The following is a 241,710-nucleotide window of genomic DNA, read 5'->3' as shown; positions in this document are numbered from 1 at the left end:
TACCTTTGGCTGGACCTGAAGGAAAACAAGCAGACTGTGGTAGAACTAGAAAAGCTTAATTCTGGAATCCCAGCATGAGGAAGTGCCGTACCGAATGACGGGATAGGAAGGGTGGTGATGGCAAAGCCGACATTCGATACGCTTACAGGTTCATGTGAGAAACAGGCATTTCGAAGAACCATCTGAAATGCAGAGTGACAGGGGTGGACGTGAAGGTTTTCCTGAACAAGAAGGGAGAGCCTGAGGGGCAGCAAGGAGCTTGAGGGAGAACACAGAGCAAGCGAATAACAAGGATGTTCTAGGTTTTTGAGGGGCGCCTGGGTGGCTCAGTGGGTTAAAGCCTCTGCCTTCGGCTCCGGTCATGATCCAGGGTCCTGGGATCGAGCCCCATGTCAGGCTCTCTGCTCAGCAGGGAGCCTGCTTCCTCCTCTCTCTCTTCCTGTCTCTCTGCCTCCTTGTGATCTCTGTCTGTCAATTAAATAAATAAAATCTTAAAAAAAAAAAAAAAAGTCTGTTCTAGGTTTTTGAGACAACAGGAGCAGAGCAGAAATCACAAGGCTTTGTCATGTCCGGTGAGAAACAGATGAGACACAGACTCAGAGTAGGCTCCCAGAGGCTGTGTTGGGACATATTTTGTTCTTCCAGGTCCCAGAAACGTGGGTTTTGAAAGTGGAATTAGACGTCACATTGAAGTTTCTGGTTTTAAATTAATAATTAAAAAATGGGAAAATAAGCTTGAAACACCTTCTGGAACTGATATTTTGCCAATTATTTGTGTCCAGAAAACACAAATCATGGAAGTCACCTGTAATATGATAAGAGGGGTTTTGGAAAACAATTTTCCCCACTGTCTGACACCTCGCTTGAGGTTCTCATAATGAGGCCGAAAGCATTAGACCGCATTGACCGTCTTCCCGTGAGGGGCTCTCACAGACCCCCACACTGGGTTTGCTAAGGCCTGTAGGGCTGGGTGTATGTCAGGAAGTGTGTGACATGGTCCCAGGATGGATGGGAGGGAAACGAAAGTGGGGCACTTGCATCAGGATTAGGGACGTCCCCGGGGGTGGGCACAGATGTCTCTTCACCACGTCCTCCCTTCACCACACGTGTTCAAGCACAGCCTTCAGGAGAACCCAGATTCTTTCTCATTTCTTTCTACCCAGATTTCCCAGACTGAATCTTCATTCAAGTATTCCAAATTTTTCTCTCAATGTACCGCAAGCACAATGCCTTTTTCTTTGACCCAGAATCCAAGATGTGCTGCATTTTGGGTTGTTCTATAATGCATTTTTAACTTTTTCTTCTGAAATAACTTCCAATTGCCCAAAGAAATACAAATGTAGTAAAGGGGATTCTTGTCTCCTTTTTACCTGGTACCCCCCAAAGTTAACATCCTACATCATCATGGGGCTTTTATCAGGATGAAGGTATTTACACGGGTACAGTATTAATGCAATGACAAACGGTATTTGGATTCCCCAGTGTCCCCACTGACCCCATTCCTCTGCACCACGAGGCTGTTTACACATCGAGTCTCCTCTGTGTCCTCAGCCCATACCAGTTCTGCCACCTTCCCTTGCCTCTCGTGACAAGATTGGTTCTGCTGCTTTGTCCAAGGGCCCCTCTCGCAGCTGATGACTGAAAGTCCTTCTGTATTCTAGCTGAGAGCCACTCACAGTCCCAGGGACATTTCCTGGCAGCCAGGCATGATTTTTATAATTGTCACAAAAATAACCTTAAAAATTAGGTGTTTTGTAGCAACATGGACAGGACTGGAAGAGATTATGCTGAGTGAAATCAGTCAAGCAGAGAGAGTCAATTATCATATGGTTTCACTTCTTTGTGGAGCATAACAAACAGCATGGAGGACAAGGGGCGTTAGAGAGGAGTAGGGAATTTGGGTAAATTGGAAGGGGAGGTGAACCATGAGAGACTATGGACTCTGAAAAACAATCTGAGGGGTTTGAAGTGGCGAGGGGGTGGGAGGTTGGTGTACCAGGTGGTGGGTATTATAGAGGGCACAGCTTGCATGGAGCACTGGGTGTGGTGAAAAAATAATGAATAATGTTTTTCTGAAAATAAATAAATTGAAAAAAAAAGAAAAAAAAATTAGGTGTTGGCATTCAGCAGATCGTTTTAACATGGAGGTTTCACATTCGAAATTTCCTGCAGATCACATTAGATCTCTGAGGGACTACTGATGTTCTGTATCTGGGTTCATCCTAGTTCATAGCAGAGTTCCGTAGAAGGTACTGATGATACCCTTGCTGGTATTTGCCATCTTTCCCCATGAATTTTAACCTCTCTTGAGGCCAGGAAGTATTACCAGCATGGCGTCACCCATGCGGGGAAGCAAATCAGTAAACAGATCATGATGCCACCAGCATGTTGCCCTGGGACCAGCCTCTCCCACAGGTGCAGCTGCCTGCGCCCAACCAAAGGCAGAGGCCCAGCCAACTGAACCACCTAGATGCCTCTGGGATGCCGGCTTTCAACAGAAAATATGCATAGATAATCCTTCAGAAGGAACATTGACAAGCCATGCTGTCTGAATCCTGCCTTAGGAATGGGTATGAAATCAGATAGTAAAATGAAGTAATATTTAATGAATGATGTATTGTATACAATCAGAGTAGCAACAGCCACAAGGAAGAACCTCATCAGTTGATTGCCATGCTCTTAAAATTTTAAGTTAAATCTGCAAAGAGTGATCTGACTATAGTAAATACATTTGAAATTTATAATTTTACAATGGTTGCTTATGATAGTCTAAGTTATTAATTTTTTAATTAAGTATAAGGGAAATAAATTCATCTTAAACACTGGGATTTTCCCTTCTGATGCTTATAAACTTCCCAGTGCCACCACACTGACAGGACCAGAGGCCTGAATCATAAAGATATTCTGTATATGCAAATCAGAAACACAATACAAAGGCCCCTTGGGATCCTTTAAACTAATTAAGGATGGTGCTTATTTGGTTTTTACAGTCTTTGGGCAACCATTGGAAAGTTCAGATGTTAAGCTGATATTAGAGGAACCACCAGACCAAAAATAGTAAATTTGATCATTTAATTATTCATTGAAAACTGGCTTCAGTGAGAGGCTACTTTCACCAGAGGACTGAAAGTCATCATGACTGATGCTTCATAACTATCTAGAGGAGGAAATATCTGGCCAGAAATGGTTCTTCATAGTAAAAGGTCATGAAGGTGGTCCTCAGCGGTGTGATCTCTCCACCCCCCAAACTCACCAAAATCCTCCACCGTCTCCTTAAGGGGCCCTATCAGTCTATTTGACTCTTGTGGGGTTCCTGCACATGACTTTTGAGGACACAATAAAATTCAAGCTATACTTAAACTGTGATCTTAGAAATACTGAATAAAGGGAGGCAAATGCTCCATTCCATCATAATAATCTTCAGAATTTACATTTACATGGGACACAGTCAATTTTGGGGGGGGAGGGGCACAGTCAATTTAAAATTTTACTTTCTGGATGGATCATTCACCAAAAAAGTTAATCTATCCCTTTCCAAGGTAGTAAAACATTGGCATTTTCAGTGCTTATATTACTCAGTCTGCTGAACTATTATTTGTGCAAAAGTGAAAGCAACTTCATCCATGATAGTCAAGGAGCAAGAATGAATGAACGAACACCCCTCCCACTCAAGAAAGGAGGCCTTCAGCTTCCTTCCCACAGGTATGATCGGAATCTATTTTCTTTTTTTTTTTTTTTTTTTTTTTCGGAATCTATTTTCAACAGAAGGCTTTGCCCCGGCTCCTTCCAGGCCAGGTCCTGGGGTGGGGCTGTTTCCCCATCACTACCCCATGGCAGTTTCCCATCTCACTGGTGCCAGCCAGTGGCTTGCTGGGTGTTCCCAGTGCCCGTGACATTGGCTCTTTCATTTGTTTTTTTGTTTTTGTTTTTGTTTTTTAAGACTGATTATTTATTTGAGAGAAAGAGTAAGAGAGATAGAAGAAAGAGCAGGAGCTGGGAGGAGAGGGAGAAGCAGGCTCCCCACTGAGCAGGGAGCCAGATATGGGGCTTGATTCCAGGACCCTGAGATCACTGAGCCACCCAGGAGCCCCGTGTTTGTTGTTTTAGTTACCCACAATAAGCACATTTGCTAGTCATCCATCCGTGGGGTGCTCTGAAACTAAAAAGGGATGACAATAATCCGGAGCCTCCAGTAATTCCCTTCTGATTCGGATCTCATTTATGACCACTTGCCAACCATCAGCAGGGAAGGGAAACGTCAGAACCAACAGAAAAGAAGAACACTACAGACACAGGAAGCTAGAAATGATACAATGCTGAACCTGCTTCTTCATTTCCATCCAACTGCGATATAATTACTCTTCGAGCCACAAGAATGAACATTAAGTAAGAATGGTCATTTCTCTCTCTGAGAAAGACTCATCATGGGCTAACAGCAAGACAGCACCAGACTCACCATCTCTGCGATTAAGACTTGCGAACCCCAGGCCGTGGCTCCTGGACAGCTGTGACGAGCAGCTGAAGGACTCTCGTGGCAATGTGGACGCCAGCGAGGCATCACAGCAATCTGTGTGGAAAATCCCAGATTCAGATTAACCCCCTGTTCCAGGCATTACTGACTTCTTCCCTCCCTCCCTTCCTGCTTCCTTCTTCCTCTCCCTCCTCTCTTCCCTCCTTTCCTTGCTTTTAGTTAAGAGGCCAAGAAAATGCTAAAACCTATGGCAAACATCAGTCTTGATCAGAGGTGTGTTAGGAGGTGGTAAAGAAAATAAAACCCCTGATTGGTAGCATTCACCATCTTCTGGGGTGTACATACTCCCATCGCGGGCAATTCCCAGCTGTCAGTGTGATATCACCAACCATCGCAAGGGTAAGAGGGTCACACATGTCACTTCATTATACTGTGTTTCCACCGTGCAGATTAAGAGATTAAAATAACCTCAAGAGCATAGACAAGAGTGAGATGCCATGAAAGAGAGTAGTACGTGGGGAGTTTGGAGAATTTACCTTGGTTTTTAACATGATTTACTTAACTATAACTTTATACAACTTAATCTTTAATAATGACTGTGTTTTAACAACTGGCTTACAAAATTCATGAAAAGTGAATGAATGGCTCTTGCTGGCTGCTAAAAGTTGGTTCCAGCCCACTGCCCCTCAGTGGAGAACTGTTAGAAGAATTTCCTTTAAAATCAGGAAGAATACTTTCATAGGCATCACAGCTTCTGCTGAAAGCCACTCTCAAAGTCCTATCAGTACATAAGAGAACATTTAAGAATTAAAAGCAGAGAATTGGGAAAGAAAAAGAAAAACAAACAACTGCCATCACTTCCAGATGATACGACTGCAGAGGCAGAAAGTCCAAAAGTCAGTAAGTGACCGGTTTAATAGCTCAACACCCCAAAACCGACTTCATCTTAAACTCTAGCTGGGGTCCGATGATAACGAGAATAGCAAATAATAACAAAATACACAAAGTATCTAAGAATGAATCCTACAAAGCTGTGCAGAACATTTATGGGGATTATTATAAAAAATGTACTGAATTACATTAAAGAAAAACTGAGTAAAATACAGACTCCCGTGATCACAGACAGGAAGACGGCATTTTTAAATGCTCAGTCCTCCCCAGTTTGAGCTAAAGACTCATTAGAAGTCCAATCAAAGGCCCAAGAGGGTTTTTCATAGAAACTGAATTGGGGAACCATGACTCAGCAGTTCATAACATGGGGTACAGATATGATTTAAGGAGCCTGCGAAGACAGAGAAAAACTACATCTTTATTTTCATTAAACCTCCAGCTAAAATTCAGCATTTTCTTTAATCATGAGCATAGATAAACCACAGCATCCTCAGTAGTGCCCATGCTTTTTTGTTTATTACCATCATAAGTTATAGACAGTCTTATAGCAATCATTGTCACAATATCTAGAAGAATCATTTATGTTCCTCCTTACTTCCAAATAATCGTTTTTGACTCAGCACTAGATTTTGTTATTTAATGAGCTAACAACAAAGGAGACATTACATTACAATTCCTGATTTATTGATATCAGCCCTTCACTGTAACTGGCATATATATAAAAATATAATGCATTTATAACCATTGCTATGAGAAGGGGACACAGACTTCAGCAAAGCCCCAAAGTGGTCTGTGGCACAGGTAGGCCTAGGAAGCCCCCATGATGGGTGTGTGCACAGGCAGCATGAAGTGGTGGCCTATGACTGGGGTATGGTTAGTACTTCAGAAAATTCCAGAAGAGGGGTGTTATCTACAGGTCATAGTCAATGGAGCTAACTCTAGTATTAGCCTAGAAGTCTCTCAGAGTCTAGCACGCTGAGCAGAACAGACCTGCATTAGTCTCCCTGTACGCAGGGGGTCCCAGGGACCTCACCGCCATCTTGAAATCACACAGCAGATTCATGCTAAGAGAGGGCTATTCCCATTAATTGTGTTTCTAGGGAAACCTGCTCTCTTCCCAGCCCTGGCCCCACACAGTCTCCTTTAGGGTTCTGTCTTGATGCTAGTCCCCTCTGCTCACACTGTTGTCATCTCACCACTGAAGCTAGCATAGATTTTGCAACTGGACTTGGGTGGGACTGGCATTCACCAGCCTTGCCGACTCTTGGGTGTCACTCACTCTTCTCTAAGCCTTGGTTCTCTCCTCAGTTCAATGGGGAATCACACGACTGGACAGTGATGATATCACACAATTATGCAATGGGGAGTCAACCCCCACAACTGTACAGTGGGCCATTACACAATAATACAATGGAATTCACACAGCAACATGGCAGGGAGTACAATGGGGATTCACACACTGAGAGGACTGCTGAGGGTTGAAAGTATTTGTTTTTATTATTCTCACTCTGCTAAGACAAGTCAACACTTATTAAGTTCCTTCAAAAGATGATATAAGGACAAGTTCCCCATAGAGAGATGTAAAAGGCAGTGTTCCACGTTCCAAACCATATTGTCATTTTTTTATTCTTTCTTCAAAGAAGGCATATGAAGCTTAGTCTTTTAAAATTAAAAAAAAAAGAAGAAGAAGTAATAGCATTTTTGCTATAATCTTTCTTTGGAAGAACAATTTATAAAATTTATTTTTAAATGACAATTTTTTTTTATAACCCTAACTTAGAGGCTTCAAAACCAGTGTTCCAATTTACTCCAACATAGTAGAAGTCAAGGACTTGTGTGGTCAAAAACAAGGTGGTCACATCCTTATAAGGTACCTGGAGAGGAGAGGTTCAGGATTTGGATAGTGTTTCTCAGGCATTCAGCATGTTTCTAACTGAATTTAATCCATGTAAGGTGAAGCCTCCAGAACCATCCCAAACCTCCATTAACTACTGTTTTCAACCTGAAATGTTTAGGTTTCCTACCACGATTCCTGAAGCAAAAATTGTCAAGACCCAATTTAATTTTCTTTTTTCTTCACATCATTACAAAACATGTGAATCCTACTAAATGAGTATCATTCTCATGAATAATCTGATAAATACTATTTCTACGAAAAAAAAAAAGATGATTCCTGAAATCTTTCAAAGGTACAAGAATTATGGGGCACGTGGGTGGCTCGGTGGGTGAAAGCCTCTGCCTTTGGCTCAGGTCATGATCCCAGGGTCCTGGGATTGAACCCCACATCAGGCTCCCTGCTCAGTGGTGAGCCTGCTTCCCCCCCACCCCCCGCCTGCCTCTCTGCCTGATTATGATCTCTGTTTGTCAAACAGATAAATAAAATCTTAAAAAAAAAAAAGGTACAAGAATTATTCACAAAGTGTGGATTTTGACAAGTGAGATGGCAAAACAATTTTAAACAACTGCTATTTATCACTTAGAGGGGAAAGCAAGTTCAGTACAAATAATAAGCTTATGAGGGCGCCTGCGTGGCTCAGTGGGTTAAGCCACTGTCTTCGGCTCAGGTCATAATCTCAGGGTCCTGGGATCGAGGCCCGCATCGGGATCTCTGCTCAGCAGGGAGCCTGCTTCCTCCTCTCTCTCTCTCTGCCTGCCTCTCTGCCTGCTTGTGATCTCTCTCTGTCAAATAAATAAATAAATAAAAATCTTTTAAAAAAATAATAAGCTTATGAGAATTAACATATGAAAATAGAGAGTATTGCAGTTAAGTAAGATAAAGCAATTTTATTTCCCTTCATAATAACTACCCGTATTAATGAGAGTGAGTCCATGGAATAATCTTAATTTTGAAATGCACTCATCCGTCAGTGGCTCAAATGCCCCAAGTGAGGGTCTCAGAGAGGCTTAAGAATGCTAAAGGAAAAGTGTTGGTCCATTGTCATGGGTTTTAGAGAAAAAACAAAGACACCACAATTGTTCATGATTTATGTATGACTCAGATCAGAGTGCCAGAGACGCCCTTATGTGCATTCTGATATAATAAATCCATATTTATGAAATACTCAAACCTTGTCTCACTGGTGCACCTATTACAATGCCTTTTTTTTTTAAAAGATTTTATTTATTTATTTGACAGAGAGAAATCATAAGTAGACTGAGAGGCAGGCAGAGAGAGAGAGGGAAACAGGCTCCCTGCTGAGCAGAGAGCCTGATACACTTGATCCCAGGACCCTGAGATCATGACCTGAGCCAAAGGCAGTGGCTTAACCCACTGAGCCACCCAGGCGCCCCTACAATGCCTTTTTAATCAAAATCCTATTGTATGCCTTACCAGCATAACAGCCTTAGACTGAGATTATAAAACAATATTCCAGCTTCTGTTTTTTAAAATTAGATATATTTTTTCCAGGTAAAATCTTAGAAATTTGGAACCTCCCACAACTGGAGAAAATAGAGCTAACTTAGTCCTCCCACTCTAGCTGAGCTCTTGATCTCCTTCTAAAACTACTTAAATCTACCCTTCCCCACAGACAGAAAAGAAGCCCAGACAGACTCGGTTAGCTACAGCCTGTCTGTAATACATTTGTTCTGGTTTCTTCGACACTTCAAATTCAGTTTGTACTCAATTATGTGTAAGTGGTATCTTTTCAAGATGCCTTATCTTCTGGATGAGATTAAAAATTCCTCAACACAGAAAATTCATGTTTGTTTGTTTGTTGCTTGTTTTTCATCCTTTAGCATATCACAATGGACTCCAGTCCCTGGAGTGGAACAGAAAGTATGACCTAAATTCCCCTCCACCTCTGGCCCTACTTGCTCCTCCCAGGTGGGCAGCTGGAATCAAGGCCCAGGCCCACACAGGGGTGCCCCTTGGCCACTGGACCAGCAAGGACATCTGGACTCAGAAAAGCCTGAAGATATCTGGGAATCTCTCTCCATCAGGAGGAATGAGGTCCAGATCTAGGCTGCTGCTCCAATATTCCCCGATCCCTGGTGGCCCATCAAGGCCACTGAGAACTTTGTGAATGTCTGGGGCACCCATGCCTCCCCTCCTAAGGTGTGTGCTTAGAGTTCCACTCCGTACAGGCTCCAATCCATGCTTTCAGCACTTTGGACGGTGGTACTGACCTTGGCCAGGATTCAGGGGCACTGGCCAGTCTCCAACCCTCAGGTACACACACCCGTGCATGTGTGTGTGATGGTAATGTCCCCCTAGAAGCGACGGGACATTCTGTAAGCATCGCATACAAGATGCTCTAGGGACCCATTCCTAATTCTCCAAGCCCATCTCAGCCACCCCCACCCTCACTTACCCTGAAAATGTGTGCTGCTGTGTCCTCAGACAGGCCATTACCCATTGTAGCAATACACTTGGCACCAACTGGGCATCCCATGAGTTTGAACAACTGCAAGTTTGAGCTGCTTAGTTTCATGATCCTCAAAGCCCAACCTGTTAGGAGCCCAGCTAAAGTAAAGCAGAGGTGATTTCAGATTTCTTGTCTGTTCCAATAAGTTGTGCATCCTAGTAATAGAATACACTCACATCTCTGTGAGAACCAAGTCAGAAAGGGCAAATTACACCAAGTTCCTGGCTAATTTATTTATCTCACTCATGCAGAGAGTGCTTGCCTACCCATTAGCATAGTCCAAAGTTAAGCACTCTTGTTTTTACTTCTAGGCTGGCTTTCCTATCGTAACCTATGTTGTGAATTATTTCAAGGGTTGGGTTTATGTTCACTGCATTAAATGAGAGCTATTTAATGATTATCTCTAGATCCAGATTCTGTCTATAAAATTATTCCTCAGCATAGAAGGATTTACTTTTTTTGGTAAGTCAAACAGTAACACTACAAAAACAATTTACCATTAATTTTAGTGGGATGATACAGCAAATTAATACTCATTAATTGCAACTATTATTAAGTATGAATTTGAAATAATTATTGTTCTTATAATTAAATAATACCTCATGTTCCCTCCAGCTGAGTGAACTCATACTGGTAGTGTTTCCTTTTTTAGATCAAAGCATTTGTAAAATGTCTTACATATTTTTTAGAAAATTCTAAACTACAAAATAATATATTCCAAATGCTGAATCCAAATGGTAGAGAAGATGTAACTGGGCAAATATTTGTTAATAAAAAGAACTTCCTGACTAATGGTCTGGCTTTGATCTTCCAGAAAATCTGCAACTCAAAAGCACAAAATCACTTTTGAAAAAGTCTTCTTGTTAGAGTACCAATCAATAAAATTGAAAACAGGACATCAATGGACAAAATCAATCAAATCAAAATCATTTACTGACCTTTAAAAAGGTCAGTAAAAGATTCTTGCCAGGCTAGCTTAAAGAGAGAGAGTTCACAAATTACTAATAATAGAAATCAAAGAAAGAACATCACTACAGATCCTGCAGACATTAAATGGGTAATAAAGAAATAATATGGACAATCCTACACCTACAAACTTGATAATCTAATTATCATATATGGACTAATCCTTAAAAGACACAATCTGCCAAATTCACACAAGAAGGAAGACAATCTGTATAGGCCTATCTCTATTAAAGAATCTGAATCTATAATTAATAACTTTCCAAAACAAAAAGTGCCATGTCCAGATGGCTTCAGTGACAAATTCTACCAAATATTTAAGGAACAAATATTACCAATTCCCTACAAATATTTTCAGAAGCCAGAAGCAGAGGGAGTAATTTTCAATTTGTTTTATGACAACAGAATTACTCTAATACTAAAAGCAGTCATAGATATTACAAGAAACCCATAGACCAACATCTCTTATACACATAGAAGCAAAGTCCTCAACAAAGTATTAGCAAATTGAATCCAACAATGTACAAAGAGAGCAGGTGTAATTCATCCCAGGTATGCAAGGCCGCTTCAACATTCAAAAAGCAATTAATATAATCACCCACATCAACAAGCTAAAGAAGAAAACCACACAATCATAAAAAGGGATGCAGAAGAAAGTATTTGACAAAATGCAATACCTGTTTGTCGTAAACACTCTTAAACAAGGAACAGAGGGGAACTTTCTCATCTTGAAAAAGAGTATCTTCCAAAAACCTAAAGTTTAATCACACCTAAAGGTAAGAAACTTGAAGCTTTCCGACTGAGATCGGGAGCAAGAAAAGGTTGTTCCCTCTCCCCCTTCCTTTTCAATATCCGACTAGATGTCTTAATTAATGCAGTTAGGCAGGAAGAAGAAATAAAAGGGATACAGATTGGGAAGGAAGAAATCTTTGTTCACAAATGACCTGATCATCTATGTAGAAAATCCAAAAGAACTGACCAAAAACCTGGAACTAGCAAGCGATTATAGCAGCACATGAGATATAAGATTAATATACAAAAGTCGACCCTTTCTTACATACCAGCAATGAACAGGTTGAATTTGAAATTAAAAACACAACACCATGGGGTGCCTGGATGGCTCAGTAAGTTAAAGCCTCTGCCTTCAGCTCAGGTCATGATCTCAGGGTCCTGGGATCGAGCCCCGAATCAGGCTCTCCTCTGTTCAGCAAGGAGCCTGCTTCCTTCTTTCTCTCTGCCTACTGCTCTGCCTAGTTGTGATCTCTCTCTGCATCAAATATATAAATAAAATCTTTTTAAAAACCCAACACAACACTATTTACATGAGCATCCAAAAGTATGAAATACTTGGGCATATATCTAATAAAACATGGACACAATCTGTGTGAGGAGAGCTACAAAACACTGATGCATAAAATCAAAGAACTGCATAAATGGAGAGATAGTCTACGTTTAAGGACAGGAACATTCAATACTGTCAAGAGGTCACCTCTTCCTATTTTGTCTATAATTCAAGGAAAATCCATAAAAATCCCAGCAAGTTATTTTGTAGATATCAACAAACCATTCTAAAGTTTAAATGGAGAGAAAAACTACCCAGAACAGCCAACAGAATATTAAATCGGAGGACTGGGACGCCTGGGTGGCGCAGTTGGTTAAATGACTGCCTCCGGCTCAGGGCGTGATCCTGGAGTCCCGGGATCGAGTCCCACATCAGGCTCCCAGCTCCATGGGGAGTCTGCTTCTCCCTCTGACCTTCTCCTCGCTCATGCTCTCTCTCACTGTCTCTCTCTCTCAAATAAATAAAATAAAATCTTAAAAAAAAAATTTATTAAAAAAAAAAATCGGAGGACTGACACCAGCTAGCTCAAGACCTACTACAGAGCTGTGGCAGTGAAGACAATGCGGTATTGGCAAAAGAAATGACAAATGGGTCACTGGAACAGAATAAAGCCCAGAAGTGGGCCGACACAATAGAGCCGACCGATCTTGACAAAGGAGCAAAGTCATCCAATAGAGTAAAGACGGGCTGTTCGGCAAATGGCATGGGGACAACTGGGCATCTACGTGCGACATCAAGTGTCTAGACACAGACTCTCACCTTTCACAAAAACTGACTCAGATAGATCACAGTTCTAACTGTAAAGTACAAAACAATTAAATTCCCAAAAGATGGCGCAGGAGAAAGTCCAGATGACCTGTGTTTGCAAATGACTTTCTAGATGCAACACCGAAGGCATGATCTATGATAGAAAGGATTGACATGCTGGTGTTGATGGAAGAATTTTCTGCTCTGCAAAAGGCACTGTCAAGAAAATGAAAAGACAAGTCACATACTGGGAGAAAATATCTGCAAAACATACATCTGCAAAGAACCACTCTCCAAAATATAAAAAGAATTCTTAAACTCAATAATTAAAAAGAAAAAAAAACTCCATTTAAACATCAATTCAAAGACTTCCTGGCACCTCAACAGAGAAGACGTGTAGATGGCAAATAAGCAGATGACAAGAGACCCGACATCACCTGTCTTCTGGGAAATGGAAATTAAAACAATGGGATACCACCATAAGCCCATCAGCATGGCCGACACCTGGAACTGGACCAACATAAAATGCCCGCATGGACAGAGGGCAGCAGGAACCCTCTTCCATTGCTGGTGGGAGTGCAAAATGGTACAGTCTTCTTGGAAAACAATTTGGCAGGTTCTCAGAAAACTAAGTATACTCCCTCCATGCATTCCAACCACTGCACTCCTTGGTATTTACCCAAAGGAATTGAAAGTTTATGTCCACACAGTAACACACACATGCCATTTCTAGCAGCTTTACTCACTGATGGCCAAAGCCTGAAGTCAAAGAAAGTGTCCTTTAGTCAGCAAATAGCTAAAAAAAACAGTGGCACAACCAGACAAGGGGATCTTTTCAGCACTAAAGAGAAGTGAGCTATCAGGCCATGAAAAAACATGAAGGAACCTTAAGTGCATATTAGTAAGTGAAAGAAGCCAATTTGAAGAGGCTACACACTTGGAAAAACCGAGATTATAGAGACAGTAAAAAGATCAGTAGCTGTCAGAGTTTAAGAGGTAGACAGGAATGAATGGGAGGGTGGAGCGCCGGGACTCTTAGGGTAGTGAAGCTACTCTGTAGGGCACTGTCATAATGGACATAGGTCTTTATACATTTGGCAAGTCCCATAGAGTGTACAACATTCAGAGTGACCCCTCACATAAATCATGAGCTCTGAATGATAACAGCTTCATCAGTTTGAAGGAAGGAAGCACTGTGGGGTGACTGCTGGTAATAGGGGAGGTCATGCATGTGTGGGGAGAGAGGGAATATGGGAAATCCCTTTACATTGCATAATTTCACTGAGAACCTAAAATTGCTCCAAAAATAATGCTTCCTAAAAAGCAAAGGCTTTCTTTTTATCAACAACTGAGAATTTACTTGAGAATAAAGGCTGTCACCTTATACCAGTTAGAATGGCCAAAATTAGCAAGACAGCAAACAACATGTGTTGGAGGGGATGTGGAGAAAGGGGAACCCTCTTACACTGTTGGTGGGAATGCAAGTTGGTGAAGCCTCTTTGGAGAACAGTGTGGAGATTCCTCAAGAAATTAAAAATAGAGCTTCCCTATGACCCTGCAATTGCACTACTGGGTATTTACCCCAAAGATACAGATGGAGTGAAAAGAAGGGCCATCTGTACCCCAATGTTTATAGCAGCAATGGCCACAGTCGCCAAACTGTGAAAAGAACCAAAATGCCCTTCAACGGACGAATGGGTAAGGAAGATGTGGTCCATATACACTATGGAGTATCATCAGAAAGGATGAATACCCAACTTTTGTAGCAACATGGACAGGACTGGAAGAGATTATGCTGAGTGAAATAAGTCAAGCAGAGAGAGTCAAAGATCTTATGGTTTCACTTATTTGTGGAGCATAACAAGTAGCATGGAGGACAAGGGGCGTTAGAGAGGAGAAGGGAGTTTGGGGAAATTGGAAGGGGAGGTGAACCATGAGAGACTATGGACTCTGAAAAACAATCTGAAAGGTTTGAATTGGCGGGGGGCTGGGAGGTTGGGGGAACCAGGTGGTGGGTCTTAGAGAGGGCACAGAATGCATGGAGCACTGGGTGTGGTGCAAAAATAAAGAATACTGTTATGCTGAAAATAAATTTAAAAAAAAAAGAATATATTTATCGTGATGAGCACTGAGTAATACATGGAAGGGCTGAATAATTATATTGTACCCCTAAAGTTAGCTTATTTATTATACTTGAATACAGTATATTAATTATACTTGAGTAAAAATTGAATAAAAATTAATTTAATTTTTAAAAACTCAAAGAAAAAAAAGAATAAAGGCTGTGATCCAAATAACTTCCCTGCAACAAGACACGAACAGTTCATCTTTACACTGATTTTATTCCAGCTCTATGTCAAGAAGACTGAAATTCTGCTCTAGTGCTTTGCTGAAAAATTCAAATCTGTTCCTTCCTGGTTTTAAAATCATGCAAAACTGTGTGACTTCCCAACCTCAGAGGAACCACAGCCCTGGGGGAGAACTGTTCTAGGTTTCCCTCGGATTGCCCTCCTTCCACGCACTAAAGAGCCAACAATTTGCACCACTTGAAAGGCAGAATTTTAATGATCTCAATCATTATCCACTAAGGTCTCCAAAGAACTTATATTCAGCAAAAGGCATGGACACCCAGTGGTGACTGTGGTTCAGCATTACCACTGGCACCATTTTTAATGACTCATCCTGCTTCTCATGGAGGATCCGCAGGTCTTGTAAAGAACCAATATTTATCTTTATTTCCTCAGCTTCTAGCACACTGCCCAGCACGGGGCAGGCATCTGATAAACGTGCTGAATTCAGCGGGGCCACAAGGTGGAGAGCGACTTTCTGAAGTCCATATCTAAGTTATATCTCATCTTGACAGGTGTTGAGCTCATGCCTCCCAAGCAACCAAGTTCGTCCTCATAGGAAAAGCCTGCAGGCTTCACTTCGGGACACAGCAGCTCCATGGGCCACCTGCTGTCACCGGAGCAGCGGGGCACCCGTGCTGTGTTCTCTGGGTAGCATTTAAACCAGGGCTGGTGAATCAGCAGGTAAGTAACATGACTACAAGAATCCGAAACCCTCTCCTGCTCCTACTCAGAGGGCCGCACTTGAGAAAGTCACCTGTCGACTCATGTTGGCATTGATATGACCCTAAACCTTGAGCTTAAAAAGAATTTAACTAGTTGTAGCTCACCAGCTGGAGAACTGCTTTGCTGACCTGTAAATCTGAACTATCCATTTCGAGGGACAGAGTCTAATATCCCACGGACTCTACTCATGTTGTTAAAATGTCCACAGAACAATGGAGTGTGCCTATTTTTAATTGTTTTGTTCAGACACTGTTCACACGCATTACCAAAATACTGTGATTCTCATTAAATCATGTAGCTTCATTCTATAGATGGTACTTCCGTAAGCTGCTTCATGGAGCAACAGCTAATAAATATTTCTTGGGGGAATACATAATTTATTTTGAAACTTTTAGACAAATTTTTTAAGTTTCTCAATTTGCGCCACCAAAAATTTGGGAAAAAAAAGTTATTTCATTCCCTCTCTACTATCTGATGGTAAGACCATCGAAAATGACAGGACAAAGTTTTTAAAAATTTACGAGGACACATGAAAGAATTTTGATGTTCATTTATGTTTTAAGGAATGTTTCTCCTGCAAGTCCACATGACTTTAAGGACTGACAAATTTTAACTAAAAACAGCCAACACCACCCTATCCTATTTGCCATAAATATTATCACCAGTAGTTGAATTTTTAGGACAAGGCTTAGGTGACTCAAACTGATTATCTTGGAAAGAATATTTAGTATTTGGGCATTTTCACTGGAAAGTATTTAAAACAATAAATACAAAATAACTAGCATATTCCCAAGCTAAAGACTCACCGCTTCATGAGAATGAGAAACAGAATACATGCCACTGCAAAGAAATATGTATTTTGTGCTTTAAATAATCATCTGGGAGGTTCAAAATCTGGTGTGACCACTGATGAACATCTAGTCACAAGCTTTGTCATTTAGATCCACCTGCATTTTGCTCTCTCTCCTGCCTCCCTCCCATCTTCCCCTTCTTCCTTGTCTCCCTCCCTTCCTCCCTCCCTCCCTTCTTCTTTCCTCTGACAGAGTCAACAAGGACAGTTATTCAAAAGAGTCTGCAGTTGGTGACAGCAGGTACAATCAATGCAGCCCAAGCATGAATATTTGTACATGACCCTTCCACAAAATACTGGTTTTCCCCATTTTGTTGGAGGGAGGAAAACACAAGGCAGTAATTTCTTTGTAGAGCTCCAAGAATGTATACAAGATACATAGAGGGGAGGAAAGTTCTTATATTATGGAATTTGATATATTATGGAATTAGATGATTCTGAAAGTTTAAGTACAATCCACTTACAGCTAAGTATTTTCTGGAATAGCCCACTGAGGTCCTGGTACACGACAGCATTGCTGTTTAATGTAACGTTTAACTAAAAATTATTTGAATTTAAATAGTAACAGTTCACTGAAAACTTGGGTCTCTGCCCAAAAAATTTCCATAAAACAATCATTTTGTTTAATGGTTCATGTTTATTCAAAACTAGAGACCACTGCTGTTACACAAGTGGAAAATCCAATCATTTTTAGGAAGTGTGTGTGTGTGTGTGTGTGTGTGTGCATCAAGCAAATACAAACTAGATCACCATTGAATAAAATGGTACTTTTTCCAGTATCTCACTAGACACATTTACAAAGGTAATATATCTATTTGGTGTTATTTCCAAGGGTGCAACCAAACATTTCTTTTCAAAATTCACCAGAAGAGGGTGGGTTTTTTTTCACTCTTCTACTAATCTTTCGAGCCATGCTGAGATACAGCACTCATGTCAAAGACAAGGGGAAATGCTGAAATGTTCGGCAGCTAGTAGAGATTTAAAATTGACAGTATGTGTCAAAACACACCATGTATATATACTGCCTTTTCTTCTATAATCCTCTCTATCTGCATCATCTAGGCATTATATAAGATCACAGAGCTTAAAATTAGTTTATAAAAGATACAAATCTGCTAATCTCAGAAAACTCCAGATTCTAACAGAAAAATGCATGATAAAATCCAATGTTTTTTCTGTTTTAAAATATAAGAAATAGCTCAAGATTTCAGACACCTGTAGAAAAATGCCTCTGTAATTTATCAGCAGCAATTGTTGAAACTTAATAACATTGCAAGTATACGAGTAAAGTGCTACAAGCACGAATTAAATTCTGCCACCCAAATCCACCCACGGTGCCAACAGCCACACTTAGGATTACCACTGTAACCCTAACAGCAGTTCATAAGTGAAGGAGATCAGATGAAAGCCCACACATTTAAATGATCCCATTCTCCTGCTTTCAAGCAAAAACACATTTTCTTTGTTTAATCAAGAATATTCTCAATATCAGATAAGAGAAAAATGAATGAATAGACATACAACCAAATTAAAATATGAAACAGAAAACATTTTTTCCTAAAGAGGAAAAAATTTCACGATGTTGCACAGCATGCAAAATATCTCATTTAATTCGTTTTTTGCTGATTATCTTTCTATTTTTAACACAATGCTTACTCTCAATTTTTGAACAATGCCTCGAGCAAAATTTTACTTATTTCCCAAAGACCATTAGCAAAAGTTTACTCTCCCTTGTCATTCTCCCTACTCATGACTAAATTTCCAATGAAAAAGTTATTTTCCCTCATAACTTGTATTTATTTCTGCTTTTCCTTTTGCTTCTGATCTTACTGTTCCAATGAAGTCAAACCAGCTCTCATTTCATTATAGCAAATCAGCTTACACCATTATCTTTGGTGACCAAAACTGGGACCATGTGTCCCTGTTTTTCCCGCTTCCACTATCTTCATTCAACAATTCCCATTATTGTTTTCCATTTATTTAACTCAGTACAACAAGAGCTTCTGTAATCAAATATTATTCCTTTTCAGTTTTAGGAAAATTTCTTCTACTTTTAAGCTGATAATTCTTTCAAATTTATTAAAACTGGGTTTGATTTTTGGTTTTTTTTTTGTCAAGTAAAAATGTAATAGTCTTTATTTTTTAAAGATTTTATTTATTTATTTGACAAACAGATCACAAGTAGGCAGAGAGGCAGGCAGAGAGAGGTGGGGAAGCAGGCTCTCTGCTGAGCAGAGAGAGCCCGATGCAGGGCTCAATCCCAGGACCCTGAGAACATGACCCAAGCCAAAGACAGAGGCTTTAACCCACTGAGACACCCAGGTGCCCCAAAATGTAAATATTCTATATATAGTTGAAAGCCTGAATAATATTGTCCAATATATTCTATATCCAAAATATAAAAGCTGGAAATAATTTCTTCAAATCTCTATATCCTTATCACTTCATTACAGTTTATTTTATGTACTTGTTTGCCTATTTTATCCAAAACTTTATTTTTCTTTCCCTCTCTTCTTGCTTTCTTTTGAATAGTCTGAAATCTGTCCCCCACCTAGCCCATTTTTTAAATTCTATTGGCTTGAAAGGTATACTTCCTATTACTATTCTTCTTGTGGGCCTCCTTAAAATATTATACTACACTCTGGTTTACAATTTAACAAAGCCTACAATCAAACTGATTTTAATTCCCTCCACAAAATAATGCAAGGATCATAAAAATGCCTTATGTCTGATCACTCCTTTCCATGTTGGCTTTCCATTGCTCACGTAGACCTGTCTTCTTTCTTTTAATTGCACAAACTGCACATTGATGTTGTACATACAGCTTTATTGTTACTCAAATGTGTGATCGGATTTGCACACTAGTTGCTAGATTTTTACATCTTGTACTGCCCTCTGTAATCATGTCCTTTCTTGCTAAACTTACCCATCAACATTTCTTTAGTGAAGCTTTGTTGGTCTTTCATACTTTTGGATTTTATTTTTTTCTATGCATGTCTTTTTTTTTAATTAATTTATTTATTTTCAGAAAAACAGTATTCATTATTTTTTCACCACACCCAGTGCTCCATGCAATCTGTGCCCTCTATAATACCCACCACCTGATGCATGTCTTTATCTCACCTTTATTCTTGAACTGTAAAGCAATAAGTCTACAATTCCTGGCTGGCAATTATTCCCTCTCACAAACTTAAGAGTTCATGTTCCTGCTTTTATTGTCTGTCATTCATCTCTCAGACCACTTTTACCAGCTTCTCTCTATTCTGGGGTTCAACAGTTCCAACATAAAGTATAGCTGTGGGTGGTAATATTTTTGTATTACTAGGGATTTGAAGGTCTTCCTAAATCGAAAGATTGGTGACTCTTCAATTCTGGGCAATTTCTATAGATGGCCTCTGTAGATCACCTTTCCATAGAAACACATCTTAAGTGTTTCTTCTTTCCACATCTCCTCCTTCCAGAACTCCCATCTGACACAGAGATCTTTTGTTCTCCCTGCCCTTTGGCCTGGTTTTCATATTTCTTGCCTTCTTGTCTCCCTATGGAATATGCTGGTTCTTTATTCCACGACTATCTTCTAATTTGCTAAGTCTCTCTCCATTTGTGTCTAATTTGCCATGTTAGCAGCCACTGAATTCTCTGCACCAACGATAAAGAATTTCATTTCAACACTGTTCTTTTTCAATTCTGCTCAATCATTTTGATCATCCTTATTCTCGCCATTCTCTCCATCTTTTATTTCCTTACACCTATACAACAAATTGTACATTCTAAATTGATCTCAGTATCTACATTTATTTTTATCTGTGCAGTTTCTCATTTCTTCTGATTCTCCCTCGTGATGCTTTGTTTCTTCTAGCTGTTTTGTTCTTATTTTTATTGTAGGTATGTGTTTCCTGGACATGGATCCATGAGCCTAGATGATTGCAGGAGCAAAACACATTCACTAGGAAGACAAGACATCAGGATACAGAAATGGAAACTGGTGTGTGTGTGTGTGTGTGTGTTTGTGTGTGTGTGTGTGTGTGTGTGTGTTTGAGAGAGAGAGAGAGAGAGCGAGCGTGCCCTGGTGAGAATGTCAGTGCAGTGAGGTATCTGTAGTTCAAGGTCAGTTAAAGGAGGAGATGAAAGCAGTGAGTGAAGAGAAGGGACCTTCCAAGGATTGTGTGTGTGTGATATAAGAAAATACTGGAAGTTCTACCAGGGAAAGTAAGATCATCTTTAGAAAGATTACTCTGGCTAAAATAAACCAGATTAGGAGGAGGTAAATTGACAACAGGGAAACCATGGAGACAACTATCGCACATCAGTTCTAGAGACATGGAGGGTTTGAACAAGTGAGTGGTGGAATAATTAAAGAAAAGGGAACAGGAACAAATTGAAGAGAGAGCATTAACCCTAATATTTCAGAATCAAGCCAGAATGCTCCCTCTCTAGGGGTCCACATCGGTGTCTTCATACCATCTTTAACTGAGACTGCATCCTAAAGTACATATAGATATGTCTGGCTTGGAGACTAACACTCATTTAACAATCACAAAGGTCAAACCATCTGTATTGATGGCCAGATACTATGTATCCTAGAAGACTTCTGAAAAAAATAGCCAGATAAAAAGTAGCATCTGTTGGATTATACAATCCAACACCAAATAAATAGATAAATAATGTGATTAAAAATGGGCAGAAGATTTAAATAAACATTTTTCCAAAGAAGACATCCAGATGGCCAACAGACACATGAAAAGATGCTCAAGGTCACTCAGCATCAGGGACACACAAATCAAAACCACAGTGAAATATCACCTCGCACCTGTCAGAATGGTTAAACTCAAAAAGACAAGAAATAGCAAGTGTTCATGAGGATGTAGACAAAAAGGAACCCTCATGCCTTGTTGGTGGGAATGTAAATTCATGCATCCACTATGGAAACAGTTCTAAGTTCCTCCACAAAAAAAAAAAAAATTTAAAAATAGAGGTGTCTGGGTGGCTCAGTTGGTTAAACATCTGACTCATGGTTTTTAGGTCAGGTTTTGATCTCCTGGGTTATGAAATGGAGCCCCACCTCAGGCTCCATGCTCACCAGGGAATCTGCTTGTAGATCCTCTCCCTCTGCCTTTCCCCCTATTTGGGTTCTCTTTCTTTCTCTCTCTAAAATAAATAAATAGGTCTTTTTAAAAAAATAAAAATAGAAATGCCATATGATCCAGTAATCCTATTACTAGATATTTACTTAAAGAAAATCAGAACACTAAAAGAAAAGACACACGTACCCTGCAAGTATATTCCAGCATTATTTACAAAAGCCAAAACATGGAAACAACCTTCCTGTCCATCAATAGATGAATGGATAAAGAAGAGGTGATACGCCTATATATCGTATCCCTTCTCCTTTATCCATTATGGTTATAAAAACCTTAAAAACGAATGAGATCATGCCATTTGCAACAGCATGGATGGACCTAGGAGATATTATGCTAAGTGAAATAAGCCAGACAGAAAAGACAAATGCCATATTATTTCATTTTCTAGGTGGAATCTAAAAAAAAACAAAATGAACAAAGGCAGAAAGAAACCCAGGAATACAAAGAACAAATTGGTGGTGGCAAGAGGGGATGGGCAAAAACGGGAGCAGGGCAGGGGAAGATAGAGGCTTCCAGTTCCAAAATGAGTAAGTCATGGCATGAAGGGTACAGCCTGGGAGTAGTGAGTGGCATGGAAGTTGGGTTGTCTGGTGACAGATGGTCGTCCCCCTCCCTGTAAGCACAGCATGAAGGAGACAGCTAGCCAGTCACTATCCAGTCACTATGCTGTGCATGGGTACCGACCACACTTCAATTAACCCCCCCACACACACCTCTCTGAAAGTATGGTCAGTGCCTTGAGGATGCTTGCTGAGTTTTAGTTCTGTGCTACTTGAAAGGATGCTTCCGGAGCCAGCTCCACGGAAACAGTGCCCCCACTACGTCATTCTGAAAACAGGGTCAAAAGCAATCTTCATTTGAAAGTAGAGATATTCTCTAGGCACCATCAAGCCCTCAAGTCCCTGAGTCATAAACATTTTCTATAATAGTAGCAGGTTTTTTTGGCTGGGAAGATCCCCCAGCCCAGACCAGGGGGAGTCAAGCCTGAGACCCCACAGGAGCTTGCTCTGGGTGTGCCGGGTTCCTAGCCACAAGTCCACGGCTGCCAAGCCAGAGACAGCTGTGCCTCAAATGAACACAGCCTCCTGGCTGCCCAGATGGCAGTGGACAGCCACACTAAGGTGCAGGGGCCATCTGTCGGCCTCCCTGTCTTCTGCCGTGTTGTATAGTCAGCCTTTCCCACTGGGCTGACATATGGCTTCAAGCATCTAGTGCGTGAACCAGGCTTCTGGGGCCCTCCAGTGACACACTGCTCCCAAGCACCTCTATTTCACACCCCGAATATGGAGCCCAGCTCGGGCTTGATATAGGATCTCCCTAGAAACAGAAATCTCATCCAAGGGTCCCTGCCCAGAGGCCTCCTCGTTCCTGCACATTGGTCTTGGGTAGTGTCCCTGACACCTTTTCAGTGTCTCCTTAGGGTACCAGCAGCTTTTAGAACATGCACCATATACCTGGCCTCAGGCCAGAAATTATGTCATGCATTTTTCAACCAAAAGAAAAGGAAGCATTCGAAATCAGTGAGTTGGGATCTTTCCATGGACAAATGATGAGCTCAGAGATGCTCGTGTAAAAATTAACTTTTTACTAGGCTACCTGAAGAATGATTATAAAACACCCATGAGGATGGTGCAGGGCTTCTGTATACTTTCAAAATAGAATATTTTCAATGTATTAATTTCTTCTTTTCTTGGTAAATACTTAGCACCATCAGCCAAGCTGTAGGGACAAATAAATGTGATTCTGTTTTCAGGAATTTCAAAATCTAATGAAGGAGGCATACATGTAAGCGACCATCTGCTATATGAAGCAGATAAGAGCCTGAAAGCCAATGCTTTCATCATAGATGTTAAACAAATTTCCTAAATGGATGGTGCATTTCGCTTCCTTGTCAGGATGATACAGGCAAAGCACCGGGTCAGGGACTGAATCCCAATCCCTTCCTGGTTCCGCCCTGGGTGGGTCAGAAGGCCACCCTCTCCCTGTCACAGTCCCCTGATAGGAACGGCTGCACAGCCCAGCAGAGACAATACAGAGAGTCAGATCTGGGGATTTGGCTAGAAGTTTTGGGAAAGTGAATCATTGGCCTGTTTACATACTCAACAGCCCGCTGTCTCTCAGAACTACCCCCTGTCCCCTCAAGAAGTCCCTGCTTTCCTGGAGCTTGGAACAAGGGACAAGTAAGTAAGCACACACTGCTCTGAAGTAATGAGGGCCAGAGTCCAGCCAGGGGGGAGCGTTGTTGTCCCTAGCGGTGTGGCTGGGCAGCCCGACCTTGGCGGTGGGTCTGCCAGAAAGAGCACCGCCAGAGCATCGGGCCCCCACGGGATGAGAAGCAGAGACCAAGCCTCCAGGCACAGCCTCATCCGCTGGCCCCAGCCCTGCCCGAAATGAAGCGATGGGTGTCCACAGTTCCCCTCCTGGGGTAAGTCCATGTGATGGGGTTTTCTGCCACTTGAAACTGAAAGATGCTTGCCAGGGCCCTGGTCCTGACAGTTGCGTTTCTCACTGGTCTACACAGGAAGTCCAGGGCCAGCGCAAGCCCACACGTCAGCCCAGGCGGTCACTTGGCCTCACTGTCCGGGCAGACACGGGGAGAGGATGAGGCTCACAGAGGCTCTGTGCATGACAGCTGTGAAGTGCTCCGTGCCCACCCACACCCTCGGGTTGGCTGCGCCCGTACTGACACGCATATGCGTGGACACGCACACGCACGGATGCGCACATGTGCAGACCCACACACATACTGACATGCACACAAGCACGCACCGACACACACACATGCACCGACACACACAAACGCGCTGACATGCACACGTACAGACATGCACACAAGCACTGACACATGCAAACATGCCAACACACACATGCACTGACACGCACACACGTGGACACACACAGACATGCACACGTGTGGACACGCACATGCACCGACACATGCACACATGTGGAGACACACACCGACGTGCACACGTGCCGACACACACATGGGTGGTCACACACACACCAACACAGGCACACGCTCGGACGTGCACACCCTCAGACACGCACACACATGGACATGCACACACGCTGATGGGCACACCCGCGGGCATGCACACACGCCGACACCCACACGCAGGACACGCTGCCCCTGCTGGGCCGGGCAGTACTCCCACGCCAGGCGCTTAGCTTCCGGGGTCGAGCTCTCTGGTTGTCCTGGGGACTTGCAGACCTTAAAATAAGAACTAACTGGAGCCATCAGTCCTGCAGGCAAGGCCTGATTTAATGTCCTCAGGGAGCAGGTCACGCCCACGGTCATCTGAGCTGGCAACTTAATTGCGGGCTCACAAGCCCCAGAGAAAACGCCCACGGCATCTGAGCAGACCGAGCCAGGGTACAAGGGGAGGACAGTGACCGAGCAGAGGAGTGCTGGGTCTCAGCCCTTTGGGAGGTCACCAACCCCCAGCCCCACATGAGGGCCACCAGCCCCGGCCCCAGTGGCCCTGTAAACGCATGGCCTGGAAATTCCTTCTCCCTGGCAACAACCACTAAATCGGGGACAGAACCCCAAACCATAGATTCTGCGAAAGGCACATCTCAGCCCTACTCGGGAAGCCAAAAACTTACACCTTGTCATAGTCCCTGAAAATAACAAGTGCCAAATTTATTCTCCAGTTCAGGAAGCAGACTTCTCCACGTTTCTCTGCATGAGTAACCCAGCACCTATACCAAACATCCCCCACAACTGTCTAACCCACAGTACTCAACAGTAGTAAAAGACCCCACCCAGATGAGATACATGACACCATTTCTTGTCCTACAGCAGTGCGACAGGGCAATAAACCTTCATAGTTACCACTTGTATCTGAAAATAAATCAGTGTAACATGTACGGTCTTCGTGTCTAAGCTCTGATCAAACAGGAAATGACCAAGTTAGCCATGCTGCCTTATCTGGAAGAATTAGACAATCGTGTGGGCCTATGGAACAATGCTCGGAGGGACGGTACAAAGGCCATGCTGTCATCCTCTCTTTCCACAGTATTTACAAGTTGTGTATAATTTTTCTCAACACGTGATAAAAGACATCTTTAAAGCATGTCATCCTATGCCATAGAATTCAAACGAGGAATAACAAGTATGTCTGTTTGGATGGTCTAATGCCTCTCAGAAAGAGGCTAACATAAATAATTCAGTCTTTAAAAGTTACTCAACACAAACCAGCCTGTGCCGAAAGCAGCAGCACGACAGTGGCCACGGGTGGCCGGGGGAGTGGGATCCTGCAGAAGTCACTCTGAAGCATTTCGAATGTTGAAGCCAAGCCTTCAAGGCTCTAGAAAGTTAGTGGGGAAAGGCCCTTGGCTCTGCTACTTTCAAATTGTTGGAACTATTGTATACTTTTTTAGTCAAAGACTAATTTTGATTTAAGGGGGAAAATTCAACTTGAAATTTGCTCAGTTCATGGAAAGGTTTCAGTTAGTGAATAGGTCCTTTATGAAGTATTTTTGAATGATTCTGGTTTTTTTCCCCCCAAATCAACTTGAAAAAGCAGATTTTCATGACCTCCAGTCCTCTGCCCAAAACCTCCTTCCAGGGCTCAGAGGATCCCTGATGACGTATCTTCAGGCCGTTCTGTCTGTTCTGCATAGGGGGTCTCCCAGAATTGGAAGAGCTGGCTCTGCTCTTGCCCACCACTCTGTGTTGAGGATCACCACGGACTGTGTGAGTTTTTGCTTTGTTTTCTCCGTGTTCCCAAAAGCATCCTCACCACCTCAGTATTTCTGGGAAGTGCATTCAAACGCTATAAATACGGGTCTGTTTACTGGTTTGTCACGGGCTCTTTCCAGACTGAACTCCGCTGCGCTACAGCACGCACCCATATATTCCCTGCTCATTTTGCCCAACACGCTTCACTGCTGCAGGAGTGGAACCCCATTCACCGTGCCAGGGGCACCCCTCTGACAGGCTCCCTTCCTGCCCCAGCTGATGAATGCAGAAGACTGGGCTCCCTCCAGACAAACACAGAGCAGGCTACTGAGGCAAAGAGAAGCCAGAACCAGTGAAAACCCTGGAAGGAGTTTAGCCCACACTGGTCAAGATGAAATGCCTTGACAGACCATATGGAGCCTCTTACCCTCACGGCCTGCCCAGAGATCATGTATGCTCAGACAGTAACAAAGAATGTCAACGACACTTAGCAAATAATTACAAGAATCTATGTCGGCTAAAAGAACAAGGCTCCTGAAAAACAAAACCCTCAAGAAGAGATACATGACAAATATGTTTACTTAAATGAAAGCTCATGGGGCGCCCACATGGTGCAGTCAGTCGAGCGACCAGCTCTTGATTTTGGCTCAGGTCATGATCTCAGGGCTGGGGGATTGAGCCTCACGTGGGGCTCTGTGTTGAGTGGGGGGTCTGCATGGGATTCTTTGCTTCTCCCTCTGCCCCTCCCACATGTGTGCCTGCTCACTCTCTCTAAAAAATAAATACATGATTGTGATTTTATACCTCTTAGTAATTATAGAATTATGTCCAGTTACCAGGTTCCGCAGCCATATGGTTTATTCCAGATTACAAAGGCTCATCGTGTCACCAGGTTAGGGTGATTTGAAGACTACAAGAGCCTCAATATCATACCAAACCAGACACATTATTTATATTTTAAAGGGATAATACTGTGTGATCATTTCTATTACAGGATTATATTCACACACCTGCGTCAGGGAAGACACAGTATGGCTTCCGCACATAAAGAAGCCAAGGCTTTGACGAAGGAAGGGTTCGATTCTGGTACAAATCTTCCAGCTGAGGTGGCAACACTATGAGGCCCATGGAGACCATGGTTTGGTTTCCCATGGCTGCCATTAAAATGGGCTTGGTCCACACCCCCAGTCATGGTCAGACATCTCTCCTATGTATGTAGGAATTTACTGTGGAAGAGGACAGGTATCAGTATATGAAAACAAATTCAGAACGATCACTGCTAGAACAGAAGTGTGGACCCCACCTGTGGTGGACCAGAAATATATCCTTCTTTCTTGCAACAAGAAGGGCACTTTGGAAAGGAAGGATTCAGAGGAAGCTTCTGGAGAAAATTACAAGCACTGAGCTTTAACAAAGTGAAAACAAGCCAGTCATAGTCACTAAACAGAATCCTGGATCTGTAAAAATATCATCACATGTGTCAAATAATCCCATCAACGACTGAAGTTTCTCACATATGCTTGGGTCCTTTTCTGGTGGAGATGGAAAGGGGACAACAGCTGTCAACCCTACCTTATACTTTACTTACATGGGGAAAATAATTCAGCTGTGAATTACCTTCCAATTGTGTTGTTCCCAAGTGGGGAGGGCGTACACATGACCCTTCAGAGCGAAGCACAATCTGAGAAACTGGTTAAAAACAACCCAGATGTTGATGTTTTCATACTCAGATTATATCTCTTCTCCCTCCCAAAGGGTCTTGGAATTCATAAAGGAATCGTGGGCTCACCAGCATAATTCTAAAGCAAAGAGCTATCACCTTCTTCCATTTGTGGCTCTTGGTAGGAAGTAAAGGAGCCAATAACAGCCTACATAGCAACTTCCAGAAAGCAGGTCTCTAACTTGGAATCTATATCCTAACTTCCTTCTTGAGTTATTTAAGAGGACGGATCTGTATTAGAACACTCATCTCAGGACAGAGAGTTCTAGAAGGCAGACCATGGAGATGTTCACATTTTTAAAAACTCAGGTCCTAAGCCCTGTTTTGCAGAATGCAGCTTGTTTTATCTTCAAAAAGACAGAGAATACAGAGCAACAAAACAAGCCCACGTCATGGATATTAGAAATATTTTCCCTCCCATCTATCACCTTCCTGATATAAAATTTCTCACTGATTAGAAATGTTTGTACCGCACATGTGTAATCTCTGAGATGTCAAATCTTTTAAACAAGTCCTGTTCCTTGAGAGGATCTGTTTGGCTGGAACCTTGCCAAGGCTGACCCCTGGCTGGCTGCTTTACTACTGACAACTTGCTCTAAAGAGAGTAACTCTGTCTTTGGGTCTACATGGGCAAAGACCTTTGTCTTTTTCTACTCATATACAACTCTCATTAATTTCTAGCTAGTGCTCAAGAATATTTCATGTTTGTTCATTTTAAAGTTCTATCTGAAAGGATTATTTGAGTTTTGAAAACACTAAAACGGGGCAGGGAGGGAGACAAGGAGGATAGCCAACAAAAGATTTCAGCAATATTCATTTCAAGATTTCTGGTTTGTACCTTAAACCCCACACTGCTGGCAAACTCCTTGAGAATTTCTCAAATGTTGGGGCAGAACAAAAAAGACCCCTCTACCTTGACTTCGTAATAATGGATTGCAAATACGTGCTGACGTATTTTGCTTGTACACACATTACAACACACGTGCCCCAAATATGCAGGAGTTAAAGAAACACTGATTTGGTCAAACTAGCGAATCTAGACATGAGATTCATTGACCATTTATTTCTACTTTTACAGATGATGTGGCCAGATGAAATTACTGAGAAATTATCAAAGGCCATCTGCATGGCCTCTATGAATCTTTAAATCTGCAAAGTCATTGAAACATATACTCGATGCGTGAAGGTGTCATCTCTGTGGTGATCTGATCAAGGACTTTAACCTGAGTGTCTAAGACATCCTTCCATTGCAAATGTACATGCGCTCTTGAATTTACTGAACTTTTCATAAGAGTACTAAATATACCTAAACACACAGGCTGAAAAGCACAGACTAGCATCAGCACCTGGACAGTCAGCCCAAGACCCAGGGGGCTAAGCCTGGACACCCAGCTCATCTCTGACCCAAGTGTCTGCATGGATATTCAGACACAGAACACCCCAGAGCACAAGATTCTGAAGAAGGATGTTCAGTGTGATAGAGCCTGATACCTCCGTGAGTTTCAGGGAGTAAAACACTAAGTGAAAATAAATACCACAACAACCGATCTTGCCAATACGCTGTAATCAGCACCACGGAGATGAGAAAGTCAACACGGCACTCTGCTCTCCCTCACAGGAAGGATTTTTGAAGCATCTTTTCCTTTAAGTAGGAGTAACCTCCAGTGACTTTTTAATGGTACCTCAGAGTAGGACGTGAATCATCCTACAATTTACTAATATCAATGGATCATTAGTAGTGGTCGTTTTTAATTTCTTAGCAAAATGACAAGAGCTCTATTGCAGGATCTGAGGATCTGATTTTACCTAAATTCCCCCATTTTAATTAATTCAGAGCAGTTGTCATACCAAGCTAAATTAAAATTGTGACTGAAACACAGGGCAGTATTTACTGAAAAGAGATTAAGGCTCATTTTGAGGAGTGACTCATACCCAATATGACATTAAATGAGCTAATACTAGCTGATGATACCACAAAAACATCACGGCCCTCCAGCATCCACGGATGAAGGAGTGGGACAGTAACTTCAGGTGCAAAACTTTTTCACTTTAGCCAACTTCCCGGTGAGGGCAGAGTCGGGCCGCCTTGCAAGGGCTGAATCCGGACACCCCCAGCAAGGTCAGTTTCTGAACGAGCCTGCTAGCGCTTTCTTGAAACGCACACCAGCTTGACCTACACCTGATCTGTTTGTTTTTGTTTTGTTTTGTTTTGTTTTGTTTTTGTTTTTTTCTTTTCTTTTCTTTTTCTTGAAAGGAATAGGGGCCAGGAGAGAAGACAAGAGGGACTTTCTTAAAACCCCTTAAGGGAAGAAAAGCCTCGGATGGCGATTTCAGTCTGAGCAACAGTCTTCCAACTTTTCCTGACGTTCAGAGTGAAATCCCCGGAGGACCAAGCCTCTGGACGTGCAGCGGCGTCTTTGGACGGGATCAGCCCGAGCTCTCCCGGGGCCACAGGCTCTGGCCTCGACGAGCTCTGCACCCATCACCGAGCGGAGCCGGACCTGACGCGAGCGCGGAAGGCAGGCTGCACTCCCCGGGGGCGCGAGGGGTCTGGTCTCCCCGAGCTGCGGGGCCGGTCCGGGGCGGGATGCGGGCTCCAGGGCGCGGACTCAGCAGGGCGCGCCCTGCAGACGCGCTAATGCAGGATCCGCAGCGCGCGGACCTGGCTCCCGCAGCCCGCACCTCCAGCGCCCGAGAGACACGGCCCCGCCGGCCTGCCCCGCCTCGGGCGCCAGCCCCCTGCCTGTTCTCGAGCGGGCCTGGGCTCCGCCAGAACTTGGGCTGTCCCCAAAAGACTCCGCTCCCGGCAGGAACACCGCAAATACCCAGTTAGCTGTGCTTGAGACTTGGCGGGAGGGAAAAGCCCGGCAAGCCCCGCTGCGGGCGCTGGGACGCGGCGCGCTGCCTCGGGACGCCCCTTCCCCGCACCCCGCAGCGGTGCCTCTGCAAACCCGCGCGCTCAGGAGAGCACGAATCCCAAGAGCCGGGCAAGTTCCCGGAGGACAGGCGTACTCACGAGCTTCCCCCGCCGCCGCCGGGCTCCAGGGCCGCGCCGCCCAGACCAAGAGCATCCCGAGGAAGGCCGCCGTGCCCGGCCCCATGGCCCCTCGCCCTGCTCCCGAGGCGTCCGGCGGCTCCGCGCAGGCCAGCCCACAAGCTCCTGGCCGGGGTGGCACCGCCTGCTTGGAGCGCTCTGCCGGCCGGCGCGCTCTGCCGGCCCGCAGCCCCATCTGCGGCCACACCCACCCCGGCGCGACTCGCGCCCACGCTGCGGCCCGGCACGGCCCCGGGCGCCCCTGGCGGCGGCGGGCGGAAGTGCGCGCGGACCCAGGCCTGCCTGACGCCCCCGCGGCGCTAGGGACCCTGGGGCACCCTCCGCCAGCCGGGCTTGCTCATGTGCCACCGCGCGGCCCGGCCTGGCCCGCCGCAGTCCAAGGAGCGTCCACCCCGTCGCCAGGGAAGGGTCTCCTGCGGCTTGGGGGTGGGTGCGCGGGTGTGCCTGTGCGCGCGTGTGGGTGTCCCTAGTGGGTAAGGTGAAGCTGGGAGAGAAACAGCTAATCATGTTGGAAGAGGACGTTTACGTGTATGGAAAACTGTTGGAAAGAAGACTTCTTGTCTTCTGAACTCATTTAATGATTCAAGCAAAAACACCTCGCCATCTCCATAGACAGGCCAGACCGTGATGGGCATTGTAAGCTTTGGCGGGGATCTGTGGCCACTTCTAGCTCAATAAGGTCGGGGCGGGGGGGATATATATATATATATATTTTTTTTTTTTTTTTAACCCTTCCCCACTTGAGCTATGGGTCAGCATTTTACTATGGACAGCCTGCTTGGAGATTTGAGGGCTAAGACCGACAGACAGATAAAACCACAAACTCCACCTTAGCAGAGGAAATGTTGTTCCAAATGCCATGCCGAGCTGAATTTATACCGAGTAGGTGCACTGAATAGATTTAATTGAAGAATGAAAACTTTTGAAACAACTCCTGTCTACTGTATGTGCGTTGCTTTCCACTCAGATTCTCTCATAACAGTTCCCCAAAGAGCATATTTTTTTAATGATGGCGTATTAAAGGAAAAGCATATCAAAGGGGGCGGGCGCTTCACAGCATAAAGATAAAAAAACAGAAGCCCATGGAGGGAGAAGCGTTTCAAGACCTGTGACCTGGAACTCAGTTGGCAACTGAGTTGCCTCCCTGTCTCCTCCCTGAAAGGACCCCTAGCAGGTGTAAATCCCGGAGTTACGAGCCTGACATCACAAATCAATACGGTCCTAAAACATCCGACTTGTGACAAATGTGCTGAGATGGGGAAACAGGCTCCAGGCATCCTTGTGCCGCCCAAGGTGGCTGGAATACAAAAGGAACTTTAACCTTTAGCAGACCCCCACTTGCCTGAGAGCACAGCAAGCAGAAAAGGTGTTTTTTATGGTTATTTTGCCTGGGAGGTGGGAAGGACAAAACCAGAAATGGAAAATTTAAATAGCCTTGCCAATAGTATTAACAGCTGGAAGGACTGAGAATTAGACCAAATACAGAGATTCTGATCTCGACTTTATGGCTTCCTCCACCCTCACTTGGACCCTGGGAATCAGGAACACTCTCCCCTCTCCCGACCCCAGCAAAAGGCGGTGACAACAAAACCTGTTCAGAAGGTGTGTTTAGAACCTTGCAAAAAAGCCACAGGCATTGCAATGACCTTCATTCGTTCATCAGACACTTACCCCGGGGCCTGCCAGGAGTCCTGGGACTGGGACTTTTTATTTCTAACTTTGTAAAGCAAATACAAATTAATGATTTACATAGGGAATTTGGGTAAATTGGAAGGGGAGGTGAACCATGAGAGACTATGGACTCTGAAAAACAGTCTGAGGGGTCTGAAGTGGCGGGGGGGGGGTGGGAGGTTGGGGTACCAGGTGGTGGGTATTATAGAGGGCACAGCTTGCATGGAGCACTGGGTGTGGTGAAAAAATAATGAATACTGTTTTTCTGAAAATAAATAAATTGGGAAAAAAAAAAAAAAAAAGAATACTCAAAGAATAAAACTTACAAACACCAAAAAAAAAAAAAAAAAAAAAAAAAAAGAGTCTAATACATTTTTTAAACGACCCATAAACCAAGCATGGTAACTGTGTGTATTCTTAGCCTAAATAAATGGTCACAACGTTCCTCTGAAGTAAATACTAAGCCCTGTTGACAGATAGACTGGACCTCAGAGAGGGTTAGGGGTGTGTTCAGAGTCACACAGCAAGCCAGGATTGGAGCCAGGTTCACAACTCTGAGAACACCTTCTCACAGAGACAATGTCTCCGCAATGGAGAAGTTGTCACCCTATGAAAACTATACTCATTTGGAACACTGAAAAAATTAAATTAAATTAAAAAACCAAACAAACCTGTACTCAGTGGTTCACAGGAAACCCATTTAAAATGCCTTGGTAAGCACCTCAGTAATTGATACCAATAAATCCAGAAAGGAGAGTGGTGGTAAATCACTTGAGCAGGGATTAGGATGGGTTTTTACAAGTCAGATGAGACCCAGCAACAGGAGGGAGTGAGACCCCTGGGTGGCCTTCCCCCTGCAGAGCACAGCATTGAGCTGTTAAGAAAAATTCAACTGAGTAAATTTTAAAGTCTATTTGACTTTATTAATTGATTCAGGAATCCAGCAACATCCCATCTAGCAAACCAGAGGGGAATTCCAAAGGGCTCTAGAATGGGAAAGGTTTTTTAAGGATGAGGGAGTCATAAACAGAAAAAGAAAAAAAAAAGAAGGATTATTTGGGGTAGGATCACCTTCCTTAAGGGAAAAGGGGTCTTATTAGGTGGGTTACTTCATCTTGCTTTGGGGGTTGAAGAGAACTCATGTAACAGATTACCTTTATACATTTTTGATGTTGACTAGAGAAGCCCGATTGATCAGTTAAGACTATATTTCTGGGGGAGGTTGAAACTTTGATTAGGTTAGGTATTAAGCCCTGGTTTGGTGGCTTGGTCTAGCATAAATCACTCCATTTGGGGCTTGTGGTTTTCTTTTTAAAAGGATGCTGGACCAGGGCACCTGGGTAGCTCAGTTGGTTAAGTGTCTGCATTGGTCTCAGGTCATGATCCCAGAATCCTAGGATCGGGTCCCAAGTGGGGATCCCTGCTCAGCAGAGAGTCTGGTTCTCCCTCTCCCTCTGCCACTCCCTCTGCTTGTGCTCTCTCTCTAGCTCTCTCTGTCAAATAAATAAATAAAATCTTAAAAAAAAAATAAAAGAATGCCAGACTGGACATCAGCATTGGGGTCACGGCATGACCTCCCAGAACAAGGGCAGCCAGGGTGTGCACTGCCCAGAGCAGAGCTCTGCGAGCATTTGACCCGTGCGGTGTGTCCATTCCTCCCTCTCCGGCTGTGTCCTCCAGGAGGAGACTGAGTGGCTTGTTTTTCAGTTGTTTGGTTTGTGTCATGGGAACCACAGCCTGACCTAGAACCATGAGGGAATCTCGGGTTTAAAGCCCCCACAGAAGTCTGGAGACAACAGTGCAGACCAGCTGCAGAGACACCTTGGGAGCCGGCAACAGCCTTGGGCCCTTGCCAGCGGCTCAACACCTGGGAGCCTCAGCCTCCTGGTCTGTTCCATAAGGTCCTCTCCACGGAGGGCACTGGATCAGGCGGGCATGTCGCTGGAAGCTCTGGGCTGGGAGAAGAGGGCATGCCAGCCCGGGGACCACCAACAACTGGGAGCTAACGCATTCCATTCCCTGACCCCTCTCCATAGCTCTTTGCTATTTTAAGTAGGAAAGATGAAAAAAAAATGTGGAGATGGAATCTGGCACATTGCTAGAGCTGATGATTCAGACCCCCAGCCTATGCGTGCACACGGCCATCAGAGTTTGTAAGAGATTAAGAGAACTTAATCTCAGCATGAGTCACAACAGAAGATAAGAAATGACTGCTCACGTTTGGAGTGGTGTAGACGCTCGTGTATGTCACTGCACACAGGCTGTCTATGGAAATACTCCAAGGGAAACCGAGCCCCTAGCATTTCCTGCCAATGTCCTCTGTCCTCCCTGCACACCTGGATCCCCTCTGTCCTTGAGCGGAGGAATGACCAATTTGCCCACCACAGTGAAGATTCTTCTGAAGGCTGTCCACAGACTGAAACATGATGCCATTAATTCCTCTCTCCATTCAGCAATTTCTTCCCTATACTTATTTCTGCATGTTTTATTTAAGTCTAGAAATACATTTAACTTTACCCTCATAGTGAGAACAGATTTGTCATTAAATCCTCTGAAAGTTAGAATACTGTGAATAAAATATAATAGTATTTCTATTAGAAGTGATTTTTCCCATAAGCCCCTGAGCAACAAATCCTGAAGAACAATTATCAAGAAACAGATTCCAGCGAGAATAAATGTCCCACATGTGATATAGGGCACACTGCACAGTATCTTTCCAGTTTCTCTCTGATGAGCTGTGTTCCATGTAATTAGTCCTTGGAAAGCCGGGGTTTTAACAGCCAAAGTGTTGTGCATCTGATTACATAAACCTCAGCTACACGAGTAATCAACCTCATACTTCTTACAAATTCAGTCTGCTTCAACCCAGTAGGACCTTTTGTGACGACCACTGGTGTCTATGACAACCTAAAATAAGCCCCCACCAAGAACTTGGAGTATAAAAACAATACTGTGTGGTATTCCCCAGAGTGTGTGAGGAAACATTCTACATGATTACTCCCAGATCATCACACACAATTTCCCTGATGTTCTGGCTTGGATGGAATCAGAGAAGCTTAAAATTAAGATGGCCCCCAGAGTCAGGCAGCGAGCACTCCCCCAGTTCAGGCACTACCTTCCCCAACACCAATCCTTCACGTGCCAATGGATGGCAAAGGCCAAAGCACATCCTTGGGGAAAGAAGGCAGATGCTAGGATTTCCTCCAATCACAACCCACCGGCAGATACATTCACGGAGTCAATGACACGAGTTTCCACAAACAGCTCTCTTCTTATTTTTTAAAAAAAATTACAGAGATCTATTTGTACATTTGCAACCAAATTTCTAATTTTATAGAAGGCATGAAAGCTACCTCTGAATTTTTTTCCTTACTTCTCTGGGGCCAGGAGGAAGGAAGCAGCTTGGAATATATCTAAAAAGGTTTTTTTTTTCCACTTAAGATTAAAATCAACATCTGAGCTTGGCATAAAAATTTTTAGAGTCCTCCTACTGGAGGGGGCACGATTTTGAAATATAATTTTATATATTCAAACTCTAAATTATATATCTTTCAATATGGAAAGTGAAAATAAATAAATGAATGAATGAATGAATGAATCCATTTGGGTTGAGAGAGTCATTGCTAAATGAGCTTTTAGGGCAAAAACAGATGCCAGTTAATATACTGCAGTTTGAGGAGAGTTTGGATAGAACCCAAAAGGGAGTTTAACATTTTTATGAGTTTAGCTATTGAAATTGTTAGGCTTAATGGTGAAAAGTTAAGAAATTCTTTTTTTCAGAAGCACATACTTAATCTCTAAATCATGGTCACCACAAACAAGTTAAGAAAATGTTAAAAAAAAAAAAAAAGTGCCTGGGTGGCTCAGTCCATTGAGTGACTGCTTTCAGCTCAGGTCAGGATTGAGTCCCACATGGGGCTTCCTGCTCAGCAGGATGTCTGCTTCTCCCTCTGACATTCCCCCTCTCGTGGTCCCTCATTGTCTCTCTCTCCCTTCCAAATAAACAAATTAAATATTTTTTAATGTAAAAAAATTTGAAGAAAGAAGAGAAAAGAAAATGTGGGCAGTGTGAAGTCTTGGTTTTATTACAGGGTAAGACGAGTAATAATGACATCTTGAGCATCCAATTCCAGGTATAAAACACACTTTCTAAATTTAGTTGAGAATAAAATTGGCTCTGGTCTCAGTGGGGCGTCTACCAGAAGGCCCTGATAGTGCCTCTATACCATGTTTTGTATCCTGCCATCAAGAATCATAAAGTTTGCTCTTCAGAAAGTCAGGAAGCATGAAAATTGCTGCATTTTTTTCTCTTTTAGGTTGATACTTGGACAAGAAATTGTATTGGTTCTATCCTTTTTTGTTGTTGTTGTTAAAAGTTTTAATGTGCTTTAAGGAAATGATGCTCATAAATGCAATTTATATTGCTGTAATCACTGGTGATGAAATGTTACCATTTTTGATAAATTTGTATTTGAAACTTATTTTGACAATAAAGCATGCTCCAAACTGTGTCAAATTTAAGAATTCTGAGACTCACCATAATAATAATAATAATAATAGTAGAAGGACAGGGAATAATAAACATTGGTGAAGAAGTAAACTAGGAGTCCTTGCCCACCCCTGGTGGGAATGTAACCTGGCACAGCTGCTTTGGGACACAGTATGGGGGTTCTTCCAGTGATTAAATATGGAGTGACTATAACAGTGTGACTACCAGCTACACATGTGAGAGATAAGAAAACGTGCCCCCACACGAACTTGAACACAAATGTTTGTAGTAGCATTACTCACAAGAGCCAAAAGGTGAAGACAGCCCAGACGCCCATCAACACATGAGTGGATAAACAAAATGTGGTCTATGCAGACAATTAAATACTATCTCACCTTTAATGGGAAGGAACTTCTGATGTATGCTCCAACATGTGAAAACTCTGAAGGCATCATGCTGAGTTAAACAAGCCGGTCCCAAGAAACCAAACAGGATATGATCCCACTTCTCTAAGAGGCAAGTGAAGAGAGAGAAAGTAGATTAGTGATCACCAGAGGCTGTGGGGAGGGAACATAGAGATATAGTGGTTCATGCATACAGAGTGTCAGCTGGGGAAGATGAGAAAGTTCTGGAAGGTATGGTGGTGAGGGTTGCACAACATCGTGAATGAAATGCCCCTGAATTACATGCCTAAAAATGATTACAATGGTGAACTTCATGTTATGCATACTGTATCCCAGAAAAAAAATAAGAAAGAAAATATAGCTTCATCGATACGAAAGTTGTAACTTTAGTAGACTTACAGAACTTGATTTGGATGAATTTCAGTCATTAAAATATTGAGTGGGGAAGAAATACTACTGAAGTGTTTGGAGGAAACCTGAAAACATGCTAAGTGAAGGTCGGCCCCAAGGACCACGTGTAATATAAGCCCATTGATAAGAGTTTCTCAGAAAATACAAGTCTATAGAGACAGAAACTAGACTATCTCTTGCTTAGGGCTGGGTGGGGGGAGAGGGAGTAGAAGAACAAGAGGATAACAGTTAAGGGGATGGCAGACAGAAATGTGACTGACAAAACATCCATAAGATGCCCATCAGTTCGTTACTCCTAGTAATGCTGTTGAACAGCCTCAGACCTCAGCAGGAGACACTGCCAGATTGAGCTCCCCAAGCTCAAGGCCACGGTGGGCTCAAGCAGGTGCTCCTGTCTCACCTCGCAGGTGTTGGGGATGCCAGATGTAGGCCGATCTAGAATGGCCCCAACTGGGATGCTTCAACAAGCCCAGCCAACAAGCCCAGCACCTCTTACAATGGGATATGGAAGCAAGAGGAGATGCAGGAGAAGATGCAAGTCTGCTCCAAGCCCTTCCTCCAGCACCTTGGCAAGCACTCCATTGACCAAAGCAAATCTCACAGCCAAAGGCAGATTCAAGAGCCAGGATGGCAGATCCAGGTTCACCTTCATGTTCTCCCCATTTCTACATACAATTGTATCCGGAACTTTGAGACGTCTTGCTTTCTTTCCATCTCATTTAATTTAAATATTAGTCGCTTTAACATTTTTATAATTCAGCTTGAACAATAGCCGCATAATTCAGGTAGATGGAAAAGCAAATCAAATCTATTTGCAACAGCGAGCTCTGAAATGCCCCTGGACAATGCTGTACATGCCGTGAGCCTCGACTGTGTCTGGTACCTTCTCCTTAAGTCATCCATGCAGCAGATGTCCTGGCTGCAAGTGTGTTCACAGCAAGCATTTTTTTTTTTAAAGATTTTATTTATTTATTTGACAGAGAGAGATCACAAGTAGGCAGAGAGGCAGGCAGAGAGAGAGAGGAGGAAGCAGGCTCCCTGCCGAGCAGAGAGCCCGATGCGGGACTCGATCCCAGGACCCTGAGATCATGACCTGAGCCGAAGGCAGTGGCCTAACCCACTGAGCTACCCAGGCGCCCCACAGCAAGCATTTTTGCTGCACAACCAGCAGGGAAGCAATTTTGCCATAAAAAATTTAAAGGACTTAAAAAAAAGGTCGGATAACAGTTTGGTTTGACAGTTTGGTTTCATGTCTCCGTTGACATGCTGCTCTCATCGTCACAGCATGTAAATCTTAACCCCCACAATGGTCCATGCATGGAGTGGCGCGAATCCGAACCGACATTGCCCGTAGAGCTTTGGAACGTCTGTCGATGGACACGTTGGCAATAAGCCAAGAGCAAACAACAGTGTGGAAGGCTTTTACACATGCCACAGAACTCAGTTACAAATATGTGTCCTGGTCTTTGGAACCTGATACTCCTCTTAATGAAGGACAGAATTTTAGTGGGAAAAAAAATGTGATGCCCAATGAGGAGACAACTTGACAGGCAAAAAAAAGAAAAAAAAAGTATGAACAAAGACGTTAAAGACAAGTATTTAGGTACAATCCAGAAAATCAAGTAAGTTATATGCAGTGTTGCCATGAATCTACACACATTTTAAGTGTATTCAAATATTTTGCACTTCACATCAAAGTGTTTTGAATTTTGCTATGGATTTTTCATGTTTCGTGTTGTCCTTTTCAATGAATGTGTCTCTTTCATTTTTTGTGATTTTATCTTTTATGGCAAAATTGCCTTATGGCTAATTAGGAACATGGCAGAAGTGTTTGCTGCAAAAAGGCTCATGGCCAAGATGTTTCCGGCGAAACTATGGAGAGCAGAGCTTGATGACTTGCCTTTTAATTATAGGAAGTTTTAGCTTTTGCAAAGATAACTACTTTTGCTAAAGTGCTTTTCTAAATATTCTTCTTATCACTGAAATGCATGCCTGTATGCACAAAGAATAATTGGAATAGGAAAATGTTAATAATGACCCATAGCCCGCACACACACACACACACACACACACACACCCTGCTCTTGCCTGTGGATGAAAAGTACCAGGTCACTGATGAAACAGATGGTAACTCTTTCTTTGTGCGCACTTATAAGACTGGGTTCATTTTATTTGTGTTGTAATTATCCTGTGACATTACTCTGCATCTCGTTCTGGGTTTGCACATCTTATTTCCAGAGAGGGGCTTCATATTTGGAGAATGAAATCCTTTTCTGGCCTGTCAGTTTAAAAAGACTTTGAATCGTAAATGGATCTCACATGGTCTGTCTTTAATACACTCCTTTTTGTTGTTACATCATGATGGACTGTTACAGCATGATGGACTATATCAGTCACATGAATTATGTAACAAATGGCCACCTGTATAGCACTGGCCACACTTTCTACCACAGGCAATATCAGAAGAAAGAAATGATTATATCATTAGAGTCTTTTTTTTTCTTTAAAGTGGTGGCTGTGGCTGATTTAGAAAGGTGTGATTTAAAAGTGGTGCCTCGAAGTAGGGCTTAAGAAGTTGTTCCTGCCAGAAAATACACCAGGCTCTGATTCTTACTTCCCTCCCCCTTCCACGTGTTTCAATTACCAGGAAGGTTAATGGTGCCGAACAACAGAGGTATGAAGGTTCCTTTCATTACCTTCAGCGTCAGAAGCCCCCCGAGCCTCTTTGCCTTCCCTCAGTGTTTATGGGGAAAGACAAGAGTGTTCTCTCACACGCCAGAGAACATGAGAACTAACTTCTCACAGCCAAGCAGAACTTTGCCAACATTTTCTGGAAAACAATTCTATCCCTTTCAGAGCCAGCCTGGAATGTAATTTGAACTCAAGTACAAAGCAGAACGTCCTTTAAGATGAGCTATGAAATCCCTTAATCTTGTGAAATCAGCAAACTGCCTTCTACATTCTCCCACACATGGTCTCCAACAATGCCTTAGTTACTAATCAACCAGAGTAGGCAAGTAGGGTGTCTCTGAAATTTTTATACTGAATTAACAAAAATAATTGGGATGTTAAAGACGAGAGGGCCGTGATGGGCAGAATCTGCCAAGGCGTCTGCAGCATACCGGGATGCTGTCACCGCTGATGTGTAAAGCATCTTATTGCTGTCCTTTGTGACCTCTCCTCCTGAAATACTGCCCTCCATGCAGCCTCCACTGCATGGATTATTAAGGGATTAACCTTACGTAGAAATAATCGGTACCTGTGAGCAGGGCAGGTTTTCAGGGAATGGAAATGAACTTCTGAACCCTGGAATCTCTCTTGTTTCAGCACAGACTTGCTAATACTACATAAGATAAAAATCTTGTTTCCTTTTCCTCGTTATCGTTTTGAACACGTAACAAAGGCAACTCACGTAACAAAGGCAACTCACTGAAAGGTAGGCAGTGTTGCCTTAAAATCTCCCTCCTCGGATCCTTAGCTTTGGTCTGGGGAAGGGCATCAAGCCCCAAGGAAGGGTGATGCATGCAAAGGAAAGATCACTGGAGTAGGGCTGCCAGGGAAAATGCAGCACACCTACGTAAATTTGAATTGCAGAGAATCACATAGTTTGGGGGACATATGTATGCTAGACATAAATCTGGCAACTCTACATCAGGTGTACTGAGGAGATGATCTTTAAAAAAGAGGTCATGGAGAGCATCAGAGATTAACATGATACTTCACAGTTCTGTCTAGGGCCAAGGTCAGTGAACTCTGGCCCGAGGGCCAAATCTTGTTTGCTTCTGTCTTAATAATGTTTTTCTGAGGAGCTCCTGAGTGGTTCAGATGGTTGAGCACCTGCCTTTGGCTCAGGTCATGACCCCAGGGTCCTAAGATTGAGCCCCACATTGGGTTCTCTGCTCATTGAGGGGGCTGCTTGAGATGCTCTCCCTCTCCTTCTTCTGCTCCTCCCCCCTGCTTGCACGCACACTCTCTCTAAATAAATAAGTAATAAAATCTTTTAAAAAATGATGTTTGGGGGCACCTGGGTGGCTCAGTTGTTAAGCATCTGCCTTCAGCTCAGGTCATGATCCTGGGGTCCTGGGATCCATATGCACACTGGGCTCCCTGTTTGTTGGGAAGCCTGCTTCTCCCTCTCCTGATACCCCTGCTTTTATTCCCTTTCTCATTGTCTCTCTCTGTCTGTCAAATAAATAAATAAAATCTTTTAAAAAATAAAAAAAATTAAAAGTAAAATTAAAAATTAAAAAATGATGTTTTACTGGAGATGCACTCACACGCAGTCATTGGGTATAGTCTAGGGCTGTTCTCGTCCCACAATGCCAGAATTCAGTAGTTACAACAGATACAATATGTCCTCCAGGGCCTAAAATATCTACCATCTGACCCTTTACAGAAAAGGTTAACCAAACTTTTTTCTCAGAAAAAATTCCCTAAATGACAACTGCCATCCTAAATACTTACCGTTCTCATCTCTGATGAAATGTTCCTTTCCATAGGCATACTCATGACTTCGAAGCTGAAAATCTGTTAGGTTATTAAATACATAATACTGTTTTACTCATTGTATTAATCATAAGAAAATCAGGTTACTTCAAGAAAAACAGCTTTGAGAAATTTTTATACATGTCAACAATTGTGTTTCAGAACTCCAGATGGCCTCATCACAAACTTATTTCTCAGCACAGTAAAGCAGAGAATATTATGGAAGATTCAGGGAAATCCAATCCACCCACCAACTAGGTCTTCCGATCTTCAGAAGAATATTTCCTACCCAGTGTGGTTCAAAGTGGCTTAAAGAAGAGATTGTTGAATTCCCACATGGATAACTATGGTTCTGAAGAATAAAGGAATTACAGAATTAATCTCCAAACAGTGAGAAGAAAAGCTGGGCTCACAAAGTCTATAACGTGCCAGTGAGTAGCTGAAAGGAAGCTACTCCTTCCTTGGGATTTTTGGAAAGGTGAATTTTTTTTTTAATTTAATTTTTTTTCAGTGTTCCAGAATTCACTGTTTATGCACCACACCTAGTGCTCCATGCAATAGGTTCCCTCCTTAGTACCCACCACCAGGGAAGTCAGATTTTATTCCTCAGAACCAACACATCTTTGAAGACACTTGGTGGGTGGATAATGTGAGAAGGGTCTGGGAATCAAAGTCACCCCCTAGCGTGGGTACAGATGGCAGACAGAAACAAGACAAAGGGCTCACAGCAGCCCAGGTTTGAGAACCTAGATTGCAGATAAAGAGTGTAGAGAAGAATATTCCATTTCTATTCGACTTGTAAGAAGTGTGCATTTAATTTTCAGATTGTGATGTGTCCAGAGCAAAAACAAGTCTAGACTGCCCTGCCTGACTGTGCAGCAGCTGCCAGGGCTCCCCAACACAGCAGCTACAAGGTGACAGTGAAGGAGAGAGCCCAGACCACTGCCAGTGCCATGGCCACAGACTGAAGAACACACATGAGGGGTTTCCTGAGGTGTATGGTAAATAACCCCTCGGGCAACTCCTCCAGACCATGACCTAGATTGTATACAAGAAGCAAGAAGAAATAAAGAAAGCTGCCGGTCAGCACTGGGCAGAGAGCGCCAGATCAGTTCCAGCAGACGTGAGGTTCCTGAGGGGGGCTCTGTGGACAAAGATGGTACGGAGTCCAACAAGCCTTGACATGGTGCCTTGGGCCATGCTCTGGGCCTCACTGGAGTGCTGCAAACCTCAGTCAGCACACTCCCAATGTGAAAATAAAACCACCTGTCTTTTATAAAAATTCTTCATGGAAAATGGCCAGGGCCAGTAAGATAATGATAATTCCATAAATGCATGTTATTAGTAATAGAAATAACCATAAGAGTCTCCTAAGAACATATTTAATAACCTAATACATTTTGGGTCACCTACTTCTACCCCAAGTATTTAATCTATCCTACCATAGCTTCTAATCTGTAGTGTCCCTTGCCTAGGGATGGCAGGATAAAATGTTAGGGGTTTGGGTCCTACAGTCCTATAGTTTCTGGTTGTTACAGATGGATGTTCCTCAAGGGTATTTTTGTATGAATAAACAATTAAAAGTGAGAAACATTCCTATGAAATGCAGATTAACTACTAAAGTGTGAGGAATTCTAATTTAAAAATGAAAGAGAAGTGAGACTTTGACCAAGGTACTTTTCAGAAGCCACTATAAGACCTTTTCACAATGGGAAATTCTAAGCTGTGATACAAACATTCCCTATGGAAATAACACCTGACAAAAAGAACTGCAACTAAACATGACATCTCCCAACCAAACACATTCCTTAATAATTACATCAGCATGGAATAGGGAAATTATCAGATGGGACTGGAATTTGTCAGTTGGTAATTTCTCAGTGAAGCACACCTGAGTTAATCAAACCTCCAGCATCAAGCAAGAAGACCATCTTGACAGACTCTTAGCCATAGTCAGATGCAGGGATGTGGGAGTATATTTGTAGGGTTTGGAGTGTGAACTCAAATGGTTTAAGGTGGATTTTTCAAGATGGGAATCTGGCTGGGTTTGGGAAAATCTTATGACATAAGAGTAATGATTTGGAGGCTCATTATGAGGCATAAAGACAATTTAGTAGAAAAGGGATGGAATTTTCAAGAACTAGTACTGGAGCAATTTGATCCTTATGTCAACTTTTTAAAAATAAACTTCCATTTATATTTCATACTTTATACAAAAACTAGCTCAAAATGGATCATAGACCTAAATTTAAAAGTTAAACAATACAACTCCTGGAAGAAAATATAGGAGAAAAATTTTATGACCTTGAATTAAGAAAATATATATATATATATATATATATTTAATATTGTGTTATGTTAGTCACCGTACAGTGTGCCATTAGTTTTTGATGTCGTGTTCCATGATTCCTTGTTTGCATAGAACACCCAGTGCTCCACACAATCTGTGCCCTCCTTAATACCCACCGCCGGGCCAACCCATCCCCTACCCCTGCCCCTCCAAAACACTCATTTTGTTTCCCGGAGTCTATAGTCTCTCATGGTTCATTTCCCCCTTCAACCTCTCCCCCTTTATTTTCCCCTTCCTTCTCCTAATGCCTTCCATGCTATTCCTTATGCTCCACAAATAAGTGAAACCCTGTGATAATTGACTCTCTCTGCTTGACTTACTTCACTCAACATAATCTCCTCCAGTCCCATCATGTACTTGATTAATTTGTTTTTTCATCCTTTCTGATGGCTGAGTAATATTCCATTGTGTATATGGATCACATCTTCTTTATCCATTCATCTGCTGAAGGTCATCTTGGCTCTTTCCACATTTTAGCTATTGTAGACATTTCTGCTATGAACATTGGGGTGCATATGGCTCTGCCTTTCACCACATCTCTATCTTTGGGGTAAATATCCAATAGTGCAATTGCTGGGTCATAAGGCAGCTCTATTTTAATTTTTTAAGGAACCTCCTTTAAAAAGCCACTGATTTCCAAAGTTGTACCAACTTGCATTTCCACCAACACTGTAAGAGGGTTCCCCTTTCTCCACAACTTGTCTGACATTTGTTGTTCCTTGGTATTAGGCAAATATTTTTTATTTGACACCAAAATCACTATATATAAGAAAAGTCAATAAATTAGATTTTACCAAGATGAAAAAGTCTGTTCTTTGAAAAAAGTGGTTAGTTAAGAAAATGGGAACAGAAATCATGATCCAGTCAAAGATACTCGCAAGTAACAGATTTGATTTTTTAAAACTTGATACATAAATAACTGTTCAAACTCAATAATAAAATCTGAACAGACCAATTTCTGGTAAGGAGACTACAATAGTATACAAAAGCCTCCCAACAACAACAACAACAAAGTCCAGAACCAGACAGTTTCATTGGTGAATTATACTGAACATTCAAAGAATAATACCAATCCTCAATATCTTCAAAAAACAGAAATGAAGGGAACACTTCTCAATTCATTTTACAAAAAAATAAAGTCCCCTGATACTAAAACCAGACAAGGAGGTTAAAAAAAAAAATAGAAGTCAATATCCCTGATGAATATGGACAGAAAAATTCTCAAAAAAAAAAAAACTAACGAAGCAAATGGAACAACATATGAAAGGGATCATACATCATGACAAGCGGATCTTATTCAAGGTGCAAGACAGCACAGTACCTGCAAACCAATCCATGCGCTTCGTCACATTATCAAAGTGATGGGCAGACAATCACACGGCCTCCCAGTAGATGTAGCGGAAACATGTGACAGTGCAACATCCATTCGTGATCAGCGTCTCAGCAAAATGGGCCTGGAAGGAACGTAGCTTGACAAAGACAGGATGAACCTTGAGGACACCATGCCGTCACAGTAAATGCGACAGAGAGACGCAAAAAAATGAATGATCTCATTTACATGGAGTCTGAAAGCAACAGACACCAAAACAGGAGCTCGTGCATGCGGAGAACAGATTGGGGCTGCCAGAGTGAGGGACTGTGGGGGAGGAGCGAGCAAAGAGGGGTCAAGACCCACAAATTTCCAGGTGCAAAATAACTAAGTCCCGGGCACGTGATGTACAGCACGTAGATTTTGCTCGATAATGCTGTCATAGATTTGGAAGTTGCTGAGAAAGCAACTCATGAGGGGCGCCTGGGTGGCTCAGTCAGCCGGGCGCCTGACTCGGGACCGCGGCTCAGGTCCTGATCTCACGGGCTGCGGCATCCAGCCCCGGTGGAGCGGCTGTGTGGGCTCCTCACTCAGCAGGGAGTCTGCTTGAGATTCTCTCTTTCCCTTCCCCTCTGCCCCTCTGCCCACTGGAAAGTAAATAAGTAACTCTCAAAAAAAAAAAAAAAAAGTAAATAAATTTTTAAAGTTCTCCTCCCAGGAAAAAGAAAACTGTGTGCACTCTGTGTGGTGTGGGTTTAAACTAGACTTAGCGTGATGACCACTCTACAATAAGTACAAATATTGAATCATTCTTGTATACATCTGAAGCTAATATAAGGTCAAAGTGTATCAATTATGCCTCAATAAAAAAGCATAATCGGGGTGCCTGGGTGGCTCAGTGGATTAAGCCACTGCCTTTGGCTCAGTTCATGATCTCAGGGTCCTGGGATCGAGCCCCAGATCTGCCTCAGCATCCCTGCTGAGCAAAGAGCCTGCTTCCCTCTCTCTCTCTGCCTGACTCTCTGCCTACTTGTGATCTCTCTCTCTGTCAAATAAATAAATAAAAATCTTTTTAAAAAAAGTCATAATTGAGCAGCCGAACTTTTCAAAAAAGGGGACAACTTTGAAGAGAACCTTCCCCAAAGATGGATAGAGTGCTGACTAGCGCAGGAAAAGATGCTCAGAGTCACAGATGTTGGAGAGATGTAAAGAACATTCACAATGGAATTACTTTAGAGACACGCGTACCAGCTACAACTAAACAGGCAGATGACGGGGTGCCCAGGGCTCAATTGCTGAAGGGTCTGCCTTCTGCTCAGGTCATGATAGGATCAGCCAACCCTGGGTTCCTGTTCAGTGGGGACCCTGCTCCTCCCTCCGTCACTCCCCCTGCTCATGCTCTTGCTTTCTCTCTCTCAGACGATAGCAAATGTTTGTGTTTTTTTATAATTAGCCCAACCTGGGAACAACACAAACATCTGTCAATAGACGAAGTATTCCTCAGTACATAAATTGGGGTGTATGTACAGTGGAACGCACAACAGTAAAAATACATGTGTAGACAAGCACAAGGAGAGGAGGAGTCACAACATCCTCACCCACGGTAGAAGAAACGAGGTGAAACATAACAAGTATTTGTGACTCCGTGTCAAATTCTCCATGCAACACAAACCAAACTACAGCGCAGAAAGTAGATCAGTCCTGGTCCACTGATGAGCATGGCAAGGACAGGGAGCAGAAATGTTTATAAAGGAGCAAGAAATATCTTTGGGGAGATAGTTATATATTCATTTTCTAGATTGTGAAAATGATGCTTATACATATACACATATATATCAAAAATTGTCAAATCACACACTTCAAAACATGTGGCTTAGTTCATTTCAATTATACCTTATTGAAGTTGCTTAGAAAGAAATACTTTCTTAACAAAAAAAAAGAGAGAGAGAATGTAAAATTTTAGCCAATGAGCATTATGATTTTTACTGTTAGAATTCCCAAAGGCACATGGTCAGATGGTACTTCTTCAGTGAGGTGTTCCAAGGTGTCCTCTGTGTTGCAGGAAAACAAAACAGAACAAAACAACTTCCTAAGAAACATTTCAAGGCACCAGGTTACACACCCCACTTATTCTTTCTGCGGTATGCTGTTCTACCACCACACACACACACACCGATAGCATAAAAGGAGAGAGAGAAGACCTGGCGTCCAACAGTGGCATAGAGAAGGAGCAGCCTGTCCCATGGCTCCTGAGCAACCCAGCCCAGGGTGCTAATGGAAAAGCGGCTGTGGAGTCTGTCTTACACTTAGAAAAACAAACCACCACACTAAGCACAAAGTTTGTAGAATTCTAGCACTAAAATGAAAACAAGAAGCTCATTGGAATTATATCTTGAGAATGACAGCATCTGGGAACCTATTCTCTTTGCAGACACATGGTGGAATTAAAGAACATAATGTGACTTCACTAATAAGCACTCAGAAAGGACTCCTGACAATGGGAGCAAAACTGATCCTTCCTGTCATAGGACAGAAAACAGATCCTTCCCTCCCCACGTAATGGAAGGAGATGAAATATTAGGGAAGGGGATCAGGATTTGCCACCCCCCAAAATATACCTCGTTAACATCAAGACTGTTCTGAGCTAAAAGCAGTTGAAAATCAACAGAGGCAGCAAGAAACTTCCTTCCCCTTTTCTGCCTAAAATCAGAGCTTTACCTTCCATTTAGAAAGTATATCTGCTTCCGCACCAGGCAGAAGAGAGGGTCTGCACTGAGATACATCCATAAACAGACCTTACCAAGACAACTCTTACCCGCCATATATTTCTCTCATCCATTTCCTAGGCACTTTCCTACCACGTGTCATCCCTCAAAGCCCAAACCCCTTTCCTTTGTTAAAAATGGATATAAGCCCCCATGTCTAACTGGTTCTTTGAGTTTCACTCCTTTTTTGTGAACTCTCATAATAATAAAAGATTAATAAAAATTGTACATCTTATCTCCCATTAAACTGTATCTTGTTAGTTTAATTTGCAACCCTTGGGACAGAGTCTAAGAGGGTGGAGAAAAAGGTTTTCTTATGTAACATTGGCAATAAAGGAGAAAACGTGTTTTAGTGGTGAGATAAGAATAACTTTGGAGTTGGTCAAATCATCACACTGGTCACAGGGGTATTCTCTCCTGAGCACGGTCCCTTGGTATCTTTGTCTTGCCTCTGCCTTTTATGGTACCTTGGAGAGCTGCAGTGTCCAGGAACATCATCTGCTTTGTGCAACCTGAGTCCTATATACAGATATTATTTAATAAACTATTTCCATACTTCCCTTTAAACATGTTCAAAGTAAAGCCATTAAATTCATGTTTTAAGCATGATGGTTGCTCAGCACACATGGCAGACCCTTGAGAAAGCACATCGTGTCTATGGATTTTGGGTATGGTGTTAACATGGGCCTCAGGATTATCAGAAGACAGAAAGTGCTGCACTGCCTTGTATCAGCAAATGTTTCACTCTCTCCAATGATGCAGCTCCCTGGGGCCTGTGACATTTCATCAATACCATGCTTTCTGAGAGCAGTTTCTGCCCTCACTCAGAGTCACACCCTACTTAGTCTGGCTTTTTTTTTTTTTTTAATCATGTGAACAGTTTCAAGATTCACTGTTACTGTGGGGCAGCTGGAGAATACATCTGGGAATCCCCTCCCCAGGAACACTTAGTCTCCAGACACTTGTGGGTCAGATGAGCAAGAGAAAACCCCTTGTAAATTGGCATTAAGAAAAACTATCCAGGGGCGCCTGGGTGGCTCAGTGGGTTAAGCCGCTGCCTTTGGCTCAGGTCATGATCTCAGGGTCCTGGGATCGAGGCCCACATTGGGCTCTCTGCTTAGCAGGGAGCCTGCTTCCTCCTCTCTCTCTCTGCCTGCCTCTCTGCCTACTTGTGATCTCTCTCTGTCAAATAAATAAATAAAATCTTAAAAAAAAGAAAAGAAAAGAAAAGAAAAACTATCCAAACACCTGGGGAGAAGCTAAAAGATTTCAGTTTGCTGTTTCTCGGGGCCAAGCTAAAACTTGATCACCAGGTCTGCTTGAGGGTTATCTGACTCTGCAGGCATGCACTTTTGCTTCTTTGTCTTGCTGTTTAATATTGCCAGTGCTGTGATCTTAGAACTCTGGAAGCCTCGGTCTTCACTTGCAGAGAAATGGTTCTTGTCTGGCTGCAATCCAAAGGAACTTTGTCCAGTAGGTACAAATTCCTTTCTGAGAGAAAAAAAAATAACCCCCGAAGTTCAGGATTTTAGCTAGTTTTAACTACAGAAAATTAGGTGTTTTTTTTTAACCTAAAATTAATGATCTTACAGAAGAATTCTTTCTTCCAGTTCCTGTAAAGGCTCCCAGTCCAACCTGCTCTCTCCAGCCAGCATTACCATCATGCCAGTTCTTATTAATGAGCTAATTAAATCTATGACATATACTCATTTTATATTTGCATGAGAGTCATGGGTTTAATTTTTGAAAATTGTACTTTAACAAAGAGCCAGTGTAAATCATACTGCATGGGCCAGTCAATAAACTATGGTGCATGAAGGGAGGGTCACCTGCACGGATGCACAAACAGGATCACTGGTCACTTTCAAGCAGGAGCTCTGCAACCTCTTCCCTGCTTTTATCTGTGTTCCTAAGAGACAGGATTTTACAATACCTAGCATATTTGTTATGCTTCTCTGTTAAAAACTCTTAGACCCATATTTGTTGTATGCCATTGTAATTTCGAACTCCTGTTTCTCCTAGGGTAGTTAAGGCCCAGCACTCTGTGTGCAGGTCTGATAATGGGCTCTTGTGTGAAGCTGAGATGTGAGCTAGAAAGTTAGAGCATAGATCTCCATCTTTCCTGAATGTTGGGACACCATCCCTCAGCACCACCTCCCCGCCCTGGCTCTTCCCACTGTTTTCCTGGAAGAGAACCATCCTTTCTTCCCTCTGGTCCTGGGGAGGTTGCTTGGACACCTCTGCTTCTTCTCTCCCCTCCCCATAGCTGTCCTCCTCCAAGTCTCAGCATCTTCTTTAAAGGGGTTCTTTCCCTTGCAAGCAAGTTCATTGAAACTGCACTGACTGGTGGATACCGTCAAAAACCATGAGAGACTATGGACTCTGAAAAACAATCTGAATGGTTTGAAGTGGCAGGGGGGTGGTGGTGGGAGGTTGGGGTACAAGGTGGTGGGTATTATAGAGGGCACGGAGTGCATGGAGCTCTAGGTGCGGTGAAAAAAATAATGAATACTGTTATGCTGAAAATAAATAAAATTATATATATATTATATATAAATATATATTATTTATATATTTATATATATATATGTATAAAGAATGAGCCAAATGCCTGAAATGGAGATATTTGCAACTCTGAGTGAGGGAAAGCTGGGAGGAGACTGATTTCATAAGCATATTCACCAATTTTTTACTTCTAAACAATATTGTGTCCCTCCAGCACCTAGTACCTGTAGACCTGGAAAAATGAATTTTTTTTTTTCAGATGAGGGAAAAATGAATTTTAAACGAACAAAGATTCAGTGTTATTCAAGTCAAAGGATGTATTCTACTTAGTATTTTGAACCAGAACAAGTGTTGTACTTGGGCCAAAGATGACTAAGGCATCACACCAGTCCTCAAGAAGGCCACAGAGCAACGGAGTTGACAGCTGTCTACCAGAACATAGAAGATAGTGTTCATTAACATTGTAGAGGTACAAAACAGCTGAAATTAGGGCATAACTAGGGAGAAACACATGATTTAAAGGATCTAGAAAGGTTTTCAAGGCGTGTGAAATTTTAACTGGGCTCTCACCTTTCAATTAAAATTAGGGAAGTCAAAATCGAAGTGGGGAGAAAGGGTAGCCAAATGGGGAAGCAGCATGTCAAAGAACAAAGAGCCTGATTCTTTTCCATGCCCCCAAAAGCATAAGCTCCAGTGACAGTCATTACTTAGGTATGATGACTCAAAAGACTTATTTTTACTAAAGAAAAAATATACGGGGAGTCTGAAGCTCTATTTAAATGAGATTCCCTCAAAATAGGTATGACTTTGTGATTTTAATTCAAAGGAATATTTCCAAAGGTGCATCAGTTTAAAGATACACAGGAAAAAAAAAAAAAGTGATTTCCCTGATTTCAAGGAAACCTTGGATCCCCTCCTAGCCCCTTCCCAGGCCATGCCTGCTGTCATCTGGGCAAGCATCACCCTGGAACACCCAGGAGCCACCAGGACCTGAGGCAGGAGGCACAGCTGTGTGTCCCTGAGGAGGCACCGAGGGAAGCGGGGAGGAGCGCCTGTCCTTCTCAGACACACTGGGATGATTTGGCATTGTCTTTCATCTGCTCATATTGCTTCCAAAATCACTCATTGTTCATAAATAATGAAAATCCCAAAGGTCATGGAGAACCTAGAGGACTAAGAACCAAAAGAAGCAGCTCGAGGTCCGAGTTTGACAAGTGACTCAGTAACCTGGGGTGTTTCCCAGGTGAAATGAGGCCATCCAGGCAGGTGATACAGGCAGGGGCACATCTGAGTCTGGAGCTCTGGGGAGACGCTGCAGGAATAAACCCTGGCACCTCAGAGAACACAGTCTTAAAGGACACCAACCTCTCAAACTCAGGTGAAAGGTTATGGGATTGTTGAGGGCCCCCAAGAAAGGGGTATCAATGGAGGACAAAAGCTTCCTCCACATGAGATCTCACTATTTACAGAAGGGCAGGGAAGACCACAGAGAAGGGCAGATGGGGAAGGCAGTTGGAAGCACACAAGTCTCTTGAAGACACTGAGACCAAATATTCAAATGGCCCATGGCCAGACCGTAGACAAAAAGCACTGACTCCAAACCTCCATGACCTGCCAAGGAAGCCAGCCCCTTCTCTCTACCTGGCCCAGTAAGGCCGCCCACTGTAAGGCATACTCGTAACTCTATGAATAATGCAGGAAGCCCAACAATTACTTCTGTAATGGTGAAGCCAAAACAGCCAAGAGTTGACTGGTAACTGGCAGCTTTCCTGACTTTTGGTCCCATGTACACTTTAGGACCAACCAGAGAAAGCCAGCCATGCTCCCCAACCTACATCCCCTGATGTGCACCTGCTTGTTAGCCGCCCCCAGCGGCTGCTGCTCGGGGCTACCCTGAACCTTCCTTTTGCTCCACCAGAAAGTTCCCCCATATGCCCATCTGCCTTTTAGTCTCTGCTAGACCCAAGCGATGGGGGCTGACTCCCTCACTGGCACGAGCTCTGGATAATGAGCTTGTCCTCATTTGGCTGGTGTTCATTTGCTTCCATGCACGATAGCTGAACATTTTCAGAAGGCCGGAGTGTTTAGCTGGGTGCGTCCCCGTGCACTGGCTGAGTGAAATGAGGCGGGAATGTGTCCCTTGTGCCTGGCAATATAGAGGCCATGGGCAGCCATGACTTTGCAGGAGCATCAGGACACCAGCCAGATCTGAGTAAAGTGAAGAACTAGGAAGGGCTGGAGAGAGTGGACAAAGCAAACATGGATGATGATTTTGTAAACACTCTCCCGAGGAAAAGAAAGGGAATTCAGAAAGTAGAGGCTTAAAAATGGGTGGTTTTACAACGGGCATTTTAGAAGATTCCAGAACATGACTATATTGTGTGGGGTATAAGCTGGTTTAGAGAGGACTTCCGGTGATGCCAGACAGAGCAAAAGTGATTGAAGACAGGAGGTCATGATGCGGTGAGGGGTTAAGTGACCCAGAGCAGGAGCGGGAAGGTGGAGGGGAACTTTATCCTTCAAAGTGTTGGCAGATGATGTGGGCAGTTGCCAGTAAGAGGAGGACCTGTTGAGAGAGAATCTGCCAAGTGCATCTATTTTCTAAATGAATTAGGAGGTAAAGCCACCAGTGGAGGGGAGCAGGAGCCTTGTTGGCAGGGAGCTGTCACAGACACGGAGCAAGGAGCCTGCTGGAAAGTGTGCTGGGATCCCAGCATGATGGAATATGGCGGGTGAGGGACAAAACACTTTGGGAGAGTCTGGTGAGCTCAGTGCCTAGATTCGCTCCTCCTGTTTTGTTCACAGGAAGGTCTTCATTGGTGCTAGGTGGGGCTCAGTCCAGCGGGGAGGCAAATATGGGGAGGCAGAAAGGATCTAAACTGTGGGGGGCACATGCCAGAAAAGGATCCTAGTGTCTGTCGATGGTGGAGACTCACCTGAACAAGGAGGAAAGAACTACTGGAAACTAGTCCCAAAATGCAGGGTCTGGCTTCCCAGTGACACAGACGACATTGAGGCAGGGGCACTGGAGCAGCTGAGCTGGAAGGGTAGAAAATGTAGCTGACATTTGGAATATTGAGTGAGGGGATGTTGGAAATGGTGCCCCATGCGCTGGAGATCCCAACTCTGAGGTGGTGACATGCAGGAAGCTGGCAGAGGTGAGCAAAGCCAAGGACAAGTAAGAGGGACAGCTATGCACGGGAGTAGTCAGAGTATCACAGGCTGGGGCACAGGTGTTGGCTTCAACTTCCAAAGCTCAGGGTATAGGAAATGTTATAGCATTTTATGGGGTTTTTTCCCCCTATAAACGCACTTGGGTGAGATTCCAGGCTCCAGTGCGGGAGGGTGAAACCCCCATCCTTCTTGTCTAATCCATTCCTTCCAGCTCCAGAGCCACACCAGGGTTCCCTCCAACCCCCGTGCTGAGTTCCGGGGAGCCTCATCCCTGTGCCTGTCTGCAGGTGCACACACCACATTCCTTCTGAGACCTTGTTACCTCCTTGGCCACCACTGTCCCCTGCCCCGATGGCTCCCCTCTCCCCTCACCCTCAGACACACTGGAGTTGCTCCTGAAGACAGTGGGTCTGAGGCTTCTCCTGTGGAGGCCAGCGCGGGGCCCCAGGCTACGTCTGACGGAGCTGGGTTACCAGAATAAAACAAGAGAGGAGGGGAAATGTGGGCAGCAGAAGCACGACTTAATGTTTCCATAAATTATTCTGGGAAAATTCCAAAATTATTCTTCGTGTTTGTGATTATATCTGCCATACTCTGAGTATAGTTAAGTGTATTCCAAAATGTAAATTGACATCTGTTGAAATAAGCGAATAAAGGCATTTTAAGTCTCATTATGACTTTTCAGATGCCTGTACAAAAAGTCTGAGCACACAATGGCTCCATAATCAAATACTATTATTTATTTTGTTTATTCATTACTTTCAGTTCAAAAGTCATTAGAGAGTAATTTTCTTTCCTACTAACATATTAACTGAAGTAAACAAAAAGGAAACGTGATTTACTTGAAGCCTGTGTTCACTTTAGAATGCGGAGGTAATTACAATACATGCATTCAATCACTGATGTCCCCCACCGAGGGGGACCAGGCAGCAACAGTGTAATTACAAGAACAAAAGCTATTCTCGGGGTGCCTGGGTGGCTCAGTGGGTTAAAGCCTCTGCCTTCAGCTCGGGTCATGATCCCAGGGTCGTGCCCCGAGCCCCGCATCGGGCTCTCTGCTCGGCAGGGGGCCTGCTTCCTCCTCTCTCTCTGCCTGCCTCTCTGCCTACTTGTGATCTCTGTCAAACAAAATCTTTTTTAAAAACAAAAAAAGCTATTCTCATGGTGGTGTTTATATTGGACCAAATAACAATCTACCAAATCTAGAATCTGAAAGGCAATTTACTTCTCAGGAGGCATCTGCCTTCCCCGTCCCCATCTTTGTGGACTCCTGGGGTTAATTCTTTCTTTTCTGTCCTTTAGAAGGAATTGGACAAGAGTTGTAAATAAAAAGCATGCCCTCAGTACTCCGCTGTGGCTTGGCCTTCTGTAAGGCTGTCCAGTTGTTGTTCAATCTGCACAGTGCCCCTGTCCTCTAGGGGGAGTTTGGGGGATCCTGACAGCCGCCAGGGCTCCCAGAGAACCTGCTGGGTGTCACAGTACCAGGATCATGACAGGTAAATGGATTGTAACCAGGAGGTGTTAAGCTGTGCCCAATATTCTCTAAAATAAAAGTAGTCATTGGAAAATGCATACATACAGTGCAACACTGGGAAGGGCTTTGCGGGGGAAAGGACGGGCACCTGCGGGGCCCTGGGGACAGTCCTGCAGAGACTGCCTGAGCCCTCCCGACTCAGGTCCAGTTCTGGGGTGCTGCTCACAATCGCGGAGGGCCCCTCAGACACTGAGCTTCCTTTTTATTAAAAGAATCTTAAGCACTGAATTCTGGAACACTGAAAAGAAATTTAAAAAATAATAATAAAAATTAAAAAAAAAAAAGAATCTTAAGCACCAAGAACAATTTAGATTTTCCCTGGTTAAATTAGATACTTGGTGTCCTCCTCAAATCCCAGGGATCATTGGTTCATGCATTGGCCTGACTTTAATTTAGTTCTATTTATGTGGATGGATTTGTTAACAAAGGGTATTTTAGTGAGTATTAAAATAGTCATACAAAAATGATATAAATAACACACTTCTGAAGCTAACCAGAACCCAAAAAGTAAAATCATTGCCAATGTACTTTTCCCTCATAATGTCCCCGTTTTACCAACATGAGCACCAGCTTGGGAAGCCTTCCTTGCTTTCCCCGGAAAGTCTCATATGTGAGTATGAACCTTTTCCCATTCTCTCAGGGTGTGTGTGTGTGTGTGTCTGTGTGTGTGTGTGTCTGTGTGTCTATGTAGTGTCATCATTTTTGACAACCAAACCAAACTGCAGGTAGAACTGCGTCCCGTCTCTGCAGATTGTTGGAAACAGCTACCGCTGGGGGTTGTGCTGGGCAGTTCCGCCAGTGAAACATCCATGTCTTGATTCGGGCTCAGGTCATGACCTCAGGGTCCTGAGATCGAGCCCTGCAACAGGCTCCAGGCTCAATGGGGAGTCTGCTTGAGATGTCCTCTCCCTCTTCTTCCCCCTCCACCCCTCCCCCCAGTCACGCAAATGCACCCCCACTCACTCTCTCAAATAAATAAGTAAAGGAAACGTTTTAAAAACATGCCTATTTTACATGGTTCTTATGAAGTTAAAGTCAAAATGTAAATTCTTCATCTTCGTAGGTGTACGGTGTTAAACCTTATTTTGCACAGCCTCTCCTTTACTCAGAGACATGCACCTCGGTTGAGGCTGAGAGGATTTAGGAATCCAGAACTCTGGAAGGATTCTCTGTTAAGTATGCTTTCTTCCAAGACAAGGGAAAGTTAGCAGCAAGTGTGTGCCCTTGTGCTTGGGGGCCTCGTAGCCTGTAAGGCTAGGTGAACTGCAAAAGTATTTTTTTTTTTGATTGACGTGCTTTGGATGGTTCCAGATAAGATAATCCCAGGACAGTGGCCACTGTCAAGCCCACAGCAGCGTCCCAGGACACCTTCCTCCCTCCCGACGTCCCCAGCAACACTGCTTCCTGCTTCTTCCCACCCACACTTGGGGGTGATGAAGGTGACATCCACCATTTCTGAAGTTTGTAGCCTGTCCCTGTTCCATTATTTCATACTCCTAACACACAAAAAGCAACACAAAACTCAAGAGCTTACATGAATGAAAAAGCTGTCCCTGTGTCAAAGCAGACTTTTCCAAAACCAAAGAAGGATAATGGTAAAAAAGAACCGTTTTAATTCAGGTTCCTCATGAGGAAATCCTGCATTCCTGGGCTTGAGGCTGAGCCCCACCAATGGAGCTGTCTGTCAGCGTGAGTGAGACATTAGAGGAGACGCCCTCAAGCTTGTCTAATGCATCATGTGAGTATCGACGACCATAATATGGATTTTTTTCATTATTTTCAAACTATTCTTCCTTCTGAAGCCAAACTCGTGGATCACACTTTCAGTATCTATGGTATTATAGTAAGTTAATTAAAGATTTATTAATACATGTAAGTTACTTTATTGGTTAATACCCAGGGAGGAGTCTGTGGTCACCAAAGATTCATCCCAAGGGAAGTCCTTGCTCATATTTGAAAATACAAATGGGCCAGGCCCCAGGGCTCTGTCAGTTCAGCATTGGACTCTTGGTGTCAGCTCGGGTTCATGATCTCAGGGTTGTGGGATGGAGCCTGATGCCCGGCTCCCTGCTCAGTGCGAGTCTGCTTCTCTCTCTGCCTCTGCCTCTCCCCCAGCCCCTCTATCAAATAATAAAATCTTTTTGAAAAATATGAATGGGTCATGCCTCTGTAAGTGCTACATTGGGAATCATTATTATTGAAATTAATAAAAGTTAACATGGGATCAGTAGACCGCCAATGAGACTAAAAAATATTATCAAACTACATAGTTTTAATGAAACAAGCAAAACGCTGCATCTGCCTTATGTGAAAACAAATCAAAGAACAGCTTTTTATATCACATTCAAAAATTAATTCTAAATACCAGTTTGTTATTTATTTCTATAATTATTATATATTTGTGTTTTTTTAAATATTTTATTTATTTTTTTGACAGACAGAGATCACAGGTAGGCAGAGGCAGGCAGAGAGAGAGGAAGGGACGTAGGCTCCCCGCTGAGCAGAGAGCCTGATGCAGGGCTTGATCCCAGGACCCCGGGATAATGACCTGAGCAGAAGGCAGAGGCTTTAACCCACTGAGCCACGCAGGTGCCCCTAATTATTATATGTTTGTAATTTTTTTTTATTTTTCAAAAATATGGTGGTGCTCCAGAGTTCCAAGAATCAAATGATATTTGTATATTTTGGGTACTAGCCCTTTATCAGATACATGTCTTTGCAAATATTTTTTTCCCAGACCATGGTTTGACTTGCCATTCTGTCAACAGTATCTTTCTTCATTTTGATAAAGTTCCACTGATTATATTTATTTCCATAATGCATTTTAAGTTAATATATGTGAAAGGTATGGTCTTTATATAGATTTTTTTTTGCATACATATGCATCTGTTCCAGCACCAAAACTCACATGAAGAGAAAGAGACAATCTGAAAAGGCCTAGGTCTACTGAAGAACTTGAATCAGTCATTAATAATCTGCCAAACAGAAAACACTAGGGCCAGATGGGTTCATTGGTGAATTCTACCAAACATTTTAGGGGATAAAAGTATGCTTATTCAGTAAATTCTCTTCCAAAAAAAAAAATAGAACCAAAATGAATACCTATAAATGTATTCTACGAGGTTGACATTATCCTAAAATCAAAAATGTATAAAATATTATTTAAAATTATTTAAATATTATTATTAAAATTATTAAAATATTGTTAAAATTATATGTTATAATTATATAATTATCATTGTAATTATATAATTATAATGATAGTTATATAATTATAAAATATTATTTAAATTATTTAAAATTAATGATTTAAAAAGGAAACATTCAGACAAATATCTTTTATGGGTATAGAAACCAACATCTTCAAAAAAATATTAGCAAATCAAATCCAATAACATATGAAAAGAACCAAGACCAAGAGGAATTTATTCCAGGTATGCAAGACTGGTTCGATGTTAGCAATTTGATTAGTGAAATTTGCCAATTCAACAGGCTAAAGAAGAAAAACTGACTGATCATATCAGTAGACGTGGAAAGAACATTTGACAAAGACATAAAGAATATGTAGACTGGAAAAGAAGAAATAAACTATCTTTTTTCCTGGATGACGTGATCATCTATGCAGAGCATCTGAGACAATCAACAAAAAATTCTGGTAACAAAAAACAATTATGGCAAGATTGCAGGGTATATTTTCATATATAAAAGTTGATTGCTTTCTAATATACCAGCAATATACACTTGGGTTTTAAATTAAAAAACACATCATTTACAATAGCACCAAAGAATGAAATACTTGGGTATAAACCTAACAAAATAGACATAAAATTGACACAATCAAAAGGACATTTTAATAAATGGAGAGATTTCATCTCCCTTTTATAGAAAGATCAAGAAGTGTTAGGATGTCACTTCTCCCTAACTTGGTCTATTGATCCAATGAATCTAGATCAAAACCCCAACAAGTTATTTTCTGGATATTGACAAACGTATTCCAAAGTTCATAAAAAACAGGAAGAGCCAGAACAATATTGAAGGAGAAGAGCAAAGTTGGAGGACTGCCACCACCTAACATCCACATGCACTCTAAAATTACAGTAATCAAGACTGTGTGGTATTGGCAAAAGAATGGATGACAAGATCAATGGAGCTGAACAGAGAGCCCAGAAACAGGCCCACACATATATAGTCAACTGATCTTTGCTAGAGGAGCAGAGGCAAGGCTGCCTCTCACAAAAATTCACTTGAAAAGGACCACAGACCTAAATGTAAAACACAAAGGTATTTAACAGAGAAGAAAAATCTAGGTCATCCAGGGCTGAGCAATGATTTTTAGACACAACACAAAAACCACACTTCTTGAAGGGAAAAATTGATAATTTGGATTTCACTAAATTAAACACTGCTAGAAAACCACAGACCAGTGAATCTGCAAAATGATATGGCTGCTTTGGAAGACAGGCTGCCAAACTCTTATAAGATTAAACTTACTCTAGTCATATGATCAGCAATCATACTCCTTCGCATCTACCCTCAACAGATGAATGGGTAAGCCAAGGCAATATACAGACAACAGGACAGTGTTCCTCAATTAAAAAAAAAAAAAAAAAAAAGATCTACCAAGCAAAATAGAACATAGAGCATAGAGGAGCCCTAGAAGTATATTGGTAAGTGTAAGAAGCCTGTCTGAAAAGGCTACATGCTATATTTTCCCAACCATATGGCATCGTGGAAAAAGCAAAACTATAAAGATGGTAAAAAGATCAGTGGCTTCCAGGAGCTGAGGACAAGGGAAGGAATGATGAATAGAAGGATTGGAGGAAATTTTAGGGCAGCGACACTCTGTAGGAGACTATGATGGTGGATACATGACATCATGCATTTGTCAAGGCCCCTAGAATGTACAACACAAAGAGTGAGCCCTAATGTAAATTTTAATTAACAACAATGTTTCAGAATTGGCCCATCAACTGTAACAAATGTACCACTCATACAACATGTTAAAAATAGGAAAAAGGGGATGGAGGTGTTGTGAGGGTGAGGGGAGTGTATGGGAACTCTGTACATTCTGCTCAGTGTTTCTAGAAACCCCAAAATGCTCAAAAATAAAGTTCTTAAATTGAAATAGTACTGGCAGAGACAGTTGGAGATTTATATGGAAGTGTTGACTCATGAACATTTCTGAGATTTGAACAAAGTTAATTAGTAGTGACTTAGTCTCAGGGGCTTGAGGAGATGTGGGGTCATCTCCCAAGGGTACGGGATTCCTTTTTGAGGTGATGAAAAAGTCCTGAAATTAACTGTGGGGATGATTGCCTTCTCTGTGAATATACTAGAAACTACTGAATTGAGCACTTCAAGCAGGTGCACATGTGAATCATATATCAATAAAGCTGGTAAAATAAAAATTTGTATTATAAAGTTAAACCAGTAGCATCTAATAGTTTGTCTCTCACCAGAGTCCATGCTCCAAGGTCTTAACATCTGACTTCTTATCAGAAAGTCAATACTGTTTAAAAGTATAAAACTCCGGAGTGAACATCCATGTTTTACTGATTTCAGTGAAGGTTAGGAGAATCACAGGGGCAAGAGACCCTTAAAACCTTTTCCTTCTAGACCATGGATGGTTTCAGTATGATTTTTAAGTGTCATTGTTAATGCCAAGGAAACTGTATACAATTTGGGCTGAAGTTTTGAGCATTTATTTTAGAATAAAAACAATTATAGTAATCCCCCTTTCTCCCCAACACACACAGGCAGAAGGACACATCCTCCTTATGGAGATACCAGCTCACTCCAAAGAAGGGAATACAAAAGAGCATGGTACAAACAGCCAGCGCTGCCATCGGCAGTGACTCTGTCCTCAGAAGTACTGGGAAGGATGAAAGAAGAGATGGACGTCCCGATTACAGGGATTCACAAAATAAACTTTGTGTTATGTAGAGGGCTTGCCAAGAAAAGAAATGAGACATCAGAAAGAAGAAACGTAAGAGCCACAGAGAGAGGAAGAATGTTTGGAAAGTGAATTCTTCCAATTATTGTATCTGGCAGTTTAATTCTGTGGCATGATTCTGGCAATTTGCACTGTACTGGGGACAATGCATTCTGACATGAGTGAAATTGAATTAGTGCGATTCTTTTATATGGAAGTTATCTTATAAAAGAGTTTAAGATCTAAAGCTGATAATATGATTACTCGCTGATGATTTTTAAATATCACATGGGAACCCAGCTTCTAATAAGGATGTTTAGACAGCAGGTGTTTCGAGGTGATCTCGACCCTTTTATAGTCTCCTGTTCATCCCCATATCAAGTGAAAACCACATTTCCGTGTACTCTTCAGCTGTATAGGATGCGCACACACACACACACACACACACACACACGTTGGGATTAAACCTTGGGTCCTGGGGGACTTGGTGTAAAGTTAAAGAGCCACACATAGATGGTTTGGGAGCATCAATCAATTACCTGTTTGAATTTCAGAGACTAAGATAACCACTGGCAGTGATGTCATCAGAGAGGACATCCCTGCTGGACATGTCTCCCACGTAAGTTTCACAGGTGTGACTTCACCCAAACGTTTTGAGGAAGACATTCAACCACCTGACCACAAAGCCTCTGGTACCATAAACTAGTCATATTCGTCAAATGTATTACCCTATGAACATTTGTACAGACCACTAAATTTCAAAGGCACATTTTAAAAAGCTTTCTTATTACATATGCATATTGATCAATATTTACTTTCTGGAAGGGATGGAGGAATTTCTGCATGTAAGTGCAGACTATATTTTTTTTTAAGATTTTTTATTTATTTGACAGAGAGATCACAAGTATACAGAGAGGCAGGCAGAGAGAGAGAGAGAGAGAGGGAAGCAGGCTCCCTACCCAGCAGAGAGCCCAATGTAGTACTCGATCCCAGGACCCTGAGATCATGACCTGAGCTGAAGGCAGAGGCTTAAACCACTGAGCCACCCAGGCGCCCCAGACTTTATTTTTTTCTTGGACACATTGGGACAGGCACTGTAGGCTAAAATTGGTAGTGTTCATGCATGGACAGCCCATACCAGGCAAAATGCAGAGTTTCATGTGTTTTTATATCTTATAATCTATCAAAATTAAAATGAGGTAACTGGAATATAAACTCAAAAAATATTAACCAAATTAGGTTTGTAACACACTGAACATTATCTATTAGCATATATGTGAAGAAGCCTGACTCGCATAAGAAGTATTTCCAGGGAAAAGACTCATACATAATGTTTTAGAGAATAGAATAAAATCATTTCTATAATACATGTGTGTATTAGCCAAAATCCATTTCTAAACCTTTATTCTATTCATCAGACTCACTACTCCTCTTCCAAAAAGATATGCCTGTGTACAGTCAATAAGGCTCAACTCTTGAAACGTGTATGTTATCTCTATAGAAGAAATGAAGGCACATTATAAGCCACAGTCACTGATTTAAATAAATGCTTCATCCCATAAAGCAGACTGCATCATATTACATAATATTCTGTAAGTATGAAATATGAAAACTTGGAAACTTGTTTCTCTAGATGATACAACTGGCTATGAGGAATTATTTGAATTATTACAAATATTTCAAAAAGAAAGGTTATTTATAAAGCCTTTTTCATCCAAATTCCAGATCTTATAATATGGATAATTTTCATTTAACATGTTTCCTGCTTTCCTTTGAGAAAAAAATAGATAAGAAATTCCTCAAAGGAAAAACAGGCAAACGAAACAAAACCAAAACAACATACAAGTTAACCCAGTGTATGTTAGTCCTTGTTTTACTAGATCTTACTTAATTGAAAATCAACTTGATATCTGCTGTAATATGTACTGCTTAACTAAGTAGAAGAAATTAGACAAGTCATGTTTCAAGTAGGGTTGTGCCCAACCATTCTGGTAATTCTATTTAAAGATGCATTAAGGCAATAGCTGAGATTCCTGAATAGAATTAAATTCAAGGAGTTCTGGCTAACAAGAAGGTCACTTCTAATAGCTTGTGCCCAGTCCTATAACGCCAATCAAAATACTGCATGATAGAGATCTTTGGATCGAATTTTACATCAACTTTTGCAAGCATAATACTGCAACTTTTAGGCCCCGCAAAATATAAAGGAAGCAAATAAACCTCTATTCAACTGGGATTTTTAAAAAAATTTTAGTCACAACACTGAAAAGAAATTAAAAAAAAATAAACTAAAATTTCTAAAAATGTCAAAATCTTGAATTTTAGGAAGATTTTGAAATCATTTGATGCTTTGATAAATAAATACACTGATAGAAAATCTGAAAAAAATTTTCATCACAAAAATAATATAGGCACATAGTTTAAAAAGTCAAATTAACACTGAAATGGCTACTCTGACCATCAACTCTTTATAGCAGGTGTGCAACCTTGGACAAGTCATTTAACCACTCCATTGGCTCCCCATCTGTAAAATGGGGTAATAATGCATCGAACTCAAAGGGAGGCTGAGAGGATTCACACAGTGAAGGACTCAGGATATCTGGCCACAGCAAGTGCCTCCTGCGACCCGCCATTGTTGTCAACGTTCCCGTCCTCAGCAGTGACCCTGTCAGCTCCTCTAATTGGCCCCCATCTCGCTCAGAACAAGCTTTGAGTTTCTTCTCTCGCTGCCAGAAAGAGTGTAAAGACTCATCTTTGCCGCAAATCCTCACCTGACTCAAGTCATGGGCATTCCAGTGTCAGCGAAGTTTTGTGCCAGAGCCTCCTCCAGCGATGAAGGACAGACAGCAAAAATCAGATCCCACAGAGGCACCTGCGAGAGCAGGATCCCAGGACCCCACCCACACAGCCTTTGATGGGAAGGATTTTTGTTCCAGGGAGAGGCTGGCGTTCCCTGGAGATAGAGTTTCAGGCTCAGAAAGTTCCTGAAAATAAATAATTTAATGGCATTACAGATTTCCCAACTGAGGATGGGGAAGGCATGTATGAAAATGCCCTTGGGACATGACTGAAATTCTCCGAAGCCCTTTGATGTCCTTCAGGTTCTTGAGGTGTTTATCAAAACCCCAGAGCCACAGAACTCCTCTTCGTTCCATGATTGTGTGACTCAACTTCTGTTTTAACTTACAGATCTTGAGGGACATACGCCGTGATTTCCTCAGTCATGAAACTGTGAGACCAGTCCAAATCGCAACCCCGGTAAACCCCAGACTATAGATGCTGCACTTCCTTGTGGCAGGAAGCGTTCTTAGCTGTGAACAACATAATCTGACAATTTTTTTTCATAAAAGGAGGGTTTAGTAAAGGATACAGTGAGCTCACAGAACCAGCAGGGAGCTGAAGGGCTTTGCTTGGGAGATGAGTAGAGACTAAACACCCTGATTCAGGGTTGGTGGGGTACAGGGGCATAGGGCCATAGTAGCCTCTTGGAGAGAGCCTGCCACCCCCCCCTTATCTCTGCCCAGTTAGTGTCAACCCAGAGCTATTTTTAACTTTTTGAGGAGTTTCCCCCACCACGGAGTGCACAGTCAAAGGAATTGGCCTCAGGGTCTCATAAAGATGTCTGCAATCCCACACTATTCACCACTGGGAGGACATGGAAACAGCACAAAGGACCCCCAGTGGAAGAGATGGATGGAGATGTGGGGTGTGTATATCACCGGATGCCATTCCGCCTTCACAAGAAGGAAGTTCTGCCATTTGCGACAACCTAGGGGAGCGTGAGGGACAGCCTGCTACGTGAACTAAGCCACACCCAGGGGGGATAAAATGGCACAATCTCGCATGTGTGAGGAATCTCGAACAGCTGGACTGAGAGAAGCAGAGGGTGAGATGGTGGAGGCCGGAGGCTGGGGGAGGGAAGACGAAGAGGATTTAGTCAAAGGCACAAGGTTCAGGGCTGCTGGTTGACTTAAGTCTAGAGATCTGCTGTACCGCGTCTTGCCTATGATTAAATACGGTGCATTCAAAAATTTGCTAAGGGCTCGATCTTATGTCAAATGTTCTCTTTATCCTAATTCTATTTTTTATTTTTTAATTATGTTCAGTTAGCCAACATAGAGTACATCATTACTTTATGATGCAGTGTTCAATGATTCATTAGTCATGTGTAACACCCAGTGCTCTCATCACAAAATGAGAATAAGAAGTAAAGATGGTGAGAGGGAAAAAAAAATTTAAAAAGTCCCCCCAGGACAGAGCGTGAGCCACCCCCCCCACATAGACCTGGAAGGGGACTGAAGCGAAGTTCATAGTGGCACGTTGATTCTCAATAGGAGATTACATCTGGGGAATTTCCTCCAAGCCAGGAGGCAGGTATGGGCTGCACAGCCAAAAAAATAACAAGCATGCCTTTCCCCAAATTCACACACATTCTTATACACACTTAGAATTCCAGAAATTATAAGTGTTCGTGATTAACACAGTACAGTTATCTTTCAAACAGTAAAGACTGCAACACCTCTGTGTCCTGTCCCAGTCCTGGCATCACTGGGCACCATCCAGTTCTCTCCTCCAAGATGGTTGCAGGCACATCTCCGTCCTCTGAAACCCGCAGAGTAATGGTGAGTTTAACCATCCCCAAGGAAGTGCTTACATAAGTGGTTTCACAAAGCAAGGGGAGGGCCAGGGAAGTTAGTTCTGGAGCAAGAAAGTAAATATGAGTCAGCATGTTCTTCTGCAACAGTCCTGGCATTATTTCTCCATTTCTGAGGACATTGAGACCTTCATGGTCCAGCCAGTGCGGTATTACTGCTGCCTCATTAATTTTGATAAGGAGACCAAGACCTAGGAACCACTGATAGCTGGAATGGGTGCCTTCTGCCCATCCCATTACTCAACTTGCCCAGGGATTTGCAGAGACTGGGATACCAAAAAGCAGTCTCAGCCTCCATACAGTGGGGCCACTGTTGTGCCTGCTGATGGAAGCAGACCTCCCATGGGTCTGACAATGTCCAAATCCAGGGTCCTCAACTCAGTTGAAGAAAGTATTCATGAAGCAGGAGATCACATGGTTCATAAGTGAAAGCAACGGCAGTTGCTAGTTCAAGTTGCAACCAGGTCCTATAAAATAGTATGCCAAGGGATCAGCCACAACACAGCCCAGGACACTGACAATCCAGTTTAGCTGCCCCAGACATGCACCCTCCCCCATACAGCCAGGAAGGCCACTGTCCCCACACTCTCCAGTAACCACTGGAGAAGTCTACTGTCACCACGACAAAATGCCACTGCTCCTTTACCTTTGCCCCGCATGTTCATGATTGCGTCTTGGGTTGGGGTATTGCATCTGCTGAGTCCAAGGCTTGTGCCTCCTTAGCTGACCATCAGAAGCGCCAGCAAGGTAGGATCTGTCCCCTCATCCATTACCAGCATGGAGTCATGACTCCAGAATGTAACAGTCGGTCATGCAGTTGGCAAGTTCATTCCTGATTCCCAAACAGTTCACAGAAGCAAGCAGGGAACTCTCAGTGCTTCCAGCCATGTGCTCTCAATTTTCTTCTTAGTACTGATGAGACAGACTCCAAGGGGCTCATGTGGTTCGTTCCCCACAGAACTGGAGTTAAGATCACAACCTGAGAACACGTGAACACCACACAAGCTGGTTATTCAGGTCATGTTGCAAAAGCAGAATCATTACAGGGTTTTCTTCTATGACAGTTGGCAGAGAAAAAGCACATGGAAACAGCCGCCTGCATTTCCCCCTGAACTCGTGAAAAATGCTTGGACAACCAGACAACTGCACGTAGGTATTTTAGGGAAAGTACTCAAAATAGGGAAGAGTAATCCTCTCCCATATTAGGTCAAGCAGAGTTTTCTTCCTAAGCTACTTTTTAAGTCATTTTGATCCCCCTAAGCAGTAGTGGGACAGAATCATAGCGTATGTGAGCCGAATGGGCTCTGGGCTCAGCCGGTCATGGTACAGATGGAGGGCCCAGACTTGGAGGCCGGCTGCCCAGTGGGCTCATCCCAGACCTGGTTTCCAGGCACTGTCTCAGGCTCACACTGATCCAATGCCCTCAATTTGCCCAGCCCTAATCACATTAGAGATTAGAGAGAAATAACAGTCCCCTATCCTGCCTTGTTACAGAAGGTATTATCATGACTTTATTAGTGGGAATGCATTAAAACAGCATTTAAAAAAAACGATTTGATTTTTTTTATTTGAGAGAGAAAGGGAGCACGAGTGGGGAGAGGGAGAAGTAGGCTTCCCCCCAAGCAGGGAGCCCAATGTGGAACTCGATCCCAGGACCCCAAGATCATGACTGGAGCCAAAGTCAGGTGTTTTAACTGACTGAGCCCCCAGGTGTCCCTAAAAGGGTACTCTTAAAGTAAATATTCCCAAATGTAAATATGAGCACGTGAATGTTTTTGGTCTTGAGCACTCAGTAATAACAACTCTGAGAACCGAAGGGGTACAATTAAAGTAGGGAAAAAAACGACCCTCTCCTTTCTCTGTAAAAATGTGTCTCAGAATAACTGGGCTTACAAAAGCTTGGAATACAAAGGCTGGTGATGAAAAATATGTGATTGAGATTGCTCCAATTAGAGACTTCTAAAATATATTTCTTTCTTCTGACTAAAGTATTTTAAGCTGCAGAGAATCTTGTTAGCTGTAATGGGACTCATTGAGGGCTGATTCTTGGGAGAGAGACAGACTCAGCCTACCATCAGGCATGTGTGGGGGACACACTGTCCACAGCCCCAAATCTGGCAGAGAGCACACAGGCATGAAGCCAATGTGTGAGGACACAGGGGGATGTAGGGGGAGGAACAGAGAGTGGCTCTCAGGGAAGATCATGGATCAGGGACTGAGTAGTCTTGAACTTGACGCAGTCCCTGGCCCTGGGCAAATTTGGAAATGTCACCAAATCTCTTCAGAATCTCTCAGAAAATATCTCACCATGCAGGCTCAATTCTCCACCAGGTCTGCAACTCTGAGTCCAGCACTGCATCCATTTACCTCAATTTACTCTGTAAACGTTTTATATTCTTCATTAAATCTCAGGAGCATTGGACTTGTCAGTTATCTTGACATCAGAGCTCTGCAAAGTTGCCTAAATTAATGAAAAATTCCCTATAGCATGATATCGTGTATCTTTAGAGACTGTTTTTCTGTCCTAACATTACTCTTCAATTACTAGATTTATGTGCACATGTTTAACCTGTCTCAAAAGTGAGCTAATATTATTCAGCAGAGTAATATTTCTAATGCAGTGTGTCAAGTTACATTAAATCCTTCCTGAAATATAATCTCCTTACAAAAATCATGCTTATTATGTTACCAATGATAAAATGACTTCCTTAAAGTTGAAATGTCTTGAACAAGTGAGCATTCTCAAAACAAAACAGCACTTCTATACAGACTTTTTTCCTATTTTAGCACATTACTTTTTACAATGTTTTGTTTTGAAATAATTAGAGATCACCAGAAAGTTGCAAAAGTAGAGCAAAGAGGCTCAATGTAATCTTCATTCAGTTTTCCCAACTGGTTACATCTTACTAACAACAGAACCAGGAGACTGACATTGGTACAACACATGGATGACGCGTGTAGCCTTCACCGAAATCTGGATACACACTTGATCCATCACCACAAAGATCTTCCCCCTGCCTCCCTTTCCCAGTCACACACACCTCCTTCCTCAGCCCGCCCCATCCACCAGCCCTACAAACTGGCAATCACTTACCCATCTCCTTTTTTTTCCCATTTTTTTTCATTTCAAGAATGCTATATAAACAAACTCATACACTACGTGCCCTTCAAAAGCCTACTCTAAGATGAGCTTTTTTCATTCAGCATCATGTCTTTGAGATCTGTCAGAGAACCTGCACACAGCAACTGTCTATGCATTTGACTGTGGAATAGTGGTCCACAGTATTGACACGCTATGCTTTGCTTAACCATTTTCTTATTCTAAAAAGTTTCTAAAAAATTTAGTTGATTCCAGGGCGCCTGGGTGGCTCAGTGGGTTAAATCTTCTGCCTTTGGCTCAGGTCATGATCCCAAGTTCCTGGGACCGAGCCTCACATCAGGCTCTCTGCTCAGCCGGGAGCCTGCTTCCTCCTCTCTCTCTCTCTCTCTCTCTCTCTCTCGCTCTCTCTCTCTCTGCCTGCCTCTCTGCCTACTTGTGATCTCTATCTGTCAAATAAATAAATAAAATCTTTTAAAAAAATTTGGTTGATTCGTTTACAGCGATTACAAATGAAGCTGCCATAAACCATGATGTGCCAATGGTGTTGGATTGTTATATCATGTTAGAGTCAGGTAGAAATATGACCTTATTATTGTTCTTATTGGAGGTTAAGTATGGTTTAAGGAGATTCATGTGTCATGTTGACCCGGGGTTTGTTATTTGTGATGGCTAATTTTATGTGCCCATCTGATTGGCCAAACAGTGCCCAGATCAAACATTATTTCTGGATGTATCTGTGAGTGTGTTCCAGATGAAATTAGTATTAAAATTGATGGACTCAGGGAAACAGATTGCTCTCTCCACTGTGGGTGGGCCTCACCTAATCTGTTGAGGGCATGAGTAGAATAAGAGGCAGAGGAAGGAAGAATTTGCCCTGGCTTTTCACCATTGAGCCAGGACACCTCATATCATCTCCTGATCCTTGGACTAGATTCTACATAACTGGTTTCCTGGTCCCCAAGTCCTGGGTGTGGGGCTGAGTTACCCCAGCTTTCTTGGGTTGCTAGTTTGTAGGCAGAAGATTGTGGGACTCCTCAGCCTCCACTGTGGTGTGAGTCAATTCCCCGTTACATGCATGAACGTGCACACACACACAGACAAACACACCATGCAAGTTCTTCTTCTTTGGAGAACCCTAATATGACATGTAACCACCAAGATAATCATACAAAATAGTTTCTGCTCCAAAATCCCCTGTGTTCTACCCGCTCATCCCCCTCTCCTCCCAAATCTCAGACAGCCACTGATCTTTTTACTGTATCTCTAGTGTTGTCCTCCAAAGTGTCACAGAGTTGGAATCACACAGCATGTAGCCCTTTTATATTGTCTTCTTTCACTTGGGAATATGCGTTTAAGGTTCTTGCATGTTTTTTCATGGCTGGACAGGTCATCGCTTTTTACCACTAAATAATATTCCACTATAGGAGTATTAGCATGGTTCCTTTGCCCACCCACTTAGGAAGGACATGTTGGTTGTTTCCAATTTGTGGGAAATTATGAATAAAAGTTCTACACGCATGCATGTGTAGGCATTTGTGTCTATATAGGTTTTGGATCACTAGAGTATATACCATGACATTTGATCAACAGACTCCATGTTAAGTGTCTATTTAATTTTTTTTTTTTTTTGAGAAACTACCGAACTGTTTTCTGAAGTGGCTATACCATTTTGTGTTCCCTCCAGCTGTAACTAGAATTCCTAGGGTTCCCTATCCTCACCAACATTTGATGTCATCACCGTTCTGCATTTGGGGCATCTTAACAGGTGCATTTTGGTATTTTATTGTTGTTTGAAGTTATAATTCCCTAACCAAGTATGACATTGAGCATCTTTGCATATTCTTACCTGACATACTTGTATCTTCATTATTGGTGTGTCTACTAAGCTTTTTTCCCCATTTCCCCATTGAACAACCAATCAGGTTGTTCAATTTTTTTTTTTAATGTTGATCCTTAAGAGTTCCTTGTATATTTTTATAGGAGTCTTTTATAAGACATGTGATTTACAAATATCTTCTCCTTCTTTTTGGTCTGTCTTCTCGTTCTCTTGGTAATCATTTCTTTCCTAAGTCTCTAAAATTTTTATTTGTGAGTTTCTTTGGGATAATATCCCTTGCTTTTTTTTTAAATTTAATTTAATTTTATTATTTTTAAAATTTATTTTTTATTTTCAGCATAACAGTATTCATTATTTTTGCACCACACTCAGTGCTCCATGCAATCCATGCCCTCTATAATACCCACCACCTGGTACCCCCGACCTCCCACCCCCTGCCCCTTCAAAACCCTCAGATTGTTTTTCAGAGTCCATAGTCTCTCATGGTTCACCTCCCGTTCCAATTTCCCCCAACTCCCTTCTCCTCTCTAACTCCCCATGTCCTCCATGCTACTTGTTATGCTCCACAAATAAGTGAAACCATATGATAATTGACTCTCTCTGCTTGACTTAATTCACTCAGCATAATCTCTTCCAGTCCCGTCCATGTTGCTACAAAAGTTGGGTATTCGTCCTTTCTGATGGAGGCATAATACTCCATAGTGTATATGGACCACATTTTCCTTATCCATTCTTCCATTGAAGGGCATCTTGGTTCTTTCCACAGTTTGGCGACCGTGGCCATTGGTGCTATAAACATTGGGGTACAGATGGCCCTTCTTTTCACGACATCTGTATCTTTGGGGAAAACACCCAGGAGTGCAATTGCAGGGTCATAGGGAAGCTCTATTTTTAATTTCTTGAGGAATCTCCACACTGTTCTCCAAAGAGGCTGCACCAACTTGCATTCACACCAACAGTATAAGAGGGTTCCCCTTTCTCCACATCCTCTTCAACACATGTTGTTTCCTGTCTTGCTAATTTTGGCCATTCTAGCTGGTGTAAGGTGATATCTCAATGTAGTTTTATTTTGAATCACCCTGATGGGCAGTGATGATGAACATTTTTTCATGTGTCTGATAGCCATTTGTAGGTCTTCATTGGAGAAGTATCTGTCCATATCTTCTGCCCATTTTTTGATGATTGTCTGTTTTGTGTGTGTTGAGTTTGAGGAATTCATTATAGATCCTGGATATCAACCTTTTGTCTGTACTGTCATTTGCAAATATCTTCTCCAATTCCGTGGGTTGCCTTTTTGTTTTCTTGACCATTTCCTTTGCTGTGCAGAAGCTTTTGATCTTGATGAAATCCCAAAAGTTCATCTTCGCTTTTGTTTCCTTTGCCTATAGAGACATATCTTGAAAGAAGTTGCTGTGGCTGATATAGAAGAGATTACTGCCTATGTTCTCCTCTAGGATTCTGATGGATTCCTGTCTCACGTTGAGGTCTTTTATCCATTTTGAGTTTATCTTTGTGTACGGTGTAAGAGAATGTTCCAGTTTCATTCTTCTACATATAGCTGCCCAGTTTTCCCAGCACCATTTATTGAAGAGACTGTGTTTTTTCCACTGTATAGTTTTTCCTGTTTTGTCGAAGATTATTTGCCCATAGAGTTGAGGGTCCATATCTGGGCTCTCTACTCTGTTCCACTGGTCTATGTGTCTGTTTTTGTGCTAGTACCATGCTGTCTTGGTGATCACAGCTTTGTAGTAAAGCTTAAAATCAGGTAACATGATGCCCCCCGTTTTATTTTTGTTTTTCAACATTTCCTTAGTGATTCGGGGTCTCTTCTGATTCCATACAAATTTTAGGATTATTTGCTCCAGCCCTTTGAAGAATACTGGTGGAATTTTGATCAGAATGGCATTAAAAGTGTAGATTGCTCTAGGCAGTATAGACATTTTAACAATGTTTATTCTTCCGATCCAAGAGCATGGAATGGTCTTCCATCTTTTTGTGTCTTCTTCAATTTCTTTCATGAGTGTTCTGTAGTTCCTCAAGTACAGATCCTTTACCTCTTTGGTTAGTTTTATTCCCAGGTATCTTATGGTTCTTGGTGCTATAGTAAATGGAATCGACTCTCTAATTTCCCTTTCAGTATTTCCATTGTTAGTGTATAAGAAAGCCACTGATTTCTGCACATTGACTTTGTATCCTGCCATGTTGCTGAATTGCTGTATGAGTTCTAGTAGTTTGGAGGTGGAGTCTTTTGGATTTTCCATATAAAGAATCATGTCATCTGTGAAGAGAGAGAGTTTGACTTCTTCATTGCCAATTTGGATACCTTTTATTTCTCTTTGTTGTCTGATTGCTGTTGCTAGGACTTCTAATACTATGTGACTTTCTGTTTTGTTTCACTTTCTTGACCTCTGATATTTTTTCTCAAATGACGGAATCTCTGTCCCAGGCACGGAGACATCATTTAACCAGTCTGCCCGCATTGGCTTCCTCTTAGATTTTTAGTCCGAGATGTTCCTGGTCACAAGTTATTCAGTTATTAGTATCTTCTGATGAGGTGTGAAGAAAGCAAAATTGCTTTTTAAAAAAATCTTATTTATTTGTTTATTTATTTATTTGAGATAGAGGGAGAGAGAGCAAGTGGGGGAGGGACAGAGGGAGGGAGAGAGGCAGAATCTCAAGCAGACACCACACTGAGCACAGAACCCAACTTGGGGCTCAATCTCACCACCCTGAAATCATGACCTGAGCTGAAACCAGAGTCGGACACTTAATCCACTGAGCCTCCCAGGCCCCAAAGCAGGATTGCTTTCTTTTGTAGCAAAAGAAACAAATGATTTTATGTGAGTGATGACTCCTTAATTTATCTGGCTTGTTACATTTGTATTCTAAATTTACAGGGAATGCATATTCAGTGCATGGCATATAACAGCTTAGAAAGTTTAATATTTGATTAATGAGTTAGAATCATATGGATGGATTAAATGAAAAACAGATCACAAGTCACACACACACACACACACACACACAAACTGAAAAAGAAAACAATACATGGCACATAAGTCAGAAGTCAATTTTGCGTGAACCTGTCCCCTTTTGAATTCATTTATTGATTTGTCCACAGATATGTCAATATTGATCACTCTTAGAGTAAGCACTCCAAGGACCACTGACCAGGGGCTGTTCAGAAGGCTATTTGGTGGAGAAAGTGATTAGTAGACACTTGTAGATGGATTTGAAAGATGACAGACATTCTCTTTATAAAGTGCTGGACAACTAAAAATCATATTATTTGAGGGGGAGATAGCAGGTTGTTAACAGCAAAATATGAGATGCTCACCTCTCTGACCATCTCTATTAGAATGAGAGCAAGAATGGTATGGCCAAAAATAGTTCATGTGCTTCACATATCAGAGACATCAGTTGGTAAACCACTGATCAACTGAACAGCAAGCATGATAAATAACAGAAATTGGGATCGATAATACCAATATCTTGCTGTCTATTGGAATAAGCATATTATTATTTCTTATGCTTTGAGGTATAAAAAAATTAGGAGTCTTTGTATTTACTGCAAGAAAGATCATAAAACCTTGAGCATAGGGGTACATGACATCTTTCGTGTTCATCACTTGAACTGGCAGCAGGTGCGAGGCCACCTGCGCAACGAGGAATGGTCCCTGCTGGAACCAGGGAGCCAGCCTCAGGGCGTGAGGGAACCGAATCCAGTCTCCACCGCAGCACGCGCACAGAAGACGGGCTGTGTCCCCACAGGCTGTGCTTCCTTACCCTCTGTGCTCTCGTGTGACACCAGCATCCCCACCGTCCACTGTTTTTGGACCAGAACCGCCTGCAGGCCTGGCCCCTGTGAGGGGTGGCTGATGTGTCTGTCCCCACCAACAAGTAAGACGTATTCAGGTCAGGACACGAATACGGACTCGGGAAAACCTACCAGGTGGGATCTGGAGTCTGAGGATGGGGTCCAAGTTTGAGTACTGCAGTGGCCGGTGCTGGTACCTTGACCACGGTGAAGTCCACTGAATGGGACTGGGAGCTAGAAGACCTGGGGTTCCTCTCTCAGGCCCACCCCACATCACTGGGTATCAGCCGGCTTACACTTGGTCATGGTGGGCTGAGCCCAGGCAGCCTCGCTCCTTCCCTCCTGCCTTCTTTGCAGCACAGACGCTCACAGACACCCACCCAGCCAACGGTGGTGGTGGGGTTAACCCTCTCTGGCCAACAGAAAGGGAAAGAACCACTACATGGTTCTTGGAGCATGGGAGACCCAGAGACCAGCAGAGGGGGCTTCTCCAGGCTTTCAGTGCTGGGAGCAGAGGAGAGACAGGCAATGGGTAGCAAGGGGACTCAGAGTGTCAGAAATGGTGAGCAGCAGGGAGAAACATAGAGGAGAGGGGAGAGAGTGCCCAGGAGAAGACTGCTGTCTCCATCCAAGGAAGCCCCCTCAAGAAGAGGATGCTCAAGCTGAGGTCCTGGGTGGTGAGGGAGGCAGCCGCTCACACATCTGGGAAGCCTACTTCTGGCAAAGGGAGAGCAGGTGCAAAGGCCCAAAGGCAGGGCATGTCAGCTATGTGTGAGGGGCAGCAGCTGGCAGTGGCTGAAGAGTGAGACTGGGGAAGATGGTGGGAGATGAGATCTGAGTGGAGCTAGGTCATGCTGCACCTTGCAGGCCACTGGGCAACACTTGCCTTAACTCTGAGTGGATGGGGCACCATGGGAGGGTTTGAGCCAAGGAACCATGAGAACATGGGGAACATGTATTAGGCCTTTGTCCCTGTGTCGTGGCACAGAGCTCAGAAGACCCTTGGAATTGTCAGAGTAATAAGAGTAGCTTCTGCTTTCCAGTGACATGGCTGGTGGCCCCAGGAAGGGGGCTGACAGCCAGGAGACCACCCATGTGGCTAGAGGGCTGGAATTTTCTGTCCCCCTTCCTGACTTCCTGGGAGAGGAGAGGGGCTAGAGGTTGAGTGAACCACCCATGACCAGAGAATTAATCAACTGTGCCGATGTAATAAAACCTCCCTGAAAATTTCAAAAAGACCTTTTGGGTTGGTAAAGGCATAGAGGTGATAGAGGTTGGTGCCCCCCAGGAGAGTTTGGCAGTGCCCTGTCCCTCTCCACATGGCTCGCTCTGTGCCCCTAATCCACCTGGCTGTCCTGGAGTTGGAGCCTTTACAATAAACCTACAGTAGTGAGTAGAGCCCTTTCCTGAGTTCTGCGAGCCATTCTAGTAAATTCTCAAACCTGAGGAGCATGTCCTAGAATGCCCAGGCTAAAGCTGGTCCAGCAGAAGTGCGAGTGGCCCAGGACTTGCAACTGGTTTCTGAAGTGGGGGGTAGTCTTGTGGGACCGGGAGGTCTGCCCCAGCTCTGGGTTAGCTCACATCAGAATGGATCTGAATTGTTCCACACCCAGCTGGTGTCAGAGCCTGGGCCCCTGGTGTACAAAACACCCATGACCTTTGGTGTCCAAGGCGTTGTTAGTGAAAACAGCTTGGGGAAGATGTTCTAACAGGTAGGAAAGGATTGCCTGGGGGTTGTAGCATTCCAGATGGAGCATTGCAGCCTGCAGCCTGTCCCAGTGGCCTGGTCATCTGACTGAAATGGGGGAGGGGAGAACGGCAGTCCGCCATCTGCTGGGACACCTGGTCTCCAAACACCACTCAGTCCATGCTTTATTTCAGACTATGTTGATCGTCTTGTGCTCCTCCAGGTCTTACGAGCCCTCCCGTCCAGGCGGCGATGAGGCATACATGCTGAGAGTGCTAAGGGGTCCTCGTGGAGAATGAAGACAGGCAGGGAGAGGAGATCCAGCCACCAGGGGGACAGGCCAGGACAAGGCAGCTGATCCTGGAACACAGAAAGTGCTCTTGCTTGAGATTATCAGGAAGAAATTCGGTATTACAGAACAATTTCAGTGAGCCTGTCGCTGTGCTGTCTGTATGGCCAAGGGCCAAGAGACATTTGGCTTCATTGTTTAGGTAATAGGGAGCCAGGGGAGGCTTTCAGGTTGAAAGGAGACATAGCAGAATCATGGCTCACACATCTCCTGGCGCAGTGTGGTAAGTACCAAGGTGCCATGGGATGTGGGTAAGAGACAAAAGGCAGGACCACCAGAGGATAGAGGGCAAAAGCAGCCTGAGGATTAAACCCAGGGAACCGGGAGGCTGGGCCAGCAGCCTCAGCCAGGAGTGCTAGAGGAGGAAGAGATGTCATTTGGGTCACAGATACCAGGGAGTGGATGCCACACCCAGGACATGGAACCAGAATGAGTGTCTAGTTTAGGCAGGAAATAGTCTTTTTTAATTTTCAAAATAAACATCCAGTCTCCTGTGGAGAAATGTGCTAGCATTTCCACTTTATATTTAATCTGCAGTATCTCGGCTCACTAGAACTTTCCAAAGACTTCTCATGCTTTCATTAAATTACACCAGAATAAATGAGTTGAAAACTTGGATCATTTTCCTAGTTCAAGGTCCTATATGCAAGCATCCTCTGTTGTCTTACATTATTGCTTTTTTACCTATGTCACTTCTTCAACATTGCATATCATCTCATTACCCTGCATCTATGCTTGCCTCAAGAAAACCTACCCAGAGATAACTTGTGGGACAGCTTGTGACAACCTGAGGAGTCGAGGAACTTTATTATTATTATTTTTTTTAATGGCAGGTGTTCCAGAATGGAGAAGCACGGCAGAGTCCAACTGATTCGATGACCTCGAGGTCTGAATTTTCTGTGTCTCTACACTCTGAGCACTTTTCTTCCCTTCACAAAAGAGAATTCAACCTTCACATTTTGCTATGGCTCCCACTGCATTGAACAGGGAGTGGTTTTGCCACCTCTCCCCTCTCTGTCCTCTTTCTCTCTCTCTCTCTCTCCCCCTTTCTCTCTTTCCCTCAGGCTTTCCAGGACTATTTGGTCTTACCCTCAGGGGTCAGAAAGCAAGTAGGGTCAAATCACATTTCCCTATATCTTCCTTCCATCAAAGACCACTGGTGACCAGGAAGTCCAGTTGGGAAAGTGGGGTGCATGGGGATATATAAACTCCTTTACTGGCTTCATTTTGTGAGTTAATAAAGGTTACCAATGTCCAGGGTTGTAAATTCAGCTTCTGTCCTAGTCCTGAAACAGTGAATGCCGTCCAGAAGTCCTTCAGCAGGGGAGTGAGTTCACAAACTGTGCTACATCCATACAATGGAACATGACCCATTAACAGAAGGAACACCTGCCCCAGGCAAAAATGTGGACGACTCAGCAATGCATTTCACTGTGAAGAAGCCCAGCCTGGAACGCTCTCCAGTCTCTGAGTTCATCTGAAACATCCTGGAAAGGGGAAGCAGAAGGGATGGAGCACAGAATCCATTACCGTCAGGGGTTGCCGGCACCTGGAGGGTTCCATGACAGAAGCAAAGCACGATGGGAGTTTTGTAACAAAGGAAATGGCTTTGCTGGTGGGTCTGTGGCTGTGCACCTTGGTCAAAACCCATGGAGCACACACCACAATGGGTGCCATTAACTAAAGCTCACTCTTCACGGATACCTGTTAATGGGGGAATCAGCCAGGAGGTGTGTTAAACCACCAGCTTTAGCCAAGGACCTTAGCTCTGTCCTAAATAAATACATAATCGCTCCAGCTCCTTGGGAGAATGAGGTCCCTAGCCTCCATTCTGGAGAATTCCATCCCTCTACAAATTCCACTTGTGCAGGAAGGAAAGCACCTCAGCACGAAGCCAACACTAAGCTGCCCACTCATAAAATTGGGGAAGACCCCCTAGAATCATTCCGTTCACCTCATGCTTCCAGGTTTGCACCTTTGTCTCGTCCCTAAGTGAAGTCTCTTCCAGAGAAGAATCAGGAAATTTCTCTACAGCGGGATATGTAGTTTTCAGCCTTGGAATCAGCACATGTCTGTGTAATGAGAGAACAGAAATGGGGCCAGCCTGGGCAGGAGATTCTGCTTTTGGGAAGCAACCCTTCCTAAAGCTCAGGACAGCAAGAGATGAATGAGGTGTTTCTCTGACGGAATCACTCGTGAAATGTCGGGGTTCTGCTCGAGCCTTCATCTATCACCTCCATGCCAGCCCACCCCCGAGGAAAACCACAGGGACCCCCAGTGTCTGTGGGAGTCAATCTGAAAATCACTGACTGAGGCAAGAGGGAATGGATGAAGGAGGAGGGATACCCCGTTCTGTGCATGGTCACGGTGGTGGCCATGGATATGCATAAGCAGTTGTATCGCTCCCTACTTAAAGGGGGGGTCACATGATTCCCTGCATTTCACTGCACTTTTTGCCCTGCCCCTATTTTGGTGACTCTCCTTGTCTAACACTCACAGTGCACTGGGAATGTCTATGATATTGGGCATCATGGAGAAGAACTTTCATGTTCCAGGTCTTTGCTAGCTGTTCTGACTTTATGCATCCGCTGACACCAGGTTCCTAGGACGCCCTCATGTGCTTATCTGTTTCTCAAGTTCAAGTTCATGCTGCAACTCAAGGGTTTCTGCTGGGCCCCTCGCTTGCCCTCAGGCACCCACACTTGTAACTGTCCGAAGTCCTACTTAACAGACCAGGTTTTTTTTTTTTTTTTTTTGGCCATACACACTTGCCTTTTAATTTATATTCTTTTTTATATAAATTTTTAAAATTTATTTATTTTCAGCATAACAGTATCATTATTTTTTCACCGCACCCAGTGCTGCATGCAATCCGTGCCCTCTATAATACCCACCACCTGGTACCCCGACCTCCCACCCCCCCCCGCCTCTTTCAGAAATAGATCATCAAAGCAGAAAATCAATAAACAAGAGCATTGAATGACACATTGGACCAGATGGACCTCATAGATATATATACAGAACATTCCACCCTAAAACAACAGAATACTCATTCTTCTCAAGTGCACATGGAACTTTCTCCAAAATAGACCACATACTGGGTCACAAATCAGGACTCAACCGATACCAAAAGACTGAGATTATTCCCTGCACATTCTCAGATCACAATGATTTGAAACTGGAGCTCAATCACAAGAAAAAGTTCTGAAGGAACTCAAACACCTGGAAGCTAAAGACCACCTTGCTTAAGAATGCTTGGATCAACTAGGAGATCAAGGAAGAACTGAAACAATTCATGGAAACCAATGACAATGAAGACACTTTGATCCAAAACCTATGGGATACAGCAAAGGCAGTCCTAAGGGGAAAATACATAGCCATCCAAGCCTCCCTCAAAAAAATTGAAAAATCCAGAACACAGCAGCTGTCTCTACACCTTAAAGAACTGGAGAATCAACAACAAATCAAACCAACTCCACACATAAGAAGGGAAATAATCAAGATTAGAGCTGAGATCAAGGAGATAGAAACCAGAGATACAGTAGAACATATCAATGAAACTAGAAGCTGGTTTGTTGAAAGAATCAATAAGATCGATAAACCATTGGTGACACTAATCCAAAAGAAAAGAGAGAAAGCCCAAATTCATAAAATTATGAATGAAAAGGGAGAGATCACAACTGACACCAAGGAAGTAGAAAAAATCATCAGAAGTTATTATGAACAGTTATATACCAATAAGCTTAGCAACCTAGATGAAATGGATGCATTCCTGGAAAAATATAAACTACCAAAATTGAACCAGGAAGAAATCGACAACCTGAATAGACCGATATCTAATAACGAGATTGAAGCAGTGATCAAAAACCTCCCAAAAAACAAGAGCCCAGGACCTGACGGATTCCCTGGGGAATTCTACCAAACCTTCAAAGAAGAAATAACACCTATTCTCCTGAAGCTGTTTCAAAAAATTGAAGCAGAAGGAAAACTTCCAGACTCTTTCTATGAAGCCAGCATTACCCTGATCCCCAAACCAGGCAAGGACCCTACCAAAAAGGAGAATTTCAGACCAATATCACTGATGAATATGGATGCTAAGATTCTCAACAAGATCCTAGTCAACAGGATCCAACAGCACATTAAAAAGATTATCCACCATGAACAGGTGGGATTCATCCCTGGGCTACAAGGATGGTTCAACATTCGCAAATCAATCAATGTGATACAACAAATTAATATGAGAAGAGAGAAGAACCACATGGTCCTCTCAATTGATGCAGAAAAAGCATTTGACAAAATCCAGCATCCGTTCCTGATTAAAACGCTTCAAAGTATAGGGATAGAGGAAACATTCCTGAACCTCATCCAATCTATCTATGAAAGACCCACAGCAAATATCATCCTCAATGGGAAAAAGCTTGCAGCCTTCCCATTGAGATCAGGAACAAGACAAGGATGCCCACTTTCACCACTCTTGTTCAACATAGTATTAGAAGTCCTAGCAACAGCAATCAGACAACAGAGAGAAATAAAAGGTATCCAAATTGGTAATGAAGAAGTCAAACTCTCTCTCTTCGCAGATGGCATGATTCTTTATATGAAAAACCCAAAAGACTCCACCCCCAAACTACTAGAACTCATACAGCAATTCAGCAACGTGGCAGGATACAAAGTCAATGTGCAGAAATCAGACACTGCTATTCTTTATGCTCAGGCTCAGGCTGAGTGTGTGACAGATGGTCTGTCAGCAATTCTCTGAAGGAAAGAAAACCACGCCTAGTTCTTCAGTGGGTAGCTCTCTGCCAGAGGATCAAACCCAGACTGGCCTGCTCAGAGATTGGAGAAACCCAGCATCCTGGCTCCACTGCCTCCAGGAGAAGCAAATCCTATGCTCATGTTTTGTTGATGTCTGGCTATATGTCCCTTCTTAGTTGCAATTGTGTATGTTTCTTCTTTGATTAATTTTATTCTTACGATCACTTTGCCTACTACTTCATGCAGTTACTGGATTTTCATTTTGGTTTTTGTTTTTTTTTCTGGGTTTTGGTAGATAGCCTAGTCCTTTTCTATACTTTCTTTGAAGGTGCTTGTTGAGAATTTACTAGAGACTTCTGGTAGAATTTTTATAATTAATAGCCAAGGCACATGCCAGTAATTTCTGAGTAAATATGATGCCCATCTTCCATTCCTTATTCATCATTTTCTTAATTACAAATGTGAAGTACTTTCTGTAGTAGAGTTGTAGAATGTATGTGTGTTTACTGAGAGACAAAAAGAGAAAGAGACAGAGAAAGAGAGAGATTTATTTTAAAGAATTTGCTGATGTGAAAGCTGGCATGTTTGAACTCTGCATATTGGGCAGATTGGTGGCAGACCAAGCTGATGTGACAGTTTGAGTCTGATCCCTGCCTGGAGGCAGAACTCCTTCACACCTGGGGACCTCAATCTTTTCTTTTAAGACCTTCAACTGATTAGATGAGGCCCACACACATTATAGAGCATAATCTGCTTTTCTCAAAATTTAAGTGAAAATCACATATAAAATAATACCTCTGCAGTTACATCCAGACATGGATTTGATCAACTATCTGGATCCTCTGACCTACATAAGTTGTCACATAGAATTAACCATCACAAATGTGCATCGTATGTTCTCTGATAAGGGACCAAGAGAAGGAAGAAAACAGATGGGTCGGGCGCCTGGGTGGCTCAGTGGGTTAAGCTGCTGCCTTCGGCTCAGGTCATGATCTCAGGGTCCTGGGATCAAGTCCCGCATCGGGCTCTCTGCTCAGCGGGGAGCCTGCTTCCTCCTCTCTCTCTCTGTCTGCCTCTCTGCCTACTTGTGATCTCTCTCTGTCAAATAAACAAATAAAATCTTAAAAAAAAGAAAGAAAACAGATGGGTCAACACAAAAATACTCATAACAAAATAAGGAAGAAATACTCATAAGAATTAGAGTACTGGAATGCCCGGGTGGCTGAGTTGGTTAAGCTTCCGACTCTTGGTTTTGGCCCAGGTCATGATGTCAGTGTCGTGAGATTGAGCACCACATGGGGCTGTGTGCTCAGCATGGAATCGCTGGAGATTCTCTCTCCCTCTGCCTCTGTCCCACCCCCCACTTGCACTCTGAACAAAGGAACAAATGAACAAAATCTTACGAAAAAAAGAATCAGAGTCTTATTTCTGTAACTGGTCACATGGTCATAGCTGGTCTTCTACCTGCTACTTTGGCTGCCCGTTCTACATTACATTCACTGTGAACAAGCACCTCAGCTGGTCATGATTCTTTATCTGGTCGAGTGACCCAACCCTTCATTCCTGAGTTTTGTGGACTACCAGTAGTTCTGCCTCGATTGGGCAGCTGTCGTTTTTCACTGACTTTCATACCAGGGCTTGCTGGTTCAGAGGAATCTCTTATACTACAGACATGCCTTCCATTTCCTCCACGGTGGATTAGCAGTCTCATTTTTCTGTGTAGTCAGGATCATTAAACACCTTACCTCTCATCATGTCATCTGTGAAGAGATAAGGATTTGGGCAGAAAGCTCCTGTGAATTGGCCGGAAAACATCCAGCAAACATGCTTCATGTGCTAAAGTCTGCAGTGCCGCCCCCCTGGGCCTGGCCTGGGATCCCGAGTTCCAGCAGCTTGAACCCTGTGAGAAAGCCCTCAGTGAGTCAGAAGCTGGTGAGGCCACCACCTCCTGCTACTCAGCCTCCTGGGGTACCCTCCCTGGCTCAGGCAGATGGGACCTGGGCCCTCACCCTCACTTAGATTTTCAGCCTTCCTTTTCCAGCGTCCTGTCCATCAAGCCCTCCGGTTGAGGAACCCTGAGTCACACCCCATGTCCACATGTCAACCAGGAGTAAAATCGTTCCTTTCAGAGCTGCGGAATACCCCCAGAAACTTTCATGTCCCCACTGAAGCCATCCCCAACCATTGGTGCCACACTGGGCTGAAGAGTCAGAGGCTGACACCTGGCCACACTCCGTCCCTCAACTGTGCTCCCGGAAAGCTCTCCTGCGCAGGGGCCCTCGGGTGGGCAGCGTGTTCTCGGCGATGGCCACAACATGCACTGAGCGAGAAAGCACTCTAGGCCACGAGAGACAGTGCAGTTTGAATAGTTTGAATAGTCACCCAATGCCGACCAATTCTCATGAGCTCTCTGCCTAAATCGATATCGATATTGATTTGGGCAGAAAGCTCGTGAGAATTGGCTGAAAAGGCTGTGCAAATTCACTTCATGCACCACATGTTTGCAGGGCCACTCCCTGGGCCTTGCACAGGATCCTGAGTTGTCCCGGCTCGAACCCTGCCAGTAAGCCCACAGTGTGTCAGGCACAGGCGAGGCCACCACCTCCTGCTACTCAGCCTCCTGAGGTACCCTTGGTGGCGTTGGTAGATGGGGTCTGCCATGCCCCTAGGCCAGGGCCCTGACCCTCACCCGGTTTATCAGTCTTCCTTCTCCAGGGTCCTATTCCTCGAGACCTCCAATTGGGTGTGACTCAGGAAACCCTGAGTCACACCCAATGAATCCACCTGCCACCAAGAGGAAACGCTGCCTTTCAGAGCTGCACAAAAACCCTCAGAGCAAGAGAAAACTTCATGCCCCCACTGAGGCCATCCCCAACAGTCAACACCAAACCGGGAGGAAAAGTTGGAGGCTGATGCCTGGCCCCAAACCCTCCCTTAACTCTGCTCTTAGAAAGCTCCCCTGGGCAGGGGCCCTTGGGTGGGCAGGGTCATCTCGGCGTGTTTTCTGGATGGCTGCAACATGCGCCGAGCAAGAAATTGCTCTAGGCCTCAGGGGACAGTGCAGTCCCAATTGCTGCCCAACACCAGCCAATTCTCATGAGCTTTCTACCCAAATCAATGGGGGGCAGGGCGGTCCAGAGGGCCACCCAACGCCGCCCAATCCTCACGAGCTTTCCGCCCAATTGATTTGGGTGGCCCTCTGGACCGCCCTGTCCCCCATGGCCTAGAGTGCTTTCTCGCTCGGTGCATGTCTCAGCCATTGGGAAAATGCACTGAGACAATGCAGCCCATCTGGGATCCAGGCACAGTGGAGCTTTCCCAGAGCAGGGTTGTTGGAGGGGTTTTGGCCAGGTGTCAGCTTTCAACTTTTCAGCCTGCTGTGGCACCGTCCTTTGGGGATAACCTCAGTGGGGGCATGAAGGTTTTTCTCACTCTGGGGGTTTTCCGCAGCTCTGAAAGGCACCATTTCTAGCTTGGTGGCAGGTGGACTCATGGCATGGGACTCAGGGTTCCCCAGTTGGAGGGCTCGAGGGACAGGACCCTGGAAAAGGAAGACTGAAAAACCAGGTGAGGGTTCAGGCCCCGGCCTAGGGGCATGGCAGGTCCCATCTGCCAGTGCCAGGGAGGGGACCCCTGGAGGCTGAGGAGCAGGAGGCATTGGCCTCACCTGCACCTGACTCACAGAGGGCTTTCTGGCAGGGTTTGAGCCAGGACAACTCAGGATCCCGGGCCAGGCAGACATGCGTCACATGAAGTGCGTTTTCTGGGGGTTTTCTGGCCAATTCTCACGAGCTTTCTGCCCAAATTGATAAAGATTTAGGCAGAAAACTCGTGAGAATTGGTCGGTGTTGGGCAACCCTTCGGACTGCCCTGTCCTCTGTGGCCTACAGCACTTTCTTGCCTAGGGCATGTCTCGGCCATCTGGAAAAAGTGTGGAGACGACGGGGCCCACCTGGGGGCCGCAGCGCAGGGGAGCTTTCCTGGCGCAGAGTTGAGGGAGGGGTTGTGGCCAGGCGTCAGCGTCTGACTTTTGACCCTCTGTGGCGCCAGAGTTTGGATATGGCCCTGTTGGGTCACAAAGGTTTCTCTCACTCTGAGGCTGTTCCACAGCTCTGAAAGGCACCGTTTCTGCCTGGGTGGCAGGTGGACTTGTGGGGTGTGACTCAGGGTTCCCCAACTGGAGAGCTCGAGGGACAGGACCCTGGAAAATGATTCCCCTTTCTCCATATCTTCTCCAACACTTGTTTCCTGTGCTGTTCATTTTGGCCATTTTAACTGGTGTAAGGTGGTATCTCAAAGTGGTTTTGATTTGAATCTCCCTGATGATAATGATGATGAACATTTTTTCATGTTCATATCTGTTAGCCATTTGTATATCTTCTTTGGAGAAGTGTCTGTTCTACTCATTTTTTGACAAGATTATCTGCTTTTTTTTTTTTTGGTGGGAATGCAAATTTTTTAAATATATTTTTTTAATTTATTTGTTTTCAGAAAAACAGTATTTGTTATTTTTCACCACACCTAGTGCTCCATGCAATCCGTGCATTACCCACCACCTGGTACCCCAACCTCCCACAAACCCCTCAGATTGTTTTTCAGAGTCCATAGTCTCTCATGATTCACCTCCCCTTCCAATTTACCCCAACTCCCTTCTCCTCTCTAACACCCCTTCTCCTCCATGCTATTTGTTATGCTCCACAAATAAGTGAAATCATATGATAATTGACTCTCTCTGCTTGACTTATTTCACTCAGCATAATCTCTCCCAGTCCCATCCATGTTGCTACAAAAGTTGGGTATTCATCCTTTCTAGTGGAGGCATAATACTCCATAGTGTATATGGACCACATTTTCCTTATCCATTCGTCCGTTGAAGAAATGTTCATCATCATTAGCCCTCAGGGAGATTCAAATTAAAACCACATTGAGATATCACCTTACACCAGTTAGAATGGCCAAAATTAACAAAACAGGGAACAACATGTGTTGGAGAGGATGTGGAGAAAGGGGAACCCTCTTCCACTGTTGGTGGGAATGCAAGTTGGTGCAACCACTTTGGAAAATGATGTGGAGATTCCTTAAGAAATTAAAAATAGAACTACCCTATATGACCCTGCAATTGCACAACTGGGTATTTACCACAAAGATACAGATGTAGTGAAAAGATGGACCATCTGTACCCCAATGTTTATAGCAGCAATGGCCACAATCGTCAAACTGCAGAAAGAGCCAAGACACTCTTCAACAAACAAATGGATAAAGAAGATGTGGTTCATATACACTATGGAGTGTTACGCCTCCATCAGAAAGGATGAATACCCAACTTCTCTATCAACATGGATGGGACTGGAAGAGATTATGCTGAGTGAAGTAAGTCCAGGCAGAGAGAGTCAATTATCATATGGTTTCACTTACTTGTGGAACATAAGGAATAACAGGGAGGACACTGGGAGAAGGAGAGAAGTGAGTTGGGGGGAAATCAGACGGGGAGATGAAGCCTGAGAGACTGTGGACTCTGAGAAACAAACTGAGGGTTTGGAGGGGAGGGGGATGGGGAGTTGGGTGAGCCTGGTGGTGGGTATTAAGGAGGGCACATATTGCATGCAGCACTGGGTGTGGTGCATGAACAAAATCTTGGAACACTGAAAAGAAATAAAAATTTAAAAATAAAAATTAAAAATCACATGTGTGTATGCCTGTGTATATGTATGTATTTGGGTGTATGTATGTGGGGAGGTAGTGAACGCAGACATGTATGTAAATACACACTAGTAGATACAAACATAAAGCATGGCTCCAAAACCACCCTTCCTTGGAGTCTCTGCAACATTCACCCATGACCGCTCACCAACATTAAGCACCTGCACAAAGATATCTGGACACACATGCATATGTTCTGTTCTACCAACTGGAAATGCTCAGTTTAAAACATTAGTTTAGGGACTCCTGGGTGGCTCAGTTGGTTAAGCAGCTGCCTTCGGCTCGGATCATGATCCCAGCGTCCTGGGATCGAGTCCCACATCGGGCTCCTTGCTCCGCGGAGAGCCTGCTTCTCCCTCTGACTCTGCCTGCCATTCTGTCTGCCTGTGCTCGCTCTCGCTCGCTCTCTTTCTGACAAATAAATAAATAAAACCTTTAAAAAAAAAAGTTAAAAAAAAAAAAAACCATTAGTTTATATAAAATCCTCTCTGTCCAAAACTAGGGACTTCTATCATCCAGAAACTGTAGGAATCTCAAAAATAAGCCTGGGGTTTCTGAGGAAAAATCTGTTATTGGTGCTCAAGTGAGAGGCAGATACCAGATGCTAAGCCACTGAGAAGCCTGTCAAGACTGGTTTTTCTAAATAACTCAGGACCATACATTCAAGAGTGAAATACAAGAGCCAGTGTCGGGGCGCCTGGGTGGCTCAGTCAGTTGAGTGTCCAACTCTTGTCTTTGGCGCAGGTCATGGTCTCAGTGTTATGGGACTGAGCCCTGTGTCCGGCTCCGTGTGCAACAAGAAGTCTGCTTTCAATTCTCTTTCTCTCTCTGCCATACCCCTGCTCCTCCTCTCTCTCAAAAAAGAAAAAGAAAAAAAAAAGTTAAGTTAAATCTTAAAAAAAAAAAAGGGACCACTATCATACTCAAAATTGTTTTTATAGAAAGTCAAGCAACTGTAGAGGCAAACAAAAAACAAGCCAGTGAGCACATACCATGTTCACATTGTTCCAAATTCTGAGTTCATAAAGACGCAGCCTGACAGCCCCAGGGCCCAGGTTTGAAAACGGTCAGGAACCCCCACAGTCCTCCCGGGTGCTGGTTGCGGGGAAGTCAGAAGGAGACCCTGGAGAGCCTGTACCTGAAGGGATGGAGTAAGGCGCTTGTGCAGCACCTTGGACTGCCTTGGGCCGCAGGCGAATATCACTATGTGCGCATCTGGGGTGCGGCCCTTCTCCCCTGCACCTCCTCTCTCTGCAGGGTACCACGAGGCAGCGGGAGGACACGAATCACGCACCACTCCTCAGCCAGGCCTACGGGTCACAGGACTATCCATCCACTTTCACAGTCTCGGAAAGGGAGAAACACTTGGGGCAAAGCAGATTTTACCTCTTCTGTTTGTTCTGAGGGAGAAGAGATTTCTTCAGGATACAGTCCTAAAACTGACCAGCCAGGGGTAAGGGAAGCTATGAATAATTTTATAGCTTTGCTTACACTCAGCTAGTTTGCTTTCTGAAAAGATTAAATCGATTTAGCGCAACAACAAAATATCTGTGTACCAATTATGCCAGAGACCTGAAAACTGTGACTTTTGTTTTTGTTTAATCTTCACATGTACTTTTAAGAACACGAAAGAAAAGGTAATTTCATTCAACCAAAGTGGTCAATTCATTTAACGGAAATACTGAACGGAGGCAATTTCATTTAACCAAAATACTGATCCAAGAAAAAGCTAATAAAAGTGGCTTTTGCCTTATTATGAATTATTTACTTAATAAATATTTCTGGTGGCCTTAGCTTTTTTTTTTTAAAGTATCAGACACATGGACCAGCTTCTGAGCTGGCCTGTCTAGGACAACAGGTATCAAAAGTCATGGGAAAGAACTGGGCAGCATCCGCCAGAAGTCTGTCAGCAGAACTAGGGCCCTTCCTCGCAAACCCACTGGTTCTGGGAGGCCAGGAAAGCACGTGGTGGGAAAAGCGGCCACCGCCAAGCCCACAACTGCTCAACCATCTGAAGTTAGGAACTAAAAGTGAAGGGCTCCAATTAGACCTCTCCGTGTGCTTATTCCAAGCCTAAAGTTTCAGATCCCCTTAGCAGTCTGGTGGCATGTGGACCTCGTGTCCCCAGGGATGAAGGCACAGGCTGGTAGCCAGGGTGAGCTGTCTAGACGGCCTGCCGCGCCCTGCAGCCCAGCCCTTCTCCTCTTGGGCGTGCTCTGGGCAGGAGCGGTGCCCACCCAAATGCCAGAGATTCCTACCCCAGGGTCCAGCAGACCAGGGCTGAGGCTCCGCCCGGATGTCCTAACTGGCCTCCCTGGGGCTCACCCACGTGAGCACCTGATCATAGAGCACCAGACGGCACCGATGCTATCTTGCAGGCTACGAGAACTATCCCAGGACTGAAACAGCATCTGCTGGCTGACAGTCAGCCCTGCGCATGGAGAACCCACTACCCCTTGTGATCCCAGCACCTTGGGACCAGCCTGGACATCTGAGCTTGTGGGTCTCTGTGACAGACCTACGGCTTGCTCTGGCCCCCGGGGGGCTTTGTGGCAAACTGCTAATGTGAGGCTCCTCCTAAGGTTCTCCTACCCATCACCTTGCTCACCTTCTCGAGAGAGATAAATACATCTGTCCCTATCCGCACCCCCTAGCCGCCCGGGACACACACGCTTTACTAACAATGTTGCTTTGAGTCCTAATAACTCCATCCCGCAGCTATCTGCCTGGTTTACAGAGGAGGAGCACAGCGGATTCAGACAAAGTCACTGAGCCCCCAAGTGAGAGCTCAGAGTCAAAGCCAAGATCACCTGATGCCAGAGCTCCCTTCCATCCCCACGTGCGATACCACCTGCACATTGTCAGGCCGAGCAAGGAAAGAAAGGGAAGGAAAGGATCCAAGATGCTAAAAGAAAGAAATGAAGGAATTCATTACAGGACAGGAAGTCCTGTAAGGACTTTTCTCTCCAATGAGAAGCAGGAGCACTTCAGTTTCTAGGGGCTATGGAGGCAGAGCCACAAACACCCTCATCTGTTTCTGGAGGAACCACATTACTTTTAATTTCTCAAAAAGGATGACATAGTTGGGGTAGCAGAACAATTCACGTCATCGATAGTAGGCAGATGTGACGTCCCCCAACCCAACCCCGCCACAGGAGCAGGCCTCCCTCCTTCACACACAGCGAGACGGGACCAGGCACCCCCAGAGGTACTCACTCCTGCCACTTCCTTATCGGCAAACGGTGTTAACAGTAGCTGCGCTTATAGTAATTCCTCTTACTGAGTAAAAATCTCACTCAGTATTTAAACTTTTTTTTTTTCTTGAAGGTTTTTTTATTTATTTGACGGAGATCACAAGTAGGCAGAGAGGCAGGCAGAGAGAGAGAGAGAAGCAGGCTCCCCGCCGAGTGGACAGCCTGATGTGGGGCTCAATCCTAGAACCTTGAGATCATGACCCGAGCCAAAGGCAGAGACTTTATCCCACTGAGCCACTCAGGCACCCCTAAACTTTTCATTCAAGTTATTTTTAAGGTCTGATACCCTTTTGTTACATACTGCTCAGAAGAGAGAAGGTTGAATGTTTTAGCTACAGGAAAACACTGATGACTTCTTGTCTAACTAAAAAGGAGGCTGGAGAGAAATACACAGGCACAGCTCTGATGAGGAAAAATCAACCATTACGGCTCTTGTGGTTCGCCTTTCCGATGCACAGCAATCCTACTCTTAGCTACCACTCACCCTGTTACAGGAAGTATTCCAAAAGACAGTAGTTAAACTGGCTTTCCAGATAAAGCCTCCATGAAAAGTATTATTTTCAGATAATCTAAGAAAGCTAAAAAAGAAGGAGAACCAGGAGAATTTTCATGACAAGGATGTCCATGGCCTTAAAGTGTCTCCCCACTCATTGCTTATGAATTTCAAAGGAAAGAAGAGTAAATGCACAGGGGGGACACGACAATTCTTCACTCAGGTAATCCAAACAAACATCAGCAAACAGAGTGCCTCTGGATGAGACGCCCATGAAACGTGCGTCACGGCTTACGAAGCATTCTGACTGAAATTACCGCAAACAAGCAGAAAAACTCTCAAAAGGAAAGTCCCATTAGAGTAGAACTGTATTCCTCAAAGATGTCAAGGTCACAAAGGACAAAGGATGACTAAGGAAATGTTCCAGATTGAAGGAGGCTGTGGAGATATGGCAGTTACACCCAACACTTGACCCTGAACCTTCTACAAGGGACATCGTCCAGTCAACTGACAAAACAGGCCTGGGAATGGAAGATTATTAGTATTTCTTTTTTTTTTTTTAAGATTGTATTTATTTATTTGAGAGAGAGAGCAGCATCAGAGGGAGAAGCAGACTCCCCACTGAGCAGGGACCCAGCCATGGGACTCAAGCCCAGGACCTTGGGATCATGACCTGAGCCGAAGGCAGACGCTTAACTTACTAAGCCACCCAGGTGCCCCCATTAGTATTTTCTTGGTGTAAAAATGTACTGAGGTTGAGAACTGTACCAATTACATAAGAGCATATGCTTATTCTTTGGAAAAATATACTGAACTTTATATATAAATATACTGAATATATTTTACTTACAATATATTTATATTTTATATAAATATGTTTAATAATATACACTTATGTTTATAAATAACTGAATATAAACATTCAGTATATATATAAATATACTGAAAAATATACTGAATAAAACCCCAGTGACTGCAATATACTCAAATGGTTCCCTCTTTAAACTGGTATGTTGTTACGAACAGACACACACGTGCATGCGCGGAGAGAGAGGATGGACAAACAACAGGGCAAACAGTAAAAACAGGTGATTCTGGGTAACACGTACATGGGTGGTCTGGCATTATTCTTATTCCTGTTTTCTCTAAGAGTCAAAGTGTATCCAAATAAAGTTCAAAAAATTAGAATCAATACAAAAAAAGAACAACCCATACACATTTTCTTGGTGTAAGGTTTGAGAAAACCACCAGCTCATCATGCACGTGTAAGTTTGCTTCCGAAGGAGCAGGGCCTGGACTGCCATGTCCGGGGAGAGGCAGCCAGTGGCACGTGCTGGAAATGGGACAGAGCAGAGGCGTAACGGGGAGGAAGGAGCAGTTGACACAGATTCTACCCCAGTCCCACTCCGCATGGCCTCAGAGCACATGCCTCCGCGAGGCCTCCGGGGAGTGAGCTGTGAGAACGGCAGGAAGGTAAAGAACCCAAGGCAGAGGCTGGCTCAGCCTCTAAATCACAGAACCACAGGCCAGCAGGGAGAAGTAACAGAGCATCAGACCTGCCCAGGGCAATGAGGGGGACTCCTGGGGAAGGTCACCGAAAAGACGGACCACCAGCTGCTCCATGAGCTGGACCCTGGCAATCAGAGGCTTCTCACTGCCCCCCGCCCCCAACCCCTTGGCGTGTGGGTTCCACTTGCCTTTCTCATCCCCAGAGACTGCTCCCAGGACACAGCCTCAAGATAATGACGTGGTGCTGAGAACAATGACATGGCCTACGTGACTAAAACCAGTTAAGGCAGAAAAAAAAAAAAAAAAAACCAGTTAAGGCAGGGTGCCTGGGTGGCTCAGTGAGTTAAAGCCTCTGCCTTCAGCTCAGGTCGAGACCCCAGGGTCCTGGGATCAAGCCCCGCATCAGGCTCTCTGCTTGGCAGGGAGACTGCTTCCTCCTCTCTCTCTGCCTGCTTCTCTGCCTACTTGTGATCTCTGTCTGTCAAATAAATAAAAAATCTTAAAAAAAAAACAAAACAGTTAAGGCCTCTCTCCATACAGACTTAAGATAAACACCCACCACTGAGTCAGAGCGTAAAACCCATGCCAGGGAACACTGTGCAATCACTACATTATCACAGTTGTGATGATCATCCCCTTGTAGGCCATTCCCAGTCACTGGATCGTATTAACAGGAAAAGCCAAACCTATAAAACCAGACGCAGTATTTGTCCCCATTTTGGAATGAGGGAATCAAAGCAGAAAGAGGGAACAAACACACTAACAGTGGTTAACCCAGTGATAAAATTATGAGTTTTTCCTATTTTCTTCTTTGTTTTTATTCATATTTTTTTGAGTTTTTCTTTTAATTTTTTATTTTTTTTAGCATAAGAGTATTCATTATTTTTGCACCACACCCAGTGCTCCATGCAATACGTGCCCTCTCCAGTACCCACCACCTGGATCCCCCAACCTCCCATCCCCCCGCCCCTTCAAAACTCTCAGATTGTTTTTCAGAGTCCATAGTCTCTCATGGTTCACCTCCCCTTCCAATTTCCCTCAACTCCCTTCTCCTCTCCATCTCCCCTTGTTCTCCATTTTTATTCATATTTTTTACAAATTCGCTACCTTGAGTAGAGAGTGTCGATACTCAGAAAAACAATAAAAACGTTGTCAAATAAGGAAAGTCGTCACCAGTAGAATGAAAAAAGTCCACTGCAGTCAACCCTACGAAAGGACTTTCTAAGAACCTTACTGCAACTCCTCCTCTAGCCCTGCTTTGGCCTCCAGCCCCTTCTGGGCTCCAGCCCCTCGGGCTCTGACCTAGCTCACCGCAGGCCCACACCCCTGCTGGCCCTGTTGGACCCAAGGATTAGCTCCCTTCCCTCTTACGGCTCAAAATATTTTTCATCCACGGTGAAATACCTTACACATAGGAGGCACTTAATATATATTACTGAACTTAAAGTTAGAGAGCGTTTTCAGACATCCCGGGCACGAGACCCTAACATGCTACCTGCACCAAGGCTCTCCCCTGCCTAGATGTGGTTGCTGGAGCTTTCTGTTTACTTGTCAGTAATAACAACTGTCTCTTCATATTCCTCTGTTTTCGTTGTGTAGCTACTTCACCATTTTTTCTTTCTAAAGGCAAAACACTAGTTCCTTTACTTCTCTTCATTCCAGTAAGAGATGGGAGAAAGATTTGTTCTTCAGGGAAGAAAAAAAAAAAGTCTGTGACCTGGACTAGGTAAGAACCTGCAGCCTGGGAACTCTTCCTAAAATATGGGTGTGTCTGGGTTTGGTATCCAAAGTATAAGAAATTGGGAGAAGTTCTGCTTTCCTCTATCTTTTAATTAAAAAAGAGAGTCAAGCTCTATTCTAGTCAATGTACGATTTCTCACATAATTTCGCAGACAGACAGCACGCATGTATGTGCGCACTGCTCCCCCAGGATTCCGTCTGTTCTGAGCCAAGTGAGTAAAAATCAATTCTTTGTATTGATCCAGGGTCCAAAGCCAGAGTCTTCACCTGGAGTTTCATTTAAAGTATTTCACTTGCCCTTTAAACAGTTAAGTAGAAAGGTAAGCATTTGATGGGAAAAAACCAGAGAGAAAAACATCATGTGCTCTGACTGCTCACACCAAAACAATGGCCACAACAGATCCAGCACGGATGGAGGGAACATTCCAAGAGGCAAGAGGTGGGAATAGCAGGTAACCGGGAGGAAGCAAAGGAAGAGGTGGGCTCTGGCGAGCAGCAGCTGGCAAAGAACAGAGTGCAGGACCCTGCCGGCCCTCTGAAGTCAGCAACCGCCCTCCCCGGGCTGTGATTAAATTTCTGGCAGCCCCGGGCAACTACCAGCCCTCAACAACACCATTCTGCTCAACCCCAAATGTCAAAGAACAGAGAGGCAAAGATAACAGTGCACTGACCAAAGAAAACGGCCAGGGCCTCGAGCCAACGGCTGGTGCGGCACCAGCTCTGCAATGTTGTGGGGAATGCATCTGAGCTAGCAAGACTGGGGAATGGTGACAGGCGGCCAGAGGTTAGCGGGCCAGACCCCACCGGGCCCACCAGGCCATGAGAAAAACCCTGGACCTTCCTACTGGTGGAACAGATTCTCTGGAAGGTTTAGACCTGCCTTGTGAGATAGGTTGTCACCAATGGATTTCTACAAAAATTAATCCAAGTAGTACATCTGTCACAGATTAAAGGCACTCAGAGTACTTAATACAGTCCAGGAGACCTCGACCACGTGCCCCACCCACCCTACCAGCCACACCTTCTTCCTCACCTTCTGCCCCAGAACCCTGGGGCCACAGTTTATTTGTTCCCCTCATCTAGAATGTTGTCCACAGAATCCACCCCCACCCCCCAAACACACACACACCCAGTACTGACTCTCTGAAGCGATGGTGCCCTCTCATCCTCCCATTTCAGCTACACACCACCTCCCCAGAGCTCCTTCCCAGCCACCTGATCTAAAGTCAGCTTTCCACACCTCTCACAGCACCCCAGTGCTCTCCTTCCCAGCTCTTATGACATACACTTACTTGCTTAATATCTACATCTCCCCCTCGACCGAGGGTCTCGAGAGAGGAGAAAACATGTCTGTTTTGTTTATAACTACATATCTAGGATTTGATAAATATTTGATGAATGAACATAAAAATTATATATTTATAATCTAAGTGCAAAAGTTGGTTTTTTGAAAAGATTGACTAAATTGACAAACTTTTTCCTATTTTCCTCTCCCTTCTTCTGGCTTAAAAAAAGGCAGGGGGGAGAACTTAAATGACTAAGATAAGACACAAAAGAAGGGAAAACACCACTGACCTCCACAATAAGAAGGATTATAGGGGAATATATGAAGAACTGTATGCCAACAGATGAGGTAAATAAAACAGACATAAATTGCTAAAAGAGAGGTTACCAGGGCACCTGGGTGGCTCAGTGGGTTAAGCCGCTGCCTTCGACTCAAGTCATGATCTCAGGGTCCTGAAATTGAGTCCCGCATTGGGCTCTCTATTCAGCAGGAAGCCTGCTTCCTCCTCTCTCTCTCTGCCTGCCTCTCTGCCTACTTGGGATCTCTCTTTGTCAAATAAATAAATAAAATCTTAAAAAAAAAAAGAGAGAGAGGTTACCACAAGTGTCACAACCAAAAATAAAAAATTAGCAGACCTATACAAAGAGATTAAATTCATAACTAAAAAGCTTCTTGCAAAGAAAAGCCCAGGCCACAGGGCTTCACTGGTAAATCAAACAAAGAAAAACAAAGACAAAGACAAAATAAATGCCAATATGTCACAAACTTCCAAAAATCAAAAGAGGATGGGGGCACTTCCCAACTTATTCTGAGACCAATATTACCCTGCTACCAAAATCAGACAAAGATAGCAAAAGCAAGCTACAGACTATGTCCCTTAGGAATACAGACATGAAATCTTCAACAAAATACTTGCAAACAATTTTTTATTTATTTTTACAAAATCCAGCAATACATACATAAAAGGATCTGCATATGATCTTTTTGAATCCATCAACATATAAAAATAATCACACACCGTGACCAAGAGGGATTTAGTCCAAGAACCAAGGTTGGTTTAAATATCCAAAAATCAATTAACATAATATACTACATTAATATGATGAAAGATAACAATCACATAATCACCGCTATAGATGCAGGAAAAGGATTTCACGAAATCCAACAACTCCTCATGGTAAAACACTCAACAAACCAGGAACAAAAGGAACTTCCTCAACCTGGTAATGGTTATCGTAAACTCACAGTCAATGTCATACTTTATGGTAGAAGACTGAATGCTTTCTCCCTACAATAAGGAACAAGATGAGGATGTCCACTCTTACCATTCCTATTCAACACTGAACTAAAAGTTCTAACCGAGGCAATTAGGCAAGAAAATGAAATAAAAGGGACCCAAAGTCTAAAGGAAGAAAGTAAAACTATATCTATTTGTAGACGATACAATTTTGTACACAGAAAACCCTAAAGAATTCACTGAAAAACTCTTAGAACAAATAAACAAATTTAGCAAGGTTACAGGATACAAGATCATCATATAAAAACCACTGGTGCTTCCATACGTTCATAATGATAAATTCCAAAGTGAAATAAAGGAAACAATTCCATTTACAATAGTGTCAAAAAGTATAAAATGCTAAGGTATAAATTTTTTTTAAAAAGTGTAAAACTTAGAGACTAGAAACTACAAAATAATATTGTTGAAAAAAATTTGAAGAAGGGGTACCTGGGTGGTGCAGTGGGTTAAGTCTCCAACTCTCAGTTTCTCTTCCTCTCCCTTTGCCCCTTCCACTTGTGCACGCTCTCTCTCTAAAATAAATAAATCTTAAAAAGAAAAAAAAAGAATTAAAGAAGATCTAGGTAGGAGCGCCTTGGTGGCTTAGCCACTTAAGTGTCCAACTCTTGATTTCCACTCAGGGCATGATCTCAGGGTCCTGAGACTGAGCCCACATCTTACTCTGCACTCAGCAGGGAGTCCGCTTAGATTCTCTCCCTCTTCCTCTGCACTCACACGTGGACATTCTCTTTCTTAAGTAAGTAAATCTTAAAAAAAAATATGATGACGACCTAGGTACATGGAGAGACATCTCGTATTCATGGATCAAAAGACTTCATACTGCAATATTCTGCAAAAAACTTAATACTGGCAATATTCCCCAATATAGTCCTTATCAAAATCCTAATTTTGGTAATAAAGACAGTGAGGTATTGACCTAAGAACAGATGGAACTGACATAAGGATAAATGGAACAGAATTCAGAATCCAAATTATCCTTGTATTTTATGGTCAAATGACTTCAAGAGCAGTCCCAAGGAAATTATATGGAAAGAGAAGAGTCTTCAACAAATGGTGTTGAAAGAACTGGATATTTATCTGCGAAAGAAAGAATTTGGATTCATATCTAACAGCACACACAAAAATTATTTTAGGCTACAGACCTATATGTAACAGTGAAACCGTAAAACTCCTAGAAGAACACACAAGAGTTGATCTTTATAAAATTAGGTCAGCAGAGTCTTCTTTGATACAATACCAAAAAGCACAAACAACAAAAGAAAAACAGATAAGCTGGATTTCTCAAAAATGTTCGAACTTCAAGGACACCATGAAGAAAGTGACTGCGTCTACAGAACAGAAGAATATACTGGCAAGTCATGTATCTAATTACAGACTGGTATCCAGATCTTATGAAGACATCTCATAACCCAGTAATAAAAACACAACTAAACCAATTTAAAAATGGGCAAAGCAAATGAATAAACATTTCTCCAGAGAAGATATACAGACGCCCAATAAAGACATGAAGAGACACTCAACATCACTAGTCATCAGGGAAATCAAAATCAAAATCATATAATGCTTCACACCTCCTAGAATGGATGAAAATAGAAAGACCGTAACTGGTGCTGGCAAAGATGTGAAGAAACTGGAATCCTCATCCACTGCTGGAGGAAATATGCAGCTGGTCTAGAAAACAGTTTGGTGATTCCTCAAAAAGATTTATGCAGAACTCCCATTATGACCTAGCATCTCTACTCCTAGATGTAACCCAAGAGAAATGAAAACAGACATCTACCCAAAAACTTGCACAGAAACTTTCAGAGCAGTATTACTTACAATAACCAAAAAGTAGAAACAATACAAATGTCCATCAGCTGATCAGCAGATCAACAAAATGTGTTATATCCAGTCAAGGGAATATTATTCAACCATGAAAAAGAATGATACGCACTGAAGTGTGGATAAACCTTGAAAACATTGCGCCAAGTGAAATAAGCTAGTTACAAAAGACCCCACTTTATATGATTCCCTTTTCCGGAAATGCTCAGAATGGGCAAACTGACAGGCCAAGAAGGTAGAGTAGTGGTTGCCAAGTGCGGGAGGGACAGAAGAATGAAGTATGACTACTCAGTGCGTATGGGGCTTCCTTCTGAAAGGACGGAGATGTTCTAAAATTAGCTTGTGACAAATGGTTGCACATTCCTGTGAATATACTAGAAAAAGTTGAACTGTGTATTTCAAATGGGTGAGGTGTACGGTATGTGAATTATACCTCAATAAGCTGTTAAAAAACAACAACATGTAACACAGTGATATACGATATATCACAGATGGTCCGTGACTTACAATGGTTCAACTGATGATTTTTCAATTTTACGATGGTGCGAAAGCAATACAGATTCTATAGAAATCATAGGTCAGATTTTTAATTTTGCCCTTTTCCTGGACTAGGGGCAGCAGGCAGGATGAGCTCTCACAACGCTGGGCAGGAGCTGGAGTCCCAGGTCTGAGGCAGCCACGAGATCATGGAAGTAAACAACCAATACATTAATAACCATTCTGCACCCACACAGCCATTAGGTGTTTCCCTTTCAGTACAGCGTTCAGTACACTGCATAAGATCCTCAACACTTTATTATCAAATACACTTTGTGTGAGATGATCTTGCCCAACCGTACAGTGTTCTGAGCACGCTGAAGGTCAGCTGGGCTGAGGGGTAATTGTTTGTAGGTTAGGTGTATTACACGTGTTTTCCACTTGCCAGACTTTCAACTTACGATGGCTTTATCAGGAGGTAAACACACAGTCAGTTGAGGAATATCTGTAATATGTGAGGTGCTTACCATTATATTTATATAATGACATTTCCCTTCCTAAATGTTTATTTGTTGTGCTGTGAAAACAGGGTTAAGATATAAAAGAGAGGAAGGCAGAGGAAAGATTTAACTTTTGGAGTCTTGGTAGCTGAGCATCAGAGCCCTCCCAGAATAAAATATTTCCATGCGCTGAATACATGTAACAAGGAATTTCTGTGTAGTTCAGAGTGACATCAAATTATGGTGCATACATCCTTTATAAGGCCCAATCACTTGAAAACCTTCCAACTGTCAAATGCAAAACTGGCCACTCCTTTGGAGCAAAACCACTCTGTTCCCAGGGCGAGCAATTCCCCCAATGCACTAAAAAGAGATGGGCTCAAGAGGCAGAAATCACATACTTACATTCCTCAAGACCGGAGTGCCAAGTGCTCGAAGGAAGTCAGATCCACCACATACAGTCCAACCCGGCATTCACATTTTCGAGGTGGAGGCTCTGACCTGAATGAAAAGAGAGGGCATTCTCTGCTGAAAGACCCCTATACTGATTTCTGGTTTGTAGCTACTCCAGTGGGCCTCTGGCCCTCCACATAGGCTAAATCACCTTTAAAAATCACCCAGGTATGCTAAGCTAACCTGATGCCGTGTAACCTGATGCCTGACATCAGGGCTACCAACTGGAGTGCATACCACCACCGCCACCACCAGGCCTGGCAGGGACCTTGGAGGCCAATCCTGAAGCTGCAGGGGGCTGCACCACAGAAAAGCAGCACACAGGAAACATGACTACGAATTACAAAATGCTAAACACTTATTACTTGGCAGAATGACTTTTAAGTGACATATGCTATTTTTATACTTTGTTTTTCATGTGATGGTTTCAATCTCTGTTTTCTTTCTCTGAGAAATCTGTAAAGGCCCCAGATTCTTCAAGATAGAAGGGATCATTTGGCTTACTCTTGTAACCAGGGGGAATAAAACACCACAGAACGGAAATATCAGTACCTGATTCTGGACAAAACTCCCTGCAGACCAGATAACGTGACAACATCGAATCCTATTCTTCTCCCTCCCTGACTGACTTCTGTGTACAATCCATCGACAGGCACACCGGAGGATTTTAACACCTCACTGGCTTTCTGGATCAGCGTTGTTTTTCCAACTTTAAAAAAAAAAAAAAGAAAAGAAAAAAAAAAAGCCCATTAGGAACCACTCCTTTGCCAGAGGACACACAGCACTCACCGATTCCGAGAGCCTTCCTGGGGGGGAGTGAAATGGGCTGCACCTGAGTTTTAGGAGTATTAACTGCACTTCAATTCTGATTGCTCCAGGGTGTTAAAACTTTTTAATTTCAAGCATAATAAAAATATGAATGGGATCTTAAAGTCTGATTTTAAAATTCCTCCGAGACACTGTTAATTTTGTCACATATACGATACCAGGACCAACTGAGTAGCTCTGTGGTGACAGGCGCAATTTGCATTCTCTGAGACAAGCTTCTAGAACTAGGTTTACTTGCCTCCGTGGGTGGCCACACTCTTTCACAAGGAGGTAAACATGGTCACACTTGGGTCAAAAGCTGGGCACCTTAAGTTGGGATTTCAACCTTTGGAACACTCTGGACCTATACTTATTTATTTTGAAAGATTTTATTTTTTTTAAAGATTTTATTTATTTATTTGACAGAGAGAGATCACAAGTAGGCAGAGAGGCAGGCAGAGAGGAAGGGAAGCAGGCTCCCCGCTGAGCAGAGAGCCAGATGCGAAGCTCAATCCCTGGACCCTGAGATCATGACCTGAGTCGAAGGCAGAGGCTTAACCCACTGAGCCACCCAGGTGCCCCTGGACCTATATTTAATTGTGGGAAGATCCCTACACTCCTTCATGGACTTAAATTACTCTGTCTCCCAAAAAAGTGTCTCTTAAATACCACAAACACCACAAGAAACAGCAGTTTTAAACTTTCTCACAAGAGCAATCCTAGAAGGTTGGCAGCCCCATCTATGACCTCCCCCAGCATCCCTAAGCATTCCCCTGGCCTGCCCCCCAACTTTCCCCAAATTACAGCTTCTGCGCCTTCACCCCCTCACCCACGTGGCCTGCTAACTACTCTGACCGGCTCTTGCTATGTGTTCACAAGCACAAACAGGTGCGAGCTGATAAAGTAACCTGGACTTGTGGAGCCGGGCACTGTTCTAGCACACTCCACAAGCATTTCCTTGGTTAAATCCTCACAACTCCCCCTCTCAGGCAGTCACCATTCTTGTTCCTGGATTACAGATGAGGCCCAGAGAGGCTAGGTAACTTATCCAGGCTTACACAACTAGTAAGGATCATGCACGTTAATAGGAGCCTTGGTGTGTCCCCATGGCTTCGTTTCCATAAGCCTTGTTCCACACACACTGAAGGCAATGGCATTATGATGACCCAACACGGAAAAAGGGGAAACCTCTGGCAAGTCTGCAAGAGACTATTTCGAGACACCACAAAGTTGTAAATCATGTTATTTCTATGGCTGCCGACACAGTCATCAGGGTTCCTCAAGGACCCTTTTAAGCTTCCTTGAGATAAACGATGATCTGTTCTTTAATAAATCTCTCTTCTCAACTTCAAACCAGCAGACAATGGCAGCTGGCCTTCTGGAACATGAACAGCAACCCAGCCACATGCTCCCTGGGGTTGGAAGAGAATGGTGTAGGTTTTTCATCCCAGCTCCGTCCCCCAGTATCTGATGCCTTCAGAAAGTCCCTGAAGAACCTGGTTAATGCTGGCCAGTGGCCCTGGTGGGTATGTAAGCTTGTACTTTTCTGAACGGCAGCTTCAATATGTCTTCCACAGCACACAGCAATTCTATCGCTGTGAATTCCCTCCACAAAAATTTGACCGCAGCACAAAGATATATAAAAGGGTATTTACGTCAGTATTCACTGTAATGGCAAGATACAGAAAGCAATCTATATGCTGATCAGTAAGGGAGTGTTAAATTATGGTACTACGTGCATAAAACATGCAGGAAAACCAAGCAGCCATTAAAGAGATACTGTTTACCTAGATGTATCAGCACAGAAAGTAGACCACAATATGTGGACAGATGGAGAAAGAGCAGGTTAAGACACAGCAGGCATATACAGTGGTATTCCACTAAGCTTAAAAAAAAGTATATGTATCTACACAAGGAAATGTCGAGAAGGAATTGGGAAGAGTCACAGCACTTATTTCTGTACATAGCAATTCCATGTGATTTTCACGTTCTTCTGTCAAACTTTTTTTTTTTTTTTTTTTGGTCTTATATTAAGTGGGTTTTACTCTAAATGTAAAAAAAAAAAGAAAGAAAGTAAGTTACTGCATTTTGAAGGTGGTAATCAGAGCAGTTGTAATAAAGAAGGCTCTGTGTGTCCTGCATATTGGCTAGGACACGGGGAAGTAAGAGGAGGCACTGACTCAAGACCCTTCCTCCTAAGCTCTGGAATCTTCTTTCAGTTAATTTTTCATCTCCATCCATTCAGCCGCTACCCTCGTGCTGTCTACACTAAGAGGTAGCCGATGCTGAAGGAAACCCCAAAATGACAGTTCCACACACCACACAGAGGCAAGATGAGCAGGTCGGACAGCTCTAGAAGCCTTTTTGTTCTAGTTCTCTCAGAAGAGTGACCGTGAGATAAAGATTCAACTGCAGGTAGTTTAATTTGGAAAGTGACCCCATGACCCTAAGGGAAGTAACTGCATTATCAAGCGAGTTGCCCGTGTGGGTAGCTAATCCCACTGGGGGATCCTAAGGGACAGTTTAAATGCAGGACTCAGTTCTCCCGAGGATGGAGGAAGTAGGGAGTTCAGCCACCAACTTCCATCTGTCATGGGTTCGAGGCTGCTCCTAGGGAACAGGAATTCCCTGGCCCTTCAGGCCTGCCCTGTGCACTGGTATAGCAGAATCTAGTGACCAGAGAAAGCCCTCCAAGATCGGTCACAAGTTGAACAGCTGGAAGTTGGGGGAAAATGCTAAGGCTAAGGCTAAACTGGTGGGACACTAACAACATAGAGAAAAGAGGCCACTTTGAGAAGATACATTACCTGATGATCTGAGTGTACAGATTCGATTTAGACAGCAGGCAGAGGCTGAGAGGGAGCCGGTGATAGAAACTATTTTAAAAAACCTGACAGTGGGGCGCCTGGGTGGCTCAGTGCATTAAAGCCTCTGCTTCAGGTCATGATCCTAGGGTCCTGGGATTGAGGCCCGCATCGGGCTCTCTGCTCAGCGGGGAGCCTGCTTCCTCTCTCTCTCTCTGCCTGCCTCTCTGCCTACTTGTGATCTGTCTGTCAAATAAATAAATAAATAAAAATCTTATAAAAAAAAAAACCTGACAGTAACTCCAAAGGGAAAAAAAAGTTGTACATAAAAGGAAAAGAAGACTACAGATTACTGACCACATGGCTTTTCTGGGATTAGCTTTTACATGTACTGGGCTAATAAAGATGATAAAATAACTGCACTAGGAAGATGGAGAGGGTGACCAGGTTTTAACACAGGCTCAGGAGAGCTATACTGTGGAATTACTTGAGTCTTTCAACTGTGTGCACATGAGACTGGAAGAGATTATGCTGAGTGAAATAAGTCAAGCAGAGAGAGTCAATTATCATATGGTTTCACTTATTTGTGGAGCATAACAAATAGCATGGAGGACAAGGGGCGTTAGAGAGGAGAAGGGAATTTGGGTAAATTGGAAGGGGAGGTGAACCATGAGAGACTATGGACTCTGAAAAACAATCTGAGGAGTTTGCAGTGGCGGGGGGGGGGGGTGGGAGGTCGGTGTACCAGGTGGTGGGTATTATAGAGGGCACGGATTGCATGGAGCACTGGGTGTGGTGAAAAAATAATGAATACTGTTTTTCTGATGCTTTATTGTCATGATCTGGAACTGAACCTACAATATCTCTGAGGTATGCGTGTGTCTGACAAAGAACTATAATCCACAATGTACAAAGGACCTCAAAACTCATCAGCAAAACCACAACCCAGTTAGAAAATGGGCAAAGTCAAGAAGAAGTATTTCAACAAAGATCAACACAAGACAGCAAATAAACAAACGAAAACATCTGAAACACCATTAGGGAATGCAAGCAGGACACCTCAGTGGCTCAGTAGGTTAAGCATCTGCCTTCGGCTCAGGTCATGATCCCAGGGTCCTGGGATGGAGTCCTGCCTTGGGCTTCCTGTTCAGCAGGGAGCCTGCCACTCCCCCTAATGTGCTCTCTGACAATAAAAATCTTAAAAAAAAAAAAAAAAGATAAAATGACAACAAACTATCACTACATACTTATCAGACTTTTTTCAAGATTTTATTTATTTGACACAGACAGGGAGGGAAAGCAAGAATAAGAGTGTGCACACACACAAGAAACAGGTAGAAAGGCAAAGGGAGAGGGAGAAGCAGGCTCCCCACTGAACAAGGAACCCGATGCAGGGGCTCGATTCCAGGACCCCAGGATCATGACCTGAGCCGAAGAGAGACCCTCAACCAGCTAAGCCACCCCTATCAGAACTGTTAAAACAAAAAAATAGTCCTAACACAAATGATGGTGAAGATGCAGAGAAACTAGATGATTTTTATTATTTATATTTATTTTGGGGAAGGAATTTATATTTATTATTGGGAAGACAAAACAGTGCATTCATAGCAGCTTATTTGCATTAGCCCTAAACTGCAAAACCCCAGATCTATCAATAAATGATTAAACAAACTGTAATAAATAAATAAATAAAATGGAACACTACTGGACAACTAAAAGGAGTGAACCACTGATACAATAACTTAGATGAATATTCAAGGTGTTATGTTGAGGAAAAGAAACTAATCCCAAAGTGACATACATACAAATCTATGTAACATTTGAACTGACAGTGGCAGAGTGCACAGGAGTGAAGAGACTGTGGTTATAAAAGAGCCAACAGTAGAGGTCCTTATGATAATGGAACTATAGAGTATTTTGACTATAGGGGCAGATACACAAAACCTACACTACTGTACTAAATGTATACAAACAAATGAAAAGAAGAAAAACTGGAGAAATCTTTCTTAGGCCCCAAAATTTTATCAATGTCAATATCCTGGATATGATATTTATACAACAGTTTTGCAAAATGTTACCATTAGTGAAAACTGGGTGAACTGTTCCCAGGACTTGCATATATCGTTTCTTAAAAGTGCACTGGAATCTATAGTCATCTCATAAAAAGAAGTATTTCAATTTAAAAAATTAGCAAGATGGTAGTTCACCTAAGAACTTGCTCCAAATAAAAGCATTAAAATAGAAGCTAGCGATGATCAGAAAGGATAAGAAAGCAAGAGTCAACTCTATCGTATAAAAAAAATTGACTTTAAATTAAAAGAGAAATATAAACTACAGAAAGATGGAATTAGATATACCATACAAACAATAATCATAAGAAGCTGAAGTAGTTATACTAATATAAAAAAAAGATTTCAGGAAAAGGAATTTCACCAGGAATAAAGAGGAAAATTTCACAATGAGAAAGAAGATACAACAATCTTAACGCAACTGTACCAAAAATGAGAGCTTCATTATGTGAGAAATGGAAAACAAAAAAACACAAAATCACAATTACACCTGGAAACTTCAACATACCTTTCCCAGGAATTGATAAAACAACTGAAAGGGAAATGAAGCATGAATATGTATAAACTGCAAAACATTATTAACCAACTGACATTTTAGAACATCTCGTGCAGTAACAGCAGAGTACAGTCTTCCCAAGTTCACATGGAACATTCACCAAGAAAGATAAACTTAAGGAAAACCATAAAGATTATATTCTCTGAACACCAAACAAGTCAGAAATGAAAAGAGTATCTGAAAAAAATTCCAAATATGTAGAAATCACACATGCTTTTCTAAGTAACTCATGGGAGGGTGGGTGGAGAGACCTTAAGGTAAATTAGAAAATATTTTTAACTAAAAGAAAATGAACACATAACTTCCCAGAATTTCTAGATCCTGGAGTGAAAATCAGAACATTAAAAAACTTATAATTAAAATGAAAACATTATTAAAGCCAATGAAAACCCAGCTTTCATTTTAAGAAGTTAAAAAAAGAACCAACCCCAGAGTGAATGAAAAGATAAAAATAGTAGAGAAGTGGACATAAGTCAATGAAATAAAAAAGCACAGAGAAAAATCAGTGAAACCAAAAGTTCATTCTTTTGAAAAACATAATCAGTAAAACTGATAAATTTCCTCCAAACCAAGGAAGGAAAAGAGAGAAAACAAATTACCAATGTAAAAACAAGAGGGGCAACCAGCACAGATCATACAGACGTCATTCTTTATGAATAATGACACAGCCGTCTTTAACACAGAATCTGCAAATCAAACTCAGCAATATATAAATGACAGATCACAACCAAGTGGATTTTTACAGAAATACAAGGTTGTTTGAACATTTAGAAATATGTAAGTGTAATTAATTACATCAGAAGAATTTCAGAAGGAATCATATGATTATTAGATTTTGTGCTTAAAAGGCCAAAAGAAAAAATATCGACATTTATTTATGATAAAACTCTGAGCAAACTCAAATTAAAAACAACATTCTGTACCTGAGAAACCCACAGTTGACATGAAACATACGGTAAACGACTCAGTGCTGTCCCTTAAGACAGAGTAAGGCAAGGATGTCTTTTGTCAACAGTTCTCTTCAGCATTGTAGTGAGAATGCAGAAAAGGAAAAAAAAAATGTGAACAGCATCAAGGTTGAAAAGAAAGAAGCAAGTACAGGTGACATGATCATATACAATCAGAAAATCTTATGGAATCAAAAAAGCTACCAAGACGATGTTTGTTGATCAAGATTACAGGAAACAAGGTCAATACACAAGGTTCAACCATATTGCTACAGATTAAGAAAAAACTGGGACGCCTGGGTGGCTCAGTTGGTTAAGCAGCTGCCTTCGGCTCAGGTCATGATCCCAGCGTCCTGGGATGGATGTGGGACTCCATCAAGCAAGGAGCCTTGCTCAGCAGGGAGCCTGCTTCTCCCTCTGCCTGCCTGTGCTCGCTTTCTCGCTTTCCCTCTCTCTGACAAATAAATAAATAAAATCTTAAAAAAAAACTACTAAAAGTGAAATTATATAAATAATACTACTTATAATAGCATTCAAAGCAAGAAAGGCTTAGCGATAAGCCTAACAAAACAGTATATGTTATATATATAATATATACTGTTATATTATATATATACTGTTATATTAAAATGATATATCATATATACTGTTAATATTAATATATTTTTATATATTATAATATTAATATAACATTATATATATTATATATATATATTACTTAGGCAATACAAAATGCTGCCGAGAGAAAGACCGGATTAAATGGTGAGACAGATCATATTCATGGGTCAGAAAAGTTAGTATTATTAAAATGTCAACTTTCCCCAGACATACAGAATCAATAAAATCCTAAAAGCAATATTAAGGCAATCTTTGTTTTGTTTTTGGAAACTGACAAGCTCATTCTGAAATATACACAGAAATGCAAAAGATTTGAAAGGGCCAAAACAATTCTGGACAAGAGAACAAAGTTGGAGAATTTATACAGTTTCATTTAAAGACTTATTAACAAAGATATGGGAATACAGACAACACAGAGAAGCTAAACAGATCAGTGGGACAGAGTAAAGGGTCATAGGTAGAAACCACCCCCAATACACACAAAGACAAATAATCAGTTGGGGGTCTTAAAAGGTGCCAAGGTAATTTGATGGAGAAAAGACAGTCTTTTCAACAAATGGTGCTGAAAAAAAATTCAATGCTCAAATGGAATTATATAAATTTCAACCCTTAAAACACTATACATAAAAATGTATTCCAAAGAGATCATATACCTAACACAGAACTAAGGCATTTAGAAAACAAGGGGGGAAATCTCTGATACTATTGTTAAGATCTCTTAGAAAAGATTAGAACTGGTTAGCTGGACTTTTATCTAAATGAAAAACTTCTAAAAAGCCACAAACTAGGGGGTGGGGAGAAAGGCACGGAATGGGGGAAAATATTAAATTAAAAAAAAAATCCTTATAACTCAAAAATAAGCAAAACAACCTATAAAGTGGGAAAATGATTTAAATAGATGCTTCACAAAATAAGATACACAAATGGCCAATAAGTAAGTGAAAGATGCATATCATTATTTATCAGGGACATGCAAATGAAAAAGCACAAGGAAATGCCACTATGCACATTAATATGGCGACATTAAAAGTAACAATACCAAGTATTGACCAAAACATAAAATAATACATCTCTTACACACTGGTGACAGAAATATAAAATGGAACAAACACTTCAGAAAAGTCTGATACCACGTATGCTAATCCTACCATCCGAGAAACTTTACTTCTAAGTATTCAGCCAAGGGAAATAACAATAGGCCTATATTAAAATGCACATGAAGTTTATTGCAGCTATGCTCGTAATAATCAAAAACTGCAAAGGGAATGGATAAACAGAACTGCAGTACTAAACATACAATAAAATATGACTTCATCAAAAAATGAAGGTGTTACTGACAGATATTAAAACACGGACGCATCTCAAAATCAGGCTGAATGAAAGACAGAAAAGGAAGAGGACATATTGTGCATCTCCATTTATGTGAATGGTATTTAAAAAAATCAGTCTAACCTAGCTACAGAAGGCAAATCACTGGTTGCCAGCGGCCAGGAGGGAGGGAGGGGGAAGTCCCAGGAATGAGAAACCTTTCTGGGTAATGGGTGTGTCCTCTTAACTGTAGGAGTCATACATATGAGTATACTCTTATTTTTAAAACTCAAGTTGGTGACTTAAATAGGGTCTATTTAGCCATACTTCAATTACTGCCCAGAGTTGGTTTTTTAAAAATTTGGAAGCACTATTATTTTAATAACAAAGATCTCAAAATTCTGAAAATCATTAACAGGAAAAGAGACCATATCATTATGGTCATATATTAAGCTTTATTAAAGTGAATCAACTAAAGCTAAATATATCAGTATGTATAAATATCAAAACCATGCATTTCAAGACAAAAATAAGTTGCAAAACATGAGTTCCCACTGATATACTAGCAAAACAATGTTACACACACACACACAGAGAGAAATATATGTGAAATATTACTGTAAAACTAGTTAAGACCTGAGATCAATACTAACCAAATTCAGAAAAGTGCGGAAGGTGGTAGGAGTTATAGGGTATGGAATGGATTTGAGGATGGTTTGCAGATACTTCAACTATTCTTGTACTACATTACTTCCAACCTGCAGCAGACACACCAATGGTAAAGATATGCCTCATAATTAGATACATATATGAAATATTTCACTAAAACACCACCAAGTTTCTCTCCCTGGAAAGGCGGGCTATCCCTGGGTCAACAGGCCTGAATTCAATAAAGCTAAGCCATGAGGAGCTTCCTGTCAATTTCAGGTGGGACACAAAAGTCCCGGCACTCTAGGCAGTCCTCTACTTTCATTAACACACTCAATGTTACTTCTGGTTCCTGAACCCAAGAAGAAGAAGCAGACACATCCTCAACTGTCCCTGGCTGATGCAGTGTACATTCCGATTTGGCTCTAGTCCATGAGGAGAACCCCCAGAGTAGATTCCAGGATGAACCAGACCATCAAGCATTATTTGCAGAAGTATCAGCATAGGTTGGGGACAGACTAATCAAAAACCCTCTGACAGGGGAATGGAGTGACATAGGTCTCTCCAAAAGTGAAATCGGGGTCTGAGAAGAATAGTCAGTTTATCTGTTCTTTTCAAAAAGCTTCACATTCTACACTTAATGTTTTATAGATGTCTATTTTCAGTTTTATTTCTATTAAAAATTTTGAGATCAGAGATAATATAGCTAAACGAAAATTTCTGTCCATATTTCCTAAAGACATACTTCCTTCAACATAATCTTCAGATATAAGAAAGTCCAAATTTTGTTTAAGCATGCACGCTCAAAACATCTTTACGATGTCTTCTGATACCAACTATCTTGCTCAACAAAATGGCATTTCTCGATAAAGGCTGAACCACATTTGTGCATTCTTTGGGTATCTTCCCTATTATTTCCCTGACATACATTGAGTACAACTTGTGTATAAGGTCTCAAAAGTATACAAGATGTTGACACTTTTCCCCCAAGTGTGCTATGATTGATATGTAAGGCCAAATTCTGGAAGAATATTTTCACACATCTGTCTGGTTGACAGGATTATCGCCTACGTAAGTTCCTTATTTAATAAATTCTACTTCATAATAATCCCCAATATTTCCTACATGCATTAATAGGTTTCTTCTATAGTCCTTTTATTTGTCTTATTTCAACAGATTTTCAGACATTCAACAAATTCAGAGTATTTTCCACTATGAGTATTCTCTAATCATTAGTGATTCTCTAATCACTAATGATTCTGAATCATTACTTTGGAAGATGACTTAGGGTAAAAATCTGCCATTCTTTACATTCATAGGGGTCACATCCTTTGTGAATTTTCTGTGGTATTTTGAGGTATGGATCACAAGAGAAAGATTTCTCTCACTGCTGTATTTATAAATTTTCTTCCCCTGTGTGTAACCTTATATGTACTGTGATAACAGATTTCTTGGAGGTTTTCTCACTCTCAATACATTCACAGGGTTTCTCTCTTATGTGTCTTCTCTGATGTACTTTGAGGCCCGAGTTGCAACTGAAGGTTTTCCCACAATGATTACATTCATAGGGTTTCTCTCTTGTATGTGTTCTCTGATGCTTAGTGAGATCTGACTTATGATAGAAGGACTTCCCACATGCACTACACTTATAAGGTTTCTCCCTTGTGTGTATTCTCTGATGTACTGTGAGAACTGATTTCTCAGAAAAGGACTTCCCACACTGATTACATCCATAGGGCTTCTCACCTGTGTGAGTTCTCTGATGTGATCTGAGGACTGAGCTGCAAGTGAAGGTTTTCCCACACTGAGTACAGTGGTATGATTTCTCCCCTCTGTGTGTTCATTTATGTACTGTAAAGTCTGACTTATGGCAAAAGGTCTTCCCACATTTTTTACACACATAGTGTTTCTCTCCTGTTTGAGTTCTCTGGTGTACTGTCAGGTATGAATTCCTAGAGAAGAACTTCCCACATTCTTTACATTCATAGGGCTTCTCCCCTGTGTGAGTTCTCAGATGTACTCTGAGGTAGGAGTTTCTAGAGAAGAATTTCCCACACTGATTACACTCATAGGGTTTCTCGCCTGTGTGTGTTTTCTGATGTACTGTGAGGACTGAGTTACTTACGAAGGTTTTTCCATATTGATTACATTCATATGGCTTCTCCCCTGTGTGAATTCTCTGGTGTACTGTGAGATATGACTTATGGTAGAAGCTTTTTCTACATTCCTTACATTCATAGGGTTTCTCTCCTGTGTGGCCTCACTGATGTAAAGTGAGGAGAGATTTGCAAGAGAAGCATTTCCCACATTCCTTACATTCATAGGGTTTCTCTCTTGTATGTGTTTTCTGATGTTTGGTGAGTTTTGACTCTTTGCAGAATGTTTTTCCACATTCATTACATTCATAGACTTTGTCTCCTATGTGTGTTCTCTGAGTTATATTAAGAACTGACTTCTCCCAAAAAGGTTCTCCCAAGTTGTTATATTCAAATATTCTCTCTCCTGTGCCAAGAAAGTCTGATCTCCCATTGAAATTATCCACTCTTTCAATATATTCATAACCTTTCACCTCTAAATGAACTCTGTGTTCCAAGAGAGATGATTTCTCAAAAGTTGTAGCATATTCTTGAAACTCATAAAGATTTTCTGTTCTTTGTGCCATCTTACTGAGCATGAGGGTTGAATTACTACAGAATGTTTTATCAGATACATTATGTTCACAAGGACTCTGTCCTATGTAAGCTTGGTTCCATGGGATGACAACTGCCATCTCATGGAAAGCTTTCCCACATTCCTTGTATTCCTTATTGCTTTGAATAAAGCATTGCTCTATATTTTTAGTTCTCTGATATGGGATTAAATCTTCATTATGACTGAGGTATTTTCCATTTTGAATGAATTTACAAGGTTTCTTTCCCATATGAGGTTGTTCATGGTTAATCTGAAGGAATAATTGTTCCTTATTGTATTGAGGCCAATAGCCTTTTTACGTAAATAGGTTTTCTTATTAATAATTAATTCTGAAATACATTTCAAATTCATACCACAGGAGTCACACCTACACGGTATTTTTTTTTTCCAAATTATTTATTTTCAGAAAAACATTATTCATTATTTTTTTCACCACACCCAGTGCTCCATGCAAGCCGTGCCCTCTATAATACCCACCACCTGGTACCCCAACCTCCCACCCCCCCCGCCACTTCAAACCCCTCAGACTGTTTTTCAGAGTCCATAGTCTCTCATGGTTCACCTCCCCTTCCAATTTACCCAAATTCCCTACTCCTCTCTAACGCCCCTTGTCCTCCATGCTGTTTGTTATGCTCCACAAATAAGTGAAACCATATGATAATTGACTCTCTCTGCTTGACTTATTTCACTCAGCATAATCTCTTCCAGTCCCGTCCATGTTGCTACAAAAACACGGTATTTTTAATGGAAGGAACTGTGTCTGTGCTGAAATTAGAAATGTTTCCTAATACGTTACCTCTGTGCACAGTCAGTGTTTTGTTGTTGATAAATGGACCTTGCCAGAAATGTCTGTCCTGGGTTTCTTGAGTCTCTTCTGCTTGGCTATCAACTTTGCAGATTTCTAAAGATGACAAAGACCAACAAACCATAAGCCATGAATCGTATCTTACTTATGATGAAATTACACTTAAAACAAATGCCCTTCTATGTCACTGACTTAGTTTTGTGAAATAAGAGTGATCCAAACAGTCATACTGCCTCATCCGTTTGGATTAGAAAAACAAAACCTGAAAGGGTAGAAAAGGGGATTAAAAACTTAGAACACACACATCTACATTTGGCAATTTACAAATACATACTTCAAGACTTACTATGTATGTTACAAATAAATATAAAGCAAGGTGAAGAAAAGACTTTGAAGGAAAAAAAAAAGGCTCATCTAGGAAGGGGAAATGCAGAGAACCAGAAAGGCCATGAAACTTAGTAGATAAGAGTGCCCTAAAGAAATAGAGGAACAATTTGGTATCATTTAGAAGGATCAGACTTTACATAATTTTCCTCTCATACTTACATTAGTGCACCTAAATTCTCTCTAAACTTTACATGTTTCCAGTTTCATTCTCCCCCCCTTTAAAACTACTTCTGTTTTGTTATATATACATTAATTTAGTATACTGTTAATACCACATTAAATTTCTGGAAGCACTGATTTCTTTGTGCCTATGAAGAGAGTCCTGTAATGTAGTTTCTAATTTTCCTTCTATTCATGTTACTTATAAAAAATACAATGTCTACCAGGAAAAGTAAAATTAAAAAGATGAGGAAAAAGACGGAAAGACAATCAAATCCTTCCGTTGTTTTTAGTTGTGGTATATTCAAGCTTATTTGGTCAGATATCCTACCACCAAATGCTAATTTCTCCCCACTATAAACTTGCTCTGACATATTATTAGTAACAATTTTTCTTTTACACCCAGATTTCTACATTTCTTGGTTTTATATGTATTTATAACCATGGAAGACCTGACCCCAAACACTCAATGATCTATCTATTCACCCTAGGAATTCTCAGCTATACTTCACATTACCTTCTTGCTTAGTACATACAATGTAACAATGATGACGCTGTTTAAAAACCTCTTCAAAGCCCACTGTCTCCAAGCACCATTAAAGGAAACGTATTGCAGTTATAATGCTTGGGTGGAGGGGGAACGTGTCCTCAACTACATACATATTGGGTATTCAAGTGATCGCTTCACTAGTCCATAATAAATGTCTTCTTTGTAGAAATGCCAGACTACTAATTTGTCAAAAATCATTCACATTCAAGCAAGACTTTTCAACTCAGCTGGCTTACATTCCCATTTTGGACTTGCTCAGAACTTCGCTCTTTAGGAAAATGACACTGTCTCATAATAAGTCTTCACAAACATCTCCACCATTTCAAGTCCTACATATACATCAATTTAAAAAATTAATTGCATTCTATACATCTCATTCTATGTTGTGTGGTGCAAAAATAATGAATACTGTTATGCTGAAAATAAAAAATAAATTAAAAAAAAACAATCTGAGGGTTTTGAAGAGGTTCGGGGTGGGAGGTTGGGGAAACTTGGTGGTGGGTATTAGAGAGGGCATGGATTGCGTGGAGCACTGGGTGCGGTGTAAAAACAATGAATACTGATACACTTAAAAGAAATAAATTAAAATAAATATATAAATAAAAATGTAAAAAGGTGATAAAAAAAAAAGGGGGCTAATACTCCCTTGAAACATAAACATACCCTATTAACTGCCAAAATTCGAAATACTGGGTACTCTTTTTTCTTTTTCCAACTACAATCTATGGTGGGTGGCAAGTATTTATGTCTGATATCCTCTGAATACACATGAGTGATTATGAAAGTAATGGTCCTTAACAAATGGTGTGCTTTTTCAAAATAAAGTTCAAGTTTTCTACAAACCTGTAATTTTGAACAAGAACCTACAGGTTTATAACACAACAGGTCTATTTAGAAATTAATTCCTTATAGTATTTTCTGAATATAAAGGCTCTCTCACTCATGGAGAGGCACAGTTAATGAATTAAGTAATGATCGAATAGCCACTATATGTTATATAACAAAGTAAGATATGCTCTCTTTGAAGAAATTATAATCCAGAGAATAGCTTCTTCATTCAACATCCATACACTACCAGGAATCAGATTCTATAGTAGATAACGTAAACTAAAGGAACGAAGGAACATTTTAAAAGCTGTGGAAAGCTGAGCTTAAATTTGAAAATGTGCTTAAAACCAATGATAATGATATTAACAACAAGAAAAGTTAACAGGAAAACCAACCATTACCATGAACCAAGCACCGTTCCAGGTACTTTTCATGTATTAACTCACAAAAATCCCCAAGAATGTTAGGAATGAAATGTAGACTTATATGGCAGGAAAGCGCATCTGTGGGTAATCCTAAAAAGAAGGATTAGCACCAGTTCTGTGCCATACAGAGGAAACGTAGCCATATTTAAGGGTAACTGGGGCACCTGGGTGGCTCGGGTGGTTACGTGTCTGACTCCTGGATTTCAGCTCAGATTGTGATCTCAGGGTTGTGAGATCGAGCCCTGTGTAGGGCTCCACGCTTAGCACAGAGGTTTGTTTGTTTGTTTGTTTGTTTTTAAAGATTTTATGTATTTATTTGACAGAGAAAGAGAGAGGGAACACAAGCAGGGGAAGAGGGAGAGGGAGAAGGAGGCTCCCTGCTGAGCAGGGAGCCCAACTCAGGGCTCAATCCCAAGACACTGGGTCATGACCTGAGCTGAAGGCAGACGCCCAATGACTGAGTCACCCAGGCAACCCTCAGCACAGTCTGCTTGAGATACTTTCTTTCCCTCTTCTGCTGGTCCTCCCCCAACTCATGTGTGCTTGCTCTAAATAAATAAATAAAATATTTTTTTTCAAAGGGTAAAAAAGATTAAGGGTCATTAAATGAGAAAAACATAAATTTGCTATATTATGTATTGGGCAAAATACAACTCAAGATATTAACATGATAAATTAGATGCTTCGGCGGGAAAAGTCTAACTGCATTTAGGAATCAGAACAAAGAGGAAAACAGTATGCCCAACTGTTCTGGGTGGTATCAGTGCAAACTGAGAATACGAAAAGAATTTTTTTTTAACGTTTACAAAAATATAACTATAGTGATCTAACATTAATAAGAAAGGAAGACAGAAAAATAAAATGACACAAGGACACAGTTACAAGAGAAGATTCACAAGAGGTAACAAATGAAGTGGGAAAATTTATGATTTGTAAATGCTGACTGTGATATTACTTCTTCCCACACTGAAGGGGTCAGGATATCCTGTATCTTCTGTATACACACAGGTATAACACTGAATGTCAAGTGGGCAAAAGATGCTAAAAATATAAATACGCAGTTAGCAGAATAAATGAAAACCTCTTATATTAGCTATAGGAAGGTATTATTTTATTTCAAAGATCCAATTTGACAATTTGTACTTTAAGAGGTAAATGTAGTCTGTTGCTATTTATGGTGATTTCCTGAAATATATCAAGTCATCTCTCACATTTTACTTGGTACTTTATATTTGTCACAATTTTACTACCAATTCTATTGTACTTTTCTTCCTCCTTTTTGAAATAATTTCTTATCTTTTCCATTTTTTCTCCCTTGCAACTTTAGAAGTTATACACATCTGTTTCTCAGCTTTAAGGGGCTATCCATCACATCATACCATGAATATTTAACTTAAAATCTAGACTAATTCAATATCTTAGATCTCCCTTTCTGAAGAACAGAAGCATCAAACTCAATTTGATCACCTTTCACCTCATTTATATACAGTTAGTGCTTTGTGTATGCTTTTTAGCCCTACATATTAGTATCATAATTGCTTTACACACCCATTTGTTCAGATTCACCTCTGTGTTTTGTCATGACTTATCACTTGCCACTCCTCTCAAGCATTCTTTTGGGTTTCATTTTCTTTTCCTGTAGTCTGTCCATTAGAATTTAAAAATGAAATTACACAATTAAAGGTATAGCTGCTATAATTTATTTCATTACCAATGCAAATTTAATGATACTCTGAGACGAATTCTCCTGTTGACTAAACCTCAGTTAGTGTCCTCTGAGACCTGTTCTCAACTAGGCCTTGACTAGGTCTTCCAGGTCCATCCGGGCTGAGCTCTGTTTCTGCAAGAACCCTTTTAAGTCAGTCTAGTGACAGTCCCTTCACCCTTGAAATCTGATCAAGTTCCTTAAACCCTGTCCCTGATGGGTTAGTGCCCGATCTGCATTCAGCAAGAATCTCCCTACTATTGGTGTTTCTCTTAGTAATCTTCTATGCAGTGATTCCCCCCACTCTGCCTGTTGGCTGTAAGTCCCTAGCTGTCTTAGCAGTATGTGGAGTTGAGCTCGGTTTTACTGAAACTTCTCACCCCCTATTCCAACAGTTACTGAATAAAATCTGTATCTATCACCGTTAACTGGTGGCTGGCTTTATTTCTCATTGAAGCAGCATGAGCCTAGCTAACTGGTGGAAGAGAAACAGGAGTAAAGAAATAAACCCTCTGTGACACAGGCTTGGATGGGCAGCCAAAAGCTGAAAACGGAGCACATACACTGAGGAAATTCTGATATGACAGATCCAAGAACTAGGGAGCAGTATTAAATACAGCCACACATAAGGAACTGGAGTCCCAGGAAAAAATTAAGAATGAAATACATCAAACCACTTATTTAGGAAACCGAGAAGACAAAAGAAAAATAACCAGAAAACCCACCCCCCCCACCCCGCACTAAAAAAAACAAAGGTAAATCTGGAAACAACAGAGTTGAACAGCTAAAAACCAAAGACGAAAAGAAAATCTTGAAGGCAACAAGAGAAAACAGAATATTAAATACGGAAAAACAGAGATTTAAAAATCAGAGAAGGTAGTATGTAACCTAGAAGACAGTGAAGTGAATCAAGTATGAGCAGAAAAGTGTTGATCCAGATTTCCGTACCGACGGAAAACATCCTGCACAAGGAAGGCCTGTAGGCAGAAAGAGCTGCTTGCTGCCTTGTGGGGTTTGAACTAAAATATCACACAGAACGGGAGGAGGGACAGAAGCATATTATTATAACACTGCAAGCCTCTTATAAAATAGCATGACGTCATTTGAAATCAGTCTGTGACAGTCTGAAGATATCGTTTTCCACAGGGCATCCACTTAAGTGGTGAAAATATTCCCATTAAAAAATGAGAGATTTTCACATTAGTTAAAAAAGACCCAAGCATGTATTATCTATAGGAAACCCACTCTAAATATAAATAGATTAAAAGTAAGAAGATGGAAAAAGATACACCACACAGACATTACAAGAAAGCTGAAGGGACTAGTTATGTTTTTTTCTTTTTTTTGCCTCCAGGGCTTCTGACTACAAACCGTGGGTTCCCATGACTAGCCATCTCACCTCAGACCAGTCATTTACTAGAACACCTCAAAAACCCCAAAAAGCTATTTACTTATATATTGCTAATTTGGTTTATTTATTTTTTTTTTAAAGATTTATTTTATTTATTTGACAGAGATCAGAAGTTGGCGAGAGGCAGGCAGAGGGAGAGGAGGAAGCAGGCCTCCCACAGAGCAGAGAGCCCGATGCGGGGCTCGATCCCAGGACCCTGGGATCATGACCCGAGCCGAAGGCAGCGGCCCAATCCACTGAGCCACCCAGGCGCCCCAAGATTTTATTTATTTATCTGAGAGCAAGACACAGTGAGAGAGGGAAACAAGCAGTGGGATTGGGAGAGAGAGAAGCAGGCTTCCCTCCCAGCAGAGAGCCCAATGCAGAGCTAGACCATGACTTGGGCCAAAGACAGACGCTTTATGACTAAGCCACCCGGGCACCCCCTATATTACCAATGTATTCTAAAGGTTTCAAATCTGGAGCAGCCAAAGAGAACAGATATATAGGGAAGGGCTGGGGATGTGTGTGGTATGTGGAACTCCCGCACCCTCACTGGCGCACACCTCTCAAAGCTTCCTGAACTGTTGTTTAGAGGCTCCTAGAGAGGTTTCATTACCTAGGCTTGAGTGATTAAGTCACTGGCCACTGGTGATGGCCACCCCCCCACACACCTGAAGTGATCTAGCGGCCCCCAGCCACCAGTTACTCCAGTATACAAAAGACACTCTTTTCATGCCAGAGATTCCAAGGGTTTTAGGAGCTATGTGCCAGGAACCATGGGCAAAGAGCCAAAAACTTTTTTTTTCCCCCTTTGGTTATATTATAGTCTCTCTCACTACTAAAAACTGCAATGGACCCCCATTTTTTTTAAGGACATTCAAATTTGCAGCATGGCCTAGAACTTCAAGATCAAGTTTATGCTGGTGTCTCCAACTTTATTTCATGCCATTGCTCACTGTGCTTGTCGTGACAGAAACACACTCGCCATCTTGCTATTGACTGAACGGTCCAGGGTCCTCCTGACCAGGACGTTCCTGTCTCTCTCAGTAACGCTCTTCTCACAGATCTTTGCTGTCAAGACTTTTCATATAATTTAGGTCCTTTCCAGATACAATCTTGAAGAGACTAGCCCTGGCCACTTGGCTGAAACAGTCTACTTATCCCCAATACCCTCTATCACTATCATCTCATCTTCTGGTCTTTAAAGCCCTTCACAGCATTTAGCATGACCTGAAATTATAGGATTAATTTATTTGCATCCTTTCTTCCTCTGTGGTCCTTATCTCTACACCTCCCTCCTGAATGTAAGCCCAGCAAAGGGAGAGTCCTTGACTTTCTTGTTCATTGATGTATATCCTGAGCTTTTAGAAGAACATTAGTTAAATGCTGGTTAAAAGTAAAAATTTCCCAGGGCTGCCGGGTGGCTCAGAGGGTTAAAGCCTCTGCTTTCAGCTCAGGTCATAATCCCAGGGTCCTGGGATCGAACCCGCATCGAGCTCTCTGCTCAGCATGGAGCCTGCTTCCTCCTCTCTCTCTGCCTGCCTCTCTGCCTACTTGTGATCTGTCAAATAAATAAAATCTAAAAAAAAAAAAAGTACAGTCTTCCCAGATGCCTATTTTAGGAAGGCCCTGTGTATTTATATCTTGCCTCATCTGATGCTCACAAATATTGTGACAAAGGTCTTATTATCCAAATTTACAGTGAGGAAACAAAGGCTCATAGAGATTAAGTGACTCGTCTAAGCCAGTAAGTGGCTTAGCTAGGATTTGTGGGATAGCAGTAGTAATATTAAAGTAAGCTTCAGAACAAAAAAGTTCTGAAATAGAGAATCATCATCAAGGGGTCAAAGGCTCAAGAGGACATAAAGATCCTAGTATTTATAAACTTACTAATTCTTAAAATTGGTAACGCAAAAACCAATAGAACTGAAAGAAGTAACCACAAATTTATAGCTAGAGTGCAACACTGCTTCTCACTGTGTAACTGACAAAGCTCTTAAGAATTTTATCCCCAGGGGTGCCTGGGTGGCTCAGTGGGTTAAAGCCTCTGCCTTCGGCTCGGGTCGTGATCCCGGGGTCCTGGGATCGAGCCTCACGTCGGGCTCTCTGCTCAGCAGGGAGCCTGCTTCCTTCTCTCTCTCTGCCTGCCTCTCTGCCTACTTGTGATCTTTGTCAAATAAATAAAATCTTAAAAAAAAAAAAAAAGAATTTTATCCCCAACCACATTTTTCCATTAGCCCTGTGATTTTCAGTACACTATTTTATATGGAACAGTGATTCTTTTTTAGGAAAACACACATCACGTTATAAAAGAAGTCACTGTATTTGTATACCTTCTCTCCTCTCCATTTGTTTTTAGCCTCCTCTTATCTATATAGATACATACCCTTTCTGTGTTGCCTAGATTTGCAACTCGTACAATCTGTCACCTAGCTCCCACATTTGTTTTAACGTCAGTTCTTTGTGTGGGGGGGTGTCAGGGTGGCATGGTTGGCTGACTGTCTGACTCTTAGATTCAGCTCTGGTCGTGATCTCGGGGTCGGGGGTAGAGTCCCTCGTTGGGATCCATGATCAACACAGAGTGCTTGTTTCTCTCTCTCTCTCTCCCTACCATGTTCACTCTCTCTTTCTAAAACAAGTAAGACTTTAAGGAAACAAAAATAAATAAATAAAATAAAATTAGTTCTTCAGTTAAAGTCAGAGTCTACTACCAGCCTTTTTACCATGCTTCTTTGTGTCACTCCCTGGTTACCTGATACTCATTCTCTAACAGAGGCATCTAGGAACAAAGATCCTAGAGTTCTTGTCCCTTCAGAAAAGACTTGCTGTCTTTGTTGAAGAGTATCTTCTTAACTGGGTTTAATACTCTCAATGTGACACCTTGAGGATTTTGTAGAAACTGCTCTTGCTGACTCTGAGCTACAGATTTGACTATGGAAAAGTCTGAAGCTATTTGGACTTTCTCTTATATTGGCCGGTTGTCAAAATAACTGTTTTTGAAATCTAGTCCCTTTATCAGAATATATCCTAATGTTGCTAAGGACTGGCTCTTTTACACAGATTCAATCACAAATCTCTCCCCCCACAAAAAGTATTATTGAAATATTTTAAACATTTGTTCTATTTTTTTTCCTTTCTATTTTGGGGAAGGGATTCTATGTGTGGTATGTATGTGAACTCTCTTTTTATTGTAATCTTCTAATTTTATTTCGTTTTCTTCTTGCTTACATCTATCGTTTCTTTCTGAACAAATTTTTTTAAAAAAGATTTTATTTATTCATTTGAGAGAGAGAGGCACAGCGAGAGAGGGAACACAAGCAGGAGGGGTGGGAGAGGGAGAAGCAGGCCTCCCGCCAAGCAGGGAGCCCAATGAGGGGCTCGATCCCAGGACCCTGGTATCACGAACTGAGCAGAAGGCAGACACTTAATGACTGAGCCACCCGGGTGGACCCTGAACAGATTTCTGCCAGTATGTATTCATCCTTAGGGTTCTTCCAATTTGCTTTCTTTACTGTAATTCTATTTTCTGTTCCCTTTTCTCAGTTTGACACCCTGCCATGTGTTTGCTATTCCCTTATTAATATCCTTCTTAAATACTTGTATCACAGAGATAATTAATTCAATTAGTTCACCTTTTGGAAACTCATGATTTAATATTTGGTCATATAATTTACCTACTGTATGACTACTGATCAGATGACAATTCTATCACCAACTAGCTTTCTTCCCAATACTTTTCACCCCTTTTTTCTTATAATCATTTTGCATGCATTTGTGCTGGTTCCTTTTCCATTACTTGGGCTAAAAAGATGTGAGCTTTTCAAGGAAGACCACACTGCAAAAGGTTTACTTGGGAGACGGAACAGAGTCATCCCTTAGGCTAGAGGGGTAATTCATTATGAACAAGTGTTCTGCTCATGTGTTGGTCTCAGTTTACAGATCAACCAGGATGTGCCTTCCTTCCTCATTGGAGTAGCCTCCACAACAGCTTGCTCTCTTGGTCATCACAGAGCCAGCTCACTGGGGCTGGCACTGCTGCAGCTCCAAATTGAGGAAAACCGAGTGTTGCACTCATTTCACAGAAACAAGCCCAGAGGCCGAACTGGGCCCAAGAATGAAAGTGCATACTAGGAGTCTACACGGGAAACAATTCTTACCCACAGAGACAAGGTGGCTATAGTTCTCCAGCATCACATCCCTGTACAGGGTCCTCTGAGCAGGGTCCAGGTGCTGCCACTCCTCCTAGGTAAAGCCCACAGTCACATCCGCAAATGATAAGGATGCCTGAAACAGCACATTTGTGTCCAAATTTAAGTAATCACAATGGGAAGACATGGAAAAGCTGTCGAAGAACGATTACGGAGTTCACTATTCACAATTAGAAAATGTGTTCTGGCGTGCCTACCTTTTACTTGGTTGGAGGAGAAAGCATGACAGACATTCCTCACCAGTGTGATAAGTTACTGGCCTCCCATCATGTGCCTACATGCCATAAAGAACTCTCCTACCTTGAGAATCTGAAAACCAATAAAACCATGACACTGTTCTAAAGGAGCATATAATCTGACAGACACAAGCATGAAGCATCTGACTACCATGTAGCATGAAATCCTACTACAGTAAAACAGGTGCAAAGTAGAGTGAGATTACAGAGGGGAGAAAAGTTCTATTCCTGCTATTAGGGTGGGTTTCACTGATAACATAGTATCATTCAAGAACCTGGGCCAAGAGCATAACCATGCACACTTCTAAAATATGGAGTTAAGGGGCACCAGTTGGTTAATTGTTTGCCTTTGGCTCCGGTCATGATTTCAGGGTCCTGGGATCAAGCCCCATGTCAGGCACCCTGCTCAGTGGGGAGTCTGCTTCTCGCTCTCTCCCTGTGTGTGTGTGTTCTCTCTCTCTGTCAAAGGAATAAAAATCTTTTTAAAAATGTAGTTAGGGGCGCCTGGGTGGCTCAGTGGATTAAGCCGCTGCCTTCGGCTCAGGTCATGATCTCAGGGTCCTGGGATCGAGTCCCACATTGGGTTCTCTGCTCGGCGGGGAGCCTGCTTCACTTCCTCTCTCTCTTCTGCCTGCCTCTCTGTCTACTTGTGATCTTTCTCTGTCAAATAAATAAATAAAAATCTTTAAAAAAAATGTAGTTAAAGAAGTCAGTGAACACAAGGAAAGGACTGCTGGGACTATGTTCACATAAAGAGCTACAGTCGTCTTCAGGGAAAATGCTATTTAATAATTCTGAACATAACTCCTGTAGGACGGGGTGTCCAAAATGTTTGGTTACTGTTCCATCTAGAAAACGTTTTTCTTTCTTTCTTTCTTTCTTTTTTTTTTTAGGAAACCCTTTTTTATAAACAGTAAACTTACAATGTCAATTTATATATTAAATTCCATTATTGTTATTTTTCCTAAGTCACTTTTATTTTTTCAAATGAATATATTTGGCATGTAACATTGTATAACTCTGATAGGCTTATATACTGTAATGATGCCAATGTAGCTGTATTTATCACATTACATAATTACATTCCATTAATGTGTATATCCATTTCACTGCATACTAGATTTCTTCATTCTTCATTTTATGGATTACAATAAATATAGGAGATACTCAAATATTTTCTTCCCATAACTGAACTGACTGTCTTATACAGTTCATAGGTTTTATACCACCCATTTATGAAATGACCACTGTGGAAAATATAGCATGAAGAAACAGAGACATGTCATTCCCAGGTTATCAAAACAAACAGTTAATCAATGTTCATGTCATACACTAAAAATTGGTTAATAGGAAAAACAAGACTATTTTCCAGAAATGTATAAGGTATTATTGAGAAAAAACAAACAAACAAAAAAACAAACAACAAAAACAACAAAAAACAAAGAATACCTAAGTAAATGAATACACTATATTCATGGCTTGGACAATTTAATATTACAAAAAGATCTTATTTCCCACAAATTGGCCTATAAATTGAGACAATCAGAATTAAAATTTTAGCAGATAATCTTTTTTTGGAACTGATTAAGTTTACTCTCAGACTGTTTGAAGTGGCGGGGGGGTGGGAAGTTGGGGTACCAGGTGGTGGGTATTATAGAGGGCACAGCTTGCATGGAGCACTGGGTGCAGTGAAAAAATAATGAATACTGTTTTTCTGAAAATAAATAAATTGGAACAACAACAAAAAAAAGTTTACTCTCAGACTTACATAGAAACTTGAATGGCCAAGAATATCCAAAGCTACCTTGGAAAACAGGATGGATAAACTCACACTAATTATGGTAGGCAGAATCTAAGATGATGACCTCCAATGGATCCAACAACGTGACATAAACTCCTCTTAAATGGAAGAGACTTAAGTCCCTGTAATTGTGATACATTCTACGGCAAAACAGATTTTGCAAGTATAAATGGATCCTTTAATCAGTAGACTTTGGCCCAAAAGGAAGATTTACATGGGTGGGCCTGACCTAATCATGTGAGTCTTTTATTTATCTTAAATATTTTATTTATTTATTTGAGAGAGAGAGAGTGAGAGAGCATGAGCACACAAGGTCATGTGAGGAGCAGAGGGAGAAGCAGGCTCCCTGCAGTGCAAGGAGCCCAACATGGGACTTGATCTCAGGACCCCGGAATTATGACCTGAGCTGAAGGCAGACACTTAACCAACTGAGCCACCCAGGCGTCCCTCATGTGAGTCTTTTAAAGAACGTAAAACACCAGAGACCCTTCTTCTGACCTCAAAGAAGAAACAAGCTACTGTGAATCCTACGGCTGTCCAGAAATAAATTCTGCCACATATGTACAGATGGGAACCCAACCAAGCCTTAGATAAAGAGTCCCAAGCAACACCTTGGTTGCAGCATTAATGCCCAAGAAACTTAGCTAACCTACTCCTAACTCATTCTCGTCTATACATCAGGACAACTGCAAATGGACTGGTCAAGCTTAAATGTAAAAAAAAAATAATAATAAAAAGTAAGAGCTGGGACGCCTGGGTGGCTCAGTTGGTTGGGCGGCTGCTTTCGGCTCGGGTCATGATCCCGGCATCCTGGGATCGAGTCCCGCATCGGGCTCCTTGCTCAGCGGGGAGCCTGCTTCTCCCTCTGTCTCTGCCTGCCATTCTGTCTGCCTGTGCTCACTCTCTCTCCCTCTCTCTCTGAGAGATGGATAGAATCTTTAAAAAAAAAAAAAAAAAAAGTAAGAGCTATGTAAGTACTAGAAGAAAACATGGGTTAGTTCCCCCATAACTTAAGAAAGAATAAAACTTTCCTAACCATGACTAAAAATTCAGATGCACAGCTCACATAGTTCAGTCACTAGAGCATCAGACTTTTAAAAATCCAGATGCAATAAAATAAAATACTGACAGACCTGACCACATAAAATTATAAACAACCAACCAATCGAGTCCTCTACAAAATAAAAGAGAAACCAAAATCAAAAGAAAAATGACAACCCAGAATTAAGTGTCTGCAACTACATGACAAAGCAAGGGTTAGGGTCCCTATATAAAGAATTTCTATAAAGGAAAAAAACAATAACCCTCTAAATATGGGCAAGAACTGTGAAGAGAGAACTCACTGGAAGAGAAATGCAAATGGTACTAAACTTAGAAGATCAAACTTACCCTTTAAAAAGAAAAATATAAATAAAAAGTATACTGAACTATCTCCCTCCTATTGGACTGGCAGAAATCCAAAAGAATAACCACACATACTTAATTTGTTATATGCATAAAAGCATCCTCATATTCTGTTCAAAATACAAAACAGATTAACCACCATTAAGTGAAATATGGCAATAGTTAGCTAAATTATACATGAATTTACCATTTAACCCAGAAATCCCACTTCTGGGGACCAACCACAAGGGCACACTGATCAAAGAAGAGGTTATATCACTATTTATATTTGCAAAAGACTAAAAAAAACCCCAATATTGATTACTAATGAACTCGTGGAATGTGTTATGTTATACTCACACCATGAAGTGCTAAGCAACTGGAAAAGGAACTGAGGAATATCTCTTTGTGGCACTACAGAGTGAATTCCATAGTACATTTTTAAGTGACAAAACAAAGTTTAAGTTAGGGGCGCCTTAGTGCCTCAAATGGTTAAGCGTCTGCCTTCAGGTCCTGGGATCCAGCCAGAGTCAGCATCTTGTTGCCGGCACACCTGCTTCTCCCTCTCCCTCTGCCTCCCCAACCGCTCAGGCTCTCTCTCTGTATTCTCTGTCTCAAATGAATAAATAAAATCTTAAAAAAACAAAAACAGCAAAAAAAAAAAAAAACCCACAAAAAACAACAAAAAAAAGAACTGGGTGCCTAGATGGCTCAGTCATTAAGTGTCTGCCTTCAGCTTGGGTTGTGGTCCTGGGATCATACCCGCATCAGCCTTCCCACTCTGCAGGAAACCTGCTTCTCCCTCCTGCACTCTCCCTACTTGTGTTCCCTCTCTCACTGTCTGTCAAATAAATAGACTCTTTAAAAAAAGAAAACCCACAAAGTTTAAGTGAAAAAATCAAGTATAATATGACAAAGATCTACATATGGGCCTTCTTATATTAAAAATCACAAAATGAGAATCACTATATTGCATATCTAAAGTTAATATGAAATTGTATGCTGATTTCACTGGAATTAAAATAAAAACTTAGGGGCGCCTGGTGGTTCAGTGGCTTGAGCCTCTGCCTTCAGCTCGGGTCATGATCTCGGGGTCATGAGATGGAGCCCCACATCAGGCTCTCTACTCAGCAGGGAGCCTGAGTCCCCCCCCCACCCCCCTCTGTCTGCCTCTCTGCCTACTTGTGATTTCTGTCAAATAAATAAATAAAAATATTTAAAAAGAATAAATAAGTAAAATAAAAAATAAAAACTTAAAAAAATGGCTACCCACATTGGGTAAGGGCAGGAGTAGGATAAGGGGACAGAGAGCAGCCAGACTGAACTCTGAATATGCTTTGCTAAATTTATATTCACAATCCATCTTTAGAAAAATTTAAATATTTTAATACTTATACAAAAACAATAATCAAAATGAAAACAAAACCCTAAAAACAAAGAGCAAATGAAAGAAATCAATCAAATTGTGTCTCAATTTGATGGTATACCTCAGAGAGGAAATACCTGCTAAGTTTAAGACACAGGAATGTGACTAGGTGCCACAATGGGAATACACTGAAGGATAAGAGAACTAAAACAAAGAAAACAAAACAAAACAAGAAAACCACCAAAAAACAAAACCAAACCGTGGAAAAAAGATTCACAAATCTGACCACATCAACATGTAAAACTTTCATATTACCAATGATACCACAAAGTGAAAAAATAAGACAAACTCTGAAGAACATATTTACAATAAATAGAACAAAGATTACTATACAACACTCATAAAGGATATTTATCAATCAGTAAGAAATACAGAACAAAATTAACAGAAAAGTATGTAAAAATATACAAAACATATAAATCAACGTTTCACAGAAGAAAAGTGAAAGGCCCAATCCTATCCAAAATCAGAGAAATACAAATCAAAACAATAAGGTTTTCATCATTCATCAGACTGGCCATAATTTTGAAATAATGGTATCAACTGTGAACAAGGAGACAAAGAAAGCTGTCCTGTCACCTAACAGCTGGTGGGAGTCGTTTGGTCACTTAGACCACTTTGGCAGCATAAAGTGACACTGGAAATGCTTAGTCTCTCTGACCCAACAATATGTATCATGTGTGTACACTACAGAATACTTTAAATGCTTGCTCTTCTACAGGGAGAGAAAATGTAAAAGATGGTCACTGCACAATGATTCATAATAATGATAAACAGAAATGACATAAGAAACAGACAACTAAAATGTATGCTGTCATAACAGAATATTAAAAGGAATGAAGTAACCAATTTGGATAGATCTTAAACACAATATTAAATTCTAAACACACAGCCACCTGTGTGGCTCAGTTGGTTAAGCATCCAGCACTCGATTTCAGCTCAGTTCGTAATTTCGGGGTCGTCAGATAGAGCCCCATGTCGGGGTCAGCAAGAGATCTGCTAGAAATTCTTTTCCCTGCCCCTCCTGCTTGTGTGTGCTCTCTCTCGCTCTCGCTCTTTCTCAAATAAATAAATAAATCTTAAAAAAAAAAAAAAAAAGGCAGCCAAAACAATCCTGACAAGTTTGTCAAGAAAATTTGTTCAGTAGAACAAACTGGAGAACTTACACTCCTGACTTCAAACTTGCTATAAAGCTACAGTATCAAACACAAGGAACCAGCATGATAATATCCACGTATGGATATTATCATATCCACAAATGAACAGAAGTGGGAGTCCAGAAACAAACCCATACACCTATGGTCAACTGACGCTCAACAAGGGTGCCGAGATCATTCAATGGGAGAAAAAATGAGTCTCTTCAACAAATGGTATTGGAACTGAATATCCACATGCAAATGAATGAAAATGGACCCCTTCCTCATATCATATACAAAAATTAACTCAAAATAGATCAAAGACCTAAATGTGAGCGCTAGAAACAATAACACTCTTAGGAAAAATACAGGAGTGAATCTTCATGATCTTAGAATGACAACAGATTCTTAGATACAACCTCAAAGGCAAGCACAACAAAGAAAAAGAGATTAAAAAGACTTTACCAAATTAAAACCTTTTGTGAATCAAAGGATATACTTTCAAGAGAATGAAGAGACAACTCACAGAACAGGAATATTTGAAAATCACATATGTGATAAAAATCTATTACCCAAAATACTCTTCAATAAATCCAATTAAAAACAGGCCAAGGATTTGAATGGACATGTTTGCGATGCAGATATACAAATATCCAACAAGCACACGAAAAGGTACTCATTAGACATTAAGGAAAAGCAAATCAAAACCACAATGACATGCTACTTCATATCCACTATGATGGCTATAATAAGACAACAAGTGCTGTCAATAAAGAGAGGAAATGAACTCTCATGCATTGCTGGTGGAAATATAAAATTGTGCACATTGTGAAAAACAGGCGGTCCTGCGGTAATTTAAAACTACAACTAATGCATGATCCAGCATTTTCACTTCTCAGTAAATACCCAGAAGAACCAAAGGCATGTATTCTACCAAAATTTGCACATGAATGTTCAGAGCTCATTATTCACAACAGCGGTAAAGCAGAAACAAGCCAGATGTCTGTTAACCAGTAAGTGGATGAACAGAACTCAGGTCCATCTACACAGTGGAATATTCTTCAATGATAAAAACAAATGAAGCCTTGGTAAAAAGGTACACTTAGCTATAAAACGAAGGTCTGAGGATCTCATGTATAACACGGTGACTACAGCTGATATCACAATTAAAATCTGTTGACTGCAGAGCTTAATTACTCTCACCAAAAAAAAGAAAACCAAACCCCAAAACAAAGAAAGAAAGAAATATGTGAGGTGATGGATGTGTTAGATTAGATGGGAGGAATCCTCTCACAATGTATACGAATATCAAAATCATCACAATGTTCACTACGTACCTTATAGTTTTGTCAAATATACCTTAATAAAGCCAGAAAAGAAAAACAATGAGGTCTGTAACATGCTCCAATATGATGAAGTTTAAAGACATTACACTAGGTGAAGGAAACACACAAATAAAATATACATTTTGTATGACTATGCTCCTACAAAAGATCCAGAAGATCCAAGTCCATACTGACAGAATGTAGATTAGTGGTTGCCAGGGTCTGACAATTTTGGAGTTATTTTAAGGACGTGCGGTCAATTTATTCTATAAAAATTCGAGGTTTTGTAAAGGGAAAACAAAAACAAACCAAGACCAGGGGAAAGCTCTCTACATGGGCTTTAGTAATACCTTCTCCTAAAAAACCTCATTAACTGGGTTCTGCCTGGTAATCTGTCTTTTGCTTCCACTGAAGAATAATTATGGGCATTTAGTTTGTGGTTTGCCACAAGAAGGTTGTTCATCATTTATATAAAGAGAAACAGAAGTTTTTTATTCAGCCTTTGATGCCAGAAAGTCTTTAGGCTCCGCAAGGAATAGGGATGCTCTATGCATGTTCTTGGGGGGTGGGGGGTGGGGAGGGAGTATGGGGGGGGAGTCATGGTTAAAAGTCTGAAATATTTGCAAGTTTGATAACTATCTAACTTGATATGATGTGTGTGTGTGCGTGCACGCCAACTTTGCCCTACTGATCTGCTGATCCGATGCTACTGGTCTACAGACCTCAACATCACCTGCAACCTTGTTCAAAACGAAAATTCTCAGGCCCCATTCTATGGTTTAAAACACTTCCCAGTTTTGATCTGATGCACACTAAAGTCTGAGAACCACTGTGTCAGGCTGGTTCCCTCAGGTTCATTTTATCTATTTCTACTTTCCTATTTTAAACACGAGTCATTATCCTCATAAGTTCCATTATAAAACAAAGCAGAAAATGACTCCAATAACTCACACAGGACTTCTTCATATTTTGCTGGTTTTCCTTGGAAAAATGCAGAAATCTCTGAAGGCAGAGCTGGGATAGAGAAAGAGGAATGAAGTCATTAAAGGTACAGACTGCCTTGCAGTTCCCAGACCTGCCTTCTTAAAAAGCTGCAAACATCACCTGGGTGAAATGCCCCTCTGTGGGAGAATATCCTTTTCACCTCGCAGAAGGGGTAGGAAAGGACATATGTAAACCACCCACACGACTACGTATGACTGTGATTTGGCCATGCAGAGCTTGAGTGTGTAATTTTTCATTGGGTGAGTGGAACTATCGTCTAGGACATTTTTAAACAATGTCTGTACCCCTCTGTTCTGTTTCAAAGAAATTGTAAAAATGAGAAAAATTGGTTAAGCAAATTATAATACGCTAAATGAAGGAACACGAAACCTTCAGCAAAGGTTGTACAACAAAAGTTGTTACATCTGTATTTCCTTGTTTACTCAAGTTAGAGAAGGCAACCAAAGCTAAGAAAAAAAGGATGGAGGCACTTTCAAGTGAGTGTACCTTTTGTTTTTCTAAAGCATTGCAGTTTCTCAAATGGCTATCTTTTTTTAAAGCAGTGGTGATATGGTCAGTACAGGACTGGGGTAGGAAAACCCAACGTTTCCTCTGGGTTCTGCCCACACAAAGACAGGGAAATTCACTTACATTCCCAGCACCAATTTCTTCTCAACCTTCAAGAAGAAAAATAGGTAACTCTCCTTGTACTGCTGTCTTGTAGAGAACTCAACAGCACGTCTTTAAATGCCAGATTCATTGTGTGAGCAGAGCTCAGAATCTGGGAAGAGGGAGCACAAAACAAAGAGTAGGGGTTGAACTGGGATTGGTGAGACAAAACTGACTCACATGTAGTTTTAAGGCCCTTTCCCGCAAATCCCTGGAATGCCTCCAGCGCAGTTCTATTTCCCAGGTCAGCTAACCATCCTTCACTCCTTCCAGCCCAGCTGCCCTGGTCCAGGCTTCTCTCCATTAGGCAGCTTGGGAGCTTCTGAATGGGGCAATATTCTCAAATCTCACTTGTTCTGAACACGCCTGTGAAAACCTAGGATCTGCTCCTCTCTGCGAACTACATTCTGCTCAGAACTCACTCAAGAGGTGCCTGGGTGGTTTGGTCGGTTAAGCAAACGACTCGATCTCAGCTCAGGACTTGATCTCAGGGTCATGAGCTCAGCCCTGCAGTGAGCCTACTTAAAAAAAAAAAAGAAGAAAGAAAGAGAAGAAAAGAGAAAGGAAAAGAAAAAGAAAAAAGAAAAAACTTCAAATAGTTGTAGGGTTCTCTCCACCTAACATACTTAGAGACTCCTCCTTCGTACTTCACAAGATGTGCTTTTCTAACGTAGATGAGAAAGACACCTGAGGGGCAAATTCATTTTAGCTGGAATTGTCACCCAGGCCCACAGTGCCAATGTATTTGTTATTCCATAGACTCTCAGGTCAGACCTTCCATAAATTCAAATCAAGGCTGCTGAGAACTGTTACAAACCTAACTTGGATACAATTATACCATCTCTATTAGAGGCTTTGAAGACATCTAGAAATCCCATACACAGAGCTACTACACGGTTAAGATTCAATCCTTCAGATCATTTCTTCACACGCCTAATTATTTCTGCTAAGTGCCCTGCAGGATGACATGCTGGCTTTTATAACCAAGAGGGAAGCTGCAAAGACCATGACATTTGGAGAAACACCTAAAATTGTCTTCTGGGGCGGCTGGGTGGCTCAGAGGGTTAAGCATCTGTGTTCTGCTCAAGTCCTAATCACAGAGGCCTGGAATCCAGCCCCTACATCTGGCTCCCCACTGGGTGCAGAGCCTCCTTCTCCTTCTGCTAGTCCCTCAGCTTGTGCTCTCTGGCTGTATCACTCTATCAAATAAAATCTTGAATGAATGCATGAATGAATTTTTTAAAAAACGTCTTCTAGTGAAGCGCATGGCTGGCTCAGTCGGCTAAGAACTGCCTTCAGCTCAGATCATGATCTTGGGGTCCTGGAATTGAGTCCTCTGGTTGGGGAGGGGGGGGGTCCCTGCTCAGCAGGGAGTCTGATTCTCCTTCTTCCTCCTCTGTCCCTCACCCTGATCATGCTCCCTTTCTCCCCCTCTCTCAAATAAAATCTTTAAAAAATAAAATAATAAAATTGCCTTCTAGTTTATCTGCTAGTGTTGTGACATAGGGTATATAACATTCCTCTCCACCTCAGTTTTATAATTTGTTACGGCAGAGAGAGCTATATCGATCTAAGTGAGAGGTTGAAAGCATAATGCAACGAGTGATAAGAATAATTGTATTAACAGCAGCAGCTAATATTTACTGCGAGGCACTGAGCCATGTTATTAAATCCTCTGAACAACCCCACGAGACAGGTGTTATTAATATCCTCAGTTTTACAGACGTGAAGTCTCACGCAGGGTTGCGGTTCTCAGATGATACTTTGATAGTTCAGCCCCGCACGAATCCAAGCCATCTATCTGCTCCAATTCCCGCCGCACTACGACCGAGCGCACCCACCGCGCATGTGCACCGGTCACTTCCCACCACCCTCCCCCCGCCTCCCTCCTCACCCCACTCCACGCCCCCCGCTGCCGCACATACCACGCGGGCAGATCCGCGCGGAGTCTGCAACTTCCCGCGGGCACCCAATCCCCACCTCCCTGCCTTCCAAACCGACCTTTCCCGTAGTAAAGAGTCTTCCGTCTCGTGATCCCTCCATCCGACCGAGGCCTCCTCGTACCCAGCTCTCCGGAAGAACAGCCAAGGGACCCGCCGGGGTCCGCGGGCCTCTTCCCTACAGCCGGGCACCGTCGCCCACAACAGATTCTTGGCGCCACGCAGAGACCCCCTCGGATCTCCCCATCCTTCTCGCCTCGCACACCCTCCCGCTCCGGCCGCACGAGCTCCGAGAACGGCATGCAGACCGCCAGAAGCCTGGAGGTTCCGGATCGTCTCCCACAGAATGCCGGAACATTTGGAAGCACCTGCGAGGTATTGTGCATGCGCAGAAGGAGCCGCAGGCTACTAACTCCCGTAACCCCGTGCAGCGGGATCACAAACTTCCGGACTTCATTCCCATAACTGTGCTTGCCCGGGACTGGAGAATTTCGGAAACGTTCTCTCTTCAGCAATTCCGAGACAGTGGCAGGGGGGTTGTTGCTTCTGTATGCAGCACCGGTTTTTTTCAGTACCTCAAAGAAATAGTCTCACAGACACTTTGCTTTCTGAACGCCAAGCGACCAAAGGAGGCAAAAATGTAAATCTAAGTAGAAAGGCTCGCTTACATACTAGAAATACAAAATACCACTGTGGATTTGAGAAACAAGAACTCTCGTTCATCGGCACACCTGGGTGGCTCAATTGGTCAAACACCTGCCTTTGGCTCAGGTAGGGATCTCAGAGTCCTGGGATCGAACCCCATGTCAGGCTCCCTGGTTAGCAGGAGTCTGCTTCTCCCTCTGCCTCCCCACTACTCGGGCTCATGTACACGCTCTCTCTCTCAAATAATCTAAACAAACAAATAAACCCCTCTTATTCATTACTGGTGTGAATGCAAAATAATACAAGCATTTTGGAAAAGAGTTTTACAATTTCTTATAAATGTAAACATGTACTTACCACGCAACCTAGTGATCCTACTCCTATGTATTTACCTAAGTAAATCGAAAACTAAGTCAACACAAAAGCCTTAACACAAATTGTTTTTTTTTTCTTTTTTTAAAGATTTATTTACTTATTTGAGAGAGAGTGAGTGAGCGAGCGCAAACAGGGCTCCAGGCAAACAGAAGTCCGGGCAAAGTTAGAGGGAGGAGCAGGCTCCACGTAGGACTCCATTCCCGGACCCTGGGATCATGACCTGAGCCGAAAGTAAACACTTAACTGAGCCACCGAGGCACCCAACACAAACATTTAGTATCTATTAATAATCACCAAAACAGGTAAAAACTCAAATATCCTTTAATAGGTGAATAAACTGTGGGACATCTGTAAGTGGAATACTATTCAGTAATTTTATTTTATTTTTCTATATTTTTAAAGATTTTATTTATTTATTTGACAGAGAGAGATCACAGTAGGCAGAGAGGCAGGCAGAGAGGAAGGGAAGCAGGCCCCCTGTTGAGCTGAAAGCCCAATGCAGGACTGGATCCCAGGACCCTGAGATCATGACCTGAGCCCAAGGCTGTGGCTTAACCCACTGAGCCACCCAGGCGCCCCACTATTCAGTAATTTTAAAAAAGGAATGAATTAATGTCTCACACTACCACAGGAAAAATGTTTTTTTTTTAATTTTTATTTATATTTACTTTTATTTTTTTATTTTTTTTTTTTTAGACTAAGATTTATTTATTTACTTAATATTAACACTTTAAAAGATTTCATTGACCTCAGCAGTATGGAAGACAACTGAGGGCACTGTTTAAAACCCAGTCCAGAGATGGTCAGGGCAGGAAATATCCCACAATCACCCCCATTCCTGATGGGGGATGGATTGGGGCCAGGCCTCCAACCTTGGCCAGGCTTTGCCATGAAGCTGAGACAACCTAGAGGTAAGACAGTTTCGGCCTCGTCCCCATCGGGGAGGTGGGGGCATAGCCTTACCTGCTCACAACAAAGAAAGAGCTAGATTGTACTGAGGATTGGCTCCTGATGAGTCATCAAGAAGGTCAGTTGGTTCTTTCTTCAGCAGGTGGCTCGGCACCTTTCTGGAGAAGACAGAGTAGTAGTCTGGGGCTAGGGGGCTGGAGAGTAAGGGCCAGCAACCAACAAAGATTTCCTCCCATGTGGTAACATGCTGTCCCCCCACCTTATTTTAAAGATTTTATTTATTTATTTGACAGAGATCACAAGTAGGCAGAGAGGGAGGCAGGCAGAGAGGGAGAGGAGCTCCCTCTCCGCAGGCTCCCCGCGGAGCAGAAAGCCCAATGTGGGGCTTGAACCCAAGATGGTGGGATCATGACTGAGCCAAATGCAGAGGCTTTAAACCACTGAGCCACCCAGGTGCCCCTACCATAGGAAAAATCTCAAGTGACTTTTGCTTATGTGAAAGAAACCAAACCTAAAAAGTGCATTTTGCATCAATCTATTTTGACATTCTTGAAAATATTAAATTATAGGACACAGACCAAATCAGTGGATGGGGCTAAGGGAGGAAGGAGGGGTTGAGTAAGAACTGGTTACCCAAGGAGAATTTTTATGGTAATAGGATTGTTGTGCATGGTACAGGGTGATGCATTCTGGAATCTCAGAGCTGTACACCACCAAGACAGAATGTAACTCAATTTAAGTAAAGAAAAAAAATCAAATAGGTTACAGACATAAAGCAGACTGTGACAAGTGACTCTGTTTTTACGAATGTATGTATCACGTAGCCTGAATTTTAAAAATGGGGGAAAAGGAGCTGACCTAAATAATTCCGTAAAACTACATTTTGACTGGATACATTAAGACTGAAAACAAAAAGAACTGTACATAAACACTCTGGCTGGTAAATTCTCACAGGGGTTAGCAATTCTGAAACTACTTTCCATGTACACAAGGTCAAAAAGAATACACATGTTGTAGATAATGATAACCAGGTATTTCAGTGTATGGATGAAGTTAAAAATAAGGAAGGGGTGGGTGGGTGGGAAAGATATCAATGTTAGCTCATTCATTTTCAAATATGTAGTCATGTGTATGTAACACATCTGTATACAGATTTATATGTATACAGATCGATATAGAAATATGGATACTGTGAGGCAGATGACTAGCATGGACTGGTACACATACATCTATTTCTTAGATATGTAGGCAGACAGCATCTAGAAACTTTCACCCAGTACCAATCAGCATACCGAGAGCTCAGATCTTGGTTTCTCCAATAGAAGGAACTAGGGCTCCTTGGAAAAATGTCTGATTCCAGGGCTTAGACACAGAAAATACAAGGAGCCTAGAGCACCTTGTGTGTCAAAAGAAAGGAAGTCCTTTAGAAACTAGGATAAGGATTTGTTAAAAGGACCTAAAAGCTAACCTATAATAGCTCTCAATGCCCAAGCTGGGACAATTTGAGCAACATAATAATAGCATGGGTGAAATGAAAAGAGTAGAGAGAAAGGAGCTGATCTGAGAAAAGAACCAAGAACATGAATGAATCTTTTTTTTTTTTCTTTAACACAAATGAGTCTTAAGTGAATTTTGCTAAGTGAAAAAAGCTAAACTCAGGAGATACATATTATAAAATGCAGTTGACATTCGGAAAAGGGTAAAATTGTAAAACATAGAACAGATCTAAGGGTTGGGTGAAAAAGGCGGGGTTGAGTAAGGACCACAGGGAATGAATTAGATTATCCATGAGCCCGTACTGACATAAACAAATGATGAAATAAATAAATGAGGAAAATGAAAATCTTTCCTTTACAGAAGAATCCCAATAAACATATAAGGAAAACAGAAAAATCTCCTTTTAGAACACCACAGTAAAAGTGGTGGCAGGCAAGACCCAACAATGAAAGTGAAAATTAGTGGCCAAAACTATAAATATAAACAGGATACTTGGGTAGCCTCAGAGAGTTTCTCCTCACATTTACTAATACACCTGGTGGTTTTAAAATACGACCATAAATTTGAAAAGGAGCGAATTTCCTCTGTCCCTGGGTGTGCACTGGACTTAGCCAATTCACTCTTAAGTGTAGACCGGATATGGAAAAATCCTAAATATATAGTGCAGAAACCCTGCTGATACCACCTTAACCAAGTACTAAAGGTTAGTATGACGAATCATGTTGATATCACGTGTCACCTGATACACAGGTAGGGCACATCCTTCCAAGGGTATTCTTCCTAAAAATATATATCTCGGTCCAATAAGGAGAAAACATTAGACAAACGTAAATTCAGAGGCACTTTTCACAATACCTGACCACTATTCTTCAATCATGTGAATGCCATGAAAGACAAGGAAAGACCAAAAAACTTAACAGGTTGGAGCAGACATAATGATTAAATGTATTGTGGTATCTGGACAGAATCCTGGATCAGTAAAAGGGCATTCGTGGAAAACCTGACGGAATCTGAACAAACTGTAATTTCGTTAATACAATTGCGCCCGAGTTGCCTTCTCAGTTTTGATAAAGGTACCATGGCTCTGTAATATGGTAACATTGGGGGAAGTTGCGTGAAGTGTATATGGGAGGTTGCAGGAGATGAGAGCGTGCTTTCTTTCTTCAAGTTTGGTATAGGGACAGTTTTTTTACAAATGAACGGTTTTTAGTATTAATACCGAATTGCTAGCTTGCTGCTTTTCTCATTCGAGAATAACCATGCTGGTCACAGAGAGCAGGTACAGAGATGAAACCCAAACACAGCCTCCCTTCTCTCGGCTTGCGTCTAAAATTTGGTCGAAGCACAAGGACAAAAGCCTGGCTCCAGGCAGCAGGAGTGGGTATCTCAGACAGTAATCTCTCAGCTCAGTCAAGTGGGCAGAAACTCTCCAGCTGGCTTCTCAAGAAAAGCGCATGGGGTACACCGGGGAAGAGAATCTTGAGAGAGGTACTGAATAATTTATGCGCCAGATATACATCGTAAACGCCTCTAATCTTCACTAAACCCCTCCTAGCTCGGTAGGATGAGTTACTTTTTAAGACTTAGGGGTGAGATAGCCCTCTTAAGAGTAGAGGCACTTTCCCAGCACTAGCTGCCGGGAGCAGAGTTCTAGCTCCTCACCGCCTTCGCTCAGCGCCGCTCCCTCCCTCTGCAGAGGTGCGTCCCCGCTTCTCCTTCAGGCCTGTCCTTCACCCGCCTCCAGCTCCTCGCCCCGGCCGCGCCGCTCCCTCCCTCTGCGCATAAGCGTTCCCGCCTTCTCCTCCCCGCTCGTCCGTTCCCGGCCTCCAGCTCCTCGCCACTGCCGCGCTGTTTCCTCCCTCTGCGCATGTGCATCCCCGCCTTCTCCTCCCCGCTCGACCGTTACCGGCCTCCAGCTCCTCGCCGCCTTCGCGCTGCTCCCTCCCTCTGCGCATGTGCATCCCCGCCTTCTCCTCCCCGCTCGACCGTTCCCGGCCTCCAGCTCCTCGCCGTGGCCGCGCCGCTCCCTCCCTCTGCGCATGTGCGTTTCCGCCTTCTCCTCCCCGCTCGATCGTTACCGGCCTCCAGCTACTCGCCGCCTTCGCGCTGCTCCCTCCCTCTGCGCATGTGCATCCCCGCCTTCTCCTCCAGGCTTGTCTTTCCCCGACCTCCAGCCCTTTGTGGGAAACCTTCTCTGGCTTCCGGGTCCACGCGGCGAGGGAGTTACGGGTGAGCCCCGGGGGATGGGGGCGAGGGCCGATGGGGCCCTGTGCGGCCCAGAGGTCCGGCGGGGGCGGGGGTACCCGGTTGAGGTTCAGAGCCTCCGCCACCGTAGGGACCCCCAGGCGTCTGATCCGCCTGCAGAGTTGAAGGGAAGCGAGCGGGGCGTCTCTGCGTGAGGGACCAGGCTCCGGAGTGCGAACGTGGGCTCTCGGGTTCCCAAGGCCCGCAGGTGTCCAGCTGCAGCGCTAAGCTGGCTGCGCGGTCCTGCGGCGGCGGGTGGGGAGTTTGCTTGCGTGACGTGTGCCCCGGACCCACGGGGAGGGGGTGGGGCTGCGGGTAGGGGTGAGTGGGCTTGTGTGACGTGCGTGCACGATTGGCGTTGTGACGAGTGTGTGTGCGTCTTAAGTGCGGCGGGTTTCCTAGGAGGGGCGCGGTTGTAGGAGAACCAGGCAGGGTGTCTGATGTGAATGAGTTGCTCTGGCCGAATAGTCGACGTGATTATTCTGAGCACTCACATTATTTTTTTTTTTTAAGATTTTATTTATTTATTTGTCAGAGAGAGTGAGAGAAAACATAAGCAGGCCGAGTGGCAGGCAGAGGCAGATAGAGAAGCAGGCGCCATACTGCGCAAGGAGCCCAATGCGGGACTCGCTCCCAGGATTCTGGGATCATGACCTGAGCTGAAGGCAGCGGCTTAAGCAACTAAGCCACTCAGGCTTCCCCAGAGCACTCACATTTTGTTAGCTGCTCTTGTATTTGTTGTGTATGTAATAACGTGCGGCTGGAGCTTTGACAGTTCTTTAGGGCCTTCATTGCTCGGTTAACTCATTTGTGCAGTGGAGGAGGGGAGAGGCTGTACTAGCTAGCCACCAAGGCCCTTTCCTGGCTGTAACATTCCCCAGGTCCCCAGTTATTATTTATTATGTGTTCATTTGTTATTTGTTATGTATAAGCATGACAGTATCCTGAAGCCATCGAAGGCTGTGTGACGGTGGAAGGTCGGGGACAAATTTAAGAAGAGCGAGGTGAGCTGGAGCTGAGAGGGGTGGGCACGCAGGCTACACAGGAAATGTCACCTCTTTGGACAGTTTGTGAGAACATGGTCGGGAATGAAAGGCTCACCAGCCATAGCGAAGGAAATTCTGTCATCACCCCTCCCTGAACACCCCCTCCTCCCCTCATTTTCCAGTCCCCATTTGCCATTGTTGATGGCATCTAGAAAGATGCAGAGGTTCCTGCTCTCCTGGCCTTATAGATGTACAGGATGGTAGTGCAGGCTCGAGGTTATCTGTTTTGGCCTTATTTGAGAAATGAAAAAAAATAATAAATTGAGTCTGAGAAGGTGACTGACCAAGATCATGCAGTTTGTTGGTGGCAGAACCATGGTTAAAAGTCAGGTCTGCAAATTCCCAGGCCACGGCTCATTTGGTCACTCTTAATTACGTCAAAGATAGTTTCTTATTAAAAGACCTTTTGAAAGTTGTAAGAAACAAACATTAAACATTTATTTTTTTTATCTTGCCTTAAACACCCCCATCTCTTTTTTCCAGAGGTTTCTTGGATTTTCTGACCTCAGGGGATTAATAGTGTTCACCGGAAAACATGAACGGTGTGGCTTGAGATTTTTAATTTTTAATTTTTCCCACATCAGTTCTGGAAAAGCCATAGTGTTTCCTCCTTTAGGTTACTGTTAAATGTGAAACTCATCTTCTCGTGTTTTTAATTTTTCTGTGTCACAGAACCTAAATTGGCAATAAATCAATAAGAAACAAATGTTTACATTCACTCAGTGAAAAGTATCATGTCTAAGCTCAACATCTATCGGAGCCACACATGGACACGTAAGTATCTTGTATGTGGAGCTGTGTAGGCAGGTAAATCCAGGAACTGCAAGACAGGCCAAGTCTCTTCTAACTTCCTTCTTCCTTCCTTCTTCCTCAGCTCTCCCTCCTTCACTAAGAGCAGAAAATGAACAGATCCCAGGTGAGCTTTTTGTTTGTTTATTTCCACTTTGTTTGAAAATGAGTTTTCTAAAATTTGGAAAGATTCATATTTTTAAAACAAAAAAATAGAGGGGCTCCTGGGTGGCTCAGTGAATTAAAGCCCCTTCCTTTGGCTCAGGTCATGATCCCAGGGCCCTGGGATCAAGCTCCACATGGGGCTCTCTGCTCAGCAGGGAGCCTGCTTCCCTCTCTCTCTGTGCCTGCCTCTCTGCACAGAGATCTACTTGTGATCTCTGACTGTCAAATGAATAAATGAAATTTTATTTTATTTTTTTTATTTTTTTTTAAAGATTTTATTTATTTATTTGACAGGGAGATATCACAAGCAGATGGAGAGGCAGGCAGAGAGAGAGAGAGAGAGAGAGAGAGAAGCAGGCTCCCTGCTGAGCAGAGAGCCCGATATGGGACTCGATCCCAGGACCCTGAGATCATGACCTGAGCCGAAGGCAGCGGCTTAACCCATTGAGCCACCCAGGCGCCCAAATAAATGAAATTTTAAACATAAAACCGAAAAGATAGAAATAGGCAAGAATTACTTGAAGGGAAGTATATCAAGTATATCAAGCAAATTCAAAGAACAGTTAGTAGAATGAGAAGCAGGACTCTTAATTTCACAGAGTTGTGCAAGTTGTAAAACTTCCTTTGATTTTTCTAATAACAACACTGAAATTGCCTATAATCATTTCTGATAGACACAGCATTGTGCTAGAAGTGTATGGGTGCTTTTCAGGGGACCGAACAATGAGGTCTGAGTAGACAGCTCTCTCATGGTCCTGCTTGATCCAGGAATAGGACTTTGAAGATCTGGTGGAATGGAGGGACCACGCGTCCTCCAGATAACTCTCCCTAAGTGTTTGTGTCAGCTTGTTCACATCTCTAGCTTGAATAGCCGGCTGTTCCGGCTTTGGTTTCTGCATTTCTTGTTCATATTTCAACTTCATGAATGCATTCTTGCTTCTTCGACATTCACCTGAGTCAGCTCAGGAAAAGGCTACCAAATTGTAGTCAAATCCAGTTTTTGGTTTTGTCTTATTTGACCATCCTGCAGCATAATCCTCAGTTGCTGTTGTCTCTGACACCTGCCTGTTAGCTTTCCTTACTTAACTCTGATATATCCCCTTACTGTTCTCACAAAGTTGTCTTTCCCTTTAGCCCCAGACATTGCCTCTCCTTGGGTTTGTTGCTCAACCATCCTTGGCTCACTGCTTTTTTTCAGTCTGTGCTTTTTTCTGACTGGTCTTCTCTCACTCTCTCTTTCTTTTTAATAAAATACTTTAGAATTAGTAATAACATAGTTAAAAGGTTAAGTGATGTTCCCTCTAGGAAGGGTGACATTTTCCATCCCAAATGAGACACTTCCACTGAGAATGAAAGAGGTTCCATAAAGTTATGATGGGACATCTGGCTATATTGGGACAGTCCCAGACAAACTGGAGTTATGGTCTTCCTGCTGTAGATATCTGTCTGTCTTGTTTGTCCTAGCAGTGCTTCTTTTTTCAGTTAAAAGATACTCTTGTATGCCCCCTACTTTTATTTAGAAGGGAATCCATCATCTTTAGGGCTTTCCAAACGTAGATGCAGCTGTACACCGCTGGCATCCTGTTAAAATGCAGATGTTCATTTAGTGGATCTATTGGTGGCCCTGGGTTTTGCATTTCTCAAAAGCTCCCAGGTAAAGCGGACTCTGCTGCTCCGGGAGCCACACTTTGAGTAAGGAGTCTCTACGGGATTTTCTGTTCTTCCTTTGCTTTTTTGTCACTTCTTAAAAGCCTGTCCCAGACATCTGTATCTAAACAGAACATGGATTGTTTCTTTGTTATAACTGCACAGTAATTCAAGCATGGATGTTCCATAGTTAGTTAACTGGTTATTGTTAGTTATGCATTATTTCAAACCTTTTGCTATTACAAACCATGTTCTAGTGAATGACCTTGTACAAAGAGGTTTTTTCTACCCGATAAATTCCTAGAATTGCACTGCCAGGTCAGCGGGTGCATATAATTGATAACTCGATCATTCGGGATTGTGGTACCATTTTGTGTCACTCCCATCGACACCGCATCCGTGCTTGTTTGTCCACAGCTTCTCCCATAAAATATGTGGTTCAACATCTGGAATTTGGGCGGTGGAAAGATACACATGGTATTTTATGAAGTTTATATCTGCAAGTTTCTTAACTATGAGTGAGGTTAAGTATTTTTTCATGTATCTGAAAGGTGTGTTTATGTTTCTGTGAACCCTCTGTTCATATCTTTTGCCCATTTTCCTCTTAGGTTTGTGGCTTTTTTTGTTTTTCTTCTTCTTCAGTATCTAGCTCTTTATATATTAGGGATACTAGTGCCTGTCCATTTTATGGGTTACAAACTCTTATTTTATGGGATGTGATTTGTCTTTTGATAGTTGACCCTGGTGTTTTCTCCCTCATGCAGGTATTCTGTTTCAGAATGCCACATTTCACTTAGTCGTTTCTTTAGGCTCCCCTTGGCTGTGACAATTTCTCAGACTTCCCTTGTTTTTGATAACCTTGGCAGTTTTGAGAAGTACAGTTAGGTGTTTTGTGAATGTCCCTCAATTGCAAATTGTCTGCTGTTGTTTTCATGATTAGACTGAGGTTCTGGGTTTCTTGGAGGAAGACCACAGAGATAAAATGTGATTTGGTCTTATCATATCAAGGGTTAGTGCTCTGGACATGACTTATTACTTTGTTTTCTCTGTCCTCATACTGTACTCCTTGGAAGGAAGTGGGCAATTACACTATACCACTTACACTATACCTCCTTCCTGTTGGAGTATCTACGTAATTATGTACATAAATTATCAGGAATTCTGCATAGGAGATTTTTCTGTTCTCTCCTATTTACTAATCCATTTATATCAGCATGAATTCATGGCTAGTTATTTTATATTTTGGTTATAGTACAATGATACCTTGTTCCTTTTGTTGCTCAAGTTGTTGCAGGTTGGTTAGTAAAAGCATCTTCTGGGGCGCCTGGGTGGCTGAGTTGGTTGAGTGTCCGACTCTTGATTTCGGCTCAGGTCATGATCTCAGGGTCCTGGGATCCAGCCCCACGTTGGGCTCTTTGCTGAGTGTGGGGCCTGCTTGAAATTTTCTCTCTCGGGGTGCCTGGGTGGCTCAGTGGGTTAAAACCTCTGCCTTCGGCTCAGGTCGTGATCCCGGGGTCCTGGGATCGAGCCCCACATCGGCCTCTCTGCTCAGCAGGGAACCTGCTTCCCCCTCTCTCTCTGCCTGCCTCTCTGCCTACTTGTGATCTCTGTCTATCAAATAAATAAGTAAGTAAGTAAATAAATAAATAAATAAATGGAAATTCTCTCTCTCTCCCTGTGCTCCTCCCTGCTGCTTATGCTTTCTCTCCTTTTCCTACTTTCTCAAAAACAAGTAAATAAATTTTTTAAATGCACCTTCTGTTGGTTCCTGTGTCTATTGACATACCTTGTTATTGTTTGACTATTTCTTCCTTACTCTGTGGCAGTAGATTTTCCATGTTCATCTTAATGTCTTTCCTGCCCTAGAATTAGCCATTTTTTCCCCTAAGTAGTTCTGGTTCTTTTCACTGGAGCATAGTATGAGAAACCAAGATTGGGGGACTAGGTGTGTCTGTTGTGACTGTGAAGTCATTGCTCAAAGACCCTCTCAGCTAACTGAACAGGGAATATGTGTATACTCAGTCATGTCTATACACGTGTCTAGAAATAGTTTAGTGTGTAACCATCTATATCTATAGTAAACTAAGTATTCACACTGTTGTCTCCTGTTGTAGTCATTACCAGATGGAACATTCTAACCTTCTCTCCTTGCTTGTCTGTAATCTCCTGCACTCACAGTGAGAATCCAGCTAACATCTGAATTTCATTTATTTGATAGTTCAATTCCAGAATACACATACATGATTTCAGAATTACATACGTGATTCAGAGTTGTTAACCCGTGGATGCTTGATTCTCCCAGTTTGGAACCATTTGAATTAAGGTGCTAGAAATATTCGCATGTAGGTTTTAAAGTTTTCAAAAACATAGGGTGTGAAATTGCTGTGTTGGTTATGTATGTATGTATGTATGTTTAGCTTCGCAAGAAATTGCCAAACTATTTTTACAGAGTTGCTGTATCAGTTTTTGTTCCTACCAACTATGAATCAGAATCTTGTTGTTCTGATTCTGGACCTGAAATTGGTACTGTCATTATTTTTGATGTATCCATTCCAATAACTGTCATGTTGTCTGCATATCCCCACTGAGGTGATCTTGAGCATCTATCTGTTCGTGTATTTATTTGCTATCCTTATATCTTTGGTGAAGTGTTTGTTCAAATCTTTTGCATATTTTTCATTTGGTCATTTGTTTTCTTACTATTGAAGCTTTAAGAGCTGTTTTGTGATGTTGGACACAAAGCCTTTATTAGATATCTGTGTTCCAAATATTTTCTCCCTGTCTGTGCCTCATCCTTTCATTTTCTTAAAAATGTCTTTCACAGAGCAGACGACTTTCTTTTTAATAATATCCAACGCATGTTTTTCCCCGTGGAATATGCTTTTTCTGTTGTATCTAAAAACTCATCATCAAATCCAGTGTCATAGAGATTTTTCTCCTGTATTCTTTATTCTTGCATTTTTACATTTAGATCTCTGATTCATTTTTAGTTAATACTTGTGTAAGGTCTGTGTCTAGTTTCATTTCTTTTGCATGAGTGTTCAGTTGTTCGAGCACCATTTGTTGAAAGACTGTCTTTTCTCCTTTTATTCCCTTTGTGCCTTTGTCAAAAAATGTTTGACTTCATTTTGGTAGATCTATTCCTGGTCCTTCTAATCTGTTCTGTTGATCTGTGTGTCTCTCTCAGCACTAACACACTACACTGTCTTGGTTACTAGTAGCTTTATAGTAAGTCTCAAGACCAGGTGATGTGAATTCTCATTTTTCTTCCACATTGTGTTGGCTGTTCTATTTTTTTTTAAACTTTTTTTAAAGATGTTATTTATTTGTCAGAGAGAGAGCACAAACAGAGCATGTCACAGGAAGAGAGGGCAGAGGGAGAAGCAGGCTCCCCTCTGAGCAAGGAGCCTGACTCGGGACTTCTTCCCAGGACTCTGGGGTTATGACCTGAGCTGAAGGCAAATGCTCAGCCACCTGAGCCACCCAGGTGTCCATGTGTGTTGGCTCTTCTAGATCTTTTGCCTTTCTGTGTTAACTTCAGAATCTTCTTGTCAATATCTGCAAAATAACTGGAAGGTTTTATTTGGATTTCATTGAATTTATAGATTAAGTTGGAAAGAATTGACGTCTTAGCCACATTGAGTCTTGCTACTGATGAATACGAACTCTCTCTCCATTTTTTTAGATCTTTGATTTCTTCCATCAGGTTTGTCTTCCTGTATATATGTATTGTGTTAGATTTTATACTTGAGTACCCCTTTCTAGGGGTATATTGGAAATGGTATTTTTTTCATTTGAAAATTTGGAATTCAATTCTTTATTCAGATATAGGAAAATAGTTGACTTTTTTATATTGACCTTGTATCCTATGATGTTTTGGTATTTCCTCATTACTTCCAATAGATTTTTTTTTTTCTTTTTATAAGTTACTTGAGATTTTCTACGTAGACAATAATAATGACTTCAGATAGAGTTTTGTTTTTCCTTTTCAGTGATACACCCTCGTCTCATGCCCTCTTTCCACCCACCTTCCCTCTTGTAATCACCAGTTTGTTCTCTATATTCGTGAGTCTCTTTTTTTGTCTCTTTTATGCTTTGTTTTGTTTCTTAAATTTCACATATGATTGAAATCATAGGATATTTGTTTTTCTTTGACTTATTTCATTTAGTTTTATACCCTCTAGATTTATCCGTGTTGTTGCAAATGTTAAGATTTCATTCTTTTCTCTGGCCAAGTACTATTAGAGATCTGTCTATCTATCTATCTATGTCTATATATACGCCACGTCTTTTTTATCCATTCATCTGTTGACGGTGTCTTCCATATCTTGCTTACTGTAAATAGTGCTGCACTGTAAACGTATCTTTTCAAATGTTTTCATTTTCTTGGAGCGAATACCCAGTAATGGAATTACTGGAACATATGACAGTTCTATTTTTAATCTTTTGAGGAACCTCCACATTGTTTTCCATAATGGCTGCACCAGTTTTCATCCCCACCATCATTACACAAGGTTCCTTTTTTTTTACATTATCACCAACTCTTGTTCTTTCTTGTTCTTTTTCTGCAGGCAGAGTCCCAGGCTGGCAGGAGAAGTGGGCGTGGTCGCTGGGACAGCCCTCCGAAATGGGTCAGGTGACCTTTCAAACTCTGGGGAGGTGAAGGGTTCCTCATCACAGCAGCATGCGGGCCTTAACGTAGGCGGGTTTTTCTGGCCCCTTCAGACAACCTGTGCCAGACATGAAGATGAGTGAAATGCGCTGCCTTGAATGGTGGTTGTGTTGGCTTCTGGGGCTTCTGTCCCGAGGGGATATTCAGGCTGGTGGGGTGGGGGCTAAGGGGCAGGTTATTTGGGGCCGATGTGCCTTGCTTCCGAGGCGAACCTGTGTTTGAGCAGGAGGGCGGGGCCTGCAGTTCGATCTGGCACCTGGGCCCATGTTGCTTACCACGGTGGTTGGGTTGAGGGGAGCACAGGGCTGGCCGGCTGGAGTCTGCGGCCCTTCAACTGCCTATTGACGGCCTGTACCCAGGGCCCGGGGCACCTGGGGCTGAGCCAGAGTACCAGGGCCCAGGCAGATGCTCATAGGAAAGGACTGGAGCCAGGGAGGGAGGGAGGGAGGCAGGCAGGCCCAGGCAGCCACGGCAGCCAGCCAGGTCGCCGGGGTGCCCAAGCCTGGCTCTGTGCTCTGTGCTTTATTGGAGGGTTGACGTTTATCAGGGCAAAATGCACACAGTGTGAAGTCTGCCTTAGCCACGACCCTATAGTGGAAGGGTGTTGGGGACGGGGAAGGTAGTTGTTGTTGGTGGGGTATTTTTGTTTGTTTGTTTGTTTGTTTGTTTTTTCCTGTGTTGAGTTCCAGGGTCCATGAGAGGCACGTCTTAGCAAGGAAAGACCAGAGGCCCATTTCAGCCTCATGGAACTCCTGGCCGCCAAATCTCTAAGCATGTATTAGGGGAAGGTCTTCCAGCAGCCATGCTAAGACTTTGACAGATGGCTGGGCCCTGTGGTTTTGGCCTCCTTGAGCCTGCACTCCCTACTGGGAGGGAGGGGCCTCCGTTCCATCATGGGTGACTCTGTGTCTCCCCACGTGTGGGTCCTGGGACCTCAACTGAATGCTGTCCTTGTTTTTACAGGTGGTGCTTCGAGGCTCAGGGGACGTGGCCTCCTGGGTAGCATCCAAAGCGTCTGGCCTCCGTCTCTTCAGTGCAGATGGAAGTGCAGCACGTCCAGGAGTGTGACCGCTGCCATCTCCCTGGTGCACGTGCATCGCAGTGGTAAGTTGTCTTGGTTCTGAATCTCCCCCCTGGGTTGAGGTTCAGGCCTTGACCTGGGTGTCTTTCTTGCCGGCTTCTGTCCCTCTTCCGGAGGAAAAGATAGCCTCTTCTTGTTGATTAACTTGGAGATGTACCCTTAACCAGAATGTCTAGAGTTGGCTGTGGGGGAAAATTACTTCTGGGCACATATGGAGAAGGTTCTGCAAGTCCCTGCCCCACACAAAACCTCTGAACTCCAGGTTGCCCCTGGTAATAAAACACACGACTTAGTAAAAAATAAATTATTTTATATAAAATAAAACTTAATAAATAAACATTCTCTCGACCATCGACGTACTGTCCACACTTGCTTTATTGGACCATTCATCTAGAGCAAAGAATCCCGGGCATCTTTACAAATGGATGTCTGAGTGGAATTCGGCACACGTTCTCTCTCTCTCTCCTGTTTCTTTTTGGTGGGGATGTGGGAGTTGCAGAGGATGAGAGAGACCCTTCAGCAGGCTCCCCATGCCTTCCATAGCCTGACTCCAATCTCAGTCCCATAACCCTGACATCATAACCTGAACCAAAGCCAAACGTTGGTCCCTTAACTGAAGGAACCTCACAGGCATTCCTGGACAGGCTTTGTCTTTATGGAAGGGAGTGTAAGAACCCCCTCCTGTTCTAAAATCTTCTGAATCGGGGAGTATTTCCATGTCTGCAGTGGTCGTACACCCTCTCAGGCCCAGAGATACGTAGCTGACTTGGTGGTGGAGAAAAGCCCTTGGCTGCCACGTTCTCATAGACGGCGAGGAAGCCCTCACTGCCTGATGCTGAACTGTCGAGGTTTTCCTGCCCTGGTCCACACAGATCTTCCAAAGAACACATTTGTATAAGATGAAATTAATTTGCCAACCTCCGGGTGGTGCAGTTGGGTAAGCATCTGCCCTTGGCTGAGGTCAGGATCCCTGGATCCTGGGGGATCAAGCCCTGTATTGGGCACCCTTCTCCGTCTTCCTCGCTGCCCGACCCCGACTGTTCGTGCTCCCTCACTAGCTCTGTCACTCTCCAATAAGTGAAGTAAATAGAGATATTTCTAAGCGTGTAATTAATTTGTAAATCTTTTGCACTTTGTGAGGACAATATTAGTAGAATGAAGGACACATGAGAGGTAGATCACAAACCATGTGTGTGTTGAATCTTGTGGCCATTCATCCTTGCGATCTACCTACATAGTTAGGTTCATGTTTTCGTGAACATCCATCGATCGCCCTGTGTTCTAAGATTCCGAGTTCACCCTCGACTTGATGTTCTCACGGATCCCGGGCAGCGTTACTTCCTGTGACCCCACTTGCTACCAAGAGACAGTACCTGTGTCAGTTGTGAGAGGTTGTAAAGGAAACGTCCCCCGTTCTTACTTGGCACAGTGTGCCACGGTTGTGAGACCCCGCCTGTTCGGTGAGACTGGCCTTTATGCAAGTACTGCTGGATCAGAGCAGATGTGCTTGATTTCTGGCTATTGATTACTGGAATAGCGCATTCTGCATCCCTCAGAACGGGGCCCTGTTGTATACGTGTTTGCAGTGTCTGAGTTTGTATCTCAGTGTCACCCCGAAGAATTCCTTGGGAGGTATTTGCCCAGTGATTCTCTGATGGGAGTTTCCGGGGAAGAACTTGCCCTCGTTGCATTGGGATCAGTGATTCCTTGGTGTGAGGGTGTCGTTGCTGGCTAGGGAAGAAGGGATAGCTGAGCCCATTCCTTTGCTCATCAGACCGGGAGGATTTTGTCATGTGCGAATCCTCCCAGGTCCTTCCTGTGTTGGCTCCGTGAGGAATGGGATTCCCATATGGGATGTCCTCGGTATTTAGCCACAGCGATGATGCAGGGTGTCCCCGAGGTGCCTGCACCTTCGCTCCCGTGTGAGGGATGAAGCACACTCTGAGGTGGTAGCGGGAGCCTCAGGCCTGAGCCCCACCTGAAGCTTCTCCCACCAGGATACCACGCTAGTGGCTCTCCCCGTGTGAATTCTCTGGTACTGGGAAAGGGCCCACTTCTGGCTGAAGGCTCTGCCTCAGTGACGGGAGACAAGGGGTTTGTACTGTGTGATTTCTGTGGCGGTGTGCAAGGTGGGCGCTCTGGGTACAGGCGGGACCCCAGTGATGACAGACACAGATTTCGCTGCTCTGAGTTGTCTGGTGTCTCCAAATGTGAGAGCTGTATCGAACGGCTCTTCCACGTTGACCGCATTTGTCGGGGTTGCCGCCGGTGTGGATCCTCGGATGCTGGCTAAGGGTGTGGCTGGCCTAAATGCTTTCCCCTGAAGATGACATTCAACCGGTTTCTGTCTGTGGGAACGTGCCCATGGCCTCGAAGGGATGCATGTTGCTGCGAGCTCTTGTGCAGCCATCCCAGCACATGGCTTCTACCCCGTGTGAGGTCCTGGACATGAAGAAGAGCAGAGCTCTCTGAAGGAAGGGTCTCCCACCTTCGTTCTATCCCTGAGGTGCGTCTCCGGTGGTCTTACTATGTACAGAGCTGAGCACTGCCCTGGGGTTGTTCCCCCCATGTGTGCTATGTCTCCGTTCCTCGGAAGGGTGAGTTCTCTCGTGTCTCCCGAGGGTAGTGCCCCGACTAAGGGCTCTCCCACACTGGGGAGATGGGTGTGCTGCGATCCAGGATGAACGAGCTCTGATGTCCCTGGCGCCAGGGACACATGGCTGAAGCCTCTTCCACTTTGTCAGCAAATACAAGGCTTGTCTTCCCATGACACAGCACACCCGGAGTGAGGTGAGGCACGTGAGACCTCTCCGTGCTGTGCTCCAGCATTGCCCGGTTTCCTGTGCAGTGTGAACCCTCTGCTAATGGCCAGAACACGAGGGGCTGTGGCGGGATCGCTCCCTCACATTCCTCCCTTCCTGACTCAATGAACGCGTTCCGGCCCCTCCCTTCAGGAATGGTCACTGCGTCTACCCCTGCAAGCCGCTTGTAGTCACGTGCCTTGTTCCTTTCTGGAATTCAGATAGATCTTTCTACATGGTAGCCTCACACCCACATCAACTGCTGATTAAATTTTTGATGTTTCCGTTTCAAAGACTATATACCCACGAGTCATGCTGAAGCCAGTGACTTTTCCACACACTCAGGCGGCGGCTTGACTCGAGGCCCATTTCAGCCGAGAAATGAAACTTTTCAGGTTTCTGGTGGGACAGCCTGTATGCTCAGGGTCTTGGATGACAGGGGATTGTGGGGAATGCTTACCGTAGCCCGTGTCGAGCTCTAGTGTGGAAGGCCAGGGTTCATGACCCTGAAGCTTCCCGTTGACTTGCAGAGAAGCAGACCATTGAGATGCCCCCGTGTGGGTCTCCCTTCATCCTTTATAATAAGGGAACGTATTGCCGTGAGCTCCTGGGTCTTGTACACACAGAATGAGTCCCGGAACACTAGGTGAAAAAGTACTGAAGTGCTGTGTGGGGACTAACAGAACAGAAGGAGAAAAGGAAAGAGAGGGAGGGAGGAAGGAATACAAAGAACAAAAAGATCATGGAGGAAAGGAAGGAAGGGAGGGAGGGAGGAAGGGAGGGCGGCTTGAAAAAGGGAGAAGAGAAACTGGTAGAGAGGCATTAGGGGAAAGAAGAATTTTGAAAGTTGTGAGACAAGCATCTGAGAGTTAAGATTTGAGCTTGATGACGAAGGAAAGAAGTGGAGTCCTGTACTCAGGAGCAGAAACCGGTTATAGGGTATTGGTGATGAGAACCTATGGACCAGATAAACCTGTGAGACAAAGAAAGTGAGGATGGGATGCTGGGGAGTTTCAGAAGGGCAACGCCAACCACGTCGAGGACTGAAAGAGGGGCCTTGTGAGGGTTTGAGTGCAAGAATCACAAAAGGGTCCAGTCCTCGGGGGACACAGAATGTGCAGTGGGTGAGGTGGATGGTGTCGGAAGAGTCGACAGAAATGGGCCCGTGTTGCAGGGTTGTTTCCACAGGAGCCCTACAGGAGATAGGACTGATGTAGGAAAGAGGTTAGCATTCAAGGCCGATGGTCAAGAAAGAAGTCTTGAGACCGCTTTGCTGGCAGGAGGTGATTTTTATTAAAGCACAGGGATACGACCCTTGGGTAGAAAGGGCTTCTTGCTGGGGTCGTGACGGGAGGCTGACTTTCTGGGATGGCATTGGAGGAGGTCAGGCAAAAGGGAGGTTTTGCAAGAACGTGGCAGGAGGACAGAGGACACCCAGGATACGGGAGGCTTTGCTCTTGTGAAGGGAAGGTGGTTTTTCCTGCTAGGAAGGCATGAATTGAAAGATGGTGGGGAGCTTCCTGGAGGAATGTTACCTTCCTCCTCTCACAGGTCCTTCTCAAGGGACTGCACGTTTGAAAAGAAACTCTGTTTTACGGACATTTCCTTCGGCCTCAGCCTCCCTCAGTGTCGTGGGGGGGAGGGAGATGTCAGGGCTTCAGGAAACGGAGATCCGGGCCTCTGTCAGGTCGCTAAGCTCTCGTTAAGCGGGCCTCTTCCTACAGAATCACGAGGACTTTTACAAACCGAGGGAGACTCTGGTCTTGCCAGGTTTTGATCTCCATCTGCGGAGAATCTGTTTTTTCCTTTCCTCAGCTTGAGGGCAGTCAGAGCGCCTGAGGGATGTCCCCCGTATCACAGGTTGGGGGGCGGTGTGGCGTGCCAGCTCCTGCTTGGTGCTCAGCTAGCCTTCTCCTCCCTCCTCGTGTGCCCCTGACCAGTGCGGAGTCTTGCGTGGTTAAGGTTGTTGAAGGAGGACGGTCTCGTCTTCTGTAGCTTCTTCCTGCTGAATAGGGGCGTAGAGCTGTCCCTCCGCGTGGGTCGTTCCTGGTCAGGTAGAGGAGGCCCAGCTGGGGGAGGCCTCTGCTGTCAGAGTTGTAAAAGGAAGAGGCCGCTGAGTGCAGGGGAGAGCCTCTCCTCCCTAAACCTCTTGCTGCTGCCAAACACACAGGTTGAGCGGGGTCCGTTTGGTGGGGCCGCTGCCAGTGTTGAGCCCAGCATTGGTCACGGTCCTGTGCGTCGAAGCGACAGGGGCGGTTCCGGTGCGGCACCCTTGGGGAATCCAGCAGGGGTAGGGCTGCTGCCCCTCGAGTCGATCCCAGGGTGGTCAAGGGGCCCTGGCAGTGCCGCTTTGTCCTGCATGTGTCATGCTGTGCAGGGTTGCCGGGGACTGCAGGGAACAGCGGGAGGAGGAGCAGCCCCTGCAGCAGACAGGGGAGACGACGGGAAGGCTGCTGTCCCGCCCAGTCCCCGGTGGGCCCAGTCCCAGGTGGGTCCAGTCTCCCCACACAACGGACTGTTGTGGGCCCAGGTCGTTGCCTCGTGCTGCAAGTGTCCGTCATCGGCAGGGCCCGGGCAGCCAACTCTGGGTGTGGCAGCCGACTCAGGGGGTCCTCTCGTCTCGTCCTCGGGGCTCCAGTGCCGTCCTCTGGTGGGCTGCCTAGAAGTCTTCTCTTTGGCCTACAGAGGTCAGGCGTAAGAGAGCCGTCCCTGCAGGCGTGATTCCCTGTGTGTTCACACCGAATCCTCCTCCGGGCCCAAATCAGAGCCGCAGGTGGGGCCCCAGGGCCGTCCTGGCTCCCTTTGTCGGAGCACCCCAGGAGCCTCTGGTGCCTCGGGGTCGTGGGCACACTGTCCTGTGGCGCAGCTGTGGAGACAACGGGTGGAGTGGTGTGAGATAGCAAGTGGCGTATGGCCTGGGCCTTACCAGAGGCCTGTGGGGTTTTGCGGGACGTGTCTTCTGAGGTGTTGAGGTAGAGGTTTCCCTGCAGGACCCATGTGTGACCTGAAGAAGGGGGAATTTCACGTGGGCCCCCTGGGGTTGAATGAAGGCTACACTGCCAGGGTCCCTCAGGCCCCTTCTCTGAGCGTCCTCCTCCATGACGACGGGGTCCTTCTCCTGCTGGGCTGTCCCTTCCCCAGCCTCTCTGAGAGCCCTGGACGTGCCCTTCTCTGTAGGGGGAGCCTTTGCCCACATGAGTGTTGCAGGTGGCGTGGCAGAGACGACGTGGTCCCGACACCCACGGGAAGTGAGTTCGCACAGTCCACGGGCTGTGGGCAGGTGTTGGGCGAGGTGGGAGCAGGCAGGGTGGCCTTTCCCTGGTGGGTCTTCCCTGCTTACTGAGGGATCGAGGACAGTCTCTAGAGTGTGAAACTCACAAAGCAAAATGGTGCCACGAGGGGACCCACTACCTCCCACCAGGCGTCTTGGAGGCTCGGGGGACTGGAGGTGTTGGTTGGAGCATACGGGAGTGGCCAGCAGACATGACTCAGCTGGAGACCGGGCCCGATGGATCAGGTGGAGGTTCCCCGTGGGATGTTCTCAGGGTTTCCTAGTGCCTGCAGGGACTGGGACTTTCCTCTCCTCTCCTCTTTGTGGTCAGAGGCTAGGGCAGCACCCCGGGTTTTGTGCGGTTTGCCGAGGTACCCACAACAAGGACTGGGCAATGAGGGAGAACATGTGTCCATGTTCACCGGCCCCTTTTCCTGCCCGACTCACCCCGTTCCCGAGTCCTCCTCTTCTGCTGCTTCCTTGGTTATTTGCGCCAAGTCCATCGAAGGGAAGCTTCTTGAGAGCTGAGAGCAAGAGCAGAAGTGGGCATGAGCACAGACTCCCCAGCATCAGAGAACCAAGTGGGGACACCCAGGCCCAGCCTCCCTTCCTGAGGCCCCTCCAGCCGGGTGAGCCGTGCCCTGCCGACTCCCAGCCCTCCTCCCTGCTCTGCTGTCCGGGGCTGCTTCCCAGAGTCAGCGGTGAGGGGTCAAGGTGATGGTAGGAAAGGGATGAGGAGGGCTGCCCAGGGATTTCATGCAGCAGTTCCTATGCAAAGCCCGAGTGCCTGCCAGAGACGAGGGCCTCCAGGGTGGGCGTCCTCACAGCAGGGAAAGAGGAAGAGCTGGGAGGTGGCGCTTATGGACAGAGGAGAGAGGAAGCCCAAGAGATGGAGGTGGAAGTGAATTACAGGCACAGGGTGGCTCCTTCCGTCGGAATGGCCGTCTTCCTTGGAATCCTTCTCCGGGTCAGAGAGCAGCGAGGATGCTGGGGTTGGCCGTGAGAGAGGACAAAGAGGAGTTAGTGCAGCTGACGACCCACGGCCTGCTACTCTGGGGATGCTGGGCTCTGCCCTCAGTGGGGTGTGTCCCTAGCTCCGAGTCCTCCCTGGCCTTGGTCGCTTGATCTCCGCAGGGTACAGGGGAATCTCTGGTTGCCCACCTGCTCTTCCCACCTCCAATTCTCTCCAAGACCCGGAAGCCTGGCTGTGTGATCCTTTCCCCCCTGGAGGCTGTTACTGTCCCTAAGACTGCCTCTGCGGGACTTTGTCTTCCTCTGTCCTTGTTCCTGTCCTTCGCTGCTCTCCTTCCTCCTCCTCCTCCTCCTCCTCCACCTCCTCCCCTAGAGATGCTCCATGTCCTTCCCCATGCCAAGCTCCACCAGTCCTATTGTTGTCCAGGAGGGGGCCACCAAGGAAAGAGAGGAGATATCCTGGGTCCCCCGGAATCAATCCCCCGATCAGTCTGTGCTGGGAGCAGCTGTCATGCGTCTGGGATTGCTGGGGAAGTGCAGGGAGAGATGGCCCATCATGTCCCCACAGCCCATGTCTGCCCAGGGACTGGGATGACCTTCCCAGGGACGTGTTTCAGGGAACGCAACGCCCTCTGTTTCCCTAAGTGTTACAGAGGTTGAATGGAGACGGGAGCGTGGGAAATTGTGCAGGCGCCCTCAGCTGTTCAGGGCAGCCCTGGAAAGCGTCCAGCGGTGTGATTACTGAAACACAGGATTCCTGCCAGTGCTCCTGCTGAGGCTCGCCAGGAATGCACGGGGTCGGGGTGTGTGTAGGGCCCTGGGCAGGCCTGAGGAACGTTTGCCGTTTGGGCATGCCTAGGGAGTGGAGAGCATGGCCAGGGTTGTGAGCCGGCGAGGTGGGTTTGTGAGAGGAACCGTGACTCCCTGGCCCTGCTCCCAAGAGGCTCTGTGCTATGCCTCGACGCCAGCTGGTGAGAGGTAGAGTGGACCCGGGAAGGCAAGTGTGTGAAGCAGGTCCAGCAGCCCCTTCACACAGGCCCAGGGGACCGTGGCCCGCGACAGGGGTTCTCCAGGGTAGCTGCATGGGGGCGTCCCGCCCTTGGGAACACGTCCACAGGTCAGACTCGGCTGGGGTGTGAAGGCTGGCAGAAGCTCCGATTTACAGGAGCCTGTGTAGTGAACCCAGGGGAAGTACGCTTTCCCTTCTGCAGCTCTGGGCGTCCCCTTGAAGGTACAGCAGCTTGGAGAGAACCAGGACGGTTTGGTAGTGGAGGTTATGAGAGAGAGAATTTAGACCTGTCTTCCACCTCCTGGCTCAGACCAGAGCGTAGTGTCGCGGTTCTTTTGCCCAGGAGAGTGCGGTTGGGGCTACCAAGTCCTGAGCATGACCAGGTCTGGGCCTGTGCCAAGAAAGATGCAGAATTTCTTGTGCACCATTCCCAAGAGGCCATGAGCAAAGAGACCAAGCTTTGACATGTGGCAGCGGCCAAGGGAGGCACAAGCAGCCTTGAGGGTAAAGATCCTTCAAGGAGCCGTGCAAGGAGTCACATGGTGATGACAAACCCAGCCTACCCTAAAGGCCCGTGGACACCTCGTCTGTTCTTTTCATCCTGAAACCGTGACATGAGCAAATCATGCCTGTGGCAGAGCATCCCTTTCCTTGGTGTTTTTTGACCCACCTTCTTCATTCTCCAGAGCGGCAGGGGCAACCCCATGTTCCCGGGAGCCATGTCCCAGTGTTCCCCTCCTCGGTGCCGTTCCCTACCTGAAGAGACTTCGTCCTCACTGGTGGAGTAGTCCTCGATGCTCTCTACTAGTAGATCTGTAAGAACTGAAAGAGGAGCAATGCCGTTAGGAGAGAAACCGCCTCACTGCTTCATCCCAAGTGCGTTGAGATGTCTCTGGGCCATGCAGCATCTGCCTGACCCTTCTGCTGTGCTCGCAGAGGTTCACGGGGCTGGTGGAGCCAGAGCCTTTGGAGGAGATGGGGATTGGAGTTTCATGCCTTCTAATGTGACCAGGATGCTTCAGCAGTCACCTCAGTGTCCGTTCTGCATGCCCATGACCGCTGTCCCCTCCCAGCGCAACCATGGGAAACTCCAGTCGTTATGGGACTCTTGACGCGTGGCTAGTGGGAGTGAGCAACTGGATGTTTTCGTTCCCTTGATTTCCGTGTACTGCGCTGAGATAATAAATGATTGTGTACAATGGATACTAGACAGACTCTTTCCTGGATCGCTCAGCGCTAGAAACCAACCAGGAGCGAGAGACAAGGCCTGCTCTCCCGCGTATTGCTCGGGCATCAGTGGCTGGCCTGACAGGGATGTTGATCAAGGGAAGACGTTCCCGGGCTCACACATACCCACCAGGCGCTGCTGGAGGTCTTTGGACCCGAAGAGATTAAGGAGAAGCCCCAGTTCCTAGAATAAATGGGGAACAGATTCCGTGCAGCACTGATCTAAAGCATACAATGTGATGTTCTCGGGACAGAGAAGCTGCTAGAATAGATAAGGGAAGCACAAAGGAACACAACGAGCCACAACATTTCTGAATATGAAGAAGTCGGTGGCGGGTCCCTAGAAGCTGACCTTCCAATACCTTGGATGACTCCCCTGAGCCAACAGGAGGGTGCTGGCATACAAATAGGCAGGGGCACCTGGGAGCGGAAGAGAAATGCCCAAGGAAATGCGCTCATGTTGGCATTGCAATGCTTCCCAAGAGGACCGCCCAGAAAAAGCATCCTCTTCTGAAACAGCGAACAGAGGGAAAAGGCAGCCCACAGATTGGAGACACCCTTGGCAATCCTTATTTCAGAAAAGGTGTGTTCACTGACAAAAAGGGAAAACAACAAAGAAAACCAACCAAACAAAAGAAGACCAGGATTTCACCAAATGAAAGAATCGAGAAAAAGACTGAAATAGTCTGTGCTGCAAAGGGAACAAATAACTCAGCCAGTCAGACACACGTCCTACGAAAAGATGCTCAACGTAAGGCATCGTGAGGGCAATGCGTATCCAAAGGACGCTGAGCTGTGGCATTGCCAGTTAGGGTAGCGAGGACCCAAACCAGGAATTCAAACCCAGGACCCATGTTGGAAGGAGGCAGAAAATTGGAGACTTTGTATGCAATTCGTGGAATGCAGACTGGTGCAACCACCCTGGAAAAGCCCGTTGAGTGTCCGCGGAGAGCAGCGAAAGGTACTCCCGTGGATCCCACGCGTGCGAGTGAGGAAAAGAGATGTTGGAAAATCAGATTCTGTTCCAATACATGTTTCTCATGAGACAAAGTCTAGTTGGCTGCCAAAGAACCCTGAAACCCTGATTTGGCTCTTTTTCCATTCCCAGGCACTGAACTCCTTTGAGTTGTCTATTGACCCAAACCTTCCGAATCTAACAAGGCCTTCTTGCATGGACAGATGGCCAGCGAAATGGGTGGTGATTGTCCTGTCACACCTGTTGAGGTTTGAGGTTCTCTTTGGCCACCTTGCCATGCACAGAGCACCCTTCGTTCCTACATGGAGGGGGCCCAGGTGCCTCCAGTGATGCTCAGTCCCTGAAGACCACCTCATTCCCCCTTGGATAGGACACCTTTTGGGCCCACCTCCAAGAGCCCCAGCAAGGACCAGTGGTGGGTGTGGGATTTCCTTGGGAGAAGGCTAGTTGCATTCCTAGACACAGTATCTTCAGGGAAATGGTAGATCTCCATGGAGTACACGGAGTGAATTGGCCCCATCTGTTCCCTGGCCACTGCCCCTTTGTGCGGGTCCTCCCCGAATGGGCTGTTGCACACGGCTGCCCCGGAAGCCGCCTGCAGAAGGGAGGAAGTGTGTCGCAGCACTCAGTGCTTCCGATGAGGTTGGGAAGACGCATCGTAGGGCCTCTGATGCAGAGACGTGTGTGTGTGTGTGTGTGTGAGTGCAGTGTCAAGAGGGAGGTGCTGTGACCATTCTTGCCTGAGACCTACCTTGGCGGGAGAGCCCCATGGACACTGACTCAGTAACAGGGACACACTTGTGTCTTTGGGGCACAGTCTAGCCCTTCCTAGTTAGCAACGGGGTTTGTTTTCTGGGGGAATTGATGTGTACTTGCAAGGAAAGAACACCTCTTTCAATTGTAGGTGTTGAAGAGTTTTCCCATGAATGGACATTCATGACGTGACAGTGATGGGAAATCTCCCGTGGACACCATTAATTGCCATTTTGAGGGGACCAGACACGTTCGAGAGCACAGCATTCACCCACCTGACACCCACACCAACCCTGCGAATCACAGCGCATGGATTCCCATGGAAACAGACCTTGTGCCCAGCACCCGATCCTACAGCACCTAAGAGCAGCACGGTAGCTTCTGGGGGCAGGGTCACGAGGCCTCGGGTCTCGGTCCGGAACATGACCCTTAGTCTTATTACAACAGGATCTGGATTCTGGGTGGCTCTCAAGATGGAGCCTACAGGGAAGCCCCACCTTGCCCATTGTCCAGGTTGCTCCAAAGCAGTGAGTGACTCTAGAGGACAGCATACTTACCACGCTTCCTATCCACCATGGCCGCCTGCGATTTCAGAAAAAAAAAAACAAAACATGGTGAGCATCAAGTCATGCCTCGTCCTGTGTGCACAGCTCTTTTGTTCTCTTGGTGATGGGCAGGGTCATGGGCAGTGATGTGGAATCCACCTAGAGGTCGCATGCCCTGGGTCCATTAGGTGGCACGGCGGTGTCAATAGCACCCGTGAAAAAGCTCACAACCCTGTGGACTGGAACCGAACCTGCTGTTTCCTGCAGGGTCTTTGGAATGGGGTCTCCCTGGCTAAGAGTCCCTCCCTCAAGAATCTCCTCACCAAGGACATTGTACGTGCTGAAGTGTCGGATCTGATTGCGAGTATCGGAGAAACAAGGGATGCTGTACCTCACCTGCAGAAAGGCTAACTTACCACCATCTTGGTGAACAATGGGACCTCTCCTTCTGTCCTGTCCACATCAAGGTCATCATACTGGCTAGCCAGGGAATCTAGGTGGATACACACAGAGAGTGTCGGGACCCCGACGGGACTCTTTGGGAATCGCTCGGGGAGCTTTGCTTGGCGTGCACGTGTGGACAAGGTGTGGAGGTGGGGAACTCAGCAGTATGGACTGAGCTGCACTGGGCCCTTCCTGGATGGAGGATGAAAGGTCCTGGAGAGGAGCAGGGATGTGAATAGAAACTCTGCCTCCTGTTGGAGCTACGGGGCCTAGGGTGGCTGTGAAATAGTCCATCTCCAAGGCACACCTACTGCCTACCCCCAAACCTGCACCACCTAAGAGCAGCGCAGTAGTTTCTGGGGACAGGGCCATGAGGCCACGGGTCTTTCCCCAGAAAATCCCTTTCTGTTACTCCGACCCTTCTTCTCAGTCCTGCCGGACCTGGAATCAGGGTGGTTCTCATCGTGGAGCCTGCGAGGAAGCCCTGACCTTTGCCCTTTTCCAGGTTGTTGCAAACAAGTGAGTGACTCTAGAGTACAGAATACTTACCGCCGTCCCCTTCCAGCAGGGACACCTGTGATTTCAGAAAAGAAAACAGTATGAACATCAAATTAGGCTTTGTCCTGTTTGCATGGCTCTTGTGTTCCCTGGGGGATGGGAGGAAGCCAGATGGGGAAGTGTGGTAGAGGCCCATGAGCCACAAAGTGTGACGAGAGCAAAATGAGTCCTGCGCAGATGTGCCCAGTCTTCCTAGAGGCCCCACGTTCCGGGTCCCACTGGACACAATAGGTGGCAAGGAGGAATAGCTGCTACCCGTACCCAAGCTCCTTGCCCTCCAGATGGTAGGTGATCCTGCTGTGGTTGTCCCTGCCCCCCTGGGGTTAGGTAGCATTTGGTAACAGATTCTCTCTCAAACTTCTCCCTACCCTGTCATTTGTGCATGCTAAGATTTTTTTAATGTGACCTTGATTTAAAAAGCCAGAAGAGTTTTGTGTCTCCCCCAAAGAAAGGCCAGCGTACCACTCTGGTGTAAAATGGGGCATCTTCCTCTGTTCTTCTTGTTGAATGTTCATCCGCCTGTCCATCCAGCCAAGCTAGGGAGAGATCCACAGAATGGTCAGTCCACTGGTGGGGCTCGGCAGGAAGAGCTCAGGGAGTTTCGCTTGGGGTGGGCGTGCCTGGGAGTGTATGGCGATGTTGGGTTGCGTGGGTATGGACTGAGCAAGCTGCTGCTGCCTCGAGAGAGGTCAGGGCAAGGAGCAGGAATGGAGGGAGAAATAGTGACACTGAAAATGAGCTACAGGGACTGGAATCAAGGTGACCTCTTCAAGCCGAAAGGGTAAACACTAAGAGACACGGTCCATACTGACAGGCAAGTTCCTCCAACCAGCGACTGTGTCGTGGTCATTGTCAAGACCGTTTCTTGGTCGCTCCCACCTATCTCTCACCTCTTCTAGGAGATTGTATTTCTGCAGAAGAACACTGTGTGGCAGGGTTGCATTCAATGCAAGCACAAGTATGCTAGAGGTTTCTATTTGTCCCTGAGGCCTGCAGGGTCAGGAAAACCAAAGACCCAGGATTTCTACGTACTGACATCTGACCATTCCAACAGAGTCCCAATCCACAAAGTGCTGATTCTTCTCAGTCTTCCTTTCCTGTGGCATGTGGGTGTGTCCTTGGAGTCCGTGGGACCCAGTTTCCCAGGACCCAGCTCCCCCAGTCAGGACCCAGCAAGTTCACGAGCGAGCCAAGGCCAGGCGAGAGAAGGGCACTCTCTAACCTGGCCGTGTAGCAGATTGTCAGGAAGTCGGATTGGGCCCCAAGCTAATGATGAAGCTTTCCTGGCCATTGCCATTTCCCAGTGAGCCTTCCCTCTGTGCATTCAAGATGGGAGCGTTTTTGTAAGGCTGGTGGTGATGTTTGGGTCGACTAAAGTAGCTTCTGATTCCTTTGTGTTTTGACCCTGTCTGAGAAACGTCCCGAGCTAGGACAGATGTGGGCCTCTTCCTTTCTCCCCATCCCTGTCTAAGGAAAGGGAATCCTGAGCAACCCTCCAGGTGAAGCTGGGGTCAGCGAGGAATGCGGTGTCCTAGCGGGGTGTGTGCAGCGGGGATGAAGGAGGTTTGGCTTTGAAACTTTGACCCGTGCCCTCAAGTCCATTCAGTGGGAGCTGTCTTCTCGTGAAACGCATGCAGTCCACACACCCACATGCCTGGTCCCGTCGCATCGACCCACGCGAAAACGAGCCCCAAACCCTCAGATGCACCAAGCACACCGCCCGAATGACCTACTGGTTTGCAGGGACTGTAGCACAGGGTCCTGGTTTTCTGCAGGACACTCCGTTTGTTCAGTCCGCCCCAGCCTCCGTTCCCGGGAGGAACTCAGAAGGGGGGAAGCTCTCCAGACCAGAGGAGGAGAGAAAGCCCTACCTTGTTCAGCTTTATCTGTCCCCCTAAAGGGAGTGATGGGGGTATAGGCGTATGGCACATATCTGGTCGCCGCCTCCTGCAGTTGGAGAAAGGGACACCCAGTGAGGATCCCAGCACCCTGTGCACACCGTGTGCACACATCTCTGTGCCCTTGGTGTGTGTCGTAAGCAAGCTAGATAGGATGCGGTCATTGCATCTATGATCCGGAGGAGGAGATGACCTCCCGGAAAGGCTCCGGCTTGTTATGTCAAAACTCCCCCGTCCATTTTCTTCAGCAACTCATTCCAAAGCCATTTCCCATAGACAGAATGAGCTGGTGGAAAATGCTCACGACCATCCATTGCCTAAGCAACGGTGGTGATGTTTTCTCAGTGCCCGTCTCCATCCGCTGTCCGTTAATGGTATAAACTCGTGGCAGGCTCTCAGCACCAAGGACAGTGTCTCTCCCCTCTGGCATGTCCATGCTCAGATGTTCTTGGAAAGAGAAATCAAACACTGGTTGTCCCTCAGAAGCACAAAATGACTTTACCGAGGTGACCGAGCGGCTCAGACATTGAAGCTTCTGCCTTCAGCTCAGGACCTGATCCTAGGGTCCTGGGATGGAGGCCCACATTGGCACCCTGCTCGAAAGGGGAGCCTGCTTCTTCCTCCCCCTCTGCTACTCCCCCTGCTTGCGCTCTCGTGTGCTGTCTGTCTGTCTCTCTCTCTCTCTCCCCTTCTCTTTCTGTCTTTCAAATAAATAAAATCTGAGTTTACCTGAGGGAGAGTCGGAGTTTCCTCCTCGGCCCTCAAAGGGGGTAGTAGCTCTTCCACCAGGTCATCGCAGGGAGCTAGGAGGATACAGAGGCACCGTGAGGACACTGGTGAGGCTGCTCAGGAAGTAGGCGGGGAGTTTGGATGGATGAGGACAGGAGGGGAGTGTGTGCATGCGGGCGTGTAGGAGGTACGGTCCGCACTGCTGCCGGGCCTTGTCCTTGGTGTAGAGAGGAAGGGACGGGAGAGGAGCAGGGAGGAAACGCAAAGAGGGTTCTTGTCTTTCTAGGAAAGCGAGCCCGATCAAAGCCAAATAGCCAGTCCAGTACATGGGAAGCCTAACCTGGCTTCTGTGTGAGGACCGTGTCCCACAACCTCAACTAACTGACATGCCACTAAGGTGTCCCACGCTGCTTCTTTGGACATCAGCTCTGGGCCCAAGATCCCCACCTGCTGCGACTATATGCATCACGTCTCTGTAAGATTTTGCACGGCATAAAAAGCAGCCTTGCTTGCCGGGCTGCATTCAACCCTCAGGAAAGGAGCCTAGTAGTTTGCTTCACTCATCCTTTCTTTGTCTTCAGAAAATCCCATGTGCAACACTGGAGAGCACGGACATCGTAGCTTCCATAAACAGCCGGCACCGTCGATGAGTGTGATAGATTCCTTCCACTATTCTTGAGCTGTCCTGTGTGTGTGTGTGTGTGTGTGTGTGTGTGCGCGCGCGCGCGCGTTTCCCCTGAAGACAAGTGGCTGTCCGACCCCTCCCAGGTGTTCTGACCAGTGGGAAGTTGCTTACACGGAGGAGTCTTGGAGTGTGTGCTGATCGGCTGTAGGCCTGCTTTGCAGGAGATTTGCTCTGGGGGTGTTGGGTCCGAAGCTTCCACCCAAGCTTGACCTTGATTTCCTATTGGCCAGTGGTGTTTGAGTGTGTGCTTAGAGAATTTGAACCTTCCTGAGGCTTAGGGAAATCTTACTAAGTACAGTCAGTTCTGTCCGTGATGCTTTTCTGCCATTGGTCGGTCGTGTGTACACACTGAGACCGGCTATGACTGATGTTTCCCTGTTCTGTCCTCCACGGGTCCACATGCTTTCCATCCATGTGGGCTTGAGCACGAGGATGTGGCTTTTCTCTGTGCACTTGACTCCAGGGACCAGGCTGTAATCTTTAACGCGGGCTTCTAAGCTTGCCCTGGCTTCTGTGTCCATGGAAGCCACTGTGTCATGTTGTGTGCTGTCGGGGACCATCATAGAATCTAGGTATTTGGCTGTGTGCACAGATGCTGGTAGCCCTTTGCTAGCTAGCACCCATGGTACCTCATGACTCCCTGGCTGAGGGACTAACACAGGTGAATAGGCCAGAGCAACTTTCAGATTGGAGCCTGAGCTCCAATCTTGGCTTTCCAAGTAGGAGGTCAAGGGTTTGGACCCTTCATCTCCGCACCATGCCCGTCTCAGGAAATCAAAGGGAAACGTCCTCCAGGTACAGCTGTGGTGAGTAGGGGAAGGAGTGTGTAAAGTGTGCCAGGGTGATGAGAGTGTTTTGGAAGGGGAACACTGTGATTGTGATTGAAGTGTGAGAAAGATCTCCTGGGAAAGGCACACGATCATGTTCATAAGCATAACGATGGGGACACACACACACACACACGCACACCCCCACATACACCCCCACGCACACAGGGCCTTCATCCCACATGCACACAGATCACCCCTTCCCTATGTACGAGTTCTTCTAGGCCCTGTTCATGGTGACCGTGCCTCACTGGACAGTCTTGGTCAGTATCCCCCAACCCCCATTCCTTGTTGGAACCCAGAATCAGGGGGCAGGCTTCTTTGTACTCTAGATTTCCTCCCAGAGCCCGATGCTCTTAAATACGTACAGCTGTCCTTGCTCCCAGCGTCTACCTGCGATTGGGGAAAAGGAAACACAGTGAGGATCCCAGCATCCTGTCCGCTGTTGGGCCAGCTCTTTGGTTTGGGGAGGACTTCAGGCAGTTAATTGGATGAGGTCCCATGATTGAGTCCATATCCCCCCACCCGAGTTCAAGAGGATCATTTGAATGATGCTGGAGCATCATTCAATCTCCGAAGTCCATTCTGATCAACAGGCAGAACGTTCTCTTTCAAAGAGAAACATTTTTTGCTGAAGAAGGTGTTTGATCCCATGGAGTTTGTAACTGAGGCTGTCCTGTGTCCTCACCCTTTTTGGGTCCACTGTGCATAAGAGGTCAGACCCAGCATTCCTCCACGAGGAGAGACTGCTGCCCCCTTCCCCTGGGAGGTAAAGTGCCAGATGTTCATCAAACTCCATTGATGGAAGAAATCAAGGAAGCACCATTTCTGTCTCTGAGAAAGAGAGGCGTGCTTACCTCAGGGAGAGTTGGGGGACCTTCCTCTGTCCAGCCCCTAGGAAGGTCCTTGGACTGGCCCTCCACAGGGTCTAGGAGAACAGAGAGGAGCTGTCAGGACATTGGCTGCGCTACTCAGGAATGACTCAGGGAGTTAAGTCTGCTAGATGTGGATGCGGGGCCGGAGGGAATGGATGTGAAGGCTGACCAAGGCCTGACTTGCCAGTGGGCCAACAGTGGTGTACACAGGGGTGGACACAGTACACAGTGGTGTACACAGAACGCAGTGGTGTACACAGAAACACAGAGGAGGGGAGCAAGATGGAAAAGGGAAATGGGGTCTTGGCTTTCTAACAGAGGGGATGTCATCAGTGGGAACTCTCAGCGTCTGTCTGGGAAACACTCGAGGCACCCTGGGTTTCAGGGCGCAGTCCCCTGAGCCCTCCTGCCCACTGTGAAGCCAAGCCAGCTTGCCACTTCTTCAGCTGGTCATGGGACCTGTTCAGCTGTCTCCCCTGCACCTCTGCTGTGTGACCCTATCGATCCTCTATTGTGCCTTGGAGTAGTGGGTTTTTCGGTGATGGAATCTAAGTACTGGGGACTGTTGTATTTGTTAGTACGTGTCCGTTCAGTGACACTGCTGACATCCGTGAGGCTTTGTAGACCGCACTGCCATCTATGGGGAAAACGTTGCCATCCTATCTCATGGCACCTCTGAACCCGTGACGACATGACCGGCCCTCCCCCTTTCCTCCCTGCACCGTCCCTTCCACTTTCTGGGTCTACGAATGTCCCTACTCGAGTGTCCTCAAAGCCTGGGATCGTGTAATGTACCTCTTTCCTTGTGTGCTTGCTTTCAAAATGCGTGTTAGGTTTCCAGGGTCTATCTGTTTCGTAAAATATTGGAAACCTTTGTTTCTTCTTACGCCTGAATTGCACTCCATGATGTGTATAGATGCCATTGAAAGTGTTCTTTTCTCCCATGATGGATTTGGGGGCAGTGCCTTCTGGGGCTATTGGGAACCCAGCTGTGTGAGACATTAGTGCACAGATTTCTGTTTCCAGAATGAGAAGACGTCACCAAATGCATTGATCGCATTTGTAGAACGGTAACCACATGGAATGTTCTGGGTACTTGAGTTCCCCAAATGTGGTGAGGTCGTTTAGTTCCTTTGAAGATACGTAGCACACCCATGTAAGATGTGGCTAATGGGCGGAAGTGGAGGGGGGACATCGTGAAACCTCCTGTCGTATTCTGTTCCATTTTTCTGTTCAGCGTTCCTGGCAGAAAACATAGTCTCTTCCTTCCTACACATCTAAGAACGATGTTTCCTGGGGAGACCTATAGGGACCTGCGTGTTCCAGAAAGACCTAAGATCTATCCCTTCAGCTAGTAGACACTTTTTTTCTGTTGCCCTTAGATCCAGTTTGAATGGGGATCTCATCGTGACTTGTGGACTTAAAAGGGGACGGACGGATGGCATAGAGGGAAATGGCTACCAGTGAAATCAGAGGACAATGTGTCTCAGCAGTTTTAAAAGCTTCGGTTACGTCTGTGCTACTGAATGAAAGAATGCGTCTCCAATCAACGTCATGAGTCAATCCCCAAGGTACCTTTCTGGGTGTCCTCGATGGTGTAGACCTCATCATGGAAAGAGAACCGGACTCTCTTCTTGGGTCGTTGTGGAGGGGTCGGCGTGGTTGGGGGCGTCTCCACATCCTCAGGGAGGCACTCCCCACAGATTTCTGGGAGACGCACAGAAACAGAGAACAGTTTCGGCACCTTGTCGTCAGAAGCCCATAGGGGGATTGGACATCCTTTCCTTCTAGTCCATCCGTCTCCTGCCCCTACTCGCCAGCTGCCCAGCAGGCATTCCTCCCTCCAGGTGGGACTTAGGAAGGGGTCACCGTGTGCTGTGCTCTGAATTCCGCCCCCTCCCACACCCACAGGTTCCGTGGGCAATGGCTTGTATGGAGCATAGACAGGACAGAAACGCAACAGAGTGCCGTGAGCATGCGTGATGGCCTGGGTCACATCCATTGAGCAGCCACACCTACCCTCTGTGCCCTGTTTCCCTGCCCTCCGGCCTAGACATTAGTGTGCCACCACGGTATTCCAAGTGATTGAGTCCAAGGAACACCTGGGGCCTAGGGGAGGACGGGATGCTTCCCACCCGCACGGCAGGTGTTGAGGAACGGACCGCCTAGGGACTCAGCTAGACGGCTGGCTGTGGGTGAAGCCACAGTGGAGGACAGTGGAGGGCCCTGAAATGTAGGGTGGTGAAGGGACCGTCCAGAGTTGCCACCCTGATGAAGGATGGATCTGGGACAGGAAAGTCATTTCCCTGTGGCCGGAGATCCCCCAGCCCCTAACACCAACCCACGGCCCCTGAGAAAACGTCCTGAAGCCCTGAACCAAGAGCTGCCCTCACAGTCTCAAATCCCTCTGTGCCACTGTTTCTGTAGGGGAGCGCGAGGGCCACGAGACCAGCCTCAGTCCTCACTCACCTCTGTGTTTGGGGCCCTGACATCAGCTATGTGGCGGTTTCTGCCCAGTGGGGCCCTAGTGAAGGACCAGGAACTGGTAGCATGGGCCACGTTCCCTAGCCTCTCTGCAAGGTCAGCACTGTCGCCCAAGGCCGTCCTGAAGGCCAGTTGCAGCCCAGGCTCCTGGGGTTCTGCTTGGCTCCCAAGCTGATTCAAACTCCCAACGGTCACATGGGACCCGGCCGAGAACTCACTTGCCTTCCGCTCCCAAAGGTCACACTTTGACCCCACCGAGAACTCGCTTGCCTTGAGCTCGCCAGTCCCGAGGAGCAGTCGATGGTACGAACGGACGTGGAGGTGGCCATGTGGGGTGGTTGGTTTCAGGAAGCAGACGGATGATGCTGAGGGGCCCGCTCTTGCCAGTTGAGGGCCTGCTCTGAGGAGCCTGGACGGACGTGAGGCTGCCCTGGCTGGCGGGAGTCCCTCCCTGCTTCTCATTCTTCGCCAGCATCCCCTGTCTACTCTCAGGTCTCTTGATCCCCTCTGGAGACTGTAGGTTTAGCCAACATTCTCCTTTCTCCCTCCCTAGGCCGGGCCTGGAGACCCCAGCCCAGCAGTACCTTTGAGAGCAGCAGACAGTCCACTGTGCAGCTGCCGTGTATTCTGTCCACCACCCCACCCCCCCCCCCGGTGGCACAGCCCATTCCCGTGCACTCCCAGGCATCAAGCAGACGGCCCGGGAAACCCTGCACATCAACCCATGGGACCACCCCGCTATCCTCCAGTGTCTCTCCTTCTAAAAACAGCTGCATTTCGACCGCTGACCCTTCCTCTCCGATTTTGCCATGTCCATCGGGAAGAGGAGACCGGCCATTCGTTCCCCTCAAATGTGGTGCCTGGGTGGCACCAAGATTCTCCTGATCCAGGGACAGCAGTGTGGCATGTGACCTGTGTGTTGTCCCTGTAGGACTGTGTCCGAAATGGGCATTCAGAAAGAGTACGGTTTTCTGAACGTCGAAGCGCTTTAAGGAAGGCAGCTTCCCCACGAAATCCCAATGAAACAACCCAGACAAACGAACAAACACAGGCATCCAACCGGGAGGGGGAATCAGAGGGTGGAGAGGAAAAGCCAAAGAGAAGAAGCCAGTCTCTGTAAAAGGGAGGCAGCCAGCTCGAGAGAAGAGAATTGAGAAAATCGATAGGCACATACCTGTACAACAGCAGTTAAGATTCCCCATCATAGGGACCTTCAGTTCTGTTCACCCAACCGCCAGGGGCTCAGCTCACAGAGTGACAGTTGAAATGGAACGTTGGATGCGTGTCATCAGGTCACCGTGGCGATGGCTCATGACAGAACTCTGAGGGTGAAGGCATCCCTGCACACTGCGGGGTCATGGAGGGAATTGGTTTGGGGAGGGGTCGATGGATGATGGGCAATTAAGGCACTTGTGGTCAGCTCTGAGTGGTGCAGAGAAGTGATGAGTCCCTGAGTTGTACTGCAGAATGCAATACTGCGCTGTATGTTAACCACCTGCATTTTTGGACATTAAAAAAAGGATACTCCTGAGGGCACCTAGGATACTGAAATGTTCATTATCCTATCTGCTACTCTGGAAAACTCCTATTTTTACGAGATTGTTTGACAAAGTCTCTCCAGGAGTTCTTGGGTGGCTCAGTGGCTTAAGTATTGGCCATCGGCTCAGGTCCTGCTCTTGGAGTCCGGGATCAATCCTAGCATCAGGCTCCTTGCTCAGGGGGAGTGCTGCTCTCTCTGGCCCTCCCCCAAGACCTGCCTGCTCTGTCGATAAAGGACCCTGCAATTACACTACTGGGTATTTACCCCACAGATACCGATGGAGTGAAAAGAAGGGCCATCTCTACCCCAATGTTTATAGCAGCAGTGGCCACGGTCGCCAAACTGTGGAAAGAACCAGGATGCCCCCCTTAAACAGATGAATGGATAAGGAAGATGTGGTCCATATACGCTATGGAGTAGGATGCCTCCATCAGAAAGGATGAATACCCAACTTCTGTAGCAACATGGACGGTACTGGAAGAGATTATGCTGAGTGAAATAAGTCAAGCAGAGAGTCAGTTACCATAGGGTTTCACTTCTTTGTGGAGCATAACAAATAACATGGAGGACATGGGGAGATGGAGAGGAGAAGGGAGTTGAGGGACATTGGAAGGGGAGGTGAACCATGAGAGACTATGGACTCTGAAAAACAACCTGAGGGTTTTGAAGGAGCTGGGGTGGGGGGGTGGGAGGTTGGGGGAGCCAGGTGGTGGGTATTAAGGAGGGCATGTGTTGCATGGAGCACCAGGTGTGGTGCAAAAACAATGAATACTGTTTCGCTGAAAAGATAGAAAACAGATAAGTAATTTAAAAAGTAGGAAAATATGTAAAGGGCTTCCTGCAGGGCTCCCCTCCCCAGGAAGGCCCTGTGTGCCTTCCAGGAGCCCCTTGGAGCCAAGGGTTCCTAGTATTGTCTGTGGGGTGGACTGCCTGAGCCACGAGCTAAGGATACAAACATACGTCTGTCATTTTTCAGTGAGCTGCATTAATGTGGATCGCAAGGTGCCCTTTCTGCAGGGGACAGAGAGATACCCTTTGAGAACCCTGAATTCTCTGTGCGCATTTGGTTTCAGAGGCCCTTAGTGCACGGACCTCCCTCTTGCCTGCCCCCCATCCTCCATTTCCGGTCTGCAGGGAGGGTCGCCCTTTGTGGACAGCGGGTCATCTCCAGCACCGGATGGCACCTCCGGGGCCTGCATACATGGCACGCACATGTGGTGTCCCTGCATGGACACAGAGGATGAGGCATCTGACAGCTGGGTAGGACCCTACTGCCGAGGTCAGTCTGTGCACTCTGGAGTGTTTGGACCCAAAACCTCTCTGCTGGTTTCACCCCTTGTGTGTGCACTCCCGGGAGCTTGGCACGCAGGGGGCCACATCCATCTTAAGTCCCTGCGGGCCTGGCCACTGCCGTGTGGTCTCTTGGAAAGTGACCGTCAAGAACTCCTTGGCAACAACCCAGGGGATGTAGGCAGTTACAGGCAGCAAATATAATGTGATTTCTTTACAACAGTTTCTACCTGGGGCACCTGGGTTTCTCAGTCGCTTAAGCAGTTGCCTTCGCCTCAGGTCCAGGCCCTGGGATCCAGCCCGAGTCAAGCTTCCTGCTCAGGGAAGGGGCACTTGGTTCTCCCTCTGCCTCGGCCTGTCGCTCGGCCTACTTGGGAGTGTTTTCTCTCTCTCTGCCAAAGAAGTGAGTAACATCGTTACAATATAAATAAACAAGTTAATGGAAATGATACGTAAATGAAGATATTTTATGAGTTCTGCAACGTCATACTGATGGGAAGGGGAACAAAACCAAACTAGTAACAGCATGTATTTACACACGACAATACAGTCGTCATGCTGCTTCAGGTAACACAATTCTACCCTTTGGCCCAATTGATATCTAAATAGATCATTTTTCTGGCACAGTTTTGGAAACCTCTCTTAATGGTGTTCTGAAAATACGTACTTTTAAGAAGTTAAGTTTTGAATAATACCCAGTCATCTCTGTCCTGGCAAATGTCAGATAACAATTAATTGGGGTTGACAACTTGGTGAGGGTTTCCTTGGTGGTGGCGGTGTGAAGACAAGCCTAGCTATTTAGAGTATATTAGAGACTACGATGGAGGAAATTGGATGGATTTCTGACGTTCTGTCAAAATAGGCTTTTTTTTTTTTTTTTTAAAGATTTTACTTATTTGACAGACAGAAATCACAAGCAGAGGCAGGCAGAGAGGAGGAAGCAGGCTCCCTGCTGAGCAGAGAGCCTAACATGGGGCTTGATCCCCAGACCCTGGGATCATGACCTGAGCCAAAGGCAGAGGCTTTAACCCCCTGAGCCACCCAGATTCCCCTTGATACTTTTTTTTTTTTTAAAGATTTTATTTATCCATTTGAGAGAGAGAAAGTACAGCAGACAGAGGGAGAAGCAGGCCTCCCGCCAAGCAGGGAGCCCAACGAGGGGCTCGATCCCAGGACCCTGGTATCATGACCTGAGCCGAAGGCAGACACTTAATGACTGAGCCACCCGGGCGGGCCCTGAACAGATTTTTGCCAGTATGTATTCATCCTTAGGGTTCTTCCAATTTGCTTTCTTTACTGTAATTATATTTTCTGTTCTCTTTTCTCAGTGTGACACCCTGCCATGTATTTGCTTTTCCCTTATTAATATCCTTCTTAAATACCTGTATCACAGAGATAATTAATTCAATTAGTTCACCCTTTGGAAACTCATGATTTAATATTTGGTCACATAATTTACCTACTTTATGACTACTTGGATCAGATGACAATTCTATCACCAACTAGCTTTCTTCCCAATACTTTTCACCCCTTTTTTCTTATAATCGTTTTGCATGCATTTGTGCTGGTTCCTTTTCCATTACTTGGGCTAAAAGGATGTGAGCTTTTCAAGGAAGACCACACTGCAAAAGGTTTACTTGGGAGACGGAACAGAGTCATCCCTTAGGCTAGAGGGGTAATTCATTATGAACAAGTGTTCTGCTCATGTGTTGGTCTCAGTTTACAGATCAACCAGGATGTGCCTTCCTTCCTCGTTGGAGTAGCCTCCACAACAGCTTGCTCTCTTGGTCATCACAGAGTCAGCTCACTGGGGCTGGCACTGCTGCAGCTCCAAATTGAGGAAAACCAAGTGTTGGGCTCATTTCACAGAAACAAGCCCAGAGGCGAACTGGGCCCATGGAGGCTCCGACTTCCCCAGCATCTGCCTAGACCAACTGTCTGATGCAATTCAGGAAAGAAAGGTAGTTAAAACTCTACAGAACAGGGGCGCCTGGGTGGCTCAGTGGGTTGGGCCGCTGCCTTCGGCTCAGGTCATGATCTCGGGGTCCTGGGATCGAGTCCCGCATCGGGCTCTCTGCTCAGCAGGGAGCCTGCTTCCTCCTCTCTCTCTCTGCCTGCCTCTCTGCCTACTTGTGATCTCTCTCTGTCAAATGAATAAATAAAATCTTTAAAAAAAAAAAAAAAAACTCTACAGAACAGTTTCATCTGAGAGAGAGGAACAAGACAAAAGATAATATCCTTTTCCCTTCCACCTTTCTGACCAGCTGCTCTGGCACACAGTGGTTCACACTGAGACTCGGAACATATCCTGCTAGTCTGAGCAATCAGATGTGCTAATTACAGAGCTACAGTCAACGAGGTAATCACCCCCCTGAGCCTTCCCCTCCTCCTAACCAGCCAACCATCCCCCATGCTTCCCTCACTTTTGTAGAAGGTATGCAAATCCCGATCAACCGTTGTCAAGTAAGTTTTTGCATCAAATTCTCTGTCAGAGGAGTACCCGCTAAGATGGCATGTAAGATTTTTTTCTGCACATTCCGTGTCTATGAGGTGGTTTTCCCTCATGCACAGTCTCTCTTGCACCATCATGGAAACAGAGGGCTACTGAAAAATGTGGTTTGTGCTTCTACACTTCAGTACGTCTCCTTTGCAGAACGAAACTGTCTCCAAGGGAGCTCAGCTGTCTAGTTCATGGCACCGTTGTTCATGGAAGTTTCAGGTGTGGATGTGCTCTGGTCATGAAAAGCTTACTGCCAGACCCCGTGCGCATCAGAAATGCTTTTGTTTTCTACCCACCTGCTAACATGCACACGTTCCTTGATCCGTCATCTGCTCTGCTGCAGGTACACTTGTACTGATTTGGGATTTCAGATATCCACTAGTGTCATAGAATGAAGCTTGTCTTGCTCACTTCCCTTAGTGCTTCTGGAGGATTTGCAGACAAAGGCAGAAAACGCTGACTTTATACATTCTTCTTCAAGAAGTTCGTTTTGTCTTCGAAAACCATCTTAACTCAGCTACAGGACACCATATTCTCTGTTTCCACCTTATCTCCAGACTGTTCCTTCTCTCTACTTCGCTGAGTCCTCTCATTTTCATGACTTCTAAACATTAGTGTCCCAGGGGACAGCTTTCAAACCTCTCAAATTTGTTCATTCTTACTTCTGAGAGGTGGTTACCTGATCCCTTAGCTTCAAATACTAATTTTAAAAACTTTAAATACTACCCTAAATTGATAATTTCCAAGTAAGTATCTCCAACCTGGGGTCTTCCCTATATCACCTCTGCTCATACAACCAAATGCTTATTCCCATGTAAACCTGTGCATTTTATAATCATTTCATTCAAGTAGATATCATCCAAATGCCTTCCTGAATGGCTTCCTTTTCTCAAGTATTACATTTCATTATTTCAATTTATAACTTCCTTGCCATTTTGTTGACATACTATGTATATAGTATGTGTATGTGTGTACATATCATGTATATTATGACATATTATGTATATGGTATGTGTATGTGTGTTTATTTCTTTTCTTTCCCTATCAGAATGTAAGCTCCATGAGGTCAGGAACAAATTCATTTTGATCACGTGTTTCAGCACCTAAAACTTGAGTGAGGCACAGCAGGTACTCAGTATTTGTTAAATGTGAAAATGAACATATAAGCAAGTACCTGAGAATAAAAACAATTCATACCATGTCACCTAGTGTCCATCTGTTTAATACATACTAACTCACCTGGGTAGCTCTGATTTGGGGACTTTTCCTCTAGCATTTATCACATTACATAATTACAGCACATTAGTGTGTATATCCATTTCACTGTATACTAGATTTCTTCATTCTTCTTTTTATGGATTACATAACTGAATTGACTGTCTTATACAGTTCGTAGGTTTTATACCACCCATTTATGAAATGACCACTATGGAAAATATAGCAAGAAGAAGCAGAGACATATCATTCCCAGGTTATCAAAATGAATAGCTAATCAATGTTCATGTCATACACTAAAAATTGGTTAATAGGAAAAACAAGACTATTTTCCAGAAATGTATAAGGTATTACTGAGGGGAAAAAAACAAAGAATACCTCAGTAAATGAATACACTATATTCATGGCTTGGACAATTGAATATTACAAAAATATCTCATTTCTCCACAAATTGGCCTATAATTTCAAGACAATCAGAATTAAAATCTTAGCAGATATTTTTGTGGAAACTGATACGTTTACTCTCAGACTTACATAGAAACTTGAATGGCCAAGAATATCCAAAGCTACCTTGGAAAACAGGATGGATAAACTCACACTAATTATGGTAGGCAGAATCCAAGATGACGACCTCCAGTGGATCCAACATCGTGACATAAACTCCTCTTAAATGGAAGAGACTTATGTCCCTGTGATTGTGATACATTCTATGGCAAAACAGATTTTGCAAGTATAAATGAGATCCTTTAATCAGTTGACTTTGGTCTAAAAGGAAGATTTACTTGGGTGGGCCTGACCTAATCATGTGAATCTTTTATTTATTTATCTTTAATATTTTATTTATTTATTTGAGAGAGAGAGAGTGAGACAGAGAGAGAGAGAGCATGAGCACACAAGCAGGGTGAGGGGCAGAGGGAGAAGCAGGCTCCCTGCCGTGCAAGGAGCCCAACATGGAACTTGATCTCAGGACCCTGGGATTATGACCTTAGCCAAAGGCAGACACTCAACCAACTGAGCCACCCAGGCATCCCTCATGTGAGTCTTTTAAGGAACGTAAAATATCAGAGACCCTTCTTCTGACCTCAAAGAAGAAACAAGCTACTGTGAATCCTATGGCTGTCCAGAAATGAATTCTGCCACATATGTACAGATGGGAACCCAACCAAGCCTTAGATAAGGATTCCCAAGCAACACCTTGATTGCAGCATTAATGCCTAAGAAACTTAGCTAACCTACTCCTAACTCATTCTCGTCTATACATCAGGATTTGATTTCATTTACACCATCTCCAAATGAGCTAACTAACCTCACTGACTACTGAAAGCTGTTTCTAGAATCTCTTCTTACACCGAAAGAATGCACATCACAGTGGAATCAGAAAGACACTTCTGTCCAGAGGAATTCTGGTCATCAAGGACACAGTAAGGTGGTTGCTTGAAAATCATATTGTCTGCCATTTGTCCTGAAGGAAGACACCAGACCAAAGTCATTCGTGTGTGTTCTCAAGGTATTAAGTGAATGTTCTCATTCAAAATTATCTCTTAGGGATGCCTGGGTGGCTCAGTTGTTGAGCCGCTGCCGTCGGCTCAGGTCATGATTCTGGAGTCCTGAGATTGAGTCCCACATCAGGCTCCTTCCTCAGTGGGGAGCCTGCTTCTCTCTCTGCCTCTGCCTAAAAATTGTCTCTTAGATGCCCCTTGCAAATGGTCCAGGATAGGGCTCTTGGATTTGAAAGCTGAACTCAATACATAGAAAAAACAACTGAGCTCTTAGTAACAGAACTTTGACCATTAAAATACTTGAAAATACTTATTGCTCTTAAAGCCATGGTTGGTTTGTTTAGAAGATATAAACACAAGCTGATGAGAATTTTTTCTCACTTGGGATGCCTGGGTGTCTCAGTCAGTTAAGCGCCTGCTTTTGGCTCAGGTCATGGTCCCTGGGTCCTGGGATCAAGTCCCTTTCTCAGCAGGGAGCCTCCTTCTCCCTCTACCTGCTCCTCCTAAGCCTCCCCCTTCTTGTGGTCTCTCTCTGTCTCTGACAAATAAATAAATAAAATCTTAAAACAAACAAAATTTTCCCCACTGTTTGTTCCTTATCATTTTTTTTTTTTTAATTATTGCAAGAAAGAATAGTAGAACACAGGCTTTAGAACCTGGACTGAATCCAGATTTCAATTCTTGATTAATGATGTCCCTTTTTTTAAAAAAAAAGATTTTATTTCTTTATTTGTCAGAGAAAGAGAGAGCCCGAGCAGGCAGAGTAGCAGGCAGAGGCTGAGAGAGAAGCAAGCTCCCCGCTGAGCAGAGATCCCGATGTGGGACTCGATCCCAGGACCCTGGGATCATGACCTGAGCCGAAGGCAGCAGGTTAACCAACTGAGCCTCCCAGGTATCCCAATGATGTCCATTTTTGATAGGCTTCCTATCATCTCAAAATTCAATTCATGATGGGTAAGACCCATCTTGTTACTCTCATTTGAATATTTTTAACAAATTAGTCTTAAATGTTCTCAAATCGTCTTATCTTTTTAGTCTTAGTAGAATTTATACTTTCAGCAAGTTTCCAAAAATTATTGCTGGGATTTTTATTAAATGTATGTTAAAACTTTTCAGTAATTCTTAGGGTGCCGGGGTGCTCAGTCGTTAAGCGTCTGCCTGGCTCAGGTCATGATCCCCAGGTCCCAAGATTGAGCCCCGCACTGGGCTCCCTGTTTGGCAGGAACCCTGCTTCTCCCTCTCTCACTCCCCCTGCTTGTGTTCTCTCTCTTACTGTGTCTCTCTCTGTCAAATAAATAAAATACTAAAAAAATTTTTTTTCAATAATTCTTTAAATATTGATAATTTTTCAAGTAGAATCTTCTTCAAAATAGCGTTTCTGGACTTCTGTTCAAGTTGTCTTCTATGTCCCTTAGTAAAAGTATGTAATTTCCTATATATAGGTCTCTCTCATTTCTTTTTTTTTTTTTTAAAGATTTTATTTATTTATTTGACAGAGAGAGATCACAAGTAGGCAGAGAGGCAGGCAGAGAGAGAGAGAGAGGAAGAAGCAGGCTCCCTGCTGAGCAGAGAGCCCGATGCGGGACTCGATCCCAGGATCCTGAGATCATGACCTGAGCCGAAGGCAGCGGCTTAACCCACTGAGCCACCCAGGTGCCCCAGGTCTCTCTCATTTCTTATCCAAAAAATGGAATTTTATGATTTTGTGGGAACATGAATTAGATTTTATTCTATTCTAGTATATATGTCATGAGTTATTACTGGTGGAGAGCTGTGATCATCAACCAAGGAGTTACAAAATAACTTGTGGGATTTTTTTTCCAAACAATATTCCCTTGACGTCCAGGGATTCTGGTGTATCTTTTAGAATACAGTCCCCCACCACCTTATTTATGAGTGTATATATTGCCTTCAGGAGCAGGAGCAGGGAGCAATATTAACTGCAGAGAAGTAAAACAAAGCTATGGGGTCTTTGTGTTTGTTGTTGCATGGAATCACTTCATTCTCCTCCTATTCTGAAAGTTTTCTTTTGCAAAAGTTGCAAAGTTTCAATTTGCTTTCTAAAATAAACCTCAAGCATTTCCTCTATTAATCAATAACCAGTGAATGTAATGTGTGATAAAGCCTGTACTGAATGCTTCAAGGATACACAAACCTGAAGATCTGAACTTGCCTTTGATCAGTCAGGTTTGGGTAGGAAGTGGTATATAACAGTTGGATTAATTGCGCTAAGCCGAAAACAGAGCAACAACAGAAAGAAGCATGTGCGTTTTCATGAACCCTACTAATAGTCTGTCCTTCTGCATACAGGCATCAGGAAAGTAAAAGTAATTGCTGAAGGAGGGTACTGAGGCAGGAAAAAACCTAAATTCTGGGGGAAAAAAAAAAGTCAAGTTTCACATTTCTGCACATCCTATAATTTCATTTATATATATATAAATCAGATGTGCATGGAAACCTTATGTTGACCAAGGATGTCAGCTAGATCACTCTCCTGAGGTTGGGAGAGGTGGAGGGGAGGCTTGACCGTCTGATCTGGCCCTTGGAGAGAGCATCCACAGCCCTCCACCTAAAGAAGGGATTAGCTCTTCTCTTCATAAAGCCAGCACTGTCTACACTAATAATGGGCCATCTCCGAATGCTGATTTCTAAATGGTTCATTTGGAATTTGCAACACATTTTCCTATGAAAATGATGCTTTATAGCAGAGCTTCTCAGACTTCAGTCTATACCACGATCTCCTGGAGAGTTTGGTAAAACACAGAGACTCAAGTCCAGGATGTTGATTGTGGACACAGAGCAGGCCCCAAAGAAATTGCATTTGTGTTGATTACCAACAAATATAAACACACTCATGCTCGTTTCCTGCCTCCTGGAGCCTCTCCTCCCGCCACCCAGCTTCAGGCAACCATGAAGGCAGGTGCAGAGCCCCTGACAGTGGTCTTGCTGCTGGTCAGAAATAAAAGGAGGTTTGGGCAATTGGAGAGGATTAAGACATGTGGGCTGAGTGGAGGAAGTGTCAGCCGTTGTTCTACTGAAGGATTAGGTGTGAGGGAGGAAGGTTGCTGGACTGGGGTCCCTTTGGTAACTACTCTCAGCAGATCCATGGGAACTGGACCATGAGGGTCTATGCCCACCAATCGCAATGACTTCTGGGTAAATGGAGTGTATCTAGTGGGAAGGAAAAATATGGGATTCCAGAATGCCCCGTCTCCCAATTCTTGTCAACTCATGATGACACCCTTCCCAAAGAGGAGAGGGGAGACTGACATTTATTTAACACCTACTAAACATCAAGCACAATCCTACACACCTGGGCTCCTCATCGCACTTAAGTTTTCATCCTCACGGCATGAACCAATGAAGAATCTGCTGGGCAGAGAGCGCAACTCCCACCCCTGCCTGGTGAGTGGCTTTTAATAAATTACTTGACCTCTTCAAGCACAGTTTGTTTTTCAGTCTGTACATGAGAGTACTCATTCAGACTTTGTAGGGATTATTGTGAGGATTAAAATATATAGGTCAAAAACAGCACAGTGCCTCACCCACAGTTGACGTTCCATAAATGGTAGCTAGAGCATCATAATGATCATAATTGTCTTCATTACCAAAAAAACAAGAACAAAAAACAAAGCAGAAAAGACATCAAGTGGATCTTGCTTAAGCAACAGAATCTAAATTTGAATCTAGGCGCTTTTTTTCCAAACCTCACTGCCTTCGCCCTAACCTTGCTACTCAAAGCCTGGGCCAAGTTCTCAGTAGCTTATTAGAAATGGAGAATCTCAGATTCCACCTGCACTACCCGAATCAGAATCTACCTTTTACACAATCAGATCTGTAACACATTAAGGTTTGAGAAGCACAGGTCTATCAAATCTGTGCTTTCATTTACGTGTCTGGCAGAGTGTTATGCTGAGTTAAGTTGATGCTGAAAATGAGCTTTGTCCTCTTGGCTATGTCTAGAATGGAAGTTCAACAAAGGTTAAGATTTTTATTTGTTAATGGCTGAATTCCACTGCCTGAAATAAAAATCTGGTATATGTCGTAGAAGCTCAGTATATGTCTAGTGAGTAAATAAATTTGAAGCAAAATTGCAGGGGAATATTTTTGGAACTGTTTTGCATATTGAAGCAGAAGGAAGCTCTGTTCCATAGGCATAATTTATTGTCAGTCAAGGTCTGGATAAATTGGTTCTCCCCATTCCATATGCCAGATACTAGAGGAAAGAAGGAAATAACTGGTTATTCTTGCTGCCCTAACCCATTACCTTTGTGCAGACTAATCGACACATCACCCCAGAAGCTTAAAGTTGTCCACATACTGCTGTGTTCAGAACATTCCTTTCAGAGCACTTGGTTTCCGTGATCAACCCCTACCTCTGTTGTGGCAAGGGACTTAAAGCTTGAACTCCACAATCACTTTTGAAATGAAAACCAGACAAATGGAAAGGATGAATACCCAACTTTTGCATCAACATGGATGGGACTGGAGGGGATTATGCTGAGTGAAATAAGTCAAGCAGAGAGAGTCAGTTACCATATGGTTTCACTTTCTTATGGAGAATAAGGAATAACATGGAGGACATTAGGAGAAGGGAGGGGAAAATGAAGGGGGTTGGAAATCGGAGTGGGAGATGAACCATGAGAGACTGTGGACTCTGGGAAACAAACCAAGGGTTTTAGAGGGGTGGGTGTGGAGGGATGGGTTAGGCCAGTCATGGGTATTAAGGAGGGCACGTATTGCACAAGCACTGGGTGTTATACGTAAATAATGAATCTCGGAACACTGCATCAAAAACTGATGATGTACTACATGGTGACTAACATAACATAATAAAAAAAATTTTTAAAAAAACCTTCATCAAGAAGATACCTAAATTTAACTAATACAATGAACACCCGATGATCACAAGATGAATTTCTGCTTTGAAGGGTGGTTGTTCACAGTCAGGTATACCCAGCGTTTTGAATGACCTCACATCCGTTGAGCAACTATAGATTGTACTTAGCAAAACCACAGCAAAGGGGCGCCTGGGTGACTCAGTGGGTTAAAGTCTCTGCCTTCAGCTCAGGTCATGAATTTAGGGTCCTGGGATCGAGCCCCGCAGTGGGCTTTCTCTGCTCAGCAGGGAGCCTGCTCCCCCCCACCTGCCTGCCTCTCTGCCTACTTGTGATCTCTCTCTGTCAAATAAAAAAATAAAATCTTAAAAAAAAAAACACAACAGTAAAAGTGACTTTGTGAGTTTTGTTATAGTTATTTGTGCACATTTCAAATTTCTACCACTAAATTTATGTCTCTAAATGAGTAAATCTCTTTCAAAAATATCCTTTAATATTTGATAAATTTGAAAGAATATGAGCCACACGTGTGAGCTACAAAACATGACAAATCTAACATTCCACATCCAGACTCAACATGGGAAGAAACAGACCAGGTCTCTTGCATCGCCTGCATGCCTGTGGTTGGCTGGGGGAAAAATTGTCCCTCAGAGACCTATTTATTTCACAGTCTCCAGAATCTGTGAATGGTCTCTGAGGATTCTGTGTGTGCGCATGTCTGTATGCAGTGATACGTACATGTAATATTCCTTGTGACTTTCAGTTATGGGAGATGTAATTGAGTAAAACTAACAACAAACCTGAAATCAGTTGTAGCCTTAACTCTGACACAAACTTTCAGTTAATTGTAACTTCTTAGAAGTTACAGTTGAAATAAGAACTATATGAATACTTAATCTCTGAGGACCCCACGAGCCCTAAATACCACTGTTCTGTGAAGAAGTTTTGTGAAGCCTCAGAATGAAGACAGAGAAGAGAAATAAGATAAAGTTTAATAGGACTGTCCATCGAATTGGGAAACAAACTTCTCCTTTGACGTAAAATGTACATGCAAGTATTTAATGAAAGAAAAGTGATCAACAATTTTTATTGGCACTTCAGAAAACTGAAATGATTGTTAATGAGTCAGATATCTATGTAACTGCTCTCTTTAATAAACTCAAAGAGGGCAAACTTTTTTTTTTAAGATTTTTTAAAAATTTATTTGACAGAGAGAGTCACAGAGAAAGAGGGAACACAAGCAGGGGGAGTGGAAGAGAGAGAAGCAGGATTCCCACTGAGCAGGGAGCCCCATGCAGGGCACATTCCCAGGACCCTGGGATCATGACCTGAGCCAAAGGCAGATGCTTAATGACTCAACCACCCAGGCACCCCAAAGAAGGCAAATTTTAACATCGTAAATATTCTTGCTTTTATACTTTACTGCACTCGAATGAAAGAATAGCCATACCCTTAAGGAGCTCACAATCTCATGGGAGAAACACACAAACATATGAATTATGTGTTAGCTTAACCCACTGCTGGATAACACAAACCTAGTGACTTCACACAGCACAAATTTACTGTCTTACGGTTCTGGAGGTCAGAACTCCCAAGATGACATTCAGTGGGCTAAAATTAACTAATAAATTCTTAGATGTGTTATAGCTATAGGGGACCTTAAAATGGAAACTTCTACTGAGACCTAATACTCCCTAGTGGAGGGCTAGAGTCCCAGGGAGGACCTGCACTAAAGGTAGGAGAAATCATTTGACTCTTGGACTGTTGTTTCATGAGCTGGCCCCTCCACAGAGGATGAGGAGAGGCTGCTGCAGATTGGCCCGCGGCGGGAGTGTTTTTTTTTACTTTTTGGATGTCATTCACTTATTATAAAAGACACATGGACCTGTACACCTGATGACAATCTCAGAATTCAGTGGAAGGGGCAAACTTCATGTGAGGCCATCTTGGCAGTGAGTTACTACTTCTCCTTGCTTGGCAAGAGGGTCACCCCTCTCAATAAGAAATGATCCTGGCCATGTAGATCTACTTTGGTGGCTCCCTTTTCTGGGACGTCGGTCCCCAACTTTGACGTGAACCTGTGGAATCCGTTCGCCTCTTTCCTTTAGAGCCCTGTCCAACGGTTTCAACTATTGCCTGCAGTGCTCTTCCCTGAGATTTTTCTGGAAGCATACGTCTCTTTGTTTATATTTCAGCTGCACCCCTTTTAGGGGACAACATTTTCTACATGCTTATCCCGCCAACAGTTTGTAGCCTGCTCTCTCAGGATGTACGCCCCTGGGGTGGTGGGTGGCAGGCTTAAAAAGCCGAGAAACTTAACTTTTTCAAGTTTGGTAGATCTCCACACATGATTTTAAAAGAATCTTAAAAGTTGCTGTAGAGGGCTTACCTGGATTCCGTGTAAGTATGCAGTCCCACGGGCTGAACGTCACTTGAACTCCGCTGGGCTCTGCTCCTGGGCTGCTTCCAGAGCAAGGAAGGAGAGTAGAGCGCACATTTCGGGGACACAGAGGAGGTGAGGAGCCTCCGGGTGCTGGGTCCATCTTGTGGGTCAACCAGGGGTCATGTCCTCTCGGTGACAGTCTCCAATACAGCCTCAAAGTTCTCAAAAGATCGGAGATTGTGAATTTCAGGGGCGGGCTTTTGGAGAAATGTATAGCCGCGCTCTGAATCCCACAGTTTCCTCTCCTTCCGGATTCACCCTCTTCCCAGGGTCACAGAGGCACATGCTTGCCCTTCAGTTCAGGCCAAAAGGACTTGGAGAGCATAATGCATATACCTTGCACTTTGGGAATCAGCAACCTGGTGTCTGACTCCTCCCGCAAAGCTAAGGATGGGGGAATGTCCTGTGTGACTGCTTTCTAGGCTAAAATGGGCAGTCCCTGTACACTTGTCTTTCACCTAGAGGACCGCCTGGAAGACCAAGAGCCATCAGCAGGAAGATGCCGGTGGTATCACCAAATAACTTGGCGCTGCCCGTAAGTGAGCGTCTGCAATAAAGATGGGAGTCCCCTGTCCCAGGAGCTATAGAGAGGCTTCTCCAAGGAATCCCACAAGAGAGTCAGTTTTCAATATAATCAAACCACGTAGTAAAATGCAATAGGACAAGTAGTAAGAGCTTGCTCCCCTTTTATCTTCTGTGTCCCAACTTAGGGGGACCAGAAACCAAAGTTCGAGAACCCAAGGAGAAAGGGTAGAAGCACCCAGAGAGAGTGTGTGAGCCAACATACTCCCTTTCCTAAACAGACTTCTGAGCTCAGGCTGGTGGAACATGGGCTCAGAAGGCACAGAAACATTAATTTTAAATCCAGATTGAATTGTGATCCTTCTTGGAGACATTGTGGGATTTTCCTGAGTTTTCAGCCAGACGGGAAAAATTAGCTCCATATGGCAGATGTATAAAAGCAGTAAGAAATAAAAAGGGGTTGTTCCACTAACACCTCGCTGGTTCAGTGTAATGGCCCTAGAATTCTGGCCTGGAAGGCCTGAGACGTCTGCTCAGGCCTTGTCCTTGACCGACACTGCACACGTAAGCCTCACCGGGCTCCCAGACCTCAACCACAGCTCTACCAAGGTCACTGATAATTGCATACTGTCTTTTATTTGCTGGTTCCGAAGTACTCCTTATATATAAAGATTACTAACTCTATTCCATAAGTTGTAAATATTTTTCTAAATTCATTGCTTTTGAAAATTCTTTATGCTGCTTTTAGAAACGTAGACCCAATTTTACATAGCTTAATTAATGATTTATTGTCATAATTCCTGCCTTTGGTCATATTTAGAAAGCCCTCCCTCACTCAAATATTATAAAAAATATTTACCTACATTTCCTTACAACTTGATATTATTATATTTTGCATCTAAATTCTTAATTTACATGGACTTTCTTTTTGGATTTGGAATGATGCAAGTGTTTACCTTTATTGTGTTCCAAGTATTTACTCACTTATTCTGATGCCATTGGGGAACAATTCTTTGTCCACACATATTTTTTTTTCTTTTTTTTTTTTAAGAGTTTATTTATTTGACAGACAGAGATCACAAGTAGGCAGAGAAGCAGGCAGAGAGAGAGGAAGGGAAGCAGGCTCCCTGCTGAGCAGAGAGCCCGATTCAGGGCTCGATCCCAGACCCTGGGATCATGACCTGAGCTGCAGGCAGAGGCTTTAATCCACTGAGCCACCCAGGTGCCCCATATCCACACATCTTAAACAAGGTTTTATTGTGTTCCGAAGTCTAGGCATTTAGATGCGTTTTCACAGTGAAAGTTTTTATGATATTACATACTTTTGCATAGCTAGAAGGAATCCATGGTGGTGTATTATATTTGCTAATTTTTTATTTAACATTGATGTATCACCATTTATACATAAGCATGGTCTGTAATTGCCTTTAACTTTTTTTGATCCTTTTGTTTTCTATGAGGGTTATTCTATTCAGATGCATTAGAAAAATCTTCTTGATGCTCTGTAATAGTTTAGATAGCCTATGAATTGTCTGTTCTTTCATGATATGATAGAATTCTAAGCTAAGATTCCTTTAAGTATAATGTCTTTTCCACGAAGGGATCTTTTACTGCCTTTTAAATTTTTTCTAAGATCTATTCAGGTTTTCTATTGCTTCTATATTTAATGTTAATCATTTATGTTTCGCAATAAAGCTTCCATTTCACCCAAAAGCATCCATAAAGCTAACATGCCTTATGAATCTCTAAGTATGACATAAAGAGTTCTTACACGTTTCTGAATCTTGTGTTGTTGTTCAATCTTTCTGTAGGACTGTTCTTCTAAATTATACAGTGTCCTAGAACATTCCCTTAAATTTGTTTTTAAATTCTCTCTGAACAAAGAATTGTATTCCCTTTTTTTTTTTTAAAGATTTTATTTATTTATTTGACAGAGCGAGATCACAAGCAGTCAGAGAGACAGGCAGAGGGAGAGGGAGAAGTGGGCTTCCCACTGAGCTGGGACCCCGATGCGGTGCTCGATCCCATGACCCTGAGATCATGACCTGAGCCGAAGGCAGCGGCTTAACCCACTGAGCCACCCAGGCGCCCCTGTATTCCCTTTCTTATTCTGAATCTTGTATATTCCTTTTCTTCTATTATATACAGTTATTTTTACTCAAAGAATTAGTTTTTGAATATGAAGAATTAGTTTTTGAATATTCTTCTGTTTTTCAAACTCTTTAAAAAAATTTTCTTTCTCCCTTATGGGAAAAGGGAAAAGAAATTGAAATCAGGAATTCACAATGAATTTGTTTCATAAAACCGAATTGGATGTACTTTTAAGTATTTAAACTAAATAAAATAAAAGGAAGCTAGAAGAATGAACTCATAAGGGTTTGAGTTACATATATTGTGAAATGATGTCATGGTAAGTTCAGGTAGTATCCATCATCTCATACAGGTATAATAAATAGAAATGGAAAAAAAAGAGGGGAAAAAAGGTCTCTCCTTATAATGAGAACTCTTGGATTCATTCTCTTAACTTTCTAATAAGTAACACAGCAGCAGTAACTACAGTCATCAGACTATACATTATATCCCTGTGTTTATTTATTTTAAGTGGAAGTTATCATTGGATCACCTTCTCTCAATTCCCTCTGCCCCACCTCCCAGTCTCTGCTAACCCCAAATCTGATCTTTTTTTCTATGAGCCTGTTTTTTTCCCCTTAGATTCCACATGTAAGTGAGATCATATAGTATTTGCTTTTTTCCATCTGACTTATTTCACTGAGCATAATGTCTTCAAGGTCCTCCCATGTAAATGGTGTGATTTATCTTTCCTTCTTAGGATTGCTTTGGCTATTTAGGATCTTTTATGGTTCCATATAAATTTTTTTTCCATATAAATTTTAAGATTGTTTTTTTCTACTTCTAAAAAAAACATGGAATCTGGATAGGGATTGCATTAAACCTATTGATAGCTTTTGCCAGTATTGACATTCTAACAATATTATTTCTTCCAATCCCTGAACATGGGATACTTTTCCATATATTTGTGTCTTTTTTTATTTATTTTATCATTGCCTTACAGTTTTCAGAATTGAGATCTTTTACTTTTTTGGTTAGATTGATACCTAAGTATTTTACTGTTTTTGATTTTATTGTAAAGGGCATTGATTTTATTTTTATTCATTTATTTTTCAGAGAATTCATTGTTAATGAACAGAAATGCTATTTATTTTTGTATGTTAATTTTGTATCCTGCAACTTCACTGAATTTGTTGATTAGATCTAACAGCCTTTTGGTTGAGTCTATGATTTTATATATTAAAAACATGTCAGCTGCGAATACAAACAACTATACTTATTCCTTTTCAATTCCAATGCCTTTTACTTCTTTTTCTTGTCTGATTCTAGTACTATGTTGAATAGAAGTGGGGAAAGTAGGCATCCTTGTCTTTTTTGTGATCTTAGAGGAAAAGCTTTCAACCTTTTTCCATTAAGTATGGTGTTTCCATGGGCCTGTCATATATCGGCTTTATTATGTTGACATATGTTCCTTCTATTCCTATTTTGCTAAGTGTTTTTATTGTGAATGGATGTTGAATTTTGTCAGATGTTTTTACTGCATATACTGATATGACCATAGGTTAATATGGTATTATCATGTTGATTAATTTGTGTATATTGAACCATCCCTGCATCTCAGGGATAAATTCCTTTTAATGTGCTGCTGCATTCAGTTTGCTGATACTTTGTTGAGAATATGTGCATCTATATCCATCTAGAATATTGGCTTATAGTTTCCTTTTCTAGTAATGTCCTTTTCTGGCTTTGGTATTAGAGTAATGCTGGCCGTCTTTAAAAATATGAATTCTCAAGTTGCTTGTAAAGATAGGCACCAGAGACAATTAGTCCGCAGATAAAATATTTTGAGTGGAAGAGGAATTCTCTTCTCTTTTTGCCTCTTCCATTTTATAAAATGGAAAGACTTGATCCTGTCTGTATATACAGCTTATTGGATAATAACACAAACGTAGTTAAACATTGACTTAGAAACCCCATTTGGGTTGAATGATACTTTTTTCTGTATTTCAAATATATGGACTGTCTACAAATGACCATTTTGACTATGAGACCTGTAACAAAATATCAAATATCTATATAAGAGGGCAATTCAGGCATTTGGTGTTAGGAATTAAACATTTTGGAGAGTCTTATTTGTCCTCCCCCGCCCCCCCCACCCAGCTAGTTCTCTAAGTATTTATAACTTCTAGGAATTGTTTTCTCACCTGTAAAATGAACATTATAATATCTACTGAACAGGGTTTAGGTGACAATTTGAGTTAAAGGGTTGGTCTCAGTATCCTATGTCCAGTAGCTATGGCCTTTTAAGGCCCCTATGAAATTTTAGAAAGCGATCTTTGGGGCTTGCAGAATCCTGGTTGATTTTACTTCATGATATATCAAAACATGCAAGTGTTTCAACCCATAGATAAAATGAATTGTGAAGCAAATTCTTACAAAGATCTTATGTTCTAAGCCTTGTGATTTAACTCAGTATCTCAGTGTGGCTGAATTATAATCTACATTTCATGAATTTCAAAACGCCTTTTTTTTTTTTTTTTTTTTTTACATTTTCGTATCTCGGTACTCAGAATGTTTCTTACAATTGATGTCTTATGAGTATGGCTAATGTTTTGTTTCTTTCCTAGGAGTACATGATATAATGAAAGTTACAACTTACGAAAGAGGACATCTTAGATTCAACAAAATACTATAAGTTCTTTAGTCTTTTCAAATTTAACACCCCCCTCCCTGGGAAAATCCACAGGCCTTAAGGAATTACTGCAGTCATCGGGAGAGGGAATGAGTTTTGATGTTTATTTTGTCCATGTGCCTTGTTTCCCTGTGACTCATAATCTCTGACACACTCCGGCCCACAAGATAGCAGGTGCCTATACACACAGGCACATACAAAAGGGCTTCAGCGCACACCTCTGGAGCATGACATCCCCTAAAATAAACACAGGTACTTTAGGTCCCTACCAACCCACAACAATACCTCCCCAGGGGAGAGTACACCAAGACAATAAACCAAAACAATACAAGGCAGTACAACATCATGCACACACCAAGGCGTAGAATCTTATTGATGAAACAATGCCGAATCCCTGGCTCCAGCTTAAAGGCACAGATCTTTATTTTATTTTGAAGACAACATTTTTAGCTCAGTTTTAGATTTACAGCAAAATGGAGAGGAAGGTACCGAGATTTCCCATTTATCACCTGTCTCCACAGGTGCGTAGGCAGCCTTCCCATCATCATGATTCCCTGACCAGAGCAGTCCATTTAGAACCAATGAACCCACTTTGACACATGGTCATCACCACAAATCCACAGTTTATTTTAGGGTTCAGTCTTGTAAACTGTTGTGAATTCTACTAGTTTCAGCAAACGTGTAATGACTTGCATCCAGGATACTACCTGGATAGTACAATACAGAGTATTTTCCTTTCGCTCAAAACCCTCTGAAGGCCCAGATTTTAAAATGAGCTCAGACTGGGGACCCAGTTCCCATCCACTGTGAATGTTGCAATCCCTTTAAGACTTCCCTCACCCCCAGCCCCTGGAGCATGGTTGCTAGATAGACTCACTCACACACACACACCCACACTACGAGGATGAGCCTATAGCAGGAGTCAGGCAGGGATTACCCTCTTCTTTCCCTTGCTCTGTCCTAATGCCCTGGAGCTTTTAGAAATCATGATGAAAGAGGAAGGAAGTGTTCCTAAAAGAGCACGTACTCCTCCAGCAGAAGGCCAGAAGAAGAAGCAGCAGAGTAAGATGGGCCCTACCCCCAAACAGAGGGAAAACATCTTTGTCCAGTGCCTTGGTGATGTAGGGGTTGGAGAATAAGCTTAAAGAAAGCACGGATATGCATGTAAAAGTAAATATGTAAACAGAGTTGTACTTCTGTTCATTGAGTCAAGTCATAGATGAAAGGAATAGAGAAATGACAGATTGACAGAGAGGTTTACATCGGCACAACAAGCAAAAGAGGTAGAGAAATACATGAGTCCTTTCAGCACTGTGAATGGGAGCCCACAGCCTATTCTAGAACAGTCTGGCAGCATAAAGGAAAATTGAGCAAACAGTATGACGAATGACCAACAGCTCTCACTTCTAGGAATAGATCTCAAAGAAATTCTTACACATTTGATAACAGGGAGTGTAAATGCTAATGTTCTTAACAGAATTTTGCAGAAATAAAATTGTATGTCTGACTCAGGGGAGACAGGATACTTAAAAATGAGATATCACAGGGGCACCTGGGTGGCTCAGTTGGTTAAGCCTCTGCCTTCGGCTCAGGTCATGATCTCAGGGGTCCTGGGATCGAGCACCGCATCGGGGTCCCAGCTCAGTGGGAAGCCCACTTCTCCCTCTCCCTCTGCCTGTCTCTCTGCCTACTTATGCTCTCTATCTTTCTGTCAAATAAATACGTAAAATCTTAAAAAAAAAAAAAAAAACCCACACAGATACTGCAGAATTCTGTGGGACGGTAATTAAAAACAAACCAAGGTACAGACAGGAACATGCTGTGTTCTCACAAGCAGGGCTGACTTGATAGTTATGTCACATATGCAAAGCGTAGGGCCCCGTGCTCTGAATGTTCTCTCACTGTTTACTCCTCGGCTGCCTACATCTTGAAATTCTTCATCGCTTTTCAGCACGGCATTCTGTGTTGTCGCTTTGCACTGGCTCTCGTCTGTTAGGCCATCAGTCCTGCTCATAAGAATAGCATAGGGAAAAGTAAGAAATGGGATGAGATTTAATACAAAATACCATATGGAAGGGTAATATACTGTATTCTTTACAATGATATGCTATAGTGACAGGTTATGGTAGAAAGGAGGTCAGACATGTGGGAGTAGGGATCAGAGACAAAGATCAAAGTTAAATAAGAACAAACAAAACCACAAAGAGCCCTTATATGAGTGAATAACTCACTCACTGTAAGTCTCCAAACAACGATTTGGATTTTCTTTGGGTAAAGGGTGCCCTGCAGAAAACTCTGGGTAAAGTAGTTTAATAATGCAGTCATTGAAAACTTCAATTCAAAATTAAAAATACTTTAATGCAGTACTTGAAAACTTCACCTTTCCATTTCTTTTTGCCTCCGAGTATTTAATTTTCTAGCATGGACTAGATTCCAGATGTTTCTATATTGCCAACACATGAACCATCTTTCCGGTGGGCTTCGTTTTTCTTCTCAAGACTCAAAACGGTGGGCTGATAAAACACATTACTTTGTAAGTGGAACTGCCTATGAAAAACATAGAGAGATAAAATTTTTCCAATAAAACAAGTCAATCTCTAAAACATTTTAATTAACTGCCAAAACTATTACAGGACAGGAGCAAAACCAATGCTGATACAATTCTTAATCAAATCGAGTCCAATCTTATTACTCACAGACACAATCCAAAGAGACTTGTTGGTGCTAAAGTCAACTTCATGCCACATAGTCCTTCCTGACTGATCCCACGAAACTGCAAGTTCTCCTTTTGTGTGTGGGTTTTGTTTTTGTTTTTTTTTTGTTTTGTTTTTCTGAATATTTATTTAATTGTTTGAAAGAGAGCACAAGAGTTGGGGAGAGAGGCAGAAGGAAAGAGAAACTCCTCATCAGATGCCCCATTGAGCACAGAGCCTGACTCGGGACTCGATCTCACGACCCTGAGATCCCAACCCGAGCTGAAATCAAGAGTGGGCTGCTTAACCAACTGAGCAACCCCTCAAGTCGTGTTGTGACTTTGCAACCATGTCCTGTGCTCTGAGTGGCCACAGAGATGCCAGAACCAATGGGGAAAACTCAGGAGCTAATTCAGGAAGACTTCATTGTTCTTCAGATGACTTTCAAGCATGTCAAATGTTAGTGTTTGCATTATTTTAGAAGCTTGCTTGGATTAGTGTCGTCAGATTGGATCTGCAGCCTTCCAGTTGTGAAAACAGAAAGCAGGACTCCACATAGGTCTAACACTCCCTGCAGATTACATCCCACACCCCTCCAGCCCCCCCACCTCTCAGTGCAGACCCAGGAGCTGCTCATCCAGTAGGAAAGACACTGGTTGGAGAGAGCAAAAGCCCCTGCTTCTGCCGTTAGCTGGCTGGAGACCTTGAATGAGACGCAGTGTTTCTAGGCTTCCGTTGAAAGACTTGGATACACTTTCTCTGTTTCCTGCCTGTTCTAATACTCAACTTACATAAGAAGGTAGAGAAAATTTGGGAAAGTCAAGGCAGGAATTGGGAATGAATAACACCACAGGTGTTGCAACTAATGGGGTGGGGCGGGTGGGTGAGGAATGAGGCATTTTATGAAGATGCTTGTATGACTGGTCATGGTATCCAACCTTGGGTGGAATTATTTTCTGGATGGAGAGTCTGTGTTCTGCTGAGAGGTTTCCAATCCATCTGACCCTTGAGGCACAGAACCTGGGGACCGGCTTGGCAGGAGCAAGGTTTTAGTCCATTCATACTTCTTTTTTCTGCCCAGCTAAGAACTCACCTGACAAGGTTGCCTGGGTGGCCTCTGTCATATTTAAAGCCATGATTAATCTGCCTCGAGTTGAGAAGTTTCTGGTTGCGACATCTCCCTGGCTGTCTGGAACAGAGCATGTTCTCCTGGCAACTGCTTCTGGAAGGAGCTGGAATCCATCTGAAGCTCCCAGGGCTTGACGACAGCAGACCCCCTTGTCCCAGAGACTTCAGAGATCAGGTAGGTAATGACTACTGATCTGTTTGCAGAGCCTGAGTCCTAGTATTTCAATGAGACTTGGGAGATATTTGGAGGCACAGAAACATCATATGTTGGTGAGGAATGTTGTATTTGTTTCTACCTTATGAAGCAAGAGATAATGCAGGTATAATGGGACCACCAAGAAGACAGGATGCAGAGTTTTCCTGAGAGAATATCATAGCAAGTTTCAGAAAGCTGTAGCATTTGGATAGGAGATGTATCTATATTTGAGTCTCCTCAAGAGGAGGTAATATAAGGCCACAGCTGGAAAAGGCAAGTGGCAGATTTCATGGATTTAAGAGACCATTCTCTTGGATTGTGCATCTAGGGATTTGGGAAAGAATGCTTGGATAATGTTCTCAAATTTTTTGGAATTTTCAAAAAGTCTTTTATTGTCTCCTTCCAATGGCCTTGAACATGAATATTCCTTCTTAAAAGCAGGGTCACCTGTGGGAAAATATGGGGCCAAGTGACTGGCTGGCGTTGCTGTACTAAGTGACATTCTTACTTATGGAAATTATGAACATTCTTCCAACAATATCTAAGGACGTGTCATTCTCCCTTTCTGTTGCTTTGTAATGAGTAGCCTCACTGGGCAAGGAGTGAAAAAGTGGTTCCTATGAATGCGGATATAAGAGTCAAGTGCTCCTCCAGCCCTGATAATTGCAGACCTGTGTGACCCCCTCCGGGAATCAGAGATGAAATGGTGGTCCTTTCAGTCCACACATCAAAGCCAAAGGTTTATTTTCTTGCTTTTACAATATCCCTATCCTTTATTCTCTGTTTTCAGAAACAAGAAAGTTGTTACCTGACTTTCATGTTTGGAAAAAGACAGTTGTTCAAATATAGAATCCCCTGAGCCCACTTAACACTTCAGACCAGAAATATGACACCCTGTGGAGCTAACTGGGGGATAGGAAAATGGCGTCAAAGGAGTCACTTTAACACAACCAGCTTTAATGTTCCTTCACTGACCTATTCTATGTCTCCTTTACTTCATAAAAGAATTATCTCTTCCACAGCTCCTCCTTTGTTATCTTACTTTTTATAAATTTTGATGCAACGGTTTTCCAGAGTTCAAGGGCTTTGTCCTCAACGTAGTAGAAGAGACGTGAAAATGCAATGCCCTCTAGTGTTTGCTCTTTTTCCTTTTCCTCGTGAGCATTTTATTCCCCATACAGCCTGAAAGTCTTTTTTTTTTAATTTAATTTTATTTTTTCAGTGTTCCAAGATTCATTGTTTATGCACCACACCCCGTGCTCCCTGTGTTCCGTGCCCTCCATAATACCCACCACCAGGCCCTTCAACAGATGAATGGATAAAAAGAGATGAAAGTCTTTTCTGTTGGAATTCCCCTGGCCTTGATGCCCAGAGCTATTAGCCTCTCAACCCCAGTTGTAGATCCTGTCAAAGCTTCGGGAGTCCTTCTTCCTTTGACACAAGTGCTAAATCCTCACATCCCAGATTTGCAGGCCTGGATGTCCTGTTGCGTAATGATTTCCTCCCATTCACTTGTTGATAATAATGTCCCCACTCTTCCCCATTCCCTCTTTCACTCTGGGTGGAGGACTTCAGGAAACAGAGAACCAGATTGGATCCAGATTCTGATTAACCCGGTTGCTAAATAGTGATTGAGCCTTGTGAGTCACACTTCTTTGGTAAGAGATAAGAATATCAGAGCTTTCTGGAGGACGCTGAGGAAAGGACGAGACAGAATTTAAGTTTTTGTAAACGCCCCACTGGTTTTGGATAGAATATGTTGGATAAAAAGGGAAAGTGTGGCAAACACCAAAACGTCTTCACTGACAGACAACAGTCTTCCGGCCAACACAGTCATTGGCATCACTGCCCCAAATCCTGTAAACAATAAAAAGTGAGGGGGGATAGGGAGGGGCTTATTACAAAACAGAAATACTAAAATGTGTAAGCTTTGCCCCCTCAGAAGACTTCCAGTGAAGCAGGAGAGTGAGGCTCTTGTCTCACTGGGTCGGAGAATGAAATCTCATGGACAAAATAGAGTTTTATTAGGCAAGGATATAGAAAAAGCTCTCAGGAGCGAGAGGGGTCCCTCACTGGGTTGCCAATGTGGGCCTCCATCCACAATCTTTTCTTTGGAACTGACCCGGGAGCTTGTGCCCTTATCATTGTTGTGATGTCTCGTTTTGAGTGAGAGCTGGTGATAGCATGTTTAAGGGCTTACTTTTTTGGGGTCTGGTCACAGTGTGACTGCCACAAAAAGACCCCACCTCTGAGGCTCAGGGCAGGGTGGTCTGGTTTTGTTACACCTCAGCATTTCTGGGATTTCTGTGAGCCTGACCCTGCAGTCCCCTTCCTACCTCTCCCTACCTAGCCCCGCCTGTCCCTTACTCCATGAGACCCTTCAGATGTATGGTGGGTCATATACTTGACAGATGATTGCCAACATGTATCCTGGGGGTAGAGATAAAGGAAGTTTCTGAAGGAATTTTCATATATTAAGGTAGACTTGCAGGATCCTGGGGGTCAAGGCTAAGATTGCCTGTTGGCCAGGCAGGTGAGTCCCTTAGAGGAATGCCTCTCTGCCTGTTTCAAGGACTTGACAAAGGGCTGTAAGTAGTAAGGAAATTTAGTCATTTTTCTTCTGCATTTGTCTCCCACATCACTAGGGCATTTCGCAGAGGTCATTGGGTTTAAATTTATACCTAATTATTTCTAAATGTCTTAAGTATATTTATATTATAAGAGTAATTCAACATAATAAAGTCATCAAGGAAAAATGTATAACCAATAAGTAGCAAAAGAGGGGAAGTGTTTATTCCTAGAATCCAAACATAATCATTATCATTTTGGAATAATCCTTCCAATCTTTTTGAAGACCATACTTTTTGGTTTACTTTTTTGAGATCTTTTGAAAGTATATATTTAAAAATATATCTGTAATTTGCTTAAAAATTGTTTTTGCCTCTATCGTCCCAAATTGTGCAAGATTCCACAAATATGTACAAACTTTTAGGTTGACATAGAATTGTTTTTATCATAATGTTAATTATTTTTTAAAGATTTTTTTTTATTTGTTTGTTTGACAGAGAGACAGAGATCACAAGTAGGCAGAGAGGCTGGCAGGGAGAGAGAGGGAAGCAGGCTCCCTGCTGAGCAGAGAACCCGATGAGGGGCTCAATCCCAGGACCTCGAGATCATGACCTGAGCCGAAAGCAGAGGCTTAACCCACTGAGCCACCCAGGTGCCCCTATCATAATTTTAAATGATTGCAAGGGATGCACCTTAAGGTATATTGTAGACAGTTTAAATTGAAATTATTACACAATTTTAAAAATATATCCAATAGAATGTATTTGCTCTACCAACTGAGCCACCCAGGTGCCCTAGAATGTGATTTGAAACCTAATATCATCCTTTGGAAAAAAAATCTCTTGTTTAATGGATTAAAAAATTATATCTTTTGTTTGTTCCTTGAATTTGTATTCCCATTCCACTTTTTTTCTTCAGGTGCTTTATATATTTCTATAAATGTATATCCAAATATATTTGTATGCTTAAAAAGTATTTTATTGATCAATCGGTGCTTCTCTTCAGCTCAAACAGTGGATATGCATTGAAATTAGAATTGTTTTTATTTTCTGATCATAAAGTTGCATTTTCTTTTAACTTTTTAATGACTTGCCATTGTAACTTTCATTAACATATAATCAAAGGATCATAAATATATTAAAGGTTTAATGAATAATTATTAAGCATTAAAACCAAATTTTATTAGGAATGCATCTCTCTCTTTTTTTTTTAAGATTTTATTTATTTATTTGACAGACAGAGATCACAAGTAGGCAGAGAGGCAGGCAAAGAGAGAGAGAGGAGGAAGCAGGCTCCCTGCTGAGCAGAGAGTCTGATGTGGGCCTTGGTCCCAGGCACCCCTAGGAATGAATCTCTTAACGACACGAATGGAATTTCACTTTTTACTCCATACACCCACTGAGGATGATTATTGATTAACAGATGAAACAAAATTCAGCATCAATTGTTTTCCATTTATTCAACAGATTAAGTGCTGAAAAACCATGTTTATATAGTGTTATTCAGTTCCTCGAATTCTTTCTGAAGCTCTCTGTCGCAAATCAGATGGTAATACATCCACAAAAATTATTTTTAATGATTGACCTCCTGACAAGTCAAGTAGATTTTTTTCCAATTTTTTGAAAGCAAAGAATTAAAAACCAACACATTTGCAGAGGTAACTTGCCCTTGGAAAAAGATTGCTACTTTTTCAGCAATGTTTTTGCCAATGCCAGTGTTGATATTGTCAAGTGTTCCTCTGTACGATTTGTGGTCCTAGGATTCAGAAGATGGGACAGGTAGACCTTCCCTTTGTGGAGTTCAAAAAGGGAAACCAGCTTGAAGTCAGAAATTCTCAGATCGTATCAGTTTTAGGAAAGAACATACAGGAGTCAAAGATCTATAATCTGATTTTTTTTTTTTAAACTATTTACATGTTGGGGCGCCTGGGTGGCTCAGTGGGTTAAAGCCTCTGCCTTTGGCTCAGTCATGATCCCAGGGTCCTGGGATCAAGCCCCGCATACAACGGGAAGCCTGATTCCTCCTCTCTCTCTGCCTGCCTCTCAGCCTGCTTGTGATCTCTGTCTGTCAAATAAATAAATAAAATCTTAAAAAAATAAAACTATTTACATGCCTACATATTTCTTGGGAAGTCATCGCATACCCTGGAGTGAAGACCACTGATATGTACAGTTCTTCCTCCCGACAATTTTTTCCTCACTTAATGTAATATCTTAAGTGTGTCTTCATGTTTTTATGTAGTTTTCATGAACATTTTCATGGTTTTTCTCTATTTAATTATTTAATATTTAATTAACCATCTAACATATTATATTTTATTTAAGCAGCCCTTTTCAATTGAACATCTGTTTTTGTTTCATTTATTTAAAATAACAAGCCTGAAAATAACTGTAAAAAAGATGCCCCCACAGCCCCACCTTCAAAGTGAAAGATATATTCTCTTAGTATCTATTTATTGAGTGGAACCTCTGGGACATAAGATATGAATAGTATGAAGAAGTCCTGGTAAATGTAGCAATATTGTTTACCAACTGACTTGCACTAATTTACTCCATAACTAGTAATCATTGAGAACACCTGCTTTGCAACATAGTTTCCAGTTTTTTTTTAATTGAGTTGTAATTATGTACAATAAAAATGCACAAATCTTAAGTGTGCAGTTTGGTGAGTCTTGACAATCATCCTGGTCAAGATATAGAGCACTGTCATCACTCAGAAGCTCTTGTACCTTTCCAGTCAATGCCACTACCAAACACTATTATTTTTTCTATTCCAACACATTTATTTTACCTGTTCTTGTTTTCCCCTTAGATTTTGTTTTTAAGTCATCTTTACACCCAACGCAGGGCTCGAACTCACAGCCCTGGCATCAATAGTCTTATGCTCCACCGACTGAACAAGCCAGGAGCCCCTCATTTTACCTGTTCTTGGTCTTCATAGAGAAAGAATTATCAAGTAAGCATTCTTTTGTGTTTGGCTTCTTTCACTCAGCAAATGTTTGTGAGATTTATCTATGCCATATGTGTCAGTGAGTTGCACTGTATAAATGTAATCTAATTGTGTGTCCCTTCTAATATTGATGGACATTTGGGCTATTTTCAGTAATTCACTATTCTGAAGAAGCTTCAAGAAACAAGTTTGTAAACAAGTTTTTATATAGACCTGTATTTTCTTTTATTTTGAGCAAATACCTGAATATGGAATTGCAGTCTTATAGGGTTTTAAGAAATTGACAGTTTTGACAGTTTTAATATTATAAACTCCCCTTAGCAATGTATGAGCGATCTGATTGCTCCTCCTTCTCTCCACTACTTACTATTATCAGTTTTGTTTGTTTGTTTGTTTTTAAAGATTTATTTATTTGAGGGCAGAAGGGGGAGGACAGAAGGAGAAGGAGAGAGAATCCCAAGCAAGCTCCATGCCCCGTGGGGAGTCCAGTGTAGGGACCGATCCCAGGACTCTGAGATCATGACCAGAGCTGAAACCAAGAGCTGGATTCTTAACCCACTGAACCCCCTAGGAGCCCCTATTGCTGGTCTTTTTAATGTTAACCAATGTAGTGCGTATGCAGTAGTAGCTCATGAGGGTTTTAACTGGCATTTTTCTGATGACTAACAATATTGAATATCTTTTTTGTGTGTTTATTGGCTCTTCATATATCCTTTCGTGAAGTGACTATCCAAGTATTTTGCTAATTTTAAATTTGTTACTTATTATTACTTAAATTTTAAAAAATCCTACACATACGTACTTTATAAACCAGGTATCAATTGAAAAGTTTTTATATTGTCTGTGATCTGCTTTTTTTATTTTCTTAATGGTGTTGTTGATGACCAGAAGTTTATTTAAAGAAAAACTTGTTTATAATATTTTAAGAAAGACTCATTTATAGTATTTTTCTTTTATAATTAGTTGTCTATCCCAAATTTGTAAAGATGTTATCTTCTGACTTCTTCTAAGAGCTTTGTAGTTTAGTTTTCACTTTTTTATTTGCAATACATCTCAAGTATATTTTATGTCTGGTTTAAGAAATGTAGCAAGTATTTTTTCAAAATTGATATCCAACTGGATATCAAAGCTCCCATGAAATAATTATTGAAAATGCTTTTCTCTTCTTATTGAACTTCACTAGAACATCTGTCAAAAGCTATTAGATTACATATAATTTGGTCTATTTCTGTGTACTCTGTTCTTTTTCTTTTTTGTACTCTATTCTTTTAATGGATCTTCCTCAATCCTTTTGCCAATACCACATTGTCTTGACTATAGTGATTCCATATTAAATCTTTAAATTGTATAATGTAAGTGCCCCAACTTTGTTATTCTTTTTTAAAATAGCTTAGGCTACTATAGGGTCTTTATATGTCTATATAAATTATAAAATCAGCTTGTCATTTTTTATTAAGTAGTCTGGCCAAATTGTCCCTGAAACTTAATTCATTTATAGTTCAACTTGGGAACTGACAGCTTAGCAATATGGAGTCTTTAATGTATAAAGTAGGTAATCTCTCTCCGCTCATTTAGGTTTCTTTAAGTTTTGCAGTTTTCAGTGTGAAGATCTTGCTGGTCTTTTGTTAAAGCTGTTACTTACAATTTTTGTTTTTTTATGCTATTTAACTCGTATTTTAAAATTTTTGTTTGATAAGCATTTTTCTGTTAGCATAAGATAAATAATTGCTTATTTTTATGTTGATCTTGTGTTCTGATACTTCTCTGCATTTACTCATGATATCTAGTAATTTTTGTGCAGATTAGGATTTTCTAAATGCACTCTCGTGTCATTTGCAAATATCTTTTCACTTCTACTTTCCCACCTTTTTCTGCTTTTTGGTTTTGTTTTTCCCTTCTTTTCACTCTATTTTATTTAATGACTCCTGCTGTACCATGCTGAATGGACATGATCAGAGCACATACCCTGTCTTTTGTCTCATTCTTAAGGTGAAAATATTCAGTATTTTACTGTTGATTATAATTGCAGTTGGAAGATTTTTCATCAGAGTCTTTCAACTAATTGAGGAATTTCTATTTCTACTTTGCTGACAAGTTTTGGTTGGGAAGAGGAGTTGAGCTTTGTCAAATCTATTTTCCAGTTTTGAAACTGATTTTATTTGCTAACTTGATTAATTTCCATATTCTTCTAATAATCTTGGCTACCAAGGATCCACTCAGAAGATTAAGAACAATTTATCAGGAAGGAAAGTACACCAACTGAGCTCTCTCGGTTAAAATTAGATTTTCTTTTCTTACTTTTTAAATAGATAAGAAATGTACATTTCAGTAATATTTTCAGCTGAAAGAGTTAAAACCAGCAATGACAACAACCACTAAAAACACGAGTAATTTACATTTACTTGCTTACCATTCTCACATTTATTCAGCAAATCCATGTTGTAGACCTGCCAAGTGTTACCTGTTCATGGCCTGAATTCTGGTAACAGTGAACAGAGAAAGTGCTTGCTATAAATATATTGCAGCATCCTCAGAATAATTCCTGATTATTTCAGATAGTGTGTTTTTATTATTCCAGACTCCACACTGTGAGTCATTTGAGCCAAAGTTTGTTTTCCTCTTCTCATTAACCACAGCACCTGTTCGGCCTAATTACAGCCTTTGTGGGTATCTAAATCTGATTTATTCATGCAGTTTCCACTTTTCAGTTCTGTTTATTGGCCTCAGAGAGAATAGTCCTATTTAAAACCCATTATTTCTTTTAAAAGTTCATTTACTTATTTATTGTAGAGAGAGGAGGGGGAGAGAGAAACCTCAAGCAGACTTATGCTGAGCCCGCCGTGGGGCTCGATCCCAGCAATCTGAGATCACGACCTGAGCCAAAATTAAGAGTCAGAGGCTTAACCAACTGAGCCACCCAGGTGCCCCTAAAAGCTTTTTAAAACCCAAATGCTGATGTGATTCTTCCTGCTACAGAGAAGGGAAGGAGGGTAGGAGGGAAAAAGAATGACGTAGAGAGAAGGAAAAAGAAGGAAAGAAAAGGAGGGAAGACGGGAAGGAAAGAGGAAGATACTGAGAGACAGGAAAAAGAAAAAAGCAAACCTTTTGAGATGGTGTGCAGAAATGATGAGTAATTTCTCCTTCTCTTGAATAAAGAGATTTTCCCTTTTTTTTTTTTTTTTTTTAAACCAGAGGGGCAGGAATGAGGAAGCAGCAAGGTGACCAACGTCTTTGGAATTAGATTGTTAGCTTGTAGACTTTTATATTAAATTACCGAAAATTCCATGAAACGTGATCTTGCTGCTAGTCACGAAGAGATGACCTGATCCAAGGTCCCAGCACACACAGGAGAGGCAGGAGGCAGTGGTGATGGGCCGCAGTGTCTTGAATCAAAGACTCTCCATCCTGCAAAGTGTCCCCCTGTGTTATTGCTGCGATCGTTTCCTTGCTTGTTGCTTTTAAACTTAAGTGGTTTCAAAGCCAAATGGGGAATATAATCAACTTTTCTCCCCCACCCTTCTGAGAATTTTCTATTTGAAAAGTAACTTCTTTTTTATGACAAAGTAATACTGGATATTTTTAAAAAATACTATAAAGTCTAGAAAAATGAGACAATAATCACCCAAATATTCACCATCCAGATATAACAGTAATTAAAATTTGGTGTTTAGGCAACGGAGTGGGCTTGCTGCTTGGTGAGTCACAGAGAGAAACTACACCAGGTGTGTTGTCGCACAAAGAAAACGTAATTTGCAGCAATGCAAATGAGTATTTAAACCCAGGAGCCTTGTCATCGGACCTACTAGAGGCAGGGACGAGGTTGAGCATGCGCCCTGAGGAACCTTGCCTGCACATACATTGCACGTTATGTAAATAAGCTTGTGCCCCCCTTAAGTGGAGATTTTAGCGTTATAAGGAGGTAGAGGCAACCGGGTCACTCCACGGTCCATCTGCACAGAGGGGAGTCCGGGTTTAAGCTCTCACCGGTCAGGGTGCTCTGGGCAACCGGAGCTCTTCCGCTGGACAATGGTTATTGCTTGAGGGGTGTACTTTGGGTTTCTATCATAGAGTGCTGTGCCCATTATGGTTTCCCACCCCACCCCCCACCCCCAGGCTTAAGAGATAGGCTGTAAAAAAAGAACTTAAGGGAAATGTCGGGCGAATGTGGATGGGTACGGGCAGCGGGCAGTCAAAGTCAGGTCTTAGGGTCAGTCATGAGGGGTTTGGCAGGGGACAGTCTTTTTTCTCTCTTTGTCATTTGCTTTTTTTCATTGGGCTCAACATATGTGCACAATTCACATTGCTTTTCCCTTAATATTATATAATAGAGATTTTGCGTAACACGTATAAATATTGAACTTAATGGCTGGATAATACCATTCTTCCTCACCCATAATTTTTATTTTATCAATCTCTTAGTTGGTAAATTTCTCTAAGATATATAATCAGGAGTGATTTTATAATATGTATTTCTTTACTATTATGTATGTTATTTTTCCTTTGGATAGACTGCTGGAAACAATCGCTGAGTGAAAATTATGAATATTTTTAAATGTATAAGTCATGGTAATAAATTTCTCTCTGTAAAGTGTGCCAGAGCTTACTCCTATGATCAGAAAAAAAGGAATTAGTTCATTTGATAACTATTGAGATATTGAATGCACTTCATGAATATATTGGCCACTATATTTCTTTCTCTGCAAATTCTACATTCCCTTCTTTTGTCCAGCTGTATAGTGGAGACTTATTTGATGTTTATGCTTTCCTTCCTTCCTTCCTTCTCTCTTTTCTTACTAAAGATTCATAATTTCAGATTTTTCTTGGAATTAGTCTTGAATATTAAGTTTATTGCTTACTAAAGCACAACCTAGAATCATGTTTCTACCCTCTCCTGCAATCGTATTACAGAAGGATTACACAAAGTTCACCTGTAGCATTCTCTCTGATGACAAATATATTAATATTTCCTTTTCTAGGCAGACCCCAAATGCGGCAGCTTTTAGCAACAGCATACTGGATGCTTCTTCTTGGACCTGTATATGGTTATCACAAGAAAGGAAGTATCACAAATCCTGAAGCTAATATGAATATTGTAAGTCCTTCATGAAGAACAAACATTAAGATAAGAAATTATTAATGCAACATCATTTTAGATCTAATTGGTGTGCTTGTCTAAAACCAGTTCTGCGTTGACTAAATCTATGTTCGTGCCCCTGTTCCCTGGCATGGGCTAACCAGGTCTGGAAGTTGCTAATCTAAACTTTTAAAGATATGAACCAAGTTGAGGCAGTGATATTCCCTTTCCTGGTGGTTTGAGCTACCATCTGATGGTGGTTTCCTGAAGAACAGTTCCATGAGGTCATACTGACGACCTCCACAGAGTATCTCTGCATTCTCTCTGCAGTTCTTTCTAAAGTCATTTCTTTAATTTGTGAGCTGTTTCAGTGTTTTTCTTAGTTTAATAAGCCAGACATGGTTTCTGTTGTTTATAACTGAAAGTATCTTAACATACAGAAATTTATACCAGAGGTGAAAAGGAATAGAGTGGAATGGAACAGTGTTAGTCAAAAAAGGAGAGGAAAGAAGGAAAGAAAGAAAGGGGGGAAGGAAGGGAGAGAAAGAAAAGAATAGAAAAGAAAGGGAGGGCACCTGGGTGGCTCAGTGGGTTAAAGCCTCTGCCTTCGGCTCAGGTTATGATCCCAAGGTCCTGGGATCGAGCCCCACGTCGGGCTCCCTGCTCGGCAGGGAGCCTGCTTCCCGCCCCCCTGCCTCTCTGCCTGCCTCTCTGCCTACTTGTGATCTCTCTCTCTCTCTCTCAATAAATAAATAAATAAATAAGAAAATAAAGGGAAGGAAAGGAAGAAAGAAAAGAAAAAGGAAGAAAGGTGGAAAGGAAAGGAAGAAAGAAAAAGAAGGAAGGAAGAAAATGAACAGTTTCCACCATAGTCTTCATTCCAGTGGGTTACTTTATACTCTTGCACACATTCTGCACCAGTGATGTCCTCACCCATGTCAAGGCTGTGTTAGGACTTTAAGAAGAATGAAATTGTCACAGTGGCTAATTAGTGTTGTTCCTCTCTCCATGGTAAGCAGCAGGCACCCCTAACCTCCTACATGGCTGACCTCACAGTCCGTGACTACATGTCATCATACGGAATTTTCCCTCTTTCTCTCATATTCACACACATTCTCTTCCTTCCTGGTCTGGGTTCTTAATTATTGGGTTCTTAATTATTTATTCTTAATAATTGGGGTTCTTAATTATTCTATAAAGATAATGAGAATGATAAACATCTCCAGGGCACTTGCAGGGTGCCAGGTACTGTTCTAGATACTTTATGTAAAGTCCTCAGAACAAGTCTGTGAAGAGATACTAGTATTGTTTTTATTTTACATTTGAGGGACAAAAGAGTTAAATAAGTTGTCCGGAGTTGCCCAGCTAAGAAGAGAAAGAGCTAGCTTTCAATGCCATGCGGATGTCTCCAGAGTCTAGGCTCATAACCACTGCTTTAAATGCATATGCACATCTTTCATGCACTTTGCATGGGCACCTGCATAATCCCGTGGTAAAGCCATGTGCTTTGGGGCTGAGCTTCCTTATGCTTTAATTTTGTCTTTCTCTCTTCCTAGTGTACAATCTCAGATAGATTGTGCAGCTTGCTGACACTCCCTTCTCTCCGTTATAAGTGGGTATGACCCCATCTCAAAGGCTCGTTGTAATGATTAATAAAGCAGAACATATACACCACACTCTTTCTGCAGAAGATGACCAGCAAACAGCATTTCCCATCCTGCCTGTGTATCTGTGCAGGAGGTTTCATTTGGGTTCACTCTCTCTTCTTTGCATTTTTCCCTCTGGTCAAGAAGCTGACCTAGGTCCACAAGCTCCTTTGACATTGACTTCAGTTCAGTTCAGCCCTTTGAAATCTTAAGCGGAGATCAGAAGGACAAGAGGGAGGTTGGATGATTCGTTGCCCTTGTTTCCTCCATGTGGTCACCATAGGTGGGCTGTCTCCTTCTCCATGTGGCCCTTTCTACCTATCTCATTCTGGGCCTGGTGACTACTTTCTCCTACCTCCATTTAAGGTTGTCTAGTCATAGCTCACTTATTACCCGCCATGGGGTCCTATACAATCCCTATGGCTTCCCTCAGTAGCTGACCATGACCATACATTTTTTTTTCCCAAACATTTTGAGAGTGAACCTGGGTGGCATTAATAATATCAGGAGGTATGGTCACCCTACCTTGTCTTCCCCTGCCTTTGCATGCAACCTTCTTCTAAAATCTTCCTCAAGTGATCCTGATTTTCCTGCTACATTCTATCCCAGTACTTAGCTGAACAGTAGGTTGTGTAATTCAAAGTACTATACTGCAGTGTAGGTATATGAACCAAGAGGTGACATCATGGTTGTGTCTGTTTTCCTCTTCTCTTTTCAGAGCCAGATTATTTCCTACTGGGGTTACCCTTGCGAAGAGTATGATGTCGTGACCAAAGATGGTTATGTCCTCGGAATTTACCGGATTCCTCATGGAAGAGGATGTCCCAGAACAAGTAGGATTTATTTTGTTATGGAAGGAAGAATGCCTACAGCAGAGATTCCTAGGGGTGCTGAGAGAAGCAGAGCAGACAGGCAGCTTTTGTTCTGAAATAAGAAACTCATCACCTCCACCGGTCTCGCTCCATTTCACTCGTAGAATCTTCTGGAGTTTTTCAAGCACTTAGATACACAGTTGGATCAAACAACACGGGAGTTAGGGACACCACTACCCCTACTCCAAGCACCTGAAAACTCACATGTAACCTTTGACTACCCCAAAACTTAGCTACTAATAGCCTACTGTTGACCACAAGCCTCAACAATAACATAAATAGTCAATTAACACATACTTTGCCTGTTATGGGCATCACATACTGTATTCTTACAGTGAAGTGGGGTAGAGTAAAGGAAATGTTTAGAAAATCATAAGGAATAAAAAATACATTTATAGGACTGTACTGGATTTATCAAAAAAAAAAAAAACCCACGTATAAGTGGAACCATGTTGTTCAAAGGTCAACTGTATACTGTTTATTTAATCTTTTTATACTCCATCACATTTTCCTTCCAAAAGAACATGAAAGAAAACTTGGTCTTGTTCTGGAGATACCCTTGTCAGGCTGAACAACCAGACCCCTAGGAGTCAACTTGACACTTTCTTCTCCATCACTTCCTATATTCAGTGAGTTGCCAAGATCTACCAATTTTGCCTCCAATCTGTCTCTTATCTGAAAATTTCTCTCTGCTTCAGTATTCCTCAAGTCTAGACTTGGACATGATCACTGTCTTTTGCTTCAGCTATCCCGACAGCTTTGCAACTTACTTCATTTGTAATTAGTTCTCTTCTTAGGTCATTGGGACTTCATGTTTTAAGTAAATCTGACCCGATTTTTTAGAAGATTATATTTTATTTATGTATTTGAAAGACAGGGAGAAAGAGAAAGAGGGAGAGAACTCATTAGCAGGAGGAAGAGTAGAGGGAGAAGCAGACTCCTCGCTTATCTGGGAGCCCAGTGGGGTGCTCGATCCCAGGACCTTGGGGTCATGCCCTGAGCTGAAGGCAGACGCTTAACTGACAGAGCCACCCAGGTGTCCTAAGTTGGGCCCAAATAGTGCTATACTTAAACTGGATTAATGAGCCAGTCCTAGCTCCCTACAACACAGACTGATCTCTGTAGAGAAAGGGGGAATTCTTCTGGCAAGAACTCTTTGCTTTCTTCTCTCAAATCTTAGCTCATTTGATCCTTTGGAGTCTTGTATAATGAATCTTACCAGTATCAGAATGGTTTATCGTGTGAAGAGAAAAATCTAGATTCTAGATAACCCCATTACCTTTGAAAATAGTCATTGAGAACTTTGTCTGCCCAAACTTTTATTTTGGTTCACCAGCGAGCTGCTGAAATGCGTGAGCTGGACGGTTGACTCTACAGTGAGACGATCCGGGGCAGGCTATGGCTTATGACTGCTCTTTAGCAATAACTGGGCAGAATTAATAACACTCCTTCTTTCCGTTTCCTCCAAAGGTAGACTGAATGAACATAGAGTTTAGTTTCTTGTGTCTGGGTGACAGAAGGCTCTCTGGGACCCCGGTGTAGCGACCCGATCCCCGGGAACTGGTCCAGCCCAGGGGAGCTGAGGGGGTCCTGGGCACCAGCACAGTTACAAACCCATTGTGAAAGACAAGAACACCATTGTCACTTTCTCTCTTGTCTGTGTCTCAACACCACTTCTCACTTTCTTCTTCATCAAGCTCTCCCAGTTCTACATTGTGAACAGGACTTTGCAATTTCACTTTGCATAACATGTTCCTGAACACCTTGCCTTTTGCTGTTTAGCTTTCTGACAATGTGAATGAGACCACGTGGCGTGTGTACAATTGAGCCTAGTGCCTGGATCTCAGTCAATATTCACAAATGGCATTTTTTAATGTCTCTGTTATTATTTCAAGAAAAATTTAGTCTGGTAGTCAGATGCTCCATGAGACAGCAAGCCTTATTGATATGAATAATCAGAGAGAAATGATTCATTATGCTGGAGAGTCTTTTATGTATTTTTTAAAGATTTGTTTGTTTATTTTAGAGAGAGAGGGGAGAGGATAATTGCAGGGGGGAGCAGAGATGAAGAGAAAGAATCCTGAAGCAGACACCCCTCCCCCCACTAAGTGCTGAGCCCAACACAGGGCTCCATCCCAGGACCTTGACATCATAACCCGAGCCAAAGGCAGACACTGACTCAGCCATCCAGGCTCCCCTAAGTATTTTAATTCTAATTTAATTCTTTCGACTACACTAGGAGATAGCATTTGTTATCACTGCCCATTATACAGATAAATTAACTGAGGCACAAAGGATTAATGTGTAGCAGAATCAACTTTGAGCAAGAACAACCTGACACCAGTGCCCACTGGTTGAACAACGTAAAACAGGATGTATAATCCAAATTTTACAAAGAGAAAAACAAGACAGAAGACAACAAATTACTTGCCCAAGTAAGTTGTTCACAGAGGATTTGAAGCCAGGTTTGCCAGGTGCCAAATGCCATCCCTTGCCCTCTGTTCTGCTAGAGGAAGTCAGGAAAGAGGATTCCCCTACAGACCCTGAGGGCATGGGGACATGAGAGTCTTGTTGCCCGTGTGTGTTTCAGCTCCGAAACCCGTCGTGTATTTGCAACATGGCTTAATCGCGTCTGCCACTAACTGGATATGCAACCTCCCGAACAACAGCCTGGCTTTCCTTCTGGCAGATCGCGGTTATGATGTGTGGATGGGGAACAGCCGGGGCAACACCTGGTCCAGGAAACACTTGAAATTCTCACCCAAATCTCAAGAATACTGGGCCTTCAGGTAAGGATCTGCATCCTAATAAATAAAGAGTATACCTTGTTCATGGACACGAACACCCTTGGGTTTTCCCCTTTCTGTGCACACGCAACCCAGTGGAATCCGTAAGAAGGAAACAAACGTTTCTTCCTCTACCCAGGCTCTGGAAAAATGCCCTTATTCACGGCATTGTTGTTTGTTTTAAAAACCCCGCTTGCTGGTGTGTGTTTGTGTGTTTGTGTGTGCAAAGTATATATGCAAAAAGAAAAATCAAAATGCAGAGATCATTTTTAGGAAGGTTAATTCCAAGACTGTCACTTGGCCACTGTGGACCCCAAATGAAGCTTACATGAGGTGCTTGCTCAAGTAGAAATTGATGGGGAAATGGGACCAGAAACAAGGTTCTGGGTGCAAATTTTGAGGCCCAGACATTTATGATAAGCCAAGAGTGAGCCCTGGGTGAGTCTGCACAAGTGGTACCTCCAGTGTTTGTTCGCTGAGGAGGAATAAACCATCAGCTGGCGGGGCTGAGACCTGGGCCTGGAGTCGGGGTCCCGGGGAAATAAAAAGAAAGCCTGAGAGCACAGAATGACAGAAGAGCAGAGTTGCCAGCAACAGCTCCTACAGCAGCTAGGGACGACCGTCCATCCTGGCCCAGGAGCTAAGAAGCATGCCTTACAGGCCACTAAAGCCATTGATGCCTTTCTCGGTATTTCCTCATTCCTCACCCCAGTGCCACCCTGTGACAGCACGGGTACAGGTACCACGACCATTCCCTAGCTGAGCGTTTTCCCAGCTACATCAGCAAAACAGCTGATGTGACTGATAAATACACAGATCGCTGCACCACTTCCCTCTGTCCGGGCTGACGCCAGCAGATCTGCTTTCTTTAGTCTGCTTTTAAAATAAGCATCCCAGGCACTGTTCTTTTCAAGGGGGTTTGGTAAATCTGCCATAGAATTTAGTGAACTATGACAAGGCTTACAGGAAAATGCTCTCTGGGCCTTTGCAAAGCAGATTTTTCCAATTTCTGGTCTCTTCACCATGTGACTCTTACAATCAAGGGGACATCCGCAAAACTTGCCGAGATGCTGAAAGTTCTAAATCGACTCTAGTATTAAACTGACAAAAGCGATGTCTCTATGCCTGCAATCAACATGTCTAAACATTGCAGACCTGACAATGGATGGTTTCTTTTTCCAGTTTTGTTGTTCTTTCTCTTTGGCAGCGTGGACGAGATGGCTGGCTATGACCTTCCAGCCACAATCGATTTTATCGTAGAGAAAACTGGACAAGAGCAACTCTATTATGTGGGCCACTCACAAGGCACCACCATCGGTATGTTCGGGGCAGGTGGGATCTGAGAGTGTCAGAGAACCTTCCAGATTCATGAAAGGATTCAGGACTTCTTCCCTCTGTGCAGTCTCGAGCTTGAGGACTTGGCCTGGGAAACCGTTTCCTCTGACTGGTTTCTGAAGAGTAAATAAAGTGAGGAGGACACCAGGAATTTCTGCTGCCCCAGGACTGAATTTGGAAATGGACAGATAAGCCTGAGGGAGAGGGACTTATTCGTGTGTGTATATACCACACACGGTTGCTGGACGCTGGTTTAGACGTGGGGAAGGCCGAGATAAAAACGATACAGTCTTTCCCTTAAAGAGCTTTCAATTGAATGAGGACACCAAAAAGAAATCAGAGAACTACAAACTGTGAAAATCATATGCTGTAATTATTGTTTCTTTTTGTTCCCAGAGGCCCTGGGATAGGCGAGAGGTAGATGGGACCATGTTGACCATGGCATGAGGCACTTCGCCCGCTGCCCTGCTCCCCATGTAGCTAGACACCTCAACAATACTAACAGCATCTCCACCAGGCTCTTTTCTGCATCTGAATCCTGACCAGGTTTCTGGTGTAAAGTAGGTCTTTGGATGCTGTGCATCTTATGTACTGTCTCTCATGGCAACCTAGAAACATTTGAGACCATTATCCTCCATGTTTTACAAATGGCCAAATTTGGAAATCCTTCCCAATGGCAAGAATGCCAAAGAATACCTTCCATTTTATATATATGGGATTCAAAAGAATCATCCTGTGAGGATTCTGTTTCCCACATTTACAGTTTGAGCAAACTAAGACTTGCCACGGCTAGTAAATGGGAAGCCAAAATTGTGGGCCAAGTATTGTCTGATACCAAAGAGTATGGTCAAGGTAGAGTGGCCCTTGGAGTCTACCTGGCCATGCCCCCCAGTGGATGTTTGAACCCTTTCTGTACCACTATGAGTAGACTTAAATTCTCCAGGGACAGGAAAGTCATTACATTTTGAATTACCCAATTTTCTTCTTGAGAAGTTTAGGAAAGTTTTCCTTAACAGTGGTAGTTATTTTGAGTCGTTTTGTAGTGGCTGTTGTTGCTTTTAACATGCCTCCTTTTGTTGTCATTTATGGTGAATGAAGAATTGTTTTAAATCTATAGACTCGTGTGTTCTTCCCCTTCAGCCTTCATAGCATTCTCTACCAATCCAGAGCTGGCTAAAAGGATTAAGATATTTTTTGCATTGGCTCCAGTCATCACAGTGAAATACACCCAAAGTCCTATGAAAAAATTCAAAACTCTTTCCAGAGAAGTAGTCAAGGTATGTGACTCCTCCAAGTTTAAATCTGTAGTTACTAAAACTAGTTCTATTTTCACTGATTTCAAGAGAAGAAAACCTTAGACAAAATGGCATTTTATAAGCTTCTGAGACTATCACAGATGTAAGATGTCTACATAGATCTGTCGATAACGTAATTTTAACGACAGGGTTCGGGGAGCTCACACCAATACCATCCTACTCTATTGTCCAAATCTACACCAGGGGCTTCTATCCCATGTCGTTTCTCACTCACAGATAAAGCCAATGTTGAAGTAATTAATTGATTTGTTTAATCTCGTGGGTTAAATTTCTCTCTAGTGGCCCCTGGTTTTTTAGGAGCAATATGGGGTAGGGATTGAGAACACAGCATGGCAGTGGGTGGAATGTGGTTGCATCCTAGATGGCTGGGTAACTTTGGTCAAGACCTTATAGGTTTTGTGAATCATGTTCTTCACCCATAAAGACGGGATCTATTTTTTAAGATTTTATTTATTTGACAGACAGAGATCACAAGTAGGCAGAGAGGCAGGCAGAGAGAGGAGGAAGCAGGATCCCTATAGGGAGCCCAAAGTGGGGCTCAATCCTAGGGCCCTGAGATCATGACCCGAGCAGAAGACAGAGGCTTTAACCCATTGAGCCACCCAGGTGCCCCAAAGAGGGAATATTAATAGTTCCTACTCCTCAGGCTGCTGTGAGGATTGAGTTCAAATCTGTGAATCCCTTAGAACCTGGTCATGCACATTATAAAATTGTAATAAATGTCAGCTACTCATTGCTATCAGGGTTTGCCTAGAACCTACTTTCTTCCCACCTGAAAAGTCCAACTTTTTAAAAAAAATTATTTATTTATTTGAGAGAGAGAGAGAGAATGAGCAGGAGGGGCAGAGAGAGAGGGAGAGAGAATCTGAAGCAGACTCCCTGCTGAACATAGAGCCTATTGTGGGGATCAATCTCCCAACCCTGAGATCACCACCTGAGCTGAAAGCAAGAGTCAGATCCTTACCCAGCTGCATCACCCAGGTGCCCCACTGAAAGCCCAACCTTACTCAACTGCCCATGCTTCATAGACTCTCAGTCTGTCAACTCCTCAAAATCTGGGCAATATCCTGAACTCCAAATTCCCTCTGTGCGCTGACAGCTAACGAATCTGATCAGTTGCTCTGTTGAAATGAATTGGTTTAGTGTGTTTTCCTCTAACAGATTAATATGGGCTTCTCCATGGCAGACTGAAAGTGATTGCTGCATTCAGTGATTTTAGTTAAAGCAGATGGAAGGGAGAGCATTTTTGTAGAAGCCAGGGATTCTGGCTTGTGAGAAATAAGTAAATTAGCCCATGGTGATTCAGTTCCATACCTATACAACTCAGAAAGGTGCAAATAAATAAAAAGATACCCTGTGTTCATGGATTGGAAGGATTAATATCACTAATGTGCCCATACAACCCAGAGCGAACTGCAGATTCAGTGCTATCCCTATCAAAATTCCAGTGGCAATTTTCACAGAACTGGAAAAAATGATCCTAAAATTTGTACGGAAATACAAAGGCCCCAAATAGCCCAACCAGTCTTGTGAAAGCAGAGCAAAAGGGGAGGCATCCCACTTCCCGATTTCAAACTCTCTTACAAAGGTACAGTCATCAAAACAGTATTGTACTAACATAAAAGCAGGTGCATAGACCAGTGGGATAGAATAGGGAACCAGAAATAAACCCATATTTCTGGTCTACTGATCTCTGACAAGGGTACTATGAACACACAATGGCAAAAAGACAATCCCTTTAACACATGGTATTGGGGTACCTGGACAGCCACATGCAAAAGAATGAGGGACGCCTGGGTGGCTCAGTCGGTTAAGCGTCTGCCTTTGGCTCAGGTCATGATCCCAGGATCCTGGGATTGAGTCTGTGTCGAGCTCCCTGCTTAGCAGGGAGCCTGCTTCCTCTGCCTGCCACCCCCCCCCCCGCTTGTGCTCTCTCTCTTTTGTCAAATAAAATCTTAAAAAAAGAATGAACGGAACCCCTATGTTACACCACTCACAAAAATTAACTCAAAGTAGATTAAAGACTTACACTGAAGATCTGAAACCATAAAACTCCTAGAAAAAAGCATAGAGAGGGGCACCTGGTGGCTCAGTGGGTTAAGCCTCTGCCTTCGGCTCAGGTTATGATCCCAGGGTCCTGGGATCGAGCCCCACATCAGGCTCTCTGCTCAGTGGGGAGCCTGCTTCCCTCTCTCTCTCTGCCTGCCTCTCTGCCTACCTATGATCTCTCTCTCTCTATCAAATAAATAAATAAAATATTTTTAAAAAAAGCATAGGGAAAAGCCTCTTTGACATTGGTCTTGACGATGATTTTTCTGGATAAAACACCAAGAGAACTGGCAATATCAGCAAATGGGACTAACTAAAAAGCTTCAACAGCAAAGGTAGTGATTAATATATTGAAAATGCAGCCTACAGAATGGGAGAAAATCTTTGCAAACCATGTATCTGATCGGGGTTGATTACCAAAATATATAAAAATGCTCATACAATTCAATAGCCAAAAAAGCAGGTAATCCTATTAAAAATGGGCAAAGGACAAGAATGCACATTTTTCCGAAGAAGATATGCAAATGACCAACAGACACATGGAAAGATGCTCAACCTCACTCATCATCAGGGAGACGGAAACCAAAACCACAATGGAGCAGTGCCTCAGACTCGTTAGATGGGTTTTACCAAAAAGACAAGAAATAAGTGTTGGCAAGGATGTTGAGAAAAGCGAACCCTTGTACGCTACTGGTGAAAATATAAATTAGTATAGCTCTTCTGGAAAATAGTAAAGACAAATTAAAATGGGAAAATTTAAAAGAACATAAAAAAGTCAAAAGAGAATAAGGAAACCAGATGAAACTCGTGGGCACAACGCTAAGTGAAATAAGCCAGACAGAGAACGACAAATACTGTACTGAATCACTTATATGTAGAATCTAATAGTAAAAGAACAATTTCATAGAAAAGGGGAATAGAATGGTGGTTAGTAGGGGCTGGAGGAGGGGGAAATGGGGAAATGTAGGTCAAAGCTTACAAACTTCCATTTATAAGACACTGTCTTACGATATCAATTATTCCTCAGTAAAGTTGAAAATGAATGAATGAGTTTAAAAAAGGGGTAAGATTTGTCAAATTTTTTTGGAGATTGGTTGAGATGATATATGTTTAAGCATCTTATCTGGCTTATAGCAGGTTCTCAGTAAAAATTGTCTAGTATTATTATTTAAGTTTATTTTAGATTCAAAACCTCAGCACTTGGTGCTTCAGATCTCCTAATTACCAACTGCTTATCCTCTCCACATCTTCCACCCCTGTTTTACCCCTGAGCATTTCTGTGTTCTTGCCCCTCTATCTTTTTTCTGACCTACAGCTTGCTTTGACCCTTTCCTCTTTGCATGTTATCTATAGTAGTAAGGATTGTTAGTATTGTCGTCCTTTCTTCCATCCTTTCTCTATTTCTTTTTTTCTTCCTCTCTTTAGAGGCAGAGGGAGAGAAAGAATCCAAAGCAGGCTCCACACTCAGCACAGAGCCCAAGGTGGGCCTTGATCTCACAACCCTGAGATCATGACCAGAGCCAAAATCAAGAGTCAGACGCTTAACTGACTGAGCCAACAAAGCGCCCATCTTCATTTCTAAAAGAAGAACCTGTGGCTCAAAAAGGCTAAGCACCCTGTCCCAAATGACCCAGCAAATGGGTGGTAGAACCAGAACCTGAACCCAGATCTGACCAGGCCATCTGTGGTTGATGTTCTTTCTTCTACATAATCATTTCCCCTCCTTTCCAATGCCAACCTGAAAAAGTTAGTTCTGGATCCTTATACAGCCATGCACATGGTGCCCAGCTCAGCAGGCCATCGAGAGCTGCATCCAGCCCATGTTCTGCTTGGTAAACCATGTGACCTGGCATGGGGCCAGGTACCTAGAAGGAACACCTTAAATTCACAGCAGCTAGAACTATATGCTGCTACATGACAAGTACGCCACCTCTAGAACCAACTTGGAATTACAGTCTACAGGTCACGTTGACTACACCATAGGAATGGGTGCTGCATGGCTGGCTGGCCTGCATTGCTATCCTTTCTCTTTCAGTCAGGGTGAAGGAGCAGTTGTCTGGCTTCAGCTCAGGTAATGATCTCAGGGTCCTAGGATCGAGCTACCAGGCTCTGCACTCAACAGGGAATCTGCTTGTTTCCCTCCCTCTTCCTCTGCCCCTCCTGCTGCTCTCTTTCTCTCTCAAATAAACACATAAAGTCTTTTTTTTTTTTTTTAGAATATTTTCATCTTTGTATCTAATTTAAGATTATAAAACAAGTTATTGTGAAACAAAGGCAAGATTCATATTCTATGCACAGGAATTAGATATGAACTTGTGTTCTAATTTGAAGGGATTCCTAAAGTTCAGAAGGTAAATTCAACTCACTGGAAACATCACCTGAAATTCCATTAGTAGAGATCGATTTGGGGGCTTGAGCTTTTGCCTCTGGAAGAGTTCGCTGAAAGATTCTGAAACAATCATTCACTAATTATAATAGCAGTTATTGTTTGAGGAGTGTTTACTAGATTCTAGAAACTGTAGAAGGCTCCTTTTTTTTTTTAAAGATTTTATTTATTTATTTGACAGATAGAGATTACAAGTAGGCAGAGAGGCAGGCAGAGAGAGAGAGAGGAGGAAGCAGGCTCCCTGCTGAGCAGAGAGCCTGATGCGGGACTCGATCCCAGGACCCTGAGATCATGACCTGAGCCAAAGGCAGCGGCTTAACCCACTGAGCCACCCAGGCGCCCCATCCTTTTTTTTTTTTAAAGATTGCATTTATTTATTTAACAGAGAGAGAGATCACAAGTAGGCAGAGAGGCAGGCAGAGAGAGAGAGAGGGGGAAGCAGACTCCCTGCTGAGCAGAGAGCCCGATGTGGGGCTCGATCCCGGGACCCTGAGATCATGACCTGAGCCAAAGGCAGATGCTTAACCTACTGAGCCACCCAGGTGCCCCCAGAAGGCTCCTTTTAAACATGACCTATTATCTTCACAACATACTGCATGCTAATTTTTCATTTCATTGTCATTCTGGATAATTGAAATTCAATACTCCCTTAAGGTATAAGAAACAGAGTCCAAAATTGAACCAAGGTATCCCCAACTCCAAAGACTTACCAGTTCCCTACAGGGACTGCTTTCACAAGGGACATTCTCAAAACACCCCAAGTAGAGGATCTTGGGAAAAGGCATCAAGAGGAAAGTTGGAAAGATCACCAGGATGGGTTGGGAGAACCAAAGACAAAATTTAACAGAGCTCTCCGTTTCACTGAGGACTAGTGTAGTGCAGATACCACCGCTGTCAGCCCTTGTCTATCCCTTTCCACTCTTGACGTTCACATCCATGAAATCTGATGGTGTCTTATACTCATCCTGCAGGCACTATTTGGTGACAAGATGTTCTACCCTCATACGTTTTTTGACCAATTCATTGCCACCAAGGTGTGCAACCGGAAGCTATTTCGTCATATTTGCAGCAACTTCCTGTTTACTTTGAGTGGATTTGACCCGAAAAATTTAAACATGGTATGTGTAAGTAGTCAGAGCCAAGAAAACAATTGTTTTGTTGCACAGAGGTGAGGAGAATTTGTACTGAATCATGTGGAGACCACATTTCAAGATCTTTCTTTCTTTCTTCTTCTTTTTTTTTGTCTTCTAAATTGAAGATGCATGGTGGTGGTTTCCAACCAAAGCTGGGGAGTCCACCTGCTTTAGTAGGAGGTTCTGAGGAGAAGGCTTGGCCACTGAACATTCTCACTAACTCTTGCTATTGGCCAACATGCTGCCCTTGAAAAGTCCTTCACTTACATGAAGGCTATGATTTTGAAATTTACCTTGCTATGCCTAAACGCTACCCCACACCTACCAAAGTAGAATCTCAGGGAGTAAGCTCAGGCATCTGTTTTTGAACCAGGCTTCCTCTTTCATAGATGACTTGGAAATAGTCATTTTATGAACCACTTACTTCTTTAATCCAAAGAGGTTAAGGGGTGGCTTTCCAATGTTAAGTATAGATTCATTGTTCAAGGGACACTGAGAGGGGTAAGCTGGGTTACTGGTGAGTTCTCTCCAGATGAAATCCTTTTCTTCCTCGGTCCCCACTAGCTGAGCCAAAGAGTCAGCTACTGTCCACTGTGTACTGTTTACTCCCAAGCCAGAGAGGAAGTATCTTTGAAACCAGAGGCAGGACAAAGCTGAAAATGGTCTTCGACTATCTCCCAGACTTCTTCCCAGAGCCTAGTCTCCCTCTGTTAGTGGAAGGCACTGATAACACCTCTCTTGCTTTTAAGCAAGACTTTAAAAAGGCGGTTTATGGAAAGCGTGCCTTAGTCACTGGCTTTCCACATTCCTCCCCTACGTTATTCTCAGTTTACTGAAGGGAACTGTGCTTGTTTATCACTTCGATGGAGGCATATCATGTAGGCAGAGCTGAGTAAGAGGACCTTTATGCACACCCAACTGAGATCATTTCAAAAATACCTTCGAGGCATGGCCCAAGAGCTTGCTAAAGAAAGACTTCACAGAATAACTCCCACGGAGGGCCTTCATTGTACAGTCAGATTGGCCCATTTTTTTTTTCACTGTTGGGGACCATCCTATGGAATATTATAGTCTCTACAAGAATGTTTTAGTGGATAAGCAGGGATGCATAAGTAAGAGTTTGTGGAACTTCGAAAAACTTCACAAGTCCAGAACTCACCCCTAGAAGTTTTGATGTTGATTCAATAGCTCATGGTATTGGTATTGGGTACCTCATGGTACCTCATGGTATTGGGTAGCTCATGAGGGGTTGTGTTTTTTTAAAAGCTCCATGATGCTTCTAGTAGGCTTACTTTGGTGGAAATATATAACTCTTTCGTATATGCAAAAAAATATACAATGGAAAATACGAACAAAAAAAATTTTTTTAATCCAGAAAAAAATCTAAATGTTAATGGAAGCTACAACACTGGTTGGGTTATGTCCCACAAACTTTCAGAGAGCCCTATAGAATATTGACCACGTTGTTAAAATCAGAAAACAAACATTCAGATCTTTTGTCAACGCCTCATGATAAACAGCTCTCTGGGAATGTCTTTTGGGACTCAACCCAGGGTGAGGAAGGTCACTGTGGCTTTTACTCCTTGACCCCCTGGACTGTCGGACCTGTCTGAGGTGAGGCTGGAGAGAACATGTGTTAGTGCCTTCAACCCTGCAGGATGGCCTCTGGACTTTCGGAAGGCTGCACAGGGCAGACTAGAGCCAAGGGAGGAGAAAGTTCTTCAAGAGGGTATGGTACATGTTTATTCCTGACAGAGAGAATATTTAGGTTTATCTGTGGTGTGGTCACATGAGTAGCCTCCGGATGAGGAAAAATTCTCTCCTTTGCAGAGTCGCTTGGATGTTTACTTGGCGCAGAGCTCCGCGGGCACGTCTGTTCAGAATATGCTGCACTGGGCCCAGGTAAGAGCTCTCTATTCCTGAGATGAGGTCCACGTAGGTCTCGGAGACCCCTGAGGAGTGGTCTCACAGAGGCCACTGTGGGGTTGTGCAGCGACTTCCTCTTCTCTCTTCTGTTCATGTCCTCAATAGTGTCTGGTGTACAGGCCTAGTTCCCACAGATTCTGACCGAACTCTGATTGTTGGATCCCTCCAAATGGCCTTTTCTGGGAAAGCTTGTATTTCCTCTTTTGGAAAATTGTCAGTTCTAACAGAACTTTATACAGCATGATACGGGTTGTTCCAGAAAGATCTGCTTAGCCTCCTATTGGCATGTGGGCCATTTCAGAGTATGGAAATCATGCTTTGTTCTGAGCAAATTAAATGTTAGAGAGGGACTAAACTAGATTAATGGTTTCTGGTTTTACCCTCAGTTTCAATTTTTTTTTAAGTGTTCTACTTATCCTATTACTCAATATTCATCAAGTGCAGAGACAAGTCAAATTCAATTGGTAGAGCTTTCTGAGCCAAGTATGTATGAATGTGTGTGTGTATGAGGGGAGAAAGGAAGGAGGAGAAAAAGGTCTTCCCAGAGTTTTAATATATCTGAGATCCCTAGGAATCTTTAACCTCCACCCAAATAAATTTGTTCCATGGTTTAAGGTTGAGAAGCACTGCTCTAGATAGCTGAAATACTAGTTGAGGATTTCTGAACTCCTCTGAAGAGTTCTATCCCCCAGAAGGTAAGCCTTCAAGTTCCTGCAGGAAAAAGGCCACAGGGCCTCCTCCCGGTGAGGAGACGGTTGGAGCCTGTGATGGGAATGGCCTTCCAGGTGACGCGACCTCAATTTCACATTTACTGAGCACTTACTATGTGTTCTTGCTACTCATATGTGTGATTTCATTCAGTCTCACTGAATTCTTTTTTTTTTCCAATTTATTTATTTTCAGAAAAACAGTATTCATTATTTTTTCACCACACCCAGTGCTCCATGCAAGCTGTGCCCTCTATAATACCCACCACCTGGTACCCCAACCTCCCACCCCCCCCGCCACTTCAAACCCCTCAGATTGTTTTTCAGAGTCCATAGTCTCTCATGGTTCATCTCCCCTTCCAATTTATCACTGAATTCTTAATAACAGTCTTTCCATGGAGGTGTTGGGACCCCCATTCTACAGATGTCCTAGCCAGTCCCTTACGCATCTCCCAGCTGACTGCTCTTCAGAAGGTCTCTTCTCCTGAGACAGAAAATCCTCTTCAGGACAGAAATAAGTCAGGACAATGTGGGGAGGGGATGAGATAAATCATGTGGCTCTAAGTTACTCAGACAGCCAAGGCAGGGGTGATGAGGCTGATGCTGATGGTGGTAATTAGGTGTCACCCACTTCATATGCATTACCCTATTTATTTTATCTTGTTGCATTACCCTATTTAATCTTCACAACCAAAAAGAAAAAAAAAAATCTCCACAGTCCGTGAGGAGGATGTTGTCATTTCCATTTCGCAGATGAGCGTTGGGGAAGATGACCTAAGTAGCCCATGATAGTGTCTCCCATTGCCAAAACCCTGCAAAATTCCAACAGCAGCAGACTACTGCGTCTGTCCTTAGACATCACGATGGGACTAATTTTAACTAAAAATCAGGATTAAATCAACGAGGGTAGAAAAAGAAAACAGAGAGTCAAGTTAAGAAAAAAAAAAAAAAACCCTAAAAGAGAAAGAAAAAAAAAAACCCTTGAATTAGCTTGAAAATCATTTCATGAAGCCCTTGAGGCAAATGTGAACGTTACCTGCTTCCTGGCAAATCACAGAAGAAGGAACCCTTAGGTGTAGAGGCTTATGAATATTTCTATTCTAATAGCCAAAGTCTAAACATTAAAATGCAAATATGGGTGCATGTGGTGTCTCAGACCTGGAGGCTGTGGCCACAGGAACAGATGACGTGGGAGACACAGGCTGCCTGGCCCTGCAGATGGGGGACAGCAACACTGTACCTCAAACAGAAAGCGCTGAGGAGACTCCAAATTAATGAACATTCCTTGCATTGGCGACAAAAATGTTTAAGAATAAGGAATATGGTCCTAATACGCTAGACCGCCTGCCTAGGATAACGTACAAAGCTGTTTGTACATGAAAACAGTCAATTTTCAATGTAGGAGATGTCCAGCTGGTGCTTTTTTTAAAAAAAAATAAAATAAAATTCCTGAAGCTAAGATATTCAACAATCATCCCACCCAGCATCCTTGTAAACATTTCATAGGCATTAGAACATTTAAGGACATTGCTGCCTGAGGATTTTCATTCGAGAAGTATGGGGGAAGGGATTGAAAAACAGTCAGTTCTCTGAATTAGTGTATCAATATTTATCACTTATATGATCGGGTTTATTCCTCTTTACTGGGTTTTAGCTCTTGTGCCAAAACAGTGGGATGTGATGTCATCCTCTTTGTATATTTTCTGTTTATTGTCTTTCAATGTGTGCTGTCTTCTTATATCACGGTAATGCATTTTTATTTTTATTTTATTATAGGCTGCTAATTCTGGTCTGTTCCAAGCTTTTGATTGGGGAAACGCTGATCAGAACATGAGGCACTTCCACCAGGTACAGGGGCACCTGCTTGCAAACTAATCAAGTACTATTCACTCGTTAACTGCCAACACTACCCCAGATGTTGTATATCAGTCAGATGCTACTTCTTGGTTTCCTGCCAGGTTCCACATCATGACTGTGATCCTCACGAGGACTGTGCAAGGCAAATATGATTGTCCTCATTATGCAGAGGCTCAGAGAGGTTACGTAAATTGCCAAAATTATTTAGCTAGTAATGGACCTGACTATGACCCAGGGTTCCTGGATTTTGTATCCATTCTTCTTCGACTGCACTTCTTCCTTCTCAAAAAATAGAAACTCTCAGCGCTTTGGGACAGTTCTTTGGGATGCCATGTATGACTCATAAAAAATAAAAAAACAACACTGGACCACTAAACAACATGGATCACTAAAGATATACCAGGCAGAACTATCACTCTAAGGAAGAAGTGCTGTTATCTGTCAGAGATACAGTGGGTCACGATACTTCCTAACACAATCTCTGAAAACTTTTGGGGCCAAAGTTCTATATTAAATGGCAATAGGTTATGTTATGTTTGTTATTATTTCTTCCAGAATTTATAAGGAAATCTGTATATGATTTTGGCCTCATGCTAATAGACTGAGCTCAAATTAAACAAGTAGTCATCAAAGACACATGAGTTCCTCAAATCAGAAATATGGAAAAAGTTGGAATTTTTTTTAAAAAGCAAATTTTCAGTGCTACCCCAACTGCAGTATTGAAATTGCATAATTTTGGCTGGTGTGAAAAATCCAATTTTCCTTCCGAACTTCTATAGTTTTCTCCTAAACTGCTGGCCACCCACAGACTCACCCACTATGTCCCAAGTGTCGTTTACTGTTGTAATTGATTGATTCCTCGTCCTCGCAGGAATACAGAGTTGCTCAAAGGAAAGTGTTTTGGTTGATGAATTTATCTGTGGCCTCAGATATCAATTTGGTTGAGAATTGAGTCACAAGGCTTAGCTTTACCAATGTGCTCACAGATCCTCAGAAGACTGGGTGGGGAGAGGGGGTAGTTCAAGTTCATTTACAATCCTTTGCTTGGGACCTTGGAGGGAATGAATAATGGAAAATCCCAGACTGAGGGTAGACGAAATCAACTGTACAAAGCAATAGCTTTTGTCACAAGTATAAGTAATAGCCCTAAATTACGCAGGCGTGATTATCAATGTAATCACCAATCCTTTATTTAAAGATTTTTTTTTTTATTTTATTTATTTGTCATAGAGAGTGAAGTGAGAGCAAGCACAGGCAGACAGAGTGGCAGGCAGAGGCAGAAGGAGAAGCAGGCTCCCTGCCAAGAAAGGAGCCCGATGTGGGACTCGATCCCAGGATGCTGGGATCATGACCTGAGCCGAAGGCAGCTGCTTAACCAACTAAGCCACCCAGGCGTCCCACCAATCCTTTATTACCACGAGAGTAAAAAAGAATTTCTTGGCCCAAAGCCAGCATGTCTTACTTGCATCCTGATTTTCACGTTCATGTTTGCTTTGCCAACTTCTGGGCCCCCTTTCGTCCTTCCTAGAGTCCTAAACCATTGCGGAGGCCCAGTCTGTTGCCATAAACTTGCTAGCACGTGCTGCTCCCTCTGGGTTGTGCTCTCGCCATCCTTGCATCCGGGTTGTTGTGCCCTGTATGATCCCACTGAGAAACCCACAGAGTCAGGGGAAGCACGTCTCTTCTTGCCTCTGCTGTTCTTTGCCTCTGGGCACTGCGCCAGTTCCCCTGAGCCCTTCTGCTCCCCTGAGCCCTTCTGCTCGCAGCCGACCTGCACTCACTTGCTTCCCGGCCTTTCTTACTTCCTGTTGCAGCTACACCTTTTCACTGACCACCTGCTTCTAAGCCCAAGGCCACAGTCTCCCAGCAGTATAGCGTAGTTGGAAACAGTAAGATATTTAGCGATGCGAAGACCCAGACACCAACACATGGACTGCCAGTGACTTCTGTAATGACTAAAGCCATGCTCTCTGCCTGAATACCGCCCTGCTCAGGGAACTCTTGGTGCACGCTCGCCGATTTAGGGATGGCCCACCCATGTGCATTTCTCATCTAGGACACCTCTCCCAGGCAAGGTTACAAGTTCCTAAGGATCTGTACCTTTGTCCCTATGACCTTTTCTTCCTAATGTTGCTGCCAAAATTAATGATGGTGCATTTTCTTTTTTAAAGATGTATTTATTTATTTTTAGAGAAAGAGAGAGAGCATGAGTGGGAGGGGCAGAGACAGAGGGAGAGAATCTCAAGCAGGCTCCGCTCCCAGCATAGAGCCTCATGCAGGGAGGCTCTTGATCTCAAGACCCCAAGTTGACCACCTGAGCCAAAACCAAGAGTTGGAGGCTTAAACAGAAGACAACTCTATTTTAAGTTTAAAAAATATAAAAGCAGTATGCTTTACTGAGCTAAGAAGTGTGGTGGGAAATTCACAATAGGTAGAAACTTAAACACTGTCCTCCGGGCTCTCCTGCTCCCTTGGTTCCTCCCTCTCTCTCTCCCACTTCTGCTTGTGTATGCCCTTTCCCTTCTTAAGCTATTTTTAAAAATAGTAGTGAAAGGGTGCCTGGTGGTACTTAGCTCATAGCATTCTTCCAAACGCAAATCCAAAGAAAAAGCCAGTATTTTTCTCAATTACTCTAGCCAGAAGTTCCAGAGAGAGCTCTGGCTTGGTTTTTAGCCATGTACCCATCTCTCATCCAGTCATGGAGACCAGAAGAATGAAGGATGGATAGGCCAGGCCTGGTCATCTTGGACCACTGATAAACTGGAGGACGGAATTTGTCGGATCCACGTGAGAAACGCTGTATGTCCAGAGAGAAGGGGCAAGAGATTAATACCACAGCCACTCTTCTCTGGAACAGGCTGTTTAACTTTGTATTTCAGATGTTTCCTTCTGTTGGTCTCAGTGCTCCCCCAAGAGCCGGCTCAAGTGTCAGTAACCCCTTGTCCAGATTTCTGTGTATGAGATGAAGTATTTACATGTATCCAATACATAAACACATCTATTTTGTTGGAAAAGGACATAGTCCCCATGTAAGTGTTACTAGAAAGATGGCCCCCATAGAAATAAGGGCCCCCTTCCCCTAGAATTCTTTCCTGTTTTCCTCCAAGTGCAAATCAGGAATAAAATGGTTGTGGATTTTTTTTTTATCATTGTTGTTCATTTGCTCACAATTGAACTATTGCACAAAAGTGTTTTTAAGTACTTTGAACATTTTAATGTTTATAGATCACTAAGTGTATTCTAACTGCACGCTTGGAGCATTTGAAGAACTTGCTTAACAATTAATAGTTAGGGCACCTGGGTGGGTTGGTGGGTTAAGTCTCTGCCTTTGGCCCAGGTCATGATCTCAGGGTCCTGGGATCAAACCCCACATTGGGCTCTCTGCTCAGCAGGGGGCCTGTTTCCCCTTCTCTCTCTGCCTGCTGCTCTGCCTACTTGTGATCTCTCTCCCTCTGTTAAATAAATATAATCTTTTAAAAAAAATAGTGAATGCTACTTCATTAGGTGGTTTTCTGTAAAAACTGTTTTTTTTTCCTCTATCTATATCTTTACTTGTAATAGCTTACACCTCCCTTATATGACGTCACGAAGATGGAGGTACCAACAGCTGTGTGGAGTGGAGGAAATGACCGTGTGGCTGATCTCAAAGACGTTGAGAATTTACTCCCTAAGATTACCAGGCTTATTTACTACAAGTTGATCCCACACTACAATCATGTGGATTTTTACCTCGGACAGGACGCGCCCAAGGAAATTTACCAAGACCTTTTTAGACTGATGGACGAATGTTTGCAAAAGTAAATATTTTCCTTTCTCTAAGTAAGTGGATTCTCAAACTAATAACGTGGCACACAAACCCCTAAGGTGACCCCTCCAGTGGTTTTCACCTTCTAGCGTCCATGTGTTGGGGTAATCCTCTCCCCCGAGTTTGGGAGTGCCCTGAGACTTGCTTCTGACCAACAGAACTGGCAAAGGTAACGGTGCCACGCCCTTGGTTAGATCATGTTTAAGGCAAAGGTGATGGGATGTCACTTCCTGATTGCGTTATATTATATGAGACTCCATCTAAGTAGACTGGAGAAGAGCTTCCTCTTGTTGGCTTGATGAAGTGAACAGATATGGAAGCTCGCATGGCAAGGAGCCACGTATGACATCTGGCATCTGCAGGTGGCCTCCAGCCCACAACCAGCAAACTGACGGATCCTTAGTCGTACAGCTGCAGGAGGAATTAGAGCCAGCTCCTGGGTGAGCGTGGAAGCCCATTATTCCCCAGTGTAGCCTCCAGTGGAGAAAGCAGGCTGGCCACACCTCGAGTGCAGCCCGGGGATTCCCTGAGCAGAGGAGGGAGCTGCACCATGTCCAGACTGTGGACCCACAGCAAGAGTGAGAAAATAAATGGATATTCTTTTAAACCTCCACATTTGTGGTTAATTTCTTTTTTTTATTTTTAAAGGTTTTTATTTATCTATTTGACAGACAGATCACAAGTAGGCAGAGAGGCAGACAGAGAGGGGGGGGGAAGCAGGCTCACTGCTGAGCAGAGAGCCGGATGTGGGACTCGATCCCAGGACCCTGAGATCATGACCTGAGTTGAAGGCAGAGGCTTAGTCTACTGAGCCACCCAGGCACCCCTTGTGTTAATTTCTTACCAGCAATAGCGAACTACTGTTGATAGTAATAACAAACCATTACTACTACTACTACTACTACTATTACTACTACTACTACTACTACTATTATTATTATTATTATTATTTTGTCTCTTTGCTTAAAAGCTTGAGAGACCCTGTTCCTTATTGCCTTTCTTTCCTTCTTTCTCTTGTTTTGATGAACTTCCGTAAACATTTCTTGTTTTGCAGATCTGCTAGCGATCAATTGACAGTGTTTGTCTGAAAAAAATCTTTGTTTTGCCATCACTTAAGGTTGGATTATATTCCCTTATATGTATGTTTAAAGTAGATCTTCTTTATTCATTCATCCATCTATAGACATTTAGGTGGTTTCCATACTTTGGCCACGGCAAATAATGTTGGGATGACCTTGGAAGTAGGTGTATCTTTTTAAGATCCTAATTTCTTTTTTTTTTTTTTAAGTTTTATTTATTTATTTGACACAGATTGAGAGAGATCACAAGTAGGCAGGCAGAGAGAGAGGAGGAAGCAGGCTCATAAATCCTGATGTGGGGCTTGATCCCATGATCCTGAGATCATGACCTGAGCAGAAGGCAGAAGTTTAACCCACTGAGCCACCCAGGCACCCCTTAAGATCCTGGCAATGCATACATCCTTAGGAAAAGTTTGAGAGGCTCCCAGAATCTCCACCTGGGCTGATCGGTGAAGGTATTTTGCCTTCATTTCTAAAAATTTTTTTTTCTGGTAAGAGAATCTTGGACAGATATGCTTCCTATTTTGTTATTCTCACAGGGTTTTTTTTTTTTAAGATTATATTCATTTATTTTAAAGAACAAGAGAGAGCGTATGCATGCATGTGCAAGTAAGGGGAGAGGCAGAGGGAGAGAGAGATCATCTTGAGCAGACTCTGTGCTGAGTGAGGAGCCCGATGCAAGGCTCAATCCCAGGACCCTGAGACCATAACTTGAGCCAAATCCAAGACTCAGATGCTTAACCAACTGAGCCACCCAGGCACCGCTCTTGCAATGTTTTTTAATGTTGTTCATTACCTCCTGGCATGTAGTTTCTGGTAAGTATGGGTTCTTCTATTCCTTCTTTGTATTTACTGCACATTTTTTTTTTCTTTACTCTAAGATTCTCTTTTCACCAAGGGATTTCCCACAATTTGATTTGATTGAGCCTTGGGGTGGTTTGGTTTTGTATTCTACTTGGAATTCAACAAACTTCTTGAATCTGTAAACTTAAAGTTTTCATCAAATTTTATAATTTAATAATTATTATTAATTTAATAATTTAACTAAAATATTTCTTCAAATATCTTTTTTTTTTCCCTCCAACCATCTTTTGTGCCTTTACATCCCCTGGATCTCTAATGCATTAGACCACTTGCTGTTGACCCCCAAGTCATTGAAGCTGGATGTTTTTCCCACTGTTTTCCTTTGGTGTGCTTCCTTTTAGATAATGTCCATTGTGTGTGTTCATACTCACAAATATTTCCTTACACAGTGTCTAGTCTGCTGGAATCCTATCTGATGCATTTTCTATTTTGGAGCCTATATTCTTCATCTCTAGAGATCCCATTTAGGTCTATTTTATATCTTTCTTTTTTTGTTTTGTTTTGTTTGGCTTAAAATCTAATTTAATTGATATAAGGATTGCCACCCCAGCTTTCTTTGGATGTCCATTAGCATGGTAAATTGTTTCCCACCCCCTCACTTTCAATCTGGAGGTGTCTTTGGGTCTAAAATGAGTTTCTTGCAGACAGCATATTGATGGGTCTTTTTTTTTTTAATCCATTCTGATACCCTATGTCTTTGGATTGGGACATTTATCCCATTTACATTCAAGGTAACTATCGGAAGATATGAATTTAGTGCCATTGTATTGCCTATAAGGTGACTGTTACTGTATATTGTCTCTGCTCCTTTCTGGTTTGTTACTTTTAGGCTCTCTCTTCGCTTAGAGGACCCCTTTCAATATTTCCTGTAGGGCTCATTTGGTGTTTGCAAATTCTTTTAGTTTTTGTTTATCCTGGAAGCTTTTTATCTCTCCTTCTATTTTCAATGAAAGCCTAGCTGGATATGGTATTCTTTGCTGCATATTTTTCTCATTTAGTGCTGTGAATAGATCATGCCAGTCCTTTCTGGCCTGCCAAGTCTCTGTGGATATGTCTGCTGCTAATCTAAGATTTCTACCATTGTATGTTACAGACTTCTTGTCCCGGGCTGCTTTCAGGATTTTCTCTTTGTCACTGAGACTTGTAAGTTTTACTATTAGATGACAGGGTGTGGACGTGTTTTTATTGATTTTGAGGGGGTTCTCTGTGCCCCCTGGATTTTGATGCTTGTTCCCTTCCCCAAAATAGGGAAATTCTCTTCTATAATTTTTTCCAATATACCTCTGCCCCTCTCTTTTCTTCTTCTGGGATCCTGATTATTCTCGTATTGTTTCATCTTATGGTATCACTTATCTCTCAAATTCCCCCTTTGTGGTCCAGTAGTTGTTTGTCTTTTTTTCAGCTTCTTTATTCCCCATCATTTGGTCTTCTATATCACTAATTCCTGCATTCTTTATTGCACGTCATTAGTAGCTTTTTAAATTTCAACTTGATTAAATTTTAGTTCTTTTATTCCTCCAGAAAGGGAATTTATTTCTCCAGAAAGGAATTCTCTAATATCTTCAATGTTTCTTCAAGCCCAGCTAGCACCTTGATAATAATCATCACGCTGAACTCTAGTTCTGACATCTTACTAATGTCCATATTAATTATGTCCCTGGACATTGGTACTGCTTCTTGTTCTTTTTTTGTGGTGAGTTTTTCCACCTTGTCATATTATCCAGATAAGAATAGATGAATGAGAGAACAGAATACTAAAAGGGTAGCAATGGCCCTAGAAAAGTATACACTAAACAAATTGGAAGAGACCTGAAACCAGGGGAGAAGAAAGGTAGGGAAAAAAAGAAATATATATATACACATTTATATATACACACACACACACACACACACACACACACATATACTATACATACATATATATGTATGTATATATATAACTACACATATATTTTATATGTGTGCATATGTATTATATTATTATATTATTATAATATATAATATATTTTTATTATATATAATATAACATAATATAATATACATAATATATATAATATAACATAATATAATATATATTATATTAATATATAATATATTATATACTATGTTATATATTTATATATACATACATATATATTTTATATATGTGTGTGTGTGTATACATACATACATACATACATACATAAAACTGGTGAATAGAACAGAGCCATACAGTTGATTTTGGGTGAATGGTGGTCTGGTAGAAGAAACTGCCTCTCAAAATTTTAAAGAAAGAAAAAAAATTATATATATATATATATATATATATATATATATATATATACACACACACACAAAAATAAGGGAAACACAATGAAGGGTTGGAATATAAATATAAAGATGAAAACTTTAAATCTTAAATTTTAGATGAAAATTTTAATTTAAAAATTTTAAAAGTTTCTAAAGAAGGAATTGATAAGAAGTTGGTTATAAAAAAAAGAGGAAAGAATGTGATAGGGCTGGAGATTAGAACAAAGTCATGTGCTAGATTTGGGGTATATTTTGATCTATTAGAAGAAGCTGTATCCCAAAATTTTAAAGAAAGAAAAACCTATATGTATACAAAAAATAAGGTTAAATACAATGAAGGGACAGAATGTGACTATAACAATGAAAATTTTAAAAGATTTTTTAAAAAGGTATTGATAAGATAAAATAGTTTAAAAAGGTTAAAATAGGAAAGAGGAAAAATTTTAAAAATAGAATAGAAAAATAAAATTTAACTTTGAAAGACTAACGGATCATGGGGAAAAAAAGCCATGAACTCTATGTGTTGCTTTCCCCTACTCTGGAGTTCCTCAGTTTTTGTTGATCTGTGAACTTGGTCTTGGCTGGATGTTCTTGCTGATCTTGGGGAGGGGTCTGTTGCAGTGATTCTCGAATGTCTTTCCCCCAGGCAGAATTGCACTGCCCTTGCCAGGGGCTGGGCTAAGTAATCTCCGCAGTTTTGCTCTTGGGAGCTTTTGTTCCCTAAATGCTTTCCGTAGAGCTCTGGAGGATGGGAATGAAAATGGCGGCCTCCCAATCTCCAGCCAAGAGAGCCTAGAGTTCGGGACCCCACTCAGTGCCCCCGCGGAGAAGGGCAGTCAATCCCTCCCCTCTCCCTGGTCTCCAGCCGCACTCCACGCTCACCCAACCTGTGATTGAGTGTTTCTGTCTCTGGAGCACAGCCCCATATGGAGTCTCCAAACCCAACAGATTCCTGCCTCCAGAGGAGGAAGGTGAGTCTCCCCAGATCTGCCACTTGTGGGGTCCCGGCTCAAAGAGCAGTGGCTTCACTGTGCTGTGGATCATGGTTTATGGTAACCCCCAGCTGAGAGCCCCCTCCTTGGCTCCGTCTCTGTAGTCAGCTTCCCCACTGCAATACCTGAGAGACCTGCCACAGTCCAACATCCCCGGTCTTTCTGTGACCCCGTAGGTCCTGAGACCACACTGTCCTCACGAGGGCTCCGCCCCCACTTAGCCTCTGGAGTGACATCGCTCAGTGGAGCAGACTTCTAAAAGTTCTGATTTTGTGCTCTGCTGCTCTGCCGCTAGCCGGGGGCCAGTCCCTCCCGCCATGGTCTATCTTCTTGTATATCCTCTTGGATTCACCTCTCCGCACATCTCACCTTCCAGAAAGTGGTCACTTTTCTGTTCCTAGAATTGCGGCTCTTCTCTTTGATCTCCTGTTGAGTTTGTAGGTGTTCAGAATGGTTTGATAACTCTCCAGCTGAACTCCTGGGACCCAACAATATTTGGGCTCCTACTCCTCTGCCATCTTGATCCTCCTCTCTATATCTCCTGTTTTTCCCCCTCCTTATTTTATGTTTTCCTTTAAATCCTTGAGCATAGTCAGCATCTTTCAGAATCTATTTAACATACATTCTGTTTATGGAATTACCTTTCTCATTTATGAGTTCGTTCTATAGATTGATTCTCTCTTGGTTATGGGTTATATTCCCTGCTTTGTTGTCTGCTTAATTTTTTTTATTGGGTACCAGACTTTGAATTTTGCATTGCTGTGGGCTAAGTTTTATTGTCTTCCTTTAAATAGGGTTGGGAATTATTTTGGCATTCAGTTTGTTTGCTTGAAGCTAAGCCTGATTGCTTTAAGACTTTTTTGTTTTGGTTTTGGTTTTTCATCTCCTCAAGGGCTGCTCTAGACTAATCTCTCCTCCCAGGAAGCTCTGCCCTTCTAGAAGGTGTGCACTTTTTGAAGTCTCTACTGAATGCTCTTGGGTGTTCGGAAACCTCTCTCCATGCCAGCTGGTGGGAATTCAAATGCATCCCTACTTATACTAGGGACACTCTAGAAATTGTTTTGCTTATACTTTCCTGGCAATTGTTCTCTCTCTGCAAGTTTTACTCTGTCCACTTTGGTGATATTTCACCCTCTGTGTGGGCACAGTGTTATTTAGCCAAAAGCTCAAGGGTATATGTCTCCATATTTCAGAAGCCCTTCCTCTGTATTGCCCTTCCTTCTCTGGTATTCTGACTCCCAGATTTCATTGTCCTCATCATCCCCGAATACCAGTCTCTGGCTTCATAAAGCATAAAAACCACTGAGCTTTTCTTTTCTTTTTTCCCTTCCTTTCCTTTCCCTTTCTTTTTCTCTTTCTCTCTCTCTCTTTTTTTCTGGAAAAAGCTTGTACTATTTCCATCTGGCCCAGGGCTTGGGAGAATGTTTCACAGTGGCTGAAGAGTTGTCTCATGGCTGCAGGGAGAGGCTCAGGCAGAACCTGGGCATCAGGGGATGCCAGAGGGACCCCTCAACATCTGCTGGGCTCCAGAGTTTCCTAGTTGTGCTTCAGGGTGAGCCTTTTTGAAGGGGTCCTCTCCCAGCCAGCCTGGGGGCCAGCCAGCCTGTGGGGGTGAGTCAGGGGCTCACCCATCTTCTTGATAAGGTTTACCTTGTCACCCAGGAAGTAGTCCTCCAGGAAGTGCCAGCGATGGTGGTCTGTGTGAGCAGAACCCAGGGCACGGAGATCCAAAGGCACCTGGTTCAGGTTCTTCTCACAACCAGGGGCTTCCCTGGCATCATAATTTGACCCAACTCCTCCTGAGTGGGTTCCCCCCCCTTTGCTGTGATCTAGAAATGATCAGTAGGCAGAACATTCAGGTTTTTCTAGAGAACACCTCATTTGTTTCCCTCCTCTCAGCAATCACAGTCCTGTGTGGCCAGATTTCCAAGGTTCGAAAACTGTTGCTTATTACTTTGGCTCCAATCTTCTAGTTTTGATGGTAGGATGGTATTTCCAGACACTGCTGTTGTCTGATGGCTAGAAGCATGTTGACCGTACCCACAATATCCTTGAAAGGAAGGGCTGAGAACTGGTCGGTCCATGTCACTAAACCGATTGTATCCCTCTGATACCATGCTGGTGGGTGGGATTCTTAAGACTGCATCATTCTTCTCAAGATTATATCACTGTGCTAATGCAGAGCTAGTGGAACTCCTGACATGAAGAAAGTAACTAAAATAAGCATAATGATGAACAATTTTAAAGTTCTGCTATGTTCTACCTAAAATGGTCTTTTTTACAAGTCGGATGTTTAAGTGGTGTGCCCAAGGGGTATGAGTTAGAGAGTAAGCTGGGACTGGAACTGATTTCCAGCATGGTGGGCCAATATAGTATTTGTACTGGGTCAGTTTTCCTTGACAAAAGCTTTATTCCTGGGGTGCCTGGGTAGTTCATTTGGTTAATCTGCCTTTGGCTCAGAGCACAGTCTCCAGGGTCCTGGGATCAGCCTTGCCTCAGGCTTTCTGCTCAGCTCAGCAGGGAGCATGCTTCTCCCTTTCCTTCTGCCCCTCCCCCTTCTCGTGCGCTCTCTCTGTCTCTCTCTCATTTAAATAAATAAAATCTTTTATTAAAAACTTTATTCCTTCCTCCTTAATATATTTATGAGTTTTTCCACTGACTCATCTTCCCTATTCCTCTTTTCAAGGGTGTTTTCACCATGAAAAGACCATTGTACCAGAACTTACCATGACTCTGCTGCTTTTCATTTTCTTCTACCAAACTCCAGCTTCCCTAGCTATATTTCACAGTTCCTCATAACCTGGCTTCACTTGCTTTTCTAGATACATCTGCCACTGCTTCTCTAACCAGATGCCAATCTTTCATTTGAACGAGGTTTATTTATTGAAGTCTTCCCACGCATCTTCCTCATTCTCCTCGACACACCATCAGCCCACGCTGTCTGCCCTAAACAGAATGGAATTCAATTAAAATTAAGTCACAATGTTGCATTTCCTGATCAGGTTGGATTTTCTTGCCTTTAGTGCTGTCTCTTAAAAATACTCTTTAAATTTATAATTTATTTTCTGTAAAAGCTTCAAGGCACATCACTATCACTCTCATCAATCATGTAAATACCGTATTTTTAGTTTGATTTTGTATTACGTGTTCAGGAATCTGAATATTGGCAGCTTCCAGAGGGGAGAAACTTTTGACATGGAATCACTTTTCAGTTTCACCCTAAGCCTACTTTGTGCAGGACGAGGGGGCTAAGGGTTCTCCTTCTAGGGGTGTCTTTGTGACCCCCAACAAAGAAATTTGCAAACAACTCCTCAGAGTTACAAGTCATTCTTTTAAATAAATGTACTCTGTGGGACACCTGGGTGGCTCAGTCAGTTAGGTGTCCAACTCTTGGCTTCAGCTCAGGTCATGATCTCAGGGTTCTGAGATGGAGCCCCCCTTTGGGCTCTACACTGAGCGTACAGTCTGGTTGAGATTCTGCCTCTCCCTTTGGCCCTCCCCACGCTCGTGCTCTCTCTAAATAAATACATACATAAATAAAATCTTAAAAAATAATTTACTCTGGGGCACCCGGGTGGCTTAGTGGGTTAAAGCCTCTGCCTTCGACTCAGGGCATGATCCCAGGGTCCTGGGATCGAGCTGCACATTGGGCTCTCTGCTCGGCAGGGAGCCTGCTTCCTCCTCACTTTCTGCCTGCCTCTCTGCCTACTTGTGATCTCTGTCAAATAAATAAATAAAATCTTTAAAAACAATAATAATAATTTACTCTGCACCTCCTATGTGTCAGAGGCTGGAGATAATAGGACACTACACAAGGAAAATGTGGTTCTCATCTTATGACTTATACTGAGTTTAAAAGATGCTAGGGAATTTCAACCCAATGAGGGAAGTAATAAAAAGAGCTAACAGTCTTTCGCACTTACTGACTTCTAGGGGATTTACCGAAGGCATGGCCTGAGCCACTTATCCCTGCCCATATCTAGGTGATAAAGGGATTAGGCTATTTCAAAGACCACAGAGGCTCTGAAGCCTTGCATACTACCTCGGGCCAATCAGAGGCAAATCTGGGTCTTAAGAGTTCTCTGAATCTAGATTCCAATTCTCATCACTTCCTTGTGTTGTCTCCATAAAGAACAGATGAGGAAGCGCAGGCGAGACCCTCTGGTCAGGGAGGCTCTTGTTTGGTATGGGGGTGCCTGGCCAGGCCAGAATTTCATACAGATTTTAAGAAACAGAGCAAGTGAAGCAAAATCTGTGTCACCAGAACTGCAGAAAGGGAGCAGCCGAGCCAGCCCCGGGGGCGGGGGTGAAGTGGGCGGGGTCAGACTGGAGCAGGCAGGTCCTCCAGTAGGTGAAACAGGACACCCCAGTTCTGAGTCAAACCCAGCCCAGCAGAGAGGAGAGCCAGGTTCAGCAGCTGGGTTGTTGTTCCTCTGATGGATCTGTTGACAGGTGTGCTAGGGTGGTTCTCTCACAGCCACAACACATCAGGGTCACAGCCAGGAGTCATCCCCTTGACCCCACGCAACCCGATTCCTGTCAGAAAAGCCTTGCCCTGCCCCACTGGAGAATTACCCAACCTTCAACAGAGCCCTGCTCCCTCTGTGGTTAGGAGAACTGGAAAATCTGAGAGGTTGCCGTCTTGCAATAACACGCCTTTCCTCCTTCTTCACCCGAGCCTTCTTATCTGAGGCTGCACGTTTTCCCATCTTTGGGTTTCCAACTTCTAGGCTCCTCTTCCGGGCCTGGTGGCCTGTGCTATCCCACCCACCAGCATGGTGTCAGAGGGATGCATTCTGTTTAGAGACATGAACACCAGTTCTCAGCCCTTCCTTCAAGGGTATCATGGGGACCCTTGAACAGTTACAAAGATCATCATCATCACACACACACACACACACAAAACAACAAACCCTTCTTTCTATGACACCTCATGCTCTTTTCAAAACAGACTGATCATGGCCATCATTGAGGAATATAAAGGATTATTGAAACAGTGTGTTGTACCCCTGAAACTAATATAACATTGCAGGGCAGTTAGACTTCAATAATAAAGAAATAATAAAAGAAAATAAATTTTTAAGTGTTTTCTCATGCATGATCACCTCTTCTCTTGACTGAGCAGGAACATGGAACTGCTATGGAAACAATCCTTATGGTCACGTTAGACACTGGAAGTGCAGAGCTAACGCCACTATTTATTAGCTGTGTGACCCTAGAAAAGTCATTTCTCATGGATTCTAGCTACTTCCCTTTTTTTTTTTTTTTTTACAAAATGGAGACCTTCATTCCTGCCTCAGCTGTATGCGGCCATCATGAAGACTAAAACTGTGAAGTGAATTTGTAGAGGACAGCACTTCATTACGGACCCTGAAGTCTTTTGGTTTGGTTCCTAGTCCACTGTTATCTTTATATCATGGACAAGTTAGTTAATCATCCTAATCCACATTTTTCCTACCTTTAAATTGGAAATATTATTAAGCGCCTCTATTATTGAGTTGTTGTGAGGTAATAAAGCAGAAGAATTTAGCACAATGCCAGTTCCATAGAAAGGGGTGGGTAGATATTATTATTTATAAAGTGCTAGGTACATTATGGCTTCATATTTCCAGTCATGATCTATATCCCATATGGAAAAATAGAATTCTTATTTCACATAGGAATTAGGTATACTAAGACATTAAATGGCACATGTGAAGTCTTTTTTTTTTTTTTAAAGATTTTATTTATTTATTTGACAGAGAGAGATCACAAGTAGGCAGAGAGGCAGCAGAGAGAGAGGAGGAAGCAGGCTCCCCGCCGAGCAGAGAGCCCGATGCGGGCCTCGATCCCAGGACCCTGAGATCATGACCCGAGCCGAAGGCAGCAGCTTAACCCACTGAGCCACCCAGGTGCCCGGCACATGTGAAGTCTTACTTAATCACAAGACCTGTTTCCTTGGACATATTTATCTGAGTAACATTAATAGAAGCCATCTCTACTTATTTCTTTGAGATACCTAACACTTGCCAAGCATGCTGCTCAGTGATTTCTAGATGGTTCTCTCATTGTGTCCTCACATTGACCCTGAAGATGGACTCCAGGTTCCTCCATTTTACAGATAAGAAGATGGAATGTTTGAAAAGCTAATAACTGGGGCGCCTGGGTGGTTCAGTGGGTTAAAGCCTCTGCCTTCGGCCCAGGTCATGATCTCAGGGTCCTGAGATAGAGCCTCGCATCAGGCTCCCTGCTCATTGGAGAGCCTGCTTCCCCCTCTCTCTCTGCCTGCCTTTCTGCCTACTTGTGATCTGTCTGTCTAATAAATAAATAAAATCTTTAAAAAAAGAAAGAAAGAAAGAAAGAAAGAAAGAAAAGCTAATAACTTCCTCAGGCGATGGAGTCATTTTTGCGGGGATAGAGAGGATAAACCCAAAGCTGTCTATCAGTTCAAGAGCCAGTACTGAATCACGGTGCCATATTGCCAGCATCATAGTATTTGTCAATCAATTATTCCCCATTTATTCACACAGTCAATTAAATCATCCCTGATATTTTGTCTGACACTCTACTCTCCGGTGCTACGAGGAGAGAAGGGGAAGAGGTACTGAGTGTGACGTGGGGATGAGAATGAATATTCTCATAGCGTCCCTGCTGTGTGACATAATGAACAAGACGCACATTATCTTCCTTAATCCTTTGGATAGTTTATGACTTAGATATTAGTATACCCACTTTACACATGAAGAAGATCAGTACCAAAACAATTAACTAAGGTACCCAAGGTCAAATAACAAATAACCAGGTGGTTACTCTCGTTCCCAAAAGCACTTCCGCATGCTTTCAAGGAGTGGATATAAAATCACATGTACGTAGAAGCTGATAGCTTGTCATAACAGACAGTAAGCCCAAAGTGTTACTGAACCTCAAAGAAAGGAAAGATCACAGAGAAGATCACAGAGAAGACAGCCCAGAGGAGAAAAGGAATGGCCTGAGTCGTAAAGGAAGTCTTGGGTGGATCTACAGAATGAGGAAGGGACAGGGAATATAGAGATTAATCTGGTCTCCAAATGAACTTGGGCGGGAGTCCAACAGCCTAATGGCTGTGGATGTGTCTCATTATGATTGTACAAAATAAGTCATCAATAAATAGTTGCTGAATGGCTAGGAGTGTCCTCTCTGTCTTCTAGCACTGGTTTAGGTCCTATGGGAATTGGGGTACTTTTAAGACATATGATTAATATATTTGGACCGAGACTCCTTTCTCAAGAATTTCTTGTCATATGTAAAGGAGCTTTAGATACGATGGGGAGGGTATTGAATGGGGAAGTTTGGCTGGCAGGGCACCAGAAGGCTTCACAGGGAAGACCCTCTTCGGTGATGACGGCATATCAGCCTGGCATAGGGTGACTCTTGTTCCTGGCAGTGTCCCAGAAGTGATGGCACTCACGGAGAACTGAGCCAGATAACTAAAATGTACCAGAAAGTGCAAAACATAAATCAAAACATGTGTTTATAATTTGCATTGGAAAGTATAGCTGTCAAAAGAACTGTATCAATTTTTTTGGCCAAATTAGTTTATTCTTTCCCTGTAATAAAACACCTAAGTCCTAGTATATGAATGTTACCTGGTGTCCAAGGGAACGAACACAAAGGAAGTATATGCTTTGGCAAAAATCACCATCTACACATCCTTCAAGAACATTGAGTGAGTCCTTCCCACATGTAAATAACAGTCTCATCACTTTATGTCTGTTATTTACATCTATTATGTTTAACCTTCATAATAATCTTATAAAATGGTAATTTCTTCATCCTTTCTTTCCAGATGAAGGAACTGAATTTTGTAAATATTGGGCAACTCTCCCCCACAATATCAGTTCTCTAAAATTCGGGATCTTGACTTTGCCAAGTTCTTCATCTTTATGTTATGAGGCTGTGAGTACCTATTATGACCTAACTGGGCATTCAGAATGCAAAGAGCAATAAGGTAGACACTGTTTCTGTCCAAGTAAAACTTATAGACTCATGAGAAAAGCAGATATCTGACAGCTGCTTACTCACATAATTAAATCTTTAATTATAATATTGATACATCTACCAGCAAGAAGGACACTCTCACCTAGGTGGACAGGGAAGGAAGTTTCTGAGCAAACAAAATTTCATCTCAGATCTGTCAAGTGTTCTAGATATTGCAGGCAGGGGATTGGCTCAGGTGGCAAAGAGCTAGGCTTGCTGGAGACAATTAAAGAGGCATGGGGAGCCAGGAGAGAGTGGGGCAAGGTGAGCTCCAGAGGGAGGCAGAGCCTGGGCTGTGGGCTTTCCTAGGCAGTCACAGAATTTTGAATGCAAAGCCATTTAAGAGTTTTAATTACAAGAGTGCTCAAAACAGACTTAGATGTGTGATTTAAAGGGATGACAGTAGCTGCAATGTGGAGAAGGCATTACTAGAAAGTTCCAGCGCTCCAGCTGAAGGTAAGGCTGCTTTGGATACCACAGGGCTACTTGGAACCACAGATCTAGGCATAGACAAATACTTTCTCAGTTCTACATTGAGGACTCCATCACCTTTTAGGGATAATCAGTGAAACTGTGCTGATATCCCTCGTCTCAAGGCAAAATCTCTGAAAAAAAGCTAGACTAATCACACACATATATAACTACTGTTTATTCAGCCAACACTCAGAAGAGGTGCATCTAGAAAGCTGTCAAGCTTGTAAATGAATTTAAATGATGGCAAAATTATTTTAGTGACATTTAAAAATTTTTATTTATTTATTTGAGAGAGAAAGCACAAGCAGGGAAAGGGGCAGAGGGAGAGGCAGACTCCCTGCTGAGCACAGAGCCCAGTGTGGGGATTTCCATCCCAGGACCCTGAGTCAATGACCTGAGTCAAAATCAAGAGTGGGGCACTTAACTGACTGAGCCACCCAGTGGAAATATGAAATCCTTAAAAAAAAAAAAAAACCCTTTTAAATAACAGTTTGGCATTTGTTATTGGCATATAGTCAATGTAAGCAGCTGTCTATCTAGATTTATTGAGCTGAAGAAGACTGGTGATCAGGGTTCATTTGATGAAGTATTATAACTAAATATTGATGAGCAAGATGTTTGGCTGGACAGGAAGACTCGAGGCTCAGCTGGGGAGAGCAGAGGCTGAGTACTTGAGAAGATATGTTCAATGAATCAGAGAGTAAACAGTGCCCTCGGCAGATCTCTAATTCAGGTCAGACATATGACACAAAGCTATGTATCTAGGTAGAGTTCCAGTGAAGAAATAAGGTATCTGGTTGGAGAAAAGAGCAAGCACAAGACTGATAGGACAGAGCTGTCCCCTCCAATACACAGTCACTAGTCCGATGTGGCTCTAAAGTTTCTACAATGTGTTGGTCCTAACGGGGATGTGCTGTGAGTGTCACATAGTTGTCAGGTTTCAAAGACTTAGTGCAAAAATCATAATAATAAAGGAAAGTCT

General features: G+C 43.3%; 2 protein-coding genes and 1 long non-coding RNA gene across 29 annotated transcripts; 2 read left to right on the top strand and 1 right to left on the bottom strand.

Moving 5' to 3' along the window:
* Positions 1-3,419: 3,419 nt before the first annotated feature.
* On the top strand, positions 3,420-4,790 carry LOC122900663. 2 transcript variants are annotated; one of them, XR_006383291.1, is made up of 2 exons: positions 3,420-3,702; positions 4,247-4,790. It is a non-coding gene; the product is annotated as an uncharacterized LOC122900663 (long non-coding RNA). The 2 variants fall into 2 exon arrangements; XR_006383292.1 differs by having other exon boundaries at positions 4,244-4,790.
* Positions 4,791-66,531: 61,741 nt separating this feature from the next.
* LOC122900658 lies at positions 66,532-137,104 on the bottom strand. Of its 17 annotated transcripts, none has more exons than XR_006383284.1 (7): positions 134,938-135,670; positions 132,235-132,297; positions 123,926-124,052; positions 114,313-114,417; positions 101,621-101,777; positions 101,021-101,116; positions 74,989-77,792 (listed from the first exon to the last, which is right to left on the bottom strand). XR_006383284.1 is itself a non-coding variant. In XM_044239482.1 (6 exons), the coding sequence occupies exons 2-5, from the start codon at positions 135,260-135,262 to the stop codon at positions 101,026-101,028; spliced, it is 678 nt and encodes a 225-aa protein (XP_044095417.1). In that variant the 5' UTR covers positions 135,263-135,484; positions 136,860-137,104; the 3' UTR covers positions 74,989-77,792; positions 101,021-101,025. The 17 variants fall into 17 exon arrangements, 10 of the variants coding, with proteins under 10 accessions (XP_044095422.1, XP_044095425.1, XP_044095417.1 ...); XR_006383288.1 differs by lacking the exon at positions 134,938-135,670 and adding an exon at positions 132,919-132,983; XR_006383287.1 differs by lacking the exon at positions 114,313-114,417.
* Positions 137,105-140,392: 3,288 nt separating this feature from the next.
* LIPK (lipase family member K) lies at positions 140,393-227,648 on the top strand. Of its 10 annotated transcripts, XM_044239469.1 has the most exons (18): positions 140,393-140,531; positions 141,479-141,550; positions 142,265-142,366; positions 142,467-142,508; positions 148,765-148,829; positions 149,829-149,969; positions 168,899-169,087; positions 194,384-194,605; positions 200,006-200,149; positions 205,120-205,235; positions 207,582-207,696; positions 210,326-210,524; positions 211,729-211,838; positions 212,997-213,133; positions 218,579-218,725; positions 220,571-220,642; positions 223,150-223,221; positions 226,792-227,648. In XM_044239469.1, exons 10-18 carry the CDS (start codon positions 205,131-205,133, stop codon positions 227,029-227,031), a joined length of 1,197 nt encoding a protein of 398 aa, XP_044095404.1. In that variant the 5' UTR covers positions 140,393-140,531; positions 141,479-141,550; positions 142,265-142,366; positions 142,467-142,508; positions 148,765-148,829; positions 149,829-149,969; positions 168,899-169,087; positions 194,384-194,605; positions 200,006-200,149; positions 205,120-205,130; the 3' UTR covers positions 227,032-227,648. The 10 variants fall into 10 exon arrangements, with proteins under 10 accessions (XP_044095404.1, XP_044095405.1, XP_044095403.1 ...); XM_044239470.1 differs by lacking the exon at positions 141,479-141,550; XM_044239468.1 differs by having other exon boundaries at positions 141,479-142,366; positions 148,765-148,824.
* The last annotated feature ends 14,062 nt before the right edge of the window (positions 227,649-241,710 follow it).

Source organism: Neovison vison, chromosome 2 (genome assembly GCF_020171115.1).
Source record: "Neovison vison isolate M4711 chromosome 2, ASM_NN_V1, whole genome shotgun sequence".
Taxonomy (NCBI): Eukaryota; Metazoa; Chordata; class Mammalia; order Carnivora; family Mustelidae; genus Neogale; species Neogale vison.
The sequence above is the reverse complement of the archived record's forward strand: the minus strand, read 5'-3'. Positions and strand labels throughout refer to the sequence as shown.

What these genes read in the sequence shown, in the direction of transcription:
- LIPK (XM_044239470.1), top strand. Translation starts at nt 205,131, where the DNA reads ATGCGGCAGCTTTTAGCAACAGCATACTGGATGCTTCTTCTTGGACCT. An exon ending in CAAGAATACTGGGCCTTCAG is followed by an intron (nt 210,525 to 211,728) that starts GTAAGGATCTGC and finishes TCTCTTTGGCAG; the next exon opens with CGTGGACGAGATGGCTGGCT. An exon ending in CTCACAAGGCACCACCATCG is followed by an intron (nt 211,839 to 212,996) that starts GTATGTTCGGGG and finishes CTTCCCCTTCAG; the next exon opens with CCTTCATAGCATTCTCTACC.
- LOC122900658 (XM_044239482.1), bottom strand. Translation starts at nt 135,262, where the DNA reads ATGCACAATACCTCGCAGGTGCTTCCAAATGTTCCGGCATTCTGTGGG. An exon ending in GACTCTTTACTACGGGAAAG is followed by an intron (nt 114,418 to 134,937) that starts GTCGGTTTGGAA and finishes TGTCATCTTTAG; the next exon opens with AAATCTGCAAAGTTGATAGC. An exon ending in AACACTGACTGTGCACAGAG is followed by an intron (nt 101,778 to 114,312) that starts GTAACGTATTAG and finishes TTTTTTTTAAAG; the next exon opens with TTGGAAAAACAACGCTGATC.